The sequence below is a fragment of the Channa argus genome, chromosome 1 (genome assembly GCF_033026475.1).
Source record: "Channa argus isolate prfri chromosome 1, Channa argus male v1.0, whole genome shotgun sequence".
In the NCBI taxonomy this organism is placed as follows: Eukaryota; Metazoa; Chordata; class Actinopteri; order Anabantiformes; family Channidae; genus Channa; species Channa argus.
In genome coordinates, this window is record NC_090197.1 from 38,593,852 (window position 1) to 38,839,320 (window position 245,469).

A 245,469-nucleotide genomic window follows, 5' to 3' on the forward strand; every position below is an offset into this window, starting at 1 on the left:
CCCAGGAGCCTCGGCTCACACTTTGTGCCCGATGACATCATATCCCCACAGGAGAGTGAATTATCTTGTTTTCGCCAGATCTCTCATATGTATTTTCTCTGCTGTTCTTGCACAAATGTATCATTTAAACCATTAGCAGCACCTAGCTCTTTCATTAGAATGAACTATATCATCCCCTCCCCAGAGGCACCCGCAAGCCACCGGACTGTGAGAATACATTTCACTGAGAAGGAATATTGAAGGCGGCAACATGCCTAGGTAAAGTATTACTTAATTTATACTGCTAATGTATAACATTGATTCTCTGTGGGGAAAATAAAGGACAACATATTTTCAGAGCTCACATCATTAAGGTTTAATAATTTAGACCCAGTTAGCATGATAATAAATATACTAGGTGAACTTAAGTGAGCCTTTTGGTGATGAATGCAATTAGAAAATGTTGCACTTACATAAAAGAGTAATATGAATGGGGTGTAGAAATTAATTGGAGTTGGAGAAATAGCGTGGCCTGCAGTGTTTCACGGGAGGGATAAAAAACAGCCTATTTTTCTGTGAGCCGTATCCAGAATACTAACTATTCCCTGCACGCTGAGTTTCCTTATTGACATCTACATAACTAACAAATGGCAGTGCTGCAAACTGGGCTCGTGTTTCTTCTCTTTTCCAACTCAGGTTTGCACTCTGAAAGTAAAAGAAAGTAATAAAGACAGTACAAAAATGCACATTTGGAATCGTAAAGCAGTTCATGATACACCCATCACTAATCATGGATGTTATCCATCATTAGCTGGGGAATAATTGGAGAAAAGTCACTGCTGCTTTTAGAAAATTTTATTTATTTATTTATTTATTTATTTATTTTGTCCTTTCGGCTTATCCCGTTAGTTCAGGGTCGCCACAGCAGATCATTGTCCGCATGTTGATTTGGCAGTTTTTACTACTGTTTACTGACGCAACCCTCCCCAATTTCTACCGGGCTTGGACCGGCAGTGCACAGCTGGGGATGGGAATGGGCTGTTGGGGGTTCAGTGTCTTGCCCAGAGACACTTTGACATATAGCCGGGACTGGGCCGGGACTGGGGATCAAACCACTGACCCTGAGGACAACTGCCTTTACCAACTGAGCTACAGCCATCCCGCACTGCTGCTTTTACAAATTAACTTTTGAAAATCTGGGATTAAAGCTACGGTACATTTTTTAAAATATTTATTTTAGTATTTTATTTTTATATCCATAACTTATCTCAATATGTGAAAGTGCACAAACACAAACACAAACTGTTAAACTTATGTCTCTGGAAAAAAATTGCTAATACTTTTCTTCCCTCTTTATTAACTCTTTTTAGAGCTCTAAACTCTATATAAATTGAATATAAACTTCCCATCAATATTTAGTTGTCATGTTGTTATGTTGAAAATTATGTCAGAACTATAAATGCTTTCTTGGAGGATTCAAAAATGTGATAAAGTTGTGTCAGTAAAGTAAGTTACATGTTCCTGCCAAAAAATGGACACAGCCTGGTCCAAAATATAACATTTGAGTTCACATCTGATTTTCAGAAAATAATTTAATTTTTCTGTTGGTGGTTTTTATCAAGCTTTCTCTATTTTTGCCAAATGGACAGTATTGCATTACATTATTGTATTACTAGTAGTAGTAGTAGTAGTAGTAGTAGTAGTAGTATTAGTAGTAATTTTTTTAAAATGATACAAGTCAAAAATCTTATTCCAAAAAGGCAGTTTTTTATAACTTTGGGTAGTTATGGTAGACGCCATCAGTTACTTACTTTAAACCCACAAAGATTTACACTTGTATTATTAATGATCATTATTATTATTAATCAATGGTTTGCACACTAGTAATAAGCCCTTATGAGGTATTTTTGTGTTTTTTGTGGGCCATTTTGAGAATTATCTTTTCAGCTGCTGCAAATTTTCCTCTAAACTTTTAAGACGTTTTGGCTACAATAATGACACAGCAGTTAGCCCAAGGACCATCATGCTATGCTGCTACACTGCCCTGAAAAAACATTAAAGCATGTGAAAATTGAAATGTTCATCCAGCTTCTCATCTAGTGTGTACATTAGTTTTACATCACTGCAAAGCAGCCTTGGATTTTAAAAAAGTATGAGATTTTAACTTTGGTCTTAGGTTGTCATATGTGGCCTTATTTCATCAGGTACACAAAGTTGTATTTCTGCTCCTAAAATGATTTGTTTACTCACACAAGTCCTTCAGGGGACTGAAGCAGATGAGGAGTAGTATCTACTGTATTTTGTAACACTGATAATGTTCCAGTCAAAGACCTTGCTCTTCTGAAAAGGGTGGAGACCTTGCAGGTTTTTGAGGAGCTTTCCCAGATCTACAGTTTATACCCCACCAAAAGATTAATAGTACACCGCCCTTGAAAAATGAAAATCAAAGGCATCAAAAAGCTCTCAGGGATTAGAATCGGGGAGTCTGATATCAAACCCAGTTTACTCTTTATGATCATTTTCTTTTTATGGAGGAAGCAGGGGGTGAGAGCTCAAGGCAGATATAGGATCCAGGTTTGGTGTAATCTCCCATATACCACAGTGCATAAATCTGCTCCACTGATCTCTGAAATCATGCTTGTATTGACAAGAGCGAGTCTCTCTTTTTGAAAAGCGATAACTGTGCCGGGCAGTCCCACTAAACATTTATGGATGTCATTCCTGCCTTGGTCCGGGCCCTTGCTCTGTAATAGCTTTTAGCGTCATGTAACACTTCTACGTGTGAGTGAATGCACAAATGTGTCCGAGACCCTGCTGAGTAAGTTTACGCTAGCCGTTAATCATCGTCCGGGCCAGCTGGCTGCAGCCACTGGGCGGGGGAAGAATGTCAGGTTGGCAGCCTCAGTCATGGAGCACTGAAACCGTAACCCATACCCCTGCTGTCTTTCAAGTCCGGGTGCTCACGAAGTGCTATTTTGACTGATGCTTTAGATAACTGTCCAGCGTATTAAACTTGCCCATGAGTGATAATTAAATCCAAAAAAACAGACACATAAAATTTAAAAGGAAGACATGGTGTTTTCATTTCGTCTCTGATGGCGTAACAGAGAAACATTAGTTGAATTCATTCACTCTTGTATTGTAGTCTAAATACATGACTGGTGTGGTACAATTGCAATTAAAGTGTTACAGGGGCTTTCAGGGGTTTTCTTGTTTTTTATTTTCAGTACAGTTAAAAAACTAAACCATGGTCTTCCAAATGTCAAAATTTCCCAAATCTCTGAAACAAAGAGTAAAATGTGATGATAAATCATCATATGGGGCAAAAAGCTGTAGGTTGACAAATACCACTCATTTCTGTTCACTTAATGAACTTGTTCAGTTCAATTTAGCTGCAATGACCATTTTATGTTTTTTTTAAGATCCACTGGTGAGCAAATAAACCTCACACATGACTCTAAACCCCAACAACCCATGAGAAACTCAAAGATTGGTCATCCAAAAGCCCTGTTCACCCTCACCTGTTCACTAATGAGCAGAGGGTTATAGCTTTTTAGCATTTTCACTTAATCGCTAACACTGAAGAGAGTGGCAACGCTGTGCAAGCTTTTCCTTTGTCCATGGCCTTGAAGTGGCTCTGACAGGCAAGCATCTGTGGCCCCAGGAGCTGCCAAGTGTCCTGTGAACTACAGGGGAATGCTGGGACCCCAGATTAGCACTGCAGGCCACACCGAGGATATATATTGTGGGTTAAAAAGTGCCAGAGGACAGACTGGGTTCAAGCAACTGGGTGTATGTTGCAAGTCAGAAATGTAAAAAATGATGTTGTTTATAGAGAATAAGATGTCTCTTGATTTACCTGGTTAAAGATCACAAATTGTATAATGTAAGAGCTTTTTAACTGATTGCGTGATTTTTAACCGATGACAACTGGATTTATGGTCCCGTGTTGAATCCACAATGAAATGGCCTAAGCCATGGGTCATGTAAGTAGGCTGCAGTATTACGGGGCTTCATACAGAAGACTATTGTAATCTAGAAAGTCACTTTCGCTTTTTTAAACTTTTATATATTTGCATATATTGGATTATTCACAGAAAGTAATAATTAAACAATAATACATAGTAATGGGTTTTTAAAAATTGTGAAACACATTATTAAATGCATTGTCAGGAACCACCTGAAATGCTTTCACAGACCACCTGGGGACCGCAGACAATAATAATAAATGATAAAGCTCAAAAACCGTCACTTAAAGATGGCACCACACAAATTGTTTTTGTCTAATTTGGAAATGGGAGAGACGGAAAAAGCCTGACTTTGTCCGAAAGTAATAAATAATAATAATAATAATAAATAAACACACATATAAAGTAACTTTTATTGTCTAAAAAAGTTTTAGGAAACAAAAAAGGTTTTATGGAAATTATAGGTTAGATACATGGTAATGAGTGAGCTTGATGCTTTGTGTAATGTTTTGTTTTCATTTTCCCCTCTGGATAGAGCCAAGGTGCCAATTTTCCATAGCTGTAGCATTCGTGCTAAGCTAAACTAATTGCCTCCTGGATGAAGCTTCATACTTAACAGACAGAAATGTGTCAGCTTTCACAACTATCTCTATAAATGTAAGAGTTTCTTAACACGGATAAAGTAAATGCTCTGCAGCATGTGCTTACCTGTCAAAAGACATACAGTAAGTGTCCTAACACCAGCTGTAACTCACATAAAAATTCACTTCTGTGTTGTGAGAATCACAAGATGAGTGATTAAAGTCAGTAATGAATTAGCAGTTCCAGCGTGGTGGGAGCATGTTGTACAGTTTATAAATGACTTGAAAACAAACCAGCTTGGCCTTTCTTGAGTTTCACACGGCAATGAAACTGTCACGTCCATGAGCAGGCATCTACATTTTAGTGTCTCCTCATCCCTTGCTGTGCCAGTAAATTCTCTAAAGAGCAAAGACTCTTTTACTGCAATCTCTCAGCATTACACTGACAGCAATTTCACCCCCACTTTTCTCTCAACTTACGTGCATAAAATAGCTGCTCCTGTAAATCTTTAAGAGACATATTAATTAAACAGTTGGGGATGTGACACTTACTTTTAGAAGTCATTGTAATTTCGATTGAGAGCGTGCTAAAAAAGCCTTTTGATAAAAATCACTGGTTTTTACAAATGCTCCTACACACAGCTTGTTCCTTCACCCTCATTTCAGCATGAATTCTTTGCAACTCACAACAGATATAACTCATCCTGGACTTGACTGTGCCACAAGACATCACCGTCATAAAGTGAGGTGCTGTAGATTATATTGACACACATGGACATTACACACACATTCGCATCGCTCACAGCTCTGTTTTCAGTCTCCTGTTTAGAGCTGTTTTCCTGCGGGCATGATTTATAAAAACGCCAGTGACAACACGTCCTGCTTGGCCTTTAAGACCTACATAAGCAGTGCTGTGCTGAGGCCAGCGGGGTATTAATAGTTGGCATGGGAAACGTAAATTATTGCTCCCTTACCAAAAATGTCATTCAATCCCTACCTCTACTTGTCAAGTTTGTCCTCTTGAACTGCTCAGTAAATCAAACCATGTGTTCCACCCCGGAAAATGTTCCAAACCCACAGGCTCAGCAATAGCCAGATCAACTTATCAATCAAACATCATGCCTATCAATTTGAGTAGAGGAGTAATTGATTGTGTAAAGGCGCCTGTGTCCTACACACTGTCCTCTATTCTGTAATTGGTGTCCACCTTTTCCAGCTGTTAAATAAAGGCACTTTGTGTCTCTGAGGCATCAATTAGGTGCCATGTCCAGTCGTCCAGCCTGTCACTACAACAGTGTTAAAAAGAGATACCCAGGGCCTATTTTGAGCTTTGGCCTGAGGGCCAGTTAAAGAAGAGGTCAAGGTGTGAAGGAAAGAGCTGCCATTGTGAGAACATGTGATCAGCGTGGAACCATAATGGCCCCAGCAGCAGTCCTACAGTGATTATAGTGGCCATGCTGAAAGTGTTTTCACCATAAACAATTAGCTCTCCTGATATAATTGTTGCTTTTAAAAGTTTTTACACAGTGTAAATTTGCAACTGTTGTTTTTGTACAACTACAACTAACAAAATGTTGTTTTCTTTCTTTCCAAATGAATATATCTTCTCAAGTCTTTCTTTGTTTCAGAAGCCAAAACAACTAAATGTACATATTATCATTTGGTGACATCTAGCAGCTGTAGTCACAATGTCTTTTGCTGGAGCACTTGTCATTGTAATTTCATTTAGGTCTATAAAGCCCATACTTAGCATTTTTGAAAACAATAACAGTTTTTTTTTAATTAGGAATAAAACAACTTTTTTGTGAATCTATGCAAAATGCAAACTTTAAAATTAGATTTTACTAATCTTTTTGCATTCTTGCATGGTTACACTATTAAAGTCAGATACAAGAAGCTCACAAAGGTTAACATCTAAATCATGTGTCACGTGAAATCATGTGAATTTCTGTTCCCCTCAAACAGTGTTGAGCCAAGCTTGATTTGGTCCATGGGAAATGTAGGGACGTTTTTAATGCATTTAGCACTGATGACACCCTGGGGAATTGTTTACCTAAACATGATTTAGTGATAAATGAACTGAAATGTGTTGTCGTCCTCTGTTCCATGTGTAAATCCTCCCGGCATCATTGCTGAAGCGGTCACGGGTATGGGAACGGACTCCCTCACTGCCCTGTGAACATCTGCTGGGCTATTTAGCCAGCTAATAGATCAGCTTGGAAAGAGGGAGAAGAGAAGAAGAGGTGCAGGTGTTCCTGGCCAGAGCCAGAAGACATCAAACCAAAAGCCCAGGCCAAATCCACCAGCGCACAAACGGAATGACTCTCACAGATAATAAAACATGCATAAAGTTTGCTTAAGGTACAGGTGGGGGTATTTTGCACCATACTCGGGAGAGACCAGGCACCGGCCCGGTACAGGGAGAAAGGTAATTGGATACATATGGGAGGAGGTAAATGAAAGAATTTTCCGAGCATCTCTGTGGAATACCTAATGGGGATAGGACAGAAAAGGAAATTAAAAATTATTTGAAGCAGATGGACTGTTCTTTGAGTTTTTCAGGGAAATTTATTAGTGCTGTGAAAGAAATGTGTCTGTTTATTTTGTGCTGCCATGAAATGAATGGCCTGCTGAGTTGTGCTTGTGTTAGTTTATGACTGCCTGGCCATTATTCATAATTTAGAATGCATTTGTTATCGATTCATGATTTAGTGTGATTTATTGGTGCTTGTCAGGTTTCATTCAAAACTCCACCAGTTTTAGTTCAGCAGCAGGCCCAGAGTTTATGAAAAATATAAACAAAGTTGGGCGATATGCGGATACAGTTTCATTTGTACCTTATTGCATAACAGTCTTGGCTGGAATCGAATGGTGCCTCGGTGTAATTCATTTGTTCCTGTTATTTCTTTATTGCCAACAACAATAAAATGAAATGTTCTAGAATGCAGTATCAGTCAAGAAACACTTTGTAATGGAAATGCTGATGGGGTAACGTCAAAATCCCTCCAAGTTCAGACAATGTTTAAAGTTCAGTATGGTCAGGTAGGAACGCAATATTAACAATTGATCAGAAACAGCAGTTCTGTATTATGAACTCATCCCATGAGGATTTCTTAGGAAGCTGTTTTAGTCCTACAGCAAGTATCATTAAATATACTGGATCTGGACACCTGGGAACATTAAGGTTAGCACAGATATTAACCCAACATATGGTTTCACTTTGACAGAAATATCTCAAGATTAGGATTCTTACAAGAAAAGAGGTCACCTCATTCTTGTACAGTTGTATAAATGCTGTTGTAAATTTAGTCCTGCTTTTAAGTTCACTTTCAATTTCCTCAGCATTGTTGGTGGATCATAATTCACCAACAATGGTGAGGCATAATAGATGCTAACTAAACTATGCCATCAAAGAAAAAAACAGCTCTACATCTCCCCTTTGACACCACCTGCAGGCAGCTACCTGCTGAACACCAGAGTGCCCATTTCTGCAGGTCCTGCAGGTTTAAATGCATAGGAATGGTGTTACTCATACTATGAATGGTTGCTTTGCTCTGTTTGTGTCTCAGTAGTGTGACACTGAGCCAATGTAAATAATACCATGAACCCTGAAACTGATACAGATAAATAAAATTCAGACATCATTGACGTTAATTGGATCTGTGCTTTTTCTACTCTGGCATGCCAACATTTTCCTTCTTCCATGAAAAAGGTGTGTGCACCCAGTGACAAATGTGCAATCTGCTGAATCTGTACAGCCTGACTGTAAACACACTTACTGCACAGTGTGTTCAAATTTATGAAAAACTGTGCTACATACTGTATTGTTAGATAGCAAAAGTATTCTTTATAGATTAGAATTTAGAGCAAGTGATGAAAAATTTAAAAAGCATAGAATACACTGTGGTTAGGACCAAATGTACAGTACTACTTGAAGATTTATTTTTACAGACAAAAAATGCACTAACTTAGAAAAAAAAATGACAGGCAGAGGTGTCTCAGTCTGCATCATTCACTTCCTTGTCTTATGTGCCCCTTGGAGCTGCAGGCCAAGAAGGGAGATATGTTGTGAGAATTGTGAGAACAAAAACAATTCTCACCTTGAGATAAACAAGAGGCATCACCGCGGCCTGCTCCCTTCCTGCTGTGCTCAGTTCCATACAGGACAACCAGGAATTCAACCAACAGTGGAGTTCACCCACTGTCAGTATAAATTTTAAAAAAAAAATAGATCCAATGAGTTCTGACAAAGCAGTGTGTAATGGGATTTGATGTTTGTGAGCGCAGATGAGGAAAACAAATACTTGAAGAAACATAAAATTGTTTGTAAAACTGAAGAAAGGCTGTGTCTTTTTGCAACACAGTACAGTTACTGACTTTTCAGAGCCAAATTAAGTTTTGTAAATGTAAGGGCAGCTACAACCTGGTTTGAACTGTGTGATTATCTCTCGAGCAGTAAGCAGACCATCACATCGGTGGACGGTGCCTGTTTCATCTGGATCTAAACTAAGCAATACCTTTTAAGTCTCAGATGGGCACGAGTGACGGAAACAAACAAAACCCCTCCTGACAGCTCAAAAGCCTTTCTGTGTCTGTCTGAGGCCAGCGATGCTCCACGAGATGACACACGGTAGAGGAAGCAGTTGCTTCATTAGCAAGAGGTGAAATTGTTTCAAAAAGAACTCGTTCACTGCACTGAGAGCGAATTAATAGGCTCCACGTTGCTGCTTCAACGGAAGTAAATTAAGTTCACGGTTGACTAAATCAATTGGTGATGGAGCTTCTCTGTTTGTAGATCTGTGGCATAGCTGACAAAAAGGGCAGTGACTGTTGTGTGTGGATTGACCCCCATTAGAAAGTAATATGATGGACATCAGCTTAATTGATTGTAAAGCACAGGGGAGGTTCAGAATCAAAAAGAATAAAAGTGATTAAATGGAGCTTATTCACTTGATTTAACAAGTTTGAGTTTCAACAATTAGTCACGTTTGCCAAGAGAAGTTTGACATATTTACAAATCAAATAAAAAAGGAGTAATGCATACCAGGGAAATCAGGTTATCACCCTTATGTTTAATGCTACTTTTCAGCAAATTCAATTCAAAATCTATAGAAACTACATGGTTATAGTAGGAAAGCATGCATGCATACAGTGAAAGTTATGTGGAAGCCACTACATAGATTTAACTTAATACACTTAATACACTGAATTACTGAATTCGGTATTATTTCTTCATTACTTTTCTTTTGTTATTGTTAAAATCAACTAAATCAACTAAACCCAGAGTTAATTGCAATCCACTGGACTCAGCTCCACAAGCTTCACTTTTTCTGTCGCTTGTCTGACAGAGCGGCTGCTCAAGGCTTTTTACTACCTCCAGTGGTCAATACACTTGTCATTTTGAATGGTCCTCTGGGATCTGTGTTATTAAAATGCACTTGCTGTTACCACCAATAACCACAGTTGGTGCTACGTCATATGGGACAGAGATCTTAGAGCTGCCTTAATAAGTACTCACATGTTTACCCAAAGCTATAATTAACTATCAATATGTGAAAGATGACAGTGACCAAGTGGCTAAAAATAGCAATAAGAACAATAATTGTGTTTATAGATTATACAGTAACTTCAATGTTATTGCTAGCTAAACACAACTTTCTCAACAATACATCTTCTCATTCTTCTGATTCCATAGGTCCCGTGACATGAGTTCGACACCTGTCATTCACATTTAAAAATTGAGAAACTGAGAAGGTTTCCTTAGTAAGATAATACAAAGCATCAGTTCAAGAGATAATGTTTTATTGGTCATGTTGCAGTTTCGTGGCACTCCCCATGCACAAAACTACTGTGACCACCCATCCTCCCACCTTCCCATAGTGGATCAGTGACTTGCACGAAATAAAGTGGCATGTCAGCAGGAGAGCAGGGCTTTGTCACTGTAATGGATGCCAACATACTTAACCCCACCATTTTAGACATTAGCTTCCACCACTGCAAGTCCTAAGAGTGCTGCTTCTGGAAACACTTTTCATACCCGGTCTGCTTATAGCCTTTCCCTTTCCCCCCTCAAACACTTGGCAGAGAGGAAGATCTTATGATTATACCAGCTTTTGTCTTTATCCTCATCCTGCTTGGGTATGTTTAAATATCTAAGGAGTTCAAGATGTGGCAGACACACAGGGAGATAGAGAGGCAGAGTTAAGGTGAGAGGGAAAAGAAAGCAGAGTAGAGAACAAGAGTGTTTGAACTGAGAGCGTAATGTAGTCAGGATGGAATCTGTCACTCAGCTTATTGCATGTTGATGACTCAGAGCAGTTTCAGCTGTAAGCAGCTCGTGATTTATGGACAGTCGGTGAACTCCTGCAGACCGCGAGGTAGGGAGGAGAAGGAGATCACAGCCCCACAACCGCAACAGGGCCTCCTTTTTTTTTCGACCGAGCACAGAGAGAGAAGGATTGAGAGAGAGAGAAAGGCAGGGCCTGCATTTTTCCCCATCATGGCAGACTGCTTTGCACGGCAATTAGCTGTGTCCTCATTTAGTTTGCCCCGTCCCAAAGGGTAATGAAAGTCATACATCATCTTCAGGGCCTGCTAATTATCCAGCTCAGTTGCAGGTAAGCTTTGTAACCATGAGAAGGGCCTGTCACCCAGATATTTATTGCTCTTCCAATAAGCGGGTAAAAAATACTCTCTTGAAAGGTTGCCTGTACCAGGAACCTTACATCCTTGACATACCTTTTCACAAATGTGCTAGTCAAAGGGGAAATGTCTTCATTCCACATAAATCATCTCCTCTGGTGCAGTAACAAAATGTTTGGCCGGGGTAGTGCGCAAGTGCTGGAAACTAGAGAACGTAAACATTTTGGGGGTCAGGTTGTCTGTGTTGATTTACACGCAGATGGCTAATGGAGGAAACACAAGTGAAATGCTGTACTCTGTGACAGTATGGCTGGGGACTTTGCTCAATCTTTTTGTCGTATTGGCTATTATTGAGTGGTGTGCATGTTTAGACTGTGCTGCTCATTTGTGAAATGCATAAAAATTTCCTTGTCACGTTAAATGTGCTAATTTTGATGGGGTAACCAAATATTTGCAGGTAGGCTTGACTGAACTCTAATGAAGACAAAATACTGCTGAATATGTTAAAGATTAAAACACTTATAAATGGTTTGAAAAAATTAGAAATTAAAAGACTTTATTAAATATGTGTTGTTAACTCATTTTCCTTTCTCTGTTTGTCTTCAAAAGAAGTAAAATAATCTCAGTGCTACAATGGCTGAGAGATACAGTTCGTAGTCGGAACTAAAACCGTGGCAAATATTTTTGTGACTCCAAATTATATTAAACTGAACTGACGTTCCTGTGGCCATAGAAAAAAAATATCATACGCGCACACATAGTCTGTGGATCCTATTGTGTTTGGGAAAATTGGAATTGATATGACAGACAGGAAACAGAAGAAACAAGGTGAATGAATAGGCAGCAGAAGGCAGAGGCTTGACTCCTGGAGAAGATGCCACTATAAATCGAATGTGATGCCCTGACATGTTTGGATGTTTGGGCCCACATTCGCTGTCACCTACCTACACAGATAGGGAATCTGTCTCGGTCCACTGATTGTGGCCCTCATTCCTTTCTGCCTTTCTGCTGTCATCTTCACCCCACCATCCTATCCGCCTTGAGCCTGCCAGCTAGTGCAGTCTGGGTATTGGAGTCTGGAGAGAGCAGGGTGAGAGCTGGAGGCAGAGAGGAGACTAATTGTCAAGGTTATGCCTCGGAAGATGATTGATGCCAGGCTGGGCTTTCCTGTCAGCCTGTCAGGAGGCAGGAATGTTTAATGTTCTCATTATTGGTTACGCTGTTGTGTATATTTCTCTGTCAGCGCCGCCGAGCCATCTGAACTGCCAAAGCACTTCAAAGGCCTGCAGGTCATTTATCTTCCCCTGACGCTCCCAATGCTCAGCCTCAGCTGAGTGCCAGTGATTTGTTATGACTTGAGAGCTGGCTGACAGACAGGTCCTCTGTAAGGAGGGAGAAAAAAGGAATCCTTTTTGTCACACTGTGAAAACATCAATGTTCCCGTAATGGGCTACAACTGTCAGTGGAGGCCAGCACCTGACAGTTGTGTGGCCTCACTAATTTGCAGTCCCGGTGACTTGCACTCTTCCTTGTTTAGATTTGGTTGTGGTGTCATATACAAACAGGCCGCCATCTGTTGTTCACCACAGTAGGGGGGGTGAAGAGGAAGAGGGAAGGCTATGCTAATTGAAGATACCTTGTCATTTTGTATTAATCATCAAGCCTACATATCTTTCTTTTGAATTCAGGGCCGAGTGATAACGAGAAAAACAAATTTGTCTCACGTGAAGACAGGGAGGAAGATGAGGCTCGGGAACACTGTCCAGAATATGGGTGAAAATAGAAAAGGAACAGGGTAAGAAATGGAGAAAGATGACACACATGATGGGGATGAGAGGAAGCTGGAGGGGAAGAAAAGGAAGAGATGAGGAAAGAGGAGGGGCTTGGTCACTGCTAGAGAAGGGGAAGAGAGGAAAATCAGATCTTTGTTTCCTTTCCCAGGCCATGACATGATTAATCGTTTTCTTCTGATCTAATTTTGGAACATGAAAAACAGCACATTTGTCTTGAAGAAAAATGATGTGCTGCACAGTGCAGATGGAAATTTCAAGCCCTGAAAAAGATTAAAGTGAAATTCCACTCCTTAGACCTAATCATGAGTTGTAGATTATACTGTCGTCCTAACCAGATGGTGGGTTTGATTTCCCGGACCCTACCTCATATTAATGAATACTAGACTGTTATATTTGACTTTGGTAAGTGAAATGTCTATCAGGCCTAATGGACTGCCAGCCAAACTAACACACGACGCACCTCTTTCTGCACTTTCTGCATTTTTCATGGCTTAGACTGGTGCTCTATGTAGAACATTATGCTTCCCCTACCATTTCTCACAGTGTCGTCGCCTGTGTTGCCTGCTAAATATTTTCACACAGATGGTGGAGAACAAGAACAAACTTGTGTCCACAGCTAATTTCCTCCCATAGGTTAGGGCCATAACTCTGGACTTACACACGTCACCTGAGGCGAGCAGGGACGGGAACTCGATAGTAATGTGATTAAGCTTCCAGTCAATATGACTGCATATACGGCAGTATGTTAACCAACCTAATTATAAGGAGGGTGATAAAAGGAGAGGAGTGGGTGGCCAGGCATTTCATCTCAGTACACATACAGTTGCCCGTGGCACCGTCCTTTTCCTATCAGAGACCCTCACACACACACATGCACAAACACACACACACACACACACACACACACACACACACATATACACACAGTGCTGTATTTCCTTTCAAGAAAAGCCCATTTGTCACTTGCCACAGACAAATTGTGCTGCACGATTAGCTGCAGCAAACTACCCAATAAAAAACTGGCTCCTGTCTCGAATGTTACATTTTGAGATAAGAAAAAGATACATCTGCTGTATAACATCTTAAGAAGTTATATTCCCATCAGAGTAGCATGATGACAGTGCACAGTAGTTATTAAGTAACACTCATACTAATTTCAGTATCTGTGGAACTCTCTAAGCTCAACTACAAAACCGCTGACATCAGCTTTATTTCATCTTGCTATCCATTATTCTTTTTGCTCCATCTGTTTACCTTAGGGGAACAGTCCCACTTCATAAAAATACAGAGACAAGATTTTGGATGACTGTGTGGGTCATGGTGGCTGCTAGTAGAGTACCTTTTCATGCCTAAACTAACTTTACTCACATCTTGTCTTCTAAGGCAAATCCAGTGTATTACAGTCTGCTTCTGGCCTTGCTTGAGCTTTCCTGTCTGCTTCTGGACAGCCACAAAAGTAAAATCTGGTAGTTGACGAACTCCCGTGGCAGTCTGCCACTCTCCTTGTTTCACTAATATAGAAAATGCAAATCTTTGGAGGAAAAGCTGAGACCAGGAGCAGCAAAGGGAGGGAGCAGGACAAAATATGCCAGGCACAGGCGCTAAACAACAGCCCCCTAAAACTTGGACGTTGTCACAAACCACGCACATGAACGGAGGGAGACAGAGAGAGCACAATGCCAATATGTCACACGCTAAATAGTTTTAAATTAGAGCCTGTATGTGCCTGTTGGAGACTACATTCATCATACTCAACACTGGTCTGTTTCTTGCAACCCTGGCAGTAAGCGCTTCCACATGCCAGTATCGGTGCTGCGGAGAAACAGAATCGGGTTATCAGCAGAAGTTTACTTGTCTTTAATCAGCCTGTAGCTAATTACCAGGCTTCCACACAGCGTGGCCATAAGTCATTAATCATACAGGGCATCTGGGAGCTCTCAGCTTTGTCCCAGACCACTGCAGTAGACAGGAGCTCCCTTTTCCATGATGGAGCTCTTTCCCTTTCTCTCCTTCTCCCCCTGTCTCTCTCTCAGAGCGGCGATGCCTCTAGCAGCAATGACGTCGCCCATTAGGGTGTAAATTACAGGCCTCATCGTAGATATGTCTGCTGTACTTCCTGTTTTCTTTTCCTAGCAGCTTTCTCCATTCCAACATTAGAGAAGATCGCTTCAGCGTTATTCAAAGGAAGCTCACAAAGAAAGAAATATGTGCGTGTGTTGTCCGTAAACAAATCCGCATGAGAGGATGTCAGTTTTTTAATGTAAACTCACCAGTCAACTTGACTAACTAAATCAAAGGTGCCATACAGGAAGGTGCCCTTGGTGATAGTCTCCATGAAAGCGAAGAGGGGAAGTAAAATTGTCATCTAGCCAGACCAGGTAGTACATCATTCTGTCTGTGCTGCTACGCCCTCGCTCACCAATGACTAAATGGGTCAGAGTGGTTTTCAAATTACAACAAAGAGGTGCTGAGGTCTCCACAAGGAGTCATCCATGTTGCTCTGGCGACAACATTTTTTATCTGCCATCCATGCAGCTAACGCCTTTAGGAAAGACAGTTTATTCCGGTGGTTACATCCAACCGGCCAATGTATAAAATAACAGGAGAACCAAAACAAAAGATCATGGATGGAGAGAGAGAGAGAGAGAGAGAGAGAGAGAGAGAGAGAGAGAGAGAGAGAGAGAGAGACTAGAGAGGATGTCTTCTTCCATCACTCTGATCCCTTGGGCAGCTCCATTCACTGTCCTCCATCACTCTTTGACATGCATTTCCTGTGACCCAGCTCTGTTTCTGTGCAACAGAAATCCCATGCTCAGTTGTACACACATGCAAGCATCATTCCAAAGAAAAAATATCTGAGAAAAACTGGCAACTGCAAAGTGAAGCTTTCAGCTGCTTTTCATTGCTACTGCATGGTTTACTGAATGTCTCCATTAGCCAGGTTGAACAAAACACCTCTTTGTGCACCATAGAGTTTAACCTGTTTTCCATCAAGAATAACACATACATATAACAGGCATGGCATGCGGTGTTAAAGGATTATTTCTGTGTGCGTTAGTTATGCACATTCTTGGAACCAAGAATCGTGGCCTTTTTTTCTTCCTTACTCTTCCAGTATTTGAGCACAGGGTTGTGAAGACAGACAGTGCGTCATGTAAAAGTAAAAGACTGGCATTAAATGAAAGATTGTTTAAAGTCAGAACTGCCAAAGCTTTATGCCTATCATTTATCTTGTTACCAATAGATCAAATTCACTTCATGGCAGAGTCATAAAAATGGATGAGAATGTAAATGGCGGAGTGATCCATTCATCCTGTTTAAAGTGGCAAATGTAACATGCTTCTCATCCTGGGTGATAAACTCATACTTCACTCATTTATGAAGGATTCGTTGTTGATGGTGAACAGTCCTGAATTTCATTATGGCAGCAGGTAGAGAGCCTCTGCCAAAACGCTCGCCGCTGCAGTACAGTATGTGTAAATCACTCGAGCTGCCTATGATGACAACAAACTGGGATGCAGTTTTTCGCACCAGCCTTTTTGTCCTGCCGTTTTGTTTAAGCTCACAGTCAAACTGAACGCATGCTATTTTTAAACCCAGTTCACCCTTTAAAAAAAAAAAGATAGTAAGTGACATTTTTACTTCATATGTTTTTCTATGATGATGTTTCCCGAAAAATAACATCAATCATTCGGATTTACTTTAAGGAGGGAAAAAGTCCATGTGAGTGACTCCCATTTGGTTTTCTGGGTCTGAAGAGTTGTAGTTTAAAAACCTTAGAGGACAAAAAAAAAAAAAAAATGCAATCATGCCGGTAAAACTCAATATTTCTGCTGGACACAGTGAGTGGTGAGTGAATCAAAGGGCAGGTTTTTCCCTCCACCACCAACACCACCAAATGCACACGCATTGGAAGCGCTCACGTACACACAAATACACACATGCTGCTAGACAGAAACATACACACATTAGTCGACGGGGCAGTACACTGAGGTGGTTTATGCTTCTTGTCAGTTGGAGGGCGTGATGAAGTAATGATTAATATGGTGGATGTGTGGAAATGTAAATCTGTGCTGCAGCACAAATAAACCAGGGGGGTTTCTGGGGATGATTAAATGGACATTTCACAGTTGATTGAGCATGCAAAAAGTCATCCATTTCCCCCTAACTCTGTAAACAGCAATGGCTACCCCCTTTCCTGTGAAGTATATGATGGTCATTGTGGTTTTATATGCACACATAGGCTATTGAAGACGAATGAGTGGCTCAATTTATATAACCGCTGGGATGTCCTGATTAGGTCATTTATATGGAGGACAGGTTCATAACTGCTAACTCACCGTCATGTCCTGCAACAATTATTCCTAAAATCCGTCTGTAAAAGCAGACTGTAAATTCTGCATTTTTCTTCTGCTGTCATCAGGGCCCATATCCTGAGATCTGATTTTCAATAAATCTTCTTTTTTATGAAATGTGGGGCAATTACATCAAGAGGGAGAGACTTTCAAAATCGATCCAAGTGGTGAAGAATGGCATGTATAGTATCTTTCTAAGATTGCCCTTAGTGCTCCTGGTGAATCTAAAAAAGGTTTCAGATGTACAGCTTGTGCCCCAAATATTTGAGAAAATGGAGTATCATCTCTTACTGGGTCAGAAACTAAGCTACTGAGAATAGAGGTAGAACTACATTCACGTGCATAAACAGAAATTGACATTAGAATGGATGGATACTGAAATCCCAGTAAGTTGAGAGTGTGACAAGGACCTTGTAAGAAGTGGATTGCCGTCAAATGTCACGTAAACTCTGCTACCTCACTTTGCATATACCAATAAACATAGATTATAGCTAAGCTGCAACACTTTAATCAGAAAGCCAAACGTAATCAGCGAACATATACATGAGTGTCAGGTAGTTTATTTGACTGTTGACCCCTCGAGTGTTTTGCTGTACTGTCATTATCTTCAACAAGGAAATTGCAGTTATAAAGCAAGGACAAAAACAACAAACACTATTGTATGTACACTTTTAAATTTACCAAGAAAGAAAGTCATTAAAAGTGGGCAAAATTATTACAATACAAATATCAGTCCTGTGAAAGACAAATGCAGTGATCTAACGTGACTTCTGATATACTTTCCACAAGGAAACTGGGAAGTAAACTCTGTTGAGTCAGTGTTTTTAAGGCAAACTGTTTGTGCTTGACTGAAACAGAAAGATTTGCAGCCCTTAAAATGTAATGGTTTTGGCAAGGCCAAGTAAAACTCAAAGACAGTGTAGTTGCTCAGTGGAGTAACACACCATGAAGTCTAAATTCCAAAGCTATTGTATGCTACTTTGTACATTATTGCTTTTGATTCATCTGTATTATTAGGCTGTTGTTAATGAGGGACTGTACTGGTCCCATTAGAACATTTAATTAAAATTTAAATCTAACTCTGGATAAAGGCATTATCCTCTTTATTTAATAATACTATATTAGTTTTGCTCATATAAGATATCATATCATTACAAATACATGTTGATTAGCAGTCTTTATAAATGCAGCAAATCTGCAAATGTCTAAGATTTCGTTGTTTGATGTATTAGTTAATAACATCATGTAAATCTCTCGTCTTTTGAACAAAAAGAAATCCATAAGTTGCTGATAATTTGCTGACGTTACACAGCACTTTTCAGCTCCTTTCTAGATAACGCTATCATGGCGCCGGTTGGAAAAGGGGAAAGAAAACAAGTTACATTAAAATTCCTTTAAAGTTTAACACCGTGGTCCAGCATTCATGGAAAATTGCTTCTGACATCTCTTTCAGTATACGTTGGTTTGTTCTGGACAGTGTCTGGTGAGAAGTGGATGCGTGCTATTAACAAGTCCTCTGGTCGAAGTCCCACCCCAGCATGTCTGCTTGTAAATGGCACTCTCTTATGGAGACAAATCGCCCACTGGTTAGGGTTTCAATGAAAGGGGATACAGTTGGACTACATAAATATAGCCGTAGGAAGCACCACTAAGCATGTGATACTCAAACGATAGACTTTTCATGGCCAAGAGCCAGGTCCACTCCAAAGAGGCTCTGCTTCCAGAACAGCTAAAAGCTCACAGTATGCAGTGTGTATCGAAATTGAAACTGCTGCAGAGCACTGGCTTGTTTTCAAAAAGCAGATTTAGCTAAATAGATGAGATGCATGCGCCATTAAATAGCACAGAAAAAATATAGGGACAACTGTGTGCTGTCTGAGACAGTGTGTAGAAAGGCTGCAGCTTTCACTCACATTGTAACGTATATTTCAGCTGAATAGAGTCAAAGAGAAGTCGGTAGGAGAAGGTAATCAGAAAAGAAAGAGCTCCAAAGGTGTGTGTGTGTGAGAGAGAGAAAGAGAGAGAGATGCATCTGGCAAGGCATATTCCTGGTAAAAACGTAAATTTGTTATTAACTGACATCACAGGTAATTATAAAACTTTGCATATGTTTTACAGAGAAATACTGTGGGAAATAATATGCTTGTTTTCCCATTTGTGACCCACATATCATTAATTGGATAATTGAATATTGTAAAGATAATTGTTATTAATTAAAAGCAGTTTTCTGGTTGCCTTCACAGCTCAGAAGATGCCTACAGTGAAGTCAGCATGATGCGTGATGTAGTCTCTGTGCTCGAATGTGATCATTTGCAAACTCCTAACTGACTGACAAACAGCACTTTACCATGAGACAGTGTATCACACAGCTCAGGAATCAAATTAGCAATTACAGCTTTGAAGTTTGCTAGATTTAAGGGGGGAAAAAAAGCATTTTGCATGTCACATGGTTGACTTCCCCCATCATCTTCATATTTGTTCACATCTGTCAAATTGATTCGCTTTCTTTTCAACAAGGGAACAAGGGCATATTGTTCCTTCATATCGTTTCAGAGTGAAAGCATGCAGGCACTCAACCTGTCGAAACCATGCTGGGCAGTGTTGAGCTCTGAACTGGAAAATGCTGGCGGCCTCCCTGCAGTTTTGGACTGTCTAAAGCAGTGGTTCTCAAACATTTTCATGTCACAGACGTCCAGATAGACATACACTGGGCCAGTAACTCTGCAGCCAGTAATGATTCACCCGCCTTGACTCATGTAACGTAAAGTCTGCCACTGATGTAACACCAAATGTATTACTAAATGGTATAACCACTAGTCTGTGTTTTACAATTGTCATTCTGATTCTTCCATGTGAGAACATTTCTTATCATTTACAATATAATAAAATTAATAAAAAATAAATTAGAACCCCTACAACTTATTCATATGAACCACTGGTCTAAAGGTAAATGAAATCAATGCCATTAACCCAGTTGTGAGTTGAACAAATGTACATTCACCAAAAGAATAGGCGCCTCAATCCTTATCACAGAGCACAATGAACAGGTGCTCTAAAGCAAATGCTTGCATGATTAATTGTTTGTATATCAAGTCTCCTTTTGCAAAGTAATATGCTCAGATTGAATGAATGAATTGCCAGAGACATTAAACATTAACAGCGTATAATATTCAAAAGAACAATGCCTTTTGATTGGCAACATCCATGCAATGACGTTTTCAATGACAATGTGATGAATAATAGTCTTTGCCTTTGTTTGCTGACCAATAGATTTGCCCCACAAAGATCCAGCCTTATATTTCTTTCAAATAGCTTTGCGGCTGACAAACACAAACATTTGGCAAAAAACAAACACATTCATATTTCATAATAGGGCTCCCATTTCACACATCAGAATATATTACTGATCTGTTTTTCATCCACACTACATCAGATCACTCGTGTTACCTGTGGAGCCCTGGGCTGAGTCCTATATTCACAAATGCATACAGAGTACGCAGCGCATTCAGCTGCACCTAGGCTCCTTCTGGTTACGCTGTGTTTCATGACGCCCTGTTTGCCTCGAAGTATGGAGCATCTTATTAATCACTGCTGAGAGGTCTCCCATCCCTCCATGCATATGGCTGCTTGCATGTGCAACATTTTAAAGGCAAGCAGGTCTATACAACAACCATTAAAGTACAGAGAGTGATATCCCTGTAAATTATTTAGGTGGAAGAGGGTAGTAAATCAGTGAGTGTCATATACTTAACATGGCACATGCTGCACATGCTGGAGAGAAAAATGCATACAGAGCGACTATTTCCAGTCCGCGCTGAGCACGGCATTTTAAAATCCTGAGTCGCCATCACTTCACGGCCCTGTCAACTTCAGTCACAACTAATTCACTAGAGTTTTTTTTATGAATGTTCCGTTTTGGGAATTTGTTCAGTTGCAATCTGCAGACCACTGAGCTCCTGTGCACTGTAAACAGAGGCTTATGTTATGGTTTAAATCTACATTTATCTGCATTGTGATTTCAAAGAATGAGGCAAGCACTAAAGCTCTCCTGTGCATTGGAGACAGAAAACTACGTTAGGTCGGAAACGTATGACAAACAATGGTATTAACGGTTATGTGGGGGGAAAAAAGTCTTGCTGAAATTCATATTTTCAGATACACTGAAGCCCCAGCCCCTTAAAGTTAACATTTTGCAGTTTAGCCATAATCAGCTTTCCTTTACACAACTATTCAAATATTCCGTTTGTAATTTTTGAGGCAAGAGTTATTCCTGAACGTCAGTGCTTGAGAGCTGGCTTGTCGACAGACTTCACTGTGACTGACACACTCATCAAAATGAGAATCCTTCTCGCCTGAGGGAACTGTGATACCTGTCAAATAGTGGATATCTTTTAATGTTCCTGTCTCAAATGCATGTCAGAGCAAATGCCAAGTCATAACATCAGTTATTACGTGGATGTTCAACGCCTGATTCCTCTTATTTACCTAAGGTTTCTAAAGATCCCTTCAGTTGTCTTTCCTGCTTTCTTTTGTGGAGATTTCATCTGTATATTTTTTGATCCCCCACTCCCACTCCTTGGGTGTGCAGCGTGCGTGAGCGTGTATGTTGGGTTTGCTTCTTCTCTCGTGATATTTTATACCAAGAAGGCTAATAGCTTGCGTTTGCCAGCTTCCATTGCTAAAGCAAATTAACCAATTAAAAAAAAAATTCCATGTCAGAATCACTCTGCAGGATCCTTTGTGTTTTGACTTCCAGTTTACTCACATACTGTCTGTCTATAGGGGGAGCAGTTCGGCAAATGAGTGTCACAACACAACAGCTTTCAAAAGGCTCTGTAACCTCAAGTCCCACAGTAGAGAGATTTTCTTGTCACATAACACAGCTGAAGTAACAAAAAATCGGAGGTGTGTCAAGCAACACAAATAATTCTACGCAGGTTAAATACTGTGCACTATAAACTGTGCGTGACTTTCATTTTGTTATTCTGAGCAACTTTTCTGCTGTCAGTTACATCACAATAAAATATAATTACAAGAAATACAAGAAATTATCTCCTGATGTACTATTGCAACTAATTTGCTGCAAATGAACTAACTACATAAATAATCCACTACCTCAGACAAAAGGCAAACTATCCACAGTGGTTGAAGATAGACATCACAGGTTATCTGTCAAAAGAAATAATGGCTCTAAACTTGGCTTGATGTACATAGCTGTCATATGTGGACATCCAAACCACAGGACTGTTGCTCTAAAAAAGTTGTCTTGGAATTTGTATTGATATGTTTGGTATTAACATACCTGCTATTTATGTTAGTTTTTTCATTTTCATTTTTTCTCAACATTTTTTCATCATTTTAAGAGTAACCGATTTGCATTTTATTTCCTCCAAAAACCATATTTAACCTGCAGTTTAGTTGTACAGAAATGTATTTTTTAGGAGACTGGGTCCTCAGGTGTGTAGGCACATTTACAGAGTGTATATTCTATGCAATGCAGTGCTGCTTCTAAAAGTTGTGATATTGCACATTTTAGTGACAAGATAAGTTAGCATTTAAATTAAACATAACATCACTAACTCGAACCTACATGACTTGAAGCTGTTTTTCATGTTCTCTTTTATCATTTACTTTGTAGTAATTTAATTACTAATTACTAACTTATTTTTTTTTTAAATGTACTGTTTACGTGGTTTAATTTGCAGTATTTTTCATTTTCACATCAACACAAGGTCATTATGTCTGTAAGGGATTACAAAAGTTGGTGTTTTAAAATTTCTTGGACTTTAACTTTTATGCAGTGATAAAGCTTTCACTTTCAAATAAGCTGCTTATTTCAAAAGGAAAACATAAGAATTGCTTGTTCAGCAAATGGCCGCCTATAGTGTTTTTCACTACAACTTCTGCAGGGCAGAAGACAACAGAAAAAGGGAAAAAACAAATGGATTGTAGGTAATTTGAGGTTCAATTTTGCAGTTAACACTAAAATGCATTAAAGCAATAAAAGTGATATGAGCCCCCATATTTCCTGGGGCTGTGTTTCTGTATGTCTGGCCCAATTTGTCTCCCAGTCAGGCCCATTAGTCTACTGCGCTCCCTTCTTAATACGCTTAGCTCCCCCAAATGCCTCAGATCAATGTGTGATACATCGCAGCATCATCACTTACTGCATGTGGATGAGTTGAGAAATGTCCCACCCTCCTCTTATTTCCTTGGAGAAGTCTCTATTGAGAGTCATGTTGGCACAGGCAGGGAGAAGTCGTTTGGTCTGGGGTTGTTGCTGTAGAGGAGAGGGAATTGTTTGGTCCACTGACATGAATGAATTGCTGGAGTAATGTGGATACTGGTAATAGTTGAATAGTTTATATCAACATGATAAATATAGCTCTCATAAATCAAATAAGTGTTATATATTGCTGTTTTTCACACTTGGCTTCGGCCAGAAAACTCTGGAGAATATCAGAGTGCAATGCAGTATACTTCCTTTTCTTCTGTATACACAAAGTTTCTGGTCTTTGGTGGTTCCTTAAATTGGATAATGGACCTATAGGCTACCACCAATATACAAAAAACCATTAATGTTCCCGTATTGTTCTTTACACGTTTGTAAGTGATTTGGTTTCTACAAAAACAGATGCAGAGCCCTGTTTGCTTACAGTGTGTTCTTTAAACAAAGCTACTAGTCAGAAAACACCTCGCTCTAGTATTTCATTTTAGCTTATATCATGTTGCTTATTTTTCTTGTTTCCAAATGTACTCCCGAAACTAAACTTTTTTTTGAATGAACAAAAAACACTTTGTTTGCTAAGAGATTTTATTAAAGAAAAAGTCAAAACGCTAAATCAACTTTTGTGGTGGAATTTATGGAAAATGTTATGAATAAGTGCATAATTCCTGAATCCATAAGGCTATTATAAAAAACAACGTAACAGCCATTCAGTTAGTAGTTATATACACTGATCGGGCATAACATTATGACTACCACTTTACTTTTACAAGGTTATATTTATGAAATATTTATATTTAAAATGAAGGAGGGGGCCAAAACATTAAAACCACTTCTTCTTATAAGGCACTGCACTCTACAACCCATTTTTTTTGTCCTTTCGTCTTATCCTGTGAGTTCAGGGTCGCCACAGCGGATCATTGTCTGCATGTTGATTTGGCATAGTTTTTAGGCTGGATGCCCTTCTTGATGCAACCCTCTCCAATTTATGCCGGGCTTGGACCGGCACTGCACAGCTGGGGATGGGAATGGGCTGTTAGGTTATCAGTGTCTTGCTCAGAGACACTTCGACATATAGCCAGGACTGGGGATCGACCCCACTGACTCTGTGGTCCGTGGAAGACTGCCTTACCAACTGAGTTACAGCCGCCCCTCCACTACCCATTTTGACCTCAATAATAAACACATAGTAGAATTATTGGCTTTTTTTACATTTTAACCTAAAAACTGAGAAATTGTAAAGGGTGAAGCCACAGTATTGAATTGCATTAAAATGCACAAGTGGTCATAATGTTATGCGTGACTGGTACACATAGATACTGTAAAAATAACTGTTATGTGTCATTAACATGTTACAGTTTTTTTTTTTCTCTGACAATCAACTGTGGTGAAACATATTTAAAATCTACTCTGAGATCTTAACATTTCAAAAAGATGTGTCTCAGCAGTTTCCTTATATTTTATGTCACTTTAGATATCACCTGGTAAAACTGGAGTTGGATTGGAGTTTTTAAACTCATCTATACTTTATGCAGTAATTTTGACTTTTTCCCTCTCCTTTTGGTGAATGATCTAAAAACATTTACACAATAACACTTGGGTGCTGCCCATTAGAACCAAAGCCTGATTTGTGGCCCCTGAGCAGCTCCACTGGTTAAGAGCCTTACTTAAGGGCACCATAGTGGTGTTGAAAAGGCAGGGAACAAGTGCTGTTTTGCTTGCCATATTTTATCCTGTAGGTCCGTAAATTGCGCTGGCAACCTTCTGGTCACAATCTCAATTCTCTGATTTTAAGGCTACTGGCACCAATTATGAATGTAAATTAGGTAACTAAGTAAGTACTTGGAAATGATACTAATAAGGAGCAATGTAAGACCAAAAAGAAGATAATGTAATATATTATTATTATTTTTTGTACAAGAATCATTTATAATATGTACATGTAGAGAAATTCCCTGGAAAACATATAAAATGGAGGGGTATTAACCAAATACACTATCCTACAACAGAAGACCTGGATTTATGCAGTCAGTAAGCATATGAGTCATGGTAATTGGAGATCCACACCCATGGAAATGACATCATGTGCTCATACTATCCTGTAAGGCCTGTGACACCGTCAGGATTTACTCATACGAGGAAAAAGCAGGAGACAGCAATTATATGCTAGACTGAAACCTCAACCTGTCAAAAAACAACTTGGAAAACAAATGCCTTTATCTCAAATTACGCTGGCTCATTCTGTCTTTGATAGTCCACTGGGTGACTACACACAAAGACACATGCTGTAAAAAGTGTTTTATTGTATCCACACAGCTTCAAACAATTAGAATAACCTTGTGATTGTGCGCTGTAACTCCCTGAAGATGCACCGCATAGGCATTGCTGCTTTCACATGAAGGCGAAGCGCCCTTTGGAGCCAGGCCCATCCCTGACATTTCCGTTGCTTTTTACCTTTATCAGTGACAGACAACAACCTCATCAGCTCTCGTACTACTCCAACATACTCCATTAAGGTGCCGGGAATAAGGGTGCATTTCCATAAAATATTCTTTGTCAGAATCAGAAAATGGGCAAATTATCTGAACACTAAAACACCCCAGTGCACCGTAGATCCCAAAGCAGACAGAAATGACCTCAATTACGCTGTCTAAGCACAAGAAAGTGTCTCACTAGTTAGAGATCTGAGTGGCACAGATAGATCAACACTGCCACTTCTCTCACATCACCTGGATGAGCACTTTACATTTGTAAATCAATGAGGAGCGTAACCACATGTAAAAGAGCTGGGAGGGATTCCTGTCTGCTCTGGCACAAATTTTGAGAACCAAATTACCTCTATTACAGCTCTCAGTTGGGGATTGCATTCTAGGATTAATCTGTCAGAAAAGTGTGCTTTAGCATTGATGGATATGACACGTGATCAACGACTATGTTGATTTTTTTTTTTTTTTTTTTATCTTCTGGATAATAGGAAGATTTAGTGCAAATTTGCCTGAAACAGTGGATCTGTTTACGGCCACCGAGCCCCTGCTTTGTTTCATGCTGCTCACTTTATAGCTTCATTACTACAGTCACAAATCTGTGGACACCTCAACAGCCCATATCATCATAAATCTCACACACTGAGACAGTTGGAGACAATGACAGTTGCTGTTCCAGCTAAGATGATACCTTTTAGCACGATTGGAGCGTGAAGTCAGTGTTGAAATATAGGTACATGTAATGTGCAGTGGTACAGTAGCTACACATGAATGCTGAGATGGTAACAAAGACCATTTTCTGCAGTAGATGTATAATCAAAATGTATTTGAAAAGAAGCAATCTATACTTATAAAACATAATTGCAAGTAAGAAATATCAAGTGCCCATAAAGTAAACAGTGCAAGCAAAACCATTATTGATAGGCATGCTTTGTCCCATCACCGAAAGCTTTTATATTGTAACCGCAACCTGATAAAATAACCACACATACATAAAAGATAAAAATCTCTCTTTGACTTATGTCTGACATGGTGTTGGACATTATAGCAACTTCCCCCTATTGACACAGCTGTTACCCAAACTATAGACTTGCCACTGCAGACTAAGGCATGTTTTTATATTGTGCTACACACACTAATGACAGCTTTAGTGGTCGTAATTCAGTAGGGTTGACTATGGGGTTATGTGTGTGAGTCACGTCCTGGGCTCCCCCCATTGCCAGATGTCCTGCCAGGTTTCCTGCAGTGTCTCTCTCCCCGAGGATGCAAGTCTGTCCTAAGAATCTAAAATGGCTGCTTTAGGTCTTGACCAGAATTGTGAACCAGCAGTGTTTTCATGTTTCATGTTGTTGGCATTTTTTGATAGTTTGGTTGCTGTGTTCACCCATATTTAATGGCACCCAGTTATCTGATATCAATGTGTTGGTTGTTGTTGTTGTTGTTTTTAAATGACCCACAAGGTAAAAATGGACCTGAAGCAGAGGAAATAGTGGCTGTCTTTGTTTAGGAACACAAAATGTCTTCATTCTAATTCTGAAAATGCAACTGAAAGCCTCCCTTTATAACCCATTTCATCTGTCTGCAACGTGTCAACTCCCAAAACTCTTAAAGATACAAAGTTTTTGCCTCCAGCATGCAGTGGTAATATGTTGTTTTTCTTCTTTTTCCATGTTGTCCCACATACAAACGTTTAACATAACACTCCTTTTGGTTTACAGGCTCAAATTAGGGATTACACCTCTCTCAGATTGACCTGTGTGTCCTCTCAGGACCTTCACCAGACCGTTAAATTGATTAACAAGACCCCTGTCAAATCTATAAAACCATGTCAAGCAGTTTTGTATAAGTAACAGTAGGAATATCTATTTCATATCAGCTATCTAGTTATAATGAAATTATTTTGGTGTACCATTCTGCAGTGGTTCGGTGTAAAATTTACCACGAGCACCTAAGCGGCTTTAGGCCTTGATGGACAAAGTGAATATAAGTGAATATGAACTTTAATACTCTTGCATGCTCTAATCCCTTATGTTCTCTCTCCTCTGTGTCAAATCTCTACAGTGAGGTGGGGGGGGGGGGGGGGGGGGGGTAGGTGGGAGGCTTGGTAATTCATGCACACATGCGCCTGCCTGTTCCTCCAGTGACAAGGCCAGGGGGAGGGGCACATGATAAATTGCCTTCCACCGGGGACCTCCGAGCACAGCCACCATGATGTGAGTAAAAATGGAAATTGCTCCCTTTCACCGTCATTACATCAGTTTAGGACGCGTGTGAGGCCTATGCGCACTATGAGAGTTTGTTTCGTCTGACTAACCGCTATGCGGTAGACAAGACATGGCTGAGGAGTATTCTGAATAAATACTGTAATCCAGCTGGGTCAACGGTATCTCCAAAAGACCTGACAGAGTTTATGTTGTAAAGAGTCAACTACTGCAAGGGTTTATAGATAGGCTGTGCAAAAGATGTAGATCATTTTTATTGCTTTGTTGATTTAAAGCTATACACCATGGATAATTAATTGTGACTGTGTGAACTCAACTATCCACTCATGGACCGATATTGATTTATAATTGTTTTTCTATATATTAAAAGGACAATAAGCAAAAATGTCGAGCTGATGTTTCTTGTGAGTCCCATATAGAACTCATCAGTAGCAATATACAGTAAGTCCATTACTGTTATCTGTGCAGGAACTCAGAAAAAAAGGAGATGATAGAAAATGTTTTCATATGGGATGTTATTATTATTCATTTTGACTAATAGCACTTCAATATGCGCCGGACTTTGCGAGATCATACAATGAGTTGTGAGTTTTAGTACCCGCATAAAAATCCCACAACTTTGCACAAGTTAGATATTTTAATAACAAATGTAGTTCTGTGCACATTAGCTTTACAGGTGGATGAGATTATCAATCGCGAATTTATAAATATCATCTGATCAGCCATTCAAAAACACTTTTAACGATTTTTGTATAAACCACTTCTTTGGCCTCCGCGCGGAAATCTCAGTGGTGGAGCGGTGGGCTTTCTCTCAGCTCGTAGCTTATATCATACATAAAAAATAAAAAAAATACAAAAAAAAAAACACAAGACGTAGACGCTCGCAAAAAGTTCTTGTGCATTAAACGTGGAAGTTTGAAAATAATATGGAGTCAATTTTTCTTTTACGGTTATAAAATTGCTGTGTGTGTTTTTTTTAATTTAGCAAATTAAGAAACATACCTGGGCTCATAATTAAAACAAAAAGAAAAAAAAATCGACTTTCCTCGTCCAACCTTTTTTTCTATTTCGCATTTTTTTAGTAAGTAAAATAACAAGTTAGTCTACAACAAGTGATCTTTCTTAAACAAATCATTGTAAAAACTCAGCCACCAGCAAATTAAATTCTCCATTACACACACTTTGTAAAGCCCGTTTGACTCTGTGCGCACACACACACACACACACCTCAAATATTAAAGTTAATTTAGAATTTTAACACGTGTGCTCTGATTAAAGTAACGATTAAAGCTTCTCAATATTTGGGCTTTGAAAGAAAGAAAAATTCACATTATGTACAAATATCACAGCAATTAACTTTTAAAAAAGGATGACAGCATAGAAAATCTATAGGCCTGCCAGTGTCAGGAAAATGATCAATGAGGTTTTCTGAGTCTATTAATTTAACAGGCCTAAAACAAACGTCATTGGGAAATAAACACGACTCTTATTTCGATATGAGTAGTATTCAGAAAATGAGGCACACGGAGATATGGAACAGAATTGTTTCTTATTTTTTCTCGAGAATACATACAAAAAAATACCAATTCTCTTTCCAAGGTGTACACCTGAAAAATAACGGCAATTTAAAATGTGGACATTTTTTGAAATTTAAGAAACAAACATGCATGTAAATTATTTTCTTCTCAATGAGACATTAAATAAGAACAAATACAATCATAGCAATTTCAAATTAACATCGAAATGAGGAACCCTACTTTAATTAGTACTCTAACGTGTGTTTTCACTTTACCTATAAAGTTCAGTTTCATCATAATGCACTTTTTGAGTTGCTCAAATATTTTCCATTTGCAGCTATTATCGCCTGCTTTTAAGCCGACATATAAATAAATACAATTGAAGTCCACGGATCCCGCCCATAAGTTTAGCGCTGTTAATATAAAAGTCTTTATATTTGCATTCTTAGTACTATAAACTTTCCAAAGTCATTTTCCCTCACTGGTATCCAAGCGCTGATGCTGTAGTGAGTCTCTGGCCATACAGTGCATAAGGGGAGTAGTAAGGACCTGTGGCTGCGGGGACGGGAACGGGGGCACCAGGGGTTGGAAGGGGACTTTTGGAGTATGGGTGGTAGCGGCTGCTGAGTCCTAACGCGTGGTGCGGGCTCCTCAGAGCCAGAGTCCCGGGGCTCCCGGGGGCTCCTGACGGTGGCATGTGCATATGGCAGGCCATGGCCGCTGCTGCAGCGCTGGCCAGCGATGAAGACCCAGGATACCCAGAAATCAACTTCTCAGCCCCAGTAAAAGCAGTATGTGTCCGCAGGTGATTCAGGAGCTCTTCTGAGGTGGAGAAACGCTTGTCGCATGGTCCATTTGCCGACACCCAGTTACAAACATGTGGGAGAGGGTCGTTGGGGAGCATGAAACCGTATGGGTACAGGGGGTGTCCGCTAAATGATGGCGCTGAGGAATGAACGCCATGTATGGGATGTGTCGGGTACATTAGTGGATAGCTGGACTTGAGGGCGCTGGCGGCGGCTGCCGCCGCAGCAGAGTCGTGTGTGCAGGAAGCACTGGCTGTGCCCGCCAAGTGACTGGCACAGTGGTAACTGAGGCAGTAAGGGTCTCTGCACAGGCTGGCTGACATGATGGACGGTGGAGAAGCCCCAGCCAAAGGACTGGATCCAGCCTTACTGCAGCCCAGAGAGCTAGCCAGCTGTGCGTTTACCAAGCTCCCTCCGTGGGGCAGGAAGTGTTGAGGGTAGCCAGCATAGGCCCCAGCCAAGCTACCTGGGTAGGTCATCCCAGCAGGAGGCAAAGGGAAAACTGTCTGTCCCGGTTTGTAAGGAGAAACCGGCGCCACGAGTCCTGACCCGAGAACGGATGCGGAGGATACAGATGTTACAGATGGGGACTCCGAGGAGGAGGTGGATTTAGTGCCAGGCGTCGTCTCCTGGTGTTGGTTGACCTCCACGTTAATTCCACCACAGCTCACGCTTATCCTGCTGTGGCTAGTGGTGCCCGAGCCGTCCGTAGTGCCATTTTTATTACAATCAGACTCTTTCTTTTCATCCCTTTCCCCACATTTCCCCTCTGATGGCATAGGGGAGGCGGAAGTGCTTGAGTTGGGGCTGCCTGTCCGCGGCGTAAACGGCTGGCAGGTGGCGCTCGGCACTCGGAAACCAGACTTCTCTCCGCCTGAGACACCCGAAGACGAGTCCTTCTTATCTGAAGGTTTAGAATAAGGTTTGAAGCTAGATTTGTCATCCACACCGATGTCACTCAATTTCAAAGGACCGGATTTAGATTCCTTCTCACTAGATCCATTTGTTGTTACTGAGGACAGTTTGGAAGAAGGTGGTGGGTCCGGTTTGCCGATCTGAGAGCAGGTCTGCGCCAGAAGCGCCAGCGGACTTTTCTTGGCATCTAGCTGTAGAAAAAAAAAGATTAAAAAAATGTTGATAAATGCTCTCAGAAGCAAAACCTACTGCTTTCTTTTGTTATTATCAAAAGTACAGGGTGAGAGAATGCAGTTTCTGTGGAACATTTCCCGACATTTTGAAGCGGAAATGTATCCACGGGTCTTGCGTGAACAAAACTACGGCTGCAACGCTTCTAAAAACAAACTGCAGCTCTTTATAGAAAACATTTTGTTTTTATAACACGGGGGAATCATGAATGGATAGTGTGTGTTAAGAGGGTAGACCTCTAAAATCCCTGAAACGGCGTCGTATCCAAGCTAATAGCCAAATTACTGAACAATATAATTATAGAAAGTATTTAAATCATCTCTTACCTCTATAGGACTAACCGGGGTAGAAGGTAAAGGCTGCAGATACTCCGGGTGCAAAATGTGTCCCGACCGTGCGGTAAGCATTTTCAAAACCTTGATGGGAAGTCGGTTCGCTTGCCGTAATGGATCAGCCGGAGGTGCGGAGTGGAGAAAAGGCTTGTTGATGCTCGCTGAGCTGCTATTCCGAGAACTGCTGCTTTCCCAGGCTACACAAATATCACTATTTTTCAGGGCAGACGCCGAGGGCGACGTGATCATGTCCCAATTGTCAGAAAATGAAACGGAGCTGCTTTCGTCAGATTCATTAAGACAATCAAAAAAGCATCGAGCCTCTCTTAGGGGAAAAATTGTAAAACGCTTCAATGATATATAATCCTGGTGGTAAAGCAGCGAGGCGCGGCAGCTGGAAGGAGCCCGTGCGAGGTTATCGCAGATCCGTGGCTGCGTCTTGCACCATGAGCGCTGCGTCTTGTGTGCGCCTGTCTGCAGGTCCTCGCTCTGCACTCCCGAAGTACGGACTGGTAGAAATTTTCACTTCAAAAGCAGCTGAATTAGTCCGAGATTAAAGCCTTTGCCGCCTTCCAATCAAATGGGACCCTGAGGTGATTGGAGGGTCAAGGGGATGTGACGTTCTCCTCTTTGTAAGCGCCTTTTTTTGACAGCTCGGGGGAGGAGTGAGGCTTAAATATATTGGTTAGTGAGACCGCTTACACTATTTCAGATGTGCGACTCCGGGTTCCCTGCATGCCTTGACATGGATTAGTGTGCCATAATTTAATCTTTGAACCGTGTATATACAAATTATAACACACAATGTAGACTTACTTCTAAACACTGGCAGTTTTATCTAACAAAACATATGCACATTATGTGTTTGTTTAACTTCGATTCAAATGGTAATAACCTACTTGCTTGTGTCGTGTCGTGTTTTATCATTTTAAGCACATTACTTTACATACCATACATTACAGAATGTATATCTTATTATAAATTCATGTAGAATTGCACTTCCTGATTTGTATGTGTAGCCCTTTGTGGCATTGTCGACCATTTCTCTTCTTCTTCGCCATTAAAACACTCAGAGGAGCACTCATTTTTGAAGTTTGTATATGAAAATAAGTTTTTCGGTAGCTCGTGGTTATCTTCGCAAGTGTTTTTATTTGCTTTCCTGCAACCGCCTGTAGCCCGAGAGACGCACAACGCAGGTGGCGTTTTACGCACGTCCGCAACCGGGGCTTTTCCCCACCGGCAAACATAAAACCAACCACTTCAGCATGAATTCCCTAAACAGACAAGCGTTGACAGGAATAGACCAATGTAGTGATGGAGGGATGTGAATGTCACATGTTTTCAGTATAATATACACCGCCCTTCTATTTCTATCTCCACCCCTCCGTCAAGTGTCAATTCTGCTCCACCGCAATCAATCAGTTATTTGTCAGACGCTGTCAATCCATCGCTTGATTTATGTCAGCTATTGTGGCTGATTACATGCCAGTGTGACTGCGGGAAAAGAACAAATGGGGAGCGAGGCATTCTGCAAGAGACATCAAGTTTTCGGAGGAAATAAATCGATTCTGGATTTAACTTGTAATTTTTAGATGCCTCGACAGTAGCCCACATCTCTAGTTCAGACACAACGGGCAGCAGGGAGCACAAGCTGTAGATTATATTACTTAGGCTTTTCATTCTCTTAGTTATTAGGCAAAGTGTGTAACTTCTGGAGATCTTCATCAAATACCTCGGAGGTGGTACACATGATGAAACTTTAATAACTTGCAGACAGTCCAGCTCACATGTTCCAGGGAATAGCTGCGAGTGCTTTCAGGTGCTTTTTCCATAATCGGCAGATTATGGTGTTAACAAGAACCCTTAGGAAAAACACCGGTGCCACTAAAACACTCCTTACGAAAAAAATACAAATAAAAAAATATAAAGTAAAACGGGAAAAAAACTTAATTTACATTTCCATTGTCTACCATAATGTAGCCTATAATTTCGAAATGAGTTTGTTTAAACAATCTGTAAAAGTAAACATTCATTCAGAAATGATCATGAGTACGAGCCCGGTGAAACACCACGGTCTCTAAAAACAGAACCCTGTCCATTTTGGCTAAACGCATCTGCTATTGTGTTGTTAAAACCTGTCATATGCCTCAGGCACACTGTCATCAGCAACAAGGATAACAAAAACAGGGAACAAAAAAGAAATCCAGACATTTTATATTCGTGTCAGCTCGATTTTATTTACATACAATGAAAATGATTTATTTTCTTTTAGAGGTGGAAAAGCGGACTCGAAAAAAGAAAGGAAGAGAAATGGTCTGTCAGGCCGCTGAGAAAAGAAGTTTAAAATGCCTTGAACTATTCACCGCTTAGATGGCTAATCAGTATTGAGGCTCCAGGGCGATCGGGCAGCTTTTCAATGCGGTTTTCCTTTCATCTCAATCGGGATGGAGGCGCTCAATTAAAAGCCTATCAGTTTGTAAGTAAATCAACGCCTATCAAAGTTGTCACTTCAAACAAAACGATTATTATTGCAACCCGCCTCTGCCATTAATCTCTTTCTGTGGTAATCTGCTTGACAGGTCAACTTGGAGAGCAAGAAAACCTGGAGTGGACAGTCAGGGGGCAAGATATGTGTTTGTGAAAAATACATGGATAATAACAGAAAACGTGCTGCGTGTCCGAGTCCACAATCTGCAGCAAATGTAATTTGCGTTGAAGGCTACAAAACAAACATTTTGTCCACATGGTAGAAATCAAAATCTAGAGCGACTATTTACAAATAAAACTTGATACAGAAGAGTGAAAAGCCAATTTTCAGCTAACTGGAAAAAAAAACGTTTTCAGCGTAGGCCTACAGTGGTCTGCATGACTGACTGCAGCATGTAAACTGTGCATGAAAAAATCAAAACAAGCGATAATTAACTTCTCTGTTATTAGTCAGAATTTTGATATCATGTGTAATATAAATATTCAGCAGCTCCAGAATAGAATTGTCAATTTAATCTCTGTAAGAGTCCAAATGAACATAGTCCTTCATATGTTTTCACTGCCAGGAAAGTGGGGGATGTTTCACAATATGCAAAGATGTGTGATTGATAACAGGCTTGCTGTTTTCTGCAAGGGCTGTCAGTCCGTGACACAATATGTGAGTTATTAGGGCAAAGAAGGGCAACCATAAATTTTCACTGTCAGGCGAAAACCCTCTTTATTGTCCGTATGACGAATGGGCTACTGCACCAGACACCAAAATACTCGGCATTCCCCTTAAATGGGAACACATTTTTTGCGACTATAATTCACGATATTTAAATAGAAAGTTTTAATATCCCCATATATTTCATACCACTGACATGTTTATGAATCACTCCACGCATGCAAATACAACTATTTACATCTCTCGACGAAATACGTTAGATTTGCAGGATTACACTGGGCCGACTCATGAAGCGAGGAAGCACAATTCTGACTCTTGGAGTTGATTCATGGAACATCAAATAGAAAATATAGCTACAATTAAAAAACTTTCATGATCACAGACTTAAATTATAAATAGGCTGCATCTAAAAATTATAGTCTACAATTTACTTACTTCCGTGCTGTTTGAGAGATATGACCAAGATTACCATCGAATTATTAATTTTATTTCGCTCCGTTTACACTCCATCAGGCTAATATTTAGTTTACTTTAAGACAGCAGCTCTCAAATAACCTAAAAACCTATTTTAGAGATGTGTACCGCCTCTAAGCAGCGGCAACAAAGTAAAAGATATATTCTTTAATTATTGAAAAAATTAAAACGCATGCAAGAAGTAAACTATTTTTTCCCCTAAAACTCCAAAGAAGGACAGGTTTACAGGAAAGTCCGTGACACGACATTACCTGGAATCACTGCCTACTAAGCTCCGAAGTAAAACGTCAGAGGTAAACGATTAAAAAAAAAATAACTTTGCAACAACATAAGGATGTAGTCCTTTCTTTCTAACAGCAACTCATTTTAAATTAGTCAAAGACAACCACTCATTGCATTCTGAAGCCATGCAGCCTCTCGCCGTCTCTCCAGGCGTGTTGCAGGGGGAACGGGAGCTTTTCCGCGTATGGGAGGTCCCTCGTGACGTCACATAACATGCAGTGTGGCAGAGGAGATGTGAGGCGCAAACTTTCTGACTTTGTCGAACAAGGGCCACCATGACCCCAGAGAGTGCGTTTCCCCCCCTCAATACTTTTTGAAATTAAAACTTCAGGTCCTTGTACGCATTAACACAGCTTTAGAAAAATGTTATAAACAGAGCATCTAGGTCGGTTTAGTGTTTGCCTGCCTGCTGTTAGAACTCAGTGACACTTGACTAAAATCTAAACTTACTTTTTAAAAATTGAAAATATATTTTCATCATGTAAACATTTTTACATTCATATAAACACTGCAGTAAAATATGTATTTTTAAAAATTACATATTTGTTGCAAAGTGTGCAAAAGAAGTGACCTCATTTTTAACCTTTTTATCTAAAGCTAAATGTATTCCAAAAGTTTAATGAAACAATACATTTATGTTTGTATGTTTACTGACTTACAGGTCAGTTAGTGGGTCTGTTTAAATTAAAGTCTTCCTAAATAAAATTTTTTTTTTGACCACTTGGATATAATGTGCATTGAGATTACAATTTCACCATTGTATTGTATTGACCACACTAGTATTATACTGTAGCCTTTAGCATATAGCACATATCCAGTCTTATCTGCTGTCAGGAGCTTAAAGACCCATAGTCCACTTGAACTATGGTCATTCAAGATCAGATTCACAAACAGATACGTGGCACAGATACATTGAATTATTAATAACATTTACATTCAGGGTAAGAATGCACACACAAACCTACAAACAGCTGTTTTAGTCTTAAAAAGTCAAGACCCACAAGTTGGTAAAAATTGCAGACAGTATAGAAACATCAGTAAATATGTTTAAACATACAGTACAAACACTAGTTCTTTATAAGATATGTAATGTAATGAAATGCTAAATGGCCTGCACTTAAATAGCACTTTTCTACCATATTGGTACTCAAAGCACTTTATACTGCTTTTTATTCACCCAGTCACAAACACACATACACTCACACACTAAGCAGCTGGCCTAAACTCACTGGGTTAGTGTCTTATTTAAACCTGCGACCCTGGAATTGGTGGATGACTGATCTACCCCCTGAGCCAAAGTTGCCCCACAGTGTTTTGCAACTATCTTACAAGTCAGACATGCCATGCAACAAAAAAAAAATGTAATTCTGTGTAGGTTTTATTATGAAACATACACTGATCAGCCACAACACTGAAACCACTGACAGGTAAGGGGAATAAAAGTGATTATCCTGTTGCAATGGCACCAGTTAAGGAGTGGCATTTATTAGGCAGCAAGTAAACAGTGACTTTGACAAGCTAGGGTCATATTGAAATGGCTACATGAATGGATTATAGCTTGTCCAAAAGGGTAGGTCTTGTGGCGTGGGTATGTATTTTTCAGTAAAAGCAGTCTAAGGATGGACAGCGACAGGGTCACTGGCAACTAAGGTGCGCATGGGAAATGAGGGGCAGTCCCTCATGTCAAATCCCATGGTAGAACTGCTGTAGCATAAATGGCTGAAAACTTTCATGCTGCTTATGATCGACAAGCAGTACCTCTCAAGCTCCATCAGGGTGGATGGGGAGCGTCAGTTCCTACTGCTGAAAAACATCCCCACAGCATCATGCTGCCCCCACTATGCTTTACTGTAGGGATGGGATAGACAAGGATGTGAGCGGTGCCTGGTTTCCTCCAGACATGACACCTGGCATTCAGGCCAAAGAGTTCAATCTTTGATTCATCAAACCAGAGTGTTTTTTTTTATCTCATGGTCCGAGAGTCCTTCAGGTGGGCTGTCATGGCCTTTTACTTGAGGAGTGGTTGCCATCTGGCCACTCTACCAAACAGGCCTGATTGGCGGAGTCTTGTCGAGATGGTTGTTCTTCTGGAAGGTTCTCCTCTCTCCACAGAGAAACACTTGAGCTCTTTCAGAGTGACCATCAGGTTCTAAACCTTCTTTCACTACATCATTATGGGGTATTGTTTGTAGAATTGTGAGGAAAATAATGAATTTGATCCATCTCAACTCACCTTTTAATTTTGGAGGTTTAAGCGGAGATTGGGGGTAGTATTGAACCTATAATCTTCTCACCAGAGATTTTAAACTTACTGTAAGAAGACTATGTTTAAACTTGAAATCAAGTTTTACACAACCAATTACTGCATGAAGGGAATTATGAGTTAAACCCAGATGAAGATCAGCAAACTTCGCTGTAGTCACATAAGTTCTAATGTAGACCTATTGTATTCAGTTTAATTAACTATTGATATAAAACACGTGGTGCCAAATAGTTTTAACTCTAGCAAACAGGTGTTGTTCTTTCAACAGGTGGACATCAGCACAGCACTTTGTCTGAAAACAACTCCTATGTTGTCGTGTTTTAATGTTACTAAGCAGTATGTCACTCACACGCTGATCGCCAGCACTGGGGTTTCAGCAGGGACACGCCCACGGTGCCACCGCGTGCTTCCGCACAACAGTAGGTCAGCTGATTAACGGCACGCGGAAACTGTAAAGTGAACGCAAACGGGAAAGTGCAAGTAGATCTGAAAATAGTCGGTGAACATCTCCAAACATCCCAGTTTAATGTTGACATCTGCTGGTTTCTTGCCTGAGCGGGACTTTGGACATCGGCTTTGACAGCCTGGCTCAGAAACACATTTACTGGACTGTTTTCCTGTGGAGAAAGTTATGGCAGACAACGAGTCGCTGGTCGCGTTAAATGGGACTCAGGTAAGTTTGTTTTGGAAACTTCCTGTCGCACTGTCCCCCCCAACTCACATCCCTGCTGCATGTTTACCATTGACTGATTGACCGGTGCTACTTGCGTTTGGGTTTAGATGATTTCTGCCACATAACTGTTAGGTGTCATGTGACACACCGTAGACAGTTTTACGGCTGTGACGTTCAGATCTGCGCTTCCTCCAACTGTTTCACTTGAAGAATGAAAGCTTTAACGTTGCAGCAGTATATTGTATAATGATGCAGGATATGATGATAAAACTATTCAGTGCCACGTATTAGTCTTTGTCTATTGATCTTGCAAATCAATGGCATTAGTCTGGGTGTTAACAGTGACAAAAGCTTGGACAACAGGAAACATGCTCCTTTGTATTTCATTCAGAATACACACTTGATGGCCACTGTATTAGGTACACATGCACAATCTAATGAAATCCAAGCTCCACAGCAGCTCCACCATGAATTCTAGTTCACAAGGTTATCATTTGTCAGTTTTGCCCACCCTATTTAAAGTAAATGATAGAGCTTGGATTGCCTTAGATTGTACAGTTTTCCTAATGAAGTTGCAATTGAGTGTGTATTCTGAATGATATACAAGGGAGCATGTTACCTGTTGTCCAAGCCCAAAATCATTATTGTTAACATTACAATAACATTATTATTAATGTGGTATCAAGCAATTTTATTTTGCTGTGTTCATGTCAGCGGTGTTGTTGTCTTACTACTGCTTATATTTTTTATTTATTGGGTTTTGATTTTTTATTCTTCAAGATTTCCTACATTGGCCATGACTGTAAGGACATTCCAGACTTCCTTGGAGACACATATGGCCAGTTTGCAAAAAGGCTGGATCTCAGCTTCAATGAGCTCAGGTAAGTGTTAAAAATGTAATCACCTGGATGCATATGCTGTCTGTTTCTGGGAGACACGCATCTTTACATCAGGTGCACCTGAATGTGTGCTGCCAGTTAATCGGCGGTCAGGGTGTCATGAGAGCATCAAAGAGCTGAAAGAGTCTTAAGAGCAGGGCTGATGCCAAACTGGGAAAGAATAAAAAGTGCAATCGATAAATGTGACATGCTAATTCGGGGGCAAATAGAAGAAACAATTCTTCTTTCAGGACATGAAGGGGCATCTTATGGCAGCTACTTCAGCGGGGGCTGCCATTTCAGTAGTAAAACTAGCATAGTTGATCTGGCAACTAAAAGAAAGGAGGTGATGGCTGTAAAGTGCTTTTGTTTCAGAACTCTTTTCCATTAAACGAGCTCAAAAAAAGACAAACTATTTGCTGAAAAATGTGGTCTTGAGGCAGTTGTCTGTGGTGGAGATATGGAGCCTTCAATTAAACCTTTACATCTGTAGGCATAAATATGGCAGGGAACAACTGAGAACAATTGCCCGACTATACTAGTTTTATTTATATGCTCCCTAAGACTCATAAGAGCCATTAACTTGCAAGGAAAACCTGTTGTCTCCAGGCATTACATAATTAATATGAACCAGTGAGTCAGTTTGTTGAATTTTTCATTAACAATACGTTTTATACACATCCATTCTATGTAGTAGAAGGTGTTTGTATTTGTAAATGTGAAAATAATTGGAGACATTTTTTTTTAGTTACATTTGACATTGACATTGAAGTCTGCATACTATCAATCCATATAATGATCTATTCAAGGCATGTGCAGAGAAAGCACCTGGTGAACTGCTGTTAAAATTGATTAGTTATTTAAACTTCATTTTATGTGTTAGAACAAGTAGTACTGTAGTGTCAAGGAACAAGTTTGCACCTAATCATGCAAATTTAGATATGGGATAATGTAACATTTTCTTCAACATAAATTTTTGCAGGACATTCTATTCTCGAAATAAGTTACAGAAGAAAGTTGTTATACAGGTTTAAAAGTAAATCTTTAATTAAGACACTATATAAAAGAAGCAGATCCATTATTGAAATGTATCAGAGTGTACACTAAAGAGCAGATTTATTTTTTGCTTATGTAAGTAAATGAGAACAAATATCTTTTTTAAAGATAGCAATACAGTTCTCGGTGCAAAGAGCTCTCATTCCTTAAGGACAGATTTGTCAGACTGAAGAGAATAGAGAAAGAGAAAAATGTTCTTTTCTGTACCATATCAAAAACATTATAGCATAATGTAGACTGGAAAGTTTAAGATGTATAACGAGTGGACATCAATTAATATTAATGGTCACATGGGCTGCCAAGCCAAATATCACCTTAAGCTAAGAATGGGTTAATAATTAGAAATGGAAATGCCGTGGACTTCATAGACTACACCATCTTTTTTTTTTTTTTTTTTTTGTCCTTCCAGCTTATCCTGTAGGTTCAGGGTCACCGCAGCCGATCATTTGTCCGCATGTTGATCTGGCACAGTTTTTACGCCGGATGCCCTTCTTGACACAACCCTCCCCAATTTCTACCGGGCTTGGAACCAGCACTGCGAGACTGGGGATGGGGAAATGGGCTGTTGGGGGTTCAGTGTCTAGCTCAGGGACACTTTGATATGTGGTTGGGAAAAGCGGGGCACAGACCTCTGACCCTATGGTCGGTAGGCAGCCACTCTAAGAACTGCGCCACTGGCGCCCCCAGTCATGGACTACACGATCACCAGACACTATATAAAACCAGTCAGTTTCCACCCTAAGGGACAGTGACATCAGCTTACTGAAAAGACAAACATTCTGGATAATGTAAACATTACTGAACCAAATAGTTTAAATTAATTTGATTTTTATGATAAAATTAAATTTCCTTTTTCCTTCATTAGGGCACAGTCCTACCTCCTGTAAGGATCAGATAGAAAGTACATCATAAGCTTTGCTCGGCCTAATGGATACAGCCTAGTGTTTCGTTTTCATTTCATTACAACTGTTTGCAAGTGAGTCAGAGGAAGCCACTATAAAATATGCATTTGTTGCATATTTGTAGTCATGTCTGACTGTCAATAAATTAAGATCTAGACATTCCCTGTGTGCTCTGGAATTCCTGCTCAATGTTCCAATGCTCACTGTGAAATTCACTCTATTAATGTATTCACAGGATTTTTCTCCATTATGTTGCTTAGCTTTGCACAAGATATTGTGTACAGTGTTTTTTAAAGTGTGCTGCAACTGACAATTACTCAGCCTAGTACAAGGATTGTTGAGTTTGAGAGCTGTCTATGGTTAACTCCACCCTAATTGACAGATAAATAATATTGCAAGAAAGCATAAATATGGCAAGAAGGAAGTTAAGCAATTGCGAACAACTGCAGAGGAAGTATTTTACCATTTACAAAATCATTTTGTTTGCTGTACACTGAAGATAGTTAGGTTTAAGATCAAAGAATGTATATTGTATAAAAGTTTAAAATGATTTTACATTACATCTAGACATAGACATCTAGACAACATGGAATGCAGCACCTTTTGTATCAGATCAGTCAGATTTTATGTATTGGAGCAACTTTTTTTGAATGGATAGTTTGAAAGTTAATAGAATTTATATTTTGTAGCAGTTTCTTATTTGCAGTAACTGCATCAATCCTGTGACTCATTGACATCACTAAATTGTTGGTTTCTTCTTTTACTATTAATATAATATTAATATTAATATTGTTCTCAGCTGTCTATAAAACTTCCAAATCTTTTGTGGAACACCTCTGTAACTTTTTCTAAATTCCAACCTGGTTTTCTTTATGACCTCTGCATTTGTGGTCATGAAGTCTCGGAACTGTGCATTGTGATATCGTCACTACCACTCTGGCGGTTGTCATTGACTGTTGTTTTGGGGTTTTGTTTCAGTTTTCACAATGCTTCTGTTATTAACTGTTGTTTTTTTTTTTTTCTTAGCTGACCTTTTCCTTTGTATGTATGTTGCTAACCCCTAAATCACCAGTGGGACTCTCAGGGACAGTTTTGTTTTTCATGTTGATTTATTCTTTTTAACAACAAAATCAGTCCTCACTGGTAAAACCCAAAGCTAAAAGCAAGAGCTGTCAACTTAGAGTTATTTACTGTTTTAATATTTTATCTCCAAAGACATACTTGGAAAGTATTGGTTTCTCTTTTTACCCAATACTTTTGCAAACTTAAAGTTCAGGTGATCTTATATGAAGCAAACGCAAAATAATTGGCCTCATCATTCCTGTACTTTTAGAGTGGTATGTGTAAGGAACTGTTTAATACTTTGGTCAAGTACTGTATGTCATAAAGGTATTGTAGATCAAAATATTGTAAAATAAGTTTTATTGTTATGTATGTTGTGTTGCTCCCTGTAATTGTAATTGTAATTGTAATTGCTGCACATTGTAGAAATGCACTTAAAACCCTTTTCAAATGGAAAACTACCATTGGCCTTTTGGAATTGCGTTCTGTTTTTCCTTGATCAGACGTATCATACTGTATTTTTGGTTTCAAATGTAATCAATTAAGTGACTAGCATAGCTAACTATTTATAGCTATTTATCTACACCCATATTTAAATGATGCCAAAGGGGGATATATGTGGATCGGATGCTTTAACATATTAGTGTAAGTTGGTTATGTCATTGCTAACATGCGGTAGCTGGTTAACCTTTGAGTTATCACCAGAAACTGGGTTCAAAATAAAAAATTTCTCCTAATTAAATTTTTCCTATTTACTTGGGATGTTTTCAACAGATCATAACTGCCATGTATATGTGTGCATGGCACAACATTCTTGAGTAGCTTAAAAAAGTACAGGTATTGGCTTACCATTACTTCAAAAGAAGAGAAAGCCCATGGTTTCTTTAACCAGGGCTTGGCATTAACTTTATTTGCTCACTAGCCTCTGTAGCTAGTGGTTTTCCAAAGTTGCTAGCCACTGAGCTTTTTCTCTGGCCACAATGTTGAGATACTTAAAATCGCTTGTCCCAACCACAAAACATACCCCCTTCTCCTTTTCACCAATGTACATTATGGAGCACCATCCCTGAACTGCCTAAACACCTCGCACAGAGCCGCAATCTGACAACAGACAGATGACCTACACTTTATAGTGTTCTTGTTTAGTGTAGTGTCCCTGAATGCACCTTGCCTGCAGGATGCAGCTTTTGACACTTTCCTGTTTGGTTAGCATCTGTCACACAGCATTTGGCTTAAAGCGCTCTGTAAAAATAATATCAAGGTCAGAAAAAAACTATGGAAATCCTGTCCATAACACAATAATGCAATTATTGTGACGGGCCCATCTCTTGGTTTTGTTACACCTTTTATATGTCCTCCATTTCACATCTTCTCCATGTTCTCCACGGGGACGACTTGTTTACAGTGTTGTTTGTTGGTAATCACTAGCGAGGAAGCACAAGGTAATACGCTTCACAATGGTCCAATTAGCGAACACTGTGTGCAGGTAGTGCCCATGGGAGTTTTTTTTGTGTCACATTATTCATCATTTCTGATTGCTTTTATTAAAAAAAAAAAAAAAAAAGGCTATAAAATTTAACCTACCAAAGTGGCTAGTAAAAGTGAAGTGAAGTGTATTAACCACCACTGTTGAAATCCACCCACATTTGGTGCATGTTAATGTCAAGTCCTGCTTGCAACAAGTATATGAAATATGACTAGTGTGTTCGTTTCAGGGGAGATCAGTACTGGCATTATGTTTCTCGTGCCTTGAAACAGTTACTTTGGCTTGATGTTTGGTATCAAGTATTTATAACTTATATATTACTAATTCATTAATAATTTTCAGTTCGGCTAATCTGAAATGTCAGATATCATTACCAAACTTCAAAGGGTGCTATGGGCAGAGAAATGTAGAAGTAACAAAGTGGTACATGAACCATTTGGAGCTCATGTCAGTACACTATTGATTGATGGTTTGCTAGTGGGCAGAATGATTTGTTACATAGTGCTTTATCTTTTTCTTCCAAAGATAGAATGATTAAATAGTTCCCTTTCAAAACACGTATCATAGCTTAACATCAAATATGTGTCGAGATACTTTTTTTTTTTTTCCATACGTTTGATTATACACACGCGTGCTGTTGACTTAAAGGGCGACTTCACCAATTTTTAACTTGCATACTGTGGCTTTACTCTTAAGGTGTAAATGAACATTAATGCTTTCAAACTTCCCTATATTAAAATATTACTCTGCTTTTAGAGAAAAATCCTGTAGATGACATCGCCCGGAGGAGTTTTTCATCATTTGGAGTTCAGATGTTGTCATCTGGGGAGCTCTGAAAAAGGAGGTTACCCATAATTAGTGTGAGCAACTAATCTGAGTTAAAGGTTCCTCCAAGCGATGTCAACTGGAGGCATTTTTTTATCTATAAGTATATTTTGATATAAGGACGCCTACTACCCAAACCAGAAGAACCAATTTCAAAATCAGTGAAGGCGCCCTTTATTTGTTGTGACGATACATATACAGATTTTCATGAAACGTGTTAAACCTGTTTCCAACAAGTGAGTCATCACCCAGTGTAAAATATGTAAACATTGTGTTTCAGTAATTAGCCAAACCGTATTCGCAAACTGTTACATCTCACAGGCGTGTGCACACATGTCTTTTAAACTCTAAATTTGTATATCTACGATTCTCCTTAAAGTTCCCTCTCCTTTGCAGATGGTTTCAGTAGGTGCTCACATGACAAGACTGGGAGGTCATGAGTGGGTGGAACTGTGAAATTCAATAAGCAGCTCAGCATGTGATAATGTTCATGCTAAGGGATAGCAATTCCCCTGAGTGATTTCATCCCCATAAGAATGCACAGACAGAGGCCCCTGAATCACACTTTAATGGTGTAAAGCTTTTCCTTTAAAAAAAAAAGTGCGTCTTGCTGCTGTACTTGTATGCTGTCTTGAAGTTAGAGTTCTGTGATGATCACTAAATTAAATGGCACTCAATTTAAGACTAAATGTGCTAGAATAATTTATTATTTTCAATTTGATTTCAATTCCTAAAAGAATTATCCCCATTGTGAATAATACAGTAATTTACTCACAGCAGAAATTATTTACAATAGTTGGTGCCCAAAACTGATCAGCGGAATTATATTTAAGTATCCAATATCCAGCACCCTGAATTATATCACATCTTGTATCACGGTATTAAATCCATATATCTTCCAAGAAAAGGCATTTGTTTATTGACACCATGACTTTGTTTCAGTGTCAGCTCAAGCAAACCAGGTGTAAACTGATTCACGTTATAACTGTAGTGATACTCGGTGGACTGCCTTCAGCGTCATGTGCTTCTTCATGCTGCTTGACTCAAATTGAGAAGGAGGCATTGCCAGAGATTGTTGTAGCTAATGTGCTTATTTCTGTCAGCTCAGTTGACAGCACTCATCCAGCAACCTGACAATGAGTCACAATCAGAAGCAAGGTACTGGCATCACCTTTAACTGAGTTATGTGTGTTTTGTGCATGTGATGCACATGTGTATGGTTTTTTTTTGTGTGTGTGTGTAGGCCAAGGGATGTTGCATAGTGTTTGTGCATCTGTCTCTGTGAGCATAACTGTGAGTGGCTGGGCAGGTAATGGCAGGATGAAATTATGGCAGTGGGCTGTCACACCCACAACTCTCCCTCTATGAGCTGTGGTGTCAGATTGTCTCATCAATGTGTTGAAAAATGTGGCTCATAGTGAGATTTCTGTCTCAGGATGGGCTTGGATAGCATTGTCGTCCACTTTGTTCCAGGTCAGGTATGTACACCATGCAGTGAGTGGGCATGTGCTATGTTGACATATTTCCCATCTGTAACTGGGGTGCACTTTGAGTGTCTGCATCTGTTACTTACAGTGCTATCACCCTGGACCCATGATGTTTGAGGATGACACATGTTTGTGAGTAACAGGAAGAATTCCAATGCTTTTGGAAAAGTGATGCTTTTCTGTGGAGATCTGACTGGCATCTTGATAAACCAATCACATTTGTGCACTTGACAAACTAATAAGGAGGGACTGGTGCTGTTCTGGGGGAGAAGCTGGACCCACTGCATGTTGTGGCTGAGAGGAGAATGGTGTCCAAAATGCTCTCCATCCTGGACAATCCCTCCCACCCACTCTACTGCGTGTTGGCTGCATAGAGGAGCACAGGAGATCCTTTCTCCCAGTGGCCATTAAACTGTTCAACTCATCCCCCTTCTGTAAAAAGGAGGGGACCACATGGTCAAAATGGTAACTAGTATTGTTTTGATTTTATTTATTTTTACTCCTCTAGCTGGGTTTTTTTCTTACTTATTGATCAGTAGTTTGTACTTGTACTTGTTTATTGTCTTTGGTTGGTGGAAGTTTTTTCCTTTCTTTTCTACTTTTCATGTGGAGAACAGCTGTAATAAGGCAACACAATTTCCCTATGGATCAATAAAGTTGAATCTTGGATTTCACTACAGTTGTAAAAACCTTAAACCTAACCTGAAAGTCTGCTTTGCATTGCATTATTGTTTTTATAATACAAAACCCCTACATTATGAATACATACAGTAGGAATAAGAGATTTTAAATAATATGTCAATATTCTGGAGAAACAAATGTGAAAGCTCCAATTTGATCAGAGGGCCAAAACCTGATAAGGAATTTGCCTCCAATATCTGTGCTGTACAGTATATTCATTGTATAATTACTATACCAAAATAGGAAAGGATCATTATGTGACTAATAATTGCGGGTTCCTGGAGAGAACTTCAAAATCATAAAATATTTTTCTTCACCGTGCAAATCATTTTCCTGTCATTTGACAGACTTATGTTCCTCTGGTTACCAGGTTGTCTGCCTTTTTTCTTGTTGTTGTTGTTGTTTTTGTTAATTTTGCAAACTGGCTACCTTTTGCTAGCTCTTTGACATTTTGCTTTGCTTTGAGCTTTATTATTAACATCTTTGCTACTGCTTATGTTGTCAGACAACTCCCCTTTAATCTAAATGCCAACTCTCAATTATTACTGATAAAACATGTTTTATCTTCCACAAAATTTTTATATTGATGTAAATTAGCTCATCTACATGTGAAACTAGACATTTCCATATAGTATCCAGAATTTTATTACTTTATAAATTTGCTGCAGCACAGAGCCTATAGACCAAATACTGTCTAAATAATTAGGATCTGGACTGCAACAGAGGTCATATCTAATATTACACAGTATATGATCTGAATATGAGTGAAATTCTGACATTACTCTTTGATATACTTATAAGAATTATGTTTAACAGATGAACTCTTGACTTCATACTTTAAAATTGAAATTTAGCGTACCTTTAAGTGGGGGCTCTATTGGACTTTGGGATTACAGATGAACCTCAGCTGTGTGTGCATGCGTTTGTGTGTTTGTGCGCGTGAAGGGGTATGTGCTCACCCAGGCTATGTTGGTGATGGCAGGCGTTTTGCATTTTAATGACAAATCAAGTATGCTAACTCGCGTTTTTAAAATGAAAGTGCTCTAAATGTCGCCTGGCTGTCAGAAAGAGATTTAAGTAGTCTGATGAAAAGAGAACAAAGAAGACAAAGTAGGGAGGCTTGGTACACTGAGAAATGAAATAAAACCTTGTATGGCCTGTCAGCTGTGTCGTTTTATATTCATATCTAAAGAACATTATAGTATTACTCTGCTGCTCATGGCTCACTCATCTGTCTCCCCTAATTCGTCACAGGCACTGCTTTGTCTTTCAAGTTGCTGTATGTCATCACAGGAAGGGGCCTTCTAATTGACAAATGAGTGTCACAGACTTCAAGTGCTCCTTTTCCATCTATGCTAGGTAGACTATGGTTGTTTGATGGTGAAGGGAGAAGGTGGAGGAAGGGGCCTGTTATTGGTAGAAACCCAGTAAGAGGCTTTAGACTGGTCCTAGAATGAGAAGTGACAACGAAGAGAGCCTGTCATTGTCTTGTCTAAGTGTTCAATCTGCAGAGATGCCAGTATGCAGATAAAGTGTCAGTTAGGAGGAGAGGATATGAAACATTGGCAGTATGAAGTCTTCAAATCACTTAACTGGTAGCGAAGAGTGTGTGTGTCTGGTAATAGTGGTGGCGAATTCTGTTCTGCTGAGGAAATATATTTCATATCCGATCTATCAGGCCTGTTTAAGCCGATTTTCTCGGATAAACGGATCTGTGTCTCATAAATTAAGGAAGATGCAGAGCTCTCCCAGCCCCCTGAGATTTAAACCAAAGAGATGAGACGGACAAGGTCTGGCAGGAAATAACTTATTCATATTTTATATCATTGTATGGTATTGAAAAAACAACCTTTTTAATTTTCACCAGGATGTTTTTTAAATTATGTACTACTCCTGGGAAAGTGATGGAATCACATAGTGCAAAGGATGTTATGCTTAATGGATGCTTCATCTTGGTTCTCCATCTCTCCAATTTGAAGTTATATCGGAATGTTTTGATTGCTGCAAATATTGTTCTCGCTGTTGAGGACAGTTAAAATAGTGCCAACAGAGAGCTCAAGCTACTGAGCCCTGTAGTGAAGTTGTAAAGAATAATTTGTTCTATTTATCAAAATTATACATGTGGTATGTGATGGCTCGCATCATTTAGTCAAAGCAAAATTGTAGTTTCACTTGAAATGTAATTGCATAGACCTTTTTAAAATGATAAATGTGAGCCCCATATTTCATACACCACCTCTCAATGCATCGGATAATTAGGACACACATCTTCCAGTGTAACGAAAACCCAGTTAAAATTCGAGATGCATAAACTAGACAGAGTGGAGTAGATCATCAGCTGTTGTGTCTTTCTTTACAATGGGAAATAAGTTAATTTAAACAGTACATTACATTCTGAATACCTTTTTAATTAAGAAAAACACTACTTTAGCGATCCCCTTGTTGTTATTGGATAGCTACACATAAATGCATCAAAAAGTATCAGCAGGCAAAGTCATTGCAGGTCTTGACTCAGAGATTTACAACTTTAGATGAGTTTATGTTCTCTCACTACCGTAGGACTTTCTTTGACAAAAAGTAGTCAATTACACCACATCTGAGTAGTTTAATCGCACCACCCTGTTTGCTCCTGTGGTTTCACTCTTTTCATGTAAATGAAAATATTTTCCTACTAAAGTTGTACGAAAGTTGTAAGTTACTATGGTAACGAACTACACAGTGACACTACACAACAGTGCTTGACATTGCCCACTGAAAATAAACTACAATACTTATGTCAATCATAATGCAACAACAAGTCTTATTAATGTGTTATTAATATTTTTTGACAATAGTTTATTATTCTGTTGCTCTATCCTATAGAGGAAATATTTCAGTGTCTGGTGTAGACAGAAACAAATGTCTTAATCAAGATACACATAAGACTCTGTGCATCACACATGCTATACTTCCCTATGTAGAGATAGTGTAAGACAGCAGAGCAGCTAACCTATCCGCCTTCAGTTGCACAGTTCCTTTACTCTAAGTAAAACTTATCTAACATAAATCTTTATCTCTCTGTTCGAACACTACAAAAGCCCACTGAACCATGTGTTAATCACTGTCAGGAGCTGCCATCAGCCTTCTAGAGCGTCCCTCAACCTTCTCCCTTCTTCAGTTGAAGCCCATCTTGTGGTTTAGGATTCTGAATAGAACGTCTTTATGTTCCTTTTGTTCACATTATATATATATAGTCGCCAGTGATGCCATTCCTTTTATGACTGCGTCACATTTTTTATTGTATATCCCAAGACGGATGGCGTGCCACTGACATAGAGATTTACAGGCCTTCAGCTTGCAGTGGCAGAGCTTTAGAAGGGTCTGCTGACATCTAGCCAACACTTTGGAGGAGGAGAATAAAAGCTGACATTTTATTGGCTCTGAGAGAGTGGGGGGAGAGAGAATGAGAGAGAGAGAGAGAGAATGAGAGAGAGAGAGAAAGAGTAGAGTTGGGGGGAGCAAGGAAAAGCGGTTCAGTTTCTTTATAATTTTCAGCATTGCCAGCTGTCATGGGGACCTTGCTAAAAAGAGGGGATTTATTGGGTATTATTTAGAAACTTGTCAGTGGTAATGACTACAGCTATGATTTCAATTATCACCCACTAAATATAGCTAAATTCACTGCCTTGCTGGCCATAATGAGCCGTCCTGACATCATTTTTCAAAAATTCGATACTATGCTATTTTAATATTTTATGTTGACCGCCGATTTAATTTTCCTCCCTGGTGCTTGGCATGTGGCAAGGTCCCACTCCCTCATACGCAGTTGGATAGTCAGAGCTATTGAGTTCAAAGCTGTCCCAGGGATATATTTTTTCCATTGACAGAAATCCAATTAGTTTTAGTACACAGTCTGGCTGAATAAAAAGGGTCTTAAAATCTACAATATGTTTCCTTAGCGTTTTAGCAGAGTGCAAAGCCAGTGATGGATCTTTATGATTTGACCTGATGGGGCCCAAGTGGACATACTCCCTTTTCTATTTTGGCAAGTGAAAAACAAACTACCCATATGTCTTACTCATTCTGATAGGCCCAGCAGAGTCTTTTGATATTGCGTAAACATCTGCTGTATAGTGCGTGCACTGGCTAAGATCTTGACTCTCGTACATATTTAAACATTTATTAAATACTTTACAACTAGTACATAAAACTCTGCCGAAACACCATGTAAATATTAGAGGGGGAAAAAGTCAGATGTATAATTAATTAGTGACATGTTTAGTAAGTAGACAATTTTGGGAGAGTAATGTGTACTCAGGTTTTGACATGAGGGTGTGCATTTATAAGTGAGCATTAAAAGGAAGATGATTAGTTCTGGCACTTGGCTATCAATAACAAGCCTGCTGCTTGAAGTTGATGATGTGAGTGAATTTCAGTATTGTAAATCCAATTTCTTTTTTATTTTATTTTCAATACGTCTTTCTAATTTGCAGTGGTTTTAAAGAACATGAATGCAAAGTCATTCAATATACCCGTCGCCAACTAGGACCTCTCTGTGTTAGGGAAGAGAGAGCCAGTTATGTTCGGGACGCTACCTATTTTAGCCCATAACTCTAAGCAATGTTTATATTCATCCCATCACACTCAACCATCTCCCTGATTGATGATGTAAGCAACTGGAAGGCATGGGACATATTAGACAAGAGGATGAAGAGGGGCAGACATACTTCTACTTCCCTTGGCTGAGTCCCAAATGGAAAAAAACAGGGGGAAAAAAATGGAGCCAGTTTTGGAAAAGGAACAAAGGAGCTTCCTTTGGTATGGTTTACGCCATTTTGGTCGCTCCATGGCTTTCAATCTCCCACAGTCTATCCTACAGGGCCAAGGGGTGAAAAGTGAAGACAGATACATGTGTGTATCCATGCCAAGATTTAGGAGAATGATTGCCGTTTTTGCCATGTTTTGAGGTTTAGGGGATGATTATATTCTAAAGGGGGCTTCGTGATAAATCTCGTCAGTAGACGCATAAATCCTGTGATTATAAATTGCATTTAGAAGCTGTTGTCTTTTAAGCTATGATTTGAGTCAATATTGAAGCGATAAACTACAGTATATGTAAGCCATCTAATTTGCTTGCTCCGCAATTTTAGGCCCCTAACAGCTTTCATGGGTGTCTCCTCTCAATTTTTTTGGAAGCTTTTAGAATGTTTAAACCATCTTTGGCGCTGGACAGCTGTGCCACATTCCCGCCACAGCTGTAACTCATTTCCTGTTTCCATTTCAAATAGAACTTACTCACATGTTTCACAGCTTTCACTTATAAATACCACTGAGTGTCCTTCCAGGCTGCTATCCCAAAAACTTCAGATGGGAAGATCTGTGTGAGATAACGCCCCCTGTGCTCTCACCTGGCTGCACTCTTTCCCTTTCCTCAATTATTTTAACTTGTTTATAGTCTGTATTTACTTGTTCCATTTGAGAAGCATGAAGCATAAGTTTGGAAAACTGTAGTTGGGAATGTGCTCAAAAATCAAGGGCAAGCAATTTTTTAGGAGGCTACATCTGACATCCATCAGCATGGAAATATGGTTTAATGGTCAGGCAGGCTGCAAGACATCAGTAAGCCGTTGCCTCACTTTTCCACCCAGGGACATATTGAGATAAGAAACAGTGATGGCATGTTTCATGTCCAAGCTGCTGACATGTCTTCGCTGGAAAACTACAAGGAACAATTCTTCATTTTGGGGCCAGTACTTTGTGTAGTACAATATTCATACTCTCTGTTTTCCCTCATAAAACGGTGTCTATCCATTAGGATAAATGCATTGGCTCCTTCATAGTTGTTCCACTGTGAGCTGCTGACTGCACTATTAGCTGACAGTATGATTATGTGAACAACAGACCAAACAGTCTTCTGATCGTCTCTGTCTGTCCAGACGTTTGGTGATGTTTAAGAGTTTCTCCCCAGTGATAATGGTGAGATAGCTTTTGTACCGGGGGCACTATAGAGTTTCTTTATTTTCTCCCTCTGTCTGGAGCTCAGGGCCCCTGGGTCCTCCAAAGCTCAGAACATGTCTGTACTCAGATGTTTCCAAACACCAAACAGCAGAGGAAGAAGACAAGGAGGAAGAGGAGGAGGAGGAGGAGGAGGAAGAAGGGATAAAGGCGAGACAAAGGGAAATAGGAGGAGGGTAAGGAATCCTCACAGGGACAAAGTATACATGTACACGCAGACCAGGCAGAGAGGCCCAACAGGGTCTGAAGACTTGTGATCTGAGGGCTGTTTGTGTGTCAGTCAGATCAAAGTCTTGTGAATAGAAGGCGAAATCCCTTTACCTTCTCTGACTATGGCAGCTCTTATTCGCAGCTAGGTAAAGGAGGGGGATGATAACGGAAGGCTACATTGACATTCTTTGGGTTTTTCTGGTTTTCATTGTTGTTTTGATAAAGTAAAAGACATTGGTCCTGTCACATTTTTTTATTCATCCAGCTTCAGTTGGTGTAGTTTAACAGCATTAGGCGTATACATGTAGCATTTGTTTGTCAATTAATATCACCACAATGATTTCCGGGGTTTTCGATACATTGTTCTGGGCCAACAAGAGGTGCTATTTTCATAATTTCATTGTTAGCTGGATTTGTTGGATTGACATTAATTCACAGGTTTCTGGCTTTCTTTAATACTGTTTAAGGTAGCTATGATAAACATGTAAAAAAAATTGTTAGAAGGCAACTATACAAGGACATTATTTACGGATTTAGTTTTCACACATCAAAATTTTGCTGATTCCCCATGCAAGAGGCCATTCACAGTTTACAGTAAACAAGGTCCTTTGAGAGTAAGACCAATATGAAGATACAACTCAAAATGAAAGGTTGGGAAAAAAAACTGGAGAAAACAAAAATGCCCCTCATTATATTGTGGTTGACTTTATTCTGCAACTTTAGTAGCAATGCAATGTTTTTTATTTATTTTTATTTTTTTACTCAGGTGGCATGGCAATAGTTACACAAACATTTGTTGTCTGTGCACAGAGGGAGATATTAAGTTGTTATTCAGCTGTGCCAGGCCTGAAGAACAACCGCTTAATTTGCATAAATGTGTTTGCCTTGTTTGACACATTATAGCCTGTTATTTTGGACATTTTCTTGAGGTGTGGGTGAACTATAATCTCAGTGCAAACCCCAAATGCAATGCTTAATATTATTTGTATGGAGTTTTTTTTTTTTTTAACAATTTGTCAAAAAAATAAATCAATAAATTAGTAGGTGACAGTGTTGCTACACAATCACCTTGAAATTACTTGCTTTGTTTGCAGTTATATTAGCCCTCCTGTTGCCTGTAAACTGTCCAGGAACTGCTGTCTTTTGCGGACATGTATAGCTATTCTAGAGTACATACTGTATCAGTGGCCTTTTGTTATCGTTTTAGTTGTGATTTTATGTTGTGATGTTGGGAATGTAAAAGTGTATATAATTGGCAGCTTGAGCTCAGCTACAACACTTCTTAAGCAAACTTGAATTGTTGCGTAACCTCATCAGTAGCTAATGAAATCATTAAACCAAGCCAAATGGTTAAATACTTCTCATTAACACTACATGTTAGGCATCCACTTATTTAAATGGTGGGCATCTGGGGCAGTTGCAAGGGAGTGATGAATATACACATAATCAGAACTAACTTGTTATACCACTATACAACAGGCCCGTGTTTTACAAACAGCTTTTCATGGTGTGCCAGACAGTCCGTCACTTATACTCACCCCCTCATGCTGGGATTGTGTAGTGAGTGTATCCGTCCATGGACCCGGCTGTTTAAATTAATTATTAGTTTTATAGCGAACCCCGAGGCCTTGCAGAGGCAGCTAATCCCTGCAGAGGGCTAATCCGACCCCACGTTACACAAAATCAATGCCGGTCTTTGGTGTTGGCATGCCATCAGGGCACGGGGACACATGTCAGACAGGTCTCCTGATTTTTTCATGAGGTGTGTTTTTTGAAGTGGTAAAGTCAGTGGAGGATGCTCGAGGTACCCAGAATTTAAAAGAATATCCGGAAGCGAGAAAAGGCTTGTATGACCAAATTTCTCATGGGTTGATGCTGATGCAAGTGTATGTGTTTTTTGTGCATTTTAACCAAAAATAGAATAGGTATTGAAGAGAATGCCATCACAAATTTGAGTTGTATACATTTATATTAAAGCAGTCTGTACAGAAATCATATGATGATAGTGATTGTGAGCTTAAAAAGAGATAACTTAATAGACTTTTGTGTTTTAAATCACTTCGCCACTACATACTGTCTCAGGGTCTTCCAGTGATAACTGTTTGTTGATAATCCTCCTCTGGATGTTTGATAGGTAGTGACTGTTATATTAGAACCATCCATGACCTTCTGGCTACCCTGGCGATGATGGATGTGTGAGGTGGATGAGTGTCCTGCAGTCATTAAAGATTTGAAGGGATTTTGTTTACAGTGACTGACTGCACATCAGGTAGTCTGAGTTATGTCATGGCTGCTCTTTTCTCTGATTTAGTGGCTGAGGATCAGTGCCAGTTGCTGTAAACATCAAGCTATTTCTTTTGCCTGGTAATTTAATAAAAGGAAAGATTGGAACAGTCATTTTGAAAATGTCAATTTGTGTCTTTTTAGTAATAAATCATTTTTTTTAATGACCTAAGATGAGAACATCCTATTTTGTCTTGGCAATGATATAGACAGTTGGTGTTTTGAGATCAGTTTAATCTTGTCAGATTTGATACATTGTCAAAATTGAAACCACCATCCATTTTCTTTTACTTTGTCAGGTTTTAATATCATTCAGAGAAAATATGAATATTTCTCATTTCTCAGTCTCATTTCATATTCTCAACTGTCTGTCAGTAATTGAGAGAGGGAGAGAGACATGATCTGACCCAGTCCCCATTTTTTTTTTGCACCTCTCATTCTGCCTATTAATTTTGGATTACCCGCTTTCTTTCTCTCTCACGGTGACTGGCGGCTGAAGATAATAGCTTTCATAATGTGTGGAGTTTCACTCCAAGCTCTTCTGTGTTTCTCTTTATGGGCGAACAAAAAATGCCAGGCCTACTCAGTCTGTTAATTTCCTCTATTGGGAGATTAATGAGAGAAACAGTGCTGTCTCTAGCCTTTTGTGACAGGCTTCAAAGCCCCTGTACAGGAGGACTCGTGTCTGTTCATTTGTAGAGTTCACACGGGCTGGTATTACACTGTGGCAGATGATTAGGGAGGCTAGCACATGATCAGAACTATATGTGATAATTATCGCTGCCCATTTTGTTTAACACTTGTGATCAGATTTGATACTGTAGATAAGAGCCCATTGTGGGATTTTATGTCACTCAGCAAGTGGTTTACAAGATGTTTACAACATCAGACATAGTAAATGTTTAATGTGAGTTTGACTTTATGAAGTGAAACTTCTGTGAAATGACTGTGGCTCTGGTAGGGGCGGCCACTAATGATAAAATGACATGGATAAAAAAAACCTTGTGTCTAGTCATGAGACTTGTGGGTTTGACTGTTATGTTCTTATCTGTAATACAAGAAGACATTCATTGTTAGGGCAATTTAATATACTGAGTTATTTTGAGTTCATCCAACCTTTTTCCACACTGCTTATCATTTATACATTTGCATTTGTTCAAGAACAACTGATTAGTTAAGTAGTTTCATTGCTCATTGGTCATAAACATCCTGTACACTTTAGGGATGATTCTTACATGTGGTAGTAGAGTGGTGTTAGTCTTAGGGCACTTTTGTGATTTGCATAATCTGGTTGTAAATAATTTACAAATTTGAAATCATGCAGTATATATCATGCAGTAGTAAAAAAAAGTAAAAGTAAAAAAAAAAAAATACAAATTGTTTTATTAAAATTAAAGGTGGGCTGACTGACAGAATATGAACTTACACACTAAGTTAGGGTATAAGAATACGTTCTACCTTAAAAGTTGCTGGTAGCTGCTGGTAGCTCTCAGAAGCTGTAGCTGTGTTGCTAGCTAACGGTTACTAATAAAAACAAATTACAGTTTACATTGTTTTCATTGATAAGCATAGCCACACAAATTACAGGCAACATTTGACATATCACCGCCCGTCTCTTTTTTTATCCTCACGTGTTATATATCATCCTATAACACAGCACTAGTACATGCTACATAATAAGGAAGCCAAGGGTTACTAAGTTGCCCAGGAAAAAATTATATCATGTGTAATGAAACACATGGAAATGGAGTGAAGATGAATAATTCAAGCTGAGCAGCACTTCTGTATATTAGTCTGTATGTAAAATGAAGTGCTATGACTGTAAAATTAACTGCATATCAAACCTTCAAATAGTACAGAATCCTAAGTTTTGCAGCTGTTCCTCAGTCTAATAGAACTAGTAAAACCTCTTGTTAAAAGCATGAACTCCAATATCTTATTATATGACTAGCACTATCAAAAAGAATCTGTCATAGACTTTTGTTTGAGATCACCTTTACTGTAAGATTGACACTGTGTGCACCATCTACATTACCTTTCATCTTACATCATAATCATAACTGTTTAATCCCCAAATCATTCTGTAAGCCAGTGGTTCTCAGTCCTGGTCCTCATGGACCCTTGCTCTGCTTGTTTTCCAAACACCTCTTCACCACCCCCCCGCTGATTACCTGAATCAGGTGTGCTCAGGCAAAGAAGCCGGAGGACACCAAATCACATCACGTCACCTTGGTCTAAGATGGTATGTCTTTTTCTTCTGCTCCTACCATTGAAAATGGTCTCCTTAACCACACACATCAAATGACTGTGTAAACTGGTTGGTCAAGTGCATAAAAGTCTGGTTTGATTGTCACATAATGCTCTTTCATTGCGGACAAGTAATATTTCCAAAAATCAATGGCTTATATTAATTTGTGGGTCATTTTGTTCATTCTGTGCTGATTGCATAAACTTTAGCAGTAGTTATAAGGGACATTCTAAAAGATACTTGCAGACTTAAAAATAAATAAATCCAGCATCCTTTATTTGTAGAAAATTGCTGCATTTTCATTCCTAATACAACTTATGACAGCATGTTGCATTTTCCAGGCACAGTATCATATCATAGAAAACGACTGACCATCCCTGCTCTATTTTTATTGTTGCTGCTCAGAAAGAAATAAAACATTCATGTTTCGTGGCTGCACAAAGTTAGGCAAAAATGAAATTGGGAAGAAAAACTTGCTGTACACCGGCAGGGGAGTTGTGTGTTTGCTTTACGTGGCTTTAATTAAAGGTTTTGAGAGAGAGGAGACATTTCTTTTGCTTTATGGGTCTCTTTGCCAGCTTGGCAGCAGCACTAGCATTTAAATGCCCATTAACAACCTTTTAACTGTCAAGATCTTTTGAAATATAGATATTTACTTTCCCTGCTGCTTCAGAGTCACCAAAATTACTTTTAATAGCACAAGTGCTGATATTAATATGTTCCTTCATGAGCAGCGGGCTAGCTGCATGTCATTCTAGTGCAAAGAAGTTTGCCAATGACGTTTGATTAGGAGTGCAAGCGAAGATTAATAGATGTTTCTTCTCCTCATTTGTTATCGCTCTTTTAGTGCTTTGACTGACTACAGCATGTGATAAATAGAGGGAAGCCTCTGCATTTCCTGAGTGTGACACTATCTCTCTGCTCGTCAACCCGGGCTCTGTGCTGATGCGATGTCTTCTCTGACAGCACATCCAAAGTCAGCTGCCTAGTCCTGTGCAATTTCAGCAGCTGAGGGAAAGGTGTTTGGGATCTGCATTTTAATCCTGGCCTGTTTAATGTTTGCCCCCTGACAATCTGGGCCAGACATCATTTTAATGGTATGTACAATGATAAAGCCAATAAAATGTCAGGATGATTGATAATCTGAGCATTATAGCAATATGACTTTCCAGTTCTTCTCTGTGCTCCAATGATGGTTCCCAAATTGAATTCTTTATGTGCGTGTGAATGTATGCATGCACATTCACATGGCATTCGTGGGTGCATCTTTGCTAAACGTTAGGTAAGGCGACAAGAAATTTTGTTCTTTTTTTATGCGATTCAATTTTTAGTGTTTATGCAATACCTTATTTCCAAAATAACAAACCATTTGGGCTGAATAGATTATCTCTGAAATTTGGCCTGTTTACTGCATTTGTCTAGAAAATATGGATTGGAGTAGGAGCAATTATTAAGAAGATTACCATATTTCTTCTTATATTAATGCTATGAAATCTTGCTTTCCTCCAAGTGTCAGAAGCTGTGAATGTATGAACCAGGCCAGCTGGCTTATTTTTGTCACTGGGGATGGATGAGATGTGAGGGAGAGGAGCCTGTCCATATCTCTTGACTTATGAACCAAACACAGGTGGATATTGACACGCCACAGATGCCAGTGAAGCAATGAACTTTTACAGTTGCATTATGTTTGTAAGGCTTAGATTTGATTGTTATCCAAATCTGACTTTTTCTTTAAGAAACTGGTTAGTAACATTATCACTGTAATTTATTCAATCTGTGAGATTTGCTTTCTTTTAAACATTAACCTGTTGATTTATTTCGAGCTGTTCTTCAAACCTGTAGGTTCACCTCAACCCTTCTGGATGAGATCACAGGTCTGCTTCATTGATTTATTGCTTGCTTTTTGCAAACCAATAGTAGTCGGTTTGAGATTGACAACACGTGCAGGCCTGTAGTGGATTTGGAATCTCTGCAGACCTAAGCAACAGCTCCTTTTATCTTCAGCAAAGTCAGAGCACTTCTGCTTCTGACAGACAGTCATAGAAAGTTCTTTGTTTTATGTAAATGGTGATTGATGACATGCCTGGCATCGCCTGCATTTAAAAAAAAAAAAAAAGTATTGATGGCTGCTCTCAGTAAAGTGTTAGTCCAGGTGACAGTGCAATCCATTTTAAGATGAATGAGAGAGAGTAAGGGAGGCACAGAGTGAGGGACTTCAACAGGAAAGTCATCAGCACAAGTTATGCATTTGTAACTCTCGTTCCACGATTTCAGGAACCATTGGAATATATTTCTACACATTTCTATCGTGCTTCAATTCATTTGGGTCAATGAAGCCTTAACCACTAAGACAGAGCACTGGAATGCTGCATGTCAACGCAACACTAAATATTGCACCTTGTAGTTGGACAATTTTTGCTCATAAGAATCAGTATACATTTTCACTTCCTGCTATCAGCTTACTTTAGTTAATGCCTGGGACCACAAACGTCCTAATAATGGGGACTGTGGCTAACCATGATACTGCAGTAACAACTGCATTGTGTGCATTGGTTGTATTGACATACAAATTGAGTGATAAAACTTTAGGAGGGAAGAACTTTGCTACATAACGCATTCTTATAGCGCTGTTTTGGTAAAGGGTAATATTCTTGATGTGGAATAATGTTTTATTATGAGCGTAGTGTGAACATGGTCAGTGTTTTATTCCATAGGGCTGGACGACTGTGTTTTTAGATGATTTGTAAAATGTATAGCTTATATTCTAAAAATTAAGTACCTACAATGTGTGAATAAAGGTCCGAATAACATGAGCAATATTGGACTGCATACCTGTTTGGGGTCACGTAATGCAAATAGAATCTCTCTGCCGCAGTCTGCAGGACTGTTGTAACTTCATGTTTCTCCAGATTACAAGTAGCTGGCTGGTTTTTATAAAGCATATTTAATAGTTGGCTGAAAAGGACTCTCCACACTGATCTTTGCTCTCGGTTGTGTTTAACAAGGCATTATCTGTTACAAGAGGTGAAGCAACAGTGTGCAGACTCTACTACATGCAGTCTGTCTCTACCTGCCTGGGCTACTGTTAGCTACCCAGATAGCTAAACCTATCCTTAGATATCGGCAGATATTTTGAAATACAAACAGCAGAGGAAGATGCGTTAGTGTTTAGAATTTCCTGCTCTGTTTGTGCTGACTGTTAAAGAGGACGTCCCATGTTCTATTTAGTTGAAGCATCTTATGCTGACTGTGTGAGATAACAATGACTACCTTACAAGTAGGGAAGGGTTTTACATTTTTTGCTCAAATGCCTTTCACATAAAGTCTCAAATATGTTTCAGTCGTGTTTTTATGCTTACTGCGTTTTTAAAAATGAATTACAATTTTGAATCCTCTCAAAGCTAAAAAAAGACTTTTATCTTTTGCGCATATCACCCAGCCCTATAATTAAGTTAATACACTTTTTACAGAATGGTCTGCACTTATATAGTGCTTTTCCTCCTATTGGCACTCAAGTGCTTTACACTGCTTCTCATTCACCCATTCACACAAGCAATCACACACCCATTGAGGAGCTGCTATGCAGCAACTAGGTTGGGGTTCAGTGTCTTGCTAAAGGACACTTCAACATGTCACAGGAGGAGCCATGGATCGAAATAACTGGATTGGTGGATGATCGCTTTACCTTCCTCCACCACAGTCGCCTAGAAATGTACTTTGCATTTTTTCTGAAGCTGCCTTTTGGCAATATTTTATGTTTTTTTTTTAAATAATTCATATAGGCTTACTTGGATGAGTATTTACCTAAAAATTATCAACACATTCACGGTAAATGAAAAAGCTCCTATGGCTTGTCATAGTAGAGGCTACCTGTCTGTCAGTTAAGGCTCATTTAGTGCCTGTGGGACTTGTCCATTTACAGGCACTGGATTGGTTTGAGTTGGATAATGTGTCCATGATCCACTGGGGCAGCCCCATCCCCACTACTCCATCTCATCTTTGACTTTGGGATGATAAATGTGAATATATGTTTGCACTATATGCTTTTACACTCCACAGTAATGCAGTTTCACTAATGGAGCCACTATCGTATATGTAGCAGTGAATGTTCAAAGGAGAGAAAATGTGGATAGCAGAGAGGTCTGATAAAAAAACAATAAGTCTACATATGTGCAGAAAATCTATAACAAAAACTACTCCAGAATAGACCTGGTGCTGATGTGTGTCTGACAGAACCAGATTTAACAGATGCTTCAAGGGGACCTTAACCCATGAAATCATGCTGTCCTGCATCTAAAGCCCCACCCTCTAACTGCTGTATAAATAGATTCTCGTGACAGGGTAATTCATCTCTGGCCATGAGAACATCAGCTTTAAAAGACAGCTCGCTGAGACCCTGTGCTTGTTAGGGGCCAGATCAGCAGCCCAGATGCCTGGGATGTAAACTCATGAAGAGAAGATTAATTTATCTGTCATCCCTGACTTTGACAGTTGTTGTAAATTTGAGTCTGGCCTCTGCACATGGAAGGGAGAGGATGGGTGGGGATAGTGGAGGGGGGGTAAAGAAATGGAGAGGAGTGTGAAGAGGCAGGATGGCATTAACAAGGGAGGGGTAAGGTAGGGGTGAACGTGTGTCAGAAATTTCAAAGATATAATATTGACAAGAGAACTCACTCACTCACTGCTGGTGTGCACCTGGACTGCATCTACAGCCCACTTCTCCAGATGATGTGTTTGGAAACCGATTGTTAGGAGAATGTTTTGCAGTGATTTTAGCCAACCTTCCCCTGCCCCTTTCTTCTAAAAGCACCCTTCCTCTCCACAAATTTTTCCCCCTACTGCTCTTTTAAGATGGTGGCCACATAAGGCATGCTGAAAAATGAGTACTGGTGGTGTCAAAGAAGCCATTTGGGGTCTGATTGATGGTAGCAGGAGAACCACAGCGCCCATGTCTTCTGATCTCCCTATGTGGAAGCTCATGCCTGGCGCTCTCTGAGAAACAGGAGAAGTTTTTTTTACAAGTTAATGCTGCTGCCAGACACACTGCATTATATTTCTCATCATATCTGTGACAGTGTTTCAGAAAATAGATGACGAATTGGCATGAATGAAATGTTTATCATTTGAGAAGATGATGAGCTGTCATTGGCAGCAAAATGGATAAAAAGTTGATGTAGTCATCAGAATCATGGTCATAGTGGCAAGGACGATGTACTTTATATCTAAGGCTTACTTTTGACCTGAATTCATAATTGTAATCATAATTCAGTTGGATTAATAAGAATTCTGTTTTATTTTCATGTCCAGGTTTGTAGACATAAGTTGAATGATTCATAGCATATAGCCCAAATCGCATAATTATCTGTTTAGCACATCTTTCGGGTCTATAGAATTGCAACTGACTGTTTTTAAAGTTTTGTGTCCAACCCCTTTTTTCCACATGTCTTGATGCCAGTGAAGCCGGCCTCTATTTTTTTAAAATGTATTTTTATATATTTTTAGGATTTATAGAGCTACAGATGTGGATGTAGTTACAGCTTTCAGCATAAATACAATACTTGTGCTGTCAATAAAGATCCCCCGGAGCTTTTGGTCTATATAAGAATTATAACTCCCTCTGGCTTCATTTGACCCTTCTCTCTTCACATAGGCCTGCTATGAATGTCACTGTATTTGAGGCAACTGCTACTAATTTATTTTTTCTAGGCAATTTGAGATGCATTCACTTTAAATAGTCCACTTCTTAACTGGATTTATAGTGCATCTGATTAATAGAGGTTTATATACAGAGTGTAGCATTAAAGCAAATCTTTTAATTTTGGTTATAAGTTATCAACACTTCCTTATGTCTGATTGGACCCAGGAGGAGTGACAAATATAGCCCCGGAAATCTCGAGCCTTTATTGTGGATTAGCATGCTAATAGGCTTTGGACATGAATTGACAGAGCTTGCTTCCCCCTGGAGACGGACAGCCTCGAGCCAGGGAGAGGGGCTCTGTGTGGGGGTAAGCACTGAAAAGGAGGGAAAGTGAAAAGGAAAAGCGGGTTAAAAAGGGAAGGTGTATTTCCGGGTGGATGAGGGGACAGGGGTGATGAAGGAGGTTTGTAGGAGCATGGAAGATATTGCCAATTAGCATGTGGAAGAAAAAAGCTTCTGACAGGAGATGTAACACACTCATGACTAATATGGTGACTTAACACTCTCTCCTCCTCCTCTTTGGTCTGTCAGACCCCTGTGGACTTAAGAACTCTTTTCACCTAAAAGGAAATCAAAAGATAATCCCAAGTTTGATGTTAGGAGAAACTTTTGCGTCAGAGTGGAAAAGGGGTCACTGGTTTATAGGGCGGTGGGTTTAAGCTGTAAACCCTTCACAAAAGGTTCTGACAGAGTGAGTTCCTCCCAATCTCTCTATATGCAGTCGGAAACTTTTGAGCACCTTCTTCGCACATGATTAAACCTACTGAAGAATAGGGAGATAAGACTGCTCATTGGCTTAAAAGTGAAATTTTAATTTCCCAATGAAAACAAATATCTGCAATCAGTCAGCAAGGTAGAATTGAATCCTTTCCCCTGCTCAGTTTTTCAAAATTCCCCTTGATAATATGAACAGCTACCTCAGTTTAACTGACACTTCGCTCCGAGTTTTGTCAACATCAATTGTTGTGTATTGTTGACGTTTTTGGCATCGTATTCTAAGAGGATGATGAAATTGACTTCAGATTTATCTGGATATTCTTAGAAAAGATCCAATTCAGCTTATTTTACTTCTAAAATATAGAGTTGCTCTTGGGTTTAGGTAAGTCTTAAGTGAACTGGGGCAAATCAATTTGCTGTGCTGTACATTTCTATTGTCTCCCAAAGATCAGCCATTTAAACTGTTAGGTGTCTTGGCCTGCAAGACAGTTTTCCATTTGTATTGTCTCCATCTCAAAGGGTGATTACGTATACATTTATATTTAGCCATGTAGCAGACAGGGGCCTGGTGACTCAGTGGTAGAGCATTGGGTTGGGGTGCAGAAGCCCGTGGGTTAGAATCCAAGCCCACTAGGTGTGGCACTGTCCATTCGCCGGTCCCGAGCCCGGATAAAAAAAAAAAAGGGAAGGCAGTGGCAGGAAGGGCATCCAGCGTAAAAATACATGCCAAATCAACGTGCGGAATGTGTTCCGCTGTGGTGACCCCTGATGGGACAGGCCGTTGATCTTTGATCATTTAGCAAATGCTTTTATCCAAAGTGACTTATAAGTAAAGTAAGAAGAAATCAAGGAGCAAACACACTTTTGCCATTAGTGACTCTCTGGGTTATATTATATTATATGTGGTAATATTAACATTTTTTTATTTTATGCATTGTAAGATTCACATGTAAAAATCAGCAGTCCAGTTTTATCTTGGCAAAGCAAATAAAAATGTCTTGACCATCTCTTGACCGCATTTCCTTTCAAGGACAAAGCTGCAGTACATTAGCTGTCTGTCTGAGGAGATAATACCTGTGCTGATGATGGCAGCTGACCTTGAAGAGCTTAGATGACAATAACCTTGCTATCATCCCGTGAACTCCAGTTCCCCTGTAAGGTGCATGTGTGTAGATTTACAGTACACACACGCACGCAAACACTCAGATGCATTAATAAACACACAGCACATGCACTCTTTACGTGCTACATTTTATTTGCTGAAACCCACACAACAAATGACCTTTCCTCCTTTCCTTGACAGTTTCATGCAACTGGCAACTGCAGTATTGCTTTAGAGAACATTTGCTTACCATAAGAATGTAATTTTCAGTGATAAGGTCCTGGAACTTGGCAGGGGCTGTGCTGGGGGGGAATCTGTCGTTTTGTGCCAGAGCTCTGGTCCTGGATGATCTGGGGGCTTGCCCTGTGGGACAGCTCAGTGCTGAGTGGGCCAAAATAATGTCATCCTGTGGAAAAATGATTAATCTATCCCTGTCTATCTTTTATTCCACAAGGAACGAAGAATGTGCAGCAAAATGCACTCAGATAAGTGGCTCAATGGTGCATATGTAAATTTCATTTAGTTCACATTAGGCTTTGGCTAAATTGGCTCATCATTATACTTTAGGGGTAATTGAAAATTGAGGCAAGGGAAATAACAATATTATATGAATGTAATTTTGTAAAGTAAAATGAAGTAAACACATTTTATTTGTTATTTTTGTGTTCAGCTTTTTGGACACAATTTAGTCAGCGTAGCATTTCAGATGGAGGTGTTCAACTGGGCGCAAGCGATCCGTGTACCCTTTTGAGAAGCTGTGTGCAGTGCACATAAAGTACCCGGGGTGAATATCAGAGCTGAGAGCCTCACCATAAATACCCAGGTCAGAGCTGTCAGCCAGAACACTTCTCTTCTTTTTTTTTTTTTCTCTTTTTAATCCACACATCATAGGGTCGGTGAGATAGAGAAACAGATACAGCCAAAGGTATAGTACAGTAACAGATTGAAACGAGCACGAAAAGTAGTAGAAAAACCTACTCTGAAGTGTGTGTGAATCTATAATAGCGCCACTTAATGACACAAACTATCTTCCCTTGCTGTCTGAGAGAGGCTAGTCTTCCTCCAAGCCTCAGAGGGCCCTATGTTACAAAACAGAAGACAGTAGGGCTTTGACAGCTCCAAGTGTCTAGGGCCAGGGAAATAATTGATACCAGGCTGCCTGCATCCAAGGTCCTTTAGCAGTAATTGCAAGCAGAATCTGACTCTCTGATCTCACCAGTGGTATTGGCTATGCCAGAACAGCCTGGCTTTGACAGATTGCCTTCCTGCAGTAATAACTTAGGCATGTTCCCTGCTTTCTCACACAAGGCCATACAGTGCTGTCTCCACCACAGAACTAGACCAGAATCATCAGTGATTATTTTAGATGTGTACTTTTTCTTTTAGCTCTTGGCAGATTTTTCTGACAGGACCCTCTTCGTGTAATGGTTTTTCTTGCAGCCAACTGCCCTGTACATTGTTTTCCACTGCAAATTTCTTTTTAAGTAGAATGAAATGATTGTTGATAAAAATGATTATTGTGCACATTTCCAGGACAGAAAGCATTCAGTGGAGCTTGTGAAAAAACAAATATATCTAACAGAGGTCTTTTGTTTCTAATTGCCTTGTGAAATCAGACATTTATTAGCCTTAAAAGGATTGTAATAACTGTGACCAATCAACTGTGCTCCAGAAATCTTCTAGGCAAAAAAAGGAATTTCCAAACACTTTTCGTTGCCATGGTGTTTGCCCTGAATGACAGCCTGAAGGCTTTATGGCCTTTTGAGGGATAGTCTTCTCCCCCTTCCCTCCCCTCATTTCCTTGTCTCCTCTCCCTCCTCCCCTCTCGCTCTCAGTGGCACTCTTCCATGCTCACTGTCTGCGCTGTAAAGCACTCAGGGATTTATTGTCAGCTGGAGTTTCCTTGATGGGGTGTAATAATACTGTGCGTTTCTCACCCGCTAAGGTGGTAGAATCCCCTCCCTCGGCCGATGAGAGGACCCCTGCGGGCTGCCCTGTGTGCGCCTGTGTTCTGTGGCAGACTTATAAGCCTGGCAACTCCACCCCATGGCTGTCCAAACAAGGTTTCTCTACAGGCGCCCACATCAAAAAGAGCAGTGTATGGGGTCTGCAGGAAAGCGAAACTGCAGGATGTTGCCTTTAGTTATTTATTTATCTCCCTTTTCACAAACAGAAGAAAAGAGTTAAAAGCATGTGAACCCCTTTGGCATGGTAAGGTTTTTTTGTTTTGTTTTGTTTAGTGTTGGCAGTAAAGGAGTGAATTCTTGCTACTGCTAATTTTACTTGAGTAGTTTTGTTTTCAAAGTCACCAGAAATCATTGTAGCCCAGCACTGATCAGAGTAAATACTAAATGGATTTCTGGATGAAAATCATTAAAGGAATTGAAGTGTAAATAGACACGATCCCCATGACACAACGCCGTAGGAAATGTGATACTGTGGTTACTGCTTTACTGCCAATTTCTGCCAGTTAATCAAATATAATCTTTAAATAAAGGCTTAAATCAATGCAAATAAACATTAGTTAATGAGTCTGGGAATAACATGTTGGAAAGATATCAAACACAATATGAAGTTAAGTTAAAAGTCCCTAAATACCTCAAAGCATACTCACATCTCAGCAGGAGAGCTGCAAAAGCGGCTGCTGGATTTTATATATAGAAACTCTCTTCACAAAACTGCAATTAACAAAAGATTCATTAAATGATCCCTGGACAGGGGAGGATGCGAGAAAACTTTTAGTGAGTTCGTAGTCCCCACTCCCTTTCCTCTGTGGGAGCTTGGTGGCAAGATAGATGGGTGCATCACACCGCTTTGAAATGTGTAAACAGAGACATTTTAGAGGTGGATGTAATGTGTAAATGTAAATAAACTTTACAGGAACTTGGGGTCAGGCAGAGGTTGGATTTATGGTTTTGGCATTCACCCTTAGGCCATAAGTCATCCCTTTGCCTTACCAAGCCCCATTGCTCCCAACTGCTTCAGCTCCAGCCAAGTCCCATCCCCACCCCCACCCCACACCCCAAGATCATAAGACCCTCAGCTGAACTACAGCCGACCTGCTGGATCCAAGGCCAGCTCTACATCAGATGCCATAAGAAGAGCGGTTCAGGGATGATTGTGTGACTGTTTTGTCACTATTTCTTTTATGGCTTTATGTTGTTCTTTTCTAAAATCATTCCTTATATATAATTTGCTCTTAAGTTCCTTGCAGCACTCTTCTTCACTATACTCATGGAACTGATTTTTATGCCAGGGATATCTGGGAGGTCTTGAAAGGCATGTCAAATTTAGGCTGTCTTTTAGCTGGAGTGGTGTCATTCCAGAGTCTGTATTCACTTATTTATGTCATGCCAATGTTCCGAAATTATCAAGACATAAAGGGTACTTGTCATCAGCTGTGACCTCATAGTAAAAAACATCTGACTGTTGCTTTATTGTTGTTTTGTTTTGCGTAAACTGCAGTCATCAGAACATATTACAGTATTCGATTTACATTTTTCTATTGTATATTAAAGTGGATTGCATGCATTTGGTGTCCATTTAAAGGCAATAATGTTAACGGTCAGTCCACTGCAAAATAAATCCTGTATATTAGTGAAATGATGATTGCAGTGCAGAGTCCTGCTTACAAGGATTCTCCTTTTAATTCTGTGGTAAATTAATTGAACACTAAATACAAGGGTAAACATTAAAATTTTATTTTTTTAGCCGAATCATTCAAATGTCTAGCTTTATTTGATGATAGATTTAGAATGTTGTATAGACTGTGGTGTTAGATATTTCATAATAAATAGAAATATGTTTTAATAAAGGGTCACGCATGCTGACAAATGCGTAAAAATTTAATAGGAATTAATAAGTACTCAGTTCTGCACTTCATTCACTATGACTAAAAGAAAAATACTCAAATGATGTACTGCAGCTACTCCAGTTGTGGCAAACAATCCTGCACAACCGCTTTCAAAGGGCTGAATTTGTGCACTTGTCCCTGCATTAGAATATTAGAGGACACCTGCCTTAAATGACTGAGGGTCAGCTGGGAACCGCTTTGATCTGTGTGACAGTTTGACTGCCTTGATGGGAGTGGCACTGATAATCCCTTTGCTTAACTCGTGCTTTTTGGCCCAGCTGGGGTCCTGTCCAGGGATAAAGCAGTGGGCTAAGTCTTAATCAAACAGCAGGGTCAGTGGCTGTGTGAAGGGAAGGGTCTTTAAGGGTTAGAGTGCGGAAGGGCACATTTAGGACAGGGATGAATACACACAAATGGAGGATTAGAGTGTTTTGCCTACTTGCAAATAGAAGAGGTTTAGGCAGTTGCACAATACTGAAAGGGTAAGTGAGTGAATTTTCCCCACAGACCTCGGTTTATACAGCTACTTTAAGAGTCATTCATGATCCTCAATGCCAGTGAACCTCTACTCGGTGCAGACTTTTGTATAATTGTGTCAATCAGTGTTATATTAATGAATGATGCCTGTCTGCAAATCACACATTAAGACTGCATTCAAACAGTGCGGTGTTGCATAAAACACGGCTCTGGTTCCTAAGTCTTTGCATGTAGCAAGCTGAGACTCATCACACCTGTTGGTAAACAAGCACATGAGGTATCATTGGTCAGTTATGATTCCTGTTTAACAGTGGGCACTTTCCAAGCCCCGCATGGAGGAGTTGAGATGGAGAGGTTGAGTGACCTCTTTTCTTTTATCAAATAATCTGCTGCTGATTGTTCCTTAAAGTGAAGCTAAACAGTGAGACGATTGTCAGTCTCTAGTGTGAGATTGCCTTTATCTTAATAAACTGTTCACAGGAAGCATGAGAGAGGATGGAGTGGGTGGGTCTTGCAGCTTTGAATAGCTATATGTCAGCAGCATTTTTGAATTTAAAGAATAAGCAATAAAAATGTAAATTTGCAAACAGGTAGTTGTCACAGTTCTGTTCAGATTACAGACAAGCCATCCTCCCTGTAAATATAAGACAGACAACTCATTTAGGAATTCTAAAGCCTTTTCTCTGTTTGTCACTTGTATTGATTTTCTCTTGCCCCGTCTCTCATAGTTTATATCTAGCTAGAAGTTATATTCCTGAAGAGGATTTATTGCAGCCATAGACCTTGCTCACCAGGTCTGCCATTACCAACAGATGAAATGCGGGGGGGGGTTGGCGAGGTAGGGGCACTACAGCAGGGCTGTATTGGATATTGTTTAAATACCATAAAAAGAGGCTGCTCATTTACCCAGTGAGAGCCTTGAGAAGAAGACTGATGTGATAATCCTGAGAGTAGCAGGTGGTACTGCTTTAATGTTGGTGTAAAAGAAAATTGCACTTTTCCATTTTCAGTCTTCTCTTTATAATCTCTAAATGAGCTGATTGATTGCTTGTTGGCAAGAAAATTGTTTCAGCAGTTCTTATTCAAAGTGGACCTGAGGAGAGGATGATTGTATACTGGCAGGAAAGACAAAAAGAGTCATATTGTGTTTTTTTTTTTTTTTTTTTACTCTGTCTCCTATCTTTTTCTCACTCCCTCTCAGACTGGGCTGTCAGGAGTGAGGAAGAGGAGGAGGAGGAAGCAGGCCTTTTTTCTCCTTCCCCCACCACTTCCGAATTACCTGCTGGGTCCGAGCTCTTTTATGCTCTTGTTGTGACAGGTAGATTTATAAGGCTTGAAATTTGTACAAATCAGTTGTCATTCAGCGGCAGCTGTCAATGTGTCAAGCTGTCAGGGCCTGCTGTGAGGGAGATGCCTTAGGGGGCTGAGCGAGGGGGCAACCGCCTAGAAAAGAAAATGAGTTCAAACAGACCTGAGAAGCTCCTCTATTCCACAGGCCTCCCTGCCCCTATGGAGACGCTATCGATTTCTCTTGAAGTTGAGCAACAGCGCGCCCAAAAATGACACGCCACACCGCGTTCAACCCAGTCAGGCTGTGACACACCAACACGTGCTCCACCAATCCCTTCAATCCGCAGATGCCTTTCATTCTCTGCTAAATGGCTGGAAATCTGTAATCTCTCTGAGGAGGGAGAACACCAGAGTTCTGTTTAGAGATTGTTGGCGGTGGCTGTCACGTTTTTTTATGTGCCGCTTAAGTAGCTGAAATGGAAATCTCTCCGAGGAGAATGACAAGCGTGTTTAAAGATTGTTGTCTTGTTTGCTTGTTTTCTCTGGCCCCGTCTCAATGTGGGCCTACCTGTGTGTGTGATTGGCGGGCCTGCTGGGGCAGTGATGGGCATGACAGCCTCACTCAGTCAGAGGACCCCAGGTGACACACACCTTCTCCATCCTCTCTCCTTCTGCACATTCTTCACAGAGGAATGGGAAAGACAGGTGCTGCAACCAGTGTGAGGTGTGTGGTAACAAAAGACAGCAGCTGACAGAGAAGCTGTGCCACGCAGCAGTGTACACGCCGAGGTGTGGGATGACACAAATATGCTCATATTTCTCTCATACACATGTCTTTGTGATATTATTGGTGTTGTTGTCACATCAGCCTGTGGGAGCAGATGGAGGTGAACAGGTTATTATTGATAACACACTGTTACCACACTGTCTGTGATTTCATAATTATTTTAGATAGCTGTATAAAAAATACAGCTTTAACCCTGTTAAATGAAGTAGTTAAGTGTTAGTTAATTGGACATATACTGTACAAATAAGCTGCAGGTATAGGATAAATAGTTTTTTAAATGTGACTTATTTTATGTGAAACACATTTTCATCAAGGTTCCCCATACGTCTTCTTTCTCTATAAACATATTTTTTTTCTCACTTAACACTGAAAACATTGTACACACAGGCTGTTTTTCGACTTAATGATGTTGTCACATTTGTTGTCAGCATTTTGCAGCATGATGTTGATATACAAGATTTTCGTCACGTGGCCCCTTCCCATTAATGACAACAACTGTGAAAAAATGCTCTCAGTGGAACAGAACTGTTTACATCTAGGTGTGTCAGCCAAGTTTGTTTTCACACCCTTCATGCCTGTGTTTGTTATGTATCACAGCCAAACTCTCTCCCATGAGATGGTTCAAGTATGGCTCACTGGATCTGATTCAACGCTTTGACCAAAGCCTCAGGTTTCAAAGCATGTGAAGCCTGAGAATGAACATGAAGGGATTGATTTGAATTCTGCTTGAGAGCTGACTAATTTAAAAGCTGAAGACTCAATTTCTTCACATGGCATTCGACACTGTTAACCTGGCTCCAATCCAAACTTCCACCTTAACATGTGTGTACACGGACACAGATGACATGCATCAGAGCTGCATGGCTGCACTGTAATTAGCCTAATGATGTTTTGAGGGGCTTCTCCTAACAGATTTATCATCTCCACCTGGCAAAGCATAGCTCCGAAAGAAAAAGGTTTCATGGGACGGTTTTTGGAAGGTGACACTTACTCAACAGCCCTGCAACAAGGGGTGAAATATTAATCAAAGTTTTCCATGCAGCTATTAACAGCTGCTAGCCTTGGCCTTTGTGTTTTGTGTGTGTGTGTGTGTGTGTGTGTGTGTGTGTGTGTGTGTGTGTGTGTGTTTACTATGTGGCAATGAACAGCAACTTAGTCCACGGAGAGGTGAGAGTGACGTGTCTGAGTTTGTCTTGTAAAAATGCAGCTGTCCAGGACATGACAGCTACAGCGTTGGAGGGGCCATTACGAGGTGTAGAACATTTCCTGGGAAATGGCTTGAAAAATGACAATGCAGCCTGTGCAATATTAATTGCTACACAGTCACCATAAATAAGTCAAAAAGCTTTAAGAGAGGAACAAAGAACAGTGCTGGTTATTCATTGATCATAAAACAAGAGAACAACATTAAATCTTATGCATCAATTATTTTTATGATGTTCTTTTCTTAGTAATTAGATTTTAGATACAATTTTATGGTCACGCCATGCCATTATATTTCACTCGCCTTACTGTTGGTTATTGTTTTACTCTCAAAACTGGTGGCTGTCTAAGACTTGTAGTAACATATTGACACTGGTTCTGTGAATCTGCCCTTTTGTCCTTTGTGACCTTTGTGACTCTAGCTTGTTAAATGTAGGATATTTGTACTTCAAAGGACCAGCTTTGGTTTGCAAAAGAAATCTTAACCGGACTCCCATTTAGTTGCAAATTAACAACTTCTTGTTAGGAAGCTGTTGGCACATGTTTGCAAAGCATTCTCACGTCATGAATAGATCCTGCATATCATCACTTTATAAAATGAGGGCAATGGAAAAAAAGATTGTCTTTACATTTACATTTTGTGAACACACGGTTATTAGATTTTTATGTTCTAGTCATGAAACAACTGTTAGTATTGGTCGTTGTAGAGTTTAAAGTTACTTTAATCAACTTTTTATGTTTCAAATTTTAAGAAATGGTCTTTATGGATAGTCAACCTAGTTAACAATAAAATATAAGTAATTCATAAAGGGTTATGAATTACAAAGCTTCTCAAAGCTAAACTATTTAACCTTTGCGTGACTTGTATTCACCCAAGAATAAATTAGGAATTTAAGGAACACAAACATGCAGATTTTATGTGTTAGTCCTCCATAACATTTAAACAACTGGGTACTGTAGTTGTAATGTTTTGTTGGATAGGGGTCAGATTTGATTGCTATGATCGACAGGTGTTGGAACACACCGACCAATGTTTACTACAGCGTTTAATCTAGCATATAGTTTTTAAGATGTGGCTGATAAGTGTAAATCTAACATCGCAGTAACTTTCCACTCCCTGTTCAATGATTATCCATACAAAAATTTGTTAAACCCAACAAACAATGCTGCACAAATTGCAGATTTCGCTAAAAAAGAAACAATACACTAGCAATGCTGTTTACTGTAGGGGAGTAAAAACTTTAAAACAATATTTCTAGGGAGCCGATTTGCTTAAAACGAACAAATTGAGTCTACTGCCGCGCCAACTTTCAGCCCAGATCTTTCCACAGTTACTGCCACTGGTAAAATCATCAATGCTCAAATTAACTAGGCAAAGGAAGTGGAGGTGTTGCCTTATTACTTTTGTGTTAATGATCTGGAAGCATATTGTATTAAAGTGCTTGTCCTAAATGTTAGCCTCACAGATTTGCCCGGGTTCTCAAGCTGTTTGAAAAAGCTCCTGTTGGCGTTCCTGTAGATTTTGCATTACCTTGAGACTCAGGTAACTAGTAAAACTGTACAACCGCTGGAAGACGACTTTCTGCTACAGCGTTTACTCGCACAACTCTGACAGTAAGCACAGAACAGTTTCTGTCTTCATTGTAAGAGTTGGGTTTGTCTCATGTCAACCTCAAACAAGTGATGCAATCAGTGGTGGTGCATCACAAGACATTACACTTACTGACAGTTATACCTCCCTTCCTAATTTTTTAATCTTGTCCCAAAAATGCACTTATTCATTAAATTATAGACATGTGAAGTTGACATTTTCATGTGCTGCCTTTCCCTTGGTAAATTGGAGTCTGTGCTTGTCTTTTTTTTTAAGGCGGTTTCCCCTCTGCATTAATAAAGATATTAATAATAATTAATAATAATAAACTGATTGTGATTCTGATCAAATTGTGTCTGATCAACTTTTTAGCCAAACAAAAGAAAAGGTGTGCAGATAACCTATAGTATTGTAAACATTGCAAGTTGGTGCTCCTTCACCCATCAGTGATGATTAATTGAACAATAATTATACAATGACATCACTATTTTAGAGTCGATTGTATTTGTCTTATTTAATTGTATTTCATAGGTTGTTCAACCCACATTTTCCCTTTTACTTTTAAAATCCAATATTGATATAATTTGCTTAATAAATAAAGCTGGATCAGAGCAGAAGCGATTTTTGTTGTCTTTTTATTTTATTTTTTTTTATCTCTGCACATAAAAAAGAAGAGTTGACACATAAACACCACAGCAGAGCAGTTTGTTCTACAGTTACTGTTTTTGTGTCTTGTTTCTCAGCAAGCTTTTGTCTGATTTAGTATAGGGCATATGTTGTTTAATAGGAAATTAATTCTCACCCCCACCACCTACCCCCCAGTAAATCAGGCATGTTAACCAAAAACCTGTACACAGTGACTAATTAGAATCAAAAGGGCTGGAATCCATAATGGGCCTCTTTCACTCAAAACACTACTCTATAATTGGCCATAAATAAACCCTTGCTGTTTTTGTGTGAGCTGTAAACAGCTGAATGCTTCAATTAAGCAGAAATACACCCGTGCTATGTTAAATGCAGGGTGCTCGGGAGCTGCTGACATATGGATATGATCTGTTCTCTCCCCCCTGCTGCAATTGGGGTCTTGTTTTGTAGAGTGCGTGAGAAGAACAGATAATTTCTTTTTGCCGGTGTAATATTATAGTGACTCATAGATGGCTACCCTTTTGGTACTAAAAGTTTTCATTAAAGATCCCTGAGCTTTGTTATTGACACCATGGGTTGCCTATGCAGGGAAACACAGTAAAAATTATCAGTGCTCTTTTCCTCACCTAATAAATCATCTAAACAGGGCAGACCATATGGCAGATAAGACCTTGGAAATGTAACTTTGGCATGCGAAGAGTCAAGTTGCTTGAAATCGGGAACGATCACAGACTGCACTCTCTCTCTCTTCCTCTCTCACAGAATATCTCCCAGTTATTTTACACGCCATTTTCTTGTTCACCTTATCACCTCTTTGTCACTTGCTTTTTTTCCCACTTTCTCTCAAGAAGAACGAGAGAAGCAATTCCTATGTGTAAAGGACTGTGTGCAGATAACTCTCTCTCTTTTTCTCCCCCTCCCCCGTATTGCTGAGTTGGTCCTGGGAGGTGCACAGACTGATGGGAGAGGATGATATATGTAGCGTCTGTGTCCCGGCTCTCCTCTGGCCCTTTGTCATTAATCATAGCCATTAGCTTTTCTCACTGCAGCCTTGTCTCTGCACTGCTATGAAAAAGCAGCCTTTTCCTTCATATCACACACCTAGAGAGCCTGCTAATATTTCTGCCTCACTGTCATACAATTGAATTTTCTGTACATGGCAGACAACTATTGTGATGTAGAAAATGTATGTTATATCCAAAACCTGTGATTCTCCATCAAGCAGTACTGGGAAATATGGGAGGAATTATTGAGTTTCTGTAAGGTAGAATTGATTGTCAATATTGATTTTTGCTGATATACTTTTCTGCTCTTTGTACCTTTTTTATTGGTGTTTTCTCTGCCTTAACAGTGCAGTTTATTTTGTAATATACCGACTCTTAACGTATGCATTGACTAAATAATAAAACAGCATCCCACTTCAATTGTGACTACATCTGTTTTTGAGCTGCTTTGAATTGGACTGCAATGGACTTGGCTTTATGCAGGCCCGTAAAGAGCTGGTGTGGATGGCCAACGTGTGAGCTAATGAGAATAAACAGCTGGCCACTGCGGTGACCATCTAGTGTAATAGAGACGTATGGCCATCGGCTCCTGCACGCCTACTCCTCCAATCCCCAAACTGTGCCTGACAGATATACTAAAGCCTCATCAGTCTAGTCCCAGTCACGCACACGCACACACAATTACCAGGCACACGTGCTAGTGCATCACACAGGAACAAAAACATGAATTCAGGTCTTGACTTAGTCAGAGTCCACTTGTGCGCACATACACACACACACACACATACATATATATATATATATATATATATATATATATATATATATATATATATATATATATATATATATATATATGCACCGAGCCAGCACTTTCCACATTACAGACTCAACCCTCTTTTTCTCATTTCCCTAACTGTATCATCCATACTGTACCTAATGAAATGATTGCAAGTAGTTATTGCTGACTTATTATCTAGACACACAGCTTTATCAAAGTGCTGCATTGATTTAGTGGACCGTGTCGCTGAGAAAACTCCAGGGATATTTCATTTGCCTGGCTACGCCATAATAATGGGACCCATCCCAGTATGCATTATGCATAGATAGACCATAGATAATTCAAACAGGAGGAAAACATGCATTACCTCGGCACTGTAACCTCGCAGTCTCATACTGTCTATTATATTAGGTTTTGGTGTTGTTTGTTTTGCACCGTACCAGGATCCCATTACAGTGAAGTGATAAGAACCTACAGTGCAGCCAGCTACATGTACAAATTTGTGTCATAGTTTTCAGCTTTGATAAATCCCAAATACCTTATTCAGCAGGTATTTGTGTCCTCTCATTTGACAGTGTTTCGTCCTCACAAAGAGAGAGCTAGCTCCAGGTGGCTCTGTGCCTCCCCCCAGGGTTTGTGGAGTGAGATAAGCGTTTGTCTTTCCCATTCTAAAGTGGCTCCTGTTAAGCTCCGTACCTGGAAGATGACTGATTTTGACAATGCAATTTACATCTCTGTATAAAACAATCTCACACTGCGCCTGCCGATTTACACCGGATTAAACTGTTTGTCTCCATCACGGAGTAACCACACAATCTATCAGGGCCTCTGTGCTTTTTCCAATACCACATTCCCTTTTTTTTGTCCCTCGAGAGCACAAAATTGATCCAGAATGCAGAGTGTGCCCCCCTGTAAAATGACTACAACAGCAATGCAGGACCTACAATTATTGAAACATGCAGATGTCAGTAATTTCAATAAAACTGTACATATATACGGTAGTAATGAAAACATCTGACTGAGGGGGCGACGGCTACAGGATTTATGGCTGAATTAGATTAAAAAGGCTGAGATGACAGTTTTGCAACATTGCTTGGCACTCCCTTTTTTCACATACATTAAAGGCGCAGATCAATTAGTGTCTGCCGCAGTTTGCTTGGCCACAGACAATCCTTTTACTGCAACATAAAAAATGCATGGGTTCCTAGGAGAGATTTTGGAGCCATTAGCTGTCCTCATCTTCAGATGTTTTAATGTTAATGTGCATTTGTAGTAATGCATCATTGTTCATTAGCCAAAGCTAAAGTCTGTTTATATAATCACAGATCAACCGTGACGTTGTTTTTGTCTCTGCATAGAATTTTTAAATGAGTGTAATTGTTAGTTTTGTGCAATGTTGTACCTTTAATATGTTATAGCCATTTAGCTGCTTTAGTAAACCTGTTATGATATAGAATCGATACAAATTTGAAGCATTTAGCTCTAGTCAACTCACACAGATATTATTCCTCTATCCATCCATTATTGTACTTCTATGATCTCATGGCGTCTGAGTGCTGCCTCTCCATTCCCCTCAGGTGAGTCATTGCAGGGCCTGTCACCCTCTGTGCTCCATATGCCATATGTTTAATTCTAATTAAATGAACATTAAGACTCCCCTTGCTCTTTCCATCCCTTTCTCTTTCTGACCCTCCCTGATGGTATCAGAGGTAGGAGAGCTCAAATGGTAATGTAATGAATGTGTTAGCACTATGGCAGAAGCAGGAAGAGGAGGGGGATAAGAGAAGTCTGAGGAGTGACTGTGCAGTGCAGCTAGTGCAGTTTTTGCCTCGGCTGCCACTATGGTGGCGACGGGTCTTGGTCCCATTGGATTTGCATAACCTGCTAAAAAGCTATCACAGGGCCTGCAATTGATTGAATTTCACCTTATAGAAGTGCTAATTAATAATGCTATGGATGTGACAGGCCTTTATTATCTGCGTAGGACAGGAGATGATGTCTGTATTAGCAGGGTCTCTGGAACCTGTGGAGGAGAATATAGAATGATGAATTAATGGAACTATGTCCTGGCTCTATCATCATATCATTAGGAGACCGATGATGGCTTCACAATACAGGTAGAAATCTATAACAGTGTAATGGCGCAGTAATATTCAGGAAGCAGCTTCTATTTTCTGCTCTATATCATTGGTGCAGTGTGTAGTTCATATTTTTCCTCAGCACTAATGTGCAGGTTAACTGGGATTTTTAGAATTGTAGACTAGGCCGACTTGTTTCAACATTTTTCCTTGCACACACATGGCTACAGATCGTGGCCCTTGTTTTCTAATGTGAATAATCTGTATGTGTGTGTATCTATATATCAATGTCTGTGTCTATGCAAATTTATAGAGATGAAATACACTGCAAGTTTTACTGACTTAATGCCTCTTTGCTCTTAGCTTATTTTGCTGACAAATTATGCAGCAATAATTGTCATTTATCTTTATCTTTATGATGTGGACTCACAAAACACCAGATGGCTTTAGGGAACTCATGGTTTCAGGCAATTCATTTGGAGCCAACCGATAACCTGACGTGTGACAAGAATACGTTATATACTTGCTGGACAAAGGTTACAAGGTAACAACAACTGTGGATGAAGAAATATGGCAGAATTTGAAATAAATATCACGTTGATTTCACTTCTCTTTTTATACTGGCAGACTTTTTAAAAAATGTCTTTCACAGTTCCCACAGTATTAATAGTATTAATTAATAAACTACATCTTCACCCAACGATTGTGTTTGAAAGGACCACAACATTTGTGATCATTTTGCTGCTGTCCACTTTTTTCCAAATCTACAATCATTATTATAATTTCATGAATGAAGATTCATGAAACTATAATAATGCAGAGATGAATGGAGGAAGACAGACCTAAAATTAAAAACATTTGTTTTTTTGAGTCTTGATTTGGTTTATGCTCTTGTTTCGCTCAGTGGGTTCTTCATGGGAAAGCTCTGATTGGAATCTGCCAGGGGATCTGCTCACTTTGGCCAAAATGCTCCCTTTACTCTGGACAATAGCATTGCAAAATCCCTCTTAGACACCATCATAAACTGCCTGAGCTGTACACTCTTCTGTTGCCAACAGCAATTACCCTGGTAGAAGCAACTTAACTATGTGTAAATGACCACTGTTGCTGGGTGAATATCATATTTCCTGAAAAACTTATTAGATTAAGAGGCTGCACTGTGAGGAGATTGGAAATGACAGATAAAGAAATCAAGCCCAGATTGCGCCATATATCTGACCAGAAAGTTGTTTTGTAACCTCTCTTGACTAATAAGATGAATTCCTTCTGTTTATAACCGTGAACTCTATTGCAATAAAAACAGGTCGTTTTTGTCAAACCTAAGAATGGTTTTCGGTTATGAATTGCAGTTCAGTGGTAAAACGGATACAATAATGTAAACATCTCCCTTTTTATGTCTTTTATTAAGGCATTATATAAGCACTCATATATTAGATACTGTGGTACTGTGTGAAAGAAAGATTAGAGTATTCTGCAGATAAAGAACCCCATTGTGTTGGTTTACTACTTATTCAAGGTCGTGTTGTATACGAGTAGTGCAGTGATGCTTTCATGGTTTTCAATGCTTATTGCTCTAAATTAGCTCTCCTAAATCATAGCGGCCTTTCAAATAGGACGCCTGAGAGTCCTGCATGTGTTAATGTTGTATACACCCCACTACTCTACTTGAAGCAGAAATGCTCTTCATCATTCCATGAAACAGGGAAATGCCCGTGGGTAATGAGACTGACTGCAATTGAGAATAACTTATGGAGCTAATATTCTATATCTGCACATAACCAGAGCTCTACGGGATGCCATAAACATACACTCGGGTGTGTTTCCCCAAACGTCACTCTGCCGTGCGTATTATTTCCCTGTCTGTATTTCATGGTGGTGTTTTAGTTGTTTGGGGACTTGATGAATTGCCTTTGATACATCAGAACAGATTCTCTGAAGACTTCCTTTCTCCGGGGCAGCGTTAGCCATTTTTTATGATTTGTCTGTGTGCAGCATGCGTTAAAGCAATTCTCGGTTTGGATCCAAGTTGTTAAGCTATCCTATGAAATGAGAGGTTAAGACTAAAATAAGCGGGAATTTGTTTCCCCCTTGTAAAGTATCTGGTATCATATTGGGCTTGGATCCCAGCTCAGGACCTCCCAGAGAGTCATTTGTCCAAATGAGTGTTTGCCATTATTCTTTACGCCCTTATTGGAGCTCTTGAATCTCACAACAAATAGGTGGGCTGTGACAGAAATAAGGTGCAAGCCTTCAATATCCTATCGCCTTACTCTAGTCTCCACTCCTTCTCTCTTTTTTCACTACCTGTTTCTTTTAGTGCAACACAAAGAGATGCATAATGTGGACTGCAATCTGATAAGTGGTCCTGCATGTTAGCCCTCTTCTGCTCTATACATCACAACAGTTAGAGAGAGTGACTATATATGTGTGAGTGTGTGAGAAAGAGGGAGAGAGCAAGTGAGCAGATCAGAGCAGGGAGAACTGTGGTTGGGATTGAACTGGGCTGTCTGAAGTTGATTAATCGGCTTGTGAGGGTGAGAGACTCCCGGGCCAGGCAGCCGGGTCCATCCCCGTGGCATGTGATGCTGATTGGCTTTGTCCTGTGCGTCTGCGCTGGAGGAGCGGACATTAAGATTAAGTGATGCTGTCGTGTCGGGGAGCACTGCACTGCATCATTCTGGGAAGAGACAGCTGTGCTGCTTAATCCTTCATCACCAGGGGAGAGCTGCCAGGGCCCAGATATACAGCCAAAGATAACCCTCCATAACTTCTGCTAAAGATCAGGAAACTTTGAATTCACATCCATCTGCTTGGCTCCGTTCAGCACAGTTCCCCCCGCGCCCTCTCTGTCTGAGTACTAGAAATGAGCAGTCACTAAGAACGCTAAATAAAAGGGAGGAGGAGGAGAAGTTGAAGGATTGCTGAAGGGAGTACTCTAAGACCAGTAGCATACATGAGGTGTGTATGGATAACCTCTGGCACCAAAGACCTCCTTTTGTCTTTATGAATGATAGTTTCATAATGCAGATAAATTGCAGTAACCATATTTTTATTAATCATTCATAGGAAAATCCATGGGATTACACCTCAGAAATGTCCTTTTTCTCTACTCCCAGCACTGCTTACACTATAAACAGCTGGTGAAGTTTACATGTATTGATCCATGTCTTAATGTATTGATCCATGTCTTAATGTATTGATTCATGTCAGTGTGTACAGTGCCTTGATCCGAGAGCGGATTTCTGTCACTGATCCTGCTTAGAATCGGGATCTCAAAGTTGTTGTAGATGAGAATGCGGTCTCCTAAAAGTTGCAGGTATGTGCTATGACACTGGTTTTAAAGCCTGCCACTGTAATTTTTCTAATCCAATAAATGCCTGGCCTCTGAGCTTCAGTCCAGATTCATGCGTCGTACCATCAGTCAGTTGTGAAATGTATCTTAAGTCCACTCACTTATGTAGAAAAACACACAAATGTTCTTGGTTCATGCTCTGAAGCATTAGTAGTAATGATTTAAAAAATAGTTTAATAATATGCAAATGTTAATAAACACTAAACTAAACTTAAGTCGCATTGCATGCTTGACAAAGTAAGTCCACATGCGACTTCTCAGACCAACGCAAGGTACTTTTGTTAAAATGGATTGTATTTACTCTAGGTTTGCCGGAGAGAAAAGCAAGCTGGTGTGTTGTGAGAGCAGATAAATCCTGGGCGGAGGCCGAGTGGCTGACTGATTCCTCCTGTATGCAGCGATGGGTGGCGTCAGCAGGTTTCACACTGCTGGCCTTTGCATGTTTGCAGCTGGCTTGATGCAGCTGTCAGCCTGTGATTGATGAGTATCATCATTTAAAGTGTAAAAGAAAACGTCTCAGTGAAGGGAGACATGATGAACTGCCGCCTGCTGGCGCTCTCAGAGACACACTCGCCTCTTCCTCCTCCCTCTCCCCTTTCTCTACCCCCGTCCCTCTACTTGTTTCTACTTCACTGCTCCCCTGTCCATCCCTCTAGCCTTCTCTGCTTTTATGCTACGTTTTCTTCACCTTCTTTTCTTCTTTACAATTTCTCAGTCTTTAAGCACCTCCCTTGCTGTTTCCTCTTCTTCTGTGTTCTCCCACTTTTCTCCTCTGCCACTCTCTTACCGTCTCTTTACTGCCCCCATGATTTTTATTTCTGTCCTCCCTTACTTTTGTTGTGACTAGTGGTTTAGTATGACTCTTTCTGTCCCCTTTTTCAGTGTTTTGGACTCCTCTACCTTTCTTGCCCTTTGTATGTTTGTTTGCTTAGTAGACAGACAAAAACATGCTTGGAAGCAGCCAAAGCTCAGCTCTGTATAGTCCACTATGCCTCTGACACTTTTCAGATCATATGAAACGTCAAAATTAATATGGACCCTGGACAGTGATATATTTAGACCCTGCCTACATACCTCCACAGCATCCATGACAGTGACATATTAGTTATGCTGTCTTTTGCAATGTGATATCTTTAAATTTGCCACCTTGTTAAGTTTTGATTAATGCGATTCCATTTCAGCAAAGTAATTGGCTTGGCCCTGTTGTGAGCGATACACAGGCGCTGTGCCGGAACAAACGCTGCAACATGGTAATGAGGCAATGAGTTTGTTCTATGGATGTTGGCAAGTGACAGTTATTAATGATTGTTATGATAAACAGACGAGTGCGGATCGAGGGGATGAGTCGGGCCAGACTGACAGTTTAAAAATAACGCACACTGGAAAGTACTAACGAAGTAATACAGTGTTAGGAAAACAATCATGCAGGTTGTCAGAGGTAGAGGTGTAATTACAGAGCTACACTGGCCAGCTTGGGAGGAGCTGGCTTCTAATAGAGCGAGAGGAATATGCAGTGACAGAGGAGAGCGGAATGATATACAACTTTAATTGGATCATCTTTTTACCCCCCTTTCTTTTCTCAGAATACAAAGGAGGTCTGTGCTTACAGCTGTGTTATGATAGGTTTGGTATCCTGTGAAGACTAGTGACCCTGTGTAAATGGCTGTATAGAACAGGGGACTGCTGTGTTAGTGTGATCCAAACATGGACTGTTTTACAGTTGCTATCCCTGTCTCTGCTCAGTATCAAAGCTTGGAAAACGTGTATACAGTGTGTTTAAATGGTGTGAAGTGATGTAAACCCTTATATTTCCATAGTTTATGCCAAACAGAAGTATTAAAAACCTGCCTTTTCTCTTGTTTTTTCATTTACAATTGTCCTACATTATTGCTATTTTTCTAAGTAACCACTTTTTCACAAAATTTAGCTGGCTCAGTTTGAATAATTAATAAATGCCAAATGTCTTACAGTTTTATATCCACTAACTGCAGGGACAAATCACATTTCTGCTTCTTCGCGTTGGCTCTGCCTGGTCTGTTTCTCATATTGAACTGGGCACATGTTAAATTTTGTCCAACTTCCGTCAGCATGCCTGAACTTCTGGTGACATTTAACCTGTACCAATGCATGGCTGTCATGAAATGCTTGGTTTTGGAATGTGACGATCAGATGACTTTGCCGACCTTTGCATGAACCTTGTCTGGTGTTGATTTAGTGAGGCACAGAGATCAAAGTGATCCCCCCTCCACTTTACTCGAAGGACTGTTTGTGTATAGACCCTGAGTGTCAACTAAACCTATCTTACACAACATTGGTGAACAAACAGCATGCTAGCTGTGCAAAGGTCACCAAGAGGAGTCAACACTACAGTATGATGACTTCTTAATAAAAGTAATGTCATTCTTTTTTTTATTTTTAAGTTTAATTCTTTCCAAGCAGAACCAATCTTAAGGCTTTTACTTGACTTTCATTGTTAAACTGTGGAAACGTATCTCTCCTTAATTACCTTGATGACGCCAGCGAGCAAGTTGGCCAAAGACAGCATTAATCTCTAATTGTGAGCGCTACTGTTTCCCTTTTAGGGTTGATTACCTATGGAAATAGCTCGGAATGGCCTCATGCATCAAATTATTAATTCAATGTCAATGCAATGCTAAATATAGGGCCACTGTCTCTAAGCCACAGTCTAACTGCCTTTCAGTGAAATGGTTGAGTGCTGAATGGAGTTTTTATGGTTTTGCCGACAATGGAAGGAGGTAAACCCCTTATCAATCAAGCCAGTTCTTTCTATTTCTCTGCTCAATATCTTGATCTGGCTATGGAAATTGATTGTGTTTAGATGACCAGGGAAGCAATGGTGACACAGTAAAAAATTTCAAATAAACTGGAAAAAAATAATTTTCATGCACAAATAGTTTTTGTTGGCAGTAACTTTCCTGGTTGGAATTTCAGGGCCCTACACTATCCATTATCCAAGTTTTCCAACACCCTGTCATTGTTGACAGGTGGATTATAATTTTTCTGTAGCAGAACAATTGAAATGACAGCGGTTTAACAAACTTGGATGGGACAAAGGAGAAACAGGGTTCCAGCAGGAAATATGCTGCCAACATTTGTGTGCACTTTATTTCAGGAAGTGAAAAGTCCTGCTTTCTATCTTACTCAGGAATAAGAGTTTTCCAGATTGTCCAAATATGCACTAAACAGCCCTGCTCTTGATGAGTGAGTGGTTAAAACAGTTTCTACATGACTTCAAATCCCCCAATCATAAATGAAACTTTGACCTAAAAGTATATGAAAATAAAATTAAGAACATGAATAGACTCGCATTTGTGCTTTAAATTTTAAAACCTACTTCATCAAACACTTTGGGTTTCCCTGCAGTCTTTATATTACAAACAGCTTTTGCACCAAGTCAGTGTTATACTGGCTGGGATCCCATTTCCAGGCTTGCTTCTTGGCGCTGTCATGCAGAGTCTCTTCACGGTTCCATTCTTTTTCTTTTTGAAGGCTCTGATTCCTGGCCATATGGAGCCCTTCTCTTTGTCTTCTGTTGTGCTATCACATCGTAGGGCCTCTGGTAGAGGCTGGGTTTAGCGTGTAGAGCGGCTTGGTGACTGTCAGCCCTGATAGTCATCTGTTGGTTGACATGTGAAGCCGGGCAGCATACTGTAGGCCTGATGTTGGAACTCACTTACAATTAGGTTGAGTAGAAGCTGACAAGGAGCCTTCTGTCTCAACAAGTACTGGGAGGAGACAGCTGTGTGTTATCCCATAGAGCATAAATCAGTTATTACTGTGCCAATTTAGGAGGACATTATATTGTTGTTGACCTAACTTTGCAAGAATGCATGAAGCTAAAAATCATTTCAGTATGTGAGCAGAATACAGATGACTAGCAGGAAGTGACGGACAGAGGCGATGTAATAACACTTTAAAGTGTGGTAGTTTCTCTCCCAGCTGTACACGGTCTCACTGAATATGCATCAACACTCCCATCCACATGGTTCTGCTTCTCCTCAGGATCCCCACTTTCCTACTCTCTGCTCTAACTTCTCAGCAACTATGTCCCCCAAGCGCCCGTGACTTCATAATGAGTTTAGTCAGAGTGATTATAGCTGTACTATTCTACTGCCAGTGATTATTAGATGAGAGCTAAAGCTGAAGACCTTTGTCAGCTATTATTTTAATAGAGCTATTAGTATGAGTCCTTGGTGAGCATCACCTTCATCAGTCATCATAAGCCTAATTGTGTAGTGCACATAGTGTAACTATTACCAATGCCATGCATTTTTACTCTAACAACATCTATGTGATCAGTGTAACTGTCAGTTCCACCTTTGTCTGGTTTACTGTAGCAGGATGCTTCACTTGCTTTTTTTTCTCTTGGTAAGCTAAATCCTAAGATCACATGTCTTATGTAAGTTTGAAGCAACAGGGTAATTTGTTCTCAAAAGCCCTGGCTGTTTTAAAAGATACAAATATTGCTTTTTTTGTTTGTTTATTTTTTGTTTAAAATGTCAGTATATCTGTGGTTTGTGTTATCATCTATCAAGTTATGTGGAATGATTATCATCACTACTTTGCTCCAGCACACGGTAAGTGCAATCTGATGAATCTGATGTCCAAACAAGTATGGGCCATGTATATTGATAAATCAAGGCTGGAGTAGTGTGAGTAAAGTCCTGGTTACAGGATGTGCTGATGTGTTCTCTCTTGGAGGAGCTGCTGTGGGAACATATTGATAGTGATTGATTGATCTATGGCAATGGGTCATCTTTGGTTGGCATATTTGGATTTTTAAATGGTACTCTGAACTTCTGTAGCTGTATAATTCTGGTTAGGCACTTTAGCTGTTTCAGTCAAGTACAGAACATTTCATTTCATTTAAATGTATAAAAAACAAACAAATCAAATATGCAAATAACTTCCATGACTTGAACTCGGACGATCATGGTTTGAATTATTTTATACTAAATATTATTTTCTCTTATTTTTTTCAAATCCTATACACCAATCAGTTGGTACATTTCTTCAAAATGTAAGCTGTTTACCTAAATCAATCTATCATGAAATTGCAAAATCACATCTTAGAGTTACTATTATATTTAGGTGTACTCAGAGAAATAGAATTTAAAGCTTTTAGCTCAACCGTCCTGTTGCCGTGTTTACTGTGTACAGCACTAGCATTTGTGTATTAATCATGCTTACACAAGTGTCTTAATTACTCCCAATGTAGCTGCTCCTCCATAACCCAGGCGATGACCTTTCTTTTCCTGCTCCTTTATGCCATTAATCATCCATAATCAATACCATCGGAGTCAAGGAGAAGGCCACTCAGAGCTGCCCAACACTGCCCACAGACCTCACAGTCCCTTGAACGCTAAGATGCTTATTAATGGCCAGAATGTTGACTAGATACAAACATAATTACACACATAAACACTAACTTTTAAGACTGCCATTCGAATGATTATGTCTAATTGGCCTGTAGCAAATGTATTGTGACGATCTGCCTGATGATGTATTCTTCCTCGTGAAGGTCACTTTTCCATTAATATTCAGGAGTCAATTGTCTGTCATTTTGATGTCCTCTCATATCCTGCATGAAACTGGAGGACTATGCCCACAGGCCTAACAAATGGTATTTCACTTATAAATGCGATACTCTGACATTCATGGCAGACACTGATTCATAGCCATCACATGGCTGATATGTCTAAGTGCCCGGGACGCACAAGGAAGTGAAAAACTACAGTGTGCAGGGCTTTTAACATTTCAGATCTTGTTTAGCCCTGCCAATGGCAGATTGACAAGTGGAGTTTATGCTGTAGCAGGTAACTGACATGCCTGGCTTCTCCCCCCTGCTGACTGAAAGCTTAATATATCATTTGTCAGTCAGGGATGGACTTTCATTCAATCATGACTTGGCATTCACCCAGATGGCAGCTGGGGCTTCGATTTCATGCAAAAGAGAAGTTGAATACACACTTAACAGGTGTGTACTGGCTAGAGTAATGTGTTGATTTCTATAACACTGTTGTCCATTAGAGTTCATTAAAACTGTCTGTCTGTAAACTTCCCAACTTTGATCTACATTGTTAGCACAAGTAGTCAGCGATGATCTTTTTCAAATAAGAGGAGTTAACAACATTTTTGTAACACTGGATCGTCTTGAATCACTTACATGCAAAAGGACACAATACCACTTCAAAGTTCTATAATAGTTTTATGACTGCCCACAAATTACTGTCATAAATTTTTCATTCTTTTTAATTTACTGCCATAAATCACAGCTGCTGTGGGCTCTCTGTTGTAAATGGGATTGCTCCATAGTTTTGGCATGGGGCAATCTGGCTTTGGATCTCTGAAAAACAGACAGCACACGGAAGGTAGTGCATTAATTTAGGCCCATAAATTATGCACTTTCTTTTATAATGTCAAACCATAAATAATGTTGATGCATTGGGAACTGCAACACATCACCCACAGAAATTATGCATTTGAGATGAATGGGGATGCAGTGATGGATAATGGGTCTCAACCAATGTGATCTATTTAAGTTGGTCCCCAGAGGAAATGAGAGTGCAGAATTAAAGATACAAGTTATAGAGGAGCTGTTTAATGTTCATGAAGGTCATTGCATAATTTAGGTCAGTTGCAGTCTTTTGTTGTTTATCTTAAGATTGTGCAACATGTCACACCACATCCTTATTTTTGTTTTTTCAGCTTTTTATTGTCCTTTAAGTTAGAGAATGGTGCCAATGGAGAACAAACAATGCATCACAACAAAAACAATTGATTCTGATTTCTAATCTCACCGTTTTTGTAGCAATATAAATTGCAGCTCTTCTGTTCTTCCGTCCTTTCAAACTCCTCTAGTGAACAACATATGCAATTTTGCTGTAACTTGGCCTCAGTGCCAACAGAAATGTTGCCTCTGGTTTTTCCAACCTACTCCCTAGAGTACCAGAAGGATGATTAAGTAAGGGACTTTACTAAGGCTTGTGCAAATGCTTAGTACACTGAACTCCCCAATATTGTGTATTATCTTCCATTAGGCAGGGATAATATTAGCCATTCTCCCTGTAATGGCTTAGGAGAAGAATAATTGAATGTCCTCATAGGCTCTGGTTCGGTGGAGTCGTGCGTGAATGGTTTTAATATTATACCACGGCTTCCTCTTCAAACTGAGCATCACATGAGTGTTAGCTGTAGCTCTGTGAACACAAGTCCAGTTATGTTCTGTATGATCTTCTGGATGTAGTAATTATATGCAGGGAAACTTGTGTGAAACAAGTGTGTTCATTTTTGCTGATTGTATTGACGAGCTTTTCTTAAGCGGTCAAGGTAAATGCCGTGATCAATAGTGCTGTAGTGGCTTTAATATATATATATATATATATATATATATATATATATATATATATATATATATATATGTGTGTGTGTGTATATATATATATATATATATGTGTGTGTGTGTATATATATATATATATATATATATATATATATATGTTGATGTGCCCATTTAAAGGTAAACCTAAATAAATAAAATAAAATGGGGCCGTTGTGAAATCAACTTTTACCTATGTGCTTGATGATCTACAACTAGTGATCAAAACCAAACAAGCCTACAAAGATGCTTTAGTGAATTACTGTTAAAATGTGATCCCCTCTTTTGCTATGTGGAGGCTGTTAGCCTATATAACTGGCAGAATAGGATAATGTCTTTAGTCAGATTAAAGTGCTGCCTAAAATGGAAATTGACTAGTCTAATAAGTGTCCTCTCATTGAATTTGATACCAGACATCATGTGCATCACACAAAGTCTCTATGCTGGGTATAAATCATATTGATGTTCACATGGTGTTGTGTGCACTTTAAATAGGGGGGGGGGGGGTGCCACATCAGCTGCACAGTGAAAGTTACGGACCATGGCGAAGTCATTAAACAGTGCACCATGGGCAAAATGCTGCGGTAAAATAATCAGAACATCAGACATTCTCATTGAATTGCTCATTTAGTCCTGCCTTCTAGACTTTTGATGTTTCAAACACTGCCCTCACTGTTAGAGATCGAAGAACTCTAGTGTTTTTGTCTTTCTCTTTAGACAAGAGACATCAGTTTTCAACAAGTATTTCCATTTGACCCCATTTTCCTCCCCAGGATAATAAGCTCTGACACTGACAGTAAATATCTCTCTGGATTTCATTACCCTCTGTTTGCCATCATTAATCCTTCCAAAGGAGAATACGCTACACAAGCTATGCATGCGGGTACACCCACATGTGTTGGCATGTGTGACTGGGTATGCACGTTTATGTATCAGGTCAGGTTGTCTATGCCCATCTCTCTGTGTGTTTTGTCTAAGGGCCTGAAGGACTTGAAGTCTTTGCACTTTGAGATATACATGCCTCAATAAAGTCTCTGTCTTAGAATTAGGACCCTCTTCTCTGTGTTCCCTGTGCAGAAGCTCCTGCAGTGGATAGATTGCACAGTTTTTAAGATATGAAGTGTTGGACAAGTATCTTAGAATAGTATATCATGGGGACTTTATAGCTGCTTCAGAAGGAAGTTTATTGTAGTGGGTACTGTAAGAGTACAGTATATCCATATCTTCAACCCTTTGCTGCCCTTGCCACAAAGTCAACTGACTGCAGGGCTGTAGTCAGCGTCCCTGCCCCTGTGATTTAAGACTGCACTTACCAGAACCTGGCGAGGCTGTTGGTCCTCTCTTTCTCTGAGAGCTGTCACTCTTGTGTGTAATTTGCCCTGCTGAAGGAAAAAAAAAACCCAGCCCAACTCAAGCCGTGAATAATGAGTGGTTGTTAGCTTTTGAGACAGAACAAGCAAAGTGAAACACAAAACACTCCAGTGAACTGTAATTACCCACAAGCCTGTGAGTGCACTCTTAGAGGGATTGTTGTTGTGTGTGTGAATGACCTTTCATGTCTTTGGCATGCTGCTTTCTGGCTCTGAGTCAGAATGTTGCAGTTCTATGTAATCTGGTAGCATGTAGCAATAGGAAGTAAATATGCAATTCACGGTTGCTTTCACAAAAGATAGCTTTCAAAACTAACTATACATTTTACATATTGTAAGTGTTCTGTTGAGTGATATGTCTTTTAAAACTTTCTCTCAAAGCCAAACAGAAATATTGATGCAAAAACCACCATTTAGCATTGATTTTAATACAGCTTTTGACTTTGTGGTTCATGACCTAATAACCGTTGAAGATAATTTGCATTGTCTGCAGATCAACCTCCTTATCTCAACTTTAAAACAGTTAGCTTGGCTTCTATTGTAACAATGGCGGAGTTCTATTGAATGCACAGGTACACTGTCTCATTCACTGGGTCTGCCAGCAAAGGTAAAGAATTCCTGGGAACAGATTCGCTGACCCCCTTCATACTCTCTCAATGAACAGGATTACCTAATCTTTAGAAAATGTAATCTTGCCATGTTACCTTGTCCTTGGTAAAAAAAAAAAAAAAAAATAAAGGAGTACTGGCTCCAAGTTGAGGTTTTATTACACAACAGTTGTCACTGCCAAGGACAACTGTGGTAAAACACTGTAAGATGAATTGAGGTGGTTATTGAAAATAATCATTAATATTCTATGGTGCCCATGTATGTTTGTAATACAAACTTACATACCTGGTAAAGTTTACTATTGTCTGTTGTAGGTATGGATATGAAGGTTTTGTCATGTCATGGAAATCTATCTTTTAAATTTTAGAAACATCCTACAACACACAATAATTTATTTAACCTTACCTGTTTGCGCTACAAACAAGAACACTTTTGATGATGACCTCAGCCTTAGGCAGCTGTTGCTCGATAAAACCTTAAGTTAGAGCCATGACTCTTAGTTAACACCTAGCAAAACAGCCAGATGACATTTTTGGTAGGTGCTATGATCTAAAGTGATTAGTGCTTACCTCCGATTTTCCTTTGTTTTGCCTAACACTGTGATGTAATAATGACGCAGGCTGTAAAAGAGGTCTATAGCATGAACACTCAGAGACCACCCATAGGAAGATGGATTACTGCAAGATGTCACAAACAGCCAGCCCTCGCTCAACCTGTCCACATTTTCAAAGTCTTGCTCAGACAACAACAAATGGACAGATTACACAGTGACTGTGGGATGACAAATAACGCAGAGCAAGCGGAACTGCAGTGCGGGAACCTCCTGTTCCGAGCCTCTGTGCCACAGACTGACTTTTTTAAAGATTTATTCCATCAGTCAAGTAATTAACATGATTTATGGTACTGGGGTGACTGTTAGTGAGACAACAAAGGGGTCGGGCGGTTCCTCCCCCAAGGAGATGCTATCAGGTGTTTTCTGCTGTGCTTGCAATGTAGTCAGCATGCAGCTGTAAATCCAGCCATTCTGCATTGTAGAGAGTTGCCCCCCCCCCCCCCCCCCCCACCCCCCCCACCCCTTTCTTCCTTCTCTACTTTTTCCCCCTTCCTACTCTCTCCAGGAGGTCACAAGTTCACAGTTCGGCCTTAACTGTTGAAACCTGGGGGTTGAACTTCTGACCTCACCCAATGTAAAAAGGAGCACAGTGGAGATTGTTTATAAGGGCTGCCATTCTGTGAGGCCAGAAGGTTTTAGTAAATGGTAGGTTGATGCAGTAGCTAGCGCAAGGCCCATTCCGTGGCCAACATATCCCAGACACAGAGCCATTTTAATAGAAGTAAAGTAAAGGCTGCCTCTTAAGGCTAAGGAAGGATAAGGCACTGGCTGAGATCGGAGGTAGTTTGGCTGAACAAACTATTTGCAAGGCAGGGTCACTCACACAAAGATTAGTGTTTGTGGTTTGTTGTAGTATCCCATTGGGGTTTAAATGTGAGAGTTCATGTAATATGTGACTTAGGTTTAAGCCTCATCTAAAGTCTGAATGTTTCCATTGAGATGTCTTGATGACAGTGTAGATAGTGCCTTGAAGCATTAGCATAGTAACTGTCTGGAAACAAACATTCATTTGCAATCTTTCCTTATTCATCTGTCAAGTAAAATCTGCTGAACATTCATACCTGCTTTCACAAGAGTGGCAGTTCCCGGCGTTCTTGTCGCTCGCAGGCAAAAACAAATCCATAAGAAGTGCTTGACTTAGCCCTGTTTACACACACGCTCTACTTTTCCTGTAACCTCTATAAAAAGAAAACATGGTTTCTCTAGGCTGTCTGTTTACCTGTTAAAACAAGAGAGGGGAAAATTAAATGCCTACAAACAGATTTTATGATCTGATAAAAGATGGCATTTACTGTTGACTGATTTACTACCCGCCAAAGTTTGATACAGCATCAGCTTTACAACACAAAAGCCAACATACCGAGGATTTTCACTGCTATGAATTTCTGTAAATCTTCTTTTAGTCAATGCTGCATGACTTGCTGCATGTTTCATTTAAATTTAAGTCAAAATCTTTCCAAATGCTATAGATGACATCTTCACTTCAACTAAAAGCTTTATTTGCAAAAACTATGCATTTGCAGTACAAAGTCTGTAGTTCTTCTAAACTGTGCATGTTTGTGGATATTCTCAACAGGTCCAGATACTCTGCTCTTCTATTTGTGCTCATTTGTCCATGCAGAGAGAGCGTTGGGCCTGGCAGCCAGAGAAGAGAGGCATAACTGTGTCTATTACTACTGAGTTACTAGCATCTGATAAAACAAAGCTTGAGTGCTTTAACTTGGTCGTACAAATATTAGTTCAGTTAAGCCAGTATTGCCACGGTTCTAATCAGAAGGGGTGATCTTCCCTGTAAGTGACAGCTCAGGGATCTCATGGAACGGTGTTTACATTCACTTCTAGGCTCCTAACATATTCTGACTTTAACAAAATAAACCTGGCTGACTGATGAGGAATTTAGGCCTTGGGTGCAACCACAGCACAATGTGACAGGAATGGTTGTTAATGACGGATTTATAGTTTCTTGGTGCTTTGTTAATTGCCTATTGTAATGCTGCTCTGTTGATGCATTTCTTTTAATAATTTGCTGTGAAGATATTTACTTTGCTGTGTAAGGTTCCAGGGGATGTACTTAGCTTGCTTGGTTTCTTCTTTAATTAAAACAGAGGTGAAGTTATCAACCTACATCTGTGCTAATGGTCCTGCAGTGTGTGCTACCTAACATTCTACTCATGCAAACCCTTAAAAAATCTTTCCAAATATTTCAAGAAGATTCAAGATTGGGTCAGTTTGTTTCCTTACTTACTACTTCCTGTCAAAGATTTAGGATCCCTAAATCTTGTCTAATTTTGGATCCCCACTTTGTCCCAGTTGTGTTAAATCTTCATTGGCTGTCTTGTAGTTTAGGTGGCCACAGAATAAGTGCAACTTTTAAAAAAAAGCATGGGCTCCCTGTTCCCTGTATATTTTATGTTCTTAATTTCTTTGATAAAAAAAGATGGTAAGAGTTTTACATAATGTGCTTCACTGTTGTGCTGCACATTTTCTCTTTGTCAGCTGTAGTCGTGTATTTAAATGATTTTCCCCCCATTGTACATAATGTTTTGTTTTGTTGCAAACATTGTAATTAGTCATAGTAATATGTTATGGAGCGTCTTTGGGTTGAATTGCATTCTTCATGTCCTTGATCTTATTTTTGTCTGTCTTTTTACATAAAATCTATTGTGTTTAAATTCCGATTTGGTGTTTGAGGTTGCCTTTGGTCAATTTCATGTGACAAGTGTTGAAAGACTGTTATGAATATGTTGGCTCTCTGGAGAAAACATGTTGCTTTAAGCTGGAAAAGAGCTACCTTGGCTTTGAGTTTTTTTTCTCCACACAGTTAGCAATGGACAGCGAGGTCTCTCTAGGATCCCTGTCTGTGCAGATCAAAGTGCATGCATAGCAAGGGGGCAGAAACTTCCACCTTATTCCTTTTAATCTTATCCTCACCTCCTCCCATCCCAACATCTCTAATTGGAGGAAAACTAAGGTGAAGGAAGTCCTCTGTGTCAGTTTTGCATTCTTTGTTGTTTCGTCTTTGTGACTGTTTCACTCCTCCCCCCGTTGCCCTTTGCTGGCCCAGTGAACTCTGTGTGAACCTTAAGCCTTCAGTGACTACTTCTTAGGCATCTATGGAACCTGTCCCTCACCTCTTAGCATACCATGAAGTAGTTGTTTGACCCCTTACTTACTACTTGACATTCTCCTCCCTCCAAGAGATTTTCCGAGCAAAGAGCTAAATTGAGGGGGCAGTCAGGCAGACCTCTAGGGGTTGGGAAGTACTGGTCACCACATGTGACCTTTAGTAGTTGGTGCATTGTTGTAAAGATTATCAAGACCCTCTCTAAAATAAGCGATATTGAGTGAGTGAATCTTCAATATGATAATAAAACTACATTATCATGCATGCAGTTGTATATTGTAGAATGCAAGACTGAGGATTCCCCAGAAAAGACCATCTTGAAAACTACAACAATGCATTTATTACTCTCCATGAACAATTTCCATATGCCTGAATATAATACACAGCGAACAAGGGGAACATGTCATGTATCAGTCCAAAGCTCTGGCAATCTTGAGTAATAGTCTGTTTATGGACTATTAACTAGGTCTAAACAGACCCAATGTCATTGAAAGTCATTATGGTGTATTTATATTTTCCTTGCTAAGAAAGCATGTAAACCAATGATGTATTTCTGTGTAATATTGAAATGTCTTTATTAAACCCAGTGTGCATAGTGAATATAATTTTCCATAAACACACCCCATTACTTTTTGTTTCTTTGCCTGGGTGTTTCTTTTCGTGTAATATGTGAACTTATGCATGCATTTTGGTGCATTCATGCATTTGTATACATGCATGGAGACATTTGTGCATAAAACTGTGCGTCGCAAGTGTGTATGTGTGTGTCCCTCTCTGTTTTTTCTTGGGAGTTATCAGGGCTCATATGACAGTGTTTGATCAATGGTGCCCAGCTCTGCCCTTGGTTTGTCTGCTTTTTGCTCATCATTACCAACATGGGCTGAAATATCTGGGTAACAGAAATTGATATAATGACGCAGTGTGCCTTATTATTTTCAAGCTACATCAGATTGGCAAACTTCTGAGGGAAAGCAGAATGTCCGGGAAATATTACGAGTCATTGATCAAGTCCCTCTCATTAGCATATTGCCTACAGAAGCACTGGCAGGATTTCTAAATAAAAGTGGCCGATTTGGAGATGGTTGCATTTTTCTTTTAGCTAAAAAAGTCTCTCACTCCAGCATTTTGCAACTTTAGTATGACTTCCTTTTATTGACAGTGCCAATGTATCTACAAATAAGCTAGAGATATTTGTGGTGTGAGCGATACAAAAAAATTCTACGTAGATTTCTAATATACTATAAACTGTTTATTCATGTGAAGTTTAAATAATAAGGACACCTGTCAATAAAATGCAGTACAATTCAGGAGCACCTACTACTGCATCTTTGAAATTACTAACTTTGAGATTATTACTTTGAATATTTATAAACGAAAAAATGAAACATTATTACCTTCATTGAGCAGATGATTTATTGCAGCCCTTTTAGACTGTTAGCTTTAGTTTTACCTTGATGTACCTAATAAACATCCAGCTGAGTGTACATCGACTCCCCATGTCGTTTACACTGCTGATATTGCTGATATTTTGATGTGTGGACAGGTTGAGTGCATTTGTGATCAGTCATGAATGTCCTTAGTGGTACAACAATAATGGCGGTCCTATATTAATTAGGAGGTGACTGCATACTCCATATTTCCTTGTCACATTGAGTTTGGTCCCAGGTGTACTGCGACAGAGGGAGAGGTGGTGGAGTCCAGATGAGACGCACCCAGCCCTGCATCCAGCAAACCGAAATAATGAGTTTCCTTCCCCCTTTAGCCACTGTATGCGCCATGATATACAACTCGCAATTAAGCATGGCTTGGTGATCCAGTGATTAATGTCTCTTGGTGGTTGTGAGGGGACTGGGACTGAGCGACTGGCTAAGACTCCCTGTTTGTATTCCTATCATGGTTACCCCTCTCTCTCTCTCCCACTTTGCCTTTCTCTCTCACACACACTTGTTCTCTTCCTCCCTCTTAACTATTCTCCATTACAGGGAAGATGGAGGGCACCATTTGCAATTGTAACCTTTATGACAGTGCACTCTTTAATCAGAGGCGCCTATTTCCTTTGTAGAGTAACACGCACACACTCACATATACACACAGTACGAGTAATACCACACACATACATACATACATACATGATGGTGGGTGTAGAGGCACATGAGATACCCGGCCTGGATGAGCTGGTGAAAGTGACATATCTGATTTATAATACACCGCTGCTATTTCATTTGTTGTTGTTGAAGGCTTTTAATTTTTATAGCAGGGCAGCACTAAGTAAATTGTGTCTTGTTTAAGAGGAAATGCTTGTTTTTAAAGGGTCGTAAAGGGGGGTATTGAGCAATCAGACTCCCCTATTTTGACTATTCTCTTTTTAGGAAAGGGTTATGTACTATGTTATTTCCTTTCTTGCCTGTTTATAGTACACTTCCTTTTTCTTATCGTTTTCTTGGTTGTCAACACGTGCTCTTAAATTAAACGCTCATCTTAATTGCAAGTTACAATAGTGGCGATATCTTATGATTTTAATTCTAACAACTCGTGAGGATTGTAATGGTATGGTAAGCTGTTCCAGTCTTAAATGGCAAATGCTGTTTGCTGCCACTTTGCTAGTCCTGTTTAGTGATGAAGGCCTTTGATTTGCCTTATCCTCCTGAGCCCTATTCAACTGAATGAGCGACAGTCATCCTGCAGAGCACAAGGGCAATTTGCTTTCTCTCTTTCTTTCCCCCTCGCACTGTTTCTGTTCTTCAACTTTCTCTCTCCCTCTTTACTGGATCATTTCCCCTCACGCTCAGAAAGGCTTTGTAGTGGCAACATCATTCTCCTAGCCTGGCTTTCTCTCTCCCTTTATTTTTGTCTCCCTTTCCTCTCCCTCCACCTTTCTTTCAACCCAACTTTCATAAGCTCAGTAAAGCATGGCCTTCAATTCCCTTGTTCTAGTGTTTTCACTTAAGATCAGGAGTGATGAGCAAAAGGTTTCTGGCTCAATCCTTGAGCAAAGGCCTGGTGTGACAGGGATTATTATTTATTTGTCATCTTGGATGTAATAAGCTGTAGGTACAGACTGGAGAGCTGGTGATTTATTGCTCTGTCGAGCGCCAGTAGCAGTCCGGCCGCTGGGGCGTGCAGGATGAATACCGGCCTGTCACTCCCGTCCATCCGTCTCTGCGCGCCTCACAACACCGCCCCATTTCATGCCAGAATACATAAACAATCTTTCATTACTCCTAAGCCCCTTTTTTTTAATATTTGTTCTTCACAGGACACAAAGTTAGAATTTATTCACGGATTTCCCTTTTTTCTCCCTTAACCCCCCTCCTTTTATTCTACATTAGGTATTGCCTGTGCTTCAGGATCCAGGGATTTTGTGAATGTGTAGCCTGTAACAGTTAAGAGATTCCACGCCCATACACTTTCTCCCTTTCTGTTCCAATTTCTTTGTCATTTTCCATCCTGTTGGCAATGACTTCATTTTTCTTTTCAAAAGCACTTATGAGAAGAACACACCCACAACTTTTCAGGATGGATTATTCTCAGTCCGGAAGATTCTTGAGCCAAGAGTGATTGGACATGAATATGTTGGTGTGCTGTCAGCACCACGTCCTTCCATTGCATTAGTGTCAGTCTCCATGCTGCAATAAAGCATGAAATGAGTGATGAAATATCAAATCCTTTAACTTCACCCCGAACAGCCCCCCCCAACCCTGTTTTCCCGAGCAGAAGACATAATATCGACCCCCAGTCCATTTAGACAGGAATTTAATATTTTTCAGCTAAACCAATCAAGCATGGTTAGCACTCAATGTAATCCAATCACATTCCATCATAAATGCCCCTCTTGTGAGGCTATTCACAGATCTGATAAACTGGTAGAAATCAAGACGTTGAAAAACATGGCCTTAATAGATTGTCTTGGCTGCCTTGGAGGAGCTTGTCCCACTCCTTTCTGTCAATACACATTTTCATTTCTCCAGCCCTAACTGCTCTCTCCAGGCACAGATTGGCTAAAGTGGAGCTGACTTTGTAAATAGGGCTCTCATTTATTAGGGCCGTTATCTGCAAACTGGACTGGGAGAGGCCTCAAAGACGATGCTTAACTGCCATCCCCCTGACAGAGAAAGGAGGAGGATAATTATGAGCTGATTAATATTGGAACCTGTTTTTAGTGCCTGTAAGTATCATAGTTTTGCTTTCTGTGTCCTCTCAAAGAAAAACTGTTCACAATCGTATTGCATTTAGACACATTATATTGCAGCCTGTGTGTGTGTGTGCGGCGTGCATCTATGCAGGGGCAACACTTAACAGAACAGTGAATAGTGAAGATTTGTTAGAGGACATAGGTGGCGATCCCTCACCCAGGCAGTGAACTGAGATACTCATTTGGTTCCTGAATAAGGCTTTGACAGCCAGCATTTATATCTGGCTCATTGTATGCTGTCCAGCCGATTAATAACAGTTTATTGCTGTCTAATTAGCGTTGGCTGATTAGAAAATGCATCAGAAGTGAAAGAGAAAAGCCTGTGTGCCCTGCTTTAGTGTGTGTTCTCTAAAAGAGAAATTCGAAAAAGCTAAAATCAGCAGATTATAAGTTTGTTAAGGAAAAAGTAGGTTGTTTTCAATAAATAAAAGCACAAGACTACATCCTCACACCATCAGTGTGATATGTAGTTCCACCTGAACTTTTTGTTTCCTTCATTTAATTTTTTTTTGGAGACACAGCCAGTATTACGTCTTAACTGAGCATAGTCCCTTATTTGTATGTTACGCATAATCGTACTGTAAACTTGTTCTAATTCCCCTTTGATCAAACATTACAGCGTCATCAGCATCGTCTTATTCTGCCTTTGAAGATGCACCTACTCAAGATTTATCATTTCTCACGGGGCTCGGTCTGCGGTGATGCTGTTTTCATTAACAGTAACAACTTGTTCACTAAAATTAGGACTAGGTGTTTGTATCATTTAGAGCCACACATACTGACTTTGCCGTTCTGGTTGAATCCTAAACTACTGTATGTGCAACAGAGAATTTGGCATTCTCAGTTGCTAAAAGAGGAAATGATGAGGATTGCTGCACTAACTAAATAGCTGGCTGGCCATTGCCGCAAATGCAGATATTCTTTTATTAGATGGTTAATGTAATTTCACTCCACCACAGTTAAGCCTGTTTCACACATGAACTCCAGACAATGTTTGGAGAATTCATCTTCGGATATTGTCCGGAGTGGCCGTCCACACATGTAGCTCACAGCGGGAGGTTACCTGAGTAAGTACCATCCTCACGTATGAAGATCCACATCGATTTCCGTACGCGATCAGTGCGCACAGGAGGCACAATTTGGTATAAAACTTAATCTGTGGGAAACTGTGTTTTATTTACAGCAGCACATTGGAGCCCTGCATCCAATTTAAAAAAAAATGTCAGCACTCAGACATTTTGGGTTACCGAATACCCCCTCCTAAAAAAGTCAGGATAATGTCAGAATTCCAGTGCATGTCTGGAAGGGGCTTTACAGATATTATTAGGGTAAACTTTCATAAGCCCCTTTCAGACATTCACTGGAATTCTGAGTTTGTTAGAAGGGGGTGTATGTGTGAACGAAAATGTCTGAGTGAGACGGTGCCTACATTATCCGGACATGAGCTCGTACGTGTAGCAATCTTCGGAAAGGTTAAAAGCGAGCGAGTGGGCATGTTCATGACGTTTCTATCACTCAACTGCTGTTGTAGTTGAGTGATTGAATCTTTTTTTAATAAATGTACAGCTCCAATGATCTGTAAAAAAAAAAAAAAAAAAAACACTGTTCCCCACAACTTAAGTTTTATATTAAGTTGATTTTCACACCTAGGAATAGTAGTGTTAATAGTGTTACATGTCCTAATACTGTCTGGAGTTCAGGTTAAAAGGGGTTTAGTTTGGGATTTAGAGAGCAAAATTCCAGTTTTGGGATCCTGATTTATCCAAACATACAAATTGACAGACTGTTTTTGTTGTATAAAGATTAATTTCCAGTTATTTGTTTTTATGTTTATTATGTACTGATGTGGTTAGATATGGCAGTTAAGTGTGAATACGAAGCTGGAACAACAACCTGAAAACAAATGGCATCCAGCAATGTCAGGTAAATAATTACCACTGTTTGTCCAATTCACTATGCATATAAACTTATATGCATAAAAGTACTGTATAAAAAAAAAAAATCTTTGCTTGTATAACTTATGTCCAAGGGTTTGTCTAACTTTGGATCTACCATTGATAATATAAAAAACACTGCAACAACTCAACACCAGAGCTGTCATGCATACAGTATGTATGTATGTATATTTTCCTAATGCAGTGTCATTTTACTGTCAGGCATACTTGCATAGCTTTACTAATTTAAATATAGGCTGACTGTAGACTGAAAGTGCACAATCCAACTGACGAAAATTACATGTTTCTATTACAGCATTCGAATCAGAGGAACGAAACATGATCATCTCTATTTACGCTTCAGATTACAATGAGTTTGCTTGCGTTACGTTTTATTGACCGTTTCAGTGTTTGCTGGTTGTGGTGGACTGTAGCAGCCTTTACATTCTTTACATTTGCGTCTCAGCTAGAGTTAGTGGTTAGGTCAGTGAGGCCCCACAACTCTGCCCAGCCATCAAACCACTGACATCCACCTGATCAAGCCTTAATTAAGGAGACATTTTCTCGCTGTGATGTCTATCGATGCACTGCGAAGAGAAAAACAAACAGAGCCAGCTTCCTACCTAATGTGTGTGTGTGTGTGTATGTATGTGTGTATATATATACATATGTATGTGTAGATAGATAGATAGATAGATAGATAGATAGATACATAGATAGATATCGATAGATCTATCTATATCGAGATATATATATATATATATATATAGAGAGAGAGAGAGAGAGAGAGAGAGAGAGAGAGAGAGATAGATAGATAGATAGATAGATAGATAGATAGATAGATCTATCTATAGATATAGATATGAGCTCAAACAGCCAAGACAAGCAGCTGGCAAAGAGAAGTTGGAAAGTGGCAGGAGCTGAATGGGTGACAGAGGTGAGGACAGGTAGCAGGAATTAATGTCCTGGCTGTGTGTGTGTGTGTGTGTATGTATGTGTGTGTGTGTGTGTATATATATATATATATAGATAGATAGATAGATAGATAGATAGATAGATAGATAGATAGAGATATATATATATCTATCTATCTATCTATCTATCTATATATATATATATATATATATATATATATATATATATATATATAGAGAGAGAGAGAGAGAGAGAGATGTGTATATATATCTATATAGATATCTTTATATATCTTTCCAGCCTCTGTATCTGTGTTTCTGTTTTTTTTCACTTCCTTCCTCCTGTTATTCATACCCTCCACCATCCTTCATGCATTCCTTTTTTCTTCTTTCTCCTGCTACCTGTCCTCACCTCTGTCACCCATTCAGCTCCTGCCACTTTCCAACTTCTCTTTGCCAGCTGCTTGTCTTGGCTGTTTGAGCTCAGGTGAGTGGTCTAGGTAGTGAGGGGTGCGGCATTAGTGTTTCTGCTTGCTAGTGCAATAGAAGGCGACGTGCGTCAGGGCCTCTGTCAGCAGATCTGCACCGATGCAGATGGGAGGTGAAAAGCTACCCAGTGACGAGACTCAGAGGGACGGCTGCCCTCCCCTCTTTTTTTCCTTTGTCCCCTCTGAATCTGTCTCTTACTTTATTGCATACACCTTTCTTTCACTCACTCTATCCCTCTCTTTCTCTTTCCCTTGCTCTTTCTTTTGTTATTGCAGCAGTAAGGATGGAGAGGGTTCTGACAAAGTGCTGGGATTGATAGATGGACAGAGCTGGGGACTGGATAAGAGGATGGATGAGGGAAGAGGAGGGAGTTTAACACAGGCAAACACAGAGAGACAGAGAGGAATGACCTGCTTGGCTATGCAGCCACTCACAGCCCCACAGCAATTTAGCTCTCCACTAACCCAGTGCCAGTGGACTCTCAGCCTCACTACCTGTTTGGCCACGGTGCATATGAACAACTGTGACAACAAGCAGAGGCTTAAAGAATTTAGTATCCACAAAGAAAAATAAACCCATTGCTGCATTTGTCCAAGGCAAAAAAAAAAATTCTCCGGAATAATATGAAAGCAAAAAAAAAAGATTTTACTGTCAAAAATGGATGGAAAATGGATGTTTTTGACATATAATCTATTAAAAAAACAAAATGAATGGTTATGTAAATCTCTTAGCCAAACATTCTGCAAACATACCACAAGTGAATTTTAACAGTGCTAGAAATTAGCTGTTTGATATTTGTAATGCAGACTTTATCATGAAATAACATCAAATAAACATTTTATTTGATTTTCCATCTGTGTATGTCCAAAGACTTACACAAATCTCCCTTTGGTAATGTGTACTTGTAGTGTACAGGAGAGTTCAGCTATTTTTCACAGCCCCTGCATACCTAACCAGCCCTGGAGGAGAAAGATGAGAGAAAGCTTCTTGTAACTGTGTTCTTATTAGAAAAGCCTTCCTCTGCATCTTGGGTGGCGTAACCTGTGTATGTGCGTGTGTGCGTGCATCTTCTCATTACGCCCGTACCTGCTCTGCATTACTTGTCAGTGGTGTTGGAGCGCCCTGCTCAGATTAAGACTAATGCCGATGGCCCCAGGAACTGCGATTAGAATCACACTCATTACTCAGGGCCTAGTGACGGAAGCAATTTAAAGCCCTCGTCTTTACAGTACAAGAAGCAGGGCAAGCCCCACTGTCAAGGAGGGGAGACACTACCCTCCACACACACATCAACACACAATAATGCAATGGCACTTCGCAGTCATCCCACCTCCAAGGACACCTGAAGGCCAGGCCCTCTGTGGCTTAATTGACTCCCTCTCTTTCCTTATGACTTCTAATTTATTTAACCTGTAAAGATAAAAGAGTGAGACAGACTGCTTCTGTATACATGGTTCTAAAATATCAACAAACACAGATGTATGATACTAGTTTGTCTTTCTTGCAGAGAATAGAGTTGTTAAGGTTGAATAAGGAAAAGTGTGTGTGTGAGAGAGCAATGCTTTCATGCACAGACCCTGACAAAGATTAGACGTCAGGTCAATGTGTGTCAGTTGTCATTGAGACTCAATGAGCAAGTGTGTACTGTGTGCTTGTGTGAGTTTGTGAATCGGTGTGTAGAGCTGTTTCTATTAAAGTCTTGTAGACTATGCATGTACACATCCGCATGAGCTTTAAAAGCCTTTGGGTGTGCCTGTGCAAGTCTGTACATGCCTGTCTGTGTTCCAGTGTGTATTCTTTGTCTGTGTGTGCGTATGTGTGTGTGAATAGTTTTGTGCATGCCTGACTGTCTTTGTGGCTTACCTCTACAGCAAGGTTACAGCTGTTTCAATCCCTCTGTGATAGTTGTCCAGAAGAATCCCAGTTAGGGCTAGCTCTAGGTTGGCTGTCACTCAATAATGAATGATAGGCCCATCAATTAGCACCTGTCACCGTGGTAACTATATCATAGTAATGCCAACACTGCTCAGGCTGGAATAAGGAAGGGGAGTTTCATCCTTGTTTCTGTCAGGCAAAAGAAAATCTACCTTTTACTATATTGAAAAAGTTAGGATTTCATTTTATCATTATTTTAATATAATTATTTTGGATTTGAATTACTTTTATACAAAATGGAACCACAAGGCTGCACGTACCAGTGTCTTCTTGTGCCAGTCCCAAGTCTGAATAAATGCAGCGGGTTATGTCAGCAAGGGCATCCAACGTAAAACATATGCCAAATATAAGATGTGAATCATGACTTCCACACTGAATCTGAATTCCATACCGGATTGGTCGGGGCCCGGGTTAACAACGACCACCACCAGTGCTGTTGACCTACAGGGTGCCGGTGGAAATTGGGCAACTGTTGGTCAAAGAATGAAAGTAGGAAGGTGTGTTCATAGTCAGAGAGAAGAGGAAAGCCAAGAATGTAGGACTCACAGTAGGTACTTAGCTGTAGGACATGTAATACTCAGTTGGCTGACATGATGCAGAGAAGGTCTCCTGGACTGTGTGTCCAGGAGACCAGGTGGAAAGGTAGCAAGGCTCCAAGCTTAGGAACAGAGTTCAAGTTGTTTTACCATGAGTGGGATAGGAAGAGAAATGGAGGAGTTTGAAAGAGGAGTTTGTGAGGAATGTTTTGAAGGTGAAAAGAGTATTAGACAAGTTGGAAATTGAAGGCATGATGTTCAGTGTTGTTAGTGGTTATGCCCGACAGGTAGGATGTGACATTAAAAGAGAAGGAGAAATTCTAAAGTGACTTACATGAAGTGATTCAGAGCATCCCCAGAGGTGAGAGCATTGTGATTGGTGCAGAGTTCAATGGACATGTAGGTGAAGGGAACCCCAGAGTTGATGAAAATGTGATTGCAGTTTTGGTCTTCAGGACAACAACACAAGGACAGATGGTGGTAGACTTTGCAAAAAGGATGGATATTGCTGAAGTGAATACTTTCTTCCTGAAGAGGCAAGGACATATAAGAGCGGAGGTAGAAGCACTCAGGTGGACTACATCCTATGTCGACAATATTATCTGAAAGAGATCAGTGACTGTGAAGTGTTGGTAAGGGAGACAACACAGGATGCAGGTGTGTAAAATGACTCTGGTGGTGATGAAGATGACTAAGGCAGAGCAGAGGTCGAACTGGTGGAAGTAGAAAAAAGAAGAAGGCTGTGTATATTTCAGGGAGAAGATGAGACAGGCTCTGAGTGGTCAGGAGGTGATTCCAGATGACTGGACCACTACAGCCAATGTGATCAGGGAGACAGGTAGGAGGGTACTTGGTGTATCATCGAGAAGCAGCGTAAGGTGGTGGTAGAGGTGGCAAAGGCAAAAACAAAGAGCATATGAGGACTTGTATTCTAGGTTGGACACTAAAGAGGGAGAGGTGGATTTGTACAGGTTGGCGAGACAAAGAGATAGAGATGGGAAGGATGTGCAGCAGGTTAGTGTGATTAAAGATAAGGATAGAAATGTATTGACAGGTGCCAGGAGTGTGATGGGAAAATGGAAGGAGAACTTTGAAGAGTTGATGAATGAGGAAAATGAAAGAGAACAAAGAGTAGAAGAGGTGACTGGTGTGGAGCAGGAAGTAGCAAAGATTAGTAAGAGTGAAGTGAGGAGGACATTGAAGAGGATGAAGAGTGGAAAGGCAGTTGGTCCTGATGATATACCTGTGGAGGTATGGAAGTGTCTAGGAGAGGTGGCAGTAGAGTTTCTGACTAGTTTGTTTAACAAGATGAGGAGTGAGAGGATGCCTGAGGACTGGAGGAGAAGTGTATTGGTGCCCATTTTTAAGAAAAAGGAAGATGTGCAGAGCTGTGGCAACTACAGAGATATAATGCTGATGAGCCAAACAATGAAGTTGTGGGAAAGAGTAGTGGAAGCTAGGCTAAGTGCAGAGGTGAGCATTTGTAAGTAGCAATATGGGTTCATGCCTTAGAAAGAGAACAACAGATGCACTATTTTCGTTGAGGATGCTGAAAGAGAAGTACAGAGAAGGTCATAGGGAGTTGCATTGTGTCTTCGTAGAAAGGAAAGGTGTTCAAGAAGGTGGTGAGACCAGCGATGTTGTTCGGCTTAGAGACAGTGGCACTGAAGAAAAGAAAGGAGGCAGAGCTGGAGGTAGCAGAGCTTAAGATGTTGAGGTTCTCTTTGGGAGTGACGAGGATTTGACTTTCATACAGAACTCTATTTTGGGATTTTATGTTAGATAGGAGCCTTTGGTTGTTTTCCATCTTTTATTGACCAAACAAGGGGAGACAGACATGAAATAGCAACATAATGAAGCATGTACAACACTGATTGAATTTCTTATTCATCATAGTGGATCTGTAAGAAATTGCATAGTTGAATATTGGCTTCTTGTTTAAATGGTTACACAGTCATTAGTACAAATAGTAAAATCTTAGTTACCATTAAAATTGAAGTTGATTTATTCTAGATTTGAATAAATGTAGTAAGTTCCAAGTGGAAATTGCTTCTACTTCTAGATACTTTTTAGGGTGAATTACACTTAACTTTAAAAGATGTAGTCCTTTGAGTCTCCGTTTTTTGTGCTTTGTTAGTATTCTTTTCACTAAAATGAAAGTGGTGTATTAAATCCATATACGAAACATTTACAAGTACTAAAATATGCAAAGAAGCTAAAACATGGCCAGCGATTATCCTATTTCTTTTCATTTCTATCTTACTTACTTGTTCGGAGCAAGTTAGCATGACTGCCACTATGTCATCTTTTATTATTTACTTTGTATTACTAGTATATTGTTAGCAGTAGTTTTATATAACACATTTAACAATTGCAATTAGTAACCATTTTAAATCCGATACAGGTTTGGTATTTTCATTGCTAGATTGCTGAACTCAGATGATATGTGCTGCATGCTCTCTCCCTGTTTAAATAGAGAATGGCATTGACTGATGGATATTGTAATTCTTGCTGTGAAGTAATGTTTTACAGCATGCGTAAAGACAGATCTGTATGGCCCTCCCTACTGAGCACCTTTTTTCCTGTATGGATCTGCCGAGTGCTGAGGACTGGTTAAATGCTGTCAATCATTGATTTTTGCCTGCGACAGTAGAGTGATGGCTGTGGTGATTGAAGGAGTCAGGGTTTTGTCTTTTTCCCCTGTGCTGCAAAGATTCAAGCGAGAAATCCTTACACCTCCTAGGCCACCCTATCACTTCCCTTCTCTTATTTTTTCCTACTTTCCCACCCACCCAACATCCCCCACCGCCTTTAACAAATGGGCATCAACAGGCCATGAAATAATCAATGCTGATGATCCATCTTGGGTACTGTCGATATGTTAATGAGCACGCCTCATCGTTATTGCTGCCGGGTCATAAATCACTGCCTCTTACCAGAATGCACAGCAGCTGGTGCAGCAAACCCCAGGCCAGGAATAAAACACTGTCTTTTAACGATTAATGTCCAAACATTCTGCTGCCCTGTGCCTTGATTGTTTTCAGATGCCAAAAAAGTAGGACGGATTGTAAATCAATAAAACAATAAGACAAAGTGTTTTAATAAAGGGAGAGGTTGCGAGTAAATCATTGCAGTGCTCCATTTAGTACTGCTTCCTGGGTAAGGAATAATTGGATACCTGGTACCCAGAAGTCATTTTTAAGGTTATAAATGTTTGTGTCAGCTAGTAGTGAGAAGCAGGCTAGCTTGCAGCTGTGCATTTTTCAAATCTGCTTTTTTAAGGGACCTAAGCAAAGCAAAAGGAAGGTTTAGTGACTTTGTTTCACTGTGAGAAATGAAAAGATAATATGTTTGCATAGAGTACACTGTAAATCATTTTGATGAGACGGCAAAAAAAGAAACTTTATTATTCCTTATTTCCTGTGCTTGAATTCTAATACTTTATTCCAATTTATTGAATACAGCTCCCACTATTATACTATATATCTCCATGCAGTGTGTATGTTGTCCTGAAGCACTTACTTCACAATTCTGTCACCGCATTATGTGATAGGACATTTTCAGTGCATGTAGACAGGGCACTAAGTTCAAGCTTTATCAAATTGTTAAATATATGTTAAATAAATGTAAGTCAATTTGCAAAATGCAAACTTCTTGACATAAGACACAATTACAGCCTTGAGTCTTTTTGCGTATGACGCGACAACACAACTGCGCTGGGGGATTTTCTACCTTTCCCTTTTTGCAAATTCTCTCACGCTCAGTCAGGTTGGACTGTTTGCAGTCCCATTCCATTTTTAGGTCTCTCCAGAGATGTTCCGTAGAGTTCATGTGAGGGGTCTGGCTGGGCCACTGGAGGACATTCACAGAGTTGTTCCTGTGTTGTCTTGGTTACCCTTGGAAGGTAAATTTTCGGCCCAGTCTCAGGTCCTGAGTGCTCTGGAACAGGGTTTCATTGAGTATATGTCTGTATTTTATTCCTTTCAACTTTCCCTCACAACATGATGCTGCCACCACTATGCTTCACTGTAGGGATGGTATTTGACAGGTGATGTATGGTGCCGAGTTTCCTCCGGAAATGACGTTTAGAATTGAGACCAAACAGTTCGATCTTGGTTTCACTGGACCCTGGTTTCTTGTTCCTCACAGTCTGAGAGTATTTCAGGTGCAAACACCAAGTAGGCTTTCATGTGTTTTGGACTTTGTAGAGGCTATTGTAACCACTCTGCCATAAAGCCCTGGCGAGTGGAGGGCTGCAGTAATGTTGTCGTCCTGGAACTCCCATCTCCAGTGCTCAGTCAGAGCAACCTTTGGGTTCTTGGTCACCTTTATTACTAAGGCCCTTCTCCCTTTTGCTTTGGCTGAGTATGCATTATCAGTTGTGAGGCCTTCTATAGAAAGGTGTGTGCCTTTACCAATCATGTCTTATCAATTTAATTTACCAAATGTGGACTGCAGTCAAAGTGTAGAAATATCTCAGCAATGATGAGGACAAATGGGAGGCACCTGAGCTAAATGTCAAGTGTTTTTGCAAAGGGTCTGAATACGTATACATATATATGTGATATTTTATATATATGTGATATATTATGCAAAAAAAAAATATTGTATCAGGCTTTATGTGCACTTTTTGTGAGTTGCAGTTGAAGTGCTACATCTTAGACTGATGAGTTGTATGTTGTGCTGTACAGTTCAAATAGCAATCAACCTGGTTTCACTCTCAGATAGATATATAGGCACTTACCAAGTACCAAGTAAATGATAAGTAGGGATAGGATTTGGCCAAACCTTTAGTCTGTGCAATAATTTACATGTTTCCAGTCTCCTAATAATTCTACAGTCAAATTATTTGGACACTGTGAGACAACAGTGGCCTATAAGTTTAATTTCAGATTCACTGTAGGACATGCAGACTCTGTATGTTCAAATTATCACTGAGGAATAACACCCTTGTTTGGGTTTCATATTGTTATTAACTGTGGTATCAGTCCTGTGACCTTGTGCTCAGTGATTCAGTCAAGCTTGTAGATTGCAGTATAACCTCTATGCATTTCTCTACCAGACCTCTGAGAGCTGAATAGTTTTATGTTCTAGCCCTTGGACTTCCCACAGATGATGAACCATAAAACAAAGCCTTTATAGCAATGTTAGCAACTGAAATACCGTCTACATCAGTGACTTCTTATACATGTGTCCTTACAATGTCAATATTGGTAGTTAACCCACGTGCAACCTCAGTTAGTGTTTGCTATTTTAACCCAGAGTTGGACTCTTTCTTCATTGGTTCGCAACAGTGGAGTTTACAATATTTGAAAGTTCAGAGGTATATAAATAAGTCATTTTGGTGATAAACAAGAAAGCTAGTTTCAAGAGGACTTCATAATTTTTTGGCATGATGGGTGTTTTAATTTTCCTACTTAGAACTCAGTGCTAGGCTGCCTCGGCAGATTTTCTTTGTTATGATCTATCCATATTTGCTTACTCTGTTTTTGTTCTGTCTCACACCCTCCATAGTATACCATTACACAACTATACTCAAGAATCCCTCCCTTTGGTTTATTGAATCAGATAGCATGCACAGGCGTTGGACACTGCAATTTATTTGCTGTACAGGAACTGAATTTACAGACTCTGAATTCCTGTGGCCCCTGTAGGGCCTAAATCACACTTTAGATTTAGAGCAGCTCCGCATTTCTTCTCTCTCAGTGCTAAGTATTATAATGATGAATCTGCTACTCTGGCTTATGCCAGCTCTAGGCGGACGTAACAGCAGTTGTTTAAGTTTTCCAAAATAAATAGAGAATATTTCAATGAAGACAGATAAGCAGAGAGGAGCCTGGGAAATGGCATAGTTTGACTTGTGGAAGTTGCCTTTCTAAACTGTTTTTGTTACCAAGATAAGGAACATTAACTCCAGATGTCAAAGAAAGTAAATTATATATCAGTCGACCACAATAACCACCATGTGCTGAAGAACCGAATGGAGATTTTTATTTCTTATAACTGTCATCTATCAATATCTGCATTCCTCCACCAGTCTCCATCTTCCATATCCACATATGTAACTAACCATCCACATCAAATATTATCTGTATTCCCTCTTGGTTTTCAGATCACATCTGTGTGACTTCTATCTGAGAACAGATGGGCCTTGTGCATTCTGTTATTAGTGGGAATTTATTGCCTTGCAACATACAATATCATTAAACAGTGTTGTGATTTAACATAGGTTACAGGGAGTAAGGCTTACAGTTCTTTCTGAACAGTGATCTGCAGTCATAGAAGCACATTTCAGATATTCATTATTGGTTAGGGAGTCATATTAGACTGATTGTTTAATGCAGGAGTTAAGTTTTTTTGGCTGCAGCGATAGGTCTCAAAATATGTTGTGGGAAGAACTAATACATGCTTCAGTCTAATGCTTTATGGTACATCCTGTCTTCTTAAATTAAAAAAAATGAATGGGATGAGATAATAATTTATTCGGTTAAACAATCCTAAATAATGGTCCAAAGTCCATAAATTTAAAGAAAGAATTAGCAAAAGGCAATTTTGTTAAATATGTCAGATATTAAGAAAAAAAGGTTATTTTGCTCTGGAAATATATTCTGTTTCAAAACACTTTGCAAATGCAAACATTGTCTCAGAGGTATTGCCGTAACTGCGACTGTGGGGGAAGGTGAAGAGTAAATAAATAAACTAGCTAGTTTAATGATAGCAAACATTTGGACCCTTCAGATTTTTGTAGTCTCAAGTAGACAAAGGAGCATAATGCATTTACACCACATGCACACAGCTGATGGGCTTTTGCTCATGAATGAATTGCTCATGCTGAATGCTACATTATATAATAAAACTTAGTACAAACTGGATACTCCCTTGAGCAATACCATCCCTCCACATGGTAAGGAATTTCCTGAACAAATTAGACACCAGGCTGTGAGCCTTGATAAAATGTGGAGTGCAAAAGAACATCAGTAGGATACTGAACATAAACTGAGACATAGTTACAGTGGTTTGGAGGTATAGCAAGATCCATATTATCAATTACAGAAAGCTGACTTCCAATCAAAGGAACACACTTGGAGTATTTTAAAGCAGGAACTACAGCAACAAAACCCCTCCAGCAAAGAGCAGCTGTTACAGACTCATCTGTGAAAAATGGCAAAACCTCTCTATGTATTTGTGCAAGACTAGTATCATTCATGTCCTGGAGGATCAAGTCTGTCATCAAATATTTATTGTGTAAATACAAAATATACAGACATAAATACAAGTAAATAAAGTATAAAACCTAAGTTAATTATTGGAATCTAACAAATTAAGGGACATTTTGTTATAGTTTAATTGATCAAACTGTATTCAGTTTAAGTGAATATATTATTTGTTTTGCAGTTTTAGCTGTTTTGAAGGATACATTTTTCCAAACAAAACAATGAAACGTTTGTTGGAACATGCATTTATTGGCTTAAAAGACTTGATGCTTAATACAAAAAAAACCCAACCTAGAATACATTTGTTGAAGCTTTCATGAATTGAGAATTGCTGTGAATTGTTGTGTAAAATCCAAATGGAACCCACCACGTAGCAATGAAGTTGTATGTATGTGTGTGTGTGTATGTATGTATAACCATCAACACAGACCACTATGCTGGTTTCATATGGAAAAAGGAAACTCCAACATCCCTGGGGTCAGTGGCCTAATTTGCTAAAGCTTGTTTTGAGATGTTAGACCTTTTAGGCTTTTTTTTAATATTAATGAGAATATGTGCTTATTAGAGTTCCAGGGAATAGCTGATGATAGAAACAATCTGGAAGGAGTGAAAAATGAGTTAACAGGCTCAGCAGGAGTGCAGGATTGGCTTATTGCAGCATGGTGCGATTACTTCTTATTGTGCTGCAAAGCAGCTTGATGGTGTAGCATTGAGGCACTTTATTGCGGAATTAGTGTGATTTTGTGGCATTTGTTGTGGTGTTATACTAAATGCTAATTAGTCTCTACAACCATAATTAGAACCTTTTGCTAGACAGACCAATTTAACTAGTACCACAGTAAGAGCATCGAGAAGATTAACACTCACATACACACGTGATATCACACATGCATACACAAACATCTCACCTTATAATTACACTCTTGCTAACTATCAGCCAAGACAAATGTGGGGGTCTTAGAGGCTCTTTTCCCCTAATACGTTAATCATTCCTTTGTTCTTGTGAGCTTTTAGAATGTGTGTGTGTGTGTGTGTGTGTGTGTGTGTGTGTGTGTGGTCCTAATGGGTATTTTATTGACTACACTGAGTTAGAACAGTGTTTTAAACAGATATATTCAGGCAGGAGCTGCTATGACATGGAACATTTTGTTTAGCTGCTATTGGCTGGTATGAAAAAAAGAAAAAACAAGAAATCTATCTGTGTCGGTTAAACAAAATGTAAATGGTTTTCCTCAACAAACTCTGCCACATACATGCAATGCAAATGTGCAAACAAGCACCTATAAGTCTATCGAAGAATTGTCACAGAGAGTGAAGTAGCGTTGTGTTCACCAGCACCGGAGGCTCACATGATATGAAGTATTAGAATGCAAGCAAGTATGTCGGTCTACACCCATGCCTGCCCGTCAGGCCTGCATGTTGCCATGACGTCAGTGGCATGGCATTCCCATTTGGCTGGCACATGAAACCAGCGGCTGTGGGCAGCGTACTTGCTTCTCAGTGTAGACATGCTTCTCAATCACTCATTGACATGCAGTTGGACAGTGTTTAAAGACATAGCAGAGCAAACAGGCTCCAGTGGGTTGTTACTATGTCTGCTCACAGCAAAGATGACTTTAAGTTTTAATTTATTGTTCATTTAAAAAAAAGTAGGCCCATGACACTCCAACAGTCAGATAATGGTGGGCAGTGGGTGAGCATCTCCCACCCTAGCTTTTGCAGTGTCTCCCATACTGCTGGCACTGGTCTGATCTGTGTCGGCGACTTTTTACCTGATTCAGCACATTGAAGCAGCTGCAGTTCCATTGGTGAGACAGACTTCTCTGATTGGCTGTTCAGCTTAGCGAATCAACAGATGAGACCAAGCACTGACATCACCTGTAATGCAATTTGAAACTTAGACATATTCTTAGTTTAGCTAGCTATAGCCATCTGTGCCAAATGACATTCATGTGAAAATGGTAAGCTAATGCTGCTTTGTTTATGGTTTTTATGTCTGCATTCTTAAACTGGAATTATTCTTCTGCATTCTGCACATATGCAATGATATGCACATTACGTTTCACAACGTTTGCATATGTTCTTCTGTTATTCTTGTACAACAGACATGCGTGCCCACAAGGGGACAGTGTTTTGTTTAGCAAACCAGTATTTACTTAAATAATTTCCTGTTTAATTCCCCTCTTCAGTAGAGTACCCATGGGGTAAGCAAACTTTTACAATAAATTGTTGATTAAAAAGATGGTCAATTTTCTATCCTCGATTGCTCTACTCCTTTAGGTGCTCCATATTTCTTTCTGCTTCTTCTTTTTTGTTGTTGTTGTTGTTTTTGTTTCCTTTTAGTTCTAATCCCTCTCTACTCCATGATGTTAACCATTCAGCTTGATGACATGCATCTTTGCACAACGTGTTGTTGTGATTTGGGCGATGTACACATTGGAACCACTGCAAAAAGAAACAAAAATCTACACACAATATGTATAAGAGCAGGTAGATAGATGGCTGGGCATGGTAATGAAGGTAGATTCAAAGTTTAAAGCTATTGCTAGCTTGAAAGTTGCACACTGTAGCTTTAAGAACAATACTCTTATCAAGTGCAAACAATAATGCATACATATAGTATTTGGATTCTGTAGCTTATGAGTGTTTGCTAGCTTTAAGGACAAACACTATACAAAGTTTGCAGGTCATGCTCACATTTGTCATTTGGTTGGCATGTGTTAATAGTACAGATACATGGCACTGTGTAATTTGCAGTAAACATACGATGCAGGGTGAAATAGTCTGTATACAAAAAAACAATATTCATTCCCACCTTAACGCTGGTGTTGATGTTTGATGATGATTGATCCATATGATCCACAAACACCTGGCGCTACATCATTTATGTTTCTCTAAGCCAACATTCACTATCCTTGAGCTGAGAGAGAGAGAGAGTGGTGGGGTTTTGACCTAAGGTATATGTAAATATATTTATTGTTTATATAGGCATAGTCTCCCATGGTTGCCCCCACTACATGCTGAGCTTTGGCTAAAGCCTTGGGGCCTTCTATAAAAACACTTTATCATGTTTTTGGTCTTCATGAATAATTAAAAACTTAAATTACTTGCCATGTACAAAATTCATATGCTGGGGGTTGCAGGGAGGGGGAGATACATGAAAATTAATTTTCTTTTCTCTAAGTGTGATGGCAAATCAATTAATCTTGATGTATTATTCCATGCAGGCCAGGGCAGCAGCAGCAGAGAGAGTGGCTACAGCTGTTCTTATTGAAGAGGCCATATATTATACTTGGAGACTTTGACAGCTTCTGAAGGAAAGGGCTGAAGGATATTAGGCAGGTGAAGCAACTGTAAAAAAAAAATAAAAATATTGGGGAATGCAAACTGTTTCCAGGGATTGTTATAAACTGTACAGAAGGAGTAAAGGATTATTGAATTTATGTTTTTTTTTTTGTGTGTGTCCCCAAAACTGCTGTCACTCCTAGATGACAATATTAATGATATTCCCTTTCAAAACATTACATTCATTTGATTAACTAGTCATATGTTTTTGTCTATCAGCAGTTTATTTTCTTGCGTCTCCTCTTGCCTTTTTGGAAAGGGGGGTGGGGTGGTAATGGGAATTGAGATTTACCACCCGTCAGATAAATGTGTCCAGGTAATATAACACTGCGGATAGAGTGACAGAGTTATTTACTGGCTGCTTTAAAGTTTTATAACTTGTCACAGTTTGCAACTTGTTGTCTGTGCCTCTGCAGTTTCTCAGCACAGCATCTGTAAATATAAATTCACACACCGAAATAATTACTCTTTTAAGAGGAGAAGCAGAGGAATCCGAATCCAGTTAGAGGAAAGTGCAGATAATGTTGGAACAATACACTAGTCGATTGATTTTTAATTCTGAACTGCCATCAATTTCCAAAAAAACAAAGACAACAATTGTGGTACTATGTAATGTAAGTAAACAAGAGTAATACTTGAAATAAACAGGGTGAACATTATAGGTTCAATTGGTGCCACCTTCCCTTGGTGACTTAATCATATTTTTAAGTGTTTATTTTTTTCCTGAAGTGATGTGCAAACTGTTAGAAGTCAGTCATGTCACCTTCTTTCTGAAAGATGGATCACCAGCCTGCCAAATGCCACTGCTGATGAGTGACAAGTAAAACGTGTTATGTTGCTTTCTACTGATGTGTTTGCAGGAGGGCGTTTGTGGGCAAGTTGTTTCTTTCTAGCTATACCTTAAAAGAAACATTAAAAGAAAGTGAAATTAACTATAATACTGTGTGTCGGGGGCCGGCAGATCTTAAAAGTGTTCAAATGTGTTAAATCTTCTCCTACAAATACTTACATCAAATTGACTTCCAACAGTCAATAAAATAAAACTTACTGGATTTATTAATGTTAATTTGATCACATCTGTTTTAGCTGGGTTTGTTTTTGGCAGATTTAGTAGACGAAGTGCTAGGACAGAGCACAGTTCATTGTCTCTTACTTAAAAGTTTGGCACAATGTCTCCATTTTCTCTGGGAGAAGTGCCTATTCTGCCCAGCTATAAATTCCATTCCATTTATGAACAGATTTCACTGGTCAACAAGACTGGTAATCAACAATCAGCAAACATCTGTTACTATCTATTAATAACCCGACATTACAGATTTACAGCTGGCCTGACGGCTGGTGAAAATGTATTTCTGCTGCTGACGAGGGGGAGCTTGGAACGGGCGACCAATGCCATTTGTAAATGTGAGACAAATTAGAGAGCAGGAGACAACTAAATTAAAAAGCCAAATGACCAAGGCCAGATGGAGCTCAATATAACAAATGAAACAAGTTGCCGAGGTGCCAGTTGTACAGACGCTGAGGGACACTGAGGGGGAATTGATTCAGGAGAGCCATTGGGTGAGCAGATGAAAAGGTTATATTAACACTTACAGAGGCAGAAAGTAGGCCTCTGTGCCCTCCAGCTTTATGTTGCAGTCATTCACACATATGGACGCTGCTGTCCACATCATCTTTTAAAATGGTGCTGTGTGAATGTCAGAGTGAGAAATAAACACAGTTGGTGCTGCACTCAGTGCCTGTGACATACGGCATATTGTCAACACATGGCTAGAATCCCACTGTCAACTGACACGCCTTTATTCAGATATTGTCTGACCTTGTCTTGAGGTTTCTTTGATCATCACATTCGTACACAGCAGTATGCAACGCCCTGTGTAGATTAATGAGTTTTCCTTATGTATACTGTAAAAATGGCATAATATAAACCTTATTATCTATTTAAAAAAACTTGTTATTTGACATTCTGGTTGTTTGCTAGTGATGCATCACACCTGCAACTCTCTCACTCTAGAGATATAACCACATTTGTATCTTGTAAATGGGTATGTAATGCCGGGGTGAGGAGCACATTTGTTTGGGTTAAAGACTGCATGTTAATGAAATAGATCATGAACATTGCCATTATGATAATGGATTACAGTACTTTCCTCGTAGAGTAATATTTTATTTATGACCTTTTGGATTACTCAGATGAAAAGAAAAAAAAATAGACAGTGTTCTGCTCTATGGCCTTTGCCAAACACACAACAACCGGTATTTACTGAACACATTTTTCCCCATGGCATGTGAAGATCGGGGGAGTTTGAGTGGAAGATTAGCTTTGGGTTAATGAAGTCTGGAGTCAGGAGAGAAATGGTTATTACTCTAATGTAGAGTCTTTTAATTTCCACTGTGGCAGTCAGGCCTAATGTGTTATTTTACATTCTGTTTTAGATTGCACAAAGTAGTCACTGCTATTTGTCTTACTCATTTAAATTGCCGTTATTCAGATGTATTAGGAGATGATATATTAGGTTGCACTCAGTGCTGCTTGCCTTCCTGGTTACTGAATAAGAAAGTATTCCATGCCATGGATAGTAACACAGCGGTAATAGTCTCCTGAAAGCCTATCATGGTCTTTTTTTTCTTTTTTTTTGCTTTGTGACATGCATACAGTCCAGTGTTAACACATAATATGCCACCATTTGTTTCTTTAATCTCTACATTTTATCCTTTTTTCTGCTCTCTAGGTTTCATTATGGGAATCTCTGTTCTCATCACGTTTGTAAAATCCCATTTTAGTTTTTCTGTGAAAGATCTCCTCCTGTGCACTTACTTACAGTGGCCCTCTCCTTACCTCTTGCTTCTGATAAAGGAAGCAGGAACTGACAGGGGCTATTTGTTATGGGGATGAGACAGAGGTGACACACACTAGATTATAAAATGCAGAGACGTGCAGAGGTCAGATAAACAATTTGCCACCAAACTTGGCTACCCATGATGCTCTCTTCTCCCTGTCTGCGCAATACATAAGGGCTGAGAAGAGGAGGGGATCCACTGCTCTAAAGGAAGGAAGGTGGGATCATATGAGGAAAGACTGGGGAAGGGGGGCAGAAGAGCACAAAGGAACTGTGAGAAAGCCCCCATGGCCGATGGCAGTCAGGTTTGCATTTTTTTTTCTCCCTCTCTGGGTTAATTCACAGGATGAAAAGCTGCTCTGTGTGATGTGTCATATATCAAAGACAGGGCATCAGTAATCTTTGCTCAAGGGCACAGATAACAGACAGATAGACATGTGAATGAGATGAAAAAAAGCAACTCATCCTTTTCTGCTACCACCACAGAGGAGATAAAACAAGATTTATGACTCATCTCAGACCACATACCGGCAGCACGGACCATTTTTCACATGCTCCAAAAATTGGTACTGGAAAGCAATCTGCTTGTCAGTGTGTCCATCAGGTGCTTCAGGAGGAAATTGGGTCCTTCGGGCTTTTTGCTCTGCAGTCAGCTATTTTCTTTATAGCAGTTTTGTTTTTAATGGTATCCATAAATATATGTAGGGTTATAAGTACCTTTATCACCCAAGGAGCTTTTCCACATGATGTGGCTACTATGCCCTGGTGGTTGTTTCTGATCTGAGAGCTTTCTCTGTGTGGACACTACAGTTCAATAAGCTGCAGAGCTGTCACTATGTTGATGGACAGATGTGACAACTCCCTTTTGGAAGGACGCTTTGATTGACAGAAATTTGGTTTGATAGACAAGTAAATTTTTTTCCCGTATCCAGTAGAAGAAAACCAGATTGAATAGGGCAAAAATGGCAGGGGAGAAATTATATAATATAAATGTTGCAGCAGGAGTTTTTGGTAGGTGGAGAACGGTGAGAATTATAAGTCCAACCTGATGTAAATATATTCTGTTAAGTTTGTGGTTAAGATGAAGACAAGGTTGTCTGCATGGTCAGAATGTTCTTATCTGATTCTGTAAATTTCAGTTTCATATCAATTGCACAGTATGTCAGTACTTTGCAATTAGGAGAACCAGACTAAAAAAATCACCCATTTCACAATGTTAAAACTGGGAAAGCTAGTGTCCTCAAACTGCATGACACAGAGATGTACACACAAGTAGTCTTTGCTTTCAGAACTAATATACTGTGCTGACAGTGGCTTCAGGATATGGAGGGGCTGTCCAACACTTCCTTTACAAAATAGTAACAGACTGACAATTCTCTTAACTTAAGCTACTGTAGGATGTTGCACAGACTATTAGGAAACCATAAATGGTTCTAAACAGGTTATACTATATTTTCTGTAATGAAAGCTTTGTCTTTCTCCTGGAAGTAGTTCAACTGTAACAGAGTGGTTAGAGCAATTAATCCAATGATTCCATGGTGTGTGTTTTACCCGTCCTGATAGAAAAGTTAAAAGTGACTAAAATGTTAAGTAAATATAATTATTATACAATTCTTTATAATTCACAGTGTGCCAGAATTATCCTTAATAATAATGCCCATTTTATAACTTACCAGGGCAGAAACATGCAACATCTGGATGATTGCTGGCGTGCATGTTCTGCATGCCATGCATCATGTTCTCTCTATAAATCTGTCTGCATCACTGTACCTGTAGAACATCTCGTCTAACACCCTGTAACTTTACAGTTAGACACACTTTACTCTACAAGAAGTTTACTTTACTTACTAACTGTAGTGAAACAGGTGGCAGTAAATTGTGAATGCTATGTTCAGTAGATGTATAGCATAGACATCTACTGCTTGACTGTGTGACTTTTTTCAAGTGCTTCTGACAGGTTGGAATGGGGTATTAGAGTATCCCTGCTGTGCATGGGGTGTTGATAGCACAGGGAGCTGCATAACTCTGTCTGTTGTGGATCAGGTGGCACTTGGGGAAGTATTGCAGGCTCCTCTGGGCTTTTACAGGGCAACGGTTTTCCAGGGGACAGAAGGATCAGCTTAAAGCAACAGGCTTGTTGACTTTGATATCCTATCTGATAGCAGCACTTCCACAAGTTTGCACCCAGGCCTCATATTAGAATATCCTCGTTTTTGCTTTGCAAGGGGATTTTCACCCTCCACGGGGGGTTTGAGGTTTTGTGTCGTAGATGAGGGTTTCCATAATTTGGCTGGCATTCCCTCTCGCACCAGACCAGCCTGTGAGAATGAGAAACAGGCCAAGGAGAGGGGAGGACACAAATACCTTCCCAGCACAGCAGGCAGATGTTCTATTAGGGTCATTGTGAGTTGCAGCAAGGGAAAGTGGACAGACTGATGTAAAACACACACTTGTTTTGCACATTGTCACGTTTGCCTCTTGTCTCCTGTTGCCCCTTGAGATCTGTCCTACCTGCTGTTCTTGTCTAGACTACTTGCTAACTGTGACATCTGTTCCAAGATGAAAGCGTAGGCAAAATCTGAATGTCAATATCCTCAACGTGGACAGACAAAATGAACAAACGGAGGAGTGGCTGTCACTGTGCAGCAATCATCCTTCAAAGGAAAGGTTACCACATGACATTGTGTGCTGGAGAAATGACCATTTTTAATCAGACGGCAGGGGACACATCTGTCAGAACCTCTGTAAAGCTGCAGTTAGCAGCCAAGGAGAGCAGACACTGATCAGTACAAATCATTTCCCCTTTCCCCTGCTGACAAAACAGGCCTAAATGTGAAAAGGCCACCTGGGAATTAAATATGACTTTTCTAAGGTTATCCTTTGAATGCATGCAAAGATGAGGATGTGAGGAAGTTTACTCAAGGCTAATAGATTTTATTAGACGTGTGTATACTATTAGACAGGAAGTTCGACTCCTTGTGTTGGATGAGGCATATCAGCTATAGAGAACTGTCAGGTAAAGGCAAAGTATCTGGATTTAAGGAGCTCACACTGAAGAAAAATGCTCAACATAATGCACTTTCTCTTTTGCCTCTTTTTTTTTTCTCTTCGTGCCTTTGTGGCACCATGACACCATTAACAGCCGAATAATAATTTGTAAAGCTAACATCACACACTAACCTATTTATTATGGAATTACAAAATTACAAAACCACAACTTGTCTTATCATCTGATTTTATTTTTGCTGGCTGCAGAGACACATGATGGGGTTGGACGGCAAGGCCTGAAATAGAAATGCCCCATAAATTGTGAAACTATTTTCCTCTCTACATTTCCTACATTCTCCATGTTTTGTCTGATCAGAGCCCCAGTAAAAGTATAAGTTCAGACCTTGGGGTTTGCCCTATCCAGAGGCCTTAACCTTAAGATTACATCTACAAAGGAGCTGAGAATGTTCAGAGCTGGAAAAGTAATTGCAAAGCTAAGGTTAGTAATTTTGTGGTATTAAATTGCCTGTCAAAGCTAAATGAAGTAGGGCTTCTGCACTGCCAAAAGCCATACGCGCCTATGCGGAGAGTGGTGTAGCTTTACCCGAAGAAGGTAGTATTTTCCTCCACTGCATCATTTTATCATTCAGCTGGGTTCATGGTGTTGTTTTAGGAGACTTAAGTCTCATTACCCCAACCCAGGCCCTTTTGTGATTTATGCCATTATTACAGCACTCTCTCACACAATATAAATGAAGCATGAATCATATTTGTACTGTAAGACAAATGTTTCTCCAAGGAAAAAAAGAGACATTGTAGCTAGTTAAAGGGACCCTCATTAAGCTCTCGTTATTGGATAAGTGGCTCTCATTTTCTCTGTGAGATTCCAGGCCTGACTAACTGGTCTTAGTACATCTCTGAATATTACAGTGTTGCATTGCTGCAGCATTAATTTGTTTTCTGGGATGTGACCAGCAGTTTATTTTCGGTGTCTGAATCTGTGTCATGGACCTTCAATTCCTGCTGAGTGCAACACCTGCTGACCCCAGCCCTAAATTTGTCAGTGGTGTACGTACAGTAAATATAGAGCTTTAGAACTGCCTCGGCCCAACCTAGGTTTCAGAGATGTTTTACAACTTGTTTTATATAGTATGACGTCAATACTCCCACCGTCAGCCTTACAATGATGAAAGAGGAAATGATGGAGACACAACAACAAAACGACAAACTAACAATTATTTTCATTGTTTGTTGATCACCAGTTATTTTATTCTTGGCCCCATAAATGTTTTCCATTTACTTTTGTCCTATCGACTGTCTAAATCCTCACACCTCAGTGAATGGCTTTTTGTTAGCAAATGGTTGGTCATTTCTGGCCCAGACAGCACCAACACAACCACTAGTACTGCTACTACTGTATTGCCATAAAAAATTACTAAAATAAGTTTTAGTAATTTTTTTTCAACACCGACATTAAATCAGATTAAATAATATTACTTACGGTACAACACTAAGTAATAATATGCAAATAAAATTAAGGATCACACGTTCTTCCAGAAGAGGCAGGAACATAGGGTGACGTAAAAGAGCGGAGGTAGAAGCACTCAGGTAGACTACATCTTGTGTAGACGCTGTAATCTGAAAGAGATCAGTGACTGTAAAGCATTGGTAGGGGAGAGTGTAACCAGACAACACAGGATGGTGGTGTGTAAAATGATGCTGGTGGTGAGGAAGATGAAGAGGAATAAGGCAGAGCAGAGGACGAAGTGGTGGAAGTTGAAAAAGGAAGAATGTTGTGTAGTTTTCAGGGAGGAGCTGAGACAGACTCTGGGTGGTTTGGAGGTGCTTCCAGATCACTGGACCACTACAGCTAATTTGATCAGGGAGACAGGTAGGAGGGTACTCGCTTTGTCATCTGGAAAGAGGAAAGCGGACAAGGAGACTTGGTGGTGGAATGAGGAAGTTCAGGAGTGTATACAGAGAAAGAGGTTAGCTAAGAAGAAGTGGGACACTGAGAGGACTGAAGAGTGTAGACAGGATTACAGGGAGATACAGCATAAGGTGAAGGTAGAGGTGGCAAAGGCCAATCAAAGAGCATATGAGGACTTGTATGCTATGTTGGACACTAAAGAGGGAGAGGTGTATTTGTACAGGTTGGCGAGACAAAGAGATGGAGATGGGAAGGATGTGCTGCAGGTTAGTGTGATTAAAGATAAGGATGGAAATGTATTGACAGGTGCCAGAAGTGTGATGGGAAGATGGAAGGAAAACTTTGAAGAGTTGATGAACGAGGAAAAAGAAAGGGAACGAAGAGTAGAAGAGGTGACTGGTGTGGAGCAGGAAGTAGCAAAGATTAGTAAGAGTGAAGTGAGGAAGGCGTTGAAGAGGATGAAGAGTGGAAAGGCAGTTGGTCCTGATGACATACCTGTGGAGGTATGGAAGTGTCTAGGAGAGGTGGCAGTAGAGTTTCTGACTAGTTTGTTTGACAAGATCTTGGAGAGTGAGAGGATGCCAGAGGACTGGAGGAGAAGTGTACTGATGCCAATTTTTAAGAACAAGGGAGATGTGCAGAGCTGTGGCAACTACAGAGGAATAAAGCTGATGAGCCACACAATGAAGTTGTGGGAAAGAGTAATGGAAGCTAGGCTAAGGGCAGAGGTGAGCATTTGTGAGCAGCAGTATGGTTTCATGCCTAGAAAGAGTACAACAGATGCAGTATTTGCTTTGAGGATGCTGATGGAGAAGTACAGAGAGGGTCATAGGGAGTTGCATTGTGTCTTCGTAGATTTAGAGAAAGCATATGACAGGGTGCCGAGAGAGGAACTGTGGTATTGTATGAGGACGTCTGGAGTGGCAGAGAAGTATGTTAGAGTGGTGCAGGACATGTATGAGAGCTGTAAGACAGTGGTGAGGTTTGCTGTAGGTGTGACAGAGGAGTTCAAGGTGGAGGTGGGTCTGCATCAAGGATCAGCTCTGAGCCCCTTCTTGTTGGCTCTGGTGATGGACAGGCTGACTGATGAGGTTAGACAGGAATCTCCATGGAGTATGATGTTTGCAGATGACATTGTGATTTGTAGTGAGAGCAGAGAGCAGGTGGAGGATAATCTAGAGAGGTGGAGGTCTGCTCTGGAAAACGAAAATGAAGCTTAGCCGCAGGAAGATCGAACACATGTGTGTGAATGAGAGGGACCCAGGGGGAACGGTGAGGTTAAGGGAGCAGAGATGAAGAAGGTGCAGGACTTTAAGTACTTAGGGTCAACGGTTCAGAGCAACGGAGAGTGTGGAAAAGAGGTGAAGAGGCGAGTGCAGGCAGGTTGGAACGGGTGGAGAAAAGTGTCAGGTGTGTTGTGTGATAAAAGAGTATCAGCGAGAATGAAAGGAAAGGTGTTCAAGACGGTGGTGAGACCAGCGATGTTTTTCGGCTTAGAGACAGTGGCACTGAAGAAAAGACAGGAGGCAGAGCTGGAGGTAGCAGAGCTTAAGATGTTGAGGTTCTCTTTGGGAGGGACGAGGATGGACAGGATCAGGAATGAGTACATCAGAGGGACGGCTCATGTTAGATGTTTTGGAGATAAAGTCAGAGAAGCCAGATTGAGGTGGTTTGGACATGTTCAGAGAAGACATTGTGAATATATCGGTAGAAGGATGCTGAGGTTGGAGCTGCCAGGCAGGAGGTCTAGAGGAAGACCAAAGAGGAGATTTATGGATGTAGTGAGGGAGGACATGAAGTTAGTTGGTGTGAGTGAAGAGGATGCAGAGGATAGAGTTAGATGGAGGCACATGATTCGCTGTGACGACCCCTGAAAGGGAGCAGCCGAAAGGAAAAGAAGAAGACACATATAGTGGACAAATACTGTACATAACCAAAATGTTGAGTTCCATACACACTCCCCTCACATGTATATAATCTTATTCATCATATCATATATAAATTATCCTGAGAGTGGGTAAGTATTGATTGTATTTTTTAAAGTCAATTGTTTCATATTTGTCTCTACAGTTTCCTTTTAAATGCGATAAAATTTGTTACTATTCATGTGCTTATGTGGGTTTTGTCCAGGTACTCCAGTTTCCCCTGGCTCGAAGACCTGCAGCTAGGTTTACAGCTAAATTTATGAATGGCAGTACTGACAGGTGACAGATTGAGGGTGTACCCTGCTTTTTGGCTAACATTATCTAAGATAGGCTATAGCACCCCCCCAACCCTTAAGAGTATTTTAGTTATTGAATGGACGATTTTGTATAGCTACTAATGTAAACTAATTCTAATTTACATTTCTATAACTGTTAACAATGTAAAATTTTAAGGGCAGTTGAATATAAATAGAAATTTTATTTGAAGTTAAATAATAATCCAGCATTACAGTTTTTTAAAAGAGGAAAATATGGGAAGGCACAACATCTTTAAGGTGTCTTTCCTCCCCTGCTGTTTATTTGAAAGCTATCATTTTGTTGAATTCATAGCCTAAAATTGCCATTGATTTGCAGGATGACAGATGCTAAGAGCCCTTCCATTGACATTTCCATTGACCGTTTTAGTAAAGTCTGCATCTAATTATCATTCGTGGCCAAATGATACACCTTTGTATCCTCTGAGAGGATGTCGATGGCGCATAGTGCATTGTTCTAGAAGGACATACTGAGCTGGGTGTCACTGCACTGTGATTTAGGATATAGCGGAGAACATTCCTTTTTGTGTAGCATAATTAAACCTTGTATGGACTGCTCTCGGACTGCTAAACACATCACTGAAGAAAAGAGCTGTGTTTTTGATGGCCTTTGTGCTAAGTGCTTTTTTTTCTTCTTCAACCAAACAGCCTATCAGCCTTTTCTTCTCTCACTCTTTCCATCTCCTCCCATTCTTCTCCATGTTCATTCTTCTTTACGTTGAGTATGAAAACCAGGTTGTGTTACAGAGGCATTTAGTAATATATCATTGACTAATCACTCATATTATTTATAATATGAATAAATCTCTTAATATTTCTTGGGTAAATAATGTGTAAGTGTACTAATTTTAGCAGCATTTCATTATTTCTGAATATTCATTTCAGTACCCATTTGTAAATAATAGATTTTATTTTTTTAAAGTTAACGCCAGTGCCTACATGGCAGAAAATGCCTTTCACCCCTGTTGACCACTTATACACTGACAAGCTCTTTGCTAGAATGACATCTGAACCTACCAGCCCTTCCAGCAGGTGTCAGAACCTGACACTTCCTGAAGGGACTGGGTGCAAAGCGGTGGGTGGCGATGCTGGTGGTGGGAGCTTAGGGACTTTATTTTGGAGGAATAGTAACATGACACTAGAGACCACTGCCTTTTCCCACAGTGGCCCTGAACCACCGCTCTGCGGCTCCACTGGCTAACTAACGGCTCACTTGACTGTGGTTACAGGAAGCCCATTGTTTGGAAGGACAAAATTCAGGGGGGGGGGGAGTGGTGTAATCCTGGCTCTGCCCTGGATCAGTCAGTTTGGATTTCACACAGGCCCCACGATCAGACCCTGTGCAGCCAAGGGCCCCTGGACACCATGTTCCCGAGGAAACGGGCAAACACCTCTTTCTTCAAAGTCATATCAAAAGCAAAACTATCCACATCACTGAAGAAATCAAGACTAATCAATTATTCTCTGTCATATTTGCCATCACATATGCACAATTCTTCCGCAGTGACCAATTTTAAAACACTATAACCAAAAACCTTGCAGTGAATACCAACACTCCTGAAAATCAACAATTCTCCATACCAATTTTGATACAGTGGCACAAAATAAAAACAAAATATATTTGTGCTAAAAATAAAAATATTTTTATAATTTTTCAATGTATTGCATCTCTACTGTGATTCCTACTTGTGTTTGGTTGACTGAGTGTGTGTGTTTGTCCATTTTATCCTTGCCTGTCCTGCTGAGCATCCTCTTCCTCATGCAGATGCAGTGAAAACACAGTTTTCACAGTGGGGCTTATTTATCAGGTGGAGCTCAAAGGAAAACCACCGAAGCTGAAGCACACACAGCATGCTAACCCACGCGCAGACCCACACACACACACACACACACACACCCCTATCACTACGGTTTATACATCGACGGGCTAAATGGTAATGTCGGCCTACTTAAGCAATACTCAGCTCGTGCACTATTGCTTTGTTTGCCTAAAAAAAAACATAGTAGCCTCCATGAACATATTAGATGCAGCACATTTAAATATATGAATAAATTTAACAATATATTGTCCACATAAAATTAGCTAAAACTCATCTTGAATTCTTTGTACAGATCTGGATCTGTGTCTTTGAGATGCTTAGCTGAGTTTGCGGTTTCCTTCCTTTTCCTTCCAGCAAATGTGAGACACCGTTTGTGTAGCGACTTTTGATAGTTGAACTTTTCCCTGATGAACTAACTCAGATCAAAAATATTTCCATACACAGTACAATATCTCCCCCCTTTTTTCCCCCTCTCTCAAATTGCACTCAGCCTGTTGCTGCACCTGCTGAGACAGACACAAGAATTCCGCTTGTTGTAGTGTTGTGTTTCTTTTTTTATTTTTTAAATGTATGTCAGATTATACCTATAAGGGTATTATGCGGCTTTGTCAGAGCTGGAGAAATTACATTCTCCAACAACTGCGACAACTACTATGGTACCGTCAGTGCCATAAACAAGCAAATACAGGACATTTTTTTTGGCATCTTTAGTGATGCAAATTCGAGTTTATGTCTAAAGGTATCTAGCTTAGTACCAATGTGTTTTAAGTCATTGAGCTTTTTAGAGGTAATTTCCTTTTCTTATCTCATTATCTCTTGACTTGACACTGGACAGCCTTAAAGAAATTTAAAAGAGCTTGTATGCTTACCTCTGAGTACCTCTCAACAGTATATGACAGTCTGTTCACTGCCTTAATTGTTTCTTCAGTTTTCCAAATGATTGCACTCCTTAGATTATATAAAGAGAAATATGTATCTGAGCTCAAAACTGTGCTTTTTTCCCTTATCTGTACAGTAGGTGACTTGAAAGGGCAGTAAAGTCATGCCCAATGTAAGTCATGTTGTCTTTCATTCAATTAGACAAACTCTAGCCCACACAAATGACATTGAAATAAATTGATCTAATGACAAGAATTCATGCTTTGCAACTGTGAGAAGTGAAAATCCACCCCTGCAATTTCAGGCTTTGCACTTGGCATGGCATGTAATGTGATCTTAGTTGAGTCTGAGGAAAACAAATCCTTTCTTCCCTCTATTTTACATACAAGCGTAAGGCATTTGTAGTTATTTCAGGAGACAGAAAGAGAGCTGCAGGGGTTGCTGGTCCATTCTCCACCTATGCTATGGAGAGCAGATAATTGCTCCATGGCCAGAAGGCTTTGATTGGCTGGCTAGTTAGTGATCAGAGGATGAGATGTCTGGTTCTCTGTGGATACCGGGAACTTTGTAACATATGGCAGAGAGAAGTGGGCGGAAGGTTTTTTAAGTTGCTCCAATCCTCATTTTCTTTATGACCTCTTACTTGGGTTACAATGTCATGTAATGGTATGCAGTTTTATGTTAGCAAGGGTATTTCTAGCACTTGTGAGGTTTGAAAATTCAAGTATAGATTTGACCACAAGCATGCACTGCGTCCAACTTAAAACTGTTTCAAAAAGATTCAAGTACTAAAAAACTTAACAATATGAAATCTCTTCAAACAACACATTATGTGCTTTAAGGTATTATCCAGTCGTGTTTTGCCAGAACACTTGTTTGGATTGTTTGAAAAGTCAGTGGCTTTAAGGCCTCGCATAAATTACTTTTCAGGCTTCCATTCTATTCACTTCTTTTTAGACATAGTACAGTGTGTGGCAGTTTGTGTAGGCAGGATTTAAGAGATATAATATCTTTGTTCTGCTAATTTGACTCTGCTGACGTTGAGTTTTCTTAATAATGTATAATATAATTTAATGTAAATATACACTGTGTTCACTGTGTTTGTAAGTACACTCCATTTAAACCCAAAAAGGCTGGATGAATTAAAATATTGAATAGGACAGTTGTAGTGATTTTTCATCTTTTTATCCCAGTACTTACTCAGCTGTGCCAGTTACAGTGCTCATAATGCTGGTTGATGACAGTGTCCAAAAGATGCTGTTCAGTTCAACTGGACTTGCCTGAAGTACTTAAAGAAGTTTCACCTCTGAGTAAATGACATTGCACACTAATTTCAGTAACACAGTGGCCCACAAGGTGCAGAATGTAAAGACCGAAACATAGCACCAGAAATATACTACCAATGTTAAGTGTGTGTAGGGTCAAATGGTTTTTGGGTTGTCAAAGATGTTTGCTCGTATGCTCAAAAAGAGAGAAAACCTTTCCCAAAACGCCATTGTATCCTAAGTGTTCACAAGAATGAGGCTGAAGTCCTCTTTACATCATAATAATATTTATATGCACTCCTACACGTGTACACACACATTACCATGTTGTTGTGGGCCCCCTATTTTGTCCCCTGTCCATAATGAAATTTGGGTTGATGCTTGTGATGGCAGAGATCCCCTTCAGTAAACAATGTTGAGATTGAAAAGAGAGTTCTTCCTCTCTTTTTTTCCTTTTTTTTTTAACTCACTCTGGAGCCTTCTGGTTTACTGCTAGTTTACATGACCCTTCAACTTCTCTCTATACAAGCCACTGAATTTTGTTCAACGGCTTCTGTTTGGGCAAATAAGGAGGCATTGTTGCCTGGGTCACAGCAGTGGGATGCTGAGTTCACAGATGAAGGCCTTACTGGCTGCTGTAACTGGCTCTGCCTCAGGCTCTTGACAGATAATGTGAAAGACACCAGGCCAGAATAACACCTCATGTGACAACATGCAAGCCTATATTTTTTGCCTGCCACTTTTTAAACATCAAGATGTACTTGATGTTTGTGCAGCTGTACGCAAGCTTGTCAGAAATAATAATGATAGCGAAAAAAAAACTTTTTCGAAACTTGTCTTATAATGTTTGTTGGTAATTTATATCATCTAAATTGTCTGCACTCCTCATCCTGTCTGTCACTTTTTTGCTAGAGTGATGTTGAATTGTTTACTCAAGCACATCAACTCACTTTTCACTCTCACTTAAACTGAATGAGCTTTCTGCATCTACAATATTTCACTGAGCTTGTTTGGCAATGTTGGATGTGTCCATCACTCCATTTCTTGTTCAAGAGAGACAAGACAATGGATTTATTAGGGAGACAGATGAACTTCTTTTCAAATCCCATCATTCTTTTGAGTGTCTAAAAGTTAGACAGTTGACGTTCATATGACAGCTGTCACATTCATCACAGTCTAGTCACAAACAAGCAGGAACACATTGACTGTTGTGTCTAAAAATTCATAGTGCAACGTAGCTTTCAGAAATGTGTAGCCTGCCGTCAGGGCTCTGTGTAGGATCATAAAATACTTGGCATTTTGACTTGTGCCTTGTGATTTATCTTGCCTTGAGACATAATTTGGTCGGAGCCTGCAGCGAAATACATACTTGGATAAATGCTATGGCTTTGAGTTGAAATAAACAAATCCCTAATGCCCGATCAATGTCCTTCCCGTTAGAAACAGAATAACTCCTTTCACTTACCAAAAGGCATATATATCATCAGATAAATGCTCCCTAGAAATGGGAAACCACAGACAGGCTTAACCACTTCAAAGCACTGCATCGCTGTAGACTTGGGTTTATGATAAAGAGTAATGAATGGAAAGTGGATTTTATCAGTGAAAGATGGCGGAATGGTTAGCTTGAGTGATGCTTTTTGTCCCACGTGGCACAATCAAGGCCTATTTTGAAGCATATTCCCTTGTACCATTGTAGACTAATTTTTGTGGATATTGGCTGTGGGATTTTCTGGGCCCAGTTGTACAGTACAGCAACAAGAGCAGTCTAGTTAGCATTAACAGCATTTCTTGTCATGCAGATATGGAGAGAATTCGTACTGTAGTACCTTGACTAGCAGTTGTAATGGGAATCAGATTTATTCAAATATGACAAAACATTTATTCATTTGAGATTATTTTGGTCATGTTTTTGCAAAAATGTTTTTAAAAAAGTAATCACACCTATATACAGTCTATCTCTAACCACCTAATGATTTTTTTCAGATTTTATCTAGTAAGTATTAATAATATTAGTAATATTAATATTTGATGTGTTCATACCATGTCTTATGACATGCATTTGCCTGCTTGATTTCTTCTCCATCTTGTCTTCCTGCCTGTCTGTCTTCTTTTAAATCTGCCTGTGGTCTATATGCTACTGATGAGACCTGGCACTGAGTTGATTCTAATAAGGCTGCTCAGTGGGCACAGACACTCCCACTGTCTAGATTGGATCACCATCAGCAGAGAGTTTTTCCTAATGGGCTGACAAATTAATGTGCAGGCTCATGCCTCTCTGCAATGATTTATTCTATGGAAGCATCACTGAAAACATGTGTTTCAGAGGAACAAGAGTGAACCTTAATACTTAATGTTAGGGAGTTAAGTCTCATCTGTTTTAATCTGTGCTGTAAATGGAGAACACAATAAGAAAAGGTTAGTGCTGATCAATAGTCTACACAAACAAAACCCATCTGTCTGAAAGATTAATAAATGATGTTTCATCCAGAGACGGGATAGACTTTTCACTTTTGTTTTTTGTTTTTTTTTTCCTCGCCTTTTTTGCCGTTGCTTATTAACACCTTGGGTTTCCCTTTAACATGACTGTTTTTTTTATCAAGCCCTAATTGACTGTAAGATTTTGGTGAAGTGTATTATCAGTCTTTATCTATTTTGTGTGGAAGGACATTGATCAATGGAAATAGCTTTGCTATGTTGACTGAATTGGACAATGTTGCAGGCCACTGCTCGGGTCATGTAATGGAGCTTATGAGAACCAAGCCACCAGATCAATAAAGCTTTGAAATAAGACGAAATTCCTTTTCTCAACTTTTACTCAATCGCTGAATTTGTTACATTTCTTAAAAGTTTTTTATTTTTATTTTGGTGTAGAAGTGATTCACTTGTTTAAAATAAAATGGTCCAAACAACCATCTCAAAGATTTTTCCCTCCCTTCTCAGCCTCAAGCCCATTAAAATTCCTCTGAAGTTTTTTACATATCACTACATCAAATGCACATAAATTATGAATGTCTCATATAGCAGTCTTGCATTTGTAGCCCCCGGGTTCCCTTGAAACTGATTTGGTGTCTATGAACTTTGTTGTTACAAGGGCCAGAGAAAATTGGAGTAATATGCTTTCTCTGTGATTGATCATTCACAGCTCATAATGCAGAACGTGCCATAATAAACATCTTCACCTTCGTGTGTTAGTCTGAAATTGTGTTTGTTTCAACTTGAATTAATTTTCTGTCATAAAGGCAGTTTTAATATTTATGCATAAGAATTACTGTATCATTAAGTCAGCAGGGATGACGTATGCTTCTTTCAGACATCATAGGCAGGCCAGGGTTTTCTTAAAAAAAATGGAGGTCAGCTGAGTGTACATGTTCTGATTGTAGTTTATTTATTTTTGCAACAATTTTCTATTTCAGCATCATTACTTTAGAGTGAGACCTTTAATTAGTGCTGATGCATTTGGGGAATGTCTGCCATCTTTTTTTATTATCATTGTTGCCTATATTCACAAGTTTACACTATTTAAACTTAAAGTGAAAAAGAAGGCGAATAAAAAAAAAACATTTTTCCAAAATGGAGCAAAACATATAGATAATGATTTCTGATCTGATATATTCTCTTATACAATAGCATTCTAAACCTGTTGTATTAACAGTATGTTAGCTTAGGATTGGCTGTACCTCCAATAGGGGATTCAAACACTGACCCTGTGGTCCATGGACGACTACCTTTACCAACTGAGTTACATTGGATGTACCTGGTCATCTTTTTTTAAAACACTTTAACCAGGAAATCCAAATTGTGGAAACAACTGGAACTTGAAAATAGTTGAGAATGAGTCACCACAGTTACATTTGTCCAAAAGACCTGATTGTTAAGGCCAGCCTGTCTCAAAACATAATTCTCTGTGAGCATTGGAGAAAAAAAAAACAGTTTGTTGATGCAACATCCTGCAGTTATTAGAAAAAATGTTTGTTTGCTTTTTGTTTTTTGATTTCACCTTAGATTACTAAAAACAACAATGACCTTTGCTTCTTTCAGAACAGAAAGAAAAGGAACTTAACCACTCCTTTATCATGAAAACCGTGGAAGGTGAAGTCACATCATCATGTTTTTGTTAGCCTCCTTTCACTTAGCATCAAGAACTTATTACAATGCTTAATTACACACTTCTTTCTGAAAAACATATTTTGGTTGTTAGATAATTGTCACGGGCCATAAAGAAATGGTGGAATGTACTAGAAGTGGCCTGTTGTGGGGCACTGGTGTAGAGTGTTGAGTCCTCTGGACTCACTTCCTCTCTTTAGCTGTAGTATTTAGCCATAAATGCCTTAACCTAATGTGAAATGGTTTTCTTTAAAGCCGGTCGAAAACCCTAAATATTGAACAATATTATTAGATTGTTAGGTTGCTTTGTAAAAAACTACCATACACACAAAGCAACTCACACAACATAATGTTTGATATTTGGTTATCAACTACTTCTTCAACCTTAATGCCCATATAGGGCCATGCTTCCTTACCCTTTTCATAGGACCAACAGGTTGTGTTTTTGAAATGCGGTGATTAATCTTTACATTTATTTTGGGGGGATGGCTAATTTGTCACAAAACGTGTGTTAATAAAGCAATGTAAGTAATGTTATTTCACATGAATGCCGATCTCCTGTGTCAAAGTTCAAATATTCATTCAAATTCTAGGCAAATATGTTTGCTACAGCTGCTACTGTATGAGCCACCCCTAGGTAATACAGTTGTCTTGTTTTTTTTGTTTTTTTTATCCTGCATGTATAAATGACCTACCTAGTCGAATTCTACAGAATGAAACATAAGTGATGTTAAAAGTCTCTGTAGGATTTTGAATTAGGTTTTCTTACTAATGAAACTCAACCTGAAAGGTTAAGTTCTTTGGCTCTACACACCGAAAGCACTGACAGTATTTTCTTTTTCTGACACAGTCCATGTTTACTTTGTGAGCTTTTGACACAGCTATTCGCTGAGGTGCCTTGTAACTGGCCACAGTCACACTCATGAGGTAGCAGCAAACAGATGTGACCAGTTTACTTGCTCCACTTTTGATGATAAAGCTGGAATGAGAAAGAGCGAGTAGGATCCAGGAATAATAGGTGGTAACAGCTGACAATTGCTAGCCTGTCTACATTAACTGTACATTTGTCAAGCATTTTAGCCCTCAGCTCAGCATCAAGCTGTGTATGTTTTGGCTCCCTGCATATGATTTATCCCCATCAGTCCAGCAGAGGTTCTCCAGCTGGTTGTGTGACGGATACTTTTACACTGGCTCATGCTGAATATGCTTTGCATTTTAAGGGTATCCATCTCCACAGCTGCAGGACCATTTGGATTATCCTGATCTCCAGAACATGCACGCTCACATGTAGCCCGTGTTTTTAGGCTCAGGCTTGTCCAACTAAGTACATTCAAGGGGAGCAGGAGGTAACTGTGTTGGATACAAATAGCAAAAGCCCAGAGCATTTAAAAACCAAACAAGGACAGTTTAGATCATGCTCTCGGATAGTATTGTATGGTGGATTGCCAGTGTCAGTAGAGTCCTGAATACAGGATTACAGGACACCTAATGGTCATTGGAAATCTTTTTAGATCAAAAATGTTGAATTGGTTACATATTATGGTTTTGTGTTGAGTAGCCTTTTCATTTTCACAGTTTCTGCAACACATATCTAACTTTGTCAAAACATCAGCTGCTCCAGCATTGTTATCGCTCAATGACAACTGGATGCAAGGACACCTGGCAGTCTGTTTCCACTCACGACCTTATTTATAACTGATTTACTACTTTCTCATGTCCCGGGAGTTGAACTAAACTTGGATTCCCATGCTTTAAAAAAAGCATGTGTGTCCTGGTGCCTGACTCACGTCTGTTCTAACCACCTCCCTTACTAAACTTGTAACCAGCTGCACATCAAAAGGAATATGATTTATAAGGGGTGCAACTCCCCAGGAATTGAACGACCATCGACTTGTTTATCCAAACATTCTTGTCCATATTCATATATTTTTCTGTTTGCCCTTTCATGTGGTTCAGCCGGGAGACATCCGCTGGCTGCTGGGGTTATAGTCCACCTACAGTAAAAGTTTAGTGGCTGCTAGTGTCACTCGGGAAGGATTTGTATCAAGGCACCAACAATGACGGATCAATTCCGAAACTGTTCTTTGAAGACATTACATAATTAATGTTCCTAGTGCTGTGGTTAATTGATGGCACACGGGGGTTAATGTGTTAAGAAAAGGCATCATTGAATCTTTTCCCTTGAAGCTGCCAATCCTTAGCCCTCAGAATCCCTCAACGCTTTTTTCCTTCCTCTCTCTGTATCTTCTAAATGGAAAACATGTGGCAGGAGTTGTCATTTTTTAACGTGTGGTAGAAAGAGTGAAACAGGCCAGGGGATGGCTCATCAGGAACACTCATTCAGGATGATGAATGTAGCCAAATACACATTTGTCCGTAAAACTTGCCGAGTGGATCAGCATCATTAGGCATGAGGAATAGGTGGAGCCCGCTGAGAAGTGAATGCAGCAAACAGATGTTGCAGATTTTTACCAGCATCTTTCATCCAGAGTACCATCATTAATAAAGTTGAAGGTGATCCTTGTGTTTTCATTTAATAAGACCAAATAAAGTATGGTGGGACTCCCAGGAAATTGCTGAGTAAACTGTTTATTGCTATGGCTTCTTAAACAAGGACCTATGTCTGGTGTTTTAAGTTATGCCTTGGCTCTATGACAATGTAGTTAGGATCCAAATAGTATAAGTCAGTGCATGTTTATGAAATACTCAAAAAAGTAGACTTGGGAAGAAAAAGCTGAGGGTTTAATATGCCAAACTTAAGATGAAAGGTCATATATCGTGTTTGCAGTGGGGAGGGGGCAAGAAAATGTGCATATACCTGCACGGCCACACTTTTCAATTCCAGACAGCACTAAGGACATGTAATCAGAACCCACAATTGTGCATGGTATTGTATATTGTGTGTGTGTGTGTGTGTGTGTGTGTGTGTGTGTGTGTGTGTGTGTGTCTGTTTCTGTGAGATCCTGAATGGTTACAGCTGATGCCATGGGTATGTCAGGTGACTGAGCCCCGTGTTCAAGCAGCTTGGCCCTGTTGTAGAGGGCCTCCATCTTTGTCAGCCTTGTCTCATCTTATAAACAGACCCAGACAGAGAAGCTTTACCATGAATAATGCCTCAGGTCTGTAGAATCCCAACACCTATAAATCTTAATAGAGGTTCCCAGATTCTAATGGGCAGCCACATCTCTTTCCTACCCTGCCCAGCTCCATTCCACCTCCCATGCGGAGTCTCCAATTTTCTTTTCCAGTGTAAACCCACAGTGACTTGAATTTGCCCATGCCATGATTTACCTACGAACAGGATTACATGCATATAGCTCATGCAAATCAATAAAAACATGTCAAGAATGCTTAGCCTCCTGTGGTTTGCTCAATGCAATTTATCACTCAGCGAATCAAGGGAAGGGATTGGGCTAACAAATGGATTTTGATCATTTGTTGGACCTGTTTTCAAATATTTGAAGAGTACATTTTTCATTTTGTGTACAGTAATTTGCACTTGGTGCAGCTTGTTTCAAAGGGACTTGTAGAGTGTCTGCTCATTTCATTTATTGTGGACACCTGCGCTTTTATAAACTACATGGTGGTTGCTGCAATTCCCAGAGAATTCCAATTTATTAGACTAAAATGTGTATGATCAAACCCACGGTATCATTACTGCACTAATATTAGCATACTAGCTTGTGCTATGTCTCCTTTACAATCACAAAAACCTAAATAAATCGTACATTTTTAAAATATTCCCTCTGTGTAGTTGCTTGACCCTCAAGCTTGAGCGGTTTAAGTCACCCTGATATAAATTACATGTTGCATTTTTCAAGCTTGCCTACTAAATTATATTGACTGGCTTTGAAGTTAAGGAAAATATACTTGTAAATCAACTGATCTCATGTATATCAAGTTTCTCAGTCTGTGGAGAGTCATCAAGGATGCTGTGCATCATCTTAACCAAGATTGGGTGTGTGCGGGTATGATGAGCACAGATATCGACACTCTGAGAGACATCTTGCTTTGATATGTCCGTGTATGCCTTTGGTCAGCATGATGCCCAGTGATTCCCTAAATTGAGCCTGCTTTAGATTCATCATTCAAAAATTGGGAATATGTCACCTTTGAAGTGCAATTATCTTGCATGCGGAGGAGGTGGATTTTGTGAACTTACAATTTCACTACTCCACCCCAATTTTCTCTTGCCATATGTAGACAAGTCAAGTTTAATAGATAACTAACAGATATGACCTGATGTGAAATAGGCAAATGTTGGGTCCATATTTTTAGTGGGCCAGCCCACTAAAAGCCTGTGTTGAATTGGTACACAATGGCTGTCTACATGCACATATGTATGTATATAGACAGCCATTTGCAGAACGTTATGGATTATGCTTTAGTTTAAGCCTAATCACCTTTATTTTATTCAAAGGATGTGAAGACCAGTCTTCTTTTTGCATCTAAATGACTGTTATATCATTGCTGTCCCATTCATCCCATTCAGTTACTTTGGCTGTTTTCCAGAAACCCCTTTTAACAAACAGCTCTGGACAATATCCCCCATACGGTCATGAACACATTTAATGTGCCTTTTAGAATCACTGTGGTGTATTGCGAGTGCTCCCACAACTATTCCTCTTGCCTGGTTCAGAGATAAATTAGCAGCTTCTAAATAATGCAGTGAACCCTAATTCTGTTTGATTAGTAGCAAGTTAGATGATAGCGACCCATTGAAATTGGTCATCAGCATAAATAATGACTGAATGAACTGATAAAATGCAAAGTTGCCGGCCATCATAAATCAAATGAAAACCACTTGGTGGGGAAGTCATTGGAATTAGAAGTCCATGCTCCTATTAATTATGTTGCCTTGCCAAAGCGACAGTGTTATAAATCAGTTGTGAAAGGTACTCCAGCCGGCTGGCCTGCCCAGCAAGGCCTGCTGCCTGCAAATGGCTCTGTATACCCTCCTAATTGTTTCTTAAACAAGCCACCTCTAGAGGCTGAGACTGATGGACAGACTAAGCAAAGGATGCACTTTCCTACAGTAGTGGCTTGCACACTTACACTAGAGCTCCTTTTTATGCGTAATTTAGAGGAAACCAATAGTTATTGTCAATTTTTCTGATTTAATTATACAATGTCTATGTCAAATAACCCCATAGTGAAAGCTGTGATGAAAGTTGTGACTTTCGTCACAGCTTGCATTCTGTCTGGCAGAAATGCTGGTTGCTCTTGCAGAATTTAGGTGTCAGGTGGAGTTGATAATGTGGTTATTTTAACTCAATTTTTTTCTCCTTTATAAAGATCTTTTAATAAAACTGATTTAAACTCCCCATGTGAAGTTTACATGAACTCTGTGTTTGTAGGTTAGGTTCTTTGCAAAAGGTTAGGTAAAAGACTTTCTTCCATTCTTTAATAGTGATATTCAGCAAGGTTTAGTATATAGGCATGCTATTCCTATTTTATGGTTAAACTGCTGATGCAGTCAGACAACATTGCTCAGTGTCCCAATTAATTAATAATAGTAAAACGCTTTTTGGATTACATTAAAATAATATTATATAAATGTACTAATATTACTTTATCTAGTTTTATGTTTAGTTGTGTAATTTGTTTTTGTGTGAAAACCTGATTAAAATATATATAATTATAAATATACAATATATACCAAGTATATTGACTTTGTCCTATGGGGCGGCTGTAGCTCAGTTGGTAAAGGCAGTTGGCAGTCCGTGGTTCAATCCCCGGCCCCCCCCCGGCTATATGTTGAAGTGTCTCTGGGCAAGACACTGAACCCCTAACAGCCCATTCCCCTCCCCAGCTGTGCAGTGCAAGTCCAGGCCCGGTAGAAATTGGGGAGGGTTGCGTCAGGAAGGGCATCCGGTGTAAAAACTGTGCCAAATCAACATGCGGACAATGATCCACTGTGGCGACTCTGAACTCACGGGATAAACCGAAAGGACGAAAAAAAAAAAACAAATTGACTTTGTCCTATGTCTTGTGAACTGGCATTTGAACATAAACACAAAGTTACATTTTAACTTCATATACGTTTCGAATTAAGGAAAAATAAATTGTTTCACATTTAAGTCTCAAGTTCAAAGAAAATCACAACATCAGTTGTTGTAATAGTTCAGGGCAGTTATTTCCTGTCTACAATTTCGATCTGACTTTTACCTTCAGAGGCAATTCATTCTTTGACATCTTTACCACAGTGTTACCTTTGACATCGAGTCAGTTCTTCAAAAATATCACATTTCTCGGAGTTGTCAGTATGAAGAAGTAATCTTTCCCAGTGGAAACAAAGTCATAGATGTGTGTGTGTGTGTGTGTGTGTGTGTGCATACAACCGCATACTCCTCTATAAAGGCTCCACGAACCCACCATCAATCACACACTCCTTATTAGGTTGTCTATAACTGACTGGACTTAGTTTGCTGGGTATGCTATTAGAATAATTGCATTCCTATGCAGTTCGCTGTTCTGCTAGATTTATTTGTTTTGACAACACAGAGCTCTTATGAGGTCAAACAACAACTTGTGATTCTGCCTGTAAATGCCTTTGTGGAGATGGCAGTAATGTAATGGAGCAGTGCTACAGTGAAACAAAATTGTATAGTGTTCATATAATCACAGATTTTTTGCCTTGATGTCACCATGCAAAGCTGCCAGGTGAATGTATGCTTGTGTGGATGCTGGAATATGAAATTCGGCAGAATAAATGATAGCATTATCAAGTTTGAAGTAACTCTTGCCAAGTGTAATGGGTCTGTAACCCACTGTGCCTCTATGAATACTCCTCTCTTAGTGCGTTGTATATCTGAAATAGGCTTGTAATCTCAATCATCTCATTTTCCTCTGGATTTTCCCACTCCTTACATCACAAGTGAATTAGTTCCTGCACTGGCGACACTGAGCAGCTCTAGACTCACAATCTATTACATGGCAAGGACAAAATAGCCCTCTTTTTAAATGAGGCCTGCATTGTCAATCCATTACCCATCTCTGTTTCTCTGTCCCTCTATCTCTCAGCTCTCTACCCTGTGTATGTGTAGTTGTCCGTGTGCATGTGTGTAGGCAAGTCCCCAAGAAACCATTTAGGCAGTAGAAATGGAGCAGGCCCAGGCCTCAGGTGTCCGTGTCACAGTGATGAATCACATAGAACACATATTAAACCTTCCTCATGTGAGCGGGACTTGTGTTGAGCTACACCCTCTCCCTGGCTGCCCTCTCTCCAAAAATGAGATTCACTGACAACAACAAAAAAAAAAAGGAAAAAGAATTATAAATATGACTGTGTGTTCTGCACATAAAGGCCGGGCTGTCCCCAAGAAATTGATTTATTGGATTCCCTGACATTTTAGTTGTGGTCGTTATGTTATATTTATGGGGGAATTGCTGGAGCCTCTCATTATGCTCTCCTAATTTATTTTACATACTTTTATGGCCGCTTGTGCTCAGCAGGCCTTTACGCCAGCTGTTATTGAAAAAGAGAAAAAGGCAAGTATATATCAATCAAGATTTACATGTTTATTGCCAAGATTGTGATTTATTTTAGTGTTTTCTTGTTTAGGTTGAGCTGCTTTTCAGGCAGTTGTCAAAAGTGCCAAGAAAAATGGTGAAAATATTTTCATAGCCCTTATATTTTACCCTGTGCATTAGGGTTTTTTCATGTTGTATATTGATTAATGTCTTATATAAGCAACAATAGGAAGTTATTGTATGCAATAACCGACAATAATATATACATTTAACTATACATGATATTTTAAACGCACAAAACACAAGTCACCTTACCAGGTATTTACAATACTGTAGACCCAACACAACTAAATCTCAGTTTTTAATTCTTACACCTTACACTTTTCCCTCTGGCTGTTTGGAGAGCTTCTACAGTAAGACGTGATTACAAATCTTTAATACTTTCAAAGATTGTCTCAATGGTTTAAATGACCCAATAAATAAATAAATAAATAAATAAATACATAAATAAACTTTTTTCTCCTTTGACAATGACATTCTGTGACTCAGAGATACCTTGTTCAGGTTGTTCTCTGTCAAGTTATGTGGCCTTGGACATGATTAAGTAATAAAAACAATTAAATTAAATTACTTAAACTTTTGATGCATTAAATGGTGTCCCAAGATCATTCCTCAGCATAAAGAATGTGTAATTAACAGCTGAGATGAAGCGGTTATGAGCTGCTTCTTATTAAATTAAAGACTAAAAAAAAGGGTCTTTCAGTGAAGCCCAAGAACTTGATATATGCTTATGTGGCTCTGAGCATCACCTACCATGAAATTTAGTGTTTCCAGGATATTTAACATTAAGACGTAGTTAAAATTAATTCTACGTGCAATTTCTCAAAAAGAAAGCTGACAACTAATGTCAATAAATCGTGCTCGGCCTGAGATGGGGGGATCGTAAATCTGCTGCTCAGTGCCGCCCCTCAATGTGGTAGTCAGGGGTCGAATGGGGGTGTGAAACAGGGTATAGGAATGAAGAAGATGGATTTGTCAGTGAGGGCAGGAGAAAGGGTGATTTGAAATCCTGGACACTGATTGGTGGAGATGAGGCCTGGGTGTCCTTGTGGTGACATTCAGTCCCTGATATTTGTTTGGCTTTAAATAATACCCTGGACAGGGCCTGAGAGTGATGGCCACCAGGTCGACTGACATTGCTGCCTGTGCCAAGGTGAGTGACTTTGGGACTCTCTCTCTCTTCTGTCTCTGGCCTGTCAATACACATCTACTTGTCTGATGGGTCCTTCTGAGGAGCTTACAGCTGACATGCTGGTGTCTTTATTTCCACCAGCAATCCTTTTAGAGTTGGCCTTGGTGATCAGTTATGCCATTGACAAGCAGCTCAGGCCTCAGCACCTCACCATTCCCACCCACTCCTCCTCATGACTCTATGTCAGGACAGAGAAGCTTTGGTCCAGATAGAATTTAGGTTGACTTCATTTTTCATATATTCCAAGACATAGACTTTTTCTTTAGTTTGAATCCATAGTAAAATGAATACACGGCATCTTAAAGGAAAAATCTGTGCTGTTGACAGCTGTTAAAAATTTGTGTGGTGCCTTGAATTTGTTTCAGCATATATTCCTATATATGCCTCATTCAAGCTGTGGTTAAGAAAACTGTTGAAATACACTGCAGAAAGTAAATCCATAAGTGTTGAGACAAATTTCAGATAACAAAAAAGAAAAGTACTAATATATGGTTTGGTTTCCTAAAAACATCATTTTCACCACCTAAAATGTAGACATTTTTATTGATAGTATTACGGCTGTACAATTTGACTCAGTAGTTGCACTGCATTTTTAACACTTACCATCTTAAACTTATCTAGTGGATGTTTTCCACTTTTCCCTTGACTTTGGAAATGGCTAACAATACAAAACAAGACCAGAATCCCAACGAAAGGTTGTACTTGTTTAAACCACATCTGGTGTCCCTCTTCAGTGCATGAAGAGGTCCTCAGCTGTCATGGTCATAGTGATGTCAATTTGAGTGGCTGGTGGCTAGTTTTACTCCTAAGTGTTTAATACTTGAATGAGGGCTAAGAGGAGGAAGACTCTGAACATCACAGAGACGTATTACTTCAATGTGTGTAACATAATTAATAACAGTGGTCAAAGGTGGATTTGTTTCTTGAACTCAGACTCATTTAGTCTTTCTGTCCTTAAAGGTAAAAATATTGATGACATTTTATTAGAGGAAATTAGATGTCCAAGTATAGCCCCTTCGCTCTGAAATGAACGCATTTACATACACACTGGGTGGTTGGGTCCTTAGTCATGGGAGACAGTGTTGTGTTACAGGGTGGAGTAAGTGTGAGTACTTTTCCAGCTCGTAGCAGATGTAGCAGATGATGTGCTGTTGATTGCGCCGGACCGCAGTAATTATGGGTGAGGGCTGGTCCTGGGTTATGGCCTCTGTGATTAGTGGCTCACTGTAAATGACTTATTTACAGTGTTGTTGATGCCTCTTTAGAGAAATGACTAACTCCACACACAAACGGGCCCTTTTACAGCTATGATCCTCTTTAATTAGGACTATGGTGACACTCAAATTTACAGTGGACTTGTGTGGAATTTGGATTTAGACACCCAGTCAGCACAGATGATGGATCAGTTCAAAAACATACAATGTGGTTTTTGAACGTGCATGACTTTACAAAGTGGAGGGTGTTTTACCTTTGGCTTGAATGCCGCTCTTTCTTCTACTCAGGATCTACATTCTGCAACTTTTGTAAAGAGACTTCAGAAGTGTTGGCATGACCTTGTCAAGCCTGTGACAACTACAGCGTATTGTGTTTAGTACAAATACTAAACTCACATGAAATTTATCCAGAGGGCTCAATCCAGTTTTAAGGTATGTGTTTTGTTAATTGATAATATTACCAACCACCACAATTGACTTTGATAGCAGCTTGTAAAACCATCATGCTCATAGCAAACCCTACAGCCTGTATTGAGTGTAGGAACTAAATTGGTTCTCAGTATTAGAGTATTCAGTTGACACAGCTGTGGTGATAATGGAGTACTGTATTGTTAGTTTAGATTTTTTTTATGTTTGCATTATTATTACTTTTTAATTTCTCTCACGATCTTATGATTACAGCTGTGGCTCTGTTCCTACAATGAAAACAAGGAAGCAATCGAACGCTAGCCCTGTGAGAAAAGCAATTATTCCCCAAGCAATTATCTGAGGTGAAAAAAAAAATGTCGAAAACCCATCTCTCCATCAGGCAAATAATGACAGGAATGTCATATCCTGTGTTCATAAATGATTTGATCTGATATTGAATAACATAGCATCACTGCAGACTTTGTCTCTTCCTGTTTCTATCATCACTTTGAATCCCAACCACTTCGGTTCTTGTTCTCTTTCGTAAACCAAGACTAAGCAAAAGCTTCTGTTGTCATTTACAGTATGTGAAGGCACTAAACGCAGCGCGAACATGATTTGTTTTTTTACTTTTTTTTTTTACTTTCACATTTAAAAACATTTTACATCACATAATGGCCACTGAGTAGAGAAGGTTCCGAGAACATTACGATTTCTCAGTCAAATGGTTTTGTTTGTTTATTTGTAATCTAAAAATATTACACAAATATTTAAATGCATGTACACTGTATGTACTTCTAATGCTTATAAAAAGTGTATTAGTTTAAGCTTGTTAGCTTTCTGTCTCAATCCTTTTTGATCAAAATTTTGCCACTCTGTCTACTTCTCATACTGAATTATTCCAAAACATGTCTCCTTTTCTTCCTTCTTCTTCCAGGCTTCGATGTTCTTTTCTTCTTCTTCAACTTTTCCGAGCTGTATCTGTTCTCTGATCTCCACTAAGCAAATTTACAGCTTTAATTTCCCCAGAAACTTGCACTGCTTCCAGGTGTGCACGACCAGCAGTGGTGCTGGGACCCAAGTGTTAGGGTCAGAGGGGTGACTCTGATTAACAGCCGTCCTCTCCCAAGAATGACGAACTGCCCTGGTGCTATTACTGAGAGGCATGGTGCTGTTTTTGTTCCCCCCCTCCCCCAGGCAGCTGTGACAGGCTGGCCAATCAGAGGGCTGTAGGTTTAAATTTGCCAAAATTTTGACAAAAACAACTGACTCTTCAGTCTAGCAAACAGACACAGCCCCGCTGCTTGACTGCCTGCCTGTGCCACCACCGACACAGATTACACTGAAGTGCTTAGTACATGTAATTACAAGTAATTGGCAAATAGTAGGCTCTGACCAAACAGAAATGGTTTCATTATGTCTAATTAACACCTACTTGATTATGGTTAATTACTAGTGTTTGATAATGGAGGAGCAAAGTTGTCAGTCTGGAGACAAGCAGGAGCCATCTGGATCTTTGATAACCATATGCTTATGCCTTGCTTCACTTTGCTGGGACCAGAACTGTCAGGGCCACCAACAGTGGCAGGTGTGTGCTGTGCATAGACTCAGCTTCTGCACAAGGTGTAAACACAACACAACACAGCTCAAATAAACAAGGCCATGCTCACACACAGATAAATTAGGATGCACGCACAATCAAACACACGCCTACACACATACAGACATGTAATTAATTGTTTTCAGTCTAGTTATTATTCAATAGAGTAGCTCACTAATAATATCAGACTCTGTTTCCCTTAACATGTTTGAAAAACAAAACTGGAACGAGCAGTTTAAATGCTACTCATAATTATTAGAGTACATTAACAGCAAGGACATTGTCAGTCCAAGACCTATGGGAAGGTTGAAATAGATGCCGTTTGTAGTAAAATACAGTTCATAAGAGCCTCGGAAATTATTCCAAACAGAAGGCTCCCTGCTGGCTGTAAACAAAAGAAATTACCCTGCACCAAAATTGTCTCTGTCCCTGTTAATTAGCAGCACACGCAATGTGAAATTAGCTATGACGCACTAGGAAAAGGAAAAGATAAATAGTTCCTTTTTGGGAAAGAATAAAGTCAAGACTTGCCATACACAGCATTTGTCATGTTTAATTGTGGGATCAATTAAAATTTGGGGCTAATGATGATTTATAAGTGTTTGTGTATAATTTGATATTCATTAAGTCAGCCCGACACATGCTGATATCAACTTGTTAATTGTGTTTCCTTTTTGTTGAAGGGTGGCTTTTGAATGCAATTGGCTTAAAGTTTACAGACTCACTTGGCCGAGTGATTTTGTACTATGGCAGCCAAGCTCCATTGTGCTGCTGTAGCAATTTTGTCACTTCTTATTTGCTTGTCCTCAGTATTATTTATGAACTGCTGCTAAAATTGGGCAGTTCTTTGGCCTAATCCCATTTTACTTTAGTTTGGTGTAGTTTAGCTGGCTGTTAACACACTCTTCACAGGCTAAGAGCTTGATAAATAAACTTTACCACATATTACTAATTGTTTTCAAATGTGCCACAGTAGTGCATTAATCAATTGTCATCATTTTAGCCTGTGCTTGAACTATAAAACAGTCCTCGTGATATTGTCAGTGTATGTTGATTATATAGTTTTTTACAAAGGAAGAAACCACTGTGAATGTTTTATTTGTGCACGTGGGCTCCAACAACTAAATTCTGTATAGTCACAGCATCATATATATTTTTTTAAAAATAGCAGCACTGGTCAGATGAAGTGAACAGTCTTTTGAGCTATGTGTAATGCAACCAATTCATCAGATGAATGCAATGTGTGCTGTTTGAGCTCACCAGACATCAGTGATGGGAAGAGCACTTTGTTGTCATGCCCCCCTTTTTTCTACTGCAAGGCTAAGATGTAGGCCAAGTGGAAGAGTGCCAAATGATTGAACACAGGACAAGATTCCCATTCAAATGGTGCAGAGCCTTTTCTCCTTATTCATTTTGTAAGATTACCATCAAATTTGTGTCACCAGCAAGGCAGTGTTATTGACTCACGGCGATGCAGTCCCTTTGCTTTCGTTGTTATTAGTTGACATGCTGACATTTTCATATGTGTCTTTGCTAATGCCTGCAAATTGCTCTGACCGAAGAACGTGAGACTTGACCAGATAATTTTAATAAGATTCCACTGCAGATGGTGCGATGTGCCTGCCTTACATATATAGAATACCAATTGTAACCTGTTTTCAGAGGCGACTAAGGGAGCAATCTCTAATGGGTTTTGACAATATTGTATTAGGCACAACAACTACGCATAATGTACCGAAAAATTGGACGTGAAATTGGAAACATAGCTGAGAACAAAGTAAATTTACATGGTTTGGTAGGTTTGGTGATGTCTGATATCATACTCTCTCATGCAAGGTCTATCTGGAAGGAGAAGGCAGGAGCTGCAAAGGGGGGCTTAACAATGGATATCAGTGGAGAGTGCTTTTAAAGTTAAGGCTGATGGATGGCTTGTCAAAAAAATAATTGCACTGGTATGGAAGTGGGCTCGCGTGAGCTTGCTGAGGAGGGGCTGGGTGTGTATGGGGGGTGTCAGAGTGGTGGAGGAGGGAGCCGCGATCAGCAGAGAGCATGATGGGAAGTGACAGTGGTCTGTCAAGAGGCAGTGGCTGCCCAGAGAAGTGTGAAGTCAGAGCTATGAGGTGGCAGGAGAGAGCAGGCTGTCAGAGCAAGAAAGTGGCTTTAATATGGCGAAAAGCAAAGGAATCCGCCTGTCAGGCTTGCTCAGCCAAGCCAAGGCGAGGCAGGAACAGGAGAAAGGAGAGGAGATGGGGAACAGTTATGGGTGAAAACAAAGGTAGAGAGGGAAAGAGTGAGGGATCGCCTGAAGGAGGAGGAGGTGGAGAACTGGGGTACGAGTAGTGAGAGCTGTGTGGCAGCAGGAGAGGCATGATGGGAAATTGTGTGGGACAGAGGAACAGGCCTAGCCGTCAATTAGAAGTTCCTGAGGAAGGCTTTGGCGAGGTGATAAAACTCATCAGCTCTCCTACTCACTCTCCAGGTGGCATTGGACTAGCTCTGGGCTTTCTTTAAGAGTCTGCAGAGCTACTTCTGTGTATAACTATAGTCAGTGCTACTCCATACCACGTCTACTGTGTCCTCCACTCCCTGTGTCAATACTTCCCACTAACCATTTAGATCTCTTTCTACATCCTCCAACTACATGTGCACACTGAGGGACGAAAACTGGACGAATAAGGAGTGGATGCTTTTTGATGACTTTGAGCACAGTGATGTAACCGGAACAGAAACACTGACAGGCTGATAATTATTGTAGTGAATCATCTCTTGCCATTTACATGAAGTGGTAAAATATATTTAATAAGGCTTGTCTGCTTTGTCTTGACCTTGTGTGAAAGGCACTTTAATTCTATGACCCATGAGGAGATTTTGAGAGGCCTGTGTGTTGATTACTGACATGACTGTGTGCTCAGTGGCTTTTCACACTTGAGCAATAACTTTTGTTTTGTTGAGCTTCAGTAATACGGTTTCAAGCATGTTATGCATGTCAAGATTCAATAATGACTGTCACTCTAACATTGTCGTGGTGATATGATGGTCTTGGCCTCAATTTATGGACATTAGTTTTTGTGACATTTTCATTATGCGCATTTATTTATACGTTCACTGAGTGCTGAATTTTATCACACATACTAAACGCACACAGGGAAACAAAGCCAGATAGTCATAATCTAGAAACCACATAGTAAAATCAGCTCTTCATTTTGCCATTACTGCAGTATGTGTGGTGCAGCAGGAGCCATGATCTGTGTCTTCACATTTATAAGCAATTAGTCTTGCCATAATTTATTCCTCATTAAAGGCACATAATTAAAGTTCTCTGTAGCTTCTTTGAACATTAAATTACACTCTCATTTTCTCCAAATATAAACGGTGATATTTAAAGGGCCACTAACCACTAACTTGCATAATGAAAAAAAGAGTTATTCTGAAAACTTATCATTACAGATCATGATATAATGATACATTCACTTGTGAACTTTATACCGTCAGGCCCGACCAGCATACAGAAGTGGCAATTGATTGGGAAACTGTGTGTAGATTTTAATGAGTACATTAGAGACTCATCTTGTTTATGCCGGTGAAAAATCTTCCAAAAGTTAGAAATTATTTCCAGGGGCATGTGACATTCATGCAATCTTTGACTCCAGTTCTGGCACGAGTTTGTTTTTTGTGAAACAGGCTAAGCCAGGGCTCATGGCTTAGAAAGATGGTATAATCATTTTTTATTTTTGTAGCAGCTGTGGCTCAGTTGGAAGAATTCCGGGTTGGTGGTTTGATTCCCAGGTCCTCCTGGCCACATGTTGACCTTGTTGTCCTTCGATAAGGCACTGAAACCCCCATTGAAGTGGCATCATCAGTGTGCAGCTGTCCAACATCAATATCCCTATTGGGATCAATGAAGTATCACTTAATGTTATTTAGAAGTAACATTTATAATTATAAAAAACCCTAACCCTATTCAGATGAATAAGTATAAAGTCTTAATACTTAGGTGGCTGGAAATATTCAGATTTAACTTAAAGGTACTTATAAACCCATAAACAAATTAAGTTAAGAAAGATCACTCATATGGGACATTGCATGTATGGCATTACATATGAATTTCATTAATTCACAAAGAAAAAATTAGTTTATTATTTTTGTAAATTGTTATTTCATGCTGAGAGTTAGATGCGATGAACTACTTCTTGGCTAGTTAGTCTAAGTTCTCCCTTAGTTGACTGATGGTGTTAAAACAATGTTAAGATTAAGTTGGCTGTTTAGCCTATTTACAGTGTTTATGTTAAGCGTAGTGGGTGTAGCTTCATATTTATGGTACAGACATGAGCTGTCATTAATCTTCTCTTCATACTGTGGACACTTGTCATGAATTGGTGTATTTCCCAAATATGTGTAACTATTGTTTTGGATGCATCAAGTTAATTTAATATATTAGCATCACACGCACCCTTACCTTTCAGACTGATTGGTTGACATTTATTTCCAAAGATGCAAAATAACAGCATCGTCTGTCTGGCTTAAAAAAGTGGACTACAGTTTAGAGCGGTTACAATCAGCCCGTTGTCTGTTGCCAAAATAAGTTTTGTTCACATGCTGACTTTTTCATCTTCATTATAAGTGTGTTAAGTTGAACGGAGCGAGAGGAGCACCTTTACAAAACATAAAGGGGTAGCTTCGACTCCACAGCTTGGTATTTTCAATAAGCTTACCTGCAAGAGAGACGTTGTGTCAGCACTGATTGGAAAAAGAAAGATACACAGACCACAGTGGGGGAGAGAGAGAAAGGCAGTAAGAAATAAGTCTGTATAGACAGAATGGAAGGATGGATAGGAGGTAAGTCTCATTTAGCAAAGAAAAGACTGTTTGGCCCGGTTATACAACGAGGGGAGAGTCCAAAGCCATTGATCTCTTGCAGCCAATGACAGGCCAGAACTCAGCAATAATCATGACAAATGACCGGAGCCTCCACCAGATGAAAAACTGTCGATAATCACACAGACCCCCAAAAAAGAAACTAGCCAGGATGCAATACAGAGCAGTGGAACTCCAAATACCTTTCAATACTCTGGAGGGAAAAATACAGCTGAGACGGGGACTTTAATGTCATTGTATTGGACAATGACAAAATCACTTATAAAGTATCCAGCACCTTTAATGAACACATTGCACTACAAGGCTGGAAAGCTGCTATTCTCATAATTTTGCTGATTTAATGTATGATATGAAAGAAGTTAGGAAAGCTTTTCTGAGTTGATTAGATCATGTAAGTATGGTTTCCATGAATTACAAGGTCAATAAATGGAAGCAAATTTTTATTCCTGCTCTTTGGATCCTTGAAACAACAGTAACACTAGAAAATAAATGAGGCTGCTGACATGCTCCTCTGAAGACATTCATGCCTTTGGTGTCTCTCTTTGTAGATTAGAGCTAAACAATAATGATTAAATTGCTGTAACCAATCAATCTGGCTTCTGATAAAGTATGATCGGTAGCACATTATTCCTTTTCTTTCCCTCTGGAGGTCTCCTGGTCTATCTGCACCAGCCCTGCCTAACAGGCTTCCCTGCCACCCTGGATAAAACATTTTCTAATCAGCTTTATCTCTCACATCTGAATTTATCTTATTCATGGAAAATGCCAATATATTAGCTGGCTTGTATGATACACAAGGTGACCCTACTGACTTAATGACATAATACATTATCCTTAATGAAGTCAATATCTCGTCTTTTAGCTGTCTGTCTATTGGGCCGATTAATTGTGGTGTCATTAAAGTTAGCTCTCTTTTCATTTGAGCTTGGCAAGTGGCATAAAACTAATGTTCTTAGTTATCAACCAGTGAAATAGGATGGGGGGTGGAGGAAATTACAAGGAGGACAAAGGGGGGTTTTCTACAGCCAACAGCAGTGTTTTTCTCAATGACACCACACACAGATGTGCATTACTGAAAAACAGATGGAGTAGTAAAATTTGTAGTCATCAGCTGTTGTTTCAGTGCTTACATAATGAATTCAACATTTTAAGATAGAAACCTCAAGAAACGGTGCTCTGCTATAATTGCTAAATATTTCACACTACATATATATTTTATAAATACAGTATTTCATACTATACTATTTCAAACATACTGTTAGTTTTTTTGTCTATTAGCAATGTACTCTAGCCATTCTTGGGAAATAATTGCTTGCCTAAAGGCAAAACAAATGTGACAAAACACTAATAAATGATGGGGAAATGCTGATAAACATATTTTGTAGTTTTTTGTAAATATTTGATATTTGTGTTGTGGAAGTTTATGACGCAGCAGTTTTTTTTTTTGTTTGTTTTTTTTTATTGTGATTGACATGCTGTAAAGACATTTTGGTGGAAATCATGACTCTAAGGCTGTGACTGTGTGTCTCTGTGTGTTTGACTGGGACGAGTGGCATGGTTTTGCTAAACTCTCACAGTAGCCACAGAAGTAGCCAGAGGAGTTTTAGTGTCTTTTAAGTGTCTGCCAATGGCCTCGGGGCTACAAGTGACATGTGCTCAACAACAGAATAGTTCGGTGATAGTTCCCCTTACTATAATGCATGCTACTTTTATTTCCGGATAATATGGCAGCTTTCGCTAAGGTTTTTACGCTACAGATCATGAAAATTAAAATCATTATACATTCCGTACTAAAGTAATTTTGGAAATAATTCTAATGTCCGTCCATTTTTGTGGAGATTCATAACTTGACAGTCCATGATAGAAGTTTACCAAGGACAAAACAATTTTCAATTACAGAGATGCATCTCTGTTGGGGCAGATGCACCGACACCTGAGCCCCCTCTCGCTGCCACTGCCCCCCTCTGTTTTCCCTCTGCCTCTCCCTGCTGCTCTCCCCTAGTGCTGAAACAAGCAGACAGGATGGGGGTAATTTACAATGTGTTATCTTTGTCTGTAGCTGCGAAATGATATGAAGTAAATCAAGGTAGGAGTAATGAAAGACTGAGAATTCATTCCTGTGAGCACATTTTAACTGTGGTATCCGTTATGGTGGCAGCGCCTGAAGAGGCTGGAATGAGACGAGCTGAGGGGCTATAAAGCAGCGGCGGGGCCCATGTTAATGCTGTCTGTCTGGGGTTAGTAATTGGGTTGCACTGATGAGTTGCTTCGAAGACAAAGTGTAAATCCCCCACGTCTGCTGTAAATCTTACATTGTTGGAACAAGGCGCAATCCCAACAAATATTGATCCTGCCTAGGGGCCTGCTGCGTGTGAATGTGTATATGTGTAGACCTCCAATTACTATAGTCAAACCAGTACGCCCTGGTAGGCTTGTTCTACAGTACAATTGCATCCTTGTCATTACCTTAGATTTGGCCCCTGTTGTTACACTGCTGAGCTTGTTTTGGTGCAAGATTGTCACTGCGTCACCAGCTGTGTTTCTGTGCTTCAAGCCAGTTTTTGACTTTGAGTGTTCTGCCTCAAAAGTAACTGTAGGTAACTCAATAATCTGTGTTGAATTCTGTTGTATTATTCATGAAAACTGCTGCATCAACCGAAGGAATTTTTTGCCTCTGCATTTTCTCCATTGATTTATTTTTAGTGTTACTGTATATGTTTAATGTACTTTATAGATCATACCCCAAAATCATTTTATGTTGTCATATTTCTGCTGCTGCCACTACTAATTTAGCTCTAACCCAAACAGTTTAGAGCTGTATTGTTCTTTCTCATAAGAATAAATATGCCTTTTTATGTATGTAATTTCTCACCTTTTAGGATTTGTCTGTTTTCTCGTGATTATGAAGTGATTTCATTATTATAAATACCAAAACAAGCGATTTGATGACATCATCTTGATCGTGCGGGACTTGAGGTTGTTACTTACATTGTTATTCACATATTATTACACTGACATTTTCTAGACTACATTTCCAAAGTAAATTATTAATATTTATTTGGTATAGTTTGTCTGAAAGGCTCTTTTTCTTTCAGGAATGCCCTGATCCGTCTCAAACACACACACACACACACACAGAGGGAGAACTGTGATTAAGAGCCTTGCTCAAGGGCACCATACTGGTGTTAATTAGGGTGGGGCAGGCAGTGTTTTTCATTTGTCTCAACCAGATTTAATTCTGCTGGTCCAGCGTTTTTAACTGAAGACCTTAAATGAATTAATCAATTATGAAAATTATTAATTATGAAAATTATTATGAAATTATATTAGTCTCATCCTTAAACCACTTTTAAATAATGAAATGCAAGTATGTATTTAGTGCTAACATATTTTTATGACGGTCACCACATACTTATACAGATATTTAAAGAACACATTATGATCTGTGTGCTCCACTTCTTACATCTACCCTTTCAGGCTTTAAAAAGTCATTAAGCTCTCCTTAGCAGACTACTGTATGTATAGTGTGTGTGCGTGCGTGTGTGTGTAAGATCCACGCAGACAGCTTATCGTTAAACATATCCTATCTGGCTTGACAGGTCACTGTCAGGTACAGCTCCCCTCCCCTTCTCTCCCCTCTTACCCCTACTGATACAAGGTGTCGCACACAGAAATCTACTTGCACCAATATGCTAATGTGATCTGATAAGAGAAGCTGTGAACCACTTACACAAATCCAAGGAGAACTTCATTTACACCTTCTAGCTTAGGTTATTGTGTTTTCCATTCCTGTTTGGATATGGATCATCTGCATTAAAAGTGCTAAGAAATCAAATTAGGAAGTAAAAATGAAGTAAATGATTGCTGGCTGGGAAGGGAAAATAAATATGCTGAGTTGCAGTGACATGGCAATGACTTTTATAATCAGCACTGTATGTTTGACTCACAAAAAAGGTCAAGTCATTTAGAATAGAAATCAGTTTGTCACCCTAACCTCTCCTGTCTTTTACATTAATCAGCCTTATCTCCACAAGTATGCATATCCTCTGCCTCACCTAGGATCACCCCCATTTTGCTCAGGTCAGCCACTTTACTGCTGTTATTTTGTTAGTTTTGTGTGCTAAATGGCAGATCTACTCATTGGCATATCTTACAGTACATACGTTCAATATGCTACATGGTATTTGTAACAGGGCTGCAACTAATCTTTTAATAAAGTAAAGTTTATAAAGTTTACAGTAAGAGAAATGTAAAGCCTGGCAAGACAGGGTTAGGTAACTGTAACCTAAAGGGGGAAAAATAATTTTGTAAAGAAGTTTGAACTGCTCTGTGTGTGAAATGTGCTTTATAAATAACAACCCCTCCAGGAATTCCCAATTGCAACAATTATTTCAACTGATCCCTCCTAAATTTTGTGTGATCTTGCAATATGAAACATAAAAACATGCCACATGCATTTTTTTTATCTAGAAAAGCTGGTGAAATCAGGTATTTTAGCTGCAACAATCACAAAAAGGAAATCCTGCTGTGACCGAATACTGTTGCCTTAGCTAGTTCTTAGTCAGGGAAACAACTGCCAATTGCATGTCCTCATAATGTCTGTATCTGCATCTTTAGATAAAACTTTGGAAGTGTCAGACAGTAGACAGACTGAATATTTAGTTTTACTGTTCTGATCTTTCTTCTTGTCTACTGTATTAGACATTAGTATGACATTGCAGCATGCACTGATATCAAGCATAACTTCTCTAACAGCTGGTGTATTCCCACTGTGGTGAGCTCATGAGGATTCGTGCAAACCACATCACTCACAGTCTCACCACATTCTCAACTTTTAAGCCACTAAAGAACTGGTTTTGTCGACAACAATAGACTACTAGGACTTTCGGGTTGCTGTGTGATATTTTGTGAGGTGTTTTTTTGTATGCATATGAGCCTGCGTGTGCACGAGCAGATGATTATAGTTGAGATTTATCATCGCTTACTGGGTGAAGCTGTGCATGCACTGCTTTGATAAATACCACTTTCTCATTTCTATGCACACATTTAGAACTTATTCTACGTATGCTTTAATAAATGAGGCCTCAAAGACGCCTGCTCTGCTTGTTTTCCAACTACACACTGCTGATTACCTGCATTAGGTGTTTTCAGTCTATCAGGAGCTGGAACACACCATCTTGGATGCGGATGGAGTAGAGGGATACATAGTGAATTAGTGTCTTTCAGCCTCTAAATAAACAACACATCTGATGTAGGCAATCAGCAGTGGTTAGTGCAGGACAATTTTGGAAAAAAACAGGGAAGGCCTACTTGAGACAGGAATAGATCATAGAACTAGGGGTAGATAATGGGAGGGACATGCTAATTTTATCACACTTGTTGATGTTGATAATAATCACAGTAGAAACCAAGTTTGTTGACAAACCTTACTAAAATAAAGTGTATTACTGTTGTTGGTCTAACATTTGACATGATATAGCCTTTATATTTACCAAGTTTGTCCATATTTTCATTCTAATGTCCTCAGACAGTTCTTTCTTTTGCTTTGGTGCACACAATGATATAGGGACTGACTCCTTCCTCCATTTGTAATGCTAATCACAGGGAAGACTTTGTTTGAAATATCACTACAATCTATTTATTTATTCTGTCATTTATAATGTCAGGGCTATTTTTATTTGTCATACTATTTTAAATATGCTGTTGAATCAAAGTGAAGGTCTAATTTCTTAAAATGTATTAAATTATTATATTAAAATTATTTTGTCTATTTCATATTATTTCAGCGTTTCAGTGAATACATCAATATGCATTATATCGGAAAGTTTGATTGAAATATGAAATAACTGACCTGTACACCAGTCTTTCAGAAACTAACCTTAAATGTTTGTTTTTCAAATTTTTGAGAAAACATTCGTTAGTTAAAGGAAGTTTCTCTAATCAATTTGAATCATTAAATGTAGTTTGTTACGTTTTGATAACTATGTTTAATTCCTGATTTAAATGCCATTCTTATCTTTTATGTCAGTTGGCATAGCTAAAGTCTTGAAATTAATACATTTCGATTTCATAGGGTTTGTAGGTATTTGTAACATTTACAACAATGTTCATATGTTAGAGATACATACAGTATGTTAAATAGGCCTACAGCACATACTGGACAAGCAATACATTTGTATTGATTTTCACATGTTATTACAGTGTTGAGTTATTACATTTCAACCAAAAAAGTTGCCACAAAAGTCATATTTTGTACAAAATGCAATAACTTACTGCATTAAGCACGGTAATTATGTTATGCACTCACTCTTTTATTACAGTATGTTCAAGATATTGCATTATTGAATTTTATGACATTTTTGTTACATTATGCATAGTTAATAACATGCAGTTATCACATTGAAAGTTTCTACTGACATGTTATAACTCTGATAGATATATCCAAGCTATTAAATGCTGATTATTCAGGAGGCACCCTTACCTAGATCTTCTCTTCTCCTAAAAAAAAAAAAAAAAATGGGTGTTAGGTAGTTTCCCAGGTAGCAGAAATATTATATTTGTCAGTAGAGGCTTTTAGTTGTTTTGTGGTTACTATGTGGATAACTCATCGCCACGGCTCACTGTGTCCATCTGTAAAGGGGAAAACCTGGACCTGGTGTGATACAAGATAAACCAGCATTCACAAAAGCTCCATTAATAATTCTCTTATTTGGGAATGGGGCTGTGCTTACAGAATACAAGGCAGTCCATCTCCTACAGTGAGGAGGAAGGGGAGGTGGGGAGGGTGAAGAAGTATAAGGTCAGCAGGGAGAGACTCTCTCTTCCATTTGCCCCTCCTTGCCTCCACCCCTCCCCTCTTAGAGTGATGGGCCTAGGTTTTCCAAGGTAGTGCATTTGTCTGTCAAGAGTCTTGGCTGGCTGGCGTGATTTAGCTGCTGTCAGGTGATGCTGGTGTCCAGAGGATGATAGCGGCGGACTGGATGGGGGGAAATTTGTTACTTTTAGCTCTGACAGGGAGATAATTGCTGATGGTTAACAGAACAGTATGGAATCCAAAGAGTTGGAAGCAGAGAGCAAAGTAATGGAATACACAGCAAATGGGTTCATCCCATATTTCTGCCTACATGGACCTAATCTACCACCTAATGTCTCTCTCCCTTTAGCCTTTTTTACTACATGTTCATTTTTTAATTGTCTCTGCAGCAAATAAGTTGCAAAACAAGGAGACATCCTTGTACATAATCAAGCCTTGCATTTTAGAATAGTGGCATGTAGCAGAAACGCTATGACGTACTTTGGGATGAATCTGCTGCAAAGGTGTGCTTGCATATTTTGTTCTGTCTGGATGATTCAATGTGTATTTGGGGTGTAAAGTGGACTCATGAATTCTCTGAGCACACCTGATCCATAAAAGAAGGGTTGTTTCTGTCGGCATTGTTCTGTCTGCTCCAGCCCCCACCACACTCTCATTGTTACAGTGGCAGAGCCTCTATGCTGCTTTGCACAGCTAATTAGGACAGAACTGCACATTTCTGGCACTTCCTCTACCCTTAAGCCCCCTCACACGTCCACCCCAATCTTCCTCTGTCATGTCCAAGACGTTCACAGAGGTGCCTCCCTGTGCCAAGATCAGGACTGCCATCAGTCCAGCCATCCAAACCGCCAGCACCATATCACAGAGGGAGTTAAGTAGGAGGCGGACCTGAGAGGGCAAGTGTGATAGGTTGACCGATCATGAATGACAGGTTAAACCCCTGATTAATTGTCTTCTCCTCACATTGATGAGGAATCTGCTGGCTTGTAACGCTGTGGGTGGAGTTAAGCAGCTTAGTTGCAATTGCATTGTTGTGTTGCATTAACATCATTTGATTTTTGGAAGGAAGGTTCCCAGTGCTTTGAAAATAAAAAGAACAACAACAAATGACTAAGTTAGCAACCAAGAAATGATTTAATATTTCAAATCCATTTTTTTTTTGGAGTGGCTATCTGAAATCTTACTAATCCATTATTATATAAATATTTCATATAATTTTATATTTTTTGAATTAATTTAATATTTCAAAGAAGAAATGAGTGGATATGTATCTTGCCTACTTTTTAAGGGGTACCTGCATTAATAAGCAGTGCTGACACAGCCATAATGCCTTGTCACTCTCCGGTTGACCTCAAAATCATATTTTTATTTTCTCTTTGACAATAAGAGTAATAGGAAATATTGATTGGCAGCACAGTTAAGTTGTCAGCATAGTCATTTAAAGTGTCATGGGAACCAGTTAAATTGTCAAAAAAATCACTTGAGGACTCTGCTCTTCTTTAATGGCTTTCTATAAAAGCATCTCCCTCAGACAGGAAATGCTCCCATCCTCGCTGAGTTATAGTGTTTTTCACGGACTTATTGTACTGTATTTGCTTAGGCATACTGTATAAAGATTCTAATACGATGCCAATTCTGTTTGCTTTTTTGATTCCAGGCATGGAATCAAATGCTGAATAGAAATGGTTAGAAACATTATTAGTACAAGTGTTAAACATTACAGCGGCTAGGCACCAATACAGAAATTAATAGCAAAAGTTTCATGCACACTAGATGTTATGTAGACAGAGGTTTTAAAGAGAAAAGAATAGAATATTGAATGATCAGACAGTTATGGCTAGCACTGCAGTTTGATGTGATACACTGTAAAAACACCCACAACGTTGGATTTCTTTAAAGAATACACAATGGCATACATTTTGATATGTTTGTGATTTATGAGGCCTTTAAAGAAAATCCAAACCCTTCCTCAGATGTAATCTGTGCTGATGTAAGGTTTGTAAACATTTCCCATCAGTTCTGCCCTGTTGATGTTTCCTGGGCAGCCTTGCCCGTCAATTAGCTGTCTCTTTAATCTCCAGCCCCCAAACACGGCAGGACGCATGATGCAATAAGTGATCTGATGTTAAAATGGTAATTGACTGGAAGTTGATAGCAATTTGGGAGGAATTGGAAGTTACTTTTTCATTAGGGTTTTGTTGTTTACTTTACTCATGTAAAAATAAGTCTATTACTGGTGTTAAAAGAAGAAGAAGAAGATAACAGCATCAAATACTTTTATACTTCTACAGTACTTTAGTATTGAAAGTGTCTTTATGTAAGTGCATATTTTTTGAGGTGAATACATTGTTTAGGGATTATTTGGAAACTTTATTAAAACAGCTGCAATTCAACGTTCTACTACAACTTGGTTTCAGTGTCTTGTTTAAGGACACGTAGTTGCATGTAGTTGCTCTACCAACTGAGCCGCAGCTGTATAATAATGCATATCACATAAAGTGAATTGAGCAATTCAGGCTACTTTTCAGTGTACAGACTTTTCTAACTGTTATTACAAGAAACACATTATTACCATGGCTGTAGAGCTTAAAAACATACAATAATACCATAACAATATTACTGTCTTTTTGTTTTTGGCATTATTTTGGAAAAGTAAAGGTACGTTTTCCCCTCAACGTTTAAAAAGTGAAACATGTTATGGCTTTGGTTTGGGGTTTACCATTAGTTACAATTTATTTGTTGCCTTAAAGACCAGGGTTTATATCAATGGGCGGTGTTGGCTGAACAGTTATGGCATGGATAGCACCTAGACAGTTGACCTGATTTCAATAACAGCAGTGTTCACTCTGAAGAGCAGAAGCAATGTTATTTGAAGATGTTTAGTGAGGGCTTGATTGAATTTGTCCCTTGGTGCAGAGACAGGCTCCATTAGGCAGCGGGCAGCAGGATCTGGAGACAGACCAGTTAGTGAGATAAGAGGGGGAGCAGCCAATGTGTAGTCTGGCCTAAGACCCAGAGTGGGGGTTCGGGGAATACAGGTCTGTAATAACTGGTCCAGGGTCATGTAGACAACCTCTATCTGTCCAACCCCTTTTGGTTAAGTAACATTCTGCAACCCAAAGTAAAGAGCACCACAGACTGTGTTTGAAGGGGATGGAAGGAACATGGACAAGGGCTAATATTGAAAAGACAAGCTGCATCTGTTTCAGTAAAAGGCACATGCAGTGATTCTATCTCAAGCAAACTGCCTTACTGCATCTGTGAGTTTGGCATTTGTGATTCAACTTGTATCAGTAATTGACTTGGAAATGATTTGTGACAGCAACAAGCTGCCTAATCACTTGATTGATGGATGGAGGGATGGCTGTCTGATTTTCAGATGGACACTTCCATGAAAGTGAGATTGTGTTTTCAAAGTTGGTCAGCCTAAAATGATCATCAGTTTCCCCTATTCTTCTCTGCAATTTTTTAAAATATTTTCCTCCAAAGGCCCCTATCAACACACAACACAATGACAATGTGGAGTACAGTTATTTTTTTTTGAAGGAAATTTGTAATTGTGACAGTTGTGTGTCTCACTTTTTCATATACCTTAAGTCTCTGTGTGTATCTGACAACCACGGCCCTTTTCTCCAGGCCATTGGCCCCTGGCCTCTATCTCCTGCTCTCCCTCACAGTAATGAAGCCTGCCTTTAAGGAACGGGGTGCAGGCAGCGAGGCATCACAGATTAGGTCAGTGGAACGGCTAGCAGGCTGAGCATGATGGATGAGGGCCAGAATGAGTTTCTGCTGTGGCTGTATTGTGAAATCTTTTCATTGTCACCGATGGGCCTATGAGGGCCTGATGAATGAGGGAGCAAGTGTCAGAAACGCCCTTCTACTGCTCCCCCTTCTATTCCTTTAATATCTCCCTAAGCTGCCTGGCCGCATGCATTTTAACCTATCTTTTCTGACTGTCCGCAATGCCAATCACAACAGTATTGATAAAAGTTATTGCTGAAAGTGCGCCAGGTCTGATTCAGACAAAGAGAATAGGCACTAATGAGAAAAAATGGTGAAGTTAGTAGAGTCACGGAAAGGCGGTTAAACAGGGTCTATGTGTGCTGGGCTTGAAGTTTATAACTGTGCAAAACAAGTCTGCTTGCTCTTTCAAACTATGCTCTGGAGCGGGTGGACCTCCTGCTTTCACAGAGCAAGAGACAGTGAAAGGTGGTGGTGTTGGGGAGGGTGTCTTTATGGGAAACGTTTGTGACCAGCGTGACAGCTCTGCTTGATGGATGGGCTGCCTCCATCTGGTTGCAGTGCATGTAATAAATATCCATGCTCGTGTTTGACCTCTCTCACTTTCCAGACACATCTTTCACTTTTGGGACATCCAAGGGGGACTCACAATTATGCTCTGCACTCTCCACTAGCCAGGGTGTGGGGGATAGCAGCTCTGTTTATGGGCCGCAGCCCAAGGGCAAAGAGTCAAAAAAATAGATAGCTGTAAACAATGCTTCCGCCGCCAGGAGAATTCTCCAGCATTCAATAACCTTTAACACCTCCTAAGCCCTCATCTCCCTGAGCTGGTTGCCTGTGCAACAGAATGCATTGCAGCTCCACACAAACCGCCTCCATCTTTTGACCAGTGATTTAGCTTGGTGTCTAAGCAAGGGTCAAAGTATAAAGTGCCAGTGCCTGTGCAAAACTTGTTAAAAAAATAGTAGGAGTGACAAAAAAACATCGGAACAGATGAAATCCAATTTTGCCCTGTTGAATTCACAGCTCTGTTGAAAAGATTTAATGATCTATCATGGATATGTGTTTGTGCTTTTCTAAGGTCACTGTATCCTACTTACGTTCCCGCTACTGTTTGTTGGTACAGAAGGAAGTAACCACATTCTCAGTAGCCACTGCTGTTCCTCTTTCACTGCCCATAAACAGAAGTTGCTGTGTTTGCCCTTAACAGTGACCCAGAGCATTAAACTGATCAGCTCGTCAGTAATAGAAACAGATAGGCAGCCATTGGATTTTAATAAACCTGGATAATAATGAGGCTAAAAAGCTGAGTGAATTGTAAAGCAGAAGGCTAATGAAGTGCCTATGTGGGCAGTATGTGAGAAATAACCTATAACCTATTCAGAAACAACCTAACTCCCTCTGCCCAAGTCCTACCCCTGATTAAATTAGTGCAGTCTTTAATTACTGAGCATCCAAGATGGGAGCTCAGAATCTAATTGAACTTTTTCATGCTTGCTGCACCCCAGCCAAACTATTTATTCTGTAAAAAAAAAAAATTGAATTAACAGCCTCCCTTTTGTCTCTCTCTCTCTCTCTTTTTGCATTGATTTCTATAACATTAAGACTGTCTCAGGAATTTCCAGGCCGTAAAGAATCAAATTGCACAGCATTATTCACAATAACGCATATGTTATAATCGCAGGGAGAACTTACTTAAAATTCAATCCACTTTGGCATCATTATCATGTATCAACATAATAAATGAGCCCTTCAGAGCATGGTAATTATAATTTGATAAATCATCAGCAGAAAATTAACTGGATGTCAAAACATTCATTGGAAAGGGTGATGAATGGAGGATGATTGTGGTGATGAATTGTGTTAATCTGCGCAGTATGAAGCCAGCGAAATGGCTAAGCAGCCCAAGATGGATGGGCCATAGAAGCTGCAAGGTCAGGACACACAACTGCAGAACGGAGGGAAGAAAAAATAGGAGGGAATGAAACAGGGAAAAAGAAAGGACTCTATGTCTTTCTCCCTCTCTGACTTTCTACACATAGCATTATCTGTCTTTTCGCCAAAGCAGTTCTTTATATTGGGCTTCAGGCATTTGAGTGTTGACATCCAAGCTGACCCCACGCTCTGATTTATAAGATACTTATAAAGTAGCGATGGTGATGACGATAATAATAACACAGAAGGAAACAGATGTCTCTAAGTAGTTTACATTGCCATATAATGTCCTGTAGCCTTTGTGTGGTCATAACAATGCAACTATGTTTTGCAAAGTAACGATACAAAAACTTCACATTTTGTAAAGCTTGGTTAAAACTTTACTTAGGCACTTTTAGTGTCCTGTCCACCCATGGTTTACACCTGTAGATACTTAAAACTACCACATACAGTGCGTGTACTGTTTAAGAAATGTGTCTAGTTGTGTTTGATTCGGTAAATCACTTCTAACAGAAGGGGGGAAAACAGGAAGGTCACATGGGTAATGTGGAAAGTGTTAATTCTTGTTGGCAATAAAAGCGCAAGTGTGAATTGTGCATAGAAACACTTGTCAACTGTGTTATAGGGGACTTTAAATTCAGGTGAGGTTCTGCACAGCCTTCAAGTATCTCCATTTTGCAGTTTAGGGTTACAGCTGTGGGTTGGGATTGGGTCTGTCTATCTGGGCAAAGAAGATGGTATATGTATGTGCCCCAAAGGCCAGTGAGGCCACCTGAATGCAAAACTCTCTAATGCATCAAAGGGAATCCACATTTATGGTTTTATTAGGATGTTCTGCTGGGTCGCTCGGTTGATGCCTGGCAGAGGAATTACTTTATAGTTTAGCTTAGGATTTAACTTTATGATTGTTTAGGCACCATTGCTGCACTATATGAATATGGCCTACTTTTTTCTTTATGATTTTTTTTTTTATAAATTCAGAATTGATGGTATTTAGTTCCTTCAGTTTTTTTTCTTTAGGAGAGAGTAACATACTGCTTACCTGAAAATACTATGCTTACTTGCTTCATTGTGAGGTGAGAAATGTCAGCGGTTTTGAGGTGTTTTAAGATAAGCGATGGTGACAAAAGTACAGCCGACTGCAAGCTTTGCTCTGCTAAAGCCTATATGGATCTATTTGCTGTCTGATAAAGATTATTTTAATGTTTACAGTTGTTATCAGCGACAGCCGAGGGGGACCTAATGATAAAGTACTACCGCTTTACCTGAAGTTTGGTTGAAGTTATTTTACCTCTCATTATAGGCTCTGCAGTCGGTATTTTGTCTGCACCTCTCCATCGAAGATGTCCACCTAAATCTGTCATTTATCTCTTTTTTTTCCTCTCCTTTTCTTTCTTTTTTTGTTGTTTTCAGCCAAAAAACAAACATGGTTTGCCATCATGTTTATTCGGTTTACTCATGTGTCAGGCACGTAGTCCTTGTAGACTGTCAGAGACTTCAAATCTGTAAATGGAAGCAGCATTTAAGTGCGAACTCTCAAGCCTTTAAAAGCCTTAGTCTTCAGGTGTGTCTCTGGCTTTTAGCTTCGCTATTTGGACCAGCGCTGTCTGCCCAATGTCTCTCATTGACAATCATTGATTGAAAGATTGTACTTATAGTGATCGTCTCACTCATTAGTTGCAGTTAAACACAGGGTCAGGATGAATGTTGAACTTAATTTTTAGTTTTAGTGTTACATGGTGTTGCTTCTTGTGTCATTGTTTTTACATGTTTACAGCTGACATGTGTTTTCAACAGAGAAAGTAATGCATACTTCCACAAAGAGATTTAGCACAGGGTTTATTGTTGCTTTCTTCAGTTATGTTTGCAGTTATAAGATACAGCTGTTCTAATTTCCGTGGTATGTAGCCTAACAATTAGCTAACACATTCTTGAAAGGAAATCTAAATGTATTGACACTGGAGAAGCAGCAATTCTTCTTAGGTCTGCACTCCTCCACTGCTTTGCCAATCATACCATCCTAAATTGTTCTAAAACATCAGTGATACTTTTTCATTATTGCATGCTAAAGATGAATACTTTTCTAAATGGACCAAATCAGCAGTTTACTACTATTGCATGCATTCTTTATGTCTGCCATATTGTGTAATTCTACAACACCTAAAAACTTTACTTATTACCGAAGATCATATAGAATGTTTCCGTTAGAAAGTTGTTGATCTTTTTTCCAGTGGTTGAAACAGAAGGACCCATGCTGATGATAATGAAGGCTATTTCTACAAATAATAGTAATTACATGTCACTGCTTTAAAATGTGACAAAGCAGACAATGTTGCTTTTATTGAATTCATTATGTTGACAGCCCCTTCATCCTTCTATTTATTTCCTGCTCATTATGGCCTGAGTGAACGTGTGTAAACTGACAACTATACTTATTGTGGTTGTTCTCATTAGTAGCTTTAGAAATACTGAGAGGCATGTTTTTGTGTTAATGCTTGGCCATGTACATCCTGACCTCAGTAAGGGGTATGTACCTTCAGAGGGAAGTCTTGCACTGTTGTTAAAGTGGTTTCACCACACAGAGATCAAAAGTCTCCCCTCACATACTGTGTCATTTCTAGCCGGGAAGTATTAATCTCATACAGAGCTTCAGACACCTCTTATCTGGCTGGCAGGTTGACATGTAAGGGGATATTTCGTCGATTCTGGCAATGAATGCAGCACACAGGCTATCACTTGGCCCACGCTGCATATGGAAGAGGAGAAATCACACCTTTCTTTCTGTGACTTCCATTTTCATTTGTGCTCCCTCCAGTCACTCTTTTCTGTCTCTCCTTTTTTCTCTCTCCTGGAAATTATCACCAGCCATGTCAGGAGCCCTGTCGGATGGAGGGGGAGAAATGTGTCACACTGCCTCTTAAGTTTCTGATTGTCTAAATGACACAGAATCTCATCATACAGCTGTCTCCCTTTCTGACAATTACCCATAATTCCCTCTGTCATTCACTGTCTCAAGGTTAGTATTTTCTAGCTTGAACAGAGGACATTTACATTTGGAGGCTAGAATAAAAAAGGGAGGGGGGGGCAGCGAAACACAGTTTTGTTTGTGTGTTTGAAAGGTTTATGTTTGAAGTGGATAATTTAAATGTTGATTTCGATTGGCTTTGTTTGGCGGTTTAGTATGCTTGAGTTTCTAAAAATTAAAATCCTAAACAGAATAGCATCTGGTAGTACAGTGCAACTTCAAATACATATTGTAAATCACCTCTTTCCATTATCCTAATGACTTTAATGACCAAGCACCTTGTTTCAGCTGATGCCATTGTGTCCCTTATGATAAAGTGTGCTCTGTGAAAATAGTCCATTATCATGCCACGTTTTACTCCATCATCTCTGATATTCTTATATGGTTTCTGGGTTAAACAATACATCTTCCCATGCTTTTTACCCCATCCCTTGAGTAAAGTGTTCTTCAAAGGTATATATTTCATTGCAAGCTGACAGCCTCGACACCGTAATTGACCTGAGAGCTTCCATCTTACTCTTTTTGAAATTCTCCGTTGTAATGTGTGTCAACTAGATAAAATGATTCCCGTCTCCACCTTTCTGTGGATTTCCATTTGCAAAGATGACTGACTGACTGACTGACTGGCATGGGCTCTATTATCATTCTGTTTGAATGTCTATGATTGGAGAGGGGGGGGAGATGCGAATGGCTCCATTGTTTGAAACAGGTGCTCACACTTAGGTCCTGTACATTAGTCGAGCATGTGGAGCATTTATATGGTTTGATACTTTGTGATAATGTTGGGATTTGATATTCTTTGTGAATTATTCTTGGCTCTGTCTGACAGACTGCCTAGTCTGTCTGTCATTGTGTCATGGTTTCATGGAGGGAAAATTCATTTAAGGCTTTCATTAAAATTTGCTAATGACGTCTGTAATGTTCATATTATTAATTTGGAAATTATGAGGAGTGGGAATTTAATGTGTATTTTAACCTTTGAATATGTTTTCAGCTCTCTATTGTCAATTCTGTATTAAGACAAAACCTTTTTAAGGTTTTCTCGGAAATCTCTGAGCTAAATCGAAGAATGTGCATTGTATTGCCAAATATGCAATATTGCAAATACACTATTTAACAAGCGTTTAAATGATCATTTAATTTATTGTTTTCACATTCAATCTCATATCAAATGCTCATTTTCCTCATGGTTTTTATTACTGCACTGTGTTGGTGATATTTTTCATGTCACTTGAATCACTTCACACTAAATTAAAAGACCCTAATCTTTTTTTTTTCCCAGTACAAAGAAAAGCACCTTTTCCTTCATTTATTTTTGCTTCATTTTCACATGTGGCTATAAAAAGACATGCTCTGTTTTGTATGCCATGTCATATTATTAAGTTTCACGCTTGCTCCGTGAACCCGAGACATATTTTCTGCTTTCCCCCTGGCTAATTGGGAGATTGTTAGGACTGTCTCTCTCCAGAGCTCGATGCCCTCGAATGTGTCAATGTGCTGCTATGCTGCTGTTGCTAGACTACAAGTCGTCTTGTCAGTTTTGGGCATGTTTTTCAGACCAGTTTGTTCTTAGATTAATTAACACTGTATTGACAAACTGTGATAAGATTGCGTGATCTTTTCTCACCTTTGGAGACACTCATTTTCTTCCTCAATCAAAGTAATGATCAAAAAAGGCTCCTTTTTTAAGAGTGCACAATTATAAAGTAAGAGGTAACACATAAAATGGTATCTCTTTTCTTCAAAAGGGTCTTTGAGGAACGTTTTATTTGAGCAGTGTAATGTGTCTCGAGCAAATGTGACCCGTGTGTTTATTTTACCTTTGTCCATGCTTACAAAGTAGAGCGAGGCTTTATGTGCCCAGTAAAAAGGCTTCAGGGGAAGCGGCACTTTTTTGGGTAAAGCTGGGAGGCTAAAACAAGCTTTAAAGAGGGACCAGGCCCACTCAGGTTCACTGGTAAGCCTGTTGGACATTCGGCTTTGTTCCTCTTATAGGCACCTTATCACTGGCCTGATGCGGTTGTCCCCTTGCATGTTCCTCTTGTACCTCAGCTGGGCCGATTCGGTGGCCTAAGTGCTCAAATTGAGCCATTTTGTCTCACTTTGAAACTAACTAGGACCCATTATGCGTGTGTTTTTCTCCTTTTATTCATACCCCTCCTCCTTGTCTCCCTTCCACATTGGCCTTGGTCTATGTAGTTTGTCAGTCCCCCTGCCTTTCTCTGCTCTTAAGTTTGAAGCGCTAGCCTTGTGAGGGGTCAGTGTTTCCACTCCAGCAGTGTCAACTTCAATCTGTGGCGATTTGGTGTGAAATGTGTGCCATGGTGTGGGGGCTTGCAGGTCAAAGCCCCAGTAATTGATGTTGCTTATTCATCTGCTTTTCCTTGTCTTCTCCCACTGAAGCACAGCAGCCATTTTTGTTTGTCCAAATAGTTTAAAGATTTACTGTAGGCCTTAGGGCCCTGAGAAGCATCCCCCTGCTGCACTTTGTCTGTGTTCCTACCTAGCAGGGGGTTCAGCACTGGGGACACACAATGGTATCTGCACAAAAGAAGCTTTTCCCAACACAAGGCCAGGAGGACATCTCATAGCATGATGCTTAGCACTGGAGGACACACAATGGTGGTGGGACAAAGGAGGCTTCTTTTAAGATAGAGCTTGGAGGACATCTAGCATGACAAGCAGGGCAGCTCTTGCTGTAATTAGCCATGGAGCCACCCTGACCAATGGCCTTATGAGATCAGAGGACCATCAGTAAACATTATTAAAAAAAACAGAAAGGGAGCGAAATTTGGCCCCCTAATGCAGACCCCTTATAACAAAAGTGATGCGCTTTGAGTAGAATATATGGCTCCACATAGGTAAGAACTTTGTTTCCGTTATCACTTAACAGTATTCCACACCTGCCAGCTGAGGCGCAGGATGAAATTCTGCATCTGTTTAAACACCAAAGATGAACGTAATGATGGAGACATGTTTAATCTGGCCCACTAGTATGTCAGGTGGCTGCATGGGTGGTATGTCCTTCAGGGCCTTTGAAGAGGGCTGATTTAGAGAAGAGATTTGGATCATTACACAATAAAGAACACTTCATAAGTACTAAAGGGAGTTGGAGAAATGACGGTTAATGATGTTGACAGCAATTCACCTCTGCTGAATTACAGAAAGATTTGAATCAACTTGCCTTCTTTAATGAGCCTCACTCTGTAAAGGTAATGGGCCAGCGGTAAGACACTGAGAGAGGAGTGGAGGGTAGACAGTTTGGAGTGAAAGTGAGTGTGAGTAGAAGGGATTTATTCTTTTTTTTTCTCAAAAATTCTCCACTACTGCCTGGGGTTTACAATGGGCAGATGTGCAGACCATCACATACCTCTTTTTAAGCTCCCATATCAGAATACTACAGATGTAGAAATGCCTTATTTAATAAGGAAATAATGCTAGTGCAACAAGGTGATTCTTCATTATTAAAGATGTTTTCCAAGCTGTTTGCATATAATTCACTAGATCTTAGTGTCACTTTATTAGGTACTGCTTGTTAACTCAAATCAACTCAACCAATCACATGATATCAACTCAGCGACTTACACATGGTCAGTACAATCTGCTGAAGTTCAAACTAAGCATCAGAATAGGTAAAGGGGTGATTTAAGTGACCTTGAAGTGGCATAGATGTTGGTACCGAATGGGCTGGTCTGAGTATTTCAGAAACTGTTGACCTAATAGGATGTTCATGCACAACCATCTCAGAGTTTAAGGAGAATGGTCTGAAAAAGAGAACATATGATGTGGGCAGCAGTTCTCTGGGTGAAAATGTCTGGTTGATGCCAAAGGTCAGAGGAGAATGGCCAGATTGGTTTGAGCTGTTAGAAAGTTAACAGTAACTCAATGAAACACTGGTTACATCCAAAGTAACAGATCAAATTGGCTACAGCAGCAAAGAAACACACCAGGGTGACACTCCTGTCAGCTAAGAACAGGAAAAATATGGCTACAGTTTACAAGGGCTTAACTAAATTGGAAAAGAGAAGATTGAAAAAACATTCCCTGGTATGATGAGACTTGATTTGCCACAGGTGGTAGGGTCAGAATTTGGTGTAAATACCATGAAAGAATTCATCCATTCTCCCTTGTAATCAAGTATTTAGCCTGCTGATGGAGGTGTAATGGTATGGGGGCTATTTTCTTGTTACACTTTAGGCCCCTTAATACTAATTAACCATAGTTTAAATGCCAGAGCCTACCTGAGTATTGCATGCTGACCATGTCCATTCCTTCATGAACACAATGTACCCATCTTCTGATGGCTTCTTCCAGCATGATAACGCACCATGTCACATAGCTAAAATAATCTAAAATCAGTTTCTTGAACATGACAATGTGCTCACTTTATTCAAACGGCCTCCACAGTCAAAGATGGAGATGTGGTGTAATGGGAGATCTGCATCATAGCTCTGGAGCCAACAAATGTACAGGAACTGCATGATGCTAATATGTCTATATGGACCTTAAGGAATGTTTCCAGCACATTTTTAAGGATCTGATGGCAAAACGGGGGTCCAACCCAGTACTAGCAAGGTGTAACTAATAAAGTATATCAACACCATAGTATACCACTATTTGGTAAATAGCACAGTAGTAGTATGTATATCTATATAGATAATTACAATAAAATTTAATTTAAATATGTTATTTATATAATTATATATAAATGAATGCAATTTGATACTATGAGCTTTGTCATTATGTTGTAATGTGTGTTATCCCAGTATGTTCTATCTTTTACAGTGATTTTCATAGCCAGTCCATCTTGTGCAGTTTACTATCTCTACTCTAAAGCATTTTACACACTTCTGGAGCAAGGACACTGATTCCAGCCTACAGCTCATTTGCTATTTCTAATCAGGCATGTTTATGTGCAGGTTTGTGACAAAAAGCTCAACTGACAGTGCCACAGCTCAACCCCCCCCCAACACACACACACACACACACACACACACACACACACACACACACACACACACACACACACACACACACACATCTGACTGTCATCCCATCAAAGTAACATATCTGTCTGTATCTTTGAGTATTTCACACTGAATGATAAATATGTACATCCAAACTGGGATTCAGTGCCAATTATGCATTGACAGAGATGCCACAGAGAATGTAACATTTAAATTAAAATGATGGCATTCAATTTCAAACTGCCTTGTGCGGTGACATGTTCTATTATCTCCTTCTGTGGTGTAAGACAAGTCAAAAACAGCAATGATGAAAAAGGGATCTATCTCAAAGGTCAAATAAATAACTTTCTGCTTTCTCTGCCTTCTCTTGTTGGCACACCTACATGTCACTCATTAAGACTATTAATAGGCTTGTTAGAGTCAAAACAAACTCATGGATTTTATTGTCACACGGGAAAAACTCAACATATGCATTACGTTATCAGCTTTCAAAGGACGTGGAACCCTTCCAGGTTCGAAGAAACAGTGTTGTAAGCTGCAATGAAAACCTACATGATAGGTCAGAGTGGGTACAGAGTTCCTACAGTTAAATTGATCTCTGATGATTTTACACTAACAATATAATTGTATTATGTTGTACATGCTAGTGGAACAAGGGTTATGTCTTATGGAAAACATACAAGGCTTGATACTTTAATTGGCAGGACTACTTGTCTAATTATCACTTTTCTGCTTGCTCTCCATGCTGAGATTATGTAATTATCTTTTTGAAACATTGTGGAACGATATAGACTTTTTTTGTGTGTGTTATTTCTGAGACGCCTCTCTACCTGACACTCAGCAAGCCTCTTAATAATATGCTAGAAAGGCAGCTAATTATATTATAATAATGGCTCGATGAAAGCAATATGGCAGGCTGCTGAATGAATGATAGCACTGTTAGACTGCTCGAGTTGTATCTAGTTGTTGTATCTCACATTATTGGAATCACACTAAACAGGAAGTTCTTTAATTACTAATGTGTTTATTCACTATGCCACAAAAATTTGAAGTCTTTGCATTTGTTATCATTATGCAGATCAAGGCCAATACTAAATAATATATTTCTCTGCAATGATATTTTCAGCAAATTGAATCCCTTATCAAGTTAATTACTCCATGTTTACAAGCCCCCCCAAAGCTTGCATTTCCCAATTAAAGACTACACCTGTTCTAATTGCGGGATTTGTTTTTGTTACATGTGTCATTACATGTACTCCTGCAGAGCAAGGTTTGTCAGGGGTGGAAGAACCACAGTTAGACCCCTTACTGGGCTTCCATCCTGCTTCTATAAACCTTCTAGGCCGACTGGTGTCATCTAGTTATGGGATCTGTTGCAGAAAAGAGACAGGAACACAGCTGACAAACACATCCGCAGGACCTGGGGAGGGGGTAGATGGGTAATCTGACGGAGGGCGCACCCGAGCACCAGCAGCGGCAGCATCAACAGCTGCCTTAGACCGCTTTTGAAACTTTTTAATTAGCACTAATTACCTTTGCAGGAAAATGTTGAGGCTTGAAAGGATTTGTGTCAGCAAGTGGGAGATCAAAGATTGTGGTGCTGTGCATTTTAATCTGAACACTGAGGGGTAATAGGGAGCTGTTTGTGTGTTAGAGAGAGGGTGAGTGGAGGGAAGGAAACATCCAGGTTGTGCTTGAGTACTCTACTTCTAGTAATGCTCTCTACCAGTCACGCCACAGGTACTGTCACATTATAAAACTTTCCACTAATATAAAGAAATTAGCTTTTATCATGGACTCGAATCATAGTTTTACCATACTGTTCATTGTCTCTATCATTTGTGTCCATGCATTCCTCAGTCAGTATATGCACATACATGTGATTTTGTGCGCACTTTCTCATCAGACTGACAAGCATTTCATAGAAGTGTTTTTTAATGCATGCCTGGACATCACTGTGGCAGGGTCATCCATCAGACTTCAAGACAACATCGATCATTTGCCATGAAGAGAGAGCCAGGTAGTGATTATTTGCTATTAGGTGGATGCTGAGGCATACAAATGGCTGGCAGTTGACAGTTGAACTCACTCAAACGTAATGTGGGATGGCTCCCTCTCTCAGGGAAATGTTGACAAGCACCGAGCCTGAACACTGTAATGACAGAGCGAACAGGCAGACAGGGCATTGAAGGATTCTTCATTGCAGATTGGAGCATCTAGGCATATTATTATTATTTTTATTTTTTTAAATATACATTTTCTTGCAAGAATCTATGACCTAATTTTCACTTACCTATGCTATATAAATACCCTATATATCTGTGCATTCTTAATTTATAAAAAAAAGATTATTTAATGTAAAACATACAGTGTATTATTATGTTTTCATCCATCCCAGCACTGTAATTTTACAGTATTTTTTTTTTGTATTATGTGCACTTAAAGATATGAGCCTGTGTAGCATGCAAGGAACATTGTGTGTTTGTGCCGCACTGATGTCCTCACCGACTGCGATGCCATCAGTGAATTGATTTTCCAAGTCCTGTTCACTGAGAGAGAGGAGGGTGTTTGTCATGTGGATAGACAACTAATCTTTCAATACAAACATTCACAAGACACATGGTCGTACTGTGAGCACAGTACAGACACTATGAGGAGGGAAGTGTTGTATGGGCTCTAAAGGAGCTCAGCCTCACCAGAATAGTACTTGCTTCCCTTGCCTGATGACGTATTTCACAGTGTACAATTTAGTGTTGTCTATGGTAAGCAGCTCTCATTCGGTTTGGCCATGTAACAAACCTCACTTACTGAAACTGTAAAAGAGATGTCCACCTTTCACCATTAATCTCTCCATTTCTTCCTTCACTGGGAAAGAGGCAGCTCTTTTCTAACTCACAGTTGGGTCATTGTTGGAGCTTAGACTTCATTCCAGGCCAAACTGGGGTCAAGCAAGGCTTATGAGGTTGGACCTGACAGGAATGTCTGTCAGGTTCTTACCCCTTTGCCAGGGTTGATCCAGGATCATTAATCAGGCAGGGACTAGAGGTGTGATGGGAAGCGTGAGGCCAGGTGATGCTGACCTCAGTACAGTGGCTTTGATTTTGTCTGGCCTTGGCTTTTTGTGTGTGTGTGTGTGTGTGTGTGTGTGTGTGTGTGTGTGTGTGTGTGTGTGTGTGTAGGGACGGTGGGGGTGGTGCGAAATGAATTGACAGGATCAGTCCCTGTCTGATTCAGTGCTCTCAGCCCCTCTGCCAGCGCTAATGACATTTAGAGAGAATATTAACCTCACACACTCAGCAGGAATATCCACAGGGATAGTCTATAACTCAGACACTGCAGGATCCACAGTGATGTTATCATTCAAACATACACACACACACACACACACACACACACACACACACACACACAGAAGCTAGCTTTAAGCATTCAACAGACACACCATGGTGTACGTGTTTTTAACAATTTAATCTGCACTTCTCACATAATAACCTCATAGAGTATGAGGTAATGAGCAGTGATATTTAACTTCTTCATCAACAAAGAACTTTGCTAATTATGTTTCACAGATTTCTTCTTGCTTGAATTTGTTTATGTTCTCTAAAGAGATTTTTGTTTTGCATGATGTAACCCTGTGTAAAGTTCAATCTGACATGCCACCTCCAATTGACAGCTTTGTAGCTGGTGATGTTTTTACACATAGGCTATCAGGAGCAAGCATAGCGCAATATTCAAAGCAGATTAAGAGTGAACCCACATAAAGAAGAGATTTGCTGGCGGCTCCAAACGTACTCTGCATCGCCATTAATAGTAATTTGCAGCTGCCTGAGAGGAGACGTGTAATCCCCTTCCCATGTGTGAATTGACATGCATTCAGGGAGGGCTGTATGTGTTGTTGATGTGTGATCTTTAAATGACTGTCACCTGAAGCCTGGCAATACAGAGAGGAGTGCCACACCGAGCAGTGACTGTCTACATGTAAGGGGTGAGAAAGGGAGAGCTGTGGGGGAAATGGGGAAAGATAATGACGGTCTAATTCACCATTGCCATCAGAAATGCATGTAGAGAGTTGTGTATAGGCCATAAACTGTAGCTGGAGGGCAGAGTGTTGGAACAGTCCTGATGAGCACTATGTGGAGGTGGATGTTTGGATGGAGGGATAGATGGATGGATATATGGATAGAGGGAAGTTTGTGGCCTGAGGGGGTTGCAGGGCATTAATTTGCTTTACAGATAATGTCATTTTCACCATGAGTTAATCCCGATAGTGTTTTTGTTGCCATATTTTGGTGTTTTTTGATGTTTATTTGTGGTTATGTGTTGTATGTTGTTGGTTATAGCTGTGTTGAACTATTGGAAAATTGGTGTATTAAAGGAAGACTTCACCAATTTCCAACTTGCTTTCTATGGCTTTACTTAAGGGTGTAAATGTACATGCTTGCTTTCAAACTTCCCTCTAGCTTCACTATATTAAAATATTGCTCTGCAACTAGCTGAAAAGTTCCTCCAGAGGCGTTTCTGATTATGTCATCTGAAGGAGCTCTGGAAAAGTAGGTTGGCCAGGATTACAAACGCCATAGTAAGTGTGACGAGATGACATAATCTAAACTAAAGGTTTTTCAGCTAGAATAAAAGAGATATTTTAATATAGGGACGTCAGAGGGAAGAATAATGCTATTCATTTACATGTACTACTCAGAGTAGAACCAAAAGAAGCTAATGTACTACACCTGTTGACCACCAGTTTATTTTACTAAAAGTATGTTTATATATATATATATATATATATAATATACATGCAGCAATTCAGACCTAATTTGTAAAATACATTAATTTGATTTAAGATAACTGGGAGATTGATTGTTTTAGGACAACAATCTTTGGGATATTTAGACACATAGTGACCACAACCATCAGAATATTTTGACTGTTTTAGGCTCAAACTTTTCTCCGTCTCTAGCCAGCCCCTCTCCATTCACCTTTCTTATTAAGTTTATTAAAGCCACTCCACATAGTAGGCTTCCCAGTTCCCCAGCCCTTGCCCATCATTACAGTACGTTATCCTGACAGGCAATCTGATGTGTGGTCTGAATAGTCCATTATGCACATATGAAGGCCATCATACCCCCAGTATTGGTCAATTCATCAAACATTTATCTGTTGCCCTCTGAACAGGAAGTCAGTATGCCTGTCACTGTACAGCTCTGGCCCTCCATTTAGAATAACATTGCCTTTCTGCACCAGTGCGACCTTTGAGAGGAAATCAGCCCTGTAACTGTGGACTGCAGCTGCAAGAGCTCTCCAGCTTTTGTTTGTGTGTGTTTTTAATAAATGTCAGACCCAGAAACTTTTTCACTATTGTAGCGGGGGTAGCTGCAGGGATGTTGCCTCTGACCTCTCTGACTATTATAGTTCTATAATGTACGGTTTAGACAAACTCCACATTTGACCTATCATCTTGAGTGTTTCTAAATATTGGCAACTATGATTCATTTAAGCAGCTGTTTAAAAGCAACAGACAAAGGAAGGAGGCTGTGTAATGTGTGAAAAGACCAAGACTGCCATTTTCCATTTTTCATGTGTTGCCTGAGGATATTTGACATGACACTTGTACGTTGCATTGGCAGGAGTGACTGACATTTCAGCCAATAATGGTCGAGAGTTTTCTTCCCTCTGTTGTCAGCAGCTGTTTATCAATCATTATGTCTGCGTTAGTATTAGTGTATTGATCTGGCAGGGCTGTTCTCTGAGTCAGTGTCTCCCCTCCAGTGTCCTTGGCTGGCTTCCCCACATCCACCACTGATTCCTGTGTGCAGTTTGTACTTGAGTTAAATATTAGTACGTGTGCTTTGTGTGTTTAGTAGACAGGATCTTAGCTGATAATAGAGGTTTCAATCTTAAATATCCAAATATATACTGTATTTAAGCACATGCACTGATGCATACAGGGTTGAATGATAGGAGAGCTTACAAAAGCTAGATGCTAGTCAAAGCTTAAAGAGGGACAATGTGAAGTATTACCTATGGCAATGAGGCTGATCATAATTATCTTAACAAGGAGAAGAATTATTGCCTCACCTCATTAAAGCTGCTGTGTCTCCCTGTCTCTTGCTAGTTGGAGGTTTAACAAAATGCCATTTGATCACGTCCAATTATACATCTAATTTTTAAAAGCATATTTCTTATAAGGGAAATGATATTTTTCCATATATTTAGCTGTAAAATAGATTTCTCCTATTAGATTATATACACATGAACATAAACATATATAACATATATTTACAGTAAAAGTTAAGTGTGTTGCCTGTTTCCTATGCCTGTGTTTGCTGTTTACCAAATCTCTATAGCTCTGGGATTTAAGTCAATTATGCTCATTAGTTTTATTAAAAGCTCTCGTTTTTTTTTTTTTTTTCTTTTTTAAAGTGAAGTACTTTTACTGCATTGCTTAAACTTTGTTAGTTTTCCAAGCTGCACGTTTAAAACAAGAAAGCTTATAAAAAGTAATGAAACCAGCTATGGAAATCTGTAGAGGGAGCACATAAAGCTGGAGAGTATTAGAAGTTCAATCCCTGCACTGTAGTTAATGCTGGATGGGACTCAGTGGCTCTCCCCTGGCTGTGAATTTAACTGATTAAATCAGCCAGTGCACGCAGCAGTGGTGACATGAAAACAACAATTAATAAGGCTCCCTCCTGTGCCATGCGGCTCCCTTTAACCGAGCAGCTAATAACATAACCCACAGGACTGCATCCCATCATACACACACACACACACACACACACATGCACTTACAGGTGGCAATAGTTAGTTAGCAAATCTCTGTTTACAGCAAATTAAATAATGTTTATTATATATGGTACTGGATTGCTTACTACAGAAACAAAGATTTTACTTGCAGATTAAGTTTTTTTTTTTTTACTACCAAGTCACAGTAAATCAACGCATAGACAAATAATTATTTTGTTAGTTTATCATTTTATCAGCTATGTGTGGTTAGGTATAGTTAATAGGCTTTCTTGCTTTTAAAAATGAGAACACCAGGAGGAAAAACAAGCTAACTCCACAGGATTTCATAAAACTGGCACATCTCTCCATTCATTCATCTTGCCAGTGCATTAATCAGACCTGATAAGAGGTTGTCAGGTAGTGGCTTTGCCAGCACACTGGCTAGCAGCTGTCAGATGTTGTTGTGGGTGTCAAGTGTGTGTGTTGATGTCTTTTGAAATGAGGCAGCTCTGACCATCTCACTTGCAAGTCAACAATGAATTGCTGATTTTGGCATTTTGCAACAGAGGGGATATTTGCAACATTTTACTTTGTAGTTTAAAGTTGCTGCCAGTATCTGTGTGAGTTTTTGGATCAAGGCCTACGTCTAGGTGGCTCAAGATTATCAAAAGAGCCTACTATGAGCCAATAACTCATGTAGCTGTATGTTACACATTGACTTCATTGGATTCTGCTCCAGGTGTTATGCAGGTGTTATAGTTACATTGCTTTTAGTTGGTGTATTATGGCAGCCCCTGACAGCGAGGGGCAGTAGGTTACACTGAAACTATTTATACCTCAATGTAAATGGAAGTTATCATGTTAAAATATGACACTGTTGACTGGAATTTATATTTACATATCCTCATTGGAAGGTTATCTGTGAATCCTGTAAAAATAGAGATTTAAGATCCTTATAATGTAGATAATCATAGTTAAAATAGTCAGATATATTAATTAATTTAAAATATTGTCAGATTACCTTATGTGCGACAGGTACACAGCTTGCGTCAAGTTCTGGCAGATTTAAATGTCAATGAAGTCGCCCAGGACACTTTAACATGGCATCCTGACAGTGTGAAGGATTAGACAACACACACATTGCTTTTGTGCACCTTGTATGACTTGAACTTTGCAGGGCCCTAACATTACTCCTAACACCACCTTCCATCATTTTTATGCCTGTGCGAATGTGTATGTGCATAAGAGACAAACTGGGAAAGCGTTGAAATGACCCTTCACCTCTCTTTGCAATGTGTCATAAAAAGGAGCAGAAAGGCAGAATTCCTCCTCTAAAAAAATAAAAAAAAAGTTCTTTGATGTTAAAATTCCAATACTAACCCCTATCACAGCACAGTTGCCAAAAAAAAAAAAAGTTTTTTTCTTCCATTCCATCTGTGATTGTGAGTGTATTCCGGTTCCTCTGTGAAAATGATGGATGACAAGTTAAATTTGTGTCTGGGGAGTGAAGGTGAACTGTGACAGAGTGATTTGTCTTGGGAATGGAGGGTTAGGGTCAGGCGAAACTGGGCGCCTCAAGGCACAAGACATTGACAAATTCATCCTGCCTGCCGCATTTCTGAAGCCTTTTGTTTTGAATCCTGGCTACTCACAAGTGACCCCCATCCCTCATCCTGCCAGCCGCTGAAGGATGCCTCACCATGCCAGGGGAGCTCAGCACCACTAATTCTTGTCATTCACTTCTCTGACAGGCCCAGACCCATATTCTCCCGGTGTATGAAAGAGGGAGGCTGAAATATTTATTTCTGCACAATAATGGCTGACCAGATTTAGAGCCATAACAGTTTTCCTGTTGCTTTATCGTTGCAGGTCACTGGCAGGCCTCAAAATGTTCACTGAGCTGGAAGAGCTGGTCGTCGACAACAATCTGCTGGGAAATGACCTACAGTTGCCCAGGTTACCCAACCTGCACACCCTCACACTCAATAAGAACCAAATATCCTTTCAAACAAATCGCTTAATCGTTCTCTCATTTTGGTTTGCACTCAATTCTGCAAACATAGATTACAGACATCAGAGTTGGCCGTTTACTTACTTTACTGTCTTGTGTCACTAAAACCTGCCTTTGTCATAAAAGGCTACTTTTTATGTCATGGCCTTGCAGAGGGCACTGTGAGGTGCAAAGGAGAGTAGAAGAGCTCAACTGTCTCAGAGCACCACACAGGAGCAGTTTTTGAACCACAGGGACCTCTAGTGGAACCCGAGTTTACAGTCAATATTACTAATGTGTTTTCCTTTTCGGAGTATAATTTGTTTTAAGCCTAAATTATTAGAATGACACAAAATCTAGTGTGATCTGTTTGCTCTTTAGCAATATTACTAATTTTAATTTACAGAAATTTGTCAAATCAGGATTTTTCCCATTGCCATCAGATGCGTTATTACTCGACTTCACTGTAATAGAAGCAATCATTTATTTAATTAGCTACACAGAAAATGATAGAATATGCCTGCTTTTCTGCACATTTATTATAAGAGTTCTCTGTTTGACTTGCCACCCAATGTAAACATGTTAAAACCAGAGCTCAGCACAGCCACCCTAAATTCAAAACATAGACACATTGCAGGGCTGTTTATGATCAGTCAGAAATGTGTGAACTTCCCCTCTAAGCTTCAGAACTGGTTTAGCAATGTGTCCTGTTTTTCACTGGTTATGCAGATCCAACTGGATAACGATGCTCTTGCTCTCTCACACATTCACACACACCCACCCACCCACACACACACACACACTTCCAGAGTCAACATTAAAACTGGGGCTCCTTGAAGTGTGCGTCTGGGACTGTGTGCTGAGTTTGGTTATGAAGTGGTCGGCACATGCTAATAGGCCAATTATGTACATCCTGTCGTGGCACAGTGCCATTTTAAATCTCGAGCACTGCATTAGTGCAGTTGTATTTTGACACTTTGGGGCTCAATTTTCCAAGTGAATGTATTAGTGATGAATGTGCCTGCTTAGGGGCTGTTTGTTTTTTCCACGTTTCGCAAAAGTTTTCCACAGCACGGCTCTGGGAAGCACGGACTGTTTGAACCACAGGGCATCCATCATTTTGTCACTGTTCTGCACCCGGCCACCTAGGAAATGAAAGAGATCGAGAGAAGGAGAGAGAGAGCAGCAGCCAAATTGTGTCGCTACTATATGCCAAAGCCTGCACCTTAAATTGCCCCTCTGTCTGCCCAGTCTCACAAAGCCAGTGACTAGCCCCTTTGAGCACCTCGGTAAATTTGACAGTGACATGTTTTAGTGCAGACAGGCCTGGGACGGGCTGTGCGGGTAGTAAATGCTAATGTAATTAACAGCGCTAGGTCCTTGACATCCGCCCTTTGACACCTGACTGATATCGAGGTCTTGCTGGAACACTTGGCTGATGTGACCCCATCACTGCAGTATCTAAGCCTGCTGGGAAATGAGGCCTGCCCCAACCAGCTGGTTGACCCGGATAAGGATGAGGATGACTACCAAAGATACAGGTCAGTTACTAAATGGACTAACTGTGATGATGTAACACAAAAATGTTTAGGTATACAGACTGAGAGATAATGTTCTGTGTGTGTTCAGTCATACTAGTTTGTTACTAACTGTTGAGAATTACAACTTTTTTTTTTTTAGGAGTAATGGGTTTAGATATGTTCTTCTTTTTTTCACAAGCACACTGTGGATTCAAACACATAACCCTAAAAGCTTTGTCAACCGGCCCTTCTACACTCCAGTTTGCAAAATGGATTTCATGTGTGACTAGTCACCACCACAAATGAGTGTTTACTACCCTGCCTTACCAGAGCAGATGATGCATTAAACATCAAGCCAGGCCTCAAGCCATGCAATATGACCACCATTTGTCAGGGTCCTTTACATGAAATGCGATAAAAGGGGAAAAGCATACTCTCTTTTGTCTGTTTTAGCCCTAAGTGCTTGTTTCTGAGTCTGTGTTGCCTATTAATCATTTACCACCCATGCTTTTCTTGAATAATCTTCCTTCTCTCTTTGTCTCCCTTTCTCCCCCCCACTCACCCTCCTCATTTTCTTGTCTTCCCTTCTCCCCCTTTCCCCTCTCCTTGCATGCTTATCTTACTGGTGAGGAAAGCTTTTCTGTTTTGACTGACAACATCTACGGTCCTGTAATGTAATATTCATAATGTGTCACATAGTAAAACATCAATTTGAGCGTGATGCAGATTTCATGTCTGACAAGGTTAGGCTGTATGCAGGTCATGACAGCACTGGCCTTGGGCAATAAATACTCAGCCCAATGCCTCAGGAGCTCTCAGCCTCTCAAGTGAAATATCATGGTGTGTTGCATCGGGGCCCCAATCAGTGCAATGACATAGAACCATAACCTTCATTCACACAACATTGTGCAGCCTGCAAGGAGTTTAAATGTTGTCCTTTTCTTACCTAACCATGCACACACTCAGTGGCCATTTGTGGTACTACAATAACATATGAGTTGAATGTGGAGAAACTTGGAAATGTTGTGACCGTGCATGCAACTCAAGTTATTAGTTTTTTGTTTTTGTTTTTGCCTCAAATGTGTAAAGATTAACACGTCTTTATGTGACGATTTAACCTCTTATCGTGGTAAAGGTTATCAGTTTGTCCAATCTCTTTGAGGCAGATCAAAGGGGATATGCCTGAGGAACCTTAACCACCAGCTGTACTTTGTGTTCACTCAACCTTTTTTCTAAATGCTGTAGATTAAACTGCATAATAATTACACTCAATACCTATAAATATTAATTTATTAAATTTTATATTGTTTATTTTATGTGTTCTTAGACTTGCACTGTGATGTAACTATAATGTCATATGTAGGTTCCTGGAATAAGGCTACATAATTTGCTATTGAGTACAAGGAAAAAGGAAATGGATTTCAGTTGGTATGCCTTTAAGTAATTCCAGTTAGCTATTAAAACGTAAAACACAATAATCCCCTTTCACTCTAAACAGCAGGTCACCTGAATTTTTCTGTTTGCGTAGTTGAAATGTACAGGAAGTATCTAGTCCAAATTATGGGGTGTAAACTTACCAATAAATACATGTATTGATATTTACATTCAGCTGAAATGTTATTATAACTTAAGGAATTATATCAAGGAAACTCCTTTAAAAATATTTTGTGTATAGCATCAGGCCATTGTGTCATGTTCCAGTGTACTTTGTACCAGATTACACAGTTCTTGTAAAAAAAATATTTATTAGTAAGAAAATTTGATTATACATTGTGATTGAGATTTTTTTTTAAAATGTTTTTTATTTTTATTATTTAGATAAGATAGTTCTTAGAGAAGTGTTACTCCCAAAGCAGCAGAGACCATGTATTGTAGATGTCAACACATGCTGTGTGTGTTATTGATAATAAAGTGTATGAGCCTTTCTTTTCCCTAGTCATATTTTTCTTCCCTGCTCCCTACCCTTTTGTGTTCTCAAATCCTCCCTCTGTGGTTGGGTTGAATCATTAATATCCCTACTGGCTGACAGAGGCTTGTCATCTGCTCTGACCCTGTGATGGTAGGTTACCTATGGAGAATAACCTCTCCACATGTTTCCCAAGGGCATCTTCACATTTCATCATGGAAATGCCCTGAACAAACTCATTTTACAAGGATGGTAACACAGGATGGGAATGGGGCCTCTTGGATCTTAGTGCTCTCACTGGAAAGAAGTTCTCCTCCGGGGTTAAGAGCAGGTCATTTTACCCATAATAATGTCTGTATAAGCAGTCATTTGGGGACACGTTATATGTTTGAACTCTTTTCTAATTGTATAGATCTGTTCCATTCTCCTGACTGTTGAATATGGACACTTTCTGTTCTCTGTCAATCTAAACATGATCCTGGCATCTTCCTTATAATCCTTATAAGGTGTTGAAAACTTGACACAACCTTTGCTATCTCCTCTCATTGCCATCACCATCACCAATTTGTCATTGCTCTTTGCGCAGAGGTCTTGTCTGTGCGCAAGTCCCCTGTCCTTTCTCACCCTTTGCTTAGGTGCCACATGCATGTCCTTTTTGGCTACTGGCTCAACCCTGACATACTGGTTCCTCTATCCCTTCCTCCCTGTGAAAGTATCTGCTGTCATCTATGTATTCCCACCATTATCTTTTGACATTTCTCTCCCTCCCAATGAAAGACAGTGTGTCTGAAAGCTTAGAGAGATATCTGTGATGCTGCCAGAATGACAGCTCTGGCAGACGGGTTGTATCTCCTTTCGTGCTATTTATATGTTGCACTTATTCTTACTAGCTTTGAAGGTTATTACATGCAAGAAAATATCGCCATTAAATCTCAGTAAACACAGCTTCCTTTCAAGGATCTGTGATGGGTGCATTTACATATAAGAATTTGTTTCAGTTTGATTAATATATCATAGTTTACATGCTTCTTCTCTGTTTGTGTCTTTGTCAAAAACTGCCCTACAAGAAGATCTTGTAAGGCAGCAGTACGGTACAGTTTAAGTTGTTCTTTTCTTGCAGGTACTTTGTTCTGCATAAGTTGCCCAAGCTGAAGTTTCTGGATACCAGGAAAGTAACCAAAAAGGAAGTGATGGAGGCACAGGCGAGAGGAGCATTCATGAAAGTCGTCAAACCCAAGTCAGAACCTGTAAGTTAAGTCACCCCCCCATCTTTTTTTTTTATTTTACTACACTGTTTAGTGAGTAGCCCCCTCTGAAGACTCGGGTGGATTTTTCACCTTAATCCATTTGTTCCGTTTGCTTTTCTTCTCCTTTAGCCTTTCTTTCTTCCTGTACGTGTTTGACTGTCAGTCTCCCTTTACAGAGGTCCTACTGCTGTTGCCCTTTAAAAAGAGCCTCCTTTTGCTTAGTATTGAGTGCGTGTGTCTAAATGTGTGTGACCATGAAGTGACCTGATTTTGTATGCATGAGCCTAGATCAAAGACGACGGGCGGCTGTCCGGCTGTGGTTGTGTTGCCAAGTGTGACATGGCTGGCGATTGGAGTGACAGCTCACGTACATGCAGCTCACAATTGCTTAATTATCCCGAATCTGTGCACTTATTCCTCCCTCTCTTGTTTTGGGCCACACAAACTAATTTGAGTTTGGAGGTTCACAGATATACCCGCCTCGACTCTTTTCACCCTTCCCCCTTCTTCTACACCTTTGATAATACAATATAAATGAACAGCTTTTGCGTTGATTTGATTTCATGTAATGTAAAGCCATGAAATATTTACTGGATTAGCTAAACTTTGTCATTTCAAGCTCTCTGGGATTCAGACAGTGAGCCCGAGAGATAAAATTGGATTTAGAGTAGTAGTAGTAGAGTATTGAAAACAAAGTATTTATCGTTTCAAAAAAATCCGCTAAGATACTCTTCTATGTTAGTGTCATTTCATACTATCCTTTGTTCTTGACTCTTCATGCTAGTGGCAAGCAAGAAAGAAAAACACTGAAATAATTTAACCTCAGTCTGGCATGTTTGGTAGATGGAGAAAAGTGGAATGAAAACACTGTTCATCCACTTTATAGGAAAAGAAACTAAGGACCTCTACAATGCTTTTTGGCAGGGTAAACTCACTTTATAAGATTTTATTTACATAGCTTGTCAGTGAAAAGGAAATGTTTGCCTTTGTCGCCACAGCCTTAGATGAAAGGAGAGATAATCAGTGATTCCAGCTGACATGACGTGTGTGTTTTTGTGTCTTTGTGTCTTTGAACCTGCTGTATATGATTATTTATTCCCTATGCAAAGTAAAAGGTTAAAGCTTTGATGAAAACACGTCTGCCTCCCATAGCACTCATAATTTTGTTCTCCTGAACATACAGTACTTTTGCTATCTTTTGCTAACTGAGTCTGCATGATGAAGAGAATTTTTGCTGGACATATTCCGTGTCTGGGCACTGGGATGTCAAAGCAGCATTTCCACAACATTTGTTTTGATATAGATGAGGCATGATGTGTCAGCTATCTCAGACTTGATGAGCCATGAGTACCTCCCGGCTCTAATTGTCCACATCATCAGAGTGATTGTAAGCTGACCAATACTGCGGGCCACCAATTAGCGAAACGTCTGCAACAGAACAGGAAAGCAGGCAGAGATGATAGCATAATTAGATATTTGTGTTTGCTTTTATGTCTGGTACAGCAGGGTGTTGCTCATAACAGTGGCTCATGGTACAGTGTCTGCCATTTGCTTCATTACAAAGGATGGTAATTAGCTGTCTCACTGTCGCTTCCGCTACCATTTGAGTCTCAATTAGCACAAGTATTGGAGGGAAAAATACAGACTCTCAGACGTGATTTTTAAAAGGTTTATTTAAAAAATTATTTGACTTTGGATGTATCATTTAAAGTTATTTTTCCTCCAAGACTTTGTATGACAAATCTCTTTTCCTACTATTTACAGTAGATAAATTGAAACCATAGTAACAGCAGCCACTGCGGCTAAGTTACAGTGATACATGCCCATTCATGACAGCATAAATCAGAAGAAAAAGCCCCTTCCCTATGCAATCATTTCCATTGCATGATCTATGTATTGGAATACTTAATGGGTTTGCTATGAAAGACAGAGACAGTGCTGAACTTTCAAGACCTCTTGTGAGGCATATCTTAAAGGGCTGTGACCACAATTTAAAGTCCTTTTCAATCTTGCCATTATGGCATAGGGCTGAGTGAGGCCACATGGTTCTGATAAAGCAGTTATGGTCTTTAGCACAATATGAACACCATAACTTTTCATACACTCCCCATGTTGTTTGCAGGCCAACGTACTCACACAAAAGCTTGAGCTGAAGTGCGCTAGTGCAGAATTAACAAAAAAGCCTTTAGAATATTATATACCTTTATGTCACACAAATGGCCTGACAAAGAAGAAAACAAAAAAATTGAGCTCAAATAAAATAACCATGCCCATACACTGGGTATAATTTTGTCACGTCTTTAATTGTCACTGCGTCTTCATGCACTAGTGGGCATGACATTGTAAGAGGGTGATATTAAGCTGCCTTTAACTTGTCTGTTCAATATGTTTTAGTGTCCACTTCAAACAGTGAAAGGGGTAATTTTCTCTTTGGAGTTTTGTGTTACAATGTATCTCTGAGTGGAAGGGACAAGCAGTTGGACAGAAAGAGATGCAAGATAACTAAGACGAGATAGAGAGAGAAAATGTATAAATACCTGAAGTAAACAAAAGGACACAGCAGGAACGATTGAAGTGTTTTCCCAAAACCACTACACTAAGCAAAGTCAGACTGAAAAAGCCTTGAGCTGTATTTTGGGAAATTGGGCGTGTTGGAATGCTATAATGTGATAATTCTCTTTGAGGACTTGGAGGTCATGGAATGAAATGGCGTTAAACCACGTAGAGCCATTTGGACTGTTTTGGGCTGCTTTCGGAAAATACATGTGGTACTCTTTGGCGTGGTTCCCGCACCTCCCTCCACTTTGCCACGGAGCCAACATTATGCTGTCAAACCCTTGGGTTAAACTGGCCATGTCTATCAAAACACTGACAGTACATCCTGTTTTCACATCCCAAGCACTGCTTAAGAAGTGCGTAGCAGATTTAACTAGTAGAATAACATTTACTCTTTGCCACATGTTTAGGAGTATTTTACCGTCAATGAACTAACTCTATGGTCCCCCCTCACTAAGCACAGCTTTGTAGCTACATCAGTGGGTATAAATGTTCCTCAGATGTCACTTAGATTTTGCCTGGATGAAGTATTTGTCTTGATTTTCTAGCATGAACACAAGTTTTTTTTCCCCCCACATCCTTGTGCGTATAATGTAAAGCAGACTGGATTGCAGGGTGGCTTGAGCCAGCTCCAGGGTCCCATGAGTCTCTGCACACGGGGTAACGGTTCTTCAAGGGAATCGACAGTGACAGAGCCAGGAAAGTCCTCAAGTGGATCTTTTCAGTTCTGTTTTTTCTTCCCGAGACACTAACCTGTTTTACACGGCAGCAGACAGCGGTTCATTTTAAAGTTTTCACTGAAGGGATCCATCCAAATCCAAGATCAGCTGCATGGTTTTAGACCCATGATTGTGCATTATGTGATGAATGATGTTGTTTTTTTGGCTATGAAACTCTGAACAAAAGAGGCATGTTGCTATAGGTTGGTTGCTTTGCTTTTTTCCCCAAGTCTCAAACCTACCCTGTAAAGTATGTTGCCACGTTCATCTCTGTGCATATGAGTTATGAGTTCCCCGAAGCTCTCAAACATAACAAACAGCATGCAATATAGCGCTTTGTGAATGTGCCTTTAGTGGGTTTGCTGAATCATTTTACGGAACAAATGCGTCCTCAGAGAAAACTCTAAGAATATGGTTCTCAACAGGGGAAGGAAATATAACCCAATAGATTGCTTTGCAAGCAAGTTTAATATGCTCTCTGTTAGATTCACTGTTTGCACCAGCTATTATACATCCCGGACCCTGATTTGTCTCTCTTCTTTCATGACACATTCCTGAATCTATATGCATAAAGGAGGTTGGGTAAGGACAGCACTGTGGCTTGAGTAGGCATTCTGGGCAAAATGTGACCATTATGAGTGCATGTCTGCTTTATGTTGAGCCACATGAACTCACTGACATATTGGGACCTGCTTGATTTTAAACAATGTTCTTTCCCCCATTTTACATAACATCTTATCTCTAATTGCATTGCTTCAGACGTTGCTGTTCTCCACGTTTTAATAAAAACATATCCTAAATGTTAAAACAGATGTTTGGAATTGTCTTGATGTGTTTAGTTTGTATGACAGATAAAATACTGTGCATTTGTGTCAGATATTTCCAGGGAGCCACATAGTCATTCTCTGAGGTAGTGAGTTTTTCTGTCAGTCAGTATCTCTGACTGGTGTGTCCCTTGGTCTGTGTATTTCTCTATAACTAGTTTTTGATTGGTGAAGTATGAGCCTGTCCAGAGCTTGGAACAGTGCAACAGGCCCAGTTCAGAGCTATTTTGGCATCTTAAACTGAGAGGTCACACAGGGGTTATAAGCTGGGAAAACAACAGCAATTAGAGGGAGTGACTCACACTGTCCACATAAATCATCCAGGCCCTTCATATCATAAACACACTGTAAAAGTTTAAAGCATAATTAATTGTAAGTAATAGTGCCAAGATTGATTTATTGCCTCTTTCAAAGCCTGGAGACACGGGGTGCGTGACCTGAGTGTCATGTCTCACTCGCAAGAGAAAATGATAGATGTATTATTCATTTTTGGCTAAACACTGTGTATATAAACAAACATGTGTTTTTGTAAGGACTTTTATGAGCTGCAGAAGTGGCCACATTGCATTAACTGATTTTCCTGTCCTCCTGCTGGCATCCAGAACAGAGATGGAACGCGTCTGTGGTGAAGCATTTCTTGTCTTGATGTCTCTTGCGTTAAGCGATGGAGTTTGAGGCCTGTCAGAACACAGGCCAAGGCTGGCCAGTAATAATGAGATGTCTCCTGCTCCCATATTGATATAAAGCTTTCATAAACTCTGACAAATCATGAGATATTTTATGTTTTTTTTTTTTTATCTAAAGTAGTATTTTTTAATGTTTTTATTAGTGTAATAATATTGAAGGCCTGAGTTTGGCAAGCGACAAAGCCTTTTCTTTATACATCTTTGGGGAGAGCCAAGTAAATTTGCTGTTTTCCAAGATTCTTTTGAGCACTGAAAACTGCAGGGATAAAGTACTCTTCCTCCTTCCAGTATCACTGAGCACTTACTGTATTTTTGAGACAGATGTAAAGTGAATTATGCACACAACCCTGCATCTCAGTTATTATGTTCCCCTATAAAACTGAGCCTTCTTTCATTGCGTTCCAAGGGGTTATAAAACTCCACAATCCCTGTGCATGTACTGTAGCAACAAAATCATAGCCACTAAGACATCTCCTCAATTACACAAATTATCAACTGATGCTTTTAGCTATTACATATTGCAGCATCCCAGTGTGTTGGTCTATCAGTCCAATCAGAGCTAATCCTCCCTGTTGGTCTCTTTGGTGACAGGAAGATGCTGCTAGCCTAATGAGAGACAGCTGGCTTAGTATTTTCTGTGCTCTAAAACTTTATTTTTTCTCATCTCCCCACCCCACTGGGTGTTTCTGCAAAATAGTGGCAAACTTTCTTGCTCGTCTGTTTTAGTTGATGTTGACATTACACATTAATCACTTTTTCAGTACTTGCTTTTATAGTTTACTTTGATGTGGATTGTCATGTGTCCCCAATCTTGGCAGCTTTAATTTACATTTGGATTTTTATCAGATAATTCAGGGAAAGCTGTTGTTGTTGTTTATGACATGCAGATAAATAATATTTACGTACATGTAGCTTATCCCGAAGTATCAAGTTTGTTTATGTTTTTCCACAGGATCCAAAGTAAATTGTTTCATTTGTGTGCAACTGTGAATATAATTGTTAAAAAAATTCCTTTTATGTGCACAAACATGGTAGTGTAGGGTTTTCCGATCCCTCAACGTGCTCGATCATCTGAGCTTTAATCCATTACAACGGCTCTGTCTGTTCTTCAGTACAGTGTTAATGGAGGAGGAGTCTTCTTTCAGCAGCAACAACTTTCATGAGCATGCAACAGACGTTGGAGCCAGCGCTGAAAGTCCCTCCACTGAAGTTTGTGCTTACACAGGCCTTCTTTGTGGTTTTTAGAGGTTGTCAGACATGTCAGGCGCAGGCTAGAAAAAGTATATTGTTTCCAGCCACTTGGATTCCTTTCTCCCTGACATCTGCCACTCTGCCGAGATGATAAATTCTTGCCTCATTAAGCGTGGGTGTGGGATTACAGGCTGACAACACATTAATCACTGGGCTGGGTGGCAGCAGCCCCGCACCAGCTACAGGCATTGTTAACCAAACTTTTCTAATGTGTCACTCTCCTCTCTGACAGGCCATAATCAATCATCCTGATTGGCAGGGCTGATAGATTACACTATTTATACTTTCTGTAATGAAAGCTAGCGTTTCCACCTACTGTCATTGTCGAGACGATGATAGGCCACACCGTCCAGCTGAATGGGATCGTGCAAAAAGAGACAGCAGCAAACGAAAGGGTAGGCAGACCTTGGCACTGCATCGTGAACTTAAAACACACTTTTGAGCTCCATGGTTGGTTGTATGTGTGGTTGCTGGGGTTGGGGGTGGGGGTCTATATTGTTCCCTTTACATGCTATATAGTAGTTTAAAGGCAGTCTTCACACCATCATTGAGCTATTGTCATCTTTGTTGCTATCAGTGGCAGCCCCTGCCCGCACGCATAAAAGTGTGCTTTGTCTGTGGTGGGATTCAGTTTCCCTGTGACCCTGCTGGAGAGGTGAGGTTTTATAGTCAAAACCTGTTTTGTGACAGAAAGAAAATGATTTACACATTTATAACAACAAAATGACAGGACACCGTGTACTGTATGTGTGTGCTTGTCAACGGCCAGAGGTCAGCAGGATAATGGATTGCACTGTTTCTTCACTAAGAGCTATGTTACATCACTTCACACACACCTCCCTCCCCCCAGCTGTATGTTTTGCATGGGAACTTGTGGATGAAATGACACACTGCTGGTAGCCTTCAAACATAATAAGGTTATGTTTCTTTTTTGTTCATTTTCAGCCATATGTCTTTGTCTGGAATTAGAGATGTCCGCGGCACACCGAGAGAAGAAATTGAATATGAGCTCTTAGTTGAGAGTCTGCCAAACATTCGGAGGAAAGCAAAGGGAAAAAAAATAGTCCATCATGTTTTTGACAGGCAGTAAATCTGAGACTTTTCGTGTGAGATAGCATGCTGTCAGGAAATTAGTTAACTAGACCATATTATGGAGAGCCAGGTAATTTACCCTCAGAGATGCAGTCGCAAATAACTAGCAGGATGCCGCATCCCTGACCTGACATTGCTTTGTGTATAATGCAAAATTTAGTGACATGCTCAATGGGTTCTGTCAGCTGCAGGATTGAATTCTCTGCCTACTGCGTCTCAGTTTTGAGCATGCTGGTCAATTATTTCTGAGGCTGTCACTGCGTTGGGAGACACTCTTATTTAGTATGTGTTAACTTGGCATCATTAAGAGACTTGCCTGACAGAGAATAGCACACCTGAATGTTATTTATTTTGATTCTCCGACAGGGGTAACCTTCAAACACATTGACCTCTCCCTACTTTGCGTTTTGTGAAATCCCACTCGGTCCATTAGAAACACGAGCTGTCGAGACAGTAGGGAATCAAATGGCCAAGAGTCGTCTAATCTAACATAGTAATGTGCAAGGGAAGCCTCCATTTGTTTGGACAGATTGCTCTGATCACAGGGTGGCAGTTCAGTGTGTATCCATACTGTTGACATTAATGTCCACACAATGTCTTTAAAACAAATACAGAAATGTCATATTGTCAGAGATACATGTTTTTGCCCGCGAGCACAATATTGAACATGGAATTGATGCAGCAGTTTTGTGTTGCGTGTTCCTTTTAAGTGCTTCTTGAACAGAAACACTGGCACAGTTAAATCTAATCGTCACTTTTTGTAAACCAGATCCAATAAATGTACGCGTCACGAATTAACGCTGGCATATGAAAGGAACTATACTACAAATTTTCAGTGACAGGGTAACGTAAGCTCCACAGTCCTGATGGAATATCTCACGATTCTAATCTTTTGTCTGGAATATCAATGATTTTTGGGCAAGTTGTTTAAGAGAAGGGTGTGGACTTAAAAATTTAAACTCTGTGGGAAACACAAATGGTAGTATTCTATTTTAAACACCAAATAACCCTGTTGATAAATGGGAAACTTGATCGAGTATAGCCTCAGCATCACCTCTGTACAGCGGCATAACATGATTAGGAGGTGACAGCTTCTGTAACAACATCTCTGCATTTATCTTTTCCTGCTCTCTCTCGATCTTTCCCTCTCTGTCTCTCTCACTTGCTTACCCGCTCTGTCTGTCTGTCTGTCTGTCTCGTTCCTCTCAACAAGTCAGACTACTCTATAATTAATGTCCCTGAGGGCTATCCGCAGGTCAGGCAAGAGGGGTGCTGTTGAGACAGGTAGTCTTGACACCTCCAGCTTTGTAGCTTATGCATAAAGGTGGGTAGAGCAAACTTAGGAAGGGCAAGAGAAGCCAATGATGAGGGCTGGAGCATATTTAGGTTGGAGACTAAGGCTGAGGGAATACTGCAGGTTGAAAGAAGCCAGGCCTTACTGTGTGACCTTTCCACCTGAGAGATGAAACCAATGGTTTTTCACAGGATTAACCAGTCAAATCTGGTGCATTACGGGCTTAGCCTGTCAGGAGCCTCAGATCTAAGTGACACAGAGGGAACATACAGTATCAATAATATCAGCACAACATGCATTTAGCCAGTGGAAGGCACTTGATGTTTTCTGGGATGGTTGGTAGCAAAATGAAGTCCAAAATATAAAGTTTTCTTTGCATCTTGTCCAAACTTTAATTTGTGAAAAAGTGAATAACAGCTCTGTCTTTGTGCTATGCTCCCTCTAACATTGCTTTTTGAAAGACATTAGAGACTGTTCTGTTTGTATAAGTTTGAAGTGCACCATTACACTGTGCATCTTCACAAAATCTGCACACTCACTCCCACTCTGCATTTCACAAACACTGCATTTTTCCGACAATCACACTCTGAATAGCCACTCATCCTTGTGTTTTCTGCTGGTGGAGTGGTATTTTTTCTCGCTCTGGCCCTTTTTCTCCTCAAGTTTTGAATAGTGGGAGAAATATAAAGGATTAGAGAATCAGAGTGATGAACAGAGCGATAGGAGAATTGGATAAGAGTGAAGAGGAAATTAAGTTGAGATAGTGGAGGAGAGACATTGTTGTTTAGCAGGGGAAATGTGTGAAAAAGTGAGCGCTGCCCAGGGAGCACCAGGGGTCATTGTGAGGGCACAAGGGTCAAGTGACACTCAAACTGCATTTTTCCATCCCAGTGTTGGAGAGGGTTATGAAGAATTGGCACAGGGCTGCAGGGCACATATAAGCAGTGGAGTGGGTAAATGTCCTTTCAGTGTTGCCAATCTGCAAAGAATGTGTTATCTTTTTGTCTTTTATTGTCAGGTTGATAGCTTAGTAAAGGTGCACGCTTCCCTCTTCTGAAATGTATGATTAAAATATACTAATGAGATCCTTTATAGTATTAAGCTCATAATTTCTATCAGCCTGGCGGTTTCGAGACATTTAAGTGTCAAATTATTTGCATCTTTTAATAGTTATCAAAGCCAAGATAACCTCTGACAATTTCATTTCATTTCTATTTGCACTTGCAAGCTAACAGATTTGTAATGCCTTCTACTAGAATGGGTTTGATTTCTATGCACTGTACCATACTTAAGGAATTGAATCAAAGCCAGTGAAGTGTAAAGGTCTGTAATAAGATATGCTGTGACATGGACTGCAAGTTCTGATTAGTAATACATATTTTGTTTCAAGGATAACTTCTTCAGGCAGTGTAGTACAACGGTTTATCATTTCATCTAGCCTGATTGAGTGAAAACAGGATACACTGTACTGTGGAAGTGGTTGGCAAAGGCTGTTTGACAGACAATGGATCTCTATTTGTCTTTATTACTATTTGTCTGTCTTCCCTGGTCTCTTTTACTTCAGTGATAAAGAGAGATGTCCACAGTCAAACTGACAGCCTCGACCTTGTAGTACCAACCTGTTTTGTCCCATTCTGTAATATCTATCTTTTATCTTGTTAAGACCTACAACTGTAACCCATTGCCCAGCCATTTAATATGCTCTGATAATAAGTATCCCTCTGGGATCACCTGATATGCTGTTTCCATGCAGCAAGCAGATGGGCAGGGCACAATGGGCATCACTTCCCAGTGTTTTACTTGCCAACTGGCAACGTCCATCACCAGACGTGTTTGGGGGTAATCCGAGAGGTCGGTGAGCTGCCGCGGCTCCGACTTTCATCACACCTGTGCTAAAAGCAGGGTGAGGAGGAGCCTGTTCGTTGTATCTTTCTTCGCTGTAAGGGAATATTGAGACAGTAGTGGGTCAGATGGGCTCACATCCTGTCAGACTCATCAGATTTCAGGACAACTGAGTGCTTTTGTCAGCTGAATTCCAAACATCTTCTTTCTTTCTCTCTAGAAGGGTTTTCAAAGATAATGTGTCTTAGGACTTGACCCCCCTCGAAACAATAGTATCATTGATACCTTGATGGCTCAAACTAATGCTAATGGTATGTTGTACATTATTCATAAGATATTCAAAATAAGAAGTCCTAGCTTAAAAATCAAATCATACCAGCAGGCCAGAAAAAGGGAAACACATATGAAACAACTCATCTTCAGCTCTTCCTCCTCATCTTCTCCAACTCCTTTCTGAGTGCCCTCTGTCACAGATGTCATTCTCTGCTGACACCTGTCTGCCCTTCTCTCTTGTCTCACTGTCACATCTCCTTCTCTGTGGGGTGGAACTCTTTGTTTTTGGAGGTTTGTTTATGGGGGGAAGGAATACCCCGCTGCTCCAGGCCGCCTCTAGTCTTTCAGCTCATCACACAGAACATGACAGCCCTCCTTTTCTTTGGTGCTAGGATGAGCTGTTTCTCCTGTCCCCATGGGGAGTCAAAATTTTCTGCTTCGCTCTCTCCTTCTTGAACTTAACTTCAAGACAGCGGATCGATACTGTGTGCGCTAGCAAAAGCTACCTGCTTTGGGCCATGTACACAAACATTGTGTGATTTTTGCAGCGATGTGGTTTAAGGTTGTGCACCAATTCTGTCCAAGTACAATGATTGTTTCAATCAATACAGGTATTTGCAATATTTTTTTCCACACACAAACTTTACTTCAATGCAAATTCATTATTGCCACAAACGGGTTCATCATATGTGGGAGTGAGTCAAAGGAGATCCTTCATACAAAATCTCAAATCATTATGTTTTTATTTGCTCGCCTGTTTTTATTAATAGTATTCAAATCTCATGTAAACTGCTATGTTTGGACACTATAGCTTGTAATTATTGCAGTAGCCTTAAATCAGTAAACATGAGTGGCATAAAGACTGTGATTTGCCCGTAAATGGGAATGACATAAAACCAGAAACTGACAACTTCTAGCTTGTTATTATGCTGTTTTGCTGACACACAGTGTAATTATGTTGCCTACTTTAGCAATCATGTGTTAAACACTCAAGTGTTCTCATTTATAATGCCTGTGAATTAAACAGGAATTCGGAACTCTGAAAATGCAGTTTAAGGGTGATTGCATGTACATCTGTCATGGTCAACATCACAACCAAAGGCAGTTGGTAGACAGAGGAATGTAAGGTTTGTGGAAAATTGTTAATACTAAAGTTCCAACTGGGTGGTCTACCACTGGCCTTCCAAGGCCTCTAGGACTCCAACCAGGAAACCAATGCTCGCTTTGCAGCCGATTTCAGTCGTTCACTCTTCTCCTTCTTTCTAGCATTTAGGTTTCTCTTTGGAGTATCATCACGGAGCACATCAGATAACCCCAAGGTATAACACTAAAACCTTGAGTTCACACACACTTGCGCACACAGCTTGTGTACATGTTATTTTTTGTTATTTCTTTCCGTTTTAAGTTTAGACAGAATCAGCTGTTCACACAAGCATTTCGGATATACACACGTGCGCACACAGACACAATACTCACACATGTACAAAAGCCCAATTGCACAGTAGTAAACACACATTTTTTGCACACAAAAACACTCACTCACCTAAAGAGGGGGCTGTGCCTCCAGGGGCCACGTCAGTTACCTGCTGACACACAGGCTAGTGATTGATGAGACGCCGGGGGCGCTGGAGTAGACTTTGTCAGCTGCTCATAATTTATACATCTTATCTCCATCAGAAGAAAAGACAGTGCCGCGTTGTGTATATGGAGATGAAAACACTGGGCTTGTTTAGGCAGCGGTGACAGGGTAGCTGCTAGCTGTTAGCCGTGGCGCAGAGTGAAAACTCAGATTGCTATCTGTTAGCTTTCGCGCCAGGTCCCTCTGTGGCCTGAGCTTTCACTTCTTGCCTGTGACGAATCTCTGTCTGTCTGTCAGTCATTCTCACTCACTTTCCTTGCTTCTTTATCCTGTTTCCTTCTGTCTTTGTGTCTCCATTTCTCCCCTCTGTCTCACTCTCTTGTGTCGCTGTTCCTCTTCTGTGGCCCTTTCCTCTTTCTCGCTCGCTGTTTCTCTTGCTGTCTGTCTCCTGTCACTTTCTCAGGCCAGACAGGCTCAAACCTCTGCTGAAAGCGGCTGGCTCTTCCTCTGTCCACTCACAGGGCAAAGGTCAGGGCAGAGGCAAGGCTTGAGTTACTGAATAATTAGCACCATCAGCATCATGTTGAAATCAATGTTCAGAGGGTAAGCCGGAGGATTTATTGTAGTACAGTACAGATGATAACTGTTTGGAATTAACCTACTTGCAATATATCTGTTTCATATTGTTTAAAAAAAAAAACATATGCTCTGTAATTAGGGCACAAACATGGATCTGCAGTTGTCATGTCACATTGGATTGTGGTAAATTTTTATTCTCTGCACTACAACTACAATAGTCTGTGACTTGATGGATGATTAGAGGGTTGCAGAAGAACAGAAGAGGAGCTTGCTCTTTCTGATAAAAAACAATTTTACTTGTTAATTTCGAATTCGTGGTACTGTATTTTTTTTTTATTATTTTACTTTACTATTGTTCAACCCAAGAAACAAAGAAATATATCACTGATTCTGTGTAGAGCTTGTCAGTGGTAAACGAATGTGACTTCTGCTGCCCTGTACACACAGTGTTTGATATTGCCTTCCTGAATGTGAAAAGAAAGTTTATCAACCCGTAGAGCTTCACCTTACTCTTCTCCGATTGTCTTTTAGTGCGCTTTGTTCTCTCAAATTGTGTTCAGATGTTTTTAAGAGTGTCAGTTAACTACTGCACCAGCAAAACAACTTTGATTCCATAACCCTTTCCCACTATTGATCTTACCTCGTAGATAAAAGAGTCCTCTCACTGAAATCATGCATTTTTCATTGTGGTATCAATGGCAGCTTTTGCATTTCACATCCCACTTAGCTTAAAGCTATGCTCACAAATGCTGTCTTTTTTGCTCTATTGATTCAGAGGGTTTGCATCTTGTATATTTGAAATATCAGTCCCTTGGTATCATTTTACTTTGTCTTTGATCAGCCTGATTGCTGTAAACAGCCAAAAAGAATCAAGCAAATTATTCTAATTATTGTGTTTTGGTGGAGATTAGCTTTGTGCTTTGCATAAAATATTCAAGTAGAAACATTTTGACACAATTAAGAAAGTGTGTGAGTGGAAATTTATGGCTCGTGCTACTGCCTTGTCTGTTTGGACAATTATTTGAATACAACACACACTGAATGCACTGAATCTTTTTTCTTTTAAATATATTTCTATGCTGTTATTTTAAAAAGTTCATACCAGATTGTTGCCAGACACACACCTTGAAGGAAAAATTGAGAATAAAAGTCCTGTATTACCTTTTTCAGCAAATAGCAGTTGGCATTGTGGTGCTGATGCTTGTCATGTGTTAAACAACACTTTGGACCAAGGACAGACAAATCAGAGAGTCCTTCTCTCTAATAGAATCTAAAAAGATGAAAAATATAGTGTAGCAGGTAGGAAGAACTAGTCAGAGAGGTGACCATCAGCATCTCAGCAGCGTGGCTTGGCAGCCTCCAGCCTGCCATGGTGTAATTGGAGAGAAAACATATATGGGAGCAAATAACCCCCCTGTCATGGGCATTAAAAGGAGATGTTGTGACGACCGAGAGCCCTGCCAGCTGAGCCCAGCAAAGTGGAGGGGAAGAATAAGGCCCTTCAAATGGAAAAACCTGCTAGGAGCAGCCGTACATCCAAATATTCAAGATAATTGTTGACCGGTAGCAGAATGGTGCATCCATGTTTGTTTGTGGAACTTTCCCTCAAGAGCAAAAACAGATATTTGTCACTATTGTCACTGTTGTTATCCATCCTTTGTCATCCTTTGATTGATTTGACACGGCTGCTTTGATGAGTATAATTTGAAAATGGTAAAGGGTAATATTAACAGTATAAGCGCTCAGCCCATATTACTGTAGAGTGGCATAAAGATAGCGGATGGAAACAGTGAGGAAGATATGACTCACTGTCAAAACTCTGAACTGATGAGTAGAAAGAAGACATGCAGTCCCAATTTCAAAATTTAAACAGATGGTTTTACACTGCAGACATTACAACCTTTTTTTGAGCAAAACCCTAAAACAAAACACAAAACGTTTAATAAATATATTCCATAAAGACACTTCTGTTGTAACATTGAAACCTCCTTAGCTTTGTTTGGCTACCTAAAATTTTCTTTTAAACAAATTAGATTTTGGTATGGCCAACACACATCACTGCTTCTCGAAATCTTTAATTATCTAATGCTCTTTCTTGTGCTCTTTTCCCTCTTGTCCACCATGTTTACTTTAGAGTGATCACAAAAGAATTTTGAATGTCTCTCCTAAACCTCCCCTGGATTTGGAACTTGCCTGGCCCTGCCATTTAACTCGGCATGTCAAAGTGTTAATGAGGATCTCCCCAAAAGTGCCGAAAGGTTAAATAAAGTCTTCATAAGCTGTCGGTTGAAATTCAATAATTTATTTACTTGGCATGTTTCCACTTTCCCTGCCACTCTGCCTCAATTCTTGTTTCTATCCGGGGACAGGGCTTGTCTTGTTGTGTTTTGTTTAATTTTTTGTGTGTGCAGGCAGCCTTTGTCTGTGTGCGAGATTGCTGCTTTAGCTCAGTGGCCCCTCTCATTAATCATCCGGTCAGACTATTTATAATGCGGCAGCCAAGCCGCCACCTCGGCTGCCATTGGCTTTTGTCACCGTGGCACTCTGTTTTGTGGCAGGAGGAAGCCTAATTATTAACTGTTAAGATGACAGCCAGCACTGTTCCGTCAACACGGCTGGCTGACAGTCAGTCTGAAGTGATAGCCCACTGAGCTGCCATAGAGCAGCACAGCACTGTATGGCTCGATCTAATTTTCTTGATCTTAAAAGTGTATTTTGACACTCTTAATTAAAATTGGTGACAAGCCATTACTTTGTCCTTTTATAAAAATTATATCGATGTAGATAGAGATATATAGATATATATAATCTTATTATTTAAAATGACTAGATATAATCTAATATATATTTAATCTAATCCATTGTATTTATGTAATTGCCAGATGGGAGGAAAAAAATAAGCGATATACCTGAATCTGAATATTTTTGTCTATGAAGTATTTGTCTCAAAACAACTAGTGCATTTGCAGTACGCATATTTGTTCGGTCAAGTCATTATTTAACCCAATTTCTATCAAAGTTACTGCCATTATTATCTAGTTACCTCTACCTTCAGCTGTCAGTGCTTTCTAATTGTGTATGAAATGGTTGTGATGGCTGCCAGTCGTGAAATCTGTTTTCTTATTAATCACTTATGTTCATGCTGGCAACAGATATCTAACTAACATGAATAATTAAATCACTCCCTGCTTCACTAGGCAGTGCCATATCTTGCTGATCCAGGGAAGATTGAGATGATACTGGACTTGAAGTGTCAAAAAGATATAATATGTATCTCGTGGAGGGGGAAAGGAAAGAATTAGTGAAAGCCTCCTGGAGAATGACAGTCTTTGTTATTTGTCTTCTGACTCCTTAGCAGACAGCTATCAGGAAGAAAGAGAACTCGCTGTGCACCACCGAGAGAAGAAAATATTTGAGTCAGACTTTCCCCTCCCCCTTCCTTTCCCCAAAGCTTGAGATCCCCCTTCCAAAAATGAAAAGGATCAAGTTGCTGTCACTGTCACCGAACAAACATAAACTTTTCTGGCACCTAATAAATAGGCAGTGTGGCATTGTTCTCAAAGCCAGACAGGTGTGTCTGCCTCAGTGATGATGGTTTCCATTATTCTGTATGGAAAGCCTGTTGGCTTTCTTGTCATATGTCGTCACACATCTCTCTCCTGAGAGAGAAAAGTTTGAAAGATGGCCAAAAGTAATTATACAGACGCTTCCCTGATGCTGTTGCCATGTGTTTTCTCCTGCTCATCACCTCTAAAGGTAGAAAAAAAATCTGTTACCCGCAGCTATATTTCACAGAAAGACAAGGCGTGCAGACATGTTGGTGCTCTGCTGCTCTTCTTGTTGTGTTGATTGCTAGCTCATTAGCCCAACGGGGTTATTTTTCCTACCTATGAAGGCTAACTTTGGAAAAGCACCCTGGGCAGTTACTCACCACTGAGGTGGAGCAGCAGGCCCTGATCCGGGTGTGTTGTGATGACATTATTTGCACCAGAATGTCAGGTACATCAACATCTCCTTGTAAACGTATCAAAGAGAGAGACAGTAGCACCTTTGTTCTCCTCACAGCTCACTTGGGTTGCTGACAGCCTGCTGATTGATATTATCATTCTTAATGTCAGTAAATAGTGCCATGACAGATAAAGAATCAGTTCCTCTTGGTGCTGGAGAGCTTATTTATCTTTCTGCAGCTTGCCCTGGCATATGCCGAAATTAGAGCCGGAAGTAGTCTTCCATTTCAGTCAGAAAGGGATTTTTGGTTTTTTTTCCACCATCTACTAATCTTTCCTCTCTGTCTCGCTTTGTGTCCTTGTCTCTGTCTTCCTAGTTTATTTTAACTCTGAGTGAGTGAGACTTAACTGGGAGGAAAGATAGAGCTTAAGTCTGTTGTAATATGTTAAGACAAGTCTTGATTAGATTCTGTCAGAGTGGTCTCTCTGTGTCTCTGCGGTTGTAGTCCACCCATCCTGAAATACCAGCTTAACAATGAACAGATATCAGGCCCCTAAAGAACACTTAAATAAATTTGTTACCAAAACAAGACCCTTGTTAGGATTATACTTTTTCAAAGCGTGTGCCTCAAAATCATCCAATTGTGCCTCGTGTGCATTTTCATAGTTCATGAGGGTCATTTGTTTAATGAGTTCTTTCAGATGAACCAGCGTGTATAGCCTACGGACAATAAGTCTTTCTATAACTGTACAGTGGCCACCAAAGGTCTGTGAGACATCACATTGAAAAGGTTAAACACTGACAGTGAACAAGCCTAACATGGTGGGTACACAACCTTCACTGAACGGCAACAAATGATGGCATTTGGAAAAAAAAAAGAAAATGGAACAGAAGAAAAGTCGGTGTGTGTTTTTTTTTTTTTTCCTGTTTTAATTTTAGACACAAATCAGAGAGTGGGTGGAAACAAGCCACTCTTGACAAGGCTGGTGCATTATGGTCACGTAACTCAAGAAGTAAAACACACATGCACAACTGAGTGCTTCACTGTAAGTGCGCAGTTCAAAGCACCTATCTACATGTTTTTCCTTTCACCCCTCCCGTTTTCAATCCTGTTACCCCCTACCCTTTTCTATTATGTTGACAGACAGCATTGATATCCTCTGAGCTCGTGATAGATACGTCATATCTCGGGGAGAAATGGGTTTGTCCTCAGCAGGTGAATATGCAGCTCCCTCATCCTCCAAGTAGACAGACACACATGACACTTTTCGACACTCTCTCCCTGATAGCATTTTGGCATGCAGGCAGAATCAAAGGGGGCATCTTTCAGATGCAATTAGAGTGGAAAATAAAGACGATGAAGTGCAGCGCACAAAGGAAAGCTGGGGATCAGAAGGCTGTAATGAAAGGTGATTAGAAGTAGAGGCCCCAGCCAATGAGCTGCAGACAGCTGGGGAAACAAACTCATCACGGTGGGGTTCTCTATTGAAGACACTATTAGACATTATCAAAGCTGATAATGACAGACATGACTCAAAAATATGCAAGATCACTGTGTGTGTGTGTGTGTGAGAGAGAGAGAGAGAGAAAAAAGGAGACGGTGTTTATGTGCACATTTTAAATGTTATTATTATTATTATTATTATTATTACTATTATTATTATTGTAGAGCCCATAATGTTTTCAATGGGAGGTGTTTACTCTAGGTGAAGTTTGGGTTTTATCATAGCTGAAGTTTGACAAAACTAAGACATAATAATTTGGGTAAAAATATAATAATTTTAATATTTTACAGCCACAACTAATTTATTTTTTACCTATCGCTGAGCAGCTTCTTGTGGTGGTTCAACATTGCATGAAGATACGAAGATATTATGCAATATTACTGGGATACGGTTTAACTGTCAGTGACATTCCAAAGTTGTGGTTTAGATGTTAATTATACTGCTGTACAAAACTTTAAAGGTTGCTGAATCTTTCCTTACACTAACTGCAGTAATATTGTACTATACATTTTAGTAGTAGTAGTAGTAATAAACAATATGAACAATTAGTCTATAGTATGATTCTGGGACACACGCTTGGTCTTTAAGTGCAAAACAGAAAGGTTTAGTTTGTTTCTTGTGTACTTACTGCAAGAAGAATGTACTAAAGTTGACATGCACTGTAGTGTGTGTGTGTGTGTATTATCTCTAACATCAGTGTAACTGTAGTCTGTTTCTAATCAGATTACTTTATCTGGATTCCGTCCTCATCAAGTCTGTTAAATACTTCTTCTACCTTGTAACCCTGTGAGTAGGATTTGCCAGCTTTAGATCTACCTCATTTCATATCTGACTGACTGGCATGTTTCCTCTGTCTTTCCATTCCCACTTGTCCATCCTCAAAAAATGGCCAGCCATCCTGCTGGGCACTGAGTGAGTGAGTGATGGACATTTGTTACACTTCTCTCTGGCTAAACTGAAGAAAAGGAGACCCATTCCTCTGCCTGCCAGTGCCGGCTGTGAGTGGTTGTCAGGGTTGGGGCTGGTCCAGGGCCCGCTAATGGTGCTGTCTGTCTCAGTCAAGTCCTTGAGATGTCAAGTCCCTCAAGAGACACCAAGCTCCAAAGTTTGACTGGAATTGAGCACCTGGTGAATAGAGAGGGGGCAACTGGGCTGTCATGGATAAAATTATTGTGACGTTCCAAAAACAGTTTACGTTTAAATTTTTGCGGAACAGTGGTCTTGTTAACATAGTGTTATTATACAACAATCCTTTGTCTTGTTGTATTAGACATTGATTATTATCCTGGAAATGACCCTCTCCAAAATGAAGATAAACACAAACATGAAGTTAATGCTGAGGAGGAACATGTGGGCTTCCACAAACAAACAAACAAACAATAATTGAATCCTTGACTGACACAAATACACCTTCAACCAAAGCGTAAAATAAAATTCTTGCTAAGCATCTGGTAAATGGGTTGTTTGGCACATTATGAACAAGTTTAGGCCCATTCAGATTGTCTGCAGTGTCTGCTACAGGCGCACTGTCTAGGAGTGAGAGGCTTAGCAAAAATCAAGCTACAGCACCAGGGCGGCCGGGGAGTTTAAGACCTGCACTGTAGCTATTACAGGATGTCAGAAAATGTGCCTAATTGAAAATGATTGGGGCTCTTGCAAAAGCCGATCAAGTCAGGGTTTGGGGAGAATGCGCAATTGTCCCACATAATCCTGCCTGCCGCTGTTCTTTCATCTGGATGAAGAGATCAAAAAAGAAGGGATTTGTAAAGGCCAGACCTCCCTGTGCAGCCACTGAGCTCAGCTTCTCTCTTCAGCATTCACTCTATTTTTCAAATGCACTTCCTCTCTCTGACACACACTCCTCCTTCCTCCCCGTTTCTTTTTTTTTTTTGGTCTCACACTGATATTTTTTAACTGGTCATGAGGTATGTAGAGGTCAGCACTGTGGTCTTTTTTGTGATTTTTGCTTAACAATCCTGTTTCACAACAATATCTGTGTGCTTTGCATTTAGCCATAAATTGTGATAAGGGCTTTTATGACAACATGTTTAGAGAGCGCACAGTGTTGTTGTTCATTCATTAGATTTCAAAGACAGATGCACAAACACACTTACCTACACACAAGCTATGGGATGTACTTCCATGTCTCTCTTTGTCCTTCTTCTAGAAAAAAATATAACAAGAGTAGAAGTCTGTCTGAACTGAAAGCTAGAGGGGCCCAGAGATAGTCAAAGTGAGACACACTAAACATTCACACACACATAGTGGAATCAGCTGTGAGCTGAATGGATCTGAGTTTGGGGGGAGTAGACTGCCCTTATGACCTCTCTTTGAAGTGAGGCACAGGCTGTATGTACAGGCCCCAGAGAGGGGCATGTCTACATCCCCCCATAGGCAGGCTGAAGGCAGCGGTCCGAGTCAGGCAAACAACACAGAGAAAAGAATAGAGCTTTCTAACTAAGCTGGTCTCGCTTCACACACTTTCTTTACCAACACCATCATTTTTCTTGTGCATGCTTAGGGAAATGAAACTCACCATACTTGATTTAATGTCTGCATCACTTTTAGATATAAACTACAGTTTGGGAGAGTGGTTCTCTGTCACTTTACTAGCTGTATAACAACCCTGTAGTCTTGATAAAGTTGTTTTAAAGATTTTCTAGCAACCTATGGCTGCTGTTATCAGTCACTTTGAAAGTGATAGCATGCGGCTCATTCAAGTTGCCCTCTGAAAGATCTGTAATGGCCTTTACTATTTATCTTAAGATTGATGTAAAATAAATTCCTCCAAACAGCAACTTGAGTGATGGGTGTTTAGTTCCACTCTCAACAGTTATGTTTAAGTCAGTGAATGAAGAGGGATCATGTCCATTTGTGCTGAGTGCAACACCATTTACCTCTAGCCTGATTAGCTGGGCGGAAGAAAAACTCCAAGCAGATGATTTCCCTCATTGTAATGTCACATTGTTTTTCTCAGCTGTCGAGGCTGCGTTCATACAGCGCTTTATGTAAACACACACATGCACTTCGATGGACCATTCCCAAATTGTGCGCCCGGCTCTCAACTGTCGGATTGGGTGGGATACGGTAGACGGTGTGAGGTCTTGTCTGGTCTGGTCCGGGCCACTCTTGCTCTGCTCTGGCCTCAGGGAATGTTTGGCGTGAGATAAGGCTGTGTTTGAAGAGGAGCTCCAGATGCTCGTATATTACAGGTTGTCTCGTCACACTGCAGATAAAACCTCAGAGAAGCTCCTGTCACCGGGCCTACCACACACACAGTCACACACTCACAGGAAAGATAAATGTTTACAGGAGGCATTCCCCTTTCGACATTGTGGTGCTGTGGACGACAGAGCTGTCAGAGCACAACCATTTTTAGGTTGTAGTTCACGTCTGTAGCATCTAGATTTTCACAGAATGTTAAAGGTTTCATATCCTCTAACAAACATAATGTTTTAGCCTCCTAGCTTTGAGATACTCCTGCAATTTCATAAAAATGAATATAGCAGACTTTGTCTGATAACTATACTGTTTTAGGCCATGTTAAAAAAAAAGTTATTCCTGCGAATAGATTTTAGAATAGTGTGATCCTTTTTTTCTCAGTGTGTCACTAAAGCAAGTGTTTGGCAGTAATTGTAGTTCCTAACGTTGAGATTGAAATAACCACAGTGATAAATATATTGAGCCCTGAATGGTGTTCTCTACCTAACTACCATGTCTTTCTTAAGTTTTTAGGCCTGAAAATAGCTTTTTTTTTCTATGGGGCCAATCTTTACTGAGTAAAGCTCTTTTCATTTACAATCAGCATCTAACGTGTTGGAAAGAATCTGTCCAAACACATAAGTGGTTGTTACTGTTCATTCTATAATTTTGGAAACGTCCGTGTTTTTTTGATTGTATTGTTATCCCATTTTCTGAAGGCAGAGACTGTGTCCCCACTTTCCATTCAACCTTTGGCAAGGTTATTCTTCACTAATGAGACAAAAGATAGTGAGTTTGTGTAATGCAGAGAGAGGCTTCCCTCTGTCATTAAGTCACGTATTTGCTAAAGTGAAATGGTATATTGCTTGGCATGAAAAGTGGCGTGTCTTCATTTGTCAGGCTCGTAGGTCTGTGAGACAAACGATGTTCATAGTGTATGTCTGAGGGCCCTCTGAGACCACAGTTGAGTGGCTGCTCACTGGTGCGTTTCTCATGCTAATGTCATGGTCTCCCAGTCTATCTGTCACCCCATTACTCTAACATCATTATGCACAGGGGCCTGTCTATGCCGTTGAAAAGAACAGAATCATTCCTGTCTCATTTTAAAGCAAATTGTTTGGAGGACATTTTTCTCTCTCGCTCTCTTTTTTTTTTTTTTTAAACCAGTGGTAATGGTTGGCCAATCATTTTGCAAGGCTCCAGGTATGCAGATGAATGAATAGCTATTTGAGTTCTTTGGTGAAAAGACTTTTTGTATTATTCATGAGAGGGATGGTGTATCTGAAAGAGAAAGTGTGTGTGTGTGTTCGTGTGTGTGTGTGTGCGTGTGTGTGCGTTTTTGTGAAGGGGCCAATGTGTGTCTTATCAAATACACATACATTCACACACAAGCATCCTTGTACAAGCATCAGACTTCACACAGTGATGCCTATAATTTTAAGATGGGAATGCATGTGAACTACAAGGGTCAGTGCTTTAAACTGGTTCTTGACTTTTTAAATACATTTGAATGGCTCCTTGGCAAATATAGTTCTGATGGCTGCCAGGTGTTTTAGTGTTAGATTGTTTTGTTGTGATTCTGCTTTGCCCCTTGGTTCATCCAAGATTGTTTCATCTCACATAGTCTAGGTTCAAATCCAGTTTAAGACCTTTGTCTCAATCTAAATCTCCCAGTCCTGGCAAACAGCGCAAATTCCGATCTGACAGCTCAGCATATTCTTCGTGCTGGTGTGCAAGTCTCCTTCGTGTGTGCCATCTCCCTGTGCTGGAGGTATTCTAGCCATGCACCCACCTGCTAATTGAAAAGCTTCAATCGGCTCAGCTAACCGAGGAGACATCCCTGGGTTCCTGTAATTGCCCTAGTGACAGTGCTTCTGCAAGAAAAAAGCCTGTGTCTCTGTGTCATCATTTGCTCAACGTTATGAATAGGTTAATAAAATAAAATACTTTAATTATAGCTTAGTTGCCATATTGTTAATGGTGCCAGTGTGGCTCAATTGAATAATACAGTTTCTACTATTAATTATCTGAAAGTGAACTTGTTTAAATGATATTTTACAGCCCCTTGATAAAATTACCGCTAGAGGCAATGTAATGATAGACAGACAAAGGCCATGCACGAATTATCATAAACTATTAGCTTGTTTCCAAAGGGTTTTATGTTAATCTTTTAGCGCTTAAGTACCCTGCAATTAACATATCAGGAGGAGCTGCCTTCCAGCTAGTCTTGCAAATTGAAGTGCTCAGATAAAAAAGCTATTGAGATGAAACCCTGAAAGAGAAGAGGAGCTATCGCACTGAAGTGTGCTGGAATTTTTACTCGTGTGCTGTGTGTGTGCGCACAAATCTGCGAGAGAGGGTGAGCGATAGAGAGACTTTAAGAGCACTGAGACAAAGAATGAGTGAAAAAGAGAGCAAGATGCCGTGAGAGTGTCTGTGATCAAGGATGTATAACAATTCCATTATCTCTCTTGGTGATGACATGAGATGTCTCTTTCAGGCCCCTTCCCTTTGTCTAATGCTACAGAGCTATAGGAGAAATGAAATGGCTCTCATTGGCTGTGAAGGCGGCATCTGATGGAATGTGTTTACATATCAGGGTAGTGGCTTGATATGTAAATGCAGTGCGTTGAAAAGGCTACAGTGAGATATGTTTCATTGTTAGGTCTTCACACTCTGTGTTCCCTTTTATGCTATGCACAATTGTATCCACTGAGTGAGCATCTTGTAAACCGCCCGTTGCTTTTGGTAGGTTAAACCCACAAAGGAGACCCATGCTTTGGAAGATATGCATGTTTTATAGGATAATTGGCAGCTTTGCTTTGGTCTACTTTCTTTGTTGCTGACACATAGCAGCTGACACCATTTACATTTACTACAATTAAATGAAAATACCCATAACACATATCTTATGAGTTCAGTTTTTGGGTCTTGCTTATTTACTGTAGAAAATAGAAGAGGGTGATTCCTAACAGCATTATCCTTGTTCTTTGTACCTTTATTAAATTTGAATATATATATTTTATACGAATTTCTAGCTGTCTCCAGAACAATCCTCGCTGTAGCGAGTAATTCTCTCTTTATGTCAATAGTGACTTGTTAGACAATTAGACGTAGCATTCTGTACGTCCTAGTACACTATTCTGACTCAGTGATACCACATTGCCATAGAGTACCCTGATATCTTCCTCCATCACCCAAAGATAGATGACTCCACTGAGGCCTTAATCTCATGTTAAAGATTTGTTGGCCTCTAGAAGTCAGGCCTAGCATTGAGATGCCTCAGCTGATTTATATTCACTGGCATGGAAGGAGAGCCAAGTGCACTATCTGCAAAGCAGATGCTGCAGCAGTGCCCTTGTATTAGGCCTTATATTTCACCTGAAATAGAACCTCTGAACAAGGTCATGTCCTCGAACTCCCTCTTATTTTCTCCCCCCATCTTTCAACCTCTTTGACATGTTTTGTAGTTTAATAGCAAAAATATAGCTGCATTCTAATTAAAACAACACAACAAAACATGAAATAGCACAGTGCCCTAACCCACTGCTTGCTTTCATTGCTAAATATGAGACCAGAAAGCTAAGTAAGAAATAAGGTCTGTAGCCATCCAAAATTCTGATAAACACTGCTGTTAAATCCAAACTCTTGTCTGTCAACCCTTCTAATTTATGGCGCAGAGATTACAAAGCTACCGATACAATAAATTAAACTGAAGGACAGAATTATGCCGAGTGCTTCCTGCTCTCCCCAATGACGCACACTAACTTAGCACTGCCTGACAATGAGTGTGATTTACCACCCGGGCAAGAGTAGAGAGGGGAAAACATTCACAGCAGAGGCACCCAAGCCTCACTTTGGCCCACAGCCTAGTGAATAAAACCCTGCTTTAACTCACCCACAAACGTGTCGCCATTAAAAGACTAAGAATAGGGATTGCAGATCATAAATACTCTCTGATTTATTAGCTAACAACAAAGATCATAAGCCCAGCCAAGGAGAGGGAGATTGTTTGACAGAATGTTGTCAAGGAGAGAAAAAGAGAGGAAAAACACACTCATTCTCTCGTTCTCACTCACATACACTCTTAGCTAAATCTGACCAGGGATGTAGCCCAGCCCTATCTCCTGCAGGAGCGTAGGAGCAGATGTGTCTGCTCTATTCTCAATGTGTGACAGACAGAAAAGATAAACTGAGAAAAAAGCAGAGAGAGAGAGAGAGAGGAAGAGACGGAAGAGACGGAAGAGAGGGAGGTAAAGGGAGCAGGAGCTGGCACGGCACTGGCTAATTTATCTCGCTGAGAGACAGATTAAAGAGAGAGGAGAGTGAAACAAAGTTCCACTGGCTTAATCAGCGGACAGCCTGCTAGCAGAAGACATGATAAATCAGAGCAGGCTCGGTCCAGGAGAAAGCCTTTGCTCTGGGAGGGCTCTGAGACATCCTCAGCCAAACGGCAGTATCTTTTACAGGGACTGTTGTGAATACCAGCCTGTGAACTCACTGTGTGTGTATACTTGCAATCGATAGTCATTGCTATTGTTTGACCAAACATTGTTATACAGTAGCCCTCTGCTGTTAGCTTTTTTCCACCACTGTTATTTTTAGCAGTGGTTGAACAATCCTGCTTGCTTGACAAAGGGACACAACGGGCCCTGTTTTTTTTCTGTGCAGCCGTGTCTTTCTTTAGCTTCATGTCTGACAGGGAACTAACCTAAGGGCCTAACCCAGAAACAGGAAAAGGAGCTTAGATATCCCGGTGTCATTAGTTCAGTGTGGGGTCACAGCTCGGCCACTCAGAGCATGATTACACCCCTTGATTTATCAGCTTTAGAGCTCAAACACAGATAAATCTCAGAGCTCATCCTTGCCGTGGGATCCTCACTGTCTGATAAACGACCCAAGCTGAATAAACAACTACCAGCCCCTGCCCCCGCAAACACCCAACCCCTCATACATTATGAATAATTCATTCAGATTGTGAGCTCTGTTAAATGTGTATATTTTGTATCTTAAATGGCTAAGGTGCTTCTATGATCTCTAGCCAATCCTTTGTGCCTGTTTTTGATGAAATACTGGAGAGGCAGAGGTTGGCAGACATTTTGTTTTGTAGTTGTAAACTTTATTTCCTTGCCCCGACTGTCGTCCTCTAGCATTTTCACATAAATATACTTTATGCAAATATGTGGAGGGTTCGGCTGCACTGCAACTCTCGTGTAGATATTGGCCTGTCTGCGACTTTATGACAAAGTTTAAAATCATTTATTACAGTGACCCCTGTGGTAAATTCACTTAGTGGAAAATTGCCCCGACTCTCCTGTTTGGTGTGTAGATGTGATCACGAGTGCATTTTTAACTTAATTAATTGGCCGTTTCTGTTGACAAGAAATTTATGCAGTAATAATTTGCTCGAAATAGATGCAGAGTGCAGGAAATGAGATATCCATCAGGGTGCTTGTGTTCCACCAGCTGCACCGCGGCTAATATGAAAGTATTTCAGGCTGCTTAGACCCTGCTGTTTGCGCAGTCAAGATTATATATACCCAGGATCCATTGCCTGCCTCAGAGGCGCTCATGGAGGTCTATGATAACAAAGACTATGTGATTTATGGCCTGCTGTGAAAGCAGAACTTGATGAGATTAAACAATTTCATAGCAGGAGTGTTTCTCAGAGGGCCCTCTGATTTGTGGCAGCAACACCGACAGTAAATCAGGTTTATATATCTGAAAGCATGCTCAGCAAAGGAGTGCAATTACTGTTTAAGACAGCTACTTTTTATTTAATTTTTACTCCTGGTTTGTCTCTTTTATTTCTGGCCTGTCACACAGCCACTCACCTTCATAAGTCCTTCTGAGGGAATGGTTGAAGAAGAGAGGAGGTGGGCAAGTCAAGAAGGGGCGGAGAGGAAGGCACAGTGGCGTGGACTCTCTGCTATCTTTCCTCCACAGCTTTTAGAGAAACAACAACAACCAGGGGACAACGACGACCACCGGCAGAACAACACAGAGCAGGGGGAAGCACTCCATTTTTAATGCATTGTTTGCCTGCTGATCTATCCCTGTCTGGGTAAATGGAGTAGGCAGAGTGTAATTAGAGAGCTGGGCTTTGCTCCATGCCATAAAAATGACATGGTGTAATGATACAGCTTACAGGCCCGCAGAGGGTTCTGTCTTGCGACGGAGGATCTGGGTCGTTTGCCTTTGACTTATGATAGGTGTGGAAGATGACAGTGTTATCATTGCAGCGTGGAACTCGGAGAGTGGAAGGGGGGATGTTTTGCGAAAGGTTGTCAGGGATTGGAGGTGAGCAGAGATAGATAGGGAGAATATTATTCACATGTGTTCAAAGGTTGCCAGATCATATTTTCAAATGGAAATAAAGGGAAACCTGTTTTTCAGTGGCTTAATTATCTTTATACACATCAGACTTGTGTTATCATAGTTTATAAGTTCATAAAATCACACGGGTATATGCTCCAGAATAATCTTTACATCCTAAGAAAGCACAAATAATTAGCATACATTAATGATGAAATGTTAAACTTATGATCATTTTGCTCTGAGTTGAGGTCAGAGTTCTTCATTTTTGATAACTGAGGCTGTGCTTTATTTACATCATACACGTCTTCATCTGTGCTCGACTAATTGGTCTGTGTTTGTCCCTGAATACAGTTAAAGTGAACATCTGTATACATAGGCATAAGTGTTTTAATTCATCCAAATGATATGAGAGGGCACGTTTGCACGTTTTAATGTGAATACACACATGTAAATGTGTGTGTGTTTTAAGTTGTGGCTAAATGTTCCTTTTGTGTGTGTGTTTGTGTGTGTCCTTGGGTGAAGTTGTGAGTTGTGCATCTGTCTGCATCATCCCATATCTTCCCAGAAAACATCAAGAGATCTCATTATTTCGACATATCTCAGGCTTTTTTTCCCCTCTTTTTTCTTCCTGTATGCCTTGAGTCAAAATTAGTTTTCATTCCCTCTGTGATCTTACTGACTGAAGCCAGCTCAAAGTAAAGAAAATCGCAGTCTTCGTAGCAGGGCTGAGTCAAACACACACTTCACACAGCCGCAGTCTGAGTTAAGCATTGCTAAGTAACCTTCACATTTCACTCGTGTGAAGAGCTAATTTCCTTTAAGTTCACATGTCACTTTTTTGTGGCTCTTTTTGTGGGTCCTCTTCAAATGTCTCTCAGCATCTAATTGCATAGGAAACATTCTAGACAAGCCGGTGTGACAGGCCCGCTCCCAGAGTCTTCAATTATTAAACATCCTACACTCTAGAAAACAGCCCTAACGTTAGCTACAGCCCCTAATCGGAACAGAAAGCCTCATGATATGTCAAACTCCTGAGTTGCTGTAGTTTTGTGTTTGTGTTTGTGTGTGTGCCTTTGTGTACTTTGGGTTCAACAAGAAAAGAAAATATTTTTTCACACCAGCAAAATAAGGTAAAACTCCTAACAAAAATGATTTCTGTCACAGGTGGATCAGAACATTTGCATTTTCCCTTTTCTCCTCTTTTTAAAGATAAATGAAATTGTGTGTACTTACGAAATGTATTAAACAACCAGTTATGTTCTATGTATAAGTTTGAAGAAAACATTTAATCATTGTTTTAAACCAATATCTGCAACATTTGCTGATTGTTATCTTTATGGCTTTGTAGCGTTGTAGCTTGAGAATCAGTACCCATGGAAAGGTCACACAAGACCAAAATAAGAAATAGCCTCAAGCTAATTGTACCGCGTACCTGTAATGCAGGCTTACATTTCCTCTTTAAATCACCTACACTTATTCTGCAAGACATTCAAAGAAAAGGTCGAATGACTTTTAAAATTTCAACCTAGAAACAAACACAGCCTTATTACCATCTATGAGTCATTGCTATGGATGATTAACGTCCAGCAGCACTCAACCTTTGCCTGTCTGATGCTTAGCCATACACAAAACAACGGTGTTCGCTGTTGCTGGTTCACTCCGTTTGCCTCGTGCCCCAAGCGAAACATCACAACAGTTGCTCTTGTGATCAGTGATCATATGATACATTTACTCAGTGCAAGTGCATTGGAGTAGAACTGGAAAATCATTAAACACACGCTCAGCAGTCTTCCTGCTGAGCAAAAGACTGCTGTATTACCCACAATTGCAGGCACCATTACTGTACATCAAATGTTCTTCCCCTGCCATTACCAAAGAAAACAGAATTAATACTTTTCATGCACACAACAGCAATTTAAAACACATCACAATCTTTTCCCTGCTCCCCTAAGCCACAGTCATTAGGGTCAACCATAAAAAAAAGAAAACATTCAAATTAATATATCACTCTTGTAACTCGCACAATGCCAGTTGTGATTGTGGCTTCCAAAATATGCATTTAAATTATTTTACCTCAAGAAACATGTTTTCTTGGCTGTATAATAACATTTAAATATAATATTTTGTGTATTAGTGCACCTTAATATTAGGCTTCACTTTGAAAACTCTTTGAATTATGCACAAAAATTCCATGTGAGATCACATAACAGGGTTGTATTCAATCACTTGTAGTGAATTAGAGCATTTCTCATGTCATCATTGCCATTAAATAGCGTAAGATGCTGTAAGCTTGTGCTACTTATTTATTTTTCATTGTTTTTTTTTTCTAAAAGTGTTTAGAAGTGTATTGTTCGTAACCCCTAACTTCAGAAGTATGAGACATGAATCATAAAAAATTCTATCTAGTGAAGAAATAAACGTGTCATGCCAGCATTAAATGTTGACTCAAATAAGTTCACAAGTTGTGTCTCCTCTGATCTCCTACATGATCAGAAAGCAGCACCAGTTTACAGAGACAAGACGTGAAAAAAGTTCCATGCACAGACACAAAAGAAATATTTTGATATAGACCCAAAGAGAAAACATATCAAAAGACATTTTTATACATGTCTTTTGCAAGCGCAAAAAGCAGAAATGGTGTCAAGAGAAAACAAAACAGAAGGCTTGTTTCTTCCAACAATTGCTTTAAGCTACAAAAATCTCCTTGAGTCCCTAGCCTCCCCTCAATGTCAGCCCCCCCCACCGCCCCACCCCCCCTCCCCTCTCCTCACCCTCGTTCCTTCTTTCTCCTCTTCGTTTCTCTCTTTTTCCCCTTTCCTCTCTAAGGCAGGACAGGGCCCTCTTTGCACCCTGATAGGTTGCGGGCTGATGCTTAGCAACAACATTCCTGTGCCCTAAGTAGCAGTAAGCCTCTGGCTGAACCCTTTGATGTGGCTGTCAGGCCACATTTATTTCCTTTTAGCACTTTGTCTACTTGTCCAGATGTATAAGGAGATAAAAAGGGCTGGTGTTTACACTCGTCTCCCTCTGTAGCGCGTCTGTAATTAGATTGTATTGCTGGTCAGTCTTAAGGAGGGAGATGAGGTGAGGCAAGGCAGGAACCAGCTGTGTCAGGATGAGTTGGTCAGGCTGAAACCTCAGAGCCAGTCTGCAAGAGGGGAAAACAGTCATTTTATGTTCTTTGGCAGCTAACATCATCTTATTTGTTATCCCTGATCTAGAAATTTTCTACATCAGTTGATGGCAGTGTGATATACTGCAATGTAGCGCCCATCAAGCTTTGAAATTGACAGCCAAGCTTACAAAACTTAGAAAACTTTGTTGCATCTGAGTCTGAAATACACCCAGATATGTGTCAACCTTCCCCAACTCACTCTCTGGGATCTCATATTTTCAGGAACCCCACTGTGGTGGTGGTTATGTGCTCTGTGTTTCTTTGTGTTTAGCTTTTCTTGTCCTTCCATCACTCCCCTTTCCTTCTCTCTTCCTGCCCCTCTCTCTTATGGTGATATGTTGGAAGTAATAATCACTATTGCCTCTGGGTTTATCAGCATTTATTCGCATAACAACACAGAAACGCAGAAGACAGACAACACTGGTGTGATGTATTATCCAGTACCGGAATCATCTTTCATAATGACATCTAACAGAGCTTCCTCCCGCTGCCATCACCCATTTCTCTCTCTCTCTCTCTCTCTCTCGCAGGCACTCTTTCTTCATTTCTCTCTCCCTCTTTCCACTCCTCTGTCCACCCTTTATTATCACACAATCCTTGGTTCTCCCCAGCCTGTAAATTTGTGCCGCATTATCATAAGCTGTGGTGATAACTCACATTGCACAGAGACAATAATGATGTGAACACTCAGCATATGCCCCGGGCCCAGCAAATTAAAACAATGCTCAGCTTGATGAGCAGACTAATCTGGACAGCAGAGAGAGGGAGAGAGGAAAAGGGGGTCCAGCTGCATCTTAAATAGATAACACAGCAGCACCTCCCTCTGTTCAGTGTAGGTACAACTAACAAATAGTAGAGAGAAAAAGAAATTGTATAATATATGCAGGATAAAAGAACCCATTAATAGAGATGATGCACATGTTTAGAAAACATATAGGGAATAAAGTTTGTGAGGACATCATGAGATGATCACAAGCTTCTATTATTGTTATTTTTGTCATTCTAGACCTTTGGTGTGTCTTCAACACACACAAAGCTTCAGTGCTCTTCCATAAATACAAGAAAAGAGACATAAAGTAAATTTAGTTCATGGCTGGAAACTCTACAACTCCTAATCATACATCATGTTTCTATTAAACATCCTCATCATTTAACAATCCAAGTCTCTGGGTTATTTCATGCACGTACTATATTATGGTGGCTGCAGTGTTTTATAAGGGAATTGCCAATATAGAGTTAAAGCCACTCTATAGTGCAGGTCTCTGTTTTGTTTCATCTCTCTGGATTTTGATATTTTCTGTATTACATTAAATATTTTTTTCATCAGTCTATTGCTCTGCTTCAGATAAGTTCAAAAAACGTTTTCATTAATTAGTTCCATGTGCCATCTCATCATAAGCATTGCTGTTTTCTCATTCCTCTGCACAGGTCATTGACTGAAGTTAAATACTGCAGATGCTAAAGGGTACAGAGGAAGATCTGAGAGGCAAAAAGGGTGGATTGGTTGATAGTGAGGTCAGCAGATTGATTTTCGGTGGGTGGGGTAAAATGGTTGTGCTGGATAGGACGGGTTGTGGCACCCAAAGAGTGTTTGATCAGCAGGCATGATACTGACGAGGTGCAGTGGTGGTATTATGCACAGCACAGGGACTGGGTGAATGGTGAAACTGAAAGAAAGGTGACTGACATCCCATAGGACCAAGCCTGTATGTAGAGGCAGCCCAAAGCTCCATGAAGCAGATCATTCTCCTTCTTTTCCTCCCAAACCCTCCTAATGTAGTCTGTGGGTGGTGCTGTTAATAATGTGGCAACTAGGAAGATTAATTGTGAGCAAGCAGCAGGATTAGGAGGGGCTTTTGAGGGCCAAGCAAGCCTGAAAAGTGCCATGCTTTGTGATCTTTCAAGCAGGCCAGGAAATGAAGCAAGCAGGGGCACAACTCTGGCTCAGAAGAGCATGGAGGTAGATAAAATAGAGGGCTCACAATTCCAGCATTTATGCCTGAGTTGCTCTCTCCGCTCATAGTAATTGTCATAGACAGTTTCTTTGTGTGTTCATTATGACAGCCAATATCAATTACGTCCTCAAAACCAAATGGCAAAATGCAAATTAGTGGAATAAAGGATCTGTTTTTCTTGATAGGATTGGTGGTGATAATTTTGGTTTCAGTTCTCTTGTTGGCCCATTTCTGCAGGGGCTGCAGTTAAAACAAAAATTATCAATACCTGATTGTTATTTTTTCCTTCCTCAAATAGTTTTTGACAGTTCTTATTAAGCAGAGTATGTTCCTTTTTTATTTGGGGTTGTTTTACTTCTTGTATGACACATTCCATACAAGTACAACTTACAAGCAGGGAGTCAGCTGTGATATTTTTAAACAGGTTTCAGGCACTCCAGAGGCTGAGAGCAGCAGGTCTGCTGTCAAACTAACATTTCTATTCCAAACTGTTTCTGTTACAACCCGGGTCCTGCAGCATATATGTAGTTAATCTGCTTAAATTTGTTTTTTTTCTCTTTAATGTAATATGAGAAACATGCAGGCCAGACCTTAATGCCTTTCAGAGATTCTATCTGAAAGCACATTATGTGATCGTTTTCAATTCACAAAGCTCTCTTTGCCCATGACGAATATGGTTCCATTTAACAGCGCAGACCATTTCATTCTTCAAGGTTATGCATGGGCATGTAGAGGAACAACAATAAAAGTGGGAAAAATGCAGCTTCAAACCATTGCTAATATGTATTTGTCAGTTGAGTCTCCTGCTATGATTAAAGGTCCAGTGAATTCCTTCCTGCTGGAAAGTATTTCTGCAAAGGCATCAGATATCGCTGTGTCATGATAAACTGCCTGCTCTGCTGGCTAAAAGGCTAAGGGAAGGAAGAGGCTGTTTTGGACCTTGAAAGTGCACAAAAGAACAACAACACAAGAAAGTCCTGAGCTGTTTGAAAGCGTGGTCTAAGGTTTAGGCCTCTGTTTTTTTTTTCTTCTGTCTCAAAACAACATTTGTTACACTTCCTTTGCCTGAACCTCTGACTTTGTTTACAATCAATAACTCATTCTTGTCACGCAGCCAGGAATTTATCCCCATATTTATTTCATGTGACATAAAAAAAGATTTAAGCGCTTAAAAGCATTTCAAATATAAACTGTATTTCCTGTCCCAACACCAAATTCAAACCGTTTTTCAGAAAACCGTCAAATGTCCGTGCTATACTGTATTTAACAGTTCAGAGTGAGTGATGCATGCCCTTTACTTGACTGCTGCAAGAGGTCAAGGCTGAGTGAAGGTTAAGATGTGACCTGCCACACTAAGTCATAAAGCACAATGTTTCCTGTGCCACTATTAATCTCATGGAATATACGACACTCACAGTAAATCTCAGTGATACTTTGCAAATCTTTTTTCCTCTAAATTGTTACTCGTGTCTCCTTTCTCTTAGCCACCGAAAGAGGCTAAATCTGAGAGTGGCCTACTACCTTACACTCCCCTACCCAGAGGATCCAGTGAGGCCAAGAATCACAAAGGTATGCAAAATAAAAGGGCCTTTGGCCTCAATAAGCTCTTCAATCAGATGATTTGTACAATTATTTGTAATGATATTTTTCAAAATATACCAGAAACAGCACACTATCCTATCATACATTCAATAAAACAAACGTAGGCCAGAGGATTATGTAAATATAAGTCATAACCCTAACAGCTGCCGAGTTTGAATCTATTAACTTGAGACTGAGCTGAAGTTATGTTATCTATTCTTATTGATCTCATCTCATCTGTGTGATGTGTTTATAGTGGGAATAAGCCTGAGTAATGTAGGTTAACTCTGATCTTAATATGTGCGTGGGTGCAAAGAGTACATATACAGTACAAGATGAAGTATCCTTGATCTGTTGATACTAGACATTGATTGGGCCTTGTATTGACCCAGTGTAGTTAGTTGACGTGATTGTGTAGCAAGTGCTTAACATCAAACACTATACTGTATAAAGCATGCATCAAATTAAAAAGACACTGTTTTAAAGAGATTGAAGGCCACTGACAGTATCTGTAGCAGATTCTCAGCTGAAAGTTAATAGAAGCCACAGCAGTCGATTTTACTATATTTTACTCATACATCAGGTTGTACAAACAAACTGTATCAATTTGACTTGACTTATATCGAGGTGCATTTACCTTGGATGTTTGACTTGTTCCGACCAATGCGTATAATTGTAGTGTGTTTGTATTTTTTTTTTTTTTTTTATGGAGACTATTTTAGAAATTAGGACTGCTTTAAGATTTTTTGCAATTAAAGAAAATCATATTTTCACACTTGAAGCATGTCACAGAAATTCAGATACTTTAACCATTTATTTACAAAATATGCATTCAGTCTTGCAAAGCAAAATGTACTTGCCAGGGTCGTCTCTTTTGAAGATGTCTGTTCCAACATCCAACAACTGTTATTAACATGAAGTTTATAGTTTAATAAGCCTCCAATTAGCTTAAATCACTGGGCCTGGCTTATGGTGTGGTTTAAACATTTTCATCCAAAATCAGACTTTGTACTATAAATGCCTTTTCTTAGGATTGTTCCCGAAATAATTAGCTCGAATAATTAGCTTGACCAGCGCTGTAGTAGCACAACAGGTCAACAGTGAGCAGATCTACTGGATATACAGTACACCAGAGTAGACCACAGCTCTCTTAATTTGTGCCAAGGACTGATCTGTGTCATGGTGGGAGCTCTCACCAAATGTTGGGACTAGAAAAGCACCACGCTTTCTCAAAACCAGACCTGGCTAAGAACAGTCCATTTAAAGGTGAAGGGATCTGACACGTGAAACATTTATTCCTCCGTCTAAGATCTGAGCAGCAGTGACAGTCTCCATTTGTTATTTTTATGATGTAGCGCTGCAGTCTTAGATAACACAGTCCTCATCCTCGCCCTTCACCTCGTTTTCAGGTCTCTGCCTCCTTCCCCTGCACCCACTCATTGTTTTTTCTTTGTTTGTTTTTTAATTTACACTTCTTAAACATACTTTACACAGTTTTCTTTATGTGTGGGAGGCAGTCACAGTAACTCTTTATTCCAAGAGAACAAAACTGTGGCAAAGCACTGGTACGACAAACAACATTTTTTAAGGTTGTAATTCCAAACAGCTGAGCATTTGCATTTGAGTTAAAATCAGGATATAAACAATTGAGTGGAACAGTATGCTGTGTGAATTTCTGTGGTTCAATTCAACACTTCAGTATGAATGGTAAATTAAGCAATTACCAACACATTTTGTTCTTATCTGTTAAAAAAGTAAAGTGCTTTGTTGATGCTGCTTAGAAACCAAACTTGGTATATCAGACAAAAAGCACTTTGCTGTATTAAAAATATATTAAATTATGAAATTGCACAATATATAGATTTTAAACTGTTAAGTTAGTGAGTAATTACTGTCTTAACTAACAAAAAAAGCATTACTAAATGCATGTGCACAATACAATGTGTGATTGTGACCATAGTTATTAGAGAGCTAATGAAATTACATTTTTATTGGCCATACAAAGGAGACTCTATAGCTTGAGCTTGATGTCAGCAATTCTGGTGTTTTCCTATCGGCTGCACAGAAAGATTCTCCCTTTCTTCCTTTCAACCCTATGCACCCATCCCCTCCACCGTGTCACCTGTGTGGAACCCCCAGAGCCTGGATGCCAAAGGTAATTACAGCAACTTGGAGCTCTAAGAGGAGGGCAGCACTGGCAGGTCACTGCCCAGGGAGAGATGGGTGGGAACCAAGGACAGAACTCCAGGATAAAGTCCTGTCTTGCTAGGTGGAGGAGTCAGCCTGGAGGAGACAGAAGAAAACAAGGAAGCAGGGAGGTGTGCAGGAGGGAGAAAAGCAGAACGATGTGTTGTTGTGGTAGTGAAATGTAAATCGAGATTTTATCCACCAGATCAACAAACAACAAATGTATAGAACTAGAAAGGAGGATAAAGGAATGAGAGAAAGGCCGTAAGAGGACCAGTATTAAATGATGAGACATAAAATCAGAGAGAGCTAGACAAAAGACAAAGTGGAGGAGGATGCTGGGTTGTTCCACTGGGTCTTGGTCAGGGTGTGACACTGAGTAGAGTGGAGTATATAGTTTGGCAGAGAGGCCTGGGGATCTTCTACTACTGTCACCTTGGCTCTAACTCTTGGTGCTGGTCCAACTGTCAACTCAACTCTGTGTACAACAGTCCAGAAATGAGTATCAGCCCAAGTATCTCTTCATGAAGATTGGTCTATACTGTACTATTAGGGCAAAGCTTTAATAGTACTTTGTGTTCTTGTGCCTTAGCATTTGAGCATGCAAAACAATGTATGAGTTATTTATTACCAGCTTGTCATTTTCTTAGCTTGACACATTTTGAAGTGAGATTCACAAGATTTTTCTTTTCATAGGTCTAATTATAACTTTAGTTTAGAAGTATGTAAAGAAAAGATGCTTCAGATTTGATTAATATGTCCATGTTCATACAGGAGATTTTAATGAAATACTTTTTGTTTCCTCTGTATATTTCAATAAGTATGCAGGCACTTGTAACTGCTTTTTTTTTTTTACAGGTATCAGATTAAATTTGAGTAGGCCATCCCTTTGCAGTGACAGCAGTAAATGAAAGGGATATCTTTGTACGAGCTGAGTAAACAGACAAAGAAAAATGCCTGAAATCTGCCTTATAGTATGAGCCCTGGGCTTTTTTAATCTTGTTGTTCTGGGCCTGCTTCCAGCTACTTTGTATGTATGTATCTTAAATGGCGCACAACTGTTATTAAAATCCCAGGAGGAAAGCAGCCTTCAAAGGAAAAAAAAAATCCTTCCTGACGACGCCCATGGGGCGCCTCACATTTGTTTGGCAGTTCGCTTTCATTACATGTCGGGGTGATCTGCACTGCGACTCCTACTACACTCTACACTGGCTCCCACACCCTCCCACCCCACACACAAAAAAAACGGAGCAATGGGAACAGATCCAAACTAAGAGTAAACTGTTTTACAGTTGCTGCACAACAAATAAACAAACATCTGGAAGCATTCAGAGCAACCCATTAGAAGGGCTCTAGGCTTTGCCAAAAAGGGGTAAATGATGAGGAATGGGCTGTCGAGAGGCTGGTGGAGACAGGGGAGAGGCCAGATGATGGAGCTGTGGGTGCTAAGCACTGCCTTTTAGAGCTCAGCTGGGCTCAGAGAGATCTACACCTGCTGCTATCTCCACCCTCCCCTCCTCTCTTCTACCAGACATCTGGATGGGATGTATGACTAATGGATGACTAAACTGCTAGTGTTGAAACTTAGCTGTTGTCATTATGAAGGGGAAGGTTGTTGGTTTGATTGATGACTTAATGTTCATGGCACAACACACTTAGTTACACTAAAAGTGAGTTTGACGGCTTAAGAAAAATGTTAATGCATCAAAACAGATACACAGTTCCCCAATGTCTGTTTATTGTTGCTTGTATAACAACCAGAGCTGATTTTATTATTTATAACTGCATGGTTCAGATGTTGTGAATACAAATATTAATGTGTTCATGAAGTCCCATTATTCAAAATGAGAACATGTGCTACTGGTTATGAACCTGTTTGGTGAACGAATTAATACATTACTTCAGACATCTGTTTCTTTAACCCCAAGTTATTTTCCATGCTTACCTTGAGTGATACCTCAGTTCTGTTTGATGTCACTCTGTAGTTAGAATGAAAACTCTCATCTTTTGCTGTTAATCTTCCAACTCTGGTTTGGGCTGTCTTGGCATGTACCGCGAGTTGGGAAATGTTCTCTTTGGAAAATTGTGAGAAAAGACAGAGTACATTTGGCGTTTCCCTTTAGACAAATGTACGTGCTCTGCAAGATATTTCCCTCAGCCTCGTAATGATTATACCAGCAGGATCTGTCCCCTGATAAACATCATTCTTAAACACAAAGACTTGCACTGGCCCCCACACAACTAAAATGAGGCATATGGAAAGAGCAAAGTGTAAGCTTTTCCTCCTCCCAGTCCAGAGTACCATTTGCAGGGTTGCTTTCTGTAAACTATTGCAATAAGCCAAACTACAGACAGTGTGTGTTCAACATCCAGAATGACAGATGATGAAATATTGTCATAGAAAATTATATATACAGATCTCCCTGCCAGCTATACGCCGTGAGCTTGTGCTGAGAGGGCCTCTTTAAAAAACTCTAGTAGGTGAATTGACAAAGTAAAGACATGGCCTTCTTCCCGGGTACTAAGTTCATAAAATGTTTCTCCAACACTCATCACTGCATGAAGGTTTTATGTCTTTGCAGGGTTTACCAGTTTGTGAGCTGATGAGGTGTGTAGGATTAGTTTATAATGACTAGGTGTCTGGTTGCAGTCTCCAATATTGTTTTAAGTCACAGCGGCAAAATCAGTTCATATGAAAACAAACCCTTTTCTCTACATGCACTACTAGAAATTTTATTTAAAGATATGAATTACTGTGCTGCAGCAGACAGTACAGTAATTAAGCTCATTTACTCACATACTATCTTTAGATAAGGTATACATGGAGGCACAATACTTTACCATATTTTTACCTCACTACAAATATTGAACATGTATTGTACCAGTTACTAGTTAATTTTCAGATTTTATATTATGAACATGAATATTATATGGTCATACAAAATAATAAATTACCATAGACATTACTACTGAGCAAAAGAATTGAAAACTAACTAAAAATTCTGCTTACATCAAATTTAATTAAACAATAATTGCCTGAGTGGTATCGTTCTGCATATGATGTATTATTCATTTTTATTTAAATTAAAATATGCATATGCAAAATATCCATAACACACAAAAAAAACCCTGACAAGTTGTTTTCTGTGCTCTTGGTACTGATAAAGCTATTGCCTAGAAGGTTGTGGGTTTCCGCCCCGGCTGACAGTGCCCTTTCTGTGAAGTGTGCGTGTTCTCCCCGTGCTTGCTTGGGTTTCCTCCCACGGTCCAAAGACATGCATTTCAGGTTAATTGGCGACTCTAAAACTGCCCGTTTGTGAGTGTAAATGGTTGGCTGTCTGTGTACGTCTCTGTGTTGGCCCTAAGATAGACTGGCCTCGCCGCCTATTGCTCTATGACAGCTGGGATATGGCTCCGGCCCCCCCAAGACCCTAGACAGGATAAGCAGCCGTGGATGGATGAACACATGCATGTATTTGGTATATGTAAGATCTACTCAGATGCTAATTGTTCTCCGTAATAGGTTTTCTAACCCAGGCTTCTATTGACAGAACAAGAACTTGAAAGTTCAGGCACAGTCGCATCAATCAATTCTTTGGCAACCCAGCCTCTGCTACATATTACAGCGCATTACAGTGGTATACAGTTCCTGTGTATGAGGACATATTCAGTTTCCTTTATCTGAGTCAGATGATGTGATAATATTCCTCCCAGGAGTGGATTGGCTCAGCAACATGAATATCCATTACAGACAGCCTATGGAGATGGATGAGGAGAGAGGGGATGAGAAAAACTGGGTCTGCAATCCCTCACCGCAGCTTCACATAACACTGGGCTGTCCGCATCCCAAGTGCTGAGAGCTCATTTCTGGAGGCAGGCCTGTCCTTCTTGTTACTAGCCCCAGAACTCACCTCTGCATTTTCTGCTTCAGAAGCAGGCAAGATTAAAATGCCAGGGTAGCGTCCTTAACTTCTTTGACAGTCTTAACTGCCAAACTCCGATGTGCCAGCTCTAAACTGCTTTGAGGAAAGCTGCCTTCCACCAAGTGTCATTATCTTTCCGTTATCCGATGGCACTCCTCTCACAGGGTGTGAATAATTCTGTTTGTGCTTGGTATGGTGAAGTGTCAGTGACACTATTGTTTTTACCTTGCCTTTTGATGTATCTGAGAGAGTCTGCCGAGTGTCTGGAGTTCTTAAACCGCTTTTGGTTGTATACAGCTAAAACTCAAAGTCTGAGCTATAAACAAGTCAGCCACAACAATAATACCACCTGGTTGTTTAATGGTGTGATGGACAAGGGGCAGTATGAGAAGGATTTAATGTTGGTCCAAATCATCAGGTGTCACAGTGCATCAAAGCTTAAATAGGACTGTCCACAACAACATTAAAACCAACAGAGGCTGCTGTGATGTTATGGCTGGTTTATATTTGTTTTAGTTCATCTGGCTACCTGTATAAAAGCAAATATTTCCCTCTACCATATTTAGTTTTACTAAATGATGTTTCATAATAAAGTTAAATATGCTGCAATTGTCTGACTAACCTTTGACTGGAATCATTTATTCTGTTTCTTTAGGATGCCATGAAAAGGTCTCAGTCCCTGTACAGTACAATAGCCTGCATTCCTTTAAAATAAATATTAAGCTTTTTTTTGCAGAGTCTGAAGGCTTACAATCATACTTCCATCAATCATGACTGAAATATATTTACAGAAATGTAACCATTTTCTGACCACTAGGAAAATATGTAACCTCCTAACTCTTACTATCTATGACCATAGAAGACAAACCTTTTGTATTTATGATCATAGAAACCCAACTGGACTCGCCCATTAAAACGTGGTTCAGCACAGACAGACATATGTTTTCAGCAATATGTTGGCTGCTTCTCCCAACGTGTCAGACAAGGACATGAATTTCTGCCAAGCAGACCCAGCCCTCTTGGAAAAACATACTGCTGGTGCTCTGGACCTTGGTCTACTTCCCAGTTGCACTGGTTATTCTCAGGAAAGAAGTGAAACATAAATGACCCGAAGTGGATATCTTATTGCTTGAATCAGCTCTGATATTCTGGTAATGCTAATGTGGCTATGATATTTAGCGTTTTACATCGTGATTTGTAGTTTTATTTCAGCACATGTGATCTGTGCTTTGCAATTGTACATTAATAAGTCAAGATAGATTTGTGTAGTCTGTATTGTTTCCAAAGGCAGGGCTCTGTCTTATGTAGTGAGTATGGGGGTTAGCTGCCAGATAGTTTGAGATATTTTTACAGCAGAATGGAGTTTGGGTCCACCAGTTTTCTTCTGTGTCAGTAACCCTTGGCACAAATTGTTTGGTGAGCATGCGGAGTCTGTCAGTCTGAGGGGCTTGCTACTCTTCATTCTTATGAAAAGCTAGTAACATGTTGGCAGATGCTGGACAACTTGTCATTCCAAAGGGGACAGGATCAGACCGCAATAAGTCCTTGTAGCTTTATAATTATGCTTTTCACTGTGTATTACTTAATCAAATAAAACTTTAGTTATATAGCCCAATTGCCTTGGTGGGCTCTGGGTTGTTTACACAGAGATATAAAATGTTTCATATTTTAGATTCTATGATCCACCAAGTTTACAAAATTCGATGTAGTACTTCTTATTTATGTTTGTGTTTTTGTTTATTTACAGTAAGATCATACTGCTTAATCAGGGTATTTCACATAAATTATATTTTGAGTAGGCTTTGGATGATAATTCTAGAGTAACTGATCTCACACAGTAATCATTCAAGGTGAAAACATACTGTAATGTTAGTCTGGGTAATGGCTCCAACAAATTAGATTTCAATTCACTCAGTGGCTGCTTTATTATGCTGGGTGACAACACATTTTCCAAGGCTTAACAGCTATACTACATCACTGAACCTCTTTGTCAGGCATGATCATAACGGAACTACGTACGGCATGGGATCAATAATGTGCAGTGAAAAAAGATGCCACCAGTGATGATTTAAATAGTAATGCAAAGTTGACTCTGGTGTATTGTTAGAGGACAGTATCCAATGACACACCGAAACAGCTACTGTTAACCATGTAGTATAAAGTAAAGTATATTTTTACTATTTTAAGGACAGCGTGGAAAAGACACTGGATAAAGAAAGTATTCCGACTGCTTTAGTGCTTTCTGTATTGGTTTAAAAATACCATAATCCTGCACACTATGACCCATGCAGACATGTTGAAACTACTGTATATTTGAGATATGTAATAAATTATTAAGATGAAGTTTAAGATATTAAGAACACAGCACAGTACCGTCAAGTGATCTGAATTCTTTCAGAAACTACTGTAGTATTGAGTGCTAAGTTATTTTCAAAGGCAACAATGCAGATGTTACTCAAAGATGGCGCTGATTACTGGAGTGTAAACACATCAAGAGAGTAATGCAACCATTAAAAGAATTATAAAGGCAGGCATATCTTCTCTTGTGTGTCTTGGGTCCTGAAACATTGTACATGCACGCAAACACTGACACACTCATACCCAGGTATGTTCCAAAGCTTACCTGTTTGAAAAACCTGAACTCATCTGTCAATTACAGTATGCTCCATTGAGCCATTGTCTAAACAGTTTCCTCACACTGACGAATCCAGTGATTTATGGTCAACTACCTTTACATCAATATACAACCAGGAGACACTAAGCTGTGATGTCTGAGCACAAACTGTTGTCAGAGTGTCAGCATAGCTCAAATTAAGTGACATGTCATTTGATGCATTGCATTGGGCTGCATCAAAGCCTTGTTTAAATTGGCTATTTATGCTAAGATACAAAGGTCATTATTCCATATACTAGGATTCCAGATCTATAAATCTGAGCTCCTATTTGTTGCAGATTCAAACAGTGTTTGAGCTGAACCAAACACAGACATAGTGTTGCAATTTTTGTGGGTCAACTCGTCCTGCCCTGCATTAAAGTTCATAAGATCAACTTGATATGAAAGTCAGGGCTATTTTGTTGAATTTACGTGCATTTTTAAAATATAACGGAAAGCCTCAGTTATAAGACGTTGCAGCCCCTTTACGGTGTGTACTGGCATCAAATTCCAGCTCAACTAAAATGAAAAGAGCGAGGTCATGGAAATGCTAGGAAGTCCAAAACAACCTTTTAATCTGTCACTTTGATTTGCTGATTAAGTCACTTTAAACAGATGGAGCAGGTTTCTCTGTCATGATAATATGAGCGGACAAGTTATTTCACCATCATAATTTGATGCATAGATAGTTTCTGGCATGCTGTGTCGCTGCAGTGCAGGATGATTGGATTGACTCAGTCATTTTGGTCAAACATATGAATATTTTCCAGATTGTTGTGATTTAAAAGGCTGTTTGCTTCCTTCCCTTCCCTCAGGATAAACATGCATTCAAAAGTGCACCTTCAGAACCGGCAGCCGTCAAACTATATCATGTCTGCTCAAAATGATGCAATTCTTTGATTACTGTATGCATCTGTACAGGGATGGGTGTGGCTAAAAAGGTCAGGTGGATCATCCACTGATCACATAGTTGGCGGTCTGATCTCTGTCTCCTCCAGTCTACATGTCAAAATGTCCTATTGTTGAAGTTACTACTTGTGTGTGTGTCTTTTTTTGTAAATCACATCGGTTAAACGCATTAGATGACTTATTGTAAATATATACAGCATATGACGTGAGTGTTATGTACTGCTGTAATATAGCAGCTTTAAAATATGCAGGGGCACACAAGAACACAGCACCGTTCAATTTCGTTAAGAACTGTTTTTAGTGCAAATAAATCGAAAATTGTATTGAGTGCCTGGAGACCCACAAAAGAAAGCTAAAATATGTCTTTCCATTTGACACCATTAACAAGCATTAACACATGGCCTTTGGCTGCACTGGGCAACGCTCTGCATCATTCCAGGCATCTTCTGCGGCTTTAGAATAAGGGATAAAATGAAATGAACATGTTCACATATCTGGCGGTGGGAGTCTTTGTTTGCACACTCTGACCCTGAGATCCAAAGTCTTAGGGCAAGCCAGCTGTTTGCCCTCTCTCTCTCTCTCTCTCTCCCACTACATAACACTACATTGTTATACAGGTATACACCACAATATATTAAATTGTTGGATCGCCAAAACTGTGTTATTGTTTTGATTTATGTATCAGGCAGTGTATTGTCATAGTAGCAAGGGAATGATGGTATTAATATAACCTTGGTAGACCAGAAAAAAGCACAGCCATGGGCATCTGTCCTTTCCTGCCATCTGTAACCCTCTGTGACATTTTGGCTGAAGAGCAGTTCAAGCTACAGGTCTAACAGCTCATTTGCACTTTTTATATAATACTTGAAGGCAAGTTTTTAGGTTTTTAGGGGGGGTGGGGGTGGGGGTTATTGGACAATTTTAGAAATTACCTGCTTGGTCAGTTTGTATTGTGAGCGTGATATGCCATTAGCCATTAAACTGTGGCGAGGTATTCTAGACAAATACAATGAACAAATCATGGATATTAGTGCTGTGATGTGCAGTCGATAATATTTGGCTTCATTAATTCCTTTGCCCTGAGATGACATCCAGCCCCTATTAGGTTTGAAATCCCATCCCCTTCTCTTCTATACCTCAGCTGTGGCTCAACCAAGCAGCCAAGCAGATAATACGCTCTGAGCTCTGAAACATGTACCATTATAATTAGCTTTGTCAGGTCCTAGCCCCTACAACCCTCATGCAGATAATATGATAATATGTCTTCATAACCGGCTGACCTTACATGCTCAATATTTCTCCCCTTATGAAGATTACATGTCAATAAAGTAATTGAGTCCCGGGGTGTGTGGCAAGTGAAGATTTAGGTTATTGGACTTTTCGGGGCAGTGATGTACGAGCGTTATTATTCTACCTGTCAGGAGATGTGCAGGGGGCTGAGGACAGTCCAAGAGTGTCAGGGGAGAAGGAGCAGTGGAGAGAAAGAGAAAGGGAGACGATGAAGGAAAAGAGAAAGCGGGGAGGGCACAGAAAGAAATGTAGTGAGCCAAAGTGAGACACGGACCAGAGAGAGAGAGTGAGGGAGAAGGAAATGAAGAGAGGGACTGGGAAGAGCAGAAGAGGCAAGATCATTTGTCACAAGGAGGGACAGATCCACGGTTAATCATTCCCTCATACTCTCATCTCTGTCCCCTCCTTCACTCTCTGCATATGAACAGGGGATATGTCATATTAATTAAGAGAAGTAGAGTTACAGTGGAGACATTTGTCTGAACAGGGCACAGGGAGGACAGAGGGGCATGAAATATTCCATACAAGCCAAACCTATCATCACCTGCGCCTCACACCTGATTGGCTGCTCTGGGTTCATCAGTTTAAATTCTGGCTGCAAATGCCAGCATGTAATTTTGAAAAGCATGGGATGTCACTATGAATACTTTTTTCACAACTTTAATCTTTGCAGTACTTCTCAATTTTGTAATTGTTTTTTGAATTACTGGCATGAAGACTTTTTTGTAATTATTTAAAATCTCCTCGCTACTAATCACATATGGCTTGTCTAAAATATAAAACAGATTAATTTTCTGTTCTTATAACAACCACACACATTAGTAAACATTGCTGTAAATTAATATCTAGCATGTATTGTCAAAAGGATAACTCACCCCTGCTGGGTAAGTGGCGGTAACAGCACACTACAGTACTTGCACTGTATATGCACGTAGTCACATAAATGTTGTTCCACAATTGTTTATTTGTTTTGTGAGTGTATGTAAAAAACAATGTAAATCTATAAAACAAAGAAATGTATTAAAAGCCATCAACCATAGGTTTCTCTGTCACCTTGCTTGGCAGCTTCACACATTAACCTGTCAACACATAAACTATCCTAGAACCCCACTGATACAGTACAAACACACTGAGGCTGGCAGAAAATATAGTATAAATATGGTCTTGTTTTACCGTAATTCACTCTTATATGACCCCCCAGGATATATACAGATGTTCATTTTGGTGTTTCAAGACATCAAGGTCAAATCCCGGATCTTGACAATGCATGTTTGTAGTGATCTGTACTTTTCCTTTCTCTGCTTTTCTGTTTTCTGTCACCCATTATAGTGACAAATTGTACTAAATGCCATATGTCAAAGTACCATTTGGTCCATCATAATTTGACCGTCAGTGCCAGAGACAGAGGAAATGGAATGTGAAAATGAGTGTGGTTGATTGAGGTCCAACAATGAAGGTTACACAGATCTTCTGCTGAGAGAGAGAGAGAGAGAGAGAGAGAGAGAGAGAGAGAGAGAGAGAGAGAGAGAGAGAGACGAGCAGGGGACACAAAAGCAGGGTGGGATAGCAGTGTTAAAGGATATTTTACCATGTCCTTTTGGATTAGGGCTCGAGATTGATATCTTCCAGTCAGATGAAGCTCTGACGTGAGTGATCCAGCCCCTCCATCATTGTGACATGCAGCTCTCGGCTAACACTCATCCATGTTGATGGGCACACCCTACGCCACAAGGGCCCTGGCTACCATACCTAGCATCCTCTCTAACAGTCTCTGTCTGCCTCACTCTGCCATCTCTGTTCTTTTATTTCTATTGCCCTTCTCCCCTGTTTTCTGTCACCATGTCATGTCCAATCACTGTTTGGCTGGCCAGGCACTCAGTGGGGCAGGCAGGGAGCGGGAGCCCCAGGTAGAGAACTGCCTAACAGGCGTCAGGATGGGCACTGAAATGACTCTAATAATGGGGTCCCCGTGTGGCCCAGACAGGCCAGTCAGTTAGCAGGGCCAGGATGGCGAGTAATAAGTGTTTGATGTCTGCAGGGGAAGGAAGTGTGAAGGAGTACATCCAACCCTGGGCACTCTGGTCAGGCAGGTGCAGCCAGCCGGGGTCTGAGGGGTACGACTGTGGAACAACACGACGGATTAGTATTGATATGTGTCGTACTGGAGGTTGCTAGAGTGTTTGTTTAAGAGTGTGTCTTGGATTGGTAGCAGCCGTGCGGTAATTGATGCCTACCTCAGAAAGAGCAGCTACAGTAGGAGACAACCTGATGTATCTGGGGCTCAATCTAAGGCAAGAGCTTTCTAAAACAACCATTGTCAATTTAATGGTGCAATGAGGGTTTAAAATACTGCACAATGAATGCCTATATTATCTATGCATGTTTATATACTTGTGTAAGACTCCAGGAGCTGTTCCTCTCCTGGCTATATTTGTTGGCCATCTTTGATTTGATGGAAATTGCCACTGACAGGTAGTGCGGTGCCATTTTGTCCATTGATGCATGAAGTCAATCATTGTCTGTGTAGTTGAGTTTAGTTAACATGGCACTTAGCGACTGACATTGCTTTAGCGCCAGAAAAAAACGGTCATTGTCATGTCATTTATCTTTTGCTAAGCAATTTTTGATGCGTTTCTCGCTTAATGCCTCGCTGAGCGCTTCTAGGTTTTTACAGTAGGCATGTGCAGCTAGGCCGGCATTCAGTGCCCTCTAAATGTAAACTGTATCTCACCGCTCGATGCCTTTCAAGCCCCGGTATCACAGGGAATAGGTTTACGCAGCACCTTCCACTGATAAAGCCCCGCTGTCCTTTCCAGTATGGCTATCTAGTAACAAGCTACTTCCCTTTGAACAGTTTTATGTGATTGTAATTGACCTGACAATGGGGTTCATTATACACTCCCTTTCATGCTGTTTTGCCTGATAATTATTATTTAATGTGTTCGGATGGAGAGCATCATTAATTCATCCCTTCCTCCAATGTCAAAGAGATGAACAGTGAAGTTATCCCTCTCTGGTGATTAATATTATGCTCTTTTGTTATTGAATCCTGTCCCAGTGATTAAACCTTCACTGAGTGAGTCACCAGCCGCTCTTATTAACAGCACCATTACCGACCACAGCCAAACCTCTAATTGCGATTTTCACTTTTTCTTTCTATTTCGGTCAGAGGTTTGAACCACTTATCTATGCTTTTCTTTTAATTAGAAATCCTGGGCGTAATGAAGAACACAATCGATCAGTGTCAGGCTGTGTGGTGTGCATGCATGGTGATTTGTGAGCCACGTGTTGATGGGGAAAATGAGCACTTATGATTACTGGTGTCATTAGTGAGTTCATGTGCCCTTAAGCTATACAGAGCCTTTCAATAACTCCAACAGTAAATACTGCACTTGGAATTATTGGGTCTAAAGGAGAGTTTTTTTTTTTTTTCACATGCAAGGTGTGTGTTTGGAGCAAGTTTGACAATAGTGGAGAAAGGCGCTCCAAGGGGACTTAGGACTTTGTAAACTGACAGTCCCCCGCCTCGAACCGCCCTCCTCTTATCTCCAGACTCCAGAGCTACTGTAACTACTGTTCTCTTCTAGCTCCATGTGGAATAAATGTCACTGAAATTAATTTCACCATTTTTTTTTCATTAGACCCCCCACAACGGTAATCTCTTTCTTCAGTCAAAATTTATGTGCCCCAGAATTCAATTTCCTTTTCATCCTCATAAGTTAAAAGTACAAAGACTGATGGGCATTTATCTGGTTTTAACTGTAATTCTCCCATCAATGAATAATGCCATCCTCGATTTAAAATGTTTGATTATAGCCATTAAGTAACCTGACAGTGATGAGTGTCACTTTTCATACCTAGACAACTGCTGCCAATAAGCTCAAAACATAACTAATAAATGTATTTGCACTGTACTGGACTGTATTTTAATTCAATATTTTTGTGTCTTCAATAATGACGCAAAACACAACTACCAGTGGCTCCCAGAAGAATACAAATACATACAAAATGTGTTATTGTAGCACTTTAAGGAAAATCATGTGGCAAAATCAACCTGGTATTGATCAAGGCTGGTTGAGCCATGACCCAGCAAGCTTCACCTGACAACCTATCAGCCTGTGGCTATAGCAAATCTTTCAACTCTCCATCTCCCACACACGTATGCTCCCTATTTTTGTTTTCTTTCTTGACTCTTTTTTCTGTGTGGCGTTCTTTATCTGAGTCATGCACGCAGTTTCTCTCTTCCTCTCTTTCCACCTCAGTTTTGGACTCCTCCAGTAATTTAAGCCTTCAATCTTTAACTGTGAAGTCAAAATAAACACCTATTGAAAGCTTGCATTGCAACAACACAAGAAACATCACAATGAATTAACGGTCAAGAATGTGGTGGTATTTAATATGTGTGTGTGTTTGTGTTTGTATGTGTGTGTGTATATATACATACACACACTGTTGGAGAAACATGATGTTTGAATGGGTGACAGACCAACCACTGACTGACAGAAAGTATACAACATGTCAGGCTTCCTGGTGAGAATTGTTTGGAAAGTCTGGCGTCAGAGCCTCGTCAAATGTCAACAGAGAAAGCAACAGTTACGCTGTCTTTCTCCAGTGTGAGAAACAGGCATATCATTATTGGGGCTTGTTAAATTAAAATGGTTTACTGGAAATTATTGTAGCTGTTATTTGGTAGCCTTCTTACAGTATGGTACCATGCATTGTAAAAACCTTAAAAGCTACTGTTTTACTGTCCTGCATGCCTTGCTTGTGCGCTCTTGGCTTGTTCCACTACCAATTCTGTTGTCAGCAATGCAATTCCCTCCTTCCTGTCTCTCCTGCCCTCCTTCCATCCCTCTTTTTCCCTGCCTTTTCTCAGCCTCTGCCTGGGTGAAAAATGGGGCGCATTTCCCTGATAGCCTGTGTGGATGTGGAGACTATAAATGGCTAATGAATTACAGATGAACATTGACGCAAATTAATCATCCTGATGTCCCAGGGTTATATGGCAGCTATTTAAAAGTTTAATCAATATGCTGAAGTTGAGAACATGCAGGCGCTGCAGTTGTTTGGCCACAGTAAACAGCCAGGAGGCGAACAGGGAAGGCCTGGGCCCAGGGCATGCATCATAATGACAGCTATTTATGTTTAATGGACTAAATATTTTTTTTTATTGGTCGACAACGAATGTCACTTTAATTCTCGAAGTCACATTATTTGAGACCCAAGAGAAATGTGTGACACCTCAGCTGTTAAAATGGTTAACTAAGTGGCACAAGAGTCTATTGGTAGAGTAAAGCTGGATTATGGATGAGTTCAGATACCAAATGTCATATTAAGCCTTCACTTCTTTTGTGGGAAATGCACATCACAATAATAATAATAAGATGGTCATAATATCTGTGCCAATATTAGATTTTTACTTTACTCTATTTCTTGAACACTCTACTGACACACAAACACAGATATGCTGTAGCCCTTGTTTATGTAAATTCTGTATATAGGATATCATACTGTATCTGTATTTTCTGCTCTTTTTTTCAGATAGTATTAGTAATTGTTTTTATGAATTAACTTAAAATATGGTACGTTTAGGGATGGATGGGTGTAGTGAGAGAGAGAGTTTTTTTTTTTTTTTTTCCAGCCCGCAAATAACACTGACAGATACAAAACTACACCACAGGTTTTGAATCAGCAGATGTTTTAAAAACAGTCCAGTGTCTCAATTACTTTGATGTAAACACAGTGAAGAATATGGAAGATATTGATCCCAGAAGAGGAAATTTATAATGAGCTGTTATTACAAAGACAATATTTCTGAAGCATTGGCTGGAGTTGCGGTCCCTGCTTGAGAACAAAGTACTTTATGACCAGTTTCTGTAGTGCATTTCTATGTTTAGTGAATTCATTGTTTAGAAGCTGCTGGGTGTTGTGGGAAATAAAGCATAAATATGCCCTGCATAAAAATAGCCTTCAGTTCCATTTTGCTTCTATCTTCTAGCCATCCGGCATAAAAAAACTGTGCCCAATCAAAATGCGGACAAATGATCTCCTGTGGCAACCCTAAACTCTCGGGATAAGTTGAAAGGACAAAAACGTAAATAAAATCTTGACTCAGTCAAATATACATAACATTTAACATTTACTTTTAAGAACATTTTAAAAATAAATCTAGCATACCAAACAACTCAATTTCTGTCTTCTATCACAGTGTGCTTTGTGTATCAGTCCTCTATTAGTAGTCTGAGTCTCCACTGGCTGTGGGTTTATGGGACACAGAGGGGTTATGTATCTACAGACCTCGCTGTAGAGAGAAGCTGGTGACTCCATCTCATGATGTTGGGCTCTGATAAAAAGACAACCAGAGATGAATCATGTCCACAATATTAGTCCTTGCTCACCAAGTCTTTTGTGTGCCTGCCCCCAGCTCCATCTGACCCCACCCTGCACCTGTGTAGCAGTGTTATTTCAGCTTTTGGAGATAATATAGAACATTTTAATTGGCCTGTTAATGTGCTGCATCTCATTGTATTTTTTTTCCCTTTTTGATGGCAGCACTGATAAAGTTGTTGGTACTGTAAACGGCCAAACCAGACTGTGGGAAAGAAAAGGAGAGAATGCAAAGTATAAAGTAAACAAGAGGAATCATAGTGCGAAAGGGAGGAAACCATGGTGTAGAGAAAGAGTGGCAGCAGTTGAGACAGAAGGGGAGGATAGATGTGAAAAAGGAGACAGGATGAGAAACTAGGAGTGGAGGGAGTGGATTCATGTCGAGAATAGATAACCTTGATGTTAAAAGCTACATCCGTTGGATGTGTCTGTCTGTGACATATCGATGGCCCTTGAAAAGAGTTGAGCTGATTGTATGCAGCGAACAATCATTAAACCCATTCCATCTATCTGCGCAGTAGAGCACTCCACTAAAAGTGCGCGGGTGTGTGTGTGTTGATTGAATAAGCAGACTGTTAATATGGATAATAATCTCGGCACTCAAACAGAATATCCAAATGTGTTTGACACCAATTGTAAAAAATGACCACTAAAATAGAAGTATGACAAACTATGTAGAAGTATGGACAAATTTTTGCCTTGAAAGAGTTTTTCAGTTATTTATTAGAGATGCCGTGTATGTTTGTATTATCTACACTCTTGGGGATTGTGTCTTGCTGATGATACGAGCGAAGCAGAGGTCAAATGCTATGTTGGGAGGGTTTGCAAGGTCAGTTGGCATTAGTTTAGTGGACCGTTTACTGGAATCTCAGTTTTGATATTAAGGTTATGTTATGAAAAGTAGTAAAGTATCACTGATTGTATCTTTGACAAATTGGTTTAGTAGACAATTACACACTTAATTTCTCCTCAGATCATACTTTATATAGAAATGTATTTTAACAAAAAAAAATGTTACCATATGTGTTGGTTGGATTTTTGAGCACTGTACATAAGAGGCTTTGGAAAGCTAAAGTAGCTTACTCACACTGTGGCAGAATGGCCCATCAAGCCCCCATAGAGAGGACACATGCTTTGGGTAATCAGCTCTGAAAAGACCAGACTGTCTGACAGTGAGCCTACACTGCTGTATTCACCATGAGGATGATACAAGATACTAACTGTACACCCTTTTAATAAAGACAAGAGGGTTAGCTGCTCCCCTTAAAAACAACAAGGTGCTGTGTGACATATGCAGAACAAAGGCCTGATTGCTTCTCCACCAGGGCATGATGGAAACATTAGCCTCCCCATAACTTTGTTAATCTGTCATTTTAATGGCTGCTCCCACTGTTCTCACTGTATGCTGTGTTTGTGTGCTTGAGGTGAAAGTGTGTATACGGTTGATAGTATGGGAAGTGTCTCCATACATGGCTTAGGATACACTGAGGATATTGTAGACTGGGTTTGGCACTGTACCACTTGTTATTAAGTATCAGTTCATCAGGCGGAACCCCACTGGCGCGAGTGTATCCTCAGAAGGCGTTATGTAAGAATGAGTTTGGCTTAGCTATTCCCTTCTCTGTCTCCAACCACCACATCTTTCTCCTGGTTTCTCTCATAATAAGAGCGGGCTCTTGCTGTGAAGGGAATGCAGCGAACCAAAATGTGTTTATGCACAAAACACACTCCTTAATGCAATGCTGAAATGTGGCTAGAACTTGTGCCAGGTTGCAAAGAAAATTGAGACACATTCATGCACTCGCTTTCCCACTGGGAACCAGAACTCATTCCTGTTCTTTGTTTGTCCTCTTTCCTTTAATGTACTCTCCCACTTCCCCTTTGATCACATATGTAGTGCAGTTGGATAGTTACAGGTCACATTGTGTAGAGCTTACTGCTTGTTGCTGGGGAATCACAGAATATGTTCCTTCCTATCCTTGTCAGTCCCTGTGGGCTAGTGATGAGCGCAACAGAGTGTGAAGGCTTGGGGGGCCTTTAGCTTTAGTTGCTTCATCTATGAAGGTTATCTCTGAAAGGCTTTGGTTGCAACCTACAAATATATCCCCTCTAGGTAACGTCTTATAGGAGCCTTGGTTCTGGTACCTCAGTGGGTAATCTCTTTAAAGGCCCCACTCCTGGAGAGAGTGAGTTTCTCACTGGGTAAGCTGTGAATATGTGAAAGGTCCCAGCGCCCATGTGATCAGAGCACAGTGAGACACCCCAAGTCCTGTGGTGTCAAGCCCAGGCTCCAGCCATGGCACCTGTATCCCCAGGCAAATTACGGCAGCTGGAGTTCACCCCCACCTATCCCCAGCTCCCCCACCACCTCCAACCTCCTCACTGTCAGAGAAGCACATTCACACACAAACACAGTATATGTAACCCTCACACACCGGGGGAGCAGGCAGGCATGGAGCTGGTCCCGGATTTTATCGAAGGTGACAGCTCCTCACACTTCAGTGTTTGGATCACCTCAAGTAGCTGGGCTATGAGGGGAAATGAGCACTGCTCCACTACAAAGTCCAGATTTAGATTGACTGAGCTTGTCCTCGGGCCTGTGGGCTGCTGCTGCTGCCGCTGCTGCTGCTGCTGCTGTAGTGCTCCTCCGCCTGACAGAACACCCACTACTGCTGCAAGGGACTGGTGTGTATTTGTGTGTATGTCTGCATACTGTATATTCAAATGTGTGTGCGGGAGTGTGTGTGTGTGTGTGTGACTTGGTAGAGCCTACTTTGAAGAGTCAAAGAGAGTGGGGGAAAGAGAGCGATGTGTCAGGTTTGGTTAGAATTGAGGGTGGCATCAGAATATGCTTGGCACTAATATGGCACCAGTATCTCTGTCCCCGTCTCTGCTTTCTGTCACTTAGTTGCCATTCTCTCCCCGCCCTTGACAATGTCTCTTTGGATTATGTGATTGGACTTAGCGCTTGGAGCACCCCTCATCCTTCTGCGACACCGCCTCTCCCATATGTCTCTCCTCTCCTGCTCCGGCCCCCTCCTACTATAATGCACTTGATGTCTATTTAAAAAGCCTGGTGAAAGCTGTATCTGTTCTGCTGTCAGAGGATCATTGACAGCACTAATGCCACTTGTCCTTGCCTCATTTGGTGAGAGGTGACACCTAGCTGCAGTCCAGCACATTCATCAAGTGGCTGGGTGAGCACTGTGACATCAGAGGCAGAGCAGACCGGCGACAGAGCTCTGGGCAGTGCTCTCCCTGGACGGCGACGCTACTCATTACAAGTAGAAATCGCCATCTTGAATTCTTTGCCTGTTGTGCATAGAGGGCATGTGGCTTCAAATCACACATTGCCTTGATTAATGTCTTAGGTAGCAGAACACCCACAGAAAAATGTGACGGTAAGAGAGGTATACAGCAGTGAGTTCTTAACATGCGAATTGATCTGTATTGATTTGTAAATGATGATGGACTTATACACTTATATCTACACCCTTGTAGACAGGGATGGAACCAACAACCCTGAGATTGGTGGACAACTGCTCTACCTCTGGAGCCACAGTTGTACCTGTTTTGTTACCCTATCACATGCATATACACAATCTATGTAAAGGTGCCACATCTTTCTCTGATCCTTGATGGTTGAATAATTGAGGCGTAATGGGTTGTAGATGTAGCTGTGGGTGTTAAAGAAAGTAAGTGAGTGGACGTGGGTTGCTGTGAGCTTGTTACTGTCAGGGCTTTGCCCCAAGGCCACACTGCTTTTTCGCTGGGGCAGGACCCTCAGGACCCAAACCTTTTTCAGTTCTGCTATTTAAAGCTATGGTGGGAGGTTTTTGCACAATATTAAACCCAGTTTTTTCCACATTTTGCTTTTCTCCCTCAAATGTACTGTGTCCCAACATGTAGCGAACACGTTTCCTGCAGTTACTACAATAATTTATAAAAAATGAATGAATACTTACTACAGTATATGGATAGATTAAGTTAAGCCTTTATAGCCATGCTACAAGCAAATAAAGTAGTGCAAATTGATGGTAAATGCACATACATTTAGCTATGTAAACAGGTTCAAATTGTTTTTTCTACCTCACCCACATTCTCCTATTCTGTCTATAGGGGTATTCACCAAGTGTCGCTACGTCTACTATGGCAAGCACTCAGAAGGCAACAGGTTCATCCGAAATGATCAGCTCTGATGAACATCTGGTCAGTGCTAAAGGGGGAAAAAATAACAATGGAAGGTAACTGAAGGAAAGAGGATCAAAACAGTCTCTTATTTTTTAAAAGCACAAATGATAAGTCTTCCACTGGAAATATATATATCAAAAATGCTGTTGTGCTTATGTAAGGAGTATTTTTTATTTTTTTATTTTTTGAATATCACATTCCAGCCTTATGGCTTCTTCTGCTGAGCTCAGTCTGCTTCTGCCTCTGTGCTTCCAGCTCAGAGTCAGTCAGAGATGACACTCCCACTGACATGATTGCCTCTAAGCATCAGCAACCACACAACTTAACACACACACACACACACACACACACACAAACAAGAACAGTGTCTCCTCCGTTGTCATATACACACAGACCCAGCCAATTGCATCCTTTTCTTTGACAGCCTTGATGGATCACCCGTCCACTACTGCTACTAATCAAGGGTGAAAGGGGTGACGGTCACACACCTGGGGCCTGACACAGACTCATCTCTCTCTCTCTGTCTCTCCCTCTCTCTGTCTCTCTGAATGTCTCTGTCTCTCTTTCTCTACACACATATGCTCACTTACATAACTGCTGTTTGAAACATTCAGATACTGCAAAGAATGTGACAGAACAAGGTTTATACAGTCTGTTTAGACTAAGATTTTAAGAGGATTATAATCAGTCTTTCTTATTTTGTTTGCAGCAGAGTGCACAATATGTTTTCCTTTATTTTGTTTAAATGATTTTTATTGAATTAGCTTTATCTTTGCGTCTGCTAGAAGTAGGAAACAACTCTGTACCTAAAAGACAAACATATATATGATATCTGAACACTGATGATTACCATGTTATTTTCAACATTTAACATTATAAAATGCAGCTTCTTAAGTGAAAGTTGAGTTTGTAACAAAGTTATACATTTCAGGAGTATCAGATTTATGGTGCCATTTCAATATGCTATTTCGCTTTTTCAGCAGCAAACTTGCCAAACACTTCATACTTCTTCATTATTTGTATATCACTGTGATACACTGAAAACAAACTTTAAGACATAAATATATCTAAATCAAAAATTGCCTCCAAAGTAACATTGATTTTACAGTTGCCCCAAATGTCTTGCAAAGCATTGTTTTAAATATTGGTTTTATAATATTTGTATATTCATCATATTTTAAAATGTCTATAAAGAGTTTTACAGCTCAAAGTAATGCACTGCCATTTTGGGTAATGCTTTGGATTACAGCCCGTGACTTACAGGGTAAGTAAAGTGAACTTACAGTGCACTTATTAATAACAACGGTGTACCTCCACAGTACCCATGGATACAGATTTCTTATTACTTCATAACAATAGTAAGCAAACTTTGGGGAATAAAGGGCTAACAAAATGAGAATAAGAAAAAGACCTACAGTATAAGTGTTTTCTAGTTATGGGGTACTTATTAAATCTTACATGATGGGTGTGAATTCTTATTATGTAACTGCAGATAAAAAAGAGGGTAAGAGGCCCCACTTTAAATTACAGCTCTCATTTGTTGTACTTAAGGTGTAACTACTTTGTAACTACAGATAAAAAGTGGGTCAGAGCTGTACTTTAATTTAAAGTGAAGCCTCTTACCCTCGTTGTATTTGTAGTTACTCAGAAGTTACACCATAGGTACACAAATAAGGACTGTAATTTAAATTTTAGGTACACCACTGTTTCTAATAAGCTCACAGTAAGTTCACTGTACTTGCCCTGTAAGTCACAGGCTGTTAAGCTAAAGCATTATCTCATTTTGCTACATGTTATTTTATAGTTTACCAAGCAATTTTTCAAAACATTTTTTCAATGAATGAATGATGTATGTAAGCTGATCCAATGTAAAATTGTATTGGAGGATGTCTTGAAGTAATTAAAGGGGTTTAAATAACATGTTTCTTGTCAAATTGATGCAGAGCTAATGTGATATGGTGCTTTTACATTAACTGCCTCATGATCAAATGTCCTACACTTTAATATTGTTTTCCTATAAAGCTTTTAGAGCCAATCAGTATTTCAATATCCCTACGTTAATTTCTACACCGCAGAAGTGGTTGGAAACGTTATCCCTGACTGTCAGACTTTGATTGCACTACCTACTTAGTCAAAGGTGGAGTAAGTGAATAAAGTATTGCCGTGAGATAAACAGGAGTGGCCTTCTGTGTACTGGATGAAATGTGAACCATCTTCAGTCCTGTGTGTCAATCATCCACAGACAGATGAAGAAAAGGTCACAGTTAGCCTCACTCTATGTATGTTCACTATGTCTGTGTCTGGTTCATTCGTATTTTTTTTAAACATAAAAGTTTGTTAGTTTTTATGATTTGCGTGTATGAGACTGCATGTTTGCTTGCCTGCTTGCATGTGCTCCTACACCACCTCCTACAGGACTGGGTGACCGTATTCCAGCTGACATGCCATTCAGGAGCCCGGTCACTAGTGCCGGCGTTTCAAAATGACAAGGTTTATTTGTCTGTGTTTTGATATGCTCAGAGGAAACTGTGGCTGACAGCCGAAGGAGGCAGGAAGAGGAGAGCCACAACAAGTCCCCCCACCCCATCCCACACGACACAAAATGTCATCCTTCCCCTGGCTGTGGCGCACGCCCAGCCATCCTGCTGAAAAGAGCAGACATTTAAAACTTTGTGACATGTGTCACAGGCACTGCCATTGAGCCAGTGCCACTGACGGAGCTGAAATTGACAGGCCCCGAGCCACCGGAGCTGGCTGGGGGACACACCGAGTTTGGTGTGTGTCACTTCCTATCCTCGTCAGGGACTCATCCAAAGCTGCCACACCAACACAAACTGCATTATAGGATGGGTGGGTAGTAGCAGAGCGGGTTGACATATGCTTGACATGCACCTTTGTGCATTTGGGGTGATGAATGGGATGCGTGGCATCACAGACAGTAGATTAATTAAGGCATGAATCACAGATTTACCTGTAGACGATGCCCTCCCTGGCCCTCTGCTCCTTCATTGCTGCTCCTTAGGAAGTTCCTGGCTGAGCAAATGGCACGCCACTTCGTCAGAGCGGCTCAGTGACATTCTGCTATAGTAGACCTGCAGGCTCCTCTACTAGCCACCATTTGTGTGTCTGTGTGTATGCGCTCAAAAAGAAGGTATAACCCTATAACTTTAGTACATATAAGTTATGTCCGTACATGCCCAAGCTGGATGTCAGCAAAGAGGACCTCAAGTAAAATTTGCTATTACTTTTAATTTAATGCCTTTAAATTAAATCAAATGAAACCAAATGCTGCTACCCATTTGAATACTAGATTTACAAAGGTCTGAATAATGAATAATATTTTTATGTTAAATAATTATGAGGTTTTAAGTGTGCGCCTCTGATGACAACACAAGTGCTTTAAAAATTTAACAACAGTCATAGATGTGCCTTATTTTTCAATGAGCTTTGCCATAATGCACTGTGTAACTGTTGTTTGTTTTTTGTTTGTTTGTTTTATTCAAATTAAGTTTTTAAATACAAGTTAGACAGCTCTAGGAATATCACAAAAACATGAATACCGTTCTTGTTTTATGTAAATGTTCAATGGTGAATTACTACACAACAATTACTACACCTTTGTTAACCTTTGTAATAAACAAAATAATATTGCAAAATTTCAGTGTTAGGAAGGAAAATATATAAAGTACTTTCATTCTACATAATCTTTGAGCTCTGTATTATATTGGTGGCACAGAACAAGTCACCTCCCCAAAGGGCACACTGGTGTGTGACTCACTGTCAAAAGAACCCATCAACCCGCCACTACATATCAGCCCACAGCCTGATGACTGATTGGCATGAGCTAATGCAAATTTACAAGAAGGCAGAGGGAGAAAAAAAGGACTTGTCTACATGAATGACAACTGGCCACTGATAGCAGAGCAGCAACCAGGATAGGGTGAGATTTAGATTTACGTAGCTGCCCCCCCTTGGCCCCCCAAATCCCCCCCCCCCCCTCTATTTCTCTCCTTCTGTCTGACATACAAACTCTTTCCCTCCTGCACCTAAAGACGTTTGGCAACACACCACTGTCTCTCTTGATCCAGAGAAGTGGAAGGGGGAAAGTGGCCCTTAATTTCGGGCCGGTTTTAGATGAGTAACATTTGTCATTCGGGGTTGTGCTGTAGTAATTAGCTTGTCAGCAGGCACCAGGCTGAGCTGGCTCTTTCTGTTGAGAAAGATGGACAGACTGACACAGTAGCTGGCAGCCAGTCGATAATGTGGCAATTAATGTCATAAATAATTTCATTGCCAATTATATCAAAATGGACCCTGTTCTTTCACAGGACCTAGTACTCCCTTATCATTTCTTCCGATAAGGGGAACAACCTGTGTTCATCCCCCCTATAATTATGGGGCTTTTTATATGGAAATACAACATAGCCTAAAGTAGAAAGAGGGGGACATGGACAATAAATGTAACAAGCTAATGAATCTATTTTGTGCCCTTTACCATAGATCTTTCAGTAGGTCATATAGCAAGGCCAC

At 39.9% G+C, this 245,469-nt stretch overlaps 2 protein-coding genes across 2 annotated transcripts; one reads left to right on the plus strand and one right to left on the minus strand.

Annotated features, from left to right (window-relative positions):
• Positions 1–29,185: 29,185 nt before the first annotated feature.
• znf503 (zinc finger protein 503) lies at positions 29,186–32,633 on the minus strand. The gene is made up of 2 exons (XM_067518982.1): positions 32,045–32,633; positions 29,186–31,678 (listed from the first exon to the last, which is right to left on the minus strand). Exons 1-2 carry the CDS (start codon positions 32,297–32,299, stop codon positions 30,245–30,247), a joined length of 1,689 nt encoding a protein of 562 aa, XP_067375083.1. The 5' UTR covers positions 32,300–32,633; the 3' UTR covers positions 29,186–30,244.
• A 6,010-nt stretch (positions 32,634–38,643) lies between these two features.
• On the plus strand, positions 38,644–243,009 carry lrmda (leucine rich melanocyte differentiation associated). The gene is made up of 7 exons (XM_067519423.1): positions 38,644–38,896; positions 39,677–39,777; positions 180,228–180,354; positions 181,750–181,889; positions 184,895–185,021; positions 219,303–219,387; positions 240,868–243,009. Exons 1-7 carry the CDS (start codon positions 38,855–38,857, stop codon positions 240,945–240,947), a joined length of 702 nt encoding a protein of 233 aa, XP_067375524.1. The 5' UTR covers positions 38,644–38,854; the 3' UTR covers positions 240,948–243,009.
• The last annotated feature ends 2,460 nt before the right edge of the window (positions 243,010–245,469 follow it).

Bases quoted from the DNA above. Each gene is read 5' to 3' on its own strand.
- znf503 (XM_067518982.1), bottom strand. From the start codon at position 32,299: ATGATCACGTCGCCCTCGGCGTCTGCCCTGAAAAATAGTGATATTTGT. The intron at 31,679-32,044 runs GTAAGAGATGAT...TTTTTTCTACAG, and splicing joins CCCCGGTTAGTCCTATAGAG to CTAGATGCCAAGAAAAGTCC.
- lrmda (XM_067519423.1), top strand. From the start codon at position 38,855: ATGGCAGACAACGAGTCGCTGGTCGCGTTAAATGGGACTCAG. The intron at 39,778-180,227 runs GTAAGTGTTAAA...TTATCGTTGCAG, and splicing joins CTCAGCTTCAATGAGCTCAG to GTCACTGGCAGGCCTCAAAA. The intron at 181,890-184,894 runs GTCAGTTACTAA...CTTTTCTTGCAG, and splicing joins GATGACTACCAAAGATACAG to GTACTTTGTTCTGCATAAGT.